This window comes from Bacillus rossius, chromosome 2, assembly GCF_032445375.1.
Source record: "Bacillus rossius redtenbacheri isolate Brsri chromosome 2, Brsri_v3, whole genome shotgun sequence".
Classification (NCBI taxonomy): Eukaryota; Metazoa; Arthropoda; class Insecta; order Phasmatodea; family Bacillidae; genus Bacillus; species Bacillus rossius.
The window spans coordinates 108,099,952-108,343,744 of NC_086331.1; the positions used below are offsets into that span (position 1 = coordinate 108,099,952).

General features: G+C 36.9%; 4 protein-coding genes across 4 annotated transcripts; 3 read left to right on the forward strand and 1 right to left on the reverse strand.

Annotated features, from left to right (window-relative positions):
- The first annotated feature begins 14,177 nt into the window (after positions 1-14,177).
- On the forward strand, positions 14,178-56,058 carry LOC134528810 (inhibin beta chain). Its single transcript, XM_063362472.1, has 3 exons — positions 14,178-14,309; positions 50,503-50,732; positions 54,860-56,058. Exons 2-3 carry the CDS (start codon positions 50,577-50,579, stop codon positions 55,547-55,549), a joined length of 846 nt encoding a protein of 281 aa, XP_063218542.1. The 5' UTR covers positions 14,178-14,309; positions 50,503-50,576; the 3' UTR covers positions 55,550-56,058.
- A 51,983-nt stretch (positions 56,059-108,041) lies between these two features.
- On the forward strand, positions 108,042-215,435 carry LOC134529588 (protein diaphanous-like). The gene is made up of 20 exons (XM_063363839.1): positions 108,042-108,295; positions 123,381-123,485; positions 131,847-132,011; positions 133,227-133,331; positions 138,466-138,653; positions 147,784-148,093; positions 160,045-160,155; positions 165,376-165,611; positions 170,308-170,438; positions 173,615-173,757; positions 175,536-175,943; positions 178,150-178,292; positions 182,965-183,232; positions 198,955-199,041; positions 201,265-201,417; positions 202,736-202,990; positions 204,848-205,012; positions 209,912-210,155; positions 210,508-210,586; positions 213,124-215,435. Exons 2-20 carry the CDS (start codon positions 123,453-123,455, stop codon positions 213,137-213,139), a joined length of 3,240 nt encoding a protein of 1,079 aa, XP_063219909.1. The 5' UTR covers positions 108,042-108,295; positions 123,381-123,452; the 3' UTR covers positions 213,140-215,435.
- An 11,365-nt stretch (positions 215,436-226,800) lies between these two features.
- Positions 226,801-230,456, forward strand: LOC134529589 (uncharacterized). Its single transcript, XM_063363840.1, has 2 exons — positions 226,801-227,099; positions 228,777-230,456. The coding sequence occupies exons 1-2, from the start codon at positions 226,801-226,803 to the stop codon at positions 229,690-229,692; spliced, it is 1,215 nt and encodes a 404-aa protein (XP_063219910.1). The 3' UTR covers positions 229,693-230,456.
- On the reverse strand, positions 227,027-230,690 carry LOC134529590 (transcription factor Adf-1-like). The gene is made up of 3 exons (XM_063363841.1): positions 230,271-230,690; positions 228,234-228,393; positions 227,027-227,947 (listed from the first exon to the last, which is right to left on the reverse strand). Exons 1-3 carry the CDS (start codon positions 230,437-230,439, stop codon positions 227,323-227,325), a joined length of 954 nt encoding a protein of 317 aa, XP_063219911.1. The 5' UTR covers positions 230,440-230,690; the 3' UTR covers positions 227,027-227,322.
- Between the last annotated feature and the right edge of the window lie 13,103 nt (positions 230,691-243,793).

Sequence of the window (243,793 nt, forward strand, 5' to 3'; positions counted from 1 at the left end):
TAGTTTAATTTTACACACTTTAGTGCAGTAATCATTTATTACTGTGCCACCCGCCATCTTGACATTTGGACGCCATCTTGGAAATCCGAAATTTTTTAGTTACAAATTCAGGAAAAAATTCATAATTCATAAAAAAATCTGCAATTAATATACTGCTTGATTCGATAGATTCATGTTCTTTGTTCGATACTTGATCAATGCAAAAAATTATTTTATATAAATTACTTATTTAAGTTCAAAAATCTACCGCCATCTTGTAAATTTGTATTCATTGACCTAGAAATTTGGAAAATATTATTAAATAATCAACCAAATCTGTTCTTAAAAATAATTGACACGACACGACACGATATATTTCCATCCTTGGTTTGTTTCTCAGCCAAAGATAAGAGTAACTAAAGCATAAAATAAATGTTACATTCTGTTTTCCATTAACTTTCGAGGAGTTTATTAATAATTCATTCTACGAAAAGCAACTCTAGACAAGATATCTATCCGACGTATTAAATATGTGATCGTGGTGCCTAAAACAGAAGTTAATTTTTTTCGATGAATGAAATACATTCCAAACAGTTCATGTACAATGCTATACGTTTAGACCAGCCATTTCCGAACCACAACACCTTTTTTGTTGATAGCTAATATAACATATTTCAATCAGTCAAGCAAAGTCTCCGAACTTTCAGACCTAAATTATCGATAAAATCAACTAAAAGCAATAAGAACAACGGAACATGTTTTATGCTTACTAAAGGACCAAGAATCCCTGATAAATGTTTTATCAAGACCAAGAGGTTTTTGAACTAGTAAATATTCAGATCTATTACAGATTTAACTACGCACATTTAACGAAACAACATGCATTCAACAAAAGTAAACAACACACAATACACACAGTACACACACTGGACACAAATTACACTCACAGTACACATACTGGACACACAGTACACACACTGAACATACAGGACACACACAGTAAACGCAGTAAACACACAGGGTACGCAATGGGCACACAGTTCACACACAGCATATGCAAAGAACATGCAATACACACAGGACATGTATTTGACAAAAGGAAAGCATATTTGGACGAAAATTCGATGTGGTTTGATACGATATCGCCACAGGAATACAATCTCACCAATATACAGTACGCTCCAACTGCTGCAATGCTTCAACAACTCCAACAGTTCCAACAGCTCTTAGTGCTGCAAGACTCCAAGTGCTCCAATGCTCCAAGAGCTCCAAAGCTACAAGTGCTCCAATTACTCCAACTGCTCCATTTGCTCCAAGTGCTCAAATTGCTCTAAGTGCTCCAACTTCTCCATCTACATTTGGCTCCAACTGATTTCAATAGCATGTTTTTTATCAAACTTGGCCAGAAGCATTTTTGAAAAAAAAAAGCGCATTTGGAAGAAAATTTAACGAAAAGGACGCACATTTGGACGAAAATTCAACTTGGTAAAATACGATCTCATTAGAATGACTCTGTCCCATCAGTCAGATGATACTACAGTCTTATCTACGCACATTTAACGTAAAGGACGTGCATTTACACGCACATTAAACTCAGTATGAAACATTTTCATTAGTAAGATACGGTCTACAATCCACGATAGACCTCAACTGCTCCAACGACATTTGGCTACATGTCTACATGACTACTTGGCTACGAAGCTACAAGTCTACAGGCTCCAACTGCTGCATCTGTCTTTGGCTCCAACTGCTCCAGCGACATTAGACTATTAGATTACAAGGCTAATTTGGTATGTAGCTACAAGTCTACGAGGCTCCGAGGCAACATGACTACACGACTACAAGACTACGAAGCTACAAGACTACAATGTTACGAGACTGCGAGGCTACAGAACTACGAAGCTACCAGAACAAAAGGCTACGTGGCTACGAGACTACAAGACTACGAGACTGCGAGGCTTTGAGGATACATGGCTCCAACTGGCTACAATAATCCCATTCAGCAGCGAGAGTTATTTAATATCTTGCAAAAAAAACTTGTCAAAAATAGTTCCAATTGTTGTCAACGCATGTCTCCTCATGTTATGTCGAGGTAAATATTATTTATTTTCTTTTATGTGAGATGCGGGATGCTCACTCACAATTGAAAGAGAAGTATGGATTCGCCATACATCAAGGAGAAGGAAGTTCGTATTGCTTGATAGCATTTCTCAGCTGTCCAAAGACATAGTAATCGACTGAGTAATATATATTCTTTGTCTGAAGTCCTCTTGCTAAAAAAATATTGTAAGTGATAACAGGAAAGCACTAAGCAAGCACAACTCTGAATAAAAATACTTGTCTCATTACGAAAAAAATTACATGCAGGAATTGTTTTCTCAGTAATATCCAGAAACACACAAAGTAAACCAACAGAAATCTTGGCAGGAATAATCAGCAGCACATGGAGAAAACCAACAGAAGCGTCGTCATGAATGACCAGAAGCAGGTGGAGAAACCACAGGAATGACCAGAAACACTTGGAGAAACTACAGGAATAATCAAAAACACACCGAGAAAACCAACAAAATGTTAACAGTAATAATCAGGAGCACGCGGAGAAAACCAACAAAATATTTAAAGGAATAATCAGGAGCACATGGAGAAAACCATCAAAATATTGTTTGGAATAACCAGAAGCACACACAGAAAACTAACGCACAAAATTATAAAAAAAACGGCTTGTGCTAAAATTCTATATTTGCTGAACAAAGGAGAAAAAAAAAACAAGCTGACAGAATTTTTTGTAATTTTTGATTTTCTATTTTTTTAATTTTATTTATATATATATAATTTTTTAAAAAATTTTTGTGACTACCCACTCAAACACTTGAAGTTCAAATTTAGAACGAACTCCATAATCATCTGGCTTTAAAGCATGCAGCGACTGTAACCGGTATAGACACATGTGTAAACGTGTTCGTAAAACCTTCCGCACGGGCGTATTTGGCAACTGAAGTTCAAGACTTGCTTTCCGAACAGATTTCATAAGACTGCGCAGGTAAGAAATATGCTCTGACACGGTCAACATCCTGTACCGACTCTTTTAGTCGTTCCGTGCTTTTTTTCCCCTTTACAAACACATCCTGATTTTTTAGACTTGCCTATACCATCGGCGGATGTTTTTTCCACATGGGGGACCACAATTTAAACTTTAAACGAAACGCACGTTGAACTGAAATTACAGATTCGCTCTTAGGAAATTGCAGAACACAAACCGCTTTACTCTCAGGAGTCGCCATTTTGCGTAGGTGGCGCTGCAAGCGAGACAAAAAAGCAGTAATCGCGCATGCGCGTATCTAAAACTGTTTGAGTTACTATTTAATTGAGACCTTGAATCAACAATCTACAACGATTACAGTTCATATTGTTAAAATGTGGAACTGGGACATTGTTTTTGGACATTTACCGTCTTTGAAACGACAATTCCCCCCCTCCCTCTGGCACCTTTTCCAAAACAATAAAAAAAAAAACTCGCTGCTGTCAATATACGATTTTCCCTGCGTTGTTTCACAGTTCACCTGTGTTGCAGCGAGGATTCAGCAGACTCGGCATCTGAGCGCTACTTGTAGCAAATATGTGCGCAGACATCCCCGGATGGAAATGAGACTGTCTGCATAATGATGCGGCCAGCGCTGTTTCGGGTCTGCATCCATTAGCGAACACAGACACAATAGAAATGATACATTGTGGGGAATCAGCAATATCCGAATATTTTAACTGCTATCGCCATCTGTCATTGACTCGTAACAATACAATAGAAGTAGAAAGTATTTTTATTGTGCTGTATAGATGTCAAGTTGAGATGTCTGTCAGTAATGACAAGGCATTTTTTCGTGCTGAGTCAGTGACGAGCGATATTCGTTCCGACTTTGTTCATTGTAAGACTTGGGGTTTGTAAATATCTACTATTAAGGGTAAGTTAATATGCTGGACGTTTATAGGTACATAAATGCAAATTATCGCCAATATGGTTGTGTACAGAGGCACTCCTGTGTGAATAGTTAAAAACTTGAGTATTAGAATGGTTTTAAAACTAAAGAGTTTGTGAATTTATATATGTATCTTTGATGTTATACATCTTTAGGCGCGTTATGGATAAATTTTGAGAGTGAACTTTTACGATGCGCGCGTACCATGCAATGAAATTTTCACAGGAAGATGTCGGACCGGCGTGTATGAAAATAAACCCATACAACTTTCATAAAAATTAGGGTGACTTACCAAAGATATTGTTGTGCCAATTGAAACTTTATGATAGTGAAACTACCCTGAAATATATTTGGTAAACTAAAATAGCCATAGTAAAGAGTAATTTCAAGTTTTATAAACCAAAGGATACTGGTATTATAACAATTATAAGCCATACTTTCCTAATCCATATTCTCCTTACAATCTTCTGTTAGGCTACGTAGCGCAGTGATTAAAGTGCGCGGTTGTTTGGCTAAAGGAACGTTGTCAAAACTCGGAAGTGGAAACTGTTCTTACTTTTCTTTAAATTATAGATATCTGGATCATACAAATTTTTACTTTAAGCAAATATATTTTTTATTTACTTAGTGTATTGCTAAAATATTATTAAATGCATAGCTCAATCCATTTGATTATTTCATACTAGGTGGACCTTTATCTTCTGTTTTTACTTAAAGTAATAATAAATTGATTACGGTTGTTAGGAAATTAGTTTCCATGAATTTGCATAGTTAAAAAAAATTAAAACTTTATAATACCGGTGGTACAACTATCATTTAATACTTCATCATTTTTATTGATGTAACGTGTGCGGAAACGATATAGTATTAAATTTTAACTAAATTTTCATAAGGAGGGCAGTATTTTAATAAAATTCCGTGACTAAAATAAGGTTCAAGCCAGGATTTATAATCTTTTCAAGTATTTATAATTTTTATTGGAGACGTTTCATTAAAATAGTTTTAAAAAAAATGATGAGCGCGCACACACACACACACACACACACACATGCTGCTTGCCCCCTTATACTCTTGGCGCGCCGTGAGAGACAGTAAGCAGTACTACCTCGCGCTTCTCTCTCCCTCTCTCTCTCTCTCCCTCTCTCTCTCTCCCGGTAAGCACAGTCTCCACACTCTTCTTCTTTCTCTTAGAGCGCGCTCATCATTGGTTAACTATTTTAATTAATTACTAATTACCTATGGGTCAGATCAAAAATCGGCAAAGACTTCCTGTCTCAGAAATTTATTCTCTATCTGATCCAAAAAAAAAAAAACGTGCGGTCTTTCACGGACAACCTATATAGTTTAACCTTTAGCTCTTCCAATGTGTAAGTCGCATTCAGAAATTTAGTGAATGATATCAAATACTGGTCCATATAATTAAAAAAAATATCTATTGTAAATATTAAAGATGTAAATTGTGTTAACACACTTTTTTATAAGTGGAGTTATTTTCCAATTTGTATAATTTATTTGCATTATAAATTATTACATTATTATTTAATAAACAATTAAAATTAATAAATTAGAGTAAACATACAGCATATTTATTGATTTCAAATAATAACTGAAAATTATCTCTAATTATTTTACTGAATTAAATAATTTCATACACATGTTTATACTCATATTGAATGCTGAAAATGCATTTAATTAATTTTTAATACAATACATTTCAAAATAGTTCAGTGTCTTGAATCAAAAAGAAGTTTATCGTATAATGCGCTTACATAAATACACACACCTTTTTTTTTTTTTTAGTTATTGCTTGGTGTCTCGCCTGAGTGCTCGTGCGATCCCTTGGCTCAAAAATTGCCCTTAAGAACATTTTAAACCATACTCCAATATTTTCATTTACATTAGGTTTTTTAATTATTAAATAAACCACAATTTGTAACAGTTCTTCCATTTGTAAATGAAGTATCATTATTTCTGTTAGTCTGCCTCTCCAAAAATTATTCTTGTGTTGAAAAGCTGATGAAATTTGAAATTCAGTAAGCTCATTTACAATATTCAAACCATTTTATTGTAATTCTATATAATCTATAAGCAGAATATGATAAATTTCGAATTTCCACATAAATGCCTATCTTAATTAATTCATCTATTATATAAGCACCGGTCTCCGACACCTGTATTATAAACTGTTTTTTCATGGCTTGTAACGTTGCGAAGTGTAACGTTGCGGAATGTTCTAGGAAGCAAATCATATTTGTGGACTGATTTTAGTTTAAATTATGTTAAATAAGGTATAGTCTAATCCAACCTAACCTTACCTAGTGTCTAAATGACCATAAATAATATTATATGCGTTACTTACTACACAATTGTGTAATTTATTTCCAGTAAAACTTTAAAAGGTAACTTCTCGAGTATATTTTTACCCACAAGTTTACATCAACAATAGGCGCTAGCGAAGTTTTACAAACGTATATTCGGACTTTTTCGGGCGTGTGCAGCAGATGAAGTGATTATTGAAGTTTCTACAGCTTCCACTAGCGCTCATTGATGCATTGACATCCCAGAAGAATTACGTTTATAATTGCACACAGCCATCAACTATAACTTCAGAATTTACATATTTATTATTTTTAATATTTATGAGTGCGTCATAGGCATTAACAAATATCGTTGATTGATATAGCTATTGTTTTGACACCCCTGCGATCATTTCGTGTTTAGTGAACACTGAATAATTCACCCTTTTGAGGGTATTTAAATCTTAAATTTCACAGAATGTGCCCAAAGAAGTGAACTCATTTTAAGATGATCTAAAATGGTTCAAAACTAATTTATTGTGCTTTTGTCTGTTTTAGATTGATGTAAGTTGCCCTGGAGTTGCAGTGAATAGGTGGACAGTGCAACAAAGAACAACTTTGGGGCAGATTTATTGTACACAAGGCATTTCCGTAAATTCTGCCCATAAATAATAACAACGTGCATTTTTGGATCAAAAATGCTATCAAAATATGTGTAACATTAATTTGTTTCAACTAAGAGAGTTGCAGGCAGTGTTATAAAGAGACACTTGTGAAATAATTAGGAGTGAAATTAAAACAATGTAATGTAACATGAAAATCCTTATTGGAAACACTTGAAAAAGCTGTTGAAATGTGCGGCTACTTCCTTCAACACAATTTGTACAAAACGCCAATGCACGCTGAAGACCTCAAGACTTCAGACATGAGCGGTATGGAGCAAGTACCCGAGAGAAGAGCCTTTCCTCCGAGTCAACTGGAGTATCGTACACCATAAGCCATTTCTCGCCAAAATTGAAGTCATTATCAGTTTGATCCTTAGAATGTATTGATGTGAAGCTGGATTTTTGTACAGGCCTTCGTTACATGGTACTTAATAACCTGTAGAAAGTCCCAAAGCCGGAAGTGTGTGCATTCTAATGTTTTTTTTTAAAATAAAATGTTTAAATGAAGAAAGTGTGCAATTGCCTCTCTCGCAACCATGTATCAAGTTGAACACCGATAGATGTTTTTATCGCAGGGTTATATTTACTTAACACAGTGTGTTATTAATTCAACACGGGTGGTGCTTATTTAACACAATATAGTATTTATTTAACACAGGTTGGTGCTTATTATACGTACACAAGGTGGTACTATTTTACACAGGATAGTGATATTTCACACAGTGAGGTGCTATTTTACACAGAATGGTTCGTTTTTTACACAAGTTGTTGCTTATTTTACAGAGTAGTGTTTATCAAACACAGGGTGGTGTTTATTTAATGTAGGGTGTTGTTTAACACAGGCTGGTGCTTGTTTAATACATGGTGGTGTTTCTTTAACACACGGTGGTGCTTGTTTAACATTGGGTGGTGCTTATTTCACACAGTATCGTGAATATTTTGCACAGGGGTCATTATGAGTTTAGGATTACATCCAGACAGTTTGCAAGATAGCTAATTTTTGTATCAAAATGCAATGAAAATATAGAAAATAATTAATTTTCCTCTATTATGGACACATTAATAGTTAAAATCATTATTTAACTTTATATATGAAAGCTTATTAAATAAACCCACATCTCGGTTATAAAACATTTTAGGTGATCCAGAAACTATCTTACAGCTCAAATATATCTCCAAATACTTTATTCATGGTGGTTGTGGTAATTTTCATAAACGACTTACGGTATTTCACAATCTTTTTGTTGTTTTATTTTTCACGGCCCATTTCCTAATCGATAATGAGATCTGTTTGCTGGGTAGCTTCATTTTGAGATTGCCAAACTTACTTTCTTAATTTGTTTCAGATGCTGAAAAACCCTCTTTGCCAATGAAGTCGTAGTTGACTGCCAATTTCAATTCCTGTAGAGTGCGCGCAGATGAATTTCATGCTGGAATAGAGAATGATGTGCCAACCACAGTGTAACTTTTGCACGATGTAAATATCACACTGAATCCAGAAACCACGAAGCTCCATGTGCTTGTCGTCAGTGCCGATGTTGATGCTTGTCACTTCCACCAGACTACTGCACGTCTGTAGACAGCCTGGAGCAAATACACCCACTGTTCCAGAACACTGTGGAACGGAGTCCTCAAGCAACGCCTCCCAGCATTTTCATGCTTAGAAGGCATTAGGCCCTGTTATGCAACCATGTATTTCCATACTCCGGACCGGAAGTTGTTGTTTCTCCTAATGCTACAATATCCCTTGGTTGTGAATTCATCTTACGCCTCTGGAAAACTTGTCTCCAGATCCTCGATTTACAATACATTCGGTTAAAAATGTGATCGGTTGCGTGTATGAAAGTTAGCAAATATTTCATACGATTAGAGTGAATTTTTCGATCACTTGCCCTCCAAGTTAGAATGAAGTCAAAGGAAACCGACCTGATGAAGTTAAAAAAAGCTGGGCATTGCCATTGCCGTAAGTGATGACCCTATAAGTATCTTCAAGATGTCTTCTAAATGGTAATTACTACAACAGAACTTCATCAATGGGTTTGATGATGACTTTCAAAAGTTCAGATGAAGATGGCACAGAGTCTTCTGTAATTTTAGTCTAAACTGGGCCTATCAATTAGCATTATTTTTAATGAGATGAGTTCACAGAATTTTTACGTGCAAATGGCCAGGCAACATGTGAACGATCGATGTATTCGCTTACACCTAACCACTGTCAGACATTATGTAATATAGAAACAAGAAATTAATAAATGAAATCTACCTAGTGTTTCTGTCACAGTTTCCAGCTCAACGCTACAATGTTATGCAAAGATTCCTGCTGCTTTGTATAGAGGGGCTGATCAAAGGTAACAAATAATTTTTTTAAAACTGAGTTTGGCAACCAGCTACCATATATGCAGTGTTTATAGTACTAAGATACTCATGGTTTATATTTATAAAGATAGTGCTTATCAGCTGAGCTTCTCTTGAAGACAAGTTCTCCACTTATACATGATAGCATATAGAAATTTAGGGTCACTGAAGACTCAGTTATACACACTTAAAAAAGCCAATGAAGAAAAGTCCCATGTGAAACTTATGATAGGAATTTCTTTTAAGTCCCGAGATGGTTTAATTCATATTCATCTTTATCTGGATCCATGCTACAATCTGGGCTGCACTATATGGTTAATAACATTAGGTGTTGAATCAGTAGAGGTATTTTGGTGAGGATAAACGAATCACAGAATGAATTAATGAATTGATACCAACATTTCATCGACAACAAAATTACAGACAGTGAAAAGTGATGAGAAAATGGAGCATAGAGGGAATGAATGGATGGGGGAATCAGGAGAGCCCCGAGAAAACCCATCCGTGCACTGCAGTATCCACCATGTTTCTCACTTGTGAACCTTCCAAACGGAGCACCTAGCAGGAGGAGGAAGGAGAGGGTCTGACCTCTTGACTACCATGGCCCCTGGGAGGATAAAGTGCAGTTCATTTACCCATGAAAAGTGTGGTGACATTCTGTTGTTTAAACGATATGATAATATTGTCGACAATAAAATGTAGGAACTGTTCAGTATCGTCACCAAAGTTCAAGGTGCTGTTTCTCTTACACTTTTTTTTTAATCTTAGAGTTTCACTTCATTGGAACGAAACAAATTTCTCACGAATTCAGCGTTCAGAATTCTAATGATGCTTTCCTCCCAAGAGTGATTAAGGTGCACTCAATAGCGCAAATGGAATAAACGATAAAATTTTGCATGCATAAACAATAGTCTTGCAAATTTCATTAATTTTTCTAGCAAAATCTTTGGTCTTTGTTCTTATATGCAATGAGCAGCCCTAAGATTTTCTGAGAGAAGCTAGTCAGAGAGCAGAGTTGACTCGTCCGAAGGAGGATTCTCACTATAGTTGTAAACGGTTCAAAAAAGTTCTGAATGATAAACCTGGCAGCATTCTTTACTACTCGTTGCCTTTCATCACTTTCGAGTTTTTTTAATTGGTATGCCAATTCCCATGCAGAATTTTATCGGCAATCTTACAAGACTAACTTATCTTGGTAGTTCGTGATTGAGATATTCTCATCGTAATGTAGCAGTAACTTTATTTCAAGCCAAAAACATAATTTCGGTATTCAAAAAAAAATCCATGTGATACAGCCTTTTTGTCATGGAAAACTTACTTACATCACTTTTGAAACTGTCCGTGGTTCTTGGACCTGTAGTAATGCCTTTACCAGTAGTAAAAAATAGAGTATGATAATCCCTGTTATATTTTGCCTCAGCGGCGAATAAATCCTCGACACCGTTCATTTGAGTTGAATTAATTTCAGCCCAAGCTACAAATAGCTTCGCAGATTCTGTCCAAATGATCCAACATGAGTAAACCTCCTTCATATTTCATAGTTGTAACCAATAAGACAACATGACCTCACTTAAAGCTTATATATTTTGATAAAGTGCCTATATAGTGTGTGTTATTGGCTATTTCACAAAACAAATAATTTCTCTTTAAATCAAATCTTATATTGACTTACTGCAACAAAGAGCTGAATGTTAAACTGCATAATTTTTACTTACTCATTGATCTCTTACTGGCTTGTAAATAATTTAACTTGTATGAATTAACGCTCATATTAACTCTGTATGCACTTCAATGTGTGTTACAGCTGATTGAAGAATTTATTGTATTTTTTTTGTTTTTGATAGCTTTTATTATGTTTAATCCCTTGTATCCTATGTATGTGGATATGCATAGGGTTTGATGTTACATGGTTATGCATAGAGGCTTAAGGCGATGGGACTTACACGATAATAGTGAACTCCAAACCACTTAGATGTCCACTCGGTGCTCATAAATCTGAGTCGTGATGTTTTGATCAAACCGAATACCTTAGCCATATGATCCCGTGCGTTAGCCATAAGAATGTGTCCCTTCTTTACTTTTGCATCTAAAATATTCCAGAACACAGACAACATAGCACACTGGCCCAACCCTAAATGAGTGCTCATGTCATTCGGCCAAGACTTTCACTTTAAAACAACTTGTCTACTTTAGAAGCTCTCTGAACGGATAACAAGATCTATCTCTGACTTGAACCAACATTGCTTTCCCTTCCATACATTAATATTTCTTAGTTATAATTTCTACCGCCAGATCACCTCCATTGTCGGACTGACACTTTGAAACACATTTTCTAAATTTGGAGAACTGTGATTAGATGAGTAGATCTAGCTCTGATATGAACAACCAGGAATTCAAATTACAACCTATTATCCAACTTATTTATCATCCCCTGTGACCAGATCTCAGCCACTTCCAGACTGTCACTTAGAAACACCTGTTTTTTTTACACATGGAGTGCTGTGATCAGATCCCTAGAACTAACTCTGAAATGAACAAACCCTGCCTTCCCATTCTATCATATCGTCTCTTAGTTATCATTACTGTTGCCAGGTCTCCTCCACTGCCAGACTAACATTTGGGAACACCTTACCTGCGGTTGGAGTTCTGCGATCAGGTGACTAGAAATATCTCCAACATTAACAAACCCTGCATCCCCCTTCTATCTAGTGCTCTCTCTTACTTATAATTCCTAATGTCAGATATTTCCACTACCAATCACTTTAAAACACCTTGTCTGCATTTGGAGGATTGTGAACAGATGATTAGATATAGCTGTCATGAACCAATGCTGATTTTACTTCCATTTTTAATACATCTGATATATCATTCCTACTTCTAATCTCCTCCACTGCCAGACTGTAACTTTGAAACACCTTATTTGTGTTTTGGAGTGCGTTGATCAGATAGCTCTGACTTAACCAACACAGCCTTCCCTTGCATTCATTAATTTATCCTATATATATCGTCTACTGCCAGATTTTCTGCACTACCAGACTGTCACTTTGAAACACCTAATTTCTATTTGGAGCACTGTGTTCACATGTATAGATCAAGCTCTGACATGAACCAACACTGCCTTCCCATTTATCCATCTATATATCTTAGATATCATTCTTACTGCCAGATCTCCTTCACTGCTACTCTTGAACCAGCTTCTCTGTCTTATATCAATCAAAAATCTTTCTTAAACACTAAGAACTGCATTGAAATGCTTCATTTCCAAAGAATATGCTTTATAAAATTATTGTAATCATACAGGCATAGAAAACTGTTATTTCATGGCATTTTAATTTTACTTTTATGAATTTGACATTTACTTTTTACATTTGCCATCTTATTTTATATTTATATTATAAAATTAGAACCAAATAATTTATAATGGATTTGAAAAAATGCTTCTATTATTAAAATTTATTAAACTAATATTTAAAATGTGCGACTTTAAGGTATATTATATATATGCTGCACATGTATGTAGCTTGGTCGTCTTTGTCTTAAAAAGTGAGACGTTTATACTAACAGCTTTGATCCTTTTTACCATTGGAGACAGTACACAATAGTGAATAATAGTGAACTTCTGTGGAAAAAATTCAGCAACAAAATAGTTGTTCGTCAAACTGGCGTATAATGATAGGATGCTCGGACGTCACAAGAAGAATAAAGAGTTGCGCCGTAGTGTTGAAATACATCCAACAACGTCTTGAAGGAACTCCAACTACCACGTCCAAGTTGTAATAACTTCTAGCATTTCTGGATGTTCGAGTATGGAATTTTGTTTCACATAGGAGAAACGAAAAAAAAAAAAAAATATATTATAAATATTGTTTAAAAATTACTAGAAACATATATTAATTGTTCCGTTGGCTTCTTCCTAATAAGTTCTCCACATTTTGAATGTTACTATATTCACCCTTCACACTTCTTAACCAAAACCGCAAATCAACCATTATGCAAACAAAACTATATAGTTTTACCCCGAGCTTTCCACAGGCTTGTACAAAACGCTACTAAAGTTCCATAAGTGATGCTCGCAGTTAGTAACTCATGTGCCCATGCAAATAGGTAAAGGTAAGATGTAGCGGTATGGTTTTACGCCACAGGTATGTTTATAAGTTTAATGCGACGTGACTTCGCAAGATTATACTTGGGTACGAATTCAGCGCTAAGGAATTCGAGTAATGTTCTTGACATTTTGAAGTTAAACAGATACATGCCAGTCAGTAGCGTGTTGCTGACGGGACGAGACAAGACGCGGTAAGCACCAGAGGAATGTTCTGAGCCCTGCAACAGACGTGCAAACGCCAGTGGCCTGCATGATACTCATGGACGGTCAACGTCACCTCTGTTCAATGGTTGCATGTTTAAGCTAACATTCATAAAATTTACTCAGGTTACATGTTACATTATAATGTTTATTAGCAATATGTGTATGGTACATATGATTCATAGCATAATTTTTTTTTCCTCGTAGATGTATTTGGAATAAAAGTGAGATGCCTTTGTGATTTTTACAGGAGTTTTGCTGACTACATTGCCTAGGGGGCAAGTGAATTTGTAAGAAATATTTAATAATGAAATAATATGGAGGTAAATAATGATGGGAAATGTTCTGGGAGAGGCGAGTTAATGAGGACACGCACTCACAGAGACACACAGACACACGCACGCACCGACAGGAATGTAATCTCATAAATGTTACTTTCCCAATGGAAACAGTCAAAAAATATGTATAAGTGTTGGTAACTAAGTAAATCGGCTTCAATTGCAATATAGATTTTACGTGAGTAGGTCTACTGGCACATTGCTGTAACAGATTGTTGACCTGTGCGCGTCGTGTTTTAAGACATGTTTGAATGTTCTGTTTGCAGTTGTTGGTGTGTCTGCTGGGGTCTGTGTGAGTGTGTGCAGCTCGGTGCGTGTAGCCCCAGGCTTCGAGTCCTAGTGCGATACATCAATGGCTGGTGCATGGTTGCAAGCACTGCTGCACTCATTGCTTTAATGTAAGTAAATCATTATATATGCTACCATATTCTCTTCTCTTCTCTTATATTCTTGTAAACTAGACCTCTAATGTGTCTGGTCTATGTTTTAACATAATGTCTGAGATTGGAGTTCCCACATCATTGTAAAATGTAATTGAAATGCTTCCCCTTTGTGATTCAAATGTGATAGAGGTATGCGTAGTTGCGGGTGTAGAAGAAAGCTTTCATGTCTTTGAGTTAAGTATTAAATATTCTATATAAATTATTCTGCGTAGTAACATTTTAACATGTTACGTATTCGTAAGTTCTATCCTTGCGTTTCAAGAAGTTTTAGATGATTAAGGTTTGGGCATACCTTGGTTTGTCGTAGGTGCATTTTGTTCTGTGTGATGCATCCTTAAATGAAATATTTTCCTTACAGGTCCAAACATGATGTTTCATATCATTGCACAAATCTTTTATTCTATTCTGTATTAGAGACTGAAAAAATTACTGTTTGATATATAATATAAAATGACTGTTAACTTATGTTATTTGTATTTAAGACTGCAAAAATGATGTAATTAGCCACTATTCAATATTTCCAGCCACATATATCAAAGTTGTTTATAATAATAATCGCTTGCTAACTAGTAATTCGTAGTTCTCTAATATGTATCTTTCTGCCATAAAAGTTACATAGATGAAGCGAATATCTATTATTTATAAGCGAAAGTTCATATCTTAATCCAATTTGTAAAACATCATGAAAAATTTATTTTAAATCATGACAAATTAATTTTAAATACATTTATAAATATTTTAATAAGAGTGTAGTCCGTATTTTGCAAATAAAGGCTCATTCTTTAATGCTACACACTTTGCTTGAAGTAAAGCAGACAAATCCCAAACATACTCAGTTTAACTGCTATCTTCTTTGGTGGGTGTCACATGTATGTGATGAGGATCCATGCTTTGGTCCGACTTCCTGACAAGACCATTCCCCCCCCCCTCTTTACAGCCAACACCCCCTTCCCATCAAACCCACCGAATAATCAATAGATTGGATCGTAAACTACAGATACCTTTCATTTCCTGTCACCCAACATACCAGTATTTCATGGGACAATGTCTATAACTAAAACTACCTGTCTCTAGAGTAGTATAGGTTGGCAGGTTAGAGCCCATGTTCCAGGTTGTGGAGGTAAAGAAGAATTATGTCATCTTGGATTTTGATGTCAGGGCAGCTATCTTTAATGACCTTGACCTATAACATTCAAATTGACATCAGCAGCCATTTTGGATGACGTCACATCCGAAATTTTGAATTCTGCCATCTTGAAATATGCTATATTGGATTAGAGTGACCCACTCCCAAATGTTGCACTTTTCGTTATGGTAGAACCTTCCGTCATCTTGCATTCGATTTCATCTGCTGAAGGTTGTCATCTTGGATTATTACTTCACAATTACCAACTTATTTTCATCTGCTAAAGGTTACCATCATGGTTGATGTCACAGCCACCATATCTTTTTTGTTCTGCTGAAGGTCTTAATCTAGAATGAAGTAATTTCCACTATATATATTCAACCAATAAAAATATATTGAGTTATTTCTACTTAAAGAACAAAAACAAGCAATGATTAGCGTTTTTCGATTTCTGCAGTCTTCTTAGTTTGCGAAGTGAGCCCTTTGCATGCATTGACATGTCATTTCAGAGAATTTCCACATGACAATCTATCACCACATACAACGCACCGCTTAGAGTTCACAGTTTCGTTAAAAGGACAGTGATATATTTCATGATGCCACGCACTTAACGTGTATACAAACATCTTGCCACAGAATATAAATTTTGGTCCCGATGACTGCTCAACCAGTCAGTCACAATTCCTGATGTTCCTTTTCATTTTTCCGTAATGTATAAACTGCCTATAACACCTGTTGCACTGATATGTAACACTTTTTGATTTATTGTTACAATCATGTGCTACATACTCGTGAATGTTTCAGTTCACGTTGTCGTAGTAGGCATAGTTGGGTGATGAAACACCAGCAGTTGTGGTTGCCTTGAATATTGATTTTCGTGCTGTTGAAGACACTGCACCCGTTAAAGTCTCCTCTAGCATTGTCGGTGGTGATAGTACACTTTTCATCAGGACCTCCATGGTCGTCATCGTCGCTAACACCAGGATGTATACAGCTGTTGGCTCTGTTGTCATCAGGATCTGCGTCGTCGTCGTCGCTGCTATCAGGATCCCCGACGACAATAAAGTTGACATTACTGTTGTTGTAGGTAATAGGACAGACTAGACCGAAGAATCTTCCATTTCTGAGTATACAAATTCCATCAAGTTCTGTGTTCAGATGGTAAAATTGCCATTGAGTTTACAATACTAGGCTATTATTAGACTAATATGTCAGACGATACAACTAGACGATCCTTACAATTCCATAGTCAGTAGACCACCAAGGAGCATTTCCGCTACTTTAATGTTTATATTGTTATTGTTTTAGATTATTTTTTTAAAATTTTTAAGTAAAGAATATTCACAAATCATATTTGAATTTTATTCCAAATCTTTAAAATTGTAGCCAAGCCACATATTTCAAATATGTGTTTTTTTTTACAGACACTAGCAGGTTATACAAGTCATTATTGTATTTAGTCCACACCTCTTAATTCACGAAGTTCATGATTCTTTGGTAATGAAAACATTTTCGACATTTTGCGAAGCAAGTAAATGTCTTAACCTGTCGACCGATATGTTAGGACCTTCCAATGACGTGTAATCAATATCTTCTGCTGCTCCCATCTTCTTTACACTTTTACTGTCAATTTTTTTGAAATTCACAGTAGTCTTCTGTTTTATTGCCGGCATCATCGACATTAAAATCGTCATAATTCCAGTGATTGTCAATATTATTAGATTGGCTAGGATAATTTATTGTAACTCGTCTTTTCCGTCGTTTTTGTTTCAGGTGCTTCGTCACAGTCTTAGATATTGTCAGCTTCAGGTGCTTCTCTACTGTTCACAATATTGTAGAGGCGACTAGAATTTGGTGTAATTTTTGTTCCATTTCCCATGAAGATGATAATTTCTTCGTTAGTTTTAAATTCCAAATAATTAGCGAGATCTGGGATGGTGTTATCAGTATCAGGATTTTCACATTCTTCGAGATAGTAATAGTCGTCTAACATTATGTCTTTATTCCAATTGCGATGTTTTTTAAATATATATTTCTTCGACTTAAACGATTTATAGCACTGGCTGCAGCTGAATGTGTTTTGTAAGGACCCAAAATTAACTCACTCTGCTCATGGCAATAGAATTTTTTCTCAAGGTAAACTCCTTGCTGTAGTAACTACACCGGTGATCTTTCGATACAACTGCAGGCAACGATCCGGAATCCACATCAGCTTCTGCGACTTATACAAAATACATACTGATAGTTTTAAAAAAAAAAATACTTAAATTGGAATTTCAAAAATCCACCAGTGAGAGTTTAATTTCTTTTTTAATTATCAAATAAGTTTTGCGTTTCACAAACATAATTCGCGACATGATTTTCAAATTATTTATAGTTTTATTATTCCTTTTTTATGCCATGATGCTCTCTCACGAATGATGGTATTTCTCAGACTTACTAAGGCTACACATGTACCCTAACTAAAATATAACCTTGTGGCCTGGCTACAAATGTAGCCCAACTAAAAATGTAGCTGTGTAGCCTGGCTACAAATGTAGCCATGTAGCCTGGCTAAAAATATAGGCTTTCAGCCTGGCTACAAATGTAGCCTTGTAGTTAGGCTATGTACAAATGTAGCCTTGTAGTTAGGCTATGTACCCGTGTAGCCTGGCTACAAATGTAACAGTGTAGCCTAACTACAAATGTTCGATTCATGGGGTAAAACCCTGCATTGACTCAGCGAGCTTTAGTGCTTTAATCGGTAATATCTGATTTCACCTAGCATAAATTACTTCGTAAGATAAAACAAGCAATAAACATTCATAATTCTTTGTGTTGTGAAAACAGGCATGTTTTATGTGGGATGCGTAGGATGTAGACGATATATACAGTATGCATAATATACATATTATGTATACAAAATAAACATTATATGTTTAGCATACTTATATATGTTAAAAATTTACATATGCATAGGATATATGTAGATATGCTAATAATATTATTATAATTAATACGCAAGCATACATATGAATGTACACTAAGTTAAATTTTTTTCTAGACTTCAGTCGGTTTTCTCAGTGTGCTCATGGTTATTCCTGACAAAACTTTTGTTGGCGTTCTTCATGTGTCCCTAGTTATTCCTGAGGAAACAATCGTTCCATGTATTTTTTTTTTAGATAATTTAATTAAAGAATTCCTGGTACCAAATTAAAAATAATAAAAATGTTGATAAGGTGCTATACAAACAAAAATATTAATTACTCAGTCGATTACTATGTCTTAAAACCGATGAGAAACACTATCATGCAATACGATTTCCCTTCCCCTTGATGTCTAGGGAAGCCTTCCTTCTCTTGCGACCATGAGAGAGCATCCCGGGAATTGAACATTTGTAATTAGGCTACACTGTTACATTTGTAGCCAGGCTACATGGATACATTTGTAGTTATGCTACATATTTATCCAGGCTAATTTTTAGCCAGGCTAGAAGGCTACATTTGTAGTGAGGCTACACCGCTACGTTTATATTTGGGCTACATTTGTGGTTGGGTTACAAGACTGCATTTTTAGCCAGACTACAACGCTACATTTTTGCCAGGCTGCATGGGTACATTTATAGTAAGGCTACATTTGTATCCAGGCTACATTTGCAGCCTTGCTTCAAGGCTACATTTGTAGCCCTACAAGGCTACATATTTAGTTACAAGATTCAATAATACATTCAATCATGTGTCAGTAGGGCTAATAAATAAAATCATGTAAAAGAGAATGCACAAAAAGACAAGTAAATCCTTGAGCCCTAGTGAAACCGTCCTTATAGTTTTTCGTGAGAGAGCATAATAGTATTTAAAATTAAAAAAATTAAACTATAAATAATTCCAAAAACAATTGTCGAATTCTGTTGGACAAACATGGAACTACTAGGACCATGTATTTTTAAAAATTGGAAAGTTAAATCACACTGATGGATTATTTAAATCATATTTTAACTATTGGTTTCAATTTAAAACTCTCAGTATGTATTTGATATAAGTCGCAGAAGCTGGTATGGATTCCGGATCGTTGCCTGAAGCTGTTTTGAAAGATCACCAGTGTAGTTACTGTAGCAAAGAGTTTGCATTGAGAAAAAGAGCTAAGTGTCATGAGAGGTAAAAGTGCATTTTAGTTCCTTACCAAAAATTATTTATTTGGAGCCAGTGCCAGACATCATTTAGTCTAAGAAATATCTTGAATACATAATCGCACGATATGTACAACAGAGCTGACTAATGATAACGAGGACGAGTCTACAACACAATGTAAGTTAAATGAAGATTACTGAAAAATGAAAAGGCACATCAGGAATTGTGACTGACTGGTTGCTCATTCATCAGGACCAAAATTTATTTTCTGTTGCAATACTTGTACTTTACGGGACAAGTTTTATCCTTACTTCCAAATGTCCTTTGTCCGCTATTTTATATTTGTTCGTGGAATATAAATTTATTGTATTAGTCCGAATTACCTTATCCCCAGTACTCTACAGGATTAGGTATATCCCTATATATTCCTGTATTTTTCCAGTAAACATGCATGCCTACAATATCCTCAGTGTGTATGAAGCTGTGTGTGAAAATGTAATCACTGTAAAAGTTCTGTCGATCTTTATGCCAGTACTCTATAGGACGGGGTATTAACCTACATCTACCTGTCTCTTTCCAAATGATACGAATGCCTTTCATGTCCTCAATGTGAACAAGGCCGCCTGTGGAAACTTCAATTATCGTAAATATCCTACCAACCTCAACACCAGTACTTAACGGGATGAAGTATGTCCCTACATTACCTGTATCTTGCCAAATAATTAATATGTTTATCTACAATCTAGTTTATGTATAAGAGACTGCTCGTGGAAACTCCACACAATGGGTACTTTAGTAGTTTGGCATCAGTTTGGATGCTGTGATCTTCTCGAAAATATTGGTTGTTACTTTTATTGAACAGCGGCCTTGAGTCTATCTGTGGAGATTTGTCGTCAAAGGTTTTATATAGGACTATTTCGTCTATCAAATAAAAAACTTTGGTTTTGCATTTAACAGCATAATGTTTTAGTAAGTTTAAGCAATAAACAAATAAAAAGGAATGGGGTTAATTCCTTCTTTCCCTATTTTCAAAAGTGAGTCCAGCCCTGCTGTGCGGTGTCAGTGCTTTTACTCACTAGTAATTAATGAATGATTTATGGCTTAGCATCTCGGTCACAGCATTACAATACGAGCAGAATAATGGTGTTGAGATGAAAATGGAGAACTGACAAAAAAGGGATGATTGGAGTAGCATATCCACCAATTCATGGCAATGTTCGTAACGTTTATTACTTGCGAAAAATTTGAGCTTGGATGGCATTTTGATCACAATATTATGGTTTGGTCCCTTTTTGTTATTTTTAACGGCCACTTTACTAACTTGCCACCCACTGATATTTTCTTTTGGCCATGCATCATAGACTTAAAGGGGTACCCAATAAATGTTTTGGATTTATAACTTATTAAAGAAAATATACTTAGGGGCTTTTAACCTTATAAATTTTTGGTGAATCTTCAAGAATCATCCTGTTTTTATTTTAAATTTTCATCTTAAACCTATTTTCATTAATTGAGCTAAAATTAGTATTATTTATTTGATATTAATATTTTTTATTTTGAATACCTATATTAAGTATTTTATGGTATTTTTTAATTTGAACAATCTATTTTTATTCGTTGTATCCACCCAAAATTTCATTTTTTGAGTAAACTTGATTCAATGTTACTAAATATTAAACTTGTTAATGTTACACGAACTGATTTTTGTAGTTTCAATTGTTATACACAAACTATGAACTCGACTAATACGTATTTAATTCATTTTCTTGTCACCTGTATATTTTTTTGTTTGATGGTAACTTTTTTGACTATTTGGTAAAAAGAATTATGACCGAATCATTATATTACACCTAATAACACAGCGCAGTGATAAACTTTATCCCATTTGTCAGTTGTATTTTCGTAACAAGATGACCACTAGGTCAGTGTTCAGTACATAATGGTAGCAGCATGTAGTAAATTTTTCGCTGACTAGTTGAAAAAGAACTATGTAGCCTATCGTTTAAATGTATGAATTCGTAAAGTATAAATGTTTGTGGAGATTTTACTAAGTGGTAGATAGGAAATGTATGATCGGGGACAGGCGAAGGAGGGAGGAGGCAGTGGCCATCTTGGATTGCGACATCATCGCCAATCCATTAATCCATCCGCCATCTTGGATTAATCCATTGACCCATCTTGGAGTAATCCAATAATCCGTTCGCAATCTTGGATTTTACCTTGACTTTTGACCCTGGTGGCCATATTGGATGATATCATCAGCCACCGTCTTGTATTCGCCATTTTGTATGTTCTAGAACCTTCTGCCAATTGTAATATCACCTCACCATTGCCCTTTTTATGGTCGCCATCTTGGATGTGAAATTCGTCTTTTCGAAATTTGACTTTCCCAAACTCGATTTCGTCATCAGCCACCATCTTGTTTTGGTCTGCTGGTAGCTGCCATCTTATTTTTGTCTTTTGGTGGCCGCCATATTGTTTTTTATGCTGGCGGCTGTCTTAGTTTTAAAGTTTGAAGGGAGTGGCGCCACTGTTGTCGATAAAAATTATTTTGCACAAAAAATCTCTCTATTGAAAAGGCCGAGCCCCGAACCGAGGGACGCCACAGCATGTTGAGGCTGGAAAAATATGCCTTTAACCATTCGGCTAGCAGACCAGTTGGAGAATAAATAAATAAAGAAGGTAAATATGCTTTCAAAGCATGTCTTTGAACCAATAGTAGTAGTGGCATGTGGCAGGGAGTGCTAGGATTAAAATATTTTCCCAAAGGGCGCAATCATTAATTAAAGGTGTTGCTGCCAGAGGGCGCCATCTTTAATTCCAGCACAGGCTACCAGAGCACGCAAAATTCAAATTTCGAAAATTTGTTGACAGATAGCACTTTCGGCCATATTTAATTTATAATGTTGCTACCAGAGCATGCCAAATTTTAATTAAAAAAAATAGTTGGCAAATAGAACCACAGTCAGCCATCTTTAATTCATTATGTTGCCATCAGAGGGCGCCACAGTCGGCTATTATTAAATCATGGTGTTGCTACCAGATAGTGCCACTGTCAGCCATATTTAGTGTCAGTTTCGTCTGCTCGAGGGCGCCATCTTGGATTAGCTTTCAATGTGCTAGGATACGTTCCTTTACATGCACAGAGTGCATAAGGCAAGCATTTAATGCGCTCAATCACCCCGCCATATTGGATTCAGTACGTGGAGAAGTGTAGCATGATGCTCCTAAGAATACGTTCTTTATGCGCACAGAGTGCACAAGCCATGCGCTATTTCCCCGGCCATCTTGGATTTAGTACCCCCACCATCATACATGGAGAGGTAGAGCATGGTGCGTCTAAGAAAACGTTCCCTTATGTGCATCTGAAAAGTACGCACGAAATTTTTTTTGTCAAAATTCTTATAGTAATATGTATGCATATTGTAAATAGTCATAATATTGAGCTTTTTTAAGTGTATAGTAATACATATATAAGGATAAGGGTAGATATAGGTTTACTATTTTTATTAAATTAAAAATTTTATATGCATGGTTATATATGTTAATGTATACTTAAAATATTATAATGATACTATTTTTATTAAAATATTTTAATGTATGCATATAGTGATAAGTTAGATATATCATTTTTATTAAAAGTGTAAAGTAACATATATAAATGCAATGCTTGGACTTATTAAACAACAATATATTTAAAATTCTTTATAGTGTTATAAGATGAGTTCTGTTTATTTATAAAATATATTTTAATTCGCTGCTGTAAGTATGCTCATAAGTAGAGTGGGTTGTAGGCATACTATATAGTTGTAATTAATTACTGCAATAAATAACTTATGCTTTTGTAAGTCTTCACTGCAGCCGGGAAGATGACTACATTCCCGCAGGCAGTCAAGCATTTAAAATCTCTGCCTACATCACATACAAACAAGAGTTTCCATTAGCGCCCCCTCCCTTCATCTATTGACTGAACACGCAGCCGCGAAGAAACATTATCTCACGTCTCCGGCCGCCGAAGCCTCTTGGAGTACAGAATATGAAGCGATACAGAAAACCACAGCAAGCAAAAATATTTATAAATAATTAATATGTAAAATAAAGTCACACACTCTGCTTGATAAAAAATTTAGATTTCCTTTGTCTTAAAGGTCTCGGAAAACATAAAATACCAGAAGTCATACAAGCTTTAAAAGAAAACATACTTATATCATGTCACTGAAGACACATAATCCACCTGAAAATGAATTAGCTCAAACACAACCAACATATGAACAATCACAGATATTAAGTAACAACCATACAATTACATTTTGATAACTATAGGTTGGGAAGGAGAAAAATACTGGGAACACTCTGGAAAAAAACCTGCGCTCATCAGCAGCCAGGAGTTAGTCTCCTGCAATTAATGTTTGATATTTCTCGAAAACTATTGGACGCACCAAATCAAAACCTCGGTTGGATATTCAATACTTGTACAATAGTAAATGTGTTCCAAATACAAAGAAATTTAGTAGAGAAATCCCGAATAAAATGAAAATTTATTTAGTATAAACGTACGTCACAGACCTTCGAGTCCTTGGTTAGATTCCCAATGAATGCACTTGTACATAATAAATGTAAACATCCTTCCTCGATGATGCATACAAACAGACTGATCCCTACTTCCTTTAGCAAGACACATATTACTCCTACCAGTGTGACATCATTTTAGCCATATTTACCACCATCTCGAATTCTCCTTTTCTTCTGCTACCATATACATTAATTTGCAACCCGCCAAAGTGTACTAGTGGCAAATAAAAGATCTTCAGCTCTCATAGTGACCCACCATCATGTCGTCCAACACACACACACACACACACATACAGAGAGAGAGAGAGAGAGATAGGCCATACCACAGCAGACTGTGCACTAGAAATTGGACATGAAACATGGTAAAAATATAAGGAAACCTGTTCCGTTGCGAAAATAGGAGAAGAGGGTGCAGCCACCGTTGAATCCTCAGTGGTTGTCACCATCGCTGTCACCTGAGGTCATCTAAATCGATGGTACACCTCCCATAAAGTTCTGCATGGACATTGGTATCGCCGCCACCCGGGTCTCCTCCAAGTCCTGGGTCAGATTCCCAATGAATGCACTTGTACATAACAAAGACAACACATCCTTCCTCAATGATGCTTACAAGCAGAATGACCCCCAATTCCTATACCAAGATATATATTACTCCTAGAAGTGTGACATCATGGCAGCCACTGCACACATTCACCATAATAAATGCTCAGTTCAACACACACTGACACCCACCTACAGCTCCAATGATTACAACTATAAAAATGTTTTCTTATTACTTTTTTAATTAAATATGTTCCGTTCGCTTCAAAAGGGATTAAATTCTACATTTACAAGCTTCCACTAAGCCGCCGATGTAATTTTGATGTAATTTGCCAAAACTGATTTTATGGATGACATAACTTTTTATTTATTTTTTGACGTGACAACGTCTAGTAAATCGATGAACGCCGGCTGCACACATGAATAAGGATGAATCATTGTCCCGTTACGCACATTGTCCCGTTACGCTCATTGTACGCTTGCGCCGCATCTATCTCTCTTCCACTCGATTGGAACAACCATCGATTTGACTTTTTCGAGGCACATTAAACTCGTTTCCTACTTTTCCTATCATCGTCCTATCCTTAACAGAATAACACAGATTGGAAGAAGTTAAATAGCAAACATGTATAAAAGTTATAGTTAAAATAATCTGTTCGTTAAAGTAATAAACATATTTGAATTAATGAGTGCAAATAAAAGTAAATTTATCAATTAAATTGTAGATTTCATTTCACTCCTTTGTATCCATACAAAATAGTGATAATTCAATACAAATTATTCAATTTTATTCATAAAAGTATGCAATCATATCATTAATGTTTTGTTATGACGTTGTCACGTTAAACTATCGTCCGTAAACTGACTTTACAGACAACCAATTTTTTAATATTATTCATCCCTGTTAAAAATAAGATGTAACATTTCGGAGAACGTTGAATAAGAAAAGGTAGTTGAAAGTATGTTTATTTATCATTTCCAATATCTTAAATCAATTTTTATTTTATGAGAGGATAATATTTTTAATGTTAAAACTAAAATGACTATATTTAAACATTTAAAAAATCGAACTTTCGAAAATTTTAAAAGAGAGTTTGTAGCATTTGCACGTTTATGAATCATACCCCATTACTTACAGCCTGCTTGATTAGCTTCAAAGATATGACTTCTATAATTTAAAAAAGAAAATTGACCGCCTTTTTACCCCTTTTGCGGTCAAATATAGAAAAATTGTAAGGTTAAAACATGATATTATATCGTAATTTTGGACCTTATTCGTACTCAGTTTCTTAGCTTCATCTTAATTTGCTTGGATATAGGTATGATTTATTACTATAAAAATTAACGTGCCCTCGTTTCACTGCTTTTGGGGTCGAATATCGAAAAATGGTAAAATTAACTACGTAATTAATTATGTACGTTATTTGTGCTAAGGTTCTTACATCCTGCTTTGTTCGCAATAGTGATATGAATTTTTTAAGATAAAACATAACTTACTCCATTTTCACACCCTTAAAAGACGAAATCCGGATAACTTAAAAAATATTTGTTACTCTATATTCTTAATGTTCATTCTTAATTTCTAACCCTTATCTAGTAGATTCGGAAATATGAATTTTTTTTTCTTTAAACCAAACTTAACTCCTTTACATCTCTTATAGGAAAAATCTTGCCCATAAGTTATATAATAATTAAATACTTTATCATTTTTACCATTAATTTACGTGTTACCTAATTAGTTTTGGAGATACGATTTTTTTTAAATAAATTAATACCTACCTCGTTTTCACCTCCATTTAAAGCCGAATTTTAATAAACGATTAAATTAAGCAAGACGTAACTCTAGATGCAAGTTGTTTTTAAGTATCTAACTTCTTAGTATCATTGAAATTAAAGAGTTATTTTTTTTAAATTTAAAAACACACCTACTGATTTTACCAACCTTGGGGTTTCAATTTCGCAAACTGGTAAAAAAGTGGTTGGTAATTGTCATATGTTTATTATTGGTCCCTTGTATATTTACCTCTTTTTCACCCCTTAGGGTTAGAATTTCGGAAAATATAAAAATTGTGGTTGATTGTATTCGTATTTTTATTTTTGGTTTACAAACGTTCATAATTGGTACCCAATATAATTTATTATGCTTTATTAAATTCTGAGATGATATTATTTTTTAACTCCAAGGCTATGACCTTCCAAGTGGCTTTATTTTCGTTGTTCGAAATAGAGGCCCCTTTTTTTATTTTCCACAACATTTTTATTTTGTTTTAACAAATCGAACAACACGTATTTGTCGGTAAACGTTACATTTTTAGGCGTTCGCTTTATCCTCACTGACGAATTCCTCACCAAAAAACAAAGATCTATCTGGCCTCACCTAACACTTCCTGAACTCTCCAAACTTTATGGGACAATGTACTCTGCATGTGTTGGGAATACTATGATGTTGTTATGCACGTGACAAAAGACGATCGAAAATGAAAGAGTATCTTACTATGATATTTCGGAGTGCTATCGGCCAGTAGAAATTGGTTATATGTTGCCATATTTACACTGCAGGTGGAAGCACTTTCAGCTGGAAGTCATCCGAAAAACTTTTATAGGAAACTGGTGGTGAACACACTGCCAGAAGAAGGATGTTGTCAGGCAGGGGCGTAGCCAGGGGGGGGGGGTTTAGGGGTTCAACCCCCCCCCCCCCCCCCTTTAGCACCAAATCTTTAATTAATTTCTTATTAATCACTCAAACAAATTTGATATTAAAATTAATAAAAATTTTACCATTACAATATTTAAATTTGAGTATCGAAAACTGCTAAAATAGCACTATTTTACTCTTTTAAATCGAAATTTTCCCGGGGGAGGACCCCCAGACCACCCGCTTTAATACGTGGGGGGGGGGGGGTCATGCTTCTTAACACCCCCCATACACAAATCCTGGCTACGCCACTGTTGTCAGGGCTTTCGGATGACGACTTTAGGTTCGGCCCTAGGTATGACCCCGCCGGTGGGTCGCACAAGACTGGAGCACTGGAGCAAGGGCCACAAGGACACGCGGATTCTGATCCGCGGGAGCGGATGTCGTGTCAACTATATCACTAATTTAAATATCAGCTCCTGCCAATCTGAATCGGGGTGGCTGTAGAAGAACTGGAACACTTAATGCCGCCAGTCTTGATGGTTAAAGTTTTAAAACAAAATCTTTATAACACAACACTGGCGGTGCCCGGCCGCGATATCACAGGGTACGCTCCAATAGCAGCAGAGAGCACTGGGAGCGGAGATTTGCTTACTGTCCAGGGCAGTACCGCGTCAGTTTGATTGTGTTTGGAAGCAGAATTGTAACATTTGAAACGGCCTTAATCCACAATACTCATTGCTTAGGCCTATACTAAATGCATAGTCTCAGATGCTGCTTTGTTACACCCAGGCCCATCAAGAGTTAATCGGGTGGGGAGGGGGTTTGAATTCCCAGGGCCGAACAACAAAGAGGGGCCCTGGTCGAGTTTCACGAGATTTTTAATGCTTGCTTCTACCCTGATAGGATGAAAATTACAAGTATATTGTTAGCTGGAAACCAAACAAGTAATGTGATTTGCATAAATAACATTTACAGTCACAGTCACGGTACCGGTTTCAATTTCAGTCTTTATATCTATTTAAGGGGATTGTTCTTAAGATCATATACTCAGGTAATATGACATAGTATCAATATTTGTTCAAATATACGCGCCACAAGCGCAGAAACTACGTTTACACGTCTGCTCAAAGATGGTGACACCGTTAAAAATTTTTGAGACAGCCCTCTTGCGTTTTTTGGATGAGATGTGGATTGCTTTGATTTCGTCACTCGAAAATATTTTGTTGAAAGTGTTAGTGCTGATAAATTTGTACCAGGTAAGTTTTTTGTAGTGTTTGACTATTTGATATGAACTGTGGGTAATATGGGTTATTAATATTGAAAAATTATTAAAGGGATTTTGAAGGGAGCGACGGAATACTGCCATAATGGAAAACCACCATAATGGAATAATTCCGACAGGCCTCTTCGAAAAAGATGGAAAATTACCATAACGGAAAACTGCCATAACGAGACGGAATTCTGCCATATTTATTTATACACTCCATGGAATGAGTACAGCTGCTTTTCTCTCTAAGTAGCGTATAGAATACATCGCTAGGTAGTGCTGTTAACCCCCTAGCTGTTTCTCAGGTTAACTCCAAAGGCTACAGATAGCACTTCTGTCGATTATTTCCTGTAGTTCGTCATAAATCAACTCAACAGATCGCGCACTAGTAGAAACAAATGTTACCAAAAATGAGTTATAGGAATCAGCACTGTATACTTATGAACACGATATTTAAATAAATATGGTAGTTTTCCATTATGGCACTATCCCTCCTGTTTTAACGGGGGGCGACAGAAGACTGCCATACTGGAAAACTACCATAATGAGAAACTACCCTAAGTTAAAACGCAACCATACAGTCCTAATACTCGAACGACATGAGTAAATTATATATGTTATCTTAGAATGAATTTGTAGAAATAAGCAGCATACAAAGTCTTGTGATTCTAATTCATGTGTTAACTCCAGGTTACTAGTTGAAACGAAATACAATATAGTGACCGATAATCACAATTTCCTGACAACCGACGGTTAAGTAAGTAAAATATTGCATGATTTATATCATATGTTTAAAATGCCACGACAGATTGTCACCATCAGGTATATAGCTATCTATAGTATTGAGGTGACAATTCAATTGATTTTATTTTACGTCATGTCTATCAAAATAACGATAAAATAAACTTAAGCATGAATTATTTCACAGAAAAATATGTTTACGTTAGTACATCATTAATAATAACCACATTATGTTTCTAATGGGCTGTTGGGGTTCAATTTTCGTGAGCTGGCTTCACTTCGACCTTACTCTTAATGGCTTTGGTGTTGTTTTTGTCGTGTCGCGGCTGTCACAGGATATTGTGATTCCAACATTATGTTTTTAGCATGTGCTAAGAAAACCACTAGAAGAGTATTTTAACATATAGATCTAAAGAAAAACAATTGCCATTAAGAATAGATAAAAACAATCACGACATTTCCAACCTGAGAACTGTGAATAGGGAATATTTGTTATACTTCACTTGAGAACGATTCACATTTGCTGTTTAAGTTTTATTGATTAAGTATTTGTGAAATTAGGCCTATATTTTTTTACTACGTCAATGACTACGAAATCATTTAGAAATACTCAAATGAGCTGGTTAAGTGAAAACATTTCATAATATTATTTAATGAAAACCTTGAAATCATTTTTATGTATGTTTACTAGAGGAATAGCCTATTTCCGATATTATATTTATTTTTATTCTGAAATGCTTGCTGGTCTGTGAACAGATTAATAGCGAGGTCAATGCAGACGGCCAAACACAAGGCCACAGTAGAGCGACAAAGTGAAAGGAACTAGCCATGACCTACAGTAAGGAAGCATCCTTCCAATTTTCTATAATTATTTCAGGAATCAGCAGAAAAAATCAGTAGGGCTGGTTCGGAACTGGCTGCCGTTGGTTTCACGTGAAACGTCTATGTCAGCGTGTCGCTTTTAGTGTAATGGTTAAAAAAAAAAACAATAAAAACGAGAAGGTGGCTACGTACTAACAATTTTAATTCAAAATAGACACTAAATGGTAGCTTATTATTAATTTCAATTGATATTCAACAAAAATTTTATTTCACATTGGTCTGTGATATGAGATATCGAAGGCATAATATCAACTTTTTTTTTTGGTGAACGTACAATCTGTACTGCACATTGTTGTCGGTTCTCTATACACAAACACACCCGAATCACCGCGCTATCATGTCTGAGTCGTGAGCTACACTGAACATAATTTTTTTCCTAATCTAAAATAAAACCTGGATAGCTGGGAGAGGTTGGGTAGGCCTCCACCGGACCGCGGGTTCGCTGGGTGGTTTGAGGAGTCCCAGTGTGATGCGGGAGATCGGGACAGGCGCCAGAAGTGATGACAACTCCGGAGGGCTAAGGGAGCATCCAACTTGCTGGTGAGCTGAGTGGAGTAGGGGGCTGAAGGTGGTACATATGCTGGGATGGGTAGCCTCAGCCCCTGTGTATAGCCGAAGCTCTAACGCCCTTCCTGGTTGCGTATGCGGCGTGATCCGCATCCATGCCCATGGGGGCCCCAGGGCGGTAGGGCCATTAGGCTGAGAGCGCTGGGTCAAAAAAGAAAAGGGGGGAAAACCCCTTGCACGGCATAATCTATACACAAACACACCCGAATCACCGCGCTATCATGTCTGAGTCGTGAGCTACACTGAACAGAATTGTTTTCCTAATCTAAAATAAAACTAAGTGTACCTATTTGGGAGGTCTAGGTCTAGGTCTCATGCCGAAGCCTATATAGTTAGGAAAATATTAAAGCAAGATGATAAAGACCTTTTCGTCTGTTCTGGTACCTATATGTTTCGCTGTTAATTTTAAGACTTTAAGACGATATGACAATGGCCAGCCGGGATTTGAATCTGTGTCCTCTGGAATATGAATCTAGTGTCTTACGACTTGGTCCATAATCTTCGATAGTGTATATTTTCTCATCTTCAGATTGCCTTGTATTGATACCCCATGAAACAGGCGTGAGTGTACGATTATTGCATAACAGTACAAATACATAGTTTCAGACTAGAGTAATCCATGTAAGCTATCATCACATGTCTTGAAAAGTTATTGTCATCTAATATTATAAATACAACTACTAGATTTTTTTTTTTCAAAAATTACAGTCACCGAAATTATAATTCACGTCTTTTGAGTATATCCTGTACTAGTGCGTGTAACTACATGTGATTTTGTTTACACATTTACCATGGGTGTAGACAGTATTTGTGGAACGGGAGGGCAGAAGCCAGTCCCTCCTACGGAAACTCTTTTACATAGATAATGCTTGAAAATGCATTTTTAGGGTAGTTGACGATCCCTTAAGTGCTTTTTGAAATTCCTGTCATTGTAATTTTTGTAAAATAAAATTCTTTGTCTAAATAAATTTGGCAACCCTACTTCCCCCCCCCCCCCCCCCTTTTTTTTTTACTACGCGCTTGACATTTATTGTTACAGAATCAAGTTCCTCTTTTGAGTAAGCTTCTCTGCACTTAAAATGTGCCTTGCTAACAGAAGTGTAAACAAATATACATATAAAACAAACAAAACGCATATATGTTTAAAGAAAGTCAGTATATATGTGAATTTTAACAAATTCAGTGTAGTTCATTAAATAAAATTTCAACTGACAAACAACATTATAAATAATATGTAAATAAATTCAAGATGTAGTTTCGGACATACGCCATTACTCATTAAACTGTATGTCATGACAAACCTCAGTCTTTTTGTGTCTTAAAAAGGGAATAGATCTCTTTCCCGAAACGTCGCAACTGTTGTCTTAGGAATCATTTACTGTATTAGTCTGCGCTATTTGCGTTGTGGTTTTTATAAATATCTGTTTTTTCCGCTCAACTGTTGCTTACGGTGTTTGTCTGCGCTGTCGTCACTGTTTATTCACATTGCTGGGTTCACCTGTGCGATACTGTATAGCCGTTTTTTTTTTTTTTTAATTTTTATCTGTAAGTATCATCGTTGTAAATGGAACAGAAATATTCATGTAAACTTACATATTTGTTAATTTGTACATTTACATGAAAATAACTGTATGCTTTGTGTTTCCCCAGTACCTCAAGTATTTAAGGTTATTTGACAGTTGTTTGAATAGCTTTCCAGTATTAGCAGCGCATATTAAGCACGGTAAAACAAAAGAAAGCAAAATTGTTGAATATTCGATCGATTATCTTTCTATGGTTTGAAAAAAAAACCATGCCGAATGAACACATCCATTAAAATATAAAATTATTAGTTAATTTTTGTAAGAAATACTCAGTTATGTCACGATAAAACATATTTCATATATGCAAAAATAACTACAGCCATGTGATGTACACAGTTATAATATCTTTATTTTAGCATTGCAAACAATTCCTTGTCAACTAGTTTCCAGTAGAATCTTTTGTAAAAGTACTGGAAATTCAATTCTGTGAGTTGTCCAAAGTATTTTTCGTCTTTATTTACTGTTCTAGTTGCTACAGTCTCGTCGTTGTTAGCCCATTTTGTCCGTCTGTGCTGCAATAATACCAATTCTTTCTACGTAATTTTCTGTGCTGTCTATGTCTTATATGTTCTGATGTTCTCTGATTTTAGCTTGTTTTCTTATGACATACATTGTAATCAGCAATGGTGTATGTCCTAAACTATATATATAATCAATCTCCCCTATTGAAAGAACCATTAAAAAAAAAAGGACAAAAAATTATGTTTTATTTGGAATTTGAAGTCCAAACGTTTGCAAAAAAAAGTATTTAAAATAAATTTACATATTGTTTTCGTAATAATATCAAAAATCAAGTGTAATATGTATGGAGTATTTAATTTCATACCGAAATTATTATATATATACTTAAGTTGTTAAACTGAAGAAAAGGTTCGAACATAATAATTTAAAACAACAAAATTATAAGAAAAGTTAAATCTCTTGTTGAAGGATATTTTACTTTGTACAAAATATTTTTTTGGACGGAAATAAACATACACAACCATTAAATGAACTTTTGATACTGTAACAGTTAAAACATAATACATGTTTTATACTATTTACACGTAGAAATATTACACAACCAAAATATTTAAAACATCGTATTCCAACTTTTGTTACAATTAAAATTACAAATAATCAAATAGCAATGTCACTGCGATGTGCACAAATAAATATTTAAAAAAAACTTACTGTGGTTGTGTATTTAAAGAAGTTCATGTTTAATAATCTCGATGATTTAATTAATTTTATGAGGGTTTCATTGTATGAAATAAAACATTTATGCTCCTGCTTAACCCTGGGGTAAGCTATTACGAAGAATTATGTACTCAGGAGTACTGGAAGTTCCAGTTAAATATAGTTGTATTCAAATAATGTGAATATTTCTAAAGAAGTACTAATATATCTCACAAAACTAGTGACATCTAAATGCTTAGTCTTCACAAACTGATCGATTTAAGGTCAGTATTTTCATTACCTGAAATTCCGACGTTGTCAGTATGAAAATGTATCTTTTATTTTGACATCTCTAACATTATCATAGATTTAGTACTTAATTTAATATGTTGAAAACGCCTATTTGCCAACAATTGTTTGAATAGCTTGCCAGTATTAGCTGCGCATATTACGCACGGTAAAACAAAAGAAATCCAAAAGTGATATAAAAAGTTAACTTTTCTGTGGCTTTGAAACCAAATAAATAAAATGTTTATGCAATTACTTCATGCTTGTAAGCACACACATATTTTAACTAAACACACTCTTTTAATACTAACATTTATTTCAAAATAACTTTACCATCGACAGTGCAAGCCCTTACAAATTTTTTTACTTGTCTATATTTCTATATAACTATTGTACAGCAGGACTGTAAGTTTTTTTTGCAGGAAATCAACTAAAATATTGCCAGACTAGTTAACAAATTATATTTCAATCTTATGATATTACATAATTCATGCTGAACGAACAACATAAGAACACATAAATTTGTTCGTTACCGAGGTTAAATGTTACTGCACGTTCTGCATCAATGACACACGAAACTACAGTAAACTCGTGGAATAACATCATGTCAGTGTTAAGAAGACTGCTAGTATCCGCTCTACCACTCTGGTTCTGGGGTAGAGCGCCTGCCTTGTGACTTGTAGGACCCGGATTGGCGCCCCGGCTCCTCCAAGGCGGATTGCCCAGACAAAATGGTGGCATTTTTCTGGTATGAATACAATCCCTTGCAACAAGTCAGACTACCAAAGAAACGGTGGTTGGAACAGAAAAAAACCTTCCAGGTGGCTTCCAAATGGGGAGCCCGTTTCTTTTCTTGGGCTCCCCATGCGGTGGCCATTCCGGGGGTTTCTCCGGGGGAACGGAGTTTTGCAAAAATATTTTTGACGTGACAACGTCTAATAAATCGATGAACGCCGGCTGCACGCACGAAAAATTGTCCCGTTACTCACATTGTCCCGTTACGTCGTGTCCCGTTACGCTCATTGTACGCTCGCGCCGCATCTATCTCTCTTCCACTCGATTGGAACAACCATCGATTTGACTTTTTCGAGGCACATTAAACTTGAAACTCTCCCATTCGTTTCCTACTTTTCCTATCATCGTCCTATCCTTAACAGAATAACACAGATTGGAAGAAGTTAAATAGCAAACATGTATAAAAGTTATAGTTAAAATAATCTCTTCGTTAAAGTAATAAACATATTTGAATTAATGAGTGCAAATAAAAGTAAATTTATCAATTAAATTGTAGATTTCATTTCACTCCTTCTTTGTATTCATACAAAATATTGATTATTCAATAAAAATGATTAAATTTTATTCATAAAAGTATGCAATCATTTCATCAATGTTTTATTATGACGTTGTCACGTTAAACTATCGTCCGTAAACCGACTTAACAAATAACCAATTTTTTTTGTAGTGTTTTAGTTTTTAGTTACTGTAGCATGTTATAAATAAATCTCAAACAAACATTTAAAACATTAAAAAAAATTGGCTTTTGTACAAAAATATTTTAATTAAGTGTGCATCAGTCAGTGAGTGGTTGTGTGTTCAACCATTTATCGGGAAATATTTTCTTGAAGTATTATTGACGGTTAAATTCTAGTCAGAAACCTTTTTTTTTTGTAGTATTTTAGCAGTTTTTGACAAAAAAATATTTTTATGCACATGAATTTTATTACTAAAAATATTATTTCTGTAAAACCACATAGTTTTCAATCAGGAATATCGTCTTTAACACACGCTTTTTTTTATATGTGTGTGTGTGTGTACCAGTATAAATCCAGATGTAAATAAAATATTCTATTAATTTCAACATGAGCAAAGCCTTTGATAAACGTTTCTGAATTACAATAGAATTTATTGTTTAGCCTTTTGTAAAAAGAACTAATTGAATTCATCATAATTATCACATAGTAAGTAATGACATTAAACGCGGTGTCCTCTTTTAAGACCTTCGAGTTATATTGGATGCCAAGCTTTTTTTCCACCAACATGTAGCAATTATGAGCAACACATAAAGATCTTTATGTCTTATTAAATTTATAACTTTCTCTGCATAAACTAATTGTAATTAGAATATAATTGAAAGTATGCAGAAAAAAGTCCTTAAATTAATATGTCTTATTAAATTTATAACTTTCTCTGCATCAACTAATTGTAATTACAATAGAATTGAAAGTATGGAGAAAAAAGTCCTTAAATTAATATTCAAAAATTTCAGGCATTAAAATTATTTTGAATGCGCTACATTCCTATATAAACTTTTTGCATTTTCTATTTATTAGACGTTCAATTAGTGATGCACTTTTTCTTATATAAATTTTATTATCATTTTTGTTGGTTCAGACATAATATCTCGGTTTGGAATAAGAATTCCAACTTGCCATTGCAGAATTAGTGACCCTTTTTAACCATTGCTAACTATAAAATATGTAAAAAATTATAACTCTTTTTGAATAATCTAGAAACATTCATTGGTAAAAAAATTTAAGCAAAACGTCATTTTAAACTTTTGTAATCTATATATTTATTTATTATTTTTAAAAGGCAACATTTTTGTTTCTGTTTAAGATTTTTGTGAAAACCAAAGTAACAAATTAATGAACATGTACGTTTTCAATCTTTATCTATCTGTGTGTTGTGTTGTTTCGTGTTTTTTCGCAAAGTTATTGATATGTGTATTTCTTGTGTTAATGTGTTATTTTATGTGTTATAATTCGTTTATAGGTGCAGTAAGGAACAATAAACTGAATTTCAATTTGATCTGACAGTTTTAATGAAGCAGAATAATATGCTTCGCATAGAAATATTTTTTAATTTCCTAATATAAAAAATACTTAAATTTTAGCAGAGTTTATTTTTAAAAGATTGCATGCCTGTGCAAAGCCCACCAACATTCTATGTACGAGCCTATGTCTTCTCTAGAGCGTCTGTGCTGCTTGGCCTGTGCCTTCTATACTACACGAAAATAATTTCCTCGCATTTTAGCATCTTAAAAGTATATTTTGTAGACTTTAAATAATAAATAATATGGATATTAAAAACCTTAATATATATATTTTTTTTGTGTTCTATCACCCAAATAATGAAGACAGTACATAAGAAAACCCTTCAATATTTGCGTTGGATTTGCACTCATTAAATAATGATCTACAATTATTTTACTTATTCTAGTGTGGAAAAATGTAAATTCTATGAAGCTAGTTACATTACGATTTTACGAGTAAGGCCGTTTTCCTCATTCCGTAGAATGTATAAGAAATTTTGGCCGAATTCCCCTTTGTCCTTTAAGTTATGGCAGTTTTCCATTATGGTACTTTTCCGTCGCCTCCGACAAAACCAGGAGGAAAAGGGCCATAATTGAAAACTTCAATTTTCTTTTTTACAAATCGTCGTAATAAGAATACAGTGCTGCTCCCTATAACACATTTTTGGAAACATTTGTTTCTACTAGTGCGCGATCTATGCGGTGATTTGTGATTGCAAATATGACAGTCAGAAGTGTTATCTGTATGCTTTAAAGTTAACCTGAGAAACAGCTAGAGGGTTAACAGCGCTACCTACCGAGTTTTCTATACACTACTTCGAGAGCAATGTTGCTGTACTCATTCCATGGAGTGTATAAGAAAATATGTCAGAATTCCGTCTCCTTATGGCAGTTTTCCGTTATAGTACTTTTCGCCAGGCGGAATACAATCATTATGGTAATTTTCCAGTATGGCAGTCTTCCGCGACCCCTTTTAAAGTTTTAGGTAGCAAAAGGCGGCTAATATTTTTTACATCTAGGGTAAGATGACATAACAACCATTGGCTTAAGATGACATAGTATGTTATCTTATCCTGAAGTTCTTTATATGAAAGAATACTTAAATCCTGTTTTATTTTCTTTCCAGAATGGCCGGCAACGATCAACTATCGTGGTCAAAGGAAGATATGGCGAAGTCCATTGAAAGCGTCAAAGAGAACAAGATGGCGTGGCTTAAGGCCTCTAAAACATTCCACGTGCCGCAGGCCATACTTCGTCGTCACTTAGTGAATATTCCTGTAAATCTTGGTCATTTGAAGCCTACCTTTGAATTATTTATGCAATTGTTAGTGAAGCTTTTGCTTCATTTTGAACAGGGATTCTTTGGGTTTAACACCACTGATGTCAAATATGAATTTGCAAAAAAAAAAAAAGCACGATTGTCTAATAGATTTGACAAAGGTAAACAAATGGCAAGTTGGGATTTGCTATAAGGGTTTAGGGAGCACAACCCCTCCATTTTGTTAAGGGCTCCTGAAACCACTTCCGCATCAAAGAAAAGAGCTTTTAATAAGCCTCAAGTTATGCAGTTCTTTGAGCTCTTAGAGAAATTGGTGACCGATAGTGATATCCCACCATCAAAAATTTATAATATGGATGAATCTGGCCTCTGCACCATCCAAAAACCACCAAAAATACTTTCACAGAAGAAGAAAAATTAATTTGGTCCATGGACAAGTGCCGAACGCGGCCAGCATGTCTCTGGCACTGTTTGTGCCAATGCTGCAGAGAATTTCATTCCACCTGCATTATTATTCCAAGACAGAACTATGATGCACCTCCAGGAACATTGCAGCTAACGGTTGCATGGTTGGTGACTTATTTGTCAATTGGATGAAACATTTCCTCAGTTCCACTGGCTGCAACCCTGTAAACAAATTTATTCTGATCCTCGATAGCCACAGTAGCCACAAAAACCTAGGAGCAATGGACTTTACTAAGACCAGTAGAGTCATATTCCTGTGTCTGCCCCCACATTACACCCATAGGATGCAGCCATTTGACGTATCATTTTTTGGACCACTCGATGCATATTAAAACCGAGAAATGAGCACCTGGCTAAAAACGTACCCTGGTATAACTGTAGGGCTTCACCGAATCGCCGGTATTTTCGGGAGAGCATACGGAAGTGCAGCCTCGGTCGGAAATATGACAAGTGGCTTGAAAAAACTATAATTTATCTGTTGAATGTAAATGTTTTTTTTTTTCTGGATCATTTGTTTCTGCCCAGCTAAGTAACAGAAAATATTGAGATCAAGACGGAAGACGGACGATGTGATGAGGAAAATGACGAAGAGCTTCCTGGATTATCATCTGGTTTCATATAACATTTTCAAGATGACCTTCCACCAGCTGAGCCATTCCAGTCTAATCGTAAAGATGCTGCTGGACCTTCTTCGTTGAACACAACACAGCATACGATGAATCCTGAAACAGTCAATTCAGTTCAATGTGATTGCCAAGTCATGGCTAGATCGTTTACCACCCCGGAGGTGCTAAATGAGATTTCGCCATTTCCGAAATCAGTGTCTACGGTGCAAGCAGGAAATACGAAGAGGAGAATGACTAGCTCTTAGTTTTCCACATGCACTCCTTTTATGGACGAATTTAAAGCCCAAGTCAAAAATAAAAAAGGGAAGGAAAATCGCAAGATCTCGTAAGCAGGTGAAGCGTACTATCCTTCAGGATGACTCAGATGCCGAACCTGAGGAAGACTTTACTTAGGACGCTGATGATGTTGATGAATCCGATGCTACATGTCTTACTTTATTTGAACGAATTATACAGCAAATCGAATCCAGGAGAGCATTCGGTATGTTGCCAATTATGTAAGCGGTGGTGCCACACTCTATGTGCTTGCATTGCAGCAAGCATTAAGCTGTTCAAATGTGAATTGTGCACCGATTACTAGGTATGCCAACTTAGACTGACATGTGTCATCTTACCCATATAGACATGAAGGTTAATTTTTTATTTAAAATTTTTTCATGTTCTAGTCTGTCAAGATTTTTTTTTTGCTTCATAAATAAATCTCTTAAAATTATAACTTTAGGTTTATTTTCATCACCTTGGAATTTTGAATTTTCAAAATTGTCCCTCCAAATGAAATGTATGTCATCTTAAGCACAATTCCCATATTTATTTTAATTGTGGAGTTTTAAAAGTTGTGCATTAACTAATAGGGAGGAGACCCAGCAAAATTATTTTCCCCAGGAGCCTTGTGGCTCTGAACACTGCCGATAAATCACCATCCTTCCGAAACGAGAACACCACCAGTCATCCCCTTTCTTCACAACAGACAGTAGGCATGAGCGACACGTAAGATGGAGAATAAATGTGACCTGATATAATGGCATGTAGATAAATGACTAAAATAAAAACTATTTCAGATAAATAGTAAAAATATATTATTCTTTAACTGTGCATGTTTTGACATGATTTTTCTCAGGAAAATTTGACCTAATCTGTTATTGTTTATTTTTATAATTTATGTTTCAGTAAACTAAAACCCACGTATGAAAGTGGAAATTTTTTTAATTAAATAATATTAATTATGATTGTTTTCAGTAAATAAAAAGGTATATTATAGTAATAGTTTTAACAACCTAAAAATTATTATTAATTCTCTCTGTTATAATGTTAAAGTTATTATTGAACATGACGTCGCCAGGCTGTCCCTCCCTCGCTGATTTATGCCCGGCTACCCAGCTGCTCTAGGTAGAGAAGGGTTCGGCCACATTGGCCCGGGAGGAACCAGCTCGAATACGTATTTATTCCAAGCCTGTGTTAGCAGAATGTCTGTTTTATTCGCACAGAGACTCTTTACATGGGGCTGGCCCGGCTCCGCCTGCGACAGTCTGAAGCTTTGCGCGGCCATGCGAGTATTGTTCACCTACTCCACCACTGACACACTGTCTTGCACAAACTATATACAACACTGAAAATCTAACTCTAGACCCATATATGTACAAAGAGAGATGACTAGAGACCTGCAAAATTCGCTGTTTCGATGGCCTTCAGGATAGACTGCACATACCCCTGTACACTCTGGCAAATAACGCAAGTTCATTGGCTGCCGACTTGTAAGTCGTCTCAGCTGGTTTGTCTGTGATTCGATCCTTCTTTGGTTGAGGGTTTATAACTGGTTGAGATTCGTCCAGATGAACAGTAAGCCAACAGCAAAATTATATAAGAGGTATATGTTGTTGAATTCTAGCCTATCACCGAATGAATCCGCGAATTTTTCAGGTCTCTAGAGATGACTGTTCCTTGGTAAAGCGTGCTGTCCTATCATTGGCCTCTCCCCGTGCTAACGTGCCGGTAATTCGCAGTCTATCCTGTCGCTGTCCGCGAGCCGCGATAGGCCCGTGCCTGCTGCTTGACCTATTGATAGAGACATGCAAAATTCGCGGATTCATTTCGCGATAGGCTAGCATCAAAATAACTATACCTTCGTACCGCTTCTGCGATTGGCCCACATTTTATCCGGGGAACTGTGAGCCAATGGGAAACACTAAACCAAGAAAGTGCCGAATTACGGACAGCCTAGTTGAGACGTCTCACTCGTCAGTAGCCAATGAACAGGTGTCATTTCCGCGAGTATTTAAAGGACTGTGGAGTCTATCCTAGAGGTCAATGAATCCGCGAATTTTGCAGGTCTCTACCTATTGAGCTAACGACGCTGCCCGACCGAGCTCGCTCCCAGACCAGGGCACTGTCCCCAGTAGTCTGGAAAGCCGTTGCCGCTCCCCACGTCACAACGCCGGCATCCACGTGCGCGCTGCCCACCTCTGCGTCCTGCGTGGCACGTCTGTCCGCCGTGAAGGCCTGTCGGCGACTGCCGCTCAGGGGTGTCCACAAAGAAAAAATATCTCGTACCAACTTAGGCGAGAAAAAAGTACTAGATTAGAAAAAAGTACTAAATTATAATTTGTTATGGTTTTTAACAATTTAGTTAAGTTATTATGACATTGCAATGCTCGAACTTAAATATCACACCACACACACATACATTCCATAGTTTTTTTTAAAATAATTACGCTTAATAATAAAACATATTGGAGTTACAATAATATTATTATATTAAAGAAAAATGTACTAGATCTGTACAAGACCACCAAACAAGTTATAAAAGTACTAACTGTGGAGACCCTGCTGCCGCTCCGCACTCCGCGCGCGACTAACTCTCTCCCCCCTCCCTCGCGACCCGCGCCGCCCTGACGGTTCGCAGGCGGGAGACCGTGACGCGGTCGCCCAGTGAACAATCATTAACACAAACCCTTCAATATTAATAAAAACACTATAAAAAGGAATTAACAAAGACTATTTACAGAACTATAACAATTATTAATTAACACGATTATTTACACAACCTCCGAGTCTTCTCAAAGGAAATTCCTCTTCGGCCGTTGGCCCCCCCTGACGCGCCAGTCTTCTCCCCCCTGCCCTAGCCGCATTGCACTGCACAATATGGTGCACTCGCGACACAGGGCAGGAGAAGGCGTTGGCGTGGCATAACGGGCTGCGGAAGCTAGGTTGACACTTGGGTCGACGTCAAACAAAACTACTGTTTTTTTTTTTTCTCTCGCTCGAGATAAAACTATATAGGTGCAAGAGTGACATAAGAACACATTAATATTTATTTTCTGCATGCTGTTTTGAGAATATTTCAGAGAACATTTTTATCGGCATGCTCTCCAGCAACAATTACGACCATGCCAGCTTAAAATACATTTTTATTCATTATTTCAACTAAACTCTTACCTCTCATGAGGCCTGAAACCCGGTCCCTAACCTGCTACCAGTAATCGCCCCTACCTGCGGAACCCACTCACCAACCATCTACAGTGGTCAAAACCGCAACACTCCCAACCTTGAAAACAGTCGTTAGGCTGACACAATTTGTTTCAAACTTTGCATTAATAGTAATTTAAAACTATTATTAAAGGGGCTTAAGCAATGATATAAATTAACTATGTTTTAATTAAGGCAAGAGTGCCATATATAATGTACATATAAGGTTTTTCTATTTACCATTTTTGGCATGTTTTGGCACAAGGTGACACTATCTTGTCCCTAGTGCTATTTATTACCTTCTGACAGTCTTCATTCAACTGCAGCCCAATGCGAACACTCTATTCGGTGGAGAGCCTACAACTTTTATTCCCAGCACCTTCTTTGTGGTAATTATAATTCAATGCACCCAAACCATTCATTACTTCCTACTTACCCATCCACGAGTCGTTTTGCGGTACATGGCCTATCCCGAGCATCATAAATTTTATTTCGCCACATGACCAGTTTATGAAGTTCTCAATTCTTGAAACTGGCCGACTCGAGTGAACAGTGTATTTTTATTTAATTAGTCGCGCATATTTTTGATGGTATCAACAAAGTCCTCAAGAAACGTAACATAGATTCATAGCTCTGATATCAGAGCCAGATCCACTGTTAAGTTACACACTTGTGGGATTGGCCACCTCCAATCGGATCTCTATAAATATTGTCATTAGAACCAGAAATTTGAGTAATTTGTGGTGTATTTTCAGGAGTGACAGTGTCATTTGTTGGCACAAGCCACATTAATGTAAGGGCAAACAAACTATGTGTTAGTAAAACTACATGTCATTCTACGTGTCTTCTACAGTCATTTATCAGTTGTAATTAGTAAGAATCTAGAATCAGCACAATATACTGTATACAGACTGTGTATCTCCACTGAGTTAGATTCTTGGCCTTCGAGACTAGTGACATGCTGAGGCCATTGACCCACGAATACAGCATTTGGTTAGACTCCGAGCTAGCCTGGTGACTTCTGGAGTAATTCCAGAACCAGTAACTTCACTAGGCCCACCCCGGATTTTTCATGCCCAATCTGGAGGTGATGGAAAATATTGCCCAACGTTGGGAAAAATTTTGGGAAAATCCATCAACGTTTCAATAATATAACAAGAAACAGGAAAAAGTGTAATAAAACTGCCATTTTGTTAGCACATAGGGATTAGGGCCAGACGGAATGGCGACAAGCGAGCCATGGACAAAGGGTCCCCCCTACCCTCAGAGACATTCCAGGTAGATGACACACTCGGCAAAAACCCCAACCGCCCACTTCCACCCGCATAAACATTCAGCAGTCTCTCTTCCCCCTTACTCGCAAAAAACTTCCACCCTCCCTTTTCCTCCCTTTGTCTTCGCCCTTTACCCTCTCCCTAATCACTGTGACAATGAGCCTCAGCGACACTCAGCGAAATACTGCGGTTTCAGCGAGAAGCTTTTCTAATCCTGTGTGTGCTCGTGATTTAGATGCAGCGGCCATGCTTGGCCCTGCCCCCTCTACACCACACTAGTTTTGAAGATGCTGCCACTACTAATGACAGCGATGTGTCTGTAATGTTACCTGCTGCGGAACATTACTTGTTGACATGGGTCTTACAGGGGCGTAACACATGCACATGCATGCCTCAACCGAATCCCATGCCATGTAAAACTGAAACGGCCACTCACTAGTGGGAAGTGAATTGGGACAGCATCTGGCAGGGAAAACTAACTACAAGACTTTTAACACCGCTTCAGTAAACAACAACCCCACCAACCACGGCACAAGCAACTCGGAATGCATGATACCTACCGAGAGGAAGCCTACCATGTGTCCATACTGAATGCGCAACCATGCCACGAAGCAATAACATGCATGGGAGCTTGCCACAATGACAGCTGGCAACAGCTGTGACTTCACGAATCATGTAGAGTAAATTAACATTGCCGAAGTTCGGCAGAGTACATCATGAAAATCCCATGCATGTACTTGCAGCAGCGCAAAGTGCGTCTGATACAGCATGGAATACCAGCTGACGAATGGATGGAGCTTACCACTGAACAACTACAAGGCACAGCCCAGAGCTGGTGGAGCCTCTGGCGGCTGTTCGGCATGATCTGGGAAGAGTTCAAAAAAACTTTTCACACACTGCTTCAACACAGGACCTTCCCTGGTGTAGTGCACATAACAATTCTATGGAAACACAGAGCGATGTTGCGAATGAGTCGAGCACTTCATCGCCTACAAATTCCAGGTGTTCCGGCAAATCTACAAATCTACCCCGCACTGAGCTGACCATATGCTGCTCACCATCACGAACTACAGTAGTTCCTGCTCTTCTGTCATGCGACATCTGTAGAGGACATGAAGCAAGCCATAAGTACAGAACGAAACCTACAGAAAGTAAAGCAGCAAAATCTATTGGCAGGGGAACGAAGAAGCAACAGCCCATGCAGCCATCGAAAATGGCCAGCTCTGCAGGCACAACAGCAACAACAGAAGCAAAAATGGACCGGGCCGATCGAAGATGTGGCTCACCAGCACATAGCCGACCAGGCCCCCAAGCAGAAACAGGCAGGATCACTATGCATCCGCTGGCCACTATTGTATCGATAAGGCTGCCCAAAGAGCACATATCACAGGCAAAGCGAAAGTCCACAGACACCAGCTGCCAACCTAACAATGCAACAACAACCATCACCAATGCTGGTAAATGGCCCACAGGGAGCGTTGAGCTAGGTACGCAGACCTCCGCACCAACTGATAAACATGTGCGGACAGAAAATATCCTGCTACTAATCCTGGGACAGCTGGTTAGGCCTCAAGAACACCTGCTTTTCATACTAGTGGAGGTAAATGGCCAACCAGCTACAGCTTTAGTCGACATGGGGTGTGCCCTGTGTTCATCCACCCTGCCCTTGTACCAACTAGAGCGGTCCACCTAAACCGCGACGAGCTGTGCCTAACCACAATACCCACGCCGGCCTTATGGTGGGTAATGCTGATGTTAAGTTAAGACTGAGGGATATAATTACTAATTTTGGTAGTGACTCACTTGCACAAAGAGCTTGTATTGGGACAACCATGGTTGGCAGAGTTTGACCCTATTTTTGAAATGCGATCTGCCCAAATCCAATTTGGACCTACCGAACGCTTCACTGTGTATGTCATAGAACAAGTATCTACTCCAACTGGCAAAGTGTTAACCATATACAACCTCCATCACAATGTCCCCACAGTGTTTCAAAGCGGTGTAAACAAAGCTCTTCAGGAGAAACAAAACATTTTTGAGTTAGCCGACCCCTTAAGGCACACGATAGAAGCCAAAATGCCCAAAACCACATTGCCACCACTAGTAATCAGCATATTCACAAGCTTCCACGAGACTACAGGTTATGCTAGCAGAGCATAATCCACTAACAAGTGTCGGAAATGTTGCAGGATGAGGGTGATCGAACCCTCTAACAGCCCTACAATGCATGTGTAGTAGTTGCTTCCAAGAAGGATGGATCCCTACTGTTCAGCAAGGACTTTTGTCACCATTAGTTCTGCCCCCCCTCAGATAAGTATCAATGCAGCCATACTTTGACTAGGTACAGCCTGCATGTTTAGCACACTAAATTTGAAAATCAGCTATTGGCCAGTGCCCATACAACTGTGTCCAATGTACTGGACAGAGGTGGTTCCAGTTCCATGCCATGCCCTTTGAATAAAAGTGTGCACTAGCCATGTTTCAGGCCATGAAGACCAGAGGCCTGTTGTAGGGCAGTTTGCAATTGCATACTTAGATGATGAGTATCATCATTTTATCGGAAAAATGGGAGGAACACTATCAACATTTATCATTGGTGTTGGAGAAATTATCCACCCACCATCAGATATCTAATCCACAAAAATGTCACATCGGAATGAAAAAGAAAGCTTTTCTTTGACATATCATTAGCTTGGAGGGGAACAGCCAGGTATATTTGCGAAAAATTGCAGAAGCGGAAGTGCCGCACACCTGTTAACAGCTCCAGCGGTTTATAGACATTGTAAACTGGCTACACAGCAATGTACTGGATTTATCACATGCAATTGCCCTGCTCACTATCTCACTGCCACAGCATTCACGATACTAGTTGTGACGATCGTGTGGTGATCACCTCAATTGTTTCGTGTCTCAAGGTTGATCCGTCTGGTGTGGGAAGTGTGTAGATTAATTTTTGGAGCGCACCTTGTCTCGCGCAGCCCTGTTAGCTGAGCTGACTGCCGCGCAGTGAGCCACGTGATATGGTGTGATTTCTTCTCGTAGTTTTCCTGTCGGTCGTTAGATCGCTCTCCATGTTTTGGTGCGCGCCTGATTTTCCTTGACGCGGCCAGCTGCGGGAGAGTGATTGTCTACGAGAGAGGTAGTGAGCAAGCGCTTTGCTTTGGCTCGGGACTTGATGGCCACGAACTTCTGTCCCGAGACCACAAAAATGGTGCATTTTTCGTTCGAAGTCATGTAAACTCGGCACTATCATGATTAGCTTTCTCCCTCTCTCTCGCTCTCTTTCTAACCTCTTCGCACAGTGCAAGTCACAGAACAAGGAGGGAGATATAGAAGTGCGACTCTTACCGTGAAAACTAAAACCATGTTTTGCGCGACATGTGATACTGTCTGTTGGGTGGGTCCATAACTACTTACAAAAAACGTGGGATAGAGGTTCTAATACAAAGTTTTAGGTTAAAATAAGTATTATATTGACACAGGTTAATAATATTAATTTATCTACTTGATGACTAAATGTTTGGTAAAAGTGATTACAACTGTGCGAAAAACACTTAATGCTGTTTTGTAATAAAAACGTAATGTTAGGTATATTATATAAACGAGTAGGAGATGCTAAATTTCTTGATTTCCGCACCATAAAATATGTAGCTATCAAAAAAGGGTGAATTAATTTTCACTGTTTTTTTTTGCGTAATAATAGCTTATGCATTAATTTTCACAATCAATGTAGCTATGTTAGCAATATATAATGAAAGCTACTATCTAACGGGTGCGCCCATACTACTTCAAAAAACTTGTTCTCAATCTCAGCAATTGGAGTTTCTCCCCCATGGTGCATGTGGCGCAGGACTTTCAAACCCTTGCTTTCGAACAACGAACAAATGTAGTTAACAATTAAACTCCAACTTTACATTTTGCAGAAACTATGTACTGAGTTATTTATAAAAATATAGCTTAGACAAACAGACGTGATATGTATAAAAGGCTTTTGAAAATATGTAGCTATATGGCAATTACAAATTAATTTTAGAACTAGGTTTTTATAAACAAACTCAACAATATCTGCAGTAATACACATTTATAGAGATAGTGATTATCGTGGGAAAAACTTCTGTTGGCCATGTGTATATTTAATTTATGTCTACACGATTTCTTTATTTTTTAAAGAAAATCGTTCCGCACTTTGATGGGCCAACGATAATTAAGTTGTTATGGTACAGCATGTTCAGTATTCAACTAGATATAGTTATGAGTGCTAAAAATGCCATTAGATTGATAAGTTTCATTTTTGAAAACTATTTAGGTTTGATAAACTATCGGGATAAATCACCATCGTTATAAATCAAATTCCATTGTTAAATCTTATCGTTCTGCAACAATTTTCATAACATTTTATAAAACATAGAAATTTTACACCGTAATTTTTCTCATGATTTGTATACCCACATTGAAAAAACTTCTTCTTTGTGTAACTTTTGCCAGCTACACAAACAAACAAAAAATCCTTGTTCATTATTACTTGAATACTTTTTCTAGATATAAATATTGTTATTTACATAAAATAACAAAAAAAATATTTTTCATTACATATTACTTTTCTATTTCTTCTAGATGTAACTATTATCAACTACACAAACTAGAAAAAATTCTTGTACATGATTAGGTACTCGTCTACTTTAGTAGCAAACGTACAGGAATATTTGTTGTTCACTAGAACTTTGCCTTGTTTTTGTTGAAGTTGTTTTCTTGCGAAATTTTTTGATAGAAAATAGCTTCCTTTAAAGTTCAAATTTTGCTGTTTTTGGAGTTGGATCTGACTGGTGTCTTAATGTTGACTTAATTTTACAAGCCTGAATTGTTGTTAGTATCGGATTAAGCTGATTGTCTATTATTTAAAAATCCTCATCAGATTCTGCACTGTCAAGCCAAGCTCCAGGGGAAAGTGTTACTGTTTCAATGATCGGTGTAAGACTAATTGTTGTTGACAGAAATGTTGAGTGCAGTACCTAATTAAATTTATAGTGTAGACATTAGTAATAAATAAAACTGTACTAATTAATTAAGCTATCCCTTACGAACCCAATAGTTCTCCCCACAAAAATCGTTACATTATTTTTTACTAAATCGATAATCTCAGTGTGATTGAGTTCGGTGTTATAATCGATAACAAAGCATTATGGACTTTGACAGAAAAATAGATTATGCATGCCATATTCATATATTTACTGATAGCCATTCTGGGTATAGAAGGATTTCAGAACAACTTTCATTGGCCAGTAAGGTTTGATGGCGGTTGAAATCGGAAAATATTCACTGTTGAACAAAAGAAAAGCAGCTACCAATTGGCGACATCTTCATATACGTACTTTCCAACATAACATTCCGTCCTTTTCTGAACAAAGAATACTATATTTTATATTGCATAAAGTTACCTGCTATACAGAATTGAAAATTTATATGAATGTAATGTTATTTCAGAACATGTTCATAACCTCTTGAAACTTTAGCACTACAGTACAATAGTGCAAATTATTAATTTCCACTCGCATAGGCTATATCATTGCTATGTTTTACTACACGAACAATAAAACTCTGAATAGTAAACAAAAAAACCCGAATTTTCACCATTCGCCTTTGCAGGAAAAGCAAATGTTACACTTCATTCATTTTATTTCTTTTCTCTCATCTCTTTACTGAGAATGTCTGTCCTGTCTAGTTTCAGAAATTTCAAGCCCTGTTCCTATTGATTCACAACTAGGAAATTTGTAATTTGCATTTTGCATTTTGTAAGCTTTCAAATGGAATGTACTGCAGTTTGGTAGGTATGAGGCATGTCTAAAATAAATATGGAAATATCACTAAAAAAAATTTAATTTAAATAATCACTCTTTCTCTCAAGGAAATCTTATATACTAGCTTAGGCTAAACAGCTTATAATCATAATTTTGTTAGTTCTTAACACATAATATAAAACACACTGTTGTGAGAACTAAACATACCTAATATTCAATAATGCATTCGGCAGTTATTCCAGCTTCAACTAACTCAGTGGTTCGGAATTTTTAAATTTTTTAAGTTTACAAAATGCAGAACCAAATTAAAAATATTGATATATGTTGTCGCCCAAATCGGGTCACATGAATATACTGTACACAAAAAATAACAACTGGAACATGGCTTCAGCAAAAGATAGCCCCAAGCAGGAGTCAGAAATTGTGTCCAAGTCATTTACTAGCCAGCAGGTTCAATCACGAATCACTTTTCGGTAACTGCAGATTCCTTACCAGGATAATTCGAAAACAGCAACTATCAAAAATATATATTAACTACTTACCAATGTCACTGATGTTATCCACAATATTTATCCACCAATGGCTTCGAAATATATTAATCGAATTTCACAATAAAAATTAATGTTAAATACTAGCAGAACTGATAAGAGATTCCCATATCAAATCATAATGTATGTGAGTCATATAGATAAACACAAATAAATATTTACAATAATAATTCCCAGTAAAACTCTGAACAGTTTCCTTTCAAAGACACGGATTTCAATAGAACATAATGTTATGTGTATATAAATCGGAAAATATTTGCTAAGCTAAAGAGTAATTTCTGTGAACTGTATAAATTATGAGCATTGTAGCATTATTCAACACACAAAGGGCAGTTATTCTCATTAGTTACAGCTAATAGTGTTTTTCCCTAGCCTAGGCCCTTAAAGATAAGTGGTATGGTTGTGTAATTCTGTTTTAGGTTACACATTAAACGGCCAGACATTGCTGGAGTTCTCCCATTCTAACGACATCGATGGCGGCGCCGGGGCGGAAATGAAGATCAAAATGGCAACCCTGTGGGTCCAGGTTAACTTCCGGTCCAGTCTTCCTTGGCACTTCCGCCGCAGCTTGCCGGACCGCAACCTCACACTCTGGGTGTTCAGAATAAACCGACAGCTTCCTGCTAACGCTACCCGCTTACATGATAAGGTACGTCTATTCTTTTCTCTCCACTAACATTTGAAATATGGTTCGGAAATTGTAGCCATCTATGTTAATAACTAGTAGAAGGGCTTTGTTGGCACATAATAAAGTAAATATGGGCAGATAAGCATTATGTTGTGTTTGATCATTAAGAGTCAAAGTATAGCTGCTACATGATTTTAAATTAATTTTTACACTTGCCTAGCATTCGTCAACAAAATCTCAAACGATAAGAGAGCACATTTCAAATAAACAAATACAAAACCACAAAAATACTAGCTGCATTTAAAATAAATAGAGATTAATAGAGTAAATCATAGTCTACCAAAATAAAACAAAGGAAGGTTACTGAAATAGCTAAAATAGCAATTTTGATAAAATAACTACAACCAAATTCTCAAGTATTTTTGAGCTGTGCAATGAATAATCTTGTTTGCAATGTGACGAAAACTGTATGTAAACTGAACTGAAGGCACGCGTGTGGTTGTTTACTCACTTAAAATAAAATGTTAGGTTACAAAAGAATGGAATGAAACGACTTTTTTCCACGAAATTTATGAATTAGTTAATTTTTCTTTTTATTTATTAATATTTGAAGACTAGTTTACTGTAAAATCCGAATCAACAAAACTGTCCTTGGAACGTACAGGTCCTCAGAGCAAAAAGGTCGGATTACGCATTTAAACTTGTTCTTCGCAGCTGAGCGGGCAGGAAGGCTAAAGTAGAGTTTGGAATCGGACATAGCACGAAGTTGTGGTAGGTTAACTTCATAAACTAATTATTAAATAGACAGCATACGTGTTCTGCGCTATAAACAATTTGTGGTCCCCAGCATTGAATGGTTGTTTCATAAAGGAACCTTTAAAATCGTGTGCCATGGCGAACACAGTTTGTTGGGGTTATAAAATTTGGTATCGCAGTTTCACTCTAGTATGTGTTTGATATTCGTGACTTGTACTTTATGATATATACTACGTTAAATTACTTCATATTAAATATTTTTAACAATCCATTATTTATTAGAACATCATTTATAAACAAATTCACATGTCAGTTGGCATTCCATGAGCCAATGTTGCAACAATATGCAGAATACAGGAATCGGTCTATTTCATCATTTTTATATGGTGTGCTCCGTGACACGTTTTCATGGGCAGCAAGCTCATTACCCTGGAAGATGTGGAATTACAACCAGGGTAGAGTCGGATAGTGCGTTGTGACTGCTAGAGGGTGGCTAAGAGCTGCTAGGTAAGTAACAACACGGGGTGCTTTATGGTGACAAAGCAAATTATACATTAGCAGAGATGATTTCTCTTCACTTACTGAGTGATGGAAATTTTGGCTTCTTTGGCTGAACGAGCATACCCCTGGCTTCGGGCTCATGAAGTTTGTTTAATACCACAGAGGCGGTTATTTTTATCAAATAAGTAGATGCTACTCTCATTGTAACCATGTATCTGCGCAGCATTCGGAATTTGCTCATACGATGACTTACAAAATTTTCATCATTTTTGCAGATATGAGCACCATCTCATTTCCATGTCGATAGAGATGTGGTGCTAGCAGGTAGCCGAGCGTAACTATTCTGATAAATAAACACAATTATAAGTAAGTCAGTTTCATGGACAAGCACTTAAGTACCAAAAGACTTTCACTCACTTTGGAAGTGGACAGGCATGAAACCTGCCACTAACAACATCGCATCTAAGACGGAACCGACGTGGATCTCAGCTCGGAGCTTGTCTTCAGGCTTGGAGGCAGCGGCAACGGGCGGCAGTGTCCGCAGGCAGGAACAGAAGCAAGTGCGCTCGTCGGCTGGAATGCTGGTATATATGCCCTGCAATGATAGAGGGGGAAGCCTGGTTTAAGCAGACTTTGGGTGTCAGCCAGTCATGAGGTTGTGCCCAGAACAAAGAAGCTTAGCAACAGTGAGATGAAATGTGGAATGATGTTGTGTCCACAGGACGTGCTCACGGATAATTGGGAGTGGCCGGAAGTGGTACAGTGATAATTACACAGCAGAACATCGAACTGGTAGTGATTGCTAGTATGCTGGTACAGTAAGCAGATAGAGAAAAATATGGCAAGAACTTAATCTCGTAGTCTTCCTAATCCAGTATACATTTTAGAGCCATCATAAACCCTCAGAAAACTGATGCCTATCTTGGGGTTTTCCATAGAAAAAGTTCACAAAGTTTATATATGGGTTGCATGTTCATGTTTACAGCAATACAGACAGTCATTGTCAATATAAACTCTTAATGAGTACCTACCGCATGATTAGTGATTAGGTTCCAAAAAATTGATTTTCGATTAAAGAAAGATTCTTAGCATATTTTAATCAATAAGTTGAGTCTTCAATGAGTGTACCCACTGAGGCTTCATACTTACCACAAGGATCGTGGGTTTTACCCCAATTACTAGCATGACTGCTTTACAAGCAGCGAGTCATAACCCAAGTGATTTTGAGCTTAACATAATTTCAAGAGAACTGTCATATGAAACCTCTGTGCATAACTGTGTGACAAAAAATCTTACTGAAGCCATTTTGAGCATGTATCATACAGAAATATCTAATGCTTGCATCTATTAGTTTCGATCTTTGATTTTACTTTATGATGACCCGGTTTCTTATTAATGGCATTACCTATATGGTTTTCCCCATCATTTCTCCTGTTTACCCTAAATATTTCTTGACTCACGCTTTTATATACTTAAACTCGAGCACATTTGCGTCCATTTTTTTCAGTTGGAATTAAGTTTAATATATGCTATGGGTAGTAAGAATCGAATCATATATACATACATCATCAAAGATTTAAATTAGTTTTTCATAAAAACATCTTAGATACTTCTTTATATCTAGTGGACAAAATATATCATTGGAGACATAGATGCACACGCAAACACTTTTCAAGGAATCATCAGAATTAGTTTGGAGTGATTTATGGCCACTTTCACCACCGACTCACTCGAGCAATGATCAGATGATCCTAGATCCAACTCAATTCTTGGTTCGATCGAGGTTCCACAGGAAATGTGTTTCTCCAACAGAACTTCTTAGTTCTTGATCTCGGATTCATTAGTCTCGTTTCAAATGTTATGTTGAAGTGTAAATATGAAACATTCATTCTTATTTGACCATTATGCGTGATGTAATGGAAAATAATTTTTGCAACAGAATTTCCGAACACTTCATTTAATAATTACATGGCCATTGTTTAGTGATAGTTACTCTATTTCTCTTTTGTATTTTTTATAAAGTGAATTTCAGTTTCATAAAAACTTGCTAAATCAATTAACTGGACTTTATAAAGCTTTTGTGTTCTAAGTAAAACCAAACTATAATAAGTATATTAATTTATTAATTAATACTATTTTCTGTTGGTGTCATCATCAAAGACATAAATTTTTATTTAGTTATTTTATATTCTTTTTTTGCCTATAAACACAAAGAAATGTGAAGTTCTTAAGACAATCTTTTTTACACTGTGTAGATGAAATTAAACAATTTACTAAGTATTTATTTAAAATACAATCCTTGCAATTTTAAGATACGCGATGCAGTTCCTTTTTATAGTAAATAGTTTTGAATTTTCAGTGTCTCCAAAATAAATAATGCAGTCGTCTTAATGTAAAATACATTAATAACTGTTAACATCTATACTAATTCGTCGCAGGCCCTTAGTTTGTTGAGCCATAAAATGAAATAATAAATTTGTACTGCAATCTATGGCAAATTATTTTAAAAATCCAATTTGACATTGCATAAATGTAATTTTCATCAGTTACTGAGTGTTTGTATATTTATTTTTTGCTAGACTTGTGTATTTCGCAGTTAATCGGAAAACTGCCAAAAAATTTTTAGTGTATATATATAAACACACTCCGAAAGTTCACATGACCGGTTGTGTTTGTGTTTATAGACGAGTGGGAAACGTAGATTGTTCTTGAAATGTATGATCATTATTCATTATTAATAAAAACAGTACCAATAATATCCAAACTGGAAATAACTGTCAAGTGGTCGGTATCGAATGTAGGGTGATTTGAAGTAAACGACTGTAGTATAAGATGTTATTGCTACCAAATACAGCAAGTAGAGTGTTGCAGGAGTAGTGCACATGTTACAGGAGTTTGCCGAGAGCACCGAGATGTCAGCTTCGCTGCCGACGAAGCTCTCGACCCTGGGCTGGCAGAAGTTCGACTTGACGGCGACCGTGCGTCAGTGGTACGAGTCGCGGTCCTCGCTCAAGGAACGCCTTCGTCTGCTCGTCGACTGTTCTGGCTGTAACGAGCACGTGGAGGCCAAGTTGTTCCCGAAGCTGCCGCCCCTCGGCTCGATGTCATCCACAGCCCATCACTTTGGCAGAGGCCGGCCCAACTCGTCCCCTCAACTGAACTACTCCTCTGAGACGCAGCCTCCGTTCCTCGTGATCCACACGGACCCCAGCGTCACCAAGCGGGTGCGCAGAAGAGCACTGGACTGTGTGGGCAGTGAGCCCACTCAATGCTGCAAACAGAGGCTCTTCATCAGCTTCAAGAAGCTCGGCTGGGAAGACTGGATCATCGCGCCTCACGGCTACCACGCCAACTACTGTCGAGGTGACTGTGGCGGCATGCACCGGACGCCCGACACCTTCCTCAACTACTACACGCACGTCATAGAAGAGTTTCGCAAAATGAACCCTCTGTCGGGCATGCAGCCGTGTTGCGCACCCCTCAAGTTTTCGTCTATGTCCTTGGTTTATTTTGGGCCCGACAGTAACATTATAAAAAGAGATCTTCCTAAAATGGTAGTTGACGAATGTGGTTGTCCTTAAAACCCATGTTGGGATCTAAATCCCACAAGATTAAATGCAACATGCATGTGTACTGAGTGCTTGCAACCTTGTTATTTTTGTCCAAACAAAATATAAACTTTAATATTTAGGGGAAGAAACATTTGAAGAAATGAACTATTCATACTAGAAGGTATGCTGCCTTGCTCGTTAATTTTTGGTGGATTATTTAATGATTACACATGAAGACATCAACTGAACTTCATTTTATGAGAAAAACACATGTATCACTGCATTTTATAACATAGGCCTACAGTGTAATTGTTTGTGGGCAGGTTCCGAACACTCATAAATGAGGTGAAAGTGATCCTCAGGTAACTGCTCGAAAAGAACTCTCATTCATTACCAATACTGAATACAATGGTGAACACAATCAAATATTGTAAGTTATTTTTCTGCAACAGCTTATGTAGGTATATTAAAACACTGCAGTACACTCAGATGATAATATTACATTAATATGCTTTCTTTATAAACAAGCTTTTAACGATTACTTGTTTTCGTTATTATCCTGATCTGTAATTTTTTAATTGAAAGTCTAAAAAATTAATTTTTTCTGAACTTTATAAATAAATATATGCAACAAAAGAAAAGAGAATTCAATTTGAAGCTTGAATCTTTAACATCGAAGGGAAAACATATGAATTTTTTAAGTGCTAGTCCTACACAGCATAGACGAGTTTTTTCCACCCATTTTACGAGATGTAGAAGCTATAAATTTGTAATAAATAATAACAAATTTGTTATAAAAATGGACTGAAGCATTTAGATAGCGTGCACTTTTAAAACCTTGTTATTTCATTTATTTATTTAACTGCTACTTGGTAAAAGGAAGTGAAAAATGATAAATGAAAATCACACAAACTAAATTTAAAAAAAACTGTGTTCGCTTCAGTACAGTAAATTTATGTATTCTGCTCTGTTATACAAAAGTGTAAACATGCCTAGTGTTTGGGTCATTTTGTTTATTATGGTACAATATGCTCAATGGCTACACTAGTATTATTTGGAGACTTCGGGCCTAATGTTGTTTTAATATAACTATGGCTTGATGACTTGTTGGCTTGCCAATCGTAAGGATTCGGCCATTTTCGGGTGTGTTCACTACTCCTTGAATATGATCGGTTCCTCGGCGGACATCTTGGATGACACCACATCCGCCATCTTGGAATCCGCCATTTTCAACATCTGTAATTATTTAGCTTTTAAAAATCAGCTATTAATTTAAGGATATTTTTTCTGTCATTGGTTCGGTCTTTACTCTATGAAAAAAGGCATTTTCAGGTAAAGAAAAAAAATATTATTCAATAAATTATAGAGAAAAATCCTAAAAACTGCTCAAAATTTATCATTCACCAGCCGTCAGTAAGCTACTAATGCCATATTGGCCACCATCTTGGAAAATCGTATTTATTAACCTAGAAATTCTGGAAAAATTACTAAATTCGTCAAAAAAATCAGTTGTTAAAGGAGTGATTGATTCAATTGATATCCACCCTTGGTTCGATCCTTGTTTGATGCAATAATAGAAAATTAAATTTAAATTACAAAAAAAAGGACAGGTTCGAGAAATAAAACAACAAAAATAACAAATAAAAAGTTTATTACAGAAATTCTAAACGTACAGAAAACCGAGCAAATTACAAGCATTTATAGATGTATACAGTCTTCTTAGACCTCGAAGCTAGTCCATTACATGCTTTGACATGAATTTTCAGAGCATTTCCACATGACAGTTGATTAACCAGCCACATCCAGTCGGTGGCCAGGTACATCCAGTCGGGGCCAGTAGTTGATTATTCTTCCGATTTAAATGTGCTTCCTTTTTTTTAATGTGTATTGATGATACTGCAGTCAGGTCATGATTGACGTCATGGTTTGGAAATGCCTGGTATAAACGCTTGACATTGAACTTGACCTGATTAAAATTTTGGTCGAGTATCGACGACAATTATCTCTTGGTTCAAAGACGCTTGGCCTATACACATAACATTGTACATGACCTGGCCTCATGGTTCGGAGATGCTTGGCCTATGTGCATGATTTTGTACAATAACTGTTTTAAATGTTCGCCGGGTATCGACGAAAAATACTGTATGTGTTTGACCACCTACCGGATGTACCTGGCCACCGACTGTATGTGGCTGGTTAATCAACTTACATGTGGAAATGCTCTGAAAATTCATGTCAAAGAATGTAAAGGACTTGCTTTGCCTTATAAGATGACTGTATACATCTGGAAATACTTGTAATTTGCTTGTTTTTGTACTTTTAGAATGTCTGTAATAAACGTTTTATTTGTAATTTTGTTGTTTTATTTCTCCAAACTGTAATTTTTTTTGTAATTTCAATTTAATTTTCTATTATTGCATCAAGCAAGGATCGAACCAAGGATGGATATCAATTGAATCAATCATTCCTTTGACAACTGTTTTTTTTTTAACCAATTTAGTAATTATTCCAGAATTTCTAGGTTAATAAATACGAATTTCCAAGATGGTGGCCAAGATGGCATTAGTAGCTTACTGAAGGCTGGTGAATGAGAAATTTAAGCAGTTTTTAGAATTTTTCTCTATATTTTATTGAATAATATTTTTTTTTACCTGAAAATGCATTTTTTGCATAGAGCAAGGATCGAACTAATGACAAAAAAAATCATTAAATTAATAGCTGATTTTTAAAAGCTAAATAAATACAGATGTTGAAAATGGCGGATTCCAAGATGGCGGATGTGGTGTCATCCAAGATGTCCGCCGAGGAACCGATTTTCTTTTTTTTTCTAACCTAACTAAAACTAAGTGTATATATGTCCGGGTTAGGGAGGGACCTAGGTGCGTCTCAGGCCGAAGCCTATACGCCTAGTCATGCTGGGATTAGCCATGCAAGGAGAGGGTCGCATGCATCATGTGCTAGGAGGGGATTGGCCAGCCATGGCAGCGATTGGCGCCATGACTAACTCCCCTCACTCTTAAATCTAGACTATAACTAGAGATAGGTTGGGCCCAGGTAAAACCTGCATAGACACAGGGAAAACCCTGGGCACATTCATGCGAGATGCAAATTGGCATGCATTACGTGTAGGAATTTACAGGAGATAGAGGATGGTCTGGATGAAGTGTTGGACAGAGTAGAAAAGAGTCTACCATGCGGGGGTTGGGCACTTGGACTCGTGGTCCGCTTTTCTAGTTGTCCAGTACTGGATTTAGTGACCAGGGACGCAAGCGCCCCTGGTGGTGAGTGGTTGCACGAGGAACCGATCATATTCAAGGAGTAGTGAACACACCCGAAAATGGCCGAATCCTTACGATTGGCAAGCCAACAAGCCATCAAGCCGTAGTCCCATAAGAATAGCATTGGGCCCGAAGTTTCCAAATAATGCTACGGGGTACCGAATTCATACAAACTTATTAATTATAAGAAAGTGATGGAATGCATACTTCTGCCTCAACAGTTCAAAATTCAATAGGTTTTTGTGTTACTTATTACAGACATTGTAATTCAAAATGGTATTGAGATAAGCACCTCGTATTATTCTTTCGTTTTTGTATCATTGGTCTCTTTCTTTACTCAGAAAAGTTTTAAAAATTAAATTCATTTATATTCTAAAATTGATATCGTTAAGAAAATTTCGATTAAAGACTAATAAATTAACTTGAGGTACCATATGTCATCCTGGAGAGTCTGGCAAACTACGCAGTCTTTTTAATTCCAAGTTTTACAAATCTGGTTTCGTCAATTATTTTAATGCAGTATGGTAACTACAAGACCATAAAACACTAGTTGGAATTCTGTATTGTCAATCCGTAACAATAACCAAATTTTTTAAATATTTCTTTCAGCAGATTATTCGAAACACACTGGAAACAAAGCAAGAATGCCACATAGAACAAGAAAAAAAAATACTATGAGCCTAAAATGCATGAAACTAACTACCACATGAATAACACGCCTCAAAAAAATAAGTCGATTACGATGACTGATTTGTACCTCCCGGGCTGTGATATTATTTATTACCACATATTTATATTCTCCTAGACATCCCAGGAAATAGATGTTTTAAATTTGCTGCACATTAGTTAACGAAATAATATTTCGACCAACATAAATAGTATTAAGTATCCTAGGGTTTTAACTGTTTGCCAAGTGCCATGTTGAGTTCTCGCTAAGTAGTACGTGCCTATACATAATTTAAAATGTGTAATATTCTTCAAAGTCCCTAATGTTGATTTTTTTAGCAACACATTAGTTCGTAAAAAATAATTTTAATAAAAGGATTTTTTTTTCTGTTAAATATATTTATATAATAATTTTTTAATAATTTATTTTAAAGAAATGGTACAATACATCTATTTTCGTAACAGCTTCGTCTTTTCTTGGTAAAATCATGCACTTAGAAAAATAAACACCTAAACATGCATATTTTACCATTTATGTACTGTGATAAATACTTTAATTTACAAAAACAATAGTTTAGTACAACAAACTTAATTGAGACTCCGATACAAATACAACTTCCGAATTCAATCTAACATTTTACAAGTAATTAGACAACCCAACTTAAATTTGACAACTTAAATTGTGGTTTGATATCACAGATATCATCTTTCGAGTATAACACAGCATAATTATGATAACTTATTAGGTTCCTTTCAGCAACTATATCTGTTAAGAATGGAAAATAACCCATCAGGGTGGGGTTGTATGCAGGAAGCTAGCTATGAATGAATATACTTTATAAGCATGGGTTTATGTGTATCTAACTGAGATACAGCTCTATTACTGCCGTGAGAAGACAAGTTTCAAGATTACAGTCATTTTGAAATTAATAAGCCCAAAAATGTACTTGCATGAAGTTACTTACAGCATTAAATCATAAGGAAAGAATATGGATTCAATTATTTAACATTTACCAGCTCACGCCATACTATGCGAGACCGCAATACACCGATCATCTGTTATGTTGCACTTTCAATATCATCTTGCAATGCAAATAGACTATCAATTTTCAGACAATAACTGTAGTCATGTCGGGTTGCAAGCTTTGCCTCTTATATTTCTACAGGTCAATGTTGGAGGTATGTCGTTACTTAATAATGCATCAATCCGTGATTGAGAAGGTTTTACCCTCCAGCACAGCTTCAGAATATAAAGCAAGGAATTACATTATGAATCATGTATTCCGATCATAAGTGCTAGAATTATTCTCAGTATGAATTAATAACCATCAGTCTATGGCTTACCAAGCATTATTGTGCTTCCCTGACCAAGTTTCACGGCACTGAAACCATGTCCAAAATGAGTCAATAAGCAAGTGGAGTCTAATTTCTTTGTGGAGTCGAGAACTTCTTACTGGGTCGGTATCGAAGCCTTCGTATCTTTCAAATGTGTAAGTCAGGATTCCCACAACCATTGCACAAGGCAGAGCGTACTTGGCACTTCCACTTTATCAGCTCACTTACTTATTCATTACCATTAAATGTAAACTAGTTATCCAACAGTCTGAGGTTTCAGAATTTCGAAACAAGATACACCAATCTGTAACAAATATTTTTCTATGTTTTATCATAGTAAAATTTACACATAATATTGTCTGTGAAATGGATACCACAGGCATAGGGACTGCTTGTCATTACACTTCTTAATCGATTATTCATTTTTAAACCAAAGAGGCATAATTTTCAGGCTAGAGGCTCGGCCAAGAAAGCACCCAGTACCATTTACAAGACTTTAAAGTCAATTAAATCAGATACTAGAGCCAGAAACAACTCCGAAAATATTCTGAACAAGAGACTTTACCCAAAAATGATTAAAAGAGTAAACATCGATGCAGAGTTCTGAGGTTGAATCAGCAAATTAAACTCTAAAATTAAATCAAATATCAGAATACTGCTTTCTAATGCTAGTAAGTGGCCAAAACAGTCAAACTCTGAGCATCCCAGTAGAGATACCGAAGGGAAGTGAGGTGGCTGCCATAGATACTGTAGCCCTTGCATGATTTCTGAACGAACCATGCTACTCATCATAGCTATACAGTACTAAAAACCTGGCCCACTAATGGTGAACCGGAGCATAAGAAGACCACTTAAATGTTTAGGCCTTGAAGGCTATTTTTATAAGAGTATATTAAGAAATGCTTGTCCATTGACTAATCGCCTCACACAAAATGAAGACTTGAATTTATATACTGATTGACATGCCACCCTATAATCTGGCTAACTAATTTAGGGATATAGCTGGTCAAACAGTCAACGACATGCTCACAATAGTACCATAAAGTTCACTGGGAACCAACAAGCTGATGGTCTATATAATTACCTCACACAAGGAAATAATTATAAAAGGGCTGTTAGAACTTAGCAACACCAATTACTGACATAGATTGGTCAACATAACTGCCGGTGGGTGTGTTCCGAAAGAAAGAAATCCAAACATATGAATAAGAATTTCATACACATATGCAAGGCTTGGTGAAACTCAACGACCGAGACCTGAACGACGAAAAAGGATAAACTGTGAATTTTGGATTAGCCACAAATTTATCTACGACACCACTCTATGGATTTAGCGAACTTGGGAACCCCCTATTCGGGAAGAAATCAGAGCACTGACTATTGTACCACAAATTTTACCAAGGATATAAAGCCAAAATGCATTAGATACTACAAAATCCAAACAAAATGCTTATCTATCGCTCAAGAGCTTTACAAAAATTGTGCTTGATGAAAGTTCTGGACTGAAAGCAACTGTTTCAAAACTGACCCAATATCACCCACGAATGACGAAGTTTGTATATACTCCAAACACTAAAAACCATTCATTCCACGAGTCCATATTTTCCCTGCAACCACCACAATGTTGGGCGCAATATCTACTTGAGCATGACTTCTGACCATAGTGATTCCTAAAGAAGCTTTAGCAGCTAAATGAAAAGGACCCTCCCCGATTAACGAGCATACTAGTTGGCTATACTTACTAAAATACCGAAATAAAATGGTAATCAAGAAGCACCAGCATGACTAGGCCACTCCAGGAGAAACAGTGCAAACCACAGCTGCTCAAAAAGGCCAGAAGAATGTCAGCTGCCCAAGAAATTAGCCCAACTGTACCTACCTTCCTTAGCCACTTTCAGCTGCAATCATGGGAACAACTCCAATGTTTTCGAAGATACATAAATAATTATGACAAGAGTGACCCATATAAGAAAGAAACATTTGTGCAATAATAGTGGAAAGGGTAAGGCAATGACCTACAGCATCGCTTGCAATCTCGCGGTGACCGAGAGGACAACCAGTTCAGTGTGTGATGGGCTAATTTTCAGGTCGGTTGTCTGACTACACAGACGTAAACATCTGTGTGCAATAATAGTTATTTAAGCAATGTACATGAACTATCAATCCATATCTTGGTATTTAAACTTTAGTAAATGTTTATATCGATGTGGCTGCAGTGTGTTAGCTGTTCTCCTCTAGAGTCTTGTGCAATAGAAAAGCTTGAATGGTGAAACGTGAGTTTGTTCATTAGGTATGCCTTACTTTATCCTAAGGTAGCACATTTCGTGCTTCAACAGAGAAAATCTAGATATTGCCTCATAAACGGCAGTACCTACCAAGTATCAATTTTGGTTGGACCAAAACTGGCCCAGCTATCCTAATTTTTGACAAACATTGAAAAATTAGTTTTAACTCATGTAAGAAACACTAAAACTCTAAGGCATGTTAGCCAAACAATGTTTTATTTAATTGGATACCATTCAAAACCCAACTAGATTTTGACCATTAGCAAGCCCGCAATGTATTGCCAAAATTCAATGTTGGCAGTGGTGGATACTTATACATTTGACAACATAATTTATAATCTATCGAAACTGACTGCTAGTTATAAAGAGTGAGTGGCGCAGTTATTGGACTAGAATTATTGAAGACTAGGGATCAAATCTTTGTCAAGTATCTCGAATTTCAATTTTGTATAGTCATTCAAATTCGCTAAAGGCAAATGTTGTGATTCCTTTCTCAAGGTCATAGTCGAGTCCATTCCATTATCTTGTCTCTTGTCCTTGACTGTTAACATGACATAAAATGTAATAAGAACACTAGGGGTGATTTTCATAAATTTAGCCTTTGGATTAAATAAATTATTAGTTTCAAATATTATTTTAACAATTTTATTCTTTAAATACCTACGCATTATCCTGCATCAAACACTATATTTTAACATCTGTTAAATTGAAAATGTATTGGTGACCATAAAGTTGAAATTACATCATGTTAACTGAATGTCCATCACATTCTCACTTTTTCCAAAAAGCTTGAAACAAAATCAAATTTCAAGCATAAAAAACTGTGCATTTAATTATTTTGTAATCTGATAAGAGTTTATAAATTACAAATTTTATGATAACATATATAGGTATATATAGTGCTAAAAAAGAGCTGAAAATTACAAGGAACTAAATTCTTAAATTTTAAAATAATTTAGCAGAAACCAACAATAAACAATAACTTATTTATATACAATGAATAAAAAATGTTTATATATATTATTGGCTTATTTTGATTATTTACTTGCATAGTAATGACTTTTCTGTGTTGGTGTTATTTAGCATTATGAAATAAAAAATTGCAAGTAGAAATTATATTTGGACTCCCAATTGATGAAGAATGCAGAACACGTTGCCTTAAATTATTCTAATTTATTGCGATGAATTTTCAAGTTCAGTTAAAACAACTAAATTATGTTTGAGTTCAAGTAAAGAACATTTACTAATTTGCACCACTTTTTAATATGATAGTATTTGGTTGAATAATTTAAACCAATTGTTAAACACTTACTGAAAATGTTTTAACAAAATACATACTAGATTAAAAATTTTATTTATGTATAGTAGGTAGAAAATATAAATTCTCCTGTACCAGGAGTCCAAAGGTGGAGTAGGTTGTATCGGCCCGCCATCTTGGATTATGTCACAGCCATAATATTTTACCTTTGTCTTTGGTAGAAAATTATAAATTTTTAATTTAGAAATTTTGAACTCCAAACTAATTTGTACATTACCATCTTATATGCTACAATGAATTTTTTTATCTAATAAACTGATTACTTTAAAAGTTAACTCAACATATATAAAAGGATAACAAAAATTGTCAAAAAATTATATATATGTCATTGACTCTGAAGTTCTTGGCTCGAACTCAATGAGTATAAAATCCTATAACTCAACAAAATATTAGCATCAAAAATTTAAAATATATAAAAATAATAAAAAAACTGAAAACTATTTATAAAGATTTTTCTAAGTGTAGAGAAGGTCTAAGATCGGTACCTAGTCGTCTTGGATAGTATATGATTTTATTCTTCACCTTCTACTTTGACTTACAGCCATCATCTTGGATTCTACCATTTTGAATTCATAAAAATTTTAGAAACTGCCTTTTTGGATTCCAGAAATTCTATTTGCGACCATATTGGATTCCACATTGGATATTAGAAAATATATGTATTTAAAACAATTTAATAAATAAGTTACGTCATCGACTTTGGAGTACCTACTTGTTCTATTCCAACTAGCTTAAAAACCAATTAAAAACAAGTTAAATAAAAGTTCCTGATTTATCTACTTATAAAATAATGGTACCACATCCTTCATTAACGATGTCCACCAGCATACTGACATCCTACAATCTGTACTAAGCATGTATTACTTCCACCAATGTGACATCATGGCTGCCATCTTGAATGATATTACACTCATAATGTTGAATTCTCTTTTCGTCTGATAAATTATGCTAGTGCCGATCGCCATCTTGCTTCACTTGTTTTTCCACTTAAGTGGACTTGTGGCAATCACCAGATCACCAGACACCCATTATTCGGTCATCTTGGCCCCATATTCCAAATCTTTAAAAACCACCTAAAAATACAGAAAAAATTCAAATTATTCTTTAAAAATTCTGATAGTTAAAAATATATTAACCAGGCCACTTATCCTGCTATTTGATTTCTTATCAGAAGATTATTTTTTATTGAAATTTAAATTCGCAAAATAATTTCAAAGATTTATAAAAATATTTTTGTTTAATTAATTATAAGCCTTTGTTCGTTCGTTTTTCATTGTAAGAAGTAATTGATGCTTAAGGAAGTCTAATTAAAAGGTGTTTAATGAAATATCATCTCACTTGATGCATATGGACTTTTACTGTAAGAATCCGAGGTCCTGAAATAAACTCTGGGCAGGACCACATATGGAAAATTAATAGTTCATTATTTCCACTACCACATCACTGGGCACGCTGATTATTCTCACTATAAACAAGGACTCTATACAAGGCAACCATACAATTAATTCAGGTTTTTTTCCATAGTAGCCCTTCCATAGAGACATAAACAGTACGCATTAGATCTACCATAGAGTCACATGCATTGCACAATTATGCCTACCACAGAACCATGCCTACCTTTAACATTGACGATAGATATTATCAATTAAACAGATGGACTAAAAGTATTGACCGGTAAAATTATTTTAGTATTTTTTGTGGGCAATGTACTCCGATTTCAGCGATTTTACCTAAGTGATCTTGTAATTGCTCATATATTAAAACAATAAAAACCATTAGAATAAAGTTACATATTAAGAGACAGAAAATGGTCTGTGATCCATATTTTAAACTATTTATAATTACATATTAAGGAAATTATGAAACATTCATTCCATTATGGGAAATAACTTAATAGGTGTATGTTTGCAAGAAAATTCAAACAATAAATACGTCCTTGAGAGCTATAGGCTGACAACTAAACTTATGAACTAACATAATACAACCTTTTGTATTAAACTTTCCATTCCTTTCTTCATGTTTGATAACTATCAGTTTGATAAGTATAACATGTAAATATGATTTTGTTGAATAAAGGATGAAGAGGTTTTTCTTTCGTTGGAGTAGTTTTTTTAATAATAGCATTTCTCATGCAGAATTAGATACATTTTTGTATTGTAGTTTGTCACTACTAATTGTAAAGTAAATAGTTACAGTTTTGATTAATTCTTTTTATTCATACAAGAACATGTTTGGAATAGTTAAATTAAAAATATAATGCCTTAAACATGTAAATTTTTATTGTGATAATTGAAAAAAATAATTATAGTTTTTAAAAATCTTACATGTGCATATCATTTACTACTTGTGTGTATGTGATTTAATAAGGTTACCTAATTTTTTTTTCTTTTACAAAAATCCGAATAGCAGGATCTTCTTCATATTTTATGAAGAAGTATTTTGTAATCATGTGTGTATTATTGAGCTCGTTAGTGACAATGTCCTCTAGTTATGTTCTATTGCTGTCAGTGAAAACATACAACTATTGTTACTGCTATCATAATTTATGACTCTTAAAATAAATACCATTTGTCGAGTTCGTTTGTACAAACAATGGGACCGAGTCTTGTGAAAGGAACAATGTTAAAATTTCTGATTTACCAGTACTTTTTTAAATCAATTTATTTTTGTCTTTGCACTTAATTGTAAAGGTTCAGAAATTTCATTACTTATTTCTGAAGTATTTGTGAAAGCAGTAAATGGTAACATTTTTGCATTGTACATAAATATATATAATCATGTAACTAGTTAAATAGTACATAAAAAACATTTTTCTTGTTTTTAAGTGAAATATTATAAATAACAATTACCTAGCAAATTCCTATTCAACAATATTAAATAAATATAATTACTAACAGAAATTGTTATTTCCATATTCTTCATTGTTCGTGTCATTCCTATCCATAATAATGTAAGTCAAATCAAAACCATATGTTCAAATATTTTAATCTCGTGAGAGTATACTTAAACTGTTGTTCGTTTTCTCTTCGTTGCAACCAATTGGCTGGATTAAATTTTAATTTTCCATCATCAAACTAAAATATGCTTTATTTATTCATTTATTAATTTTTTGCAGCTAATTGTACATTACAGTATAAGTGTATATATTTGTATTATTTTCAGACATTTTTGTATAATAATAAGTAAAGTGCATTTGGTATAATTTTACACCACAGTTACTCGTGTGTGTTGTTGAAGAGTTAATAAATATTCCTTCACTTTTGCTTTATAAAATGCTTTCCAGTGTAACATTTCATAAGATTATTTTTAAATGATAAAATATTACTGCCCCAAATTCCGAAAAATTGTAAAGTGTTGTGGAAAATATTAATTTCCAGGAATAAAATACATACTAAAATACAGAACACTTTGAGTTTTATTTCAAATCATTTGAAGTTCATTTGATTAAGCACTCATCTGTGTATCATCCAGATTCATGCCTAATTAATATGCACATTTTTCAAGTTTTTCTTTTTGAAATTTAAGAAATAAATCTGAGTAAAGTGAACTTTTCCAGTCTCATTTCCATTACAGTAAATTCTAAAAAAATTGCCATCCCTATCAGTCTGTAGACGAGAATAGAAAATTAGTTATGAATTGTACTCCAAGGAACTAAAAATATTTGGAAAGTAGGCTAACTATATCTAAATATGATATTAAGTATTTAAAATAAGTAGAGCCTGCTGAAGGGAACAGAATGTATATCCGAAACTATCCCAACTATCCCAATGCCAATGGTTTCGTCGCATGATGCCTGCTGTGTTCACTTGTGCTGTTGTATCGTCCAGAGCTGTCTTCCTGTCTGACTGCTTAATTTCATGTATGCTTGTCTGTTTGTCTGAGACATGTCAGATTAAAAGTACTTTTCTTTGCCAATGTGGCATTAGTGGGTGGTGCAAGTGATTTGTTGAGTTGCGAGCCTTTCTAACACAAGAGATAAATGGTAAATGTGATCCTCCTGTTTTTCGACTAAACAATCTCATCATTTATGTAGGCTGTCATGAACTGGCCAATATATTCCTCTAAGATGCGAACTATCATAGCTTAAAACATGGCGGGCGCGCTCTTTAGGACAAAAGGCATGGCAGAGAACTGTTAAATATTTTGTCGGGGATGGTGAACATATTCTTCTTCATATATTTCTGTGCTAAATAGACACATACCAGTATCCCAAGCGAAATTCAAGCATGGTGAAGATTCGAGTACAACCCACACTGCCAACTCCTCCTCTGTGCCAATCTGAAGTGGCAGCGAACTGACTTCACACTGTTCAGTGGACGAAAATCTAGACAATGCGCAGGTACCAGCTTTCTTGGGCGATAGACAAATGTGGGCATTTTAAGGACTAGTGTGTGGCCCTAAACAACATCCCGCAACATTTCCTGTACCTGTTCAAGTGTCACACCATGTTCCCAGAAACTAAGTGTATCACCTAGGAACTTTTTACAATGGTTCCTCATCTAGGAATGCAATACTCCACTGAGTATGATACATTGAAGAGTGTGCTAGTGAAAAACACATTATCTTGTTTCTCCCTTAATAACTGCTTGACAGCATCCTGATACTCTAGGGGTACATATTGGTCAAAGTCTCCTAGTAAAGTAGGTACCCTAGTTGGCAGTTGGGTGTTCCCTTTGCATAAACTGTAAGCTGCTCCTGCCAACCGATATTCATGCAACCCCAACTTAGTTAAATTACTACATCATGCATCACTAACCAAAATTGTCCTGCTGCCAGGTTTCTGCAAATGATTTTCAGAATAACATAACACACATATATAAGGCATTGCTCCCCATTTATTTTTAACCCGGCACTCTTAGCCTATGCCTTCTGTCTTGGGGCACCAACGGGTGTGGAAATGGATACACCATTTACACAATCGGGGAAGCCATTAGAGCCTTGGCAATGGTGAGAGGCTGAGTTGACCCATATCTGCATCATCACCATCAAGAATCCCCTAGCTCACTCAGCTAACCAGACAGTTGACTGTGTCCTTAACCCCGAGACATTAACAGTTCTGCTAGCGCCTATCCCGATCTACCACCTCTTTCTAGGACCCATCAGTCACCCGGAAAAATTAATTGTCCAGCAGAGGCCTATCCAACCTCTCCTAGCTGTTTTCATGGTTCACCACGTCAGCTCTTCACAGGTCTGGAGAAGCCTCTAAGCTTGCACCATGTGATAAAGAAAATCACTGCCAAGTGCGAGTCCTGCATCAGTCTAATACTAGGCCGATAGAGAAAACCTCACCAGGTATCAATTCATTACAAGGATCAGCCCACATTACTACCAACTTTAAGTGGCACTTGCAGATATCAGACTGTTCGCTTTGGCTAGAACTAACTGTCAGTGTCGTTATTAGATATGCTGGAGTAATTTTGTATAACATGGTTCCCCCCTCCCTCCTTATACCATGACCAAAGGGGTTTATAGCCGATTAAGGCTCGAATGTGCCTGATCCCACCAATGGCATACTCAGTCCTATTCTTTCCCCATTGGCTTTTGGCTCTTCGCAGTGAGACAGGACTTTGGAACCCGATGGCCACCAGGGTTCAGTAATCGAACCCCCCAGAAAGGTTTCAATCTCATCTGCTGTTTCCTGCATATTCACCACACTCACAATTTATGGTACTCATTCAGACAACTGAGGATGTCTGAGGCAGGGTCCACTTTGATAAAAACCACAGGTGCCACGAGGAGGTAAAGGATTGGCATGGGTGTCGAGAGGCTGTATATTCGCTTCATTCCGATTTTCTGTGGACCTGTTGGATTTTGTCTTGAATAACTAGAGCTGGCAATGGCTACACCTCAGCGAAAGTCACCATCTCCTGCGGGAGTCTTATCCACTTCCAGACAGAGGACATAGACTAACAAGATCTCTAACCTTACCTTGGTAATGATGTACATGATGGTCATCCCCACTCCAGTGTTTGTGGGTAGCCATAGCATGCAGCAACATGGCATGGTGTTTCCTGGTAGAACCATAAGAACTTGACTTACCCCAGTTTTTACCGGTATAGAGTAATATCTCCTGTTAATTGTGGTGGAAACATGCATTATCTGGTTTTAGAGGTATGTTATCACAAAAACAAATGCATTTCAGGTGTGCAGGTTATTGAACATCAGATCCCATGCCACCTACTGCTTGTTTTCCATCGTTTGTTCTTGCTCAAGCAGTCTGAGTGCCAGAGGTACCATCGGCATTGTGGTGACCTGCCTCCTTTGCATAGGTTGCCTGTATATTCCCCCTGAGGAACGACAACCTGCTGTGCTGAAGCGGGCAAGCCTTCATGGTGTGGCAAACTGCCCATCTTGGATGTTCGTCCTGCAGCTTTTAGTCTGGCAGTGCTGGAGTACACATGTGTTGTCTTGTTTCATGTTATACAACAGAAGAAAAGGTTTTTGCCTCAGAAGGTTTTGCAGATTTTTCTCTGTCATGACTGCCTGCCTCAATATGGGTGAAGAAAAGGTAACATATTTCTTCTCGCACCAGCATGGTTATTTCTTGTAATGAGATCACTTTGTCATGTCACTGCCCTTCAGGTGGGTGGAATCAATGTTGCAATGGTGTAGAGGTTTGTAGGAATGTGAAAATGAAAGAAATTAGATAATTTCATGCCAGCTGGAGTGGTAGGGAGGGGAAATTCTGTGCACCATCTCATGGTAGAACAAGAGGAAAATGTCTGCTTAGGTCGTGGGAACTTCCAGTTTTGCAAAAGGGCTTTTCTGTGATGAAGATGCACAAAATGGACACAAATATACGTTGTAGGCCACCAAGAACACCTGAAGAGATTTCGGTGAAGGAAGCCTGTCTGTAGGCAGGCAGGCATGCCGCAAATGATAACACGAGTGCTGAAGATTGGTACCTATTTTATTTATAAAAACACATTGCTCTTCAAAGGTGCTTTGTTGTTGCCCGTAGAACTAAATCTAACCATCTGATAACTAAACAACAAATAACTACAAGCTTAATGGGTACATGCTCAACAGAGACTAAATGAAACTAAGTTAAACTAGTGACATATCTAACTCACACATAAAACAAATCTGCACAACTAAATCATAAGGGGATGAAAAAAGTGGGCACGAAATAATTTAGATCACTCTTCCAGTCTGGTAACGACAAAGCTCGCGGAACCACTGATCAACATGGCCACCTCTTTCTGTGGCCAGATGACAACTGACACTAGGTGGCTACCCTTGCAGCTAATGTGCAAAAAAGCAAGTGCCAAAAAAATTAACAAAAAATCACAGGCAGTGACAAAGCTTATACAAACCAATGTTGCTATTTAATATACGAGTACAAAACAATACAAAACGCAATACCACTCTAAATAAAACACCAAACTAAAAGGAATAGTTGATGCAGGAATCGTTCGCTGCTCACTGAATGCTGCACTATATACGAGGGGTGTTTTTTTTTTCAATCTCCGAAAGGCTATATAAAAAAAGGAAATTTACGTAACATAGTAATTCTACCACCAAAAGTACAGTAGGGTCTTACTTATTTTAATACATAAAAGCCAAAACTATCGAGGCATTTGTCATATCGTAACACAAGCTTATCTATGTATGTTTCGAAGAAATTAGCCGCCAGTGAATAGAGATAACAGGACAAGTGCCTTGATCTCCCGCTCCCTCACGACACCACTGTGAGGCGGGTGGATTAATCGCGCGGCGCACTGGCTCCCGCGTCAAGAATTATCGCAAGAATATGAATAATAAGGCACAATACTCCGCACAATTAGTCCACCCGCCTTACAGCGGTGTCATGAGGGAGCGGGAGATCAAGGCACTTGTCCTGTTATCTCTATTCACTGGCGGCTAACTTCTTCGAAACATGCATAGATAAGCTTGTGTTACGATATGACAAATGCCTCGATAGTTTTGGCTTTTATGTATTGAAATAAGTAATACCCTACTGTACTTTTGGTGGTAGAATTACTATGTTACGTAAATTTCCTTTTTTTATATAGCCTTTCGGAGGTTGAAAAAAAAAACAGCCCTCGTACATAGATGTCGAATAACGATGCTACATAATGGTCTTAGAGTAAATGAGGGGCAATGAAGTTGTACTTAACTTCCAGTTACAAAAGGTTCTCACCTGGGCTGGTATTCATAATCGTCTCGTGAGCAACATTTTGAGACTTTCTTGGCGAATATCGTCATGTTTCTCAAGGCAGCGATTTCAATATCCATGTTTCATAGTCCGTAAACAAGATGAGCTTCATGAAGACTGGATGCTCAAGTAAGAGCTTGTTTGGCGTAACTGCTGCTTGACGAAGCATTTTTTTAAGACAGCTGAAAAGATACGAACATAAACGAACTTTGCCGACTGAACTCGTTCATTTAAAATTTTGCTACTTTTCACACAGAGCACTGAAACCCCAGAATTTGAGGTTATTTACAGTAGCAAGATTTTGTGAATTTATATATATATAAGTATATATATATGTATATAAGTATATATATAAGTATATATCTCTGCATTCGAGGTGTGTTTGTATGTTGAGGTGAGGAAGTTTTTTTATTGTTTTAATACTCTTGTATAACACCTGGAAAAACAGGTGTTTTACGACCACAATGATAAACACCTTCTAGTAGGTACATCTCAGCTAGTGTGACTTGAGTTGAATGAAATTAAGAACTTGCTATACTTTTATCTTTCCCGTGCAAGTTGAAAATTAAGACATAATGTATCTAACGATTTAATGAAATCCTATTTTCAAAAAAAAATACGATAAAATAGGTTAAACTGTTTGTTAAAATAGCTCTGCTACATTATTACAGTTATTTTTGCTAATACAATGTAAGAAACAGTTTAACCTATTTTACCATATTATTTATGTTGCTAACCTAAACTAATCAGTCAATTTCACAATAGTTATAATGTAGCTAACCTAACTTAATCAACCATGAACTTGGTATTACCTTTTTTTTCAAGTATAACTACTCTAAACTAGCATCTCCAGAACTGTTAATACTGAATATCTACCAGTTTAAATGCAATGTGCGTTTACAAAACTATGAAAAAACATTACAGGTACTGAAACAATGATATTGCTCTTTGTGGTTTTTTTGTGGAAATGTCACTCTGCTTCAGCTTCAGGATAAGGTACCGTAAATATAGTTTAGTAAAAATTTCATATTTAACTACACTGCAAAAGAAATTTTAACATTAAGTAAGGAAAATGTATGTTTAGAAGTTTAACAATACGTTTGAACTAATCTAATAGTGTAGGCTACGTAGGAAGGGATTTAAATTTGTTTAAACTCTTTTGTTATTTCAACATTCAGCAGTAATAAATTGTCTTATCAAAAATTGTTTAGAGAAGTTTTTTAAATAGTGTTTGAGTACTTTTGCAACGCTAGCGGTAATGTTTGATAGTATCAATATTTATTTTCAACAAAAGTTCAACATAATATTAAAAAACTTAAAATTATTAAGGTTCCTATCTATACGCGTGAGAACTCGGTATGTGTCCGGATAACCTTGAACAGAGTGCCCTGGAGGCGGAGTTTGTATCTGGGGGCGTCAACGGTCGGGCTCGCCGCGTATCTACAGTAGATAGGGAGGGGATGACGGCGCGATACCACCCCCCCCCCCCCTCCGATCTACACGCAGACAGTCGGCTGTTGGCGCCGTAGAGGGAGGGCTGATCTCCACCGCCAGTTCTGAGAATGTACCTATGTTTGGCTTTCGTCCCAGCACAGTCGTATGCTACTACGTAGGTTATGCACATTAGACCTAGCCCAGGAATGTAGGCAAATGACTCTAACCTATGGCAAATTTGTCGAAAGCTTAACTTTTGCACAGCAGTACAAATTAATTTGTCTAACAACATATCAAAACTTTACCGTTTAAAACTGAGTGTGTAATGTCAAAACCGTGCAATGAAGACATTGTTGAAATTTGTACGCAGTGTAATTAGTATAGAAAAGGGGCCCCTGCGCCAGGGTTCAGGGTGAGGATTGAAGATTGTCGGTCCGCCATCTTGGATTGTGACGTCACGGCGGCCCTCTTGGATAGTTGTGACCTTGACCTTTGACCTTGACCCCGGCGGCCATTTTGGATCCGCCATCTTGGATCCGCCATCTTGGATCCGCCATTTTGGATGACGTAATTGTGTGTTCTCGAAAATTCCGGCGTTGTGTTTTCCGCCATATTGGATGATGACGTCACCGTTGCAATTTCCGTTACGCCCGCCATCTTTAACTTTTTTATTTATTATCCGATTTTAATGAAATTTTTTTTAAAATTTATAAAAAAATTCAATTAATAAAATTTTAATAAATTTTTTATAAAAAAATATACTTTTACGACACGGAGTTCGGAGTCCTCGGTTCGAACCCGATGAGGACAAAAAATAAAAATGGCGGCCGATCCTTCCCTCACAGTGGACGCAGGCAGACTGACCCCCACCACTTTTACCAACGCATATACGAACTTACAACACCCTCCCTCCTCCCCCCTCCCGAAAATATTTTTTTTTTCTCGCACACGACGATCCACCCCTCCCCCACCACCCTTTTTAAATTATTTCGTTTTTTTGTATCTTTGAAAAAACTTTATTAAATACTTTTTTTTCAATGTATCTTTACAAAAAAAATTTTTTTAATCAACAAATTTTTTTTCAATGTACCTCTACAAAACTAAATAAAAAATCCTTATAATATTTTAGATGTTAAAGTACCTATTAAAAAAATAATAATATTTTACGTCTACTCGTCACGAAGAAGGTACTCGATAGGGGGGAGGGGGAATTGAGGTAAAAACTAATGTATATATGTATGTACGATTACGCAGAAAAAAAATAAAATGGAAAAAAAAAATTAATGTTTGTGTTTTATCCTAATAATAAACCCCCAAGTCACTATACTCAATTGTTTTTTTAAATATAATCTTTAAAACTTTATACCTGGAAAAAAAAAATATCAGTTCATCATTATACTTGAAAAAAAGTAATTCTTTTCATCTTTATACTTGGAATAAATATTAAAAGTTATTCCTAATAAAATAATTTCTTTATACTTGTAAAAAAAATTAATTCTTTATGACTTTATACTTGTAAAGAAAATTAATTCGTTATAACTTTATACTTGGAATAAACCTTTTCATTTCGTCTTTATAGTTAAAAATATTTAAAGTTACTCTTAATAAAATAATTTTGTAATATAATGTTAGCAAGCGGCGACCAGCACACGTGTCCTTGAAGAGAACATCAGGTCTCTGCCCTCAGCGACGTGTCCCACGGTCCGGCGAGCGACATGGAGGGGGAAGATGCACCTGCATGGACCAGGGGAAAGGCGGGAGCATATTTTGCAAACTAAGATTTCCACCACTGTCCCGTCGACCGCGGAGCGGACCGGACGTGCTCCTTGCACTCTCCTCGCATGATACACGTACAGAAATAAAAAAAAAAATACAATTTATTACATACAAAGTTTTATTTACACAAAATAAGCATTACACACAAGTTTTTTAAAAAAAAAGTTTACACAAACTCATTGTTTTAAAATATCCTTTTCATAAAACCATGAGTCAAACTCTGGTCCATGATGCAACCATCGTATTAAGGCCTTACCCTTCTTACGCCGTAACACTTTTTCAACGAGAAAAGTATCTGGAAATTTAGTTTTCATAATCTCTTCTCCATAAAACGCCCCTGTTAAACGTTTCCCTTTCAGATCCTCGAGAAAATAAGTACGTGTATACGTATTTTTTATTCTACATACACGAAATAATTCTCCAGTCCAATTCCCCTTGTAAGGCGTGTGAAAAATTCCGCGATTTTTCGAAATCCGCACAATGTCGCCGATATTCGCTTTTTTCTTTCACGAATCTAGTATATTCGTCTTGGAGTACACAGTTCGAAGCAGTCGATCGTCCTTTACGTCCTTCGGCTTGAGTTTCGTTGTAGAATGCACAGTAGAATTGTATTCTCGTACGAGTTTAGGAAGTAAACTCAGCCACTTGTAACTACCATTCGCTGTAAAATTCCTATACAGTTTATTCTTCATCGTACGAATCACACGTTCTGCCATTGACGCTTTGACACCGCTAAACGTAGAATAATGCGTAATGTCAAACTTTTTCATCAATGCCTTGAATGATGCATTGTAGAATTCTTTCCCGTCGTCCGTCTGCAGTAACAAAGGTCTTCGTTTATGTTTCAAAATATTCGCCATGGCACTCGTAACTTCCACGGCGGTTTTCCATTTTAAGGGTCTAGCCCACAGGAACTTTGAATAGGTGTCTATAACTATGAGAATGTACCTGTAGCCCTTGTTCACACGCGAATACTCAATCATCTCGATCAGGTCAGACTGCCAATTGTCGTCCAATCCTTTGATTTTTATCTTTCGACGCGGATAATTACGTCTTGCGGGTTTATGCAACTCGTCCGCAATGGCAAACTTTGACATGATCACTATTCAATATATCCCGCTTCCCGTAATTCTTCAAGTATGGAAGCGATTTCGTTGGTGTGCGAATTATTTCCCACACTCTGAGATGCCTGCAGCAGTCTAAGACGAGCAACCAACTCGTTCGGTTCGTCATAATATACATAGTCCAATTTTCTACCAGTGTCGAGTTTATAAAGTCCGGCCCCTTCGATGTCTAAGAAAAGACTAGCTATCAAAGGATATTTCTCATGTTCATAATCTTTGAATCGACTCGTTTTTGGGTCATTTTTTGCGTAAACAGCGTTGGAAGCATCCCGCAATCTTCTATATTTACGCAAATCCACCTCTGAATATCGCCGCGGTTTTTTACGAAACAAAAGTTCGCATAATCCACGAGTAAGTTTTATCACCTCTTTTCCACATTCAATATTATCGTCGGACACGAAATGTACTTCCTTCGAACCAAGGACCCATTTACTACCTCGTTTATGCACGCCATACGTCGCGTCGCCGTTTCGAGGCACAGAGGAGGCAAGGTACTCGCTAGCGAGAGGACCGACTTCGAAACCTTTTTTATTTCGAGGTTTCTTCCTAAGAGTTCGACCGACACGATCTTCGTCTTCGCTAGTAGATACGTTGGAATCGTCTGTCAATTGTGGACTTCGCTTTCGTTTGCAGCTCTTCTTTTATTTCGATTTTAGTCGGTTTCTCGTTTTCGACGTCCCCTCGCCTGGCTATGAAACTATCCAGACGTGCACTCAAGGGCTTCAATTTTTCCTCTCTTCGAACCTCGTCGCTTAATCTGTGTTGCTTGGCGAGCAAGTACTTTGTTCGTATGGCCTCGATGACATCGTGCAGTTGCTTAGCCAAATCGGTGTTAACATCCATAATTTTGTTTTTATTTCGAAGCACCTTTAGACACCAGACGTGAATTAAGTGTTGACAGAAGCGACTTTAGGTCATCGCGCCTTTGTGCATTCGAAACTTTGATCATGTCGCGAATTCGAGAATCCGAAGCTTCCACGCGCTGCTCGATGGCTACAAGGTACACTATTATTTCGTCTTTTGCTCGTTTTATTTCTTGACCGAGTAGCAAAATGTATTTACGTATTTCAGCATCATGTTTCACGGTGCATAGTTCGGTACGCGGAGCTCGACTGCTACGTCCAAATTTGGAAATGCTATGATTCATGTTTGACGATAAACTGATCGAAACCCTGTCTGTACCTACCCTTATATAGCGGCCAGTCCTTTACGATGACTATAAATCCGTGTTCCTTTTTCCAACACAAGGAGCACATGTCTTTGAATTCCTGAAACGACATGTCGGTGTTCACGTGATCGTCGTAAGCGTGGCGTAAATTAAGTTCGTCCATGCGAAAAAGCACTATAACATTCGCATTATCACGCAGCAAATGTTTGGGTATTCTACTGTACGTCTGACACAGGTATATGCAGTCTACCTTGGCGTGTCTACCCATGGAAAAGTACTCTTGTATTATGCCTTGCTTCTCACAAGCCACATCGTCGAAAACAAACACGGAATTAGGCTTTGCTTCGTCGGTAGACACCACATCGACGCTATCGCTAAACGGAAAATACTCCAGACCATCCACCGAGCGTAGAACGGCGGCCAAGCGCTGGTACTTTGGCTGTTGCAACGACTTGGAATACAAGTAAACGTTCTCGAACCGAAGACCGTTTGACTCCTCCAATAAACTCAGTAAAACACACGTCTTTCCACAGTTTGACGGTCCCGCTATGATGCAACGTACGGTAGACGGTAATAATATACCATGCCGCGATTCGCGACCGATAGTTTCATCGTCTTGCGTAATGCACACGGGCAAACAAACATCTTGCTTGACTACCTCCATCGCTACTGACGTAAATTCTATAAGAGCAATCGTATTTATTGAATTTAGGTCAGTTGCATGTAATGTCTCGAAGAGGCAGGAACAAACAACACATCGGCGCGGGACTGTAAACTCGCTGATAAATAATCTACCATTCGAGCTACACATTCCCGGCTACAGATTCTGCGGCCCCGGGACTAAACTAGCGAAAAGGTTAGCTCGCGGTGACGTGGGTATTAATTCCCTGGACGAAAAGTGCAAGCAGCACGATATCGCATATTCATTAAGCAAGGATCTGGAATCTAGGCACAGAGCAGATCAGATATTGGCACAGGAAGCCGAAGAAATAAGCAAATCGACGAACGCGGGACTTGGAGAGAAAATCGCAGCGTGGGGCGTATCTAAAATCATGAAGGCAAAGACGAAATTAGGAATGGGTGCTCGTCGCCGGACCAGGTCTCGCAAGCGCAAGATACAAAGAACCACTAAGAAAAAGGGTGGATTTCTACCGCTGCTGGTGCCCACTATAGGTGCACTAGGCGGGATCGCAGCAGCCGCGGCAAATATTGCTAGAGCAGTCAACACTAGCAAGAACCAGCGAAAGCAGTTGGAGGAAGCACAACGACACAACGCCAACATGGAAGCTATTGCCATCAGTAAAAAAAACGGCGCAGGACTGTACTTGCGACCTCACAAATCAGGACGAGGCATGGAAAAAAAGAAACGAGTAAAGAGAAACTCCTAAGTTCCCTGCCGAAACGACCGCTCACCAACGTAGATTTAATAAAGTACGCACGCAAACTTAAAATACCAAATTTCCGCGGTGTGTTTATGCAAGACACTTTGCCCAGCAAGCCAAACACACTGGAGTGCGCCATAATTAATTTAGACACGTCGTCGGGTCGCGGCACGCACTGGGTGGCGTACATAAAGTCTGGAAAAAAAGCTACTTACTACGACAGTTTCGGTAATTTACGCCCTCCGCCCGAACTGCGACAGTACCTGGGCCGGTCCACGAGTTGTTTTACAATTACGAAACGGAACAGAGGTCTAATCAAACAAACTGTGGTCACTTGTGCTTGAGATTTCTGACCAAATATGAAGTATGAAATATATGTATGTTTTTTTTTCCTTATATAAAATAAACGTACAGTAGCGAAAATCAATCAGTCATGTCCGTAACACTCATATTGACAGGTCGTAGCTCGCAGCTACGAGCCATATTCTACCCGCCGCTGGACTTGAACGGAGAATGGAGCATTGGGCTCGTAGATTTTCAAACGTATAATGCCATACCGAACATTGACGAAGAAAACTGCAAAATGTGCCTCTTGAAAAGTGATGGAACATCAGCTCGGGAAGTTTCCATACCTACCGGCGCATACGAGTTGAGCGATATTACAAATTACATCAAGCAAGCCCTGTCTCCAAACACAATTTTCGAATTGCGAGATAATCCAAACACGCTACAGTGCGAACTTTACTGCAGTGAAAATGTCGACTTTACGAAACCTGGGACCATAGGTATCATGCTCGGATTCGAACCGAAAATATACGCAGCCAAGACCTTGCACGTCTCCTCGTTACCCGTACAAATAATGTCCGTGAATGTAATACGCATAAACTGTAATTTGGCAAGTGGAACGTACCTCAACGGAAGACTAAACAACATGCTACACGAGTTTTCGCCAATGGTTCCGCCCGGATATAAACTGGTCGAAGTACCGCAAAGTATCATTTACGCCCCTGTGCTCGCCAAAACAGTACCCGAAGCGGTAGTGGACATTGTCGATCAAAACGATAAACTAGTAAATTTTAGAAACGAAGAAATTACATTACGTCTGCACCTGAAGCGATGGGACTGATTTTCAAGACCTATAAATCAAAGAAGCGACACAAACCCAGGACCAGCCTGTTGCGAGGCCGCGGTGCGCTAATACCTCTTAACGTTAAGTATCTCCGCAGTTTAGGCTACAAAGTTCACAAGCATGGAAGATTATTTAAGCGTGTCAGAAAAAGCTCAGTTTAGTGACGATGTAAATAAATTTGAATATCACTGCTACGCACCCTACCTCCAAGGGCCGTACATGCCCGGTAGGGAAATACGCATCCCGGTACAGAAACAAGACGTTTATACTCTACCTTGCCAGTCGTTTATTCGTATAAGAGGCACGCTGACAAAGGCGGACGGATCACATCCCACAACTGCATACTTCGGACGAAACGGAATATTGCATTTATTCAAACGAATTATTTTCGAATTGAATAATATTGTGATCGACGAATCGTGGGACTTGGGCATTACTGCCACGATGAAAAAGTACCTGTCTCTAACACCGAACGACCTGAGCGCGACCAAAATCGCGGGTTTTGGAATGGAACCCGATTTCAAAATTCCCATCTACGAATCTGGAAAATTCGAAGTTAGCATACCGCTTTCGATGCTTCTCGGCTTCGCGGAGGATTACAAGAAAATATTAATTCAAGCCCGCCAAGAACTCGTGTTAATTCTAGCGACATCGTACCTGAATGCCGTCGTGGGAGCACCCAGGAACGACCCCCAGCCGGTCGCAGTCACCGTCACGAGCACCGAGTGGTTTGTTCCGCACATAACCGTCAGCACGAAGGAAAGAGTCAGACTTTTAAGTCACGTCAAAAAGGACAAGACGGTCGAAATTGCTTTCAGGAGCTGGAATCTCGTAACGTGCCCCTTACTGACCCAGAGTAGACGCAATCACTGGGTCGTCAAGACGTCGAGCAGTACGGAAAAATCGAGATATATAATATTAGCTTTGCAGACAGCAAAGATAGTTTGACCCGCCATATGAGAACGTGTGAGGGCACCGTCGAGCACAGCACAGGCTCGAGGTGCATTCACTGCGGGCAGCAATTCAAATATAGCCGTGATGCCAGACGCCACGAGAAGAGCCAGTGCTCATTCAACCCTGAGCGCATATCATTTACATGCGTAAAGTGCCAGGGCGAATACGCTGTTTGTGCACATCAAGACGTGCAATGGCCTGGCTCCCAAGAGACGTCGCACGGCCGAGCCCTCTGGCCGTCAACAGCCCGGCCCCAGCACTCGTCCCCAATACGTGGCGAGTGTGCCCGACCAGGCACAGCGAGACTTGGAGGCGCAAGCATCTGACCAGGCTCAGGTTGACTTGGAGGCATGCGGCTCCGGGTTCGTTGAGGCGGAGAGCGCGTTCCGCAGAAATTTAAAGACCTTAGTGGCAGTCAACAATGGTGCGACAAAAGATATTTGCACGTACCTGGGCGAAATGAAAAATAACTTGATAAATCGCATTTCCCAGGAAGTATGTGAGAATGGCCCAGTGAAGTTCAATGTATGGCTTGAATGCGATTATGCCAAGCCCGCTCCCTTCGATGAAGGTGTAGACAAGAGGGCGTTCAAGACGAAGAATATACCCATCTACGAATAGAGCGACATTGAAGAGGCAGTAACAGAATGCATTGAGAAAATATGTAGGGAGGAAGACGAATATGTCAGTAAAGGCTCGGGTTGGACTCTGTCTGCAGTAAAGAATATTCAGCTCCGTTTCAACAAGTTAGTGCCTCTTCGAGTCTCCTCCTACATTGATCTGCCTGCTGTCATCAAGAACTGTGAAGCATGCATAAATCCCATGAACCTGGAAGACAACGAGTGCTTCAAGTGGGCCATACTGGCGCGGTACGTGGAGGGGGAACATGTCAACCGAGTCGACAAGCGCTACTTTGAGCTTGAAAACAAATTTGATTTTTCAGGATTGGAGTTCCCTACCCCCCTCCACCAAATCAAAGTGTTTGAGCGAAACAACAAAGAAGTGTCTGTCAACGTCTACAACATTGACGATGACAACAAGATCGCGCCAGTGCGTGTGGGGAAGGAAGAAAAACGTCATCATTTCGACCTCCTGTTGCTAATGTCCGAAGATAGGAACTCTCATTTCTGCTATATTAAGAACTTCTCAAGACGTGTCAGGCCTCAGATCACTGCCCACACAGAAAAAATACATGTCTGCAGGAGGTGCTTCACGTACTACGATGACCAGCACCGAGTTTCAGGACTGTCAGGGCAGCAGTGTCTCGACGCGCACAAGAAATTCTGCAACACCCATGCTCCCGTGCGCGTCGAGATGCCGAAGCCAGACAAGAACGGTCAGCCCCCTGTCATGGAATTCAAAAACTATCACCACATGACAAAGATGCCCATCGTCGTATACGCAGACTTTGAGGCCATGCTCGTGCCCATCTCATCATGCCAGCTGGACCCCCAGCAATCAAGCACACAGGCCTACCAGAAGCACGAAGCTTATAGTTATTGCATATATGTAAAGGTGGATAATGATGTGATCCCAGCCACGCTCACCGCCTCGCTGCCGCAAGAGCCGATGCTATACAGGGGGCCCGATGCTGAAGCAAAATTCGTGGAGGACATAGTCAATATTGGGAATCAGGTGAAGGAAATATACGATACGAGCCTGCCCATGACGTCGCTGACGGCTCAAGAGGATGCCAGATTCGCCGCAGCCCAACAGTGCTGCTACTGTAATACAGTATTTACGGCTGATAATTATAAAGTCAAGGACCACGACCACTTCAGTGGTAAATACCTTGGTGCCGCCTGCAACAGCTGCAATCTTCTGCGCAGGCAACCCAAGAAGCTTGTTGTGTACTTCCACAACCTGGGTTATGATGAAAAGTTTATCATAAAGAGACTGGGCTACGACAACAAGGAAATATTTATTATTCCCCACACGCAAGAGAAGATGATTACATTTTCGAAAAGTCTGGGCAACAAATTCTCCGTACAGTTTATCGACACATTCAGGTTCATGGCACGAAGTTTGGCGTCCCTCGCGTCGTACCTGCCAGCCGACAAATTCAAAGAGACTTCAAAGTATTTCACAACAGAAGAAATGTCCCTCGTCACGAGAAAGTGTATATTCCCCAATGATTATGTTTCCAGCTGGGAGAAACTGGACGAGCCACAACTGCCTGCAAAGGAAGATTTTTACAATATATTAAATGACAGCAATGTCAGTGCTGCCGATTACGAGCATGCGCAGGCAGTGTGGAACAAGTTCGTCTGTGTGACCCTGGGTGACTACAGCGACGTATATTTAAAGACGGACGTGCTGCTTCTTGCAGACGTTTTCGAGAACTTTCGTCAGCTCTGTCTCGACACGTACGGGCTTGACTGCAGTCACTACGTCAGTTCCCCAGGGTTCACGTTCGACGCAATGTTGAAACAGACGCAGGTACAGCTGGAGTTGATGACCGACTACGATATGTACATGTTCGTCGAAGCTGGGATCAGGGGCGGGGTGGCACAAGTGGTCAAGCGCTACTGCAAGGCCAACAACGTCTGCCTTCCCCGCACCTACGATCCCAGCCAGTTGTCGAAGCACATACTCTATCTGGACGCCAACAACCTCTACGGTTGGGCCATGTCGCTGCCGCTGCCAGTCAGAAGCTTCAGGTGGGTGGGCACGGACATTGACGTGATGTCGATACCTGACGAGGGGCAGATGGGCTACATCCTTGAAGTCGATGTAGAGTATCCGTCTGCCCTCCACGAGGACCACAAAGATCTGCCGTTCCTCCCCGTCAACAAATGCCCGCCAGGCTCGAGTCAAACTAAATTAATGACAACTCTCGAGCATAAGGAAAATCATATAATTCATTATAGAAACCTGAAGCAAGCTCTCCAGCACGGACTGCGAATTAAAAAGGTACACAGAGTCCTGGAATTCAAGCAGCGTGCCTGGATGAAGTCCTATATTGAAAAAAATACATTAAAGAGACAACATGCTAGCAATGACTTTGAGAATGAGTTTTTCAAGCTGGCAAATAATTCCTGCTTTGGCAAGCTTATAGAAAATAAATTCAAGCGGCAGCGTATGGAACTCGTATGCAGCGAGGCGAGGCTCCGAAAAGTGATTGCCAAGCCAGCGTTCCAGGACCGAACCATTTTGGACGAAGACTTGTCGCTAATAAAACTCCAACATGAGAAAATTTATCTTGACCGCCCTATATATGCGGGGTTCTCGGTTCTGGACTTGTCCAAGACGTTTATGTACGATTTCCACTATGATGTGATGAAGACAAGATATAAAAACAACATCACGCTGGCGTACATTGACACGGACAGTTTCATCTACGAAATCAAGACGCGCAATTTCTACCAGGACCTGGCCGACGACTCTGCGCTCATGAGTGTATTTGATACGAGCATGTATCCCATTGACCACCCCTGCTACTCACCCACCAATAAAAAAGTGGTGGGTAAGTTCAAGGATGAGTGCAATGGGGTGGTGATGGAGGAGTTTGTCGGTCTCAGAGCTAAATTATATGCGTACAGATATGGGGAAACGATTACAAAGAGAGCAAAAGGAATTCAGAAATGTGTAGTGAAAAATAAAATATTATTTGAAGATTTTCTCGAGGTCCTGGAAGAACACACAACAAAGCGCGCGCAAGTCCGGTCCATAAGGTCACACCACATGACATTATATACAGAATGTACGAATAAATTGGCACTCTCATGGCACGATGATAAGTGGCGAATATGTGATGATGGTATACACACATTACCATATGGGTACAATGGTTAATGTTATTTTAATAATACCGCAGTATTTATGCAAAAATGAATTTGATTGCAAAAAGGTATTTTTTTCCTTCCACAAAAAATAAAAAAAGCAACTGAACTAATAACATGAAATGTTGAAACTGGTGTCTGTGCTCGTACTTTTCGCGCAATGTTCTCTGACGGTGTCCCAGGCTGTTGTGGTAGCCGAGAAGAAGACCCTGACGGGAATCTGTACCGTGATGTACGAGTATGGGACTAGTGTTTGCCACTTGGTAGCCACCCATGTCTCTGTTGATTTGGTGTACATAGCCTTCGTCGATGGATTTTTCATCGTTGGTTTCCTGAGTCCGCTCGTTGTAATTTTGTTGCACCTACACTGTTTCGTGGTGCTCTTTTTTTTTATTTTTTTGCACCTCGATTTTTGGTTTTCTGGTGCTATTTTTCCTTGATTTTTTGCACTCCACACTGTTTTGTGGTGGGGTTTGTTTTGTTCATGTACCCACACATGCTGTTTCGTGGTGCGATTTGTTTTGTTCATGCACCCACACATGCTGTTTCGTGGTGCGATTTGTTTTGTTCATGCACCTACACACACTGTTTCGTGGTGCGATTCGTTTTGTTCATGCACCTACACACTGTTTCGTGGTGCTTATTTGGTTGGTTGATTGGGATGGCAGTGGTGGTGTTTTGCATCCTCGTTGTTTGTGGTGCTGTGCTCTCTTGGTTGGTTGGTTGGGATGGAAGTGGTGGTGTTTTGCATCCTCGTTGTTTGCGATGCTGCGCTCTCTTGGTTGGTTGGTTGGGTTGGAAGTGGTGGTGTTTTGCATCCTCGTTGTTTGCGATGCTGCGCTCTCTTGGTTGGTTGGTTGGGATGGCAGTGGTGGTGTTTTGCATCCTCGTTGTTTGCGATACTGCGCTCTCTTGGTTGGTTGGTTGGGATGGCAGTGGTGGTGTTTCGCATCCTCGTTGTTTGCGATGCTGCGCTCTCTTGGTTGGTTGGTTGGGTTGGAAGTGGTGGTTTTTTGCATCCTCGTTGTTTGCGATGCTGCGCTCTCTTGGTTGGTTGGTTGGGATGGTAGTGGTGGTGATTTGCATCCTCGTTGTTTGTGGTGTTACGTTTTTTGGTTGGTTGGTTGGTTGGTTGGGATGGCAGTGGTGGTTTTATGCACCTACGTTGGTATGTGGTGCAAGAATTTTTTTACACTGATGCGTTTTTTTACACCGATGCGTTTTTTTACAATGATGTGTTTTACACTGATGCGTTATTTTACACCGATGCGTTTTACACTGATGCGTTTTTTTACACCGATGCGTTTTACACTGATGCATTTTTTTTTTTTAGATCGATGGAGTTCTTACGTCGGTGGATTTATTTTTTTTCTTCGTTGGGCTTTGACATCGATGGAGTTCTTACGCGGTGGGCTCTTACATCGGTGGAGTTCTTACGTCGATGGGCTCTTACATCGGTGAAGGTCTTACATCGATGGGCTTTGACGTGGTGGAGATGGTGAGGGTACATTTTTGAACCTGCATTGATTGTGGAGCTACGTTTTTTGGTTGGTTGGGATGGAAGTGGTGGTGTTTTGCATCCACGTTGTTTGTGGTGCTACGTTTTTTGGTTGGTTGGTTGGGTTGGAAGTGGTGGTGTTTTGCATCCTCGTTGTTTGCGATGCAGCGCTCTCTTGGTTGGTTGGTTGGGATGGCAGTGGTGGTGTTTCGCATCCTCGTTGTTTGCGATGTTGCGCTCTCTTGGTTGGTTGGTTGGGTTGGAAGTGGTGGTTTTTTGCATCCTCGTTGTTTGCGATGCTGCGCTCTCTTGGTTGGTTGGTTGGGATGGTAGTGGTGGTGTTTTTGCATCCTTGTTGTTTGTGGTGTTACGTTTTTTGGTTGGTTGGTTGGTTGGTTGGTTGGGATGGCAGTGGTGGTTTTATGCACCTACGTTGGTATGTGGTGCAAGAATTTTTTTTACACTGATGCGTTTTTTTACACCGATGTGTTTTACACTGATGCGTTTTTTTACACCGATGTGTTTTACACTGATGCGTTTTTTTACACCGATGCGTTTTACACTGATGTGTTTTCTTTTTTTAGATCGATGGAGTTCTTACGTCGGTGGATTTATTTTTTTTAATCGTTGGGCTTTGACATCGATGGAGTTCTTACGCGGTGGGCTCTTACATCGGTGGAGTTCTTACGTCGATGGGCTCTTACATCGGTGAAGGTCTTACATCGATGGGCTTTGACGTGGTGGAGATGGTGAGGGTACGTTTTTGCACCTGCATTGATTGTGGAGCTACGTTTTTTGGTTGGTTGGGATGGAAGTGGTGGTGTTTTGCATCCACGTTGTTTGTGGTGCTACGTTTTTTGGTTGGTTGGTTGGGTTGGAAGTGGTGGTGTTTTGCATCCTCGTTGTTTGCGATGCTGCACTCTCTTGGTTGGTTGGTTGGGATGGCAGTGGTGGTGTTTCGCATCCTCGTTGTTTGCGATGTTGCGCTCTCTTGGTTGGTTGGGTTGGAAGTGGTGGTTTATTGCATCCTCGTTGTTTGCGATGCTGCACTCTCTTGGTTGGTTGGTTGGGATGGTAGTGGTGGTGTTTTTGCATCCTCGTTGTTTGTGGTGTTACGTTTTTTGGTTGTTGGTTGGTTGGTTGGGATGGCAGTGGTGGTTTTATGCACCTACGTTGGTATGTGGTGCAAGAATTTTTTTTACACTGATGCGTTTTTTTACACCGATGCGTTTTACACTGATGCGTTTTTTTCCACCGATCGGTTTTACACTGATGCGTTTTTTTACACCGATGCGTTTTACACTGATGTGTTTTGTTTTTTTTTAGATCGATGGAGTTCTTACGTCGGTGGATTTATTTTTTTTAATCGTTGGGCTTTGACATCGATGGAGTTCTTACGCGGTGGGCTCTTACATCGGTGGAGTTCTTACGTCGATGGGCTCTTACATCGGTGAAGGTCTTACATCGATGGGCTTTGACGTGGTGGAAATGGTGAGGGTACGTTTTTGCACCTGCATTGATTGTGGAGCTACGTTTTTTGGTTGGTTGGGATGGAAGTGGTGGTGTTTTGCATCCAGGTTGTTTGTGGTGCTACGTTTTTTGGTTGGTTGGTTGGGTTGGAAGTGGTGGTGTTTTGCATCCTCGTTGTTTGCGATGCTGTACTCTCTTGGTTGGTTGGTTGGGATGGAAGTGGTGGTTTTATGCACCTATGTTGTTTTTATGATGTTGCGCTCTCTTGGTTGGTTGGTTGGGATGGCAGTGGTGGTTTTAGCACCTACGTTGGTTGCGATGCTGTGCTCTCTTGGTTGGTTGGTTGGGATGGCAGTGGTGGTGTTTTGCATCCTCGTTGTTTGCGATGCTGTGCTCTCTTGGTTGGTTGGTTGGGATGGCAGTGGGGGTTTTATGCACCTACGTTGTTTTTGTGGTGCTGTGCTCTCTTGGTTGGTTGGTTGGGTTGGAAGTGGTGGTGTTTTGCATTCTCGTTGATTTGTGGTGCTGTGCTCTCTTGGTTGGTTGGTTGGGATGGCAGTGGTGGTTTTATGCACCTACGTTGTTTTTGTGGTGCTGCGCTCTCTTGGTTGGTTGGGATGGAAGTGGTGATGTTTTGCATCCTCGTTGTTTGCGATGCTGCGCTCTCTTGGTTGGTTGGTTGGTTGGTTGGGTTGGAAGTGGTGGTTTTATGCACCTGCGTTGATTTGTGGTGCTGCATTTTCTTGGTTGGTTGGATGGTGGTTGGTTTTTATGCACCTACGTTGATTTGTGGTGCAAGCATTGTTTACATTGATGCTTTTATATGCGATTTTATGCGTTTTTATGCGTTTTTATGTGATTTGTGCGTTTTTTATGCATTGTTGGGCTCCTTACATCGATGGAGTCATGTCGATGGGGCTCCTAACATCGATGGTGTCATGTTGATGGGGTCTCTACTATGGGCTCCTATCATCGATGGAGTCATGACGTTGGGCTCCTTACATCGGTGGAGTCATGTCGATGGTGTCACCGCTGGACTGTTACGACGCTGGGTTCCTCAGTCGATGACATGCAAGATTTCGGCGTTGTGTGTCACCGCTGGACTGTTACGCCGCTGGGTTCCTCAGTCGATGACATGCAAGATTTCGGCGTTGTGTGTCAACTCTGGACTGTTATGCCGCTGGGTTCCTCAGTCGATGACATGCAAGATTTCGGCGTTGTGTGTCACCGCTGGACTGTTATGTCGCTGGGTTCCTCAGTCGATGACATGCAAGATTTCGGCGTTGATACATCGTTGTTACTGGTCAATTTCAGCGTTTGTATGTGACTTGTGACAATGTGTCATGTGGTAGTTCTTTCTGGTAGGCTTGCATCGTTGTAATGGGCCACTGCTAAATGGAGACGTTGTTCATAAGTACTTGACTACATATGTGATGTATATTGCATATGGAGGCAAGGGGCTTGTGCGTGACCTGCCTGTTTAGCGGTGTCTGTCTCCAGCCCGTTAAAAACCCGCAGAGAGCAGTGATGCAAGCCTTCTGTTTAAATTACTAATATTCTGTTTAAGTTTTTAGCAGGTGAGCAGTTGCTGAGATGGAGAGAGAGATTCGGTGTGGGGCGGGGTGCTGGTGAGATGGTGATGGGGAGACGGCGGGACGAGCGTGGGCTGCTAGGAAGGGAGAGAGACCTGCGAATCTACACACACATGTCAAATATATTAAGGATATCATTAAATGTATATATTACTGAAAATATATTTCTGTAACATTTTTGACCTTTGGTTTTATTTCTATAATACTAATACCCTTGTTATTTTATTTGCTGATTTATTTTTTCTTGAGAAAAATTTTTTTATAATGTATGTTTGGAATGAAAATTGTTGGAAACAGTAAAAGTGATTATTATATTTTAATTTTTTTCGAAAGAGTATAATTAATAGACTTTACATCACAAAAAAAATACAATGAAATAAAGGTGAAAATAAAACAGACAAATACATTGGTTTATATATATATTTTATTTACATAATTCCATCACCCCTCACATCAGTCGATGACATTGGAAACAATATTTACGATTGCAAAAAGAATAGAAAATTAAACATCACTGTAGTAATAAGGATGCTCATAGAGCCACAGCTTTAGTAACTGGCTATTACAGTGTGCACAGTGGAAACCATTATAAAATTTATCACACTTTTCAATTTGGTTTCCGTACATCTTTAACAGTGTTTTGAAGGAAGGACAGTTGCCTTGTTTACGTAAATCAATGACACTGGCACTACACAAATCACTCACAATACGTTTCTGTTCATTACCAAGGACGTAAACAACGTCGTCTTCCGGCTCGACGAGATCACGTAGCACGGAGTTCACTTGGCTATAGTCTAAATCACCGTCATTCCACGAGAGTCCGTTCACTTCATAGGTTAGTCGACGGTTCTCGTTTTGTGAGAATCTGTCTAATTCCGACCAGACGCATGGAGGTTTAAAAATGTATTCATAAGTCCTGGTTTCTTCACCGCCAATGATGGACATCACTGACAGCTGCTTCACTACGGGGCCCTTTTGGGACGTAAGACACTGGACGTTGACAAGAAAGAGTGTCATATTGTCATCACTCGCAGTTACACATACGACGAGGCTGGAGTGACGTGACTAAGATGCTGGCTCTGCAAATGCTGGAGTGGTGCCTAGATGCTGACTGCGGCACGGCGCTCAGGATATAGGATGATGCTGCTGCTGCCTGCACGCGTCTCGTCGCTTCTTGCACCATGACTTCATGTGCGGTGTGTCACACTCGGTGCACAGCAAACAATCTTGAATGTCTGCATCTAGCTGCAGGTACGCCGGTAGGAACTTGTACACGTATCTTATCCCTTGAGGGGTGTAGACCAGGTAAGACTTACTTTAGGTAAGTACGGCAACTCCGTCTCCTTATCCAGTGCCGCAAGCGTGCACACTTTACCATATGCTAGAATGGCCGACAAGATCTTTGCTCCGCTCGCACAACAAGCAAACATCGTCTTTCCTTCAAGATGGGAGCTGAGGCAAAAACTGAAGGCTCCCGGGTCCTGCAGCCGGTATTTATACTTTAAAAGGTGGAATAGGGGTGAAGGGGGTAGGGGTGGGAATGACGATAAAGTGAGGGAGGGGAAAAAAAACTAGAGTAGTGGTGGAGGGAGATTATTACGATGAAAAAAAATAATAAATTAAAAAAGGGTGGTGGGGGAGGGGTGGATCATCGTGTGCGAGAAAAAAAAATATTTTCGGGAGGGGGGAGGAGGGGTGGGTGTTGTAAGTTCGTATATGCGTTGGTAAAAGTGGTGGGGGTCAGTCTGCCTGCGTCCACTGTGAGGGAAGGATCGGCCGCCATTTTTATTTTTTGTCCTCATCGGGTTCGAACCGAGGACTCCGAACTCCGTGTCGTAAAAGTATATTGTTTATAAAAAATTTATTAAAATTTTATTAATTGAATTTTTTTATAAATTTAAAAAAAATTCATTAAAATCGGATAATAAATAAAAAAGTTAAAGATGGCGGGCGTAACAGAAATTGCAACGGTGACGTCATCATCCAATATGGCGGAAAACACAACGCCGGAATTTTCGAGAACACACAATTACGTCATCCAAAATGGCGGATCCAAGATGGCAGATCCAAAATGGCCGCCGGGGTCAAGGTCAAGGTCAAAGGTCGTCACACCCATCCAAGATGGCTGCTGTGACGTCACAATCCAATATGGCGGACCGGCTCCCGGCTCCACAGCCTGAAGCCTGGCGCCGGACCGGCTATCCTATACTACTCAAACTGTTTCAAAACTGTTTTTTTTTTTTTTTTTCCCTGATTTCTTCCCATGTTCGATTGCCGGAACATGAAGTAGATCTTAAATGATGTTTTTTACCAAATTTTTACAGCTTGTTTTAAGCCGTCTGCGACACACCTTTCCAAATTTGGAGGCAGTTAACAATTTTCGTCAATACTCGAGCCATTTTGTGCTACCTGCTTGCAGTAACGTATCTCTTTCAAGTTTGTGCCTTTCTTCTTCAGTTTTTGTTAGGGAGTCGAGAAATTTCATCTTTTCACTCTCGTACACTTCTGGGTTCATGTCTGGTTGCTGGCAGTATAGACCATAATCTTTGTCCGAATAGCATTTAGCTAACGACCTTCTAAGAAGTGATCGCCGACACACCTTCTGGTTCCTCCTTTTTTCGGCTTGTAAATATGTTCTTAACTTTCTTCTGAATTCCAATCGTTTGGCCACTTTGTTTGGACTTATTCAGTTATGAAGTGTTTTGTGTAGGAAATAGTGTGGTGTCTTTGTATTATGAGCCACAACTGCTGCAGCACATCTTTCTTGGTAGGACCTCTTTGTTGCATAGTTGATTCTTTTTCCACCAGAGAACTTAGCAACTACAGAGTTATATTGCTCCACAACGTTGCTATCCACATTATACAATAAGTTACGTGAATGCATTGCTAAGAAATGTGCTGCATCCTTTATTTTAGTGTAAAGGCCACATTGTTGAAGTTGTGGTACAAGGATTTCTTCGTCTTGTTTTTGGCCCTCACAAAAATAACCCAATACAGTGCACTGCTTGTGTTCGCCAAATGCATGGCTAGGCCCAGTTTCTACGTCATCTCTTAATCCTAACATCTTTTCCTCTGTTGTTGTATCTTGTGAATTTCTGAAAAAAATTGCTTTTTTTACACCAGACACTAACTTTTCTACTTTTCCAGCAACAGTCTTTCTCAGTTTAGGCATTCCAAGTTTAGTGTTTTCAGAAGCAGAAACAATTTTCTTTCTGAAATTTCTGAAAAGATGGTTCCTACATTCTATTTTCTCTACAGTTATGTTTTTATATGGTCTTGAGTCCAAGATTTTTTTGTAGAAACTGCTGTCGCCATCTGCAATCATTCTAGCATATTTTAAATTGTGTTCTCGCTCGCTTTGTTTGAACCCTTCACACATAATTTTAGATTCCATACTACGAGCTGTCATGGTGGTTTTTATAGCATTTGTGGGGTTTTGGATCTTCGTCAACAGGTGTTCGGGCACAAACGTAACAATATTTATTTGCTACTGCCATGTACAGTACTTTTCTGGTATGAAAACCTACGATTGCAGCAACTCCAGACAGTGCATTATACTTTGTTTTGTATGACCTTTTCGACCAACATCCATCGACGACTACAGTCAAATGTGGCACATCGTATTCATCAACATCTCTCTCTCTTACTAAGACAGATTCTTCTGCATTTTCTTTTCTCATTTGTTGAGTTGCTGCCAACTCCCAGCCTTCACAAACTTTGTTATGATATTTCGAGTATGTGCTTGCAGACATGCATGGCACACCCATAGATGCACAAAACTCTTCTAGATTATAGAAACTGCCACCTATGCTCATGATACCAGCAACTGCCCTAGAGTTGACATTCAAATGCATTGGGTTTGTATCATTTGTTGGAACATTTATGACTTCATTGCACATGTTACAATGGAAAATAATGGTAGAATTTTAACCTCGCCTCTTCTCTCCAATAACACTCATGTTTGATAACGTACAGCCAAAGTTTGGGTTGTGTGCAGCTTCTTTAGTTAGTTGCTGTATAAAAAACATGATATCCACTAATCTGCCACCTTCAAGCTTGAAATCGGACCGTACGGATTTTCTCTTGCTATTTACACTAGGTGGTTTCTCTGTATCATTGGATTAAAATAAGTTACAATGTACACCATTACAATCGATTTCTGTGGAGATATGTTCGGATTCGTCTTTTGTGATATCTGTGTCAGGAGTAATACAACTTAATGACGTCCCTCGGCTTTAGGTCCCTGATTCCCCGTTTGCGTAATTGCCCTGTCTTGCCCGTGCAGCTCTCGTCGGTGAGGTGTGGGTCCAGGCAAATGTGGCCAGGACTGGGAAATACGGGACCTGGAGGGAGTGTTAGGTGAGGAGGAAGAAGGGCAGGCAGTTCCAAGGATAACTCGGAGTTGTCCGTTCCACGAGCCCCTTTTACTGTCGCATAGAGAGCCTGCCGCAGCCTGGCGGACCCGTCGCGGAGTGAGCGCCCTCCCCGCTACGACCCGGACTCCCAGAAGAAAGTCTCGTCCGTTAATACGTCTCGACACAAACTGGGAATATAATCCCGTAATTATCGTCCCGGTTACGATTGTTCTGTAATGATGCACAGCGCGTGTGCGGTCCGTCACGTAAGAGATTCGTACTGACTGAGAAATTCGGCGGCCCGTAGATGCGCGCACTCGGCCAATGACATACGGCTGGTGACGTTCCGGAAGAACTCGAAAACTCAATACGGTGAGCGATACAACGAATGCAGCTCAGCTGCAGAGACAACCCGTGACGTTTTACTGTCGTCGGACTGCGAGCTGAGAAGACGCGCCTCACGAGCAGCGCGGAGCGGCGTGCACGTCTGTCCTCTATCGCGCCCAGAACACCACTGCGCTCTCCCGCCCGCCCGCGGACCGTGGCCCGCGGGCCGAGGAGGAGGGGAGGGGAAATCGGCCGGCGTGGGAGAGGCCCGCCCCGCGACGCGCCAGGCTGCGATTACATTACTAGCACGGCAAAACACTTGAGAAAATCACAGAATTATTAACACAACTTTAGCGAGTAATTAATTAAAAAGCAAATTAACACAAGAATTAATTAGTTACGATTACATAATATACACAATTGTTGAAGCTCGTGACCATTTAAAACTACATAAAAAGCATAATTATTTACACGAAAAGAAGCCCACTAGCATACTAGGGCGCACGCGGGTGCGTCCCTGACCGTCGCACTTCACAGTCGGTGCACTAGTATTGCAAGAGAGGACATTGACGAGGCATAACGGCCTGAAGGAGCCGAGGAGACACTTGGGTCGATGTCATTACGTTAGCAGCATTTGATCCCTCTTCATGAAAAGTAAATTATTGACCAAAAGTTGGTACACGATGGGAATTTTCGTGAATCCTGAAGACGTAGAAACTGTCACAGGAGTAACTTCTGATCTTGGGTTTTCAGTGGTTGTTAAGGGTTCCGCCTACCTGGTCACACAGACGGTGCGCAGAGCTTCAGGAAAAACAACGCGATTTCAAAACTACTCAAGATATCCGAGTGGGGTATGTTTACGAAAAGCATTTAAGAGTTCGCTGAGGCCCGAAAAGTACTTTTAATTTTGGATCATGTTTTTAAACTGTATTTCTAGAAGAGTTAAAATGGCTAAAACGCGTGTTTTCAGAGTAATTTTTAGGCGTAAAACAACCAGTACAGATTATTAAAAGCACTTAAGGGACTTGCATTACACCTTTATCTTCATTTATCGACCATATAATGTTGCGGTCACCGCTAAAATTTCACAGTTATCCTGTGACAACGAGAAGACTGCGCGTCAATTCAGAGCCTTACGCTTAGAGGAGATACCGTGCTAGAAATACCATCGAGCGTCGCACTTATCATCCCGCCTCACTAACACACATACACCCCTGACGAGGCGGGCCCCTTAAGGAGCTATCCTGCCCGGACTGGACCACTTCAATCTGAATAACAAAATCACGCATTCAATCCAAAGAATGTAATTTCCATTTTCACAATATATGCAGGTAATCTAAGTTATAAACAAATTTTTTAACATAAATATTAAACATTAAATTGCAAACTTGAGTGCACTTATTTGTATTGTAAGGTATAAACACAAACGGCAATCTGAAAACCGTACAATATTATATTATAAATTCGCAGGAAACTACAAATTGTAAGTTAAATACCTTGTGCTATATTTTTAGGACTGAAAAAAAAAAACATTTCTTATGCTATCGCATGTAAACAATGCCTACCCTGTGTAATATAAGTTTATATAGTCCTCATTTCTAACTTGGAACTCTTAAAGCAATGCACACTTTAAATTTGAATGATTCTAATTGCAGCCACTTCAGTAACTTCGCACGGATTTTCTTTGAAATGTCTGTCATTCTGTAGAATAGTGACTGATGAAACCTTGAAAAAAACCTTCTATTGGAGATTGAATTTGTGAGTAAAAATCAATGTTTCAGTACTATTTCCATTATTTCTTCTGTAATTTAAAACTATACGACCTATTGAATCTGTCGAATCTCCATGTTTACACAGATCGAATCTGTAGAAAGAAAAGTACCGGTAATTAAAAAACTAGATTTTCACATACTGTCGGTTTTTTGTGTGGATCTTTTAGGCATTTAAATAAGTTTAATACTTTCATGAGTTTAGCAATATTGTAAAGAAAATTCTTTTAAAGCGTAAAAATCATGTACATGCGTTGCAGCGGTGTAATGATCAGGAAATAGGCTACCGGCGTGAAGGGGCAACAGATCGAAAATGTATTCTTGCAGAATCATCTGTATTCAACAAGCAAAGAAAAAAAAAATTGGTGTCTGTAAAGTCGGTTTACGGACGATAATTTTACGTGATAACGTCATAAGAAAACATTGATGAAAAATTGCATACTTTTATGAATAGAATTGAATTATCATCACTGAATTATCATTATTTTGTATAGTACAAAGAAGGAGTTAATTGAAAATTACAATTTTTTTTAGTCAAAATTGTAACATAACCTGTTATTTCTACACTCGCAGACCGATGCTACTTTATTTTTAATAATAAAAGAGATTATATCGCTAGTCAAATTCTTAAAATGCAATAATTAATTACCTTTTTTGCCGCCATTGTTGCTGTAATAAACAATGGAAACCACTTAACTTTTCACTTCACTTTATAAACAGTTGACAAAACAGTTCACGTTGACACCGTCCCCGCTGCCTGTTTTGAAATTACGTGAATTAAAAGGGGTTTAAAGAATTTTGATCTCAAGGGCAGCATTCCTGGCCTCATGGCTGCAGGCAGGGACGCGTCGGCAAAGCGCCCCCCGGGCTGTTATGGCCTCCCAGGACGCCGTATTAGAGAAAACACACACGTACGTTTAACAGATTTATTATGTCGCACATGTTACACTTCTCTACGTCACATATGGCACTCTCACGCGACTGGCCGCATCATCGTCGACCTCCACTCAGCCTACACCACCCTCAATTGGCGGTACTCTTTACGGTCGCTCGGTAACCCGGCGGCAAGTACTTTAAGAGGGGTAGGTAACACGGCGAGTTATGAGCCGAATGCTCGGGAGAGCTGCAAGCCCGTTTCTGCACACGTGGATGTTTGTGCGGGACATAACACGGGTATATTCACGTCTGGTTATACAAGTTCACTTAACAAAGAAATATTACACTAGACACACTAAGGGCTAGTCCTGAGTTCGGGGTAAAGTTCACGTGTCCCACTCAGGTGGTCACACAAAGGCGGCTACTCCGCGTGGTGGCGAGGGCCACATTATGCTGGGGGCGGGCGCGGCGGAATCCGGCGGGATATCTCGTCCGCGACCGTTGCACGTCCCAGGTGATGAATCGTTATTAAACTCTGTTTCGCGTTCGGCACTGTTCCACCCCGCGTGGGCTATGAACTAGTTCCCCAAGGGAGTTTTAAAAGCGTGAGGCGCAGGCACCACGACGGGTCGCCTAAATAAGTTCACTTACGTAGCACTGGAAAGACTCGGTGGCGAGTCACACATTTTAACGAAAGACCGCACGAAATATCGTACGGCCGGTTTGGGCCAATCGGGGAGCTGTTGAAAAGATTTAAAGATAGTTACCTATTGCTGTTAACGTGGAGGTGGCGCGAAAGATGAAGGCTCCCCGTGCGCGGGGCTGCGGGCCCAGGTGAGAGCTAGATCGCTACTGACTTCCTCTCCCTGGCCACCGGGCCAGGGAGGGGGAAAAATCCGCGGGAAACTGCGGAGCGCTGGAAGATGATTCCGGCCAGTTTTGTGAACGATTTTGGTTTACAAAATGATTAGTTTATTAACAATAATTATTGGTTATTTTAAAAGTTTTAGTTTTTGGTTGTTTTATCAAATGCATGTACACCGACTACCTAGATGCGCAGTGCCACACCCGGCCGGGCGCTTTGCACACGTAGGAGGCCGTGACTGACGTCACGCTGTTCGGGGCACTGCACTACGTTGCACGCACGGGCGTGTTCGTGGCACAGCACTGATCAGGTGTTGAGGACACATAATGGCCTGTGCTCTCAGAGGGAGTACCGACGGCGGCGTCAAATGCCCCCCCCCCCAATCGACGAGGCCGTTCTGTGCCTCAACACCTCTACACACATTGGATCGCAGCACTCTGACGTTGCACTGGTGCACACACGGGTATGATTAAGTTGTGAGTAGTGCACTGGGGCGAGGTGTGATTTATCCAGGTGAACAGGGGCCCCCCTTGTGGGGGATTGTACCGTGTCCCGGGCGGTGTCGGGTCCCTAGGGTGGTCCCCCCCCCCCCATGTGGATGCCGGAACCTCCTGGCTGTGTGCCCCTGGTGAGTGACGTGATTTCCCCCAAGAAGTAGTCCCAGAGGTGGGCTGGGGCATGGCGAGTGCGGCCTAGTCGGTCGTAGGGACCTGGGTGCTCAGTTTCGAGCAGGCAGAAACAATTGGGGACCCTGACCTCCCCGTCACCGCTTGTCTCCCTGGCGGCCTGGTTGCTAGTGATGACGTAGTCGTCCAGGTGCAGAGGGGCCCGCCGGTCCCTACGGGGTCTGTCTAGGTCCCCCGTGTCCCTGACTGTCCTGGCCTGCCGGTCAACTGTCCCGTCTCTCCTCCCCGCAGCTGGCGGCTCTCCCGTACAGCATGTGGGTTGTACTAGACACCGCTTCCGGCGTGGATACCTCCTATCAGTTACCTCCTCTTCTCCTGATTCGGCCTCTGGCTCCTTAATGACTACCCGGAACGTTGAAGTGTTCAGATTCAGGTCTAGTGGCCACCAAGGCTCGTCCTCCTCGTCCGCCTCCGGCATGTGCGTATCAAGGTCCGGGTGACAAATGATGGGAGTGGTCTCGCCCGTGTCGGGAGGGATGGTAGCGGGATTGTGACGGGAGGGTGTCGCTTCCCCTGCCTCGTCAGGTTGGTTGTCAGTGGGGGCGGTATCTGGACTCGTCGGGAAGTTAACGTCAGTGGGTCCAGGAGAGTCATTGTCCCTCGTGAGTCTTAACCTTGCCTCGCCGATCGGTGTGTCGGGGTTTGACCCCGGTCCTGGTGTTGCGTCGTCGCATCGCGACGAGTTTCCCGCGCCCCTGGTCGTGCCCCGCTGAGTCCGGAGTTGTGGGGGTTTGACGTATTTAGGGGGGGGGGGTAATTACTAGCTGCAAATTGTCCTGGTGCACCGTGGCCGGGCGCCCGCTCGGGGTGCGTACGGCATAGGTGGACGGCCCCGTCTTCCACAGTATCTGCCGCGGCGTTGACCACTTGGGGCCAGCCCGGCGCAGAAATTCTTTGCCCCCGCCGACAGGTGGTGTTGGCGGACGTAGACCCACTGTCCGGGTGTGAGGGGGGCAGGGGCGTGTGTAGTGGTGGGCGTTTTGTGGGCGAGGAACTGGGCCTGTCTCTCCCTCGCCTGCTCCCGCATGGCCTTGACCTGGGGCCGCCACTCCTCCCCCCACCCGTCCTCGGTGGCTGTGTTGGCTACGCGGCACTCCCCCGGGAGTGCCAGGTTTTGCCCCTGCACGAGCTCCGCGGGAGAGTGGCCGGTAATGGCGTTTACGCACCGCCTCAGACAATACAAAATCTTTGGTAAGTGAACGTCCCATTTCGTGTTGTCGTCCCTCAGGCGTAGTCGGAGCTGGGCCTTGATGTCCTGATTCCTCCTCTCTGTAGGATTGGCGCGGGGGTGGTACGTGGGTGTAGTGTGGTGGGCGATGCCCCAGCGGTGGCAGTCCGCCCGCTATTGTTTGCCCATGAACTGACTTCCATTGTCCGTCAGGAGAACCTTTGGGAAGCTGTAACGGGAGTAGACCTCTCCCTCCAACAGGTTGGTGATCGTCCGGGCCCGGACGTTAGACACCGGAAACGCCTCCACCCAGCGCGTGAAGAGGTCGGTGACGACCACGAGGAAGCGTTTCCCCCTAGATGTCCTGGGATACGGGCCCATGACGTCTAACGCCAGAGTGTGGAAGGGTGCGTGCGGCCTGCGGGGCTGTTGCTGTTCGACCCCATCGGCCCTCCGGGCCTTGCGTTGTTGGCACAGCTGACAGCCTCTGATGTACTCCCGTACGTCCCACGCTACCCCGGGCCAGTGAAAGGTGTGCCGCAGCGCCTCCTGTGTTTGTTCCGCCCCTGGGTGCCCCGCAAAGTCGTGGTCGTGATAAAAGTGCATTACTGCCGGACTTGCGGCGGTGGGCATGTGTGTGCGCCAGCTCTCCATATCGCCGGGGACGCGCGTCTGTAGCTCGCTGTCCAGACACCGCTGGAAAGAGCGGTGTCCAGCCGCGAACGCGGAGACATCGGCGAGCGCCGCCGTGTCCGTCTGTTGTGCGTGTCGCACGACCTGGACGAGGCTGGCCAGATTGTCGGGTCGGGATACTTCTGGGGTCGCGGGGTTTTGGGAGGCGTACAGGGTGGCCATTTCCTCCCCCTCGGACTGGTCAGGGGAAGTCCCTGGCGGCGGCAACAGCTCCTCCCACGTCCCCTCGTCCTCGAACTCGGTGCCGGGGTCGGGGTGGCGTGACAACTCGTCGGCCAGCTGATTCTCCCGGCCCGGCACGTGCTCTACGTGAAAATCGAAGGTCTGCAAGATGAGCGCCCACCGTGTGAATTTTGATTTGCGCCCCTGTACCGAATCCAGCCACTTCAGGCACTGGCTGTCAGTCCGGAGTGTGAAGGGTCGACCCTCGAGGTGGTGCCTATAGCGTCCCACGGCCCACACGACCGCCGGACACTCCTGCTTATTCACGTGGTAGCGGCGCGCCGCCGGCCCAAACATGGCACTGGCGTACTCTAATACGCGCCGCTCCCCGTATTGACCCAGCTGATACAGGACCGCGCCCATGCCTTCCTGGCTGGCATCGGTCTGCAGGTATATGTGTTCTGCGGGTTGTAGATGAGCAAGGGTGTTACACTCCTGGAACAGGCGTTTGACGGCGTTCAGGGCGTGGTCGGCCTCCGGGGTCCACCGAAACCGGTACTTTGGTGACAGAAGGTCGGTCAGGGGGGCAGTGACGACGGCGAAATTGGGTATGAAGCTCCTGAGCCAGTTGAGCAGCCCCACCAGCTGTTGCAGCTGCTTCCAGGTACGCGGGGGAGGCTTGGACTCGATCAGATCGAGCTGGGCTGGCAGGGGCTGGCACCCGTCTGCGCTCACCATGTGCCCCAGGTAGGCTTACTCCACCGCGCCGACATGGCACTTGTGGGGCGCGCAGGTCAGGCCGTGGCGGGCCAGCCGTTCGAGGACCATGGCGAGGTGGTGCGCATGGTCCTCCCACGTTCGTGACCAGATGATGACGTCATCCACGTAGGCCGCAGCAAATTTGCTCAAAAACCCGTCCAGGACGCGCACCGGGGGTGCCAGTGACGTGGCGCCGCTCGCCGACGACCCGGTGCGGGGCGCTGACGGGTGTTGCAGGGCACCACCGCCTGGTCTGTCGGGCGGCGATGGTGCTGTGCGGGCTGGCCTCGTGGGTGATGCGCTGGCCGTGATCCAGGAACAGTAGCCCGCCGGTATCCTGTTCCCTAGTGGGCGTTTCCCGGCTGCATCGCGCCGGTACGGCGATCCTGCCACAGCGCGGCCCGGGTGGGGCACACCTCGTGCTAATGGTAGGCCTCCTCCCTGCAGTAACGGCAACGTGGAGGCCGGTCCCGCTGTCCATCTGCCCGCGGGTTAGCGCGCGGGGCCCGCTGTGTGGCGGTGTTGGCCGTATGCGTGGCGGGTAGTGTCGTGGCCCCTCTCTCCCTTGTCTCCCCCCCCCCGGCGGGTGGTGCCGGGAGGGTAAGGGGGGTTTACGTACGGCACCACTGCCCAAGCATCTTCCGGGGCCGTCGTGGGTGGCAGGGACGCCCCCCGTTGGCGGGCTGCGGTGTCCCGCGGGCGCGGGGACAGGCGTAGGTCCCGCTCGATTTCTTTTGCCATCTGGACGAAGTCCTCGAGCTCCCTGTCCACGGCCCCCCTCAGGTGCGGGCGCAGCTCCCTCTTCATTAGTTCTACAGCTACGTCAAGCGCCGCGTTGGTCTGCCCGCCGGCGTCTAGGTGTCGGTGTAGCCTTACTTTGGATCGGATGAAGGTTTCCACGTCCTCGTCTGCTCGTTGCGGCTCACAGAACAGGGCGCGCTGGCACTGGGTGTGTGCGCGAGCGGCATTGAACTGGGCTTCCAGGCATGGCGCGAAGTCCTCCCATTCCACGCCGTATTCGCCAGTCATGGCCCACCAGTCCATTGCGGGTCCCCTAAGCTGCTCGGTGACGCATTCCGTCCACGCTTCCTTAAAGACGCCATACCTGGACAGGCAGTCCTGGCACGCCTGTGTGAACTTCTCTGGGTCCTCGTATGTGTGTCCGGAGAATTCTGGCAGCTTAACCCGGATGTTGTCCCGTCGAGTCTCGCTCACGACGGTCACGAGTGTGGGCGAGTTCACTTTGCCCTCGCAAGTCGTGCACATGAACAGGCCATCGCGAAAGTTTAGAAATTCACGTGCTTCCGTGCACGTGCGGTGCCTAGTGGTGCCGCACTGGTGGCAGTAGGCTATCTCGTCGGCCTGGCGGTGGCACCCCACGGCGTGGCAGCGTCGTGCCGACGTGATCCTGACCACCCTCTTGACCTGGGCCATCTCTTCCCGCGCGCCGCATTCCCGTGTGGTGTGCGCTTCTGTTCGCGCGGTCCCTTCCACCCCGCATGTCAATAAGTCCGTGTTCCACCACTCGCCCATGTCAATCGTGACGTCAGTCTGCATCGCGATGCGGTAGGTTGGCCCGGGCGACGGGTCGTGACGTCGCTGTCCCGATTCCGTGGCGGCGCGGCCGTGTGACGTCACCCCTCGCAGCTGACCTGAGGGAAGATGATTCCGGCCAGTTTTGTGAACGATATTGGTTTACAAAATGATTAGTTTATTAACAATAATTATTGGTTATTTTAAAAGTTTTAGTTTTTGGTTGTTTTATGAAATGCATGTACACCGACTACCTAGATGCGCAGTGCCACACCCGGCCGGGCGCTTTGCACACGTAGGTGGCCGTGACTGACGTCATGCCGTTCGGGGCACTGCACTACGTTGCACGCACGGGCGTGTTTGTGGCACAGCACTGATCAGGTGTTGAGGACACATAACAGCCTGTGCTCTCAGAAGGAGTACCGACGGCGGCGTCAACGTGTAGGTTGTGTGCTGCCGCTGCCTCTCTTCTACTCGGACAGATCGGTCGATGGAGTGAAAGAGAGATATATGCGTCTCAAGCCGAACGCTCCGCGCCCTCGCTTGCACGCTCGGTTTAGGCGGAAAGTGACAATGAGTCATGCTTTTTCGTGCGTACAGCCGGCGTTCATCGATTTATAAGACATTATCACGTCAAAAACATGTAAGCCAATTATTATTTATTATTTTAGGTTCAACAGATAAGTTATATCAATATTTATCATAGTTTCGCTAGTTATTCGTAGATAAAAGCATATTTTATTTATAAAAATTGGTTTGCGTTGTAAAAAAAGGAACCCATGTATTGACAATGCCCGTCTGTAACATCAAGTGTATCCCTAAAGTTACTCATCTTTTTAGGGCTGGTTTACATTTAATTTTTTCACAAATTCAATACGTGAATTCATACCTTTCAGTATTTCAATTTGTACTTTTATTTTACCTTTTTTTAAAAACTAGTTTTCCACAGATTCCCAATTAAGATGTTTTGACAAATTTAATGGGTGAAAAATCAGTCAATCTCTGAATATTCAAGGGTTCCGATTTGGAGTGTAGCATCAAATAATTTTTAAATAATACTCACATACATGTAACAGTATAGAAGTAAATGCCTTACCTTGCTTTCCTTTCGAAAAGATATAGCTGCTGTTTCATCTACTGTATTTGAGCTGGTATCAGTGAAATTTTCTTCTATTACTTCGTTGCAGGCTCCTTCTGGGGCCCTCGGCCAGAAACTGAAAGGGGGCCCCTACCGGGAAGTCTGTGGGTTATGGAATACCACCGATCAAAAGGTTGACGGGAGGGGGGGGGGAGAATGGTCGTTTCCTCCGGAAAATGTTTAGAAATTATGCGCCTGGAAACATCATTTTACTCTATTTTAGGCTTTAAAAGTAAATGAGTAGGCCTAATTGCATTGTTTCCACTGATTAATTGAAACAAAACTTCATATTTTTTAAAGTATGCCTTTATAAAACATAAATTGGTGAAACTTACAATAAATTATTAAAATAAAAATATAATAGGATAATAAAATTACCAACAAGGAAACCAAGCCGAATTTTACTATTGTATACTGTATTATATGCAAGCTAAATTAATAGAATAATATAAAAAGGCTGACGTCGACCCAAGTGTCTCCTCGGCTCCTTCAGGCCGTTATGCCTCGTCAACGTCCTCCATTGTGCCCCAGTGGAGTGCGACGGCCAGGGACGCACCCGCGTGCGCCCTAGCACGCCAGTGAGCCAGTGTCAATATGTAAATGTTTCTGTGTGTATATATTTCTTTCCAAATGACAGTGACTTTGTTTTAAGTGTGTAAGTAATGTAATTGTCATGTATCAACTATCGTGTAGTAATTGTGTAATTCTTGTAAACGTATCGCAGTGTCTGTATGTAAGCGCGGCCTGGCGCTCATCCGCGTCGCGAGGGGTGGCGCTCTCCCACGCCGGCCGATTTCCCCTCCCCTCCCCCGCAGCCCGCGCGCGACGGCCCGCGGACGGGCGGGGGAGAGCAGTAGAACTCAGGACTCGAGCAGCGGCGGACGTGCGCTCCGCTCCGCGCTGATCGCGAGACGGGTGTCGAGCTCACGGTCCGGCGACTCAGCCGTAGGACGAGCATCTTTCGCAGCAGCCGTGCTGCCTACATCGTGCCGCTCACGCGATTGGGTGCCCGAGCAGCGAGTACGTAAGTTACATCACGAGCCGGTCATTACGGGATGCGTAAGCTTCGTTACGCGTCGCAGAACTTTCGCCGACGTTACGAGTCAGTACGTAAGAACCGCGCACGCATCACGTGTCTTTGTGAGAGACATAGTTACCCTCTGCCGAACCATCGCCGACGTTACGAGTCAGTACGTAGGGACCGCGCACGCGTCACGTGCCATTACAAAACAGTTGACTATCAGGAACTTAGTTACGTAGGAGAACTGCCAGTACGCGTCGGGACGAGTGGGCCGTACGAGACGGTCACCAGGAGTCCGGGTCATCGTGGGAGAGGCGCGCAACCCGCGACGGATCCGCCAGGCCGCGGCAAGCTCTCTGAACGCAATAAAAGAGCTCGTGAACCGATTAACAGCGAGTGGTCCTTTCGATCTACCTGTCATTTTACCTCACCATCCCTCCAGGTCCCGCATTTCCAGGTCCCGGCCACGTCGGCCTGGACCCACATCTCTCCGACGAGAGCAGTACGAGCATAACGGACATTTCTAGCAAACAAAGAAATAGGGACCAGAAGCCGAGGGACGTCAAGGCTATGTTTGTTACACTTTGAATAACAATTTTTAAATATTTCAACAAACAAACAAAAATATTTTTCAAACTAAAATAACAAAATTATTACTTATTTCCTCTTTTTGTCTATGATACCCTATTGAATTGTAATAGGAAATCAATCTATAAAGAGAAATCTAAATAATTATTTTAAGATAAACACGCAAGGTTTTAGGTGTATACGATGTAAAGTATCACCAACGTAAAACGTAAAATATGTGACCCAAAATGAAAAATACACAGAGGCAATTTTGTAAATCTATTAAATATTTCGTGGAAAAAAAAATTTATTTGGGGGGCCCCCTGGCCCGGGGGCCCTCGGCGATCACCGACTAGCCGACCTGACCAGTCCGGTCCTGGCACCACAGACGACCAGCTTTGTCTCTCTAGTTCTAGGCGATTAGCTATGTACTTGCTACCAGTTCCTACACAAATCATTAAAACACTACTGAAATAGATGAAAAGAAACACTGAGACAATAGCTGACATGTCTCCTTCCAACTGCATCTGGTAGGTATCCTGAGCGAGACTGGAGACCTGGATGCTGGGACGTCACTCCCGCACACACATTTACAAGGGGCTGCCGCGTTCCCGCCTGTGACCGATCCTGTAGGGTGGAGCCCGGTTCCGCGCACTGTTGCTGTATGGGAAAATATGTGATGTCCCGTTCGTGAGGAGCAAGACCCGAAAATTACCGTGCAAACAAAGGCGAAAATCCAGTCCGCAAAAGAACTCCGTGACTCGTAAACTACCGGAGAAAACACACACGTGAGAGAAGTGACTGACTGCACGCCGCGACTGAATGACACAATGACACACCTAAATGACCACACGACTGTGACAGAGGAATCACTTCCTCTCGGCAATGCATGAACTGCAGTGAGACACCGCGCCCGTTCTCACCGTCTCGGAGAGCTCTCGTAGACACGTCTGTCGCCTCCTGAGTCCAGCTGCCGACTGACTCCCTCCCCGCCTCGCGCGACCCAGCGCCCGCGTCCCACCCCTCCTCGCGAGCCCGCGGAACACGCTGATTGGTCACAGGCGGAAGTCACGGCCTTGGCGCCCGGTGAACACGTAAGAACTTATTCTACATAACATTTTATTTAATATAATAAACTATTTACAATAAAGAAAACACGACCCTTCAAATAATAATACAAACAATTTACAAATAAGAATGTTTCTTATATATTTTACATTAAACTTCCCCTAGCGTGCGAATCTCCCCCCCCCCCCCCCAGAACTAGCCGCACTGCACATCGGCCCACACGCAACACAGGGAAAGAGAAGGCGGCGCGGCGTAACGGGCTGTGAGAGCTGGGTCGGCACTTGGGTCGACGTCAAACTGTTTGTAGCGCGATGTTCCATAACGGTCTCAACCGAAAAAAAAGTACAATGAAGTTGCACGATACTACAAACATACACTCAGGGGCATAGACATGGGGGGGGGGGGGGTTAGGGGTTCTAACCCCTCCTCTTAGCCTCATTTATTTTCTTATCTGAAAGCAGGTTAGCTGCTGGGTGTCTTACTGCTATCACCGGCCACTGCACTGGAGGGGAAGAGTAAGCGAGCCCTACCGATTCTACTTCCCTTCCCCTACCCCTGTCACGAGCAGAAGTTATTAGGTTGTGATGCCGTGACGGGTCCCAAGTTTTCAAATATCTTATACACTTATTGTATTTAACCAGCGCGGTAATTATAAGCAGGTGGTGACTGGGTAATTCTTCAAGCTAAAGTTAATTGTTTCCAGGAATAGGCCAGTTCCAACCATTTTCATTCTTTTTTTTTTTGTATTGTCGAGCTTCGAGCATGATTTAAGATTTTGAGTGGACGTGGACAAGGCACTTGGATTGATTAAAATATATTTAATTAATTTCTTACTTCATCACTCAAACAATTTTTTATTAAAAAATTAATATTTTTACCATTACAATATTTAAAGTTAAGTACCGAAAACTGCTCAAATAGCACTATTTTACACCTTAAAATCCCAATTTTTCTGGGTGAGGACCCCCGGACCCCCCGTCGTAATAGGGGGGGCCCATGCTTCTTATCCCCCCCCCCCTTCTGTTCACAAATCCTGGCTACGCTACTGCATACGCTTAGTGAATGTTGTGAATCATTTTAACTAGTACTATAATATATTGAGACCATGGTAACATCATAAAATTGAATGAACTTACATATACACTTTCAGTGCACCGAACATAGTAGAGGAGAACAGTTACGTCATGTTTTCGAATCTAACGCGTATAGTATTATCTGTACATCTGTAGTTTATTGTTGACGTTTGATGCGTTGAAATTAAAAACGAAATAGTGGTAAAATATAATAACGTGTTCATAAATATAATTTAAATTGTTATACTATGTTAACACATCTACCAAATATGGAACATAATAACGTCGGTAGTTATTTTTTTTTAGCGTTGTAATTTTAAAAAGCCGGTGAATAAAAATGCATTTTGATATAAGGTGCTGCTGGAAGGTGGGTAACATTTTAATTGATTACTAATCGCATTATCATGTAATAGTCCGCCCAGATCTTTATGTAGCCTACCTGAAACTGATTATTAGGCTCTGATATAATTTACTATCAAGTGCCCTTGGAACGTTTTGTCAGAAGTAAATAGGCGTTGGCAGTTCTTAAATCAGATTGGGGGTTTCGAAATCATAGAAAAGAAATGAAGTCTTCTATCGTTAGTTAACTGTAATAGTGTTATCATTTATTTATATACATATATATGTTAACGTGAGTTTAGCTCTCGATACCAAAATATTTATGACGTCACCAGCATGGCTTTGCTGAACGAAATTACCATTTTTACGGAACAAACGCGGGAATATGAGGTTTTTGGGCAGAGGACATTAACATACTTGTTTTGCACAAAATACGTTTCTTATTGAAACTGACTTTTGCATATTGTATTATGTACTAAAGCACCTACCTACACAATACTGAATGTCCATTATAGATGGTACTGTATTCTATACCACAATTCCATTTGGTTTAGCATATTTTGCTACATCACTTTTATATAATTTGTTTATTAATATTCAACTATGATTTAAATGCCCCAGGTATTGAAAAGTATATTACAGCCCTACCACTTCTAGTATAGAAAATGATACCGAAGCCATATTATTTTGCGTATCATGATGTAATTTCCTAACTAATCAAATATTGCACAAAACAAACACCCTATTTCCACGCATTTACCATAAGAACGTACAGATCGTAATTACTTCAGCACCGCCTTGTTGACAACTTTATCAATAACTTTATCAATAATATTGTGATGCAAACTTATAAAAAATTTTTAATTTAGCTGAACTAATCTCACCAAACCTTTCACTTTGTTGCTATTTCTTTAGCAAGCACAAAAACGTAACCTAACCTAGGAAAACAAAATGTTTTTACATTTTATTATTCGCCTAATAAAGGAAAACAAATTCTTCACTGAAATTGCAAAAGAAACAACACACGTGTCATCTAACACAACAAACAAAATCCACTAAAACATTTAATATTCATTAAATTAAATTTATTTACCTTTCCTGGCAGTCTGGCAATTATTTACTGTCAATATAAGTCTTGTACATGGGCAAATATCTGTCTGATATCCTGGGAAGAAGGAGGGGGAGGGTCACAGGATAACATTTATCATTCCCTTTTCACAGTTATGATTTTGCAAGTGCAAACGACTTTTTGTTTTCGTGGTGGAGCCCCCCCCCCTCCCCTCCATGATCTCCCTAGCACCCCCGAGATCTACGCTCATGCTCTTGTTTGTATAAAATTAGCTACTTCACCATTAAAGTCATTCCGTATCAATAAACACAAACCATCAATTCCCTTGTCACTCGCAACTACACAGACATTCATTCAGCCTTTGGGGATAGCGATACAAGTCTGAAGCATGGTACATGATTGTTGCACTTACTTGAGCTATAGCGCTATCTTACGAACTACCTGTTGCAGTTGACCTAACTGAAAAGTCGCTAAGGCCTGCCATGGACACCATCTGCCCACGACTCCACTCCTTTTGATGCTATGTGGCCTACTTGTAGAAATTGCAGTCGTTTCACGAGTGGCAAAACTGCTCATTTTCAATAAATCGCTGCTTGTCAGTGTACTAGAGCATGTTCTCACATCTTCCATGCTGGACATGTGCTGGCCATTGTCCACAACAGTAACCCTTTACTGCTGTCGGCTGAACTCCAGTTGCTACACACCTCAGTGCATGCTACTACCTTGTCGCGCTCCACATTCGTGTGTCCCCAGTTCCTTTGTGTCACCGCACACTCTCTCTCCAGTGCTAGCATCACCTCCTGATGTTACTGGAGCATGAGCAGCTTGCCCGAAAATACCGAATATTCCGCCAACTCATACGTAAATATACGAGTGCTGGATAAATAATATCTTTTAAAATATATAAAAAGATAGAGAAATGCTTACAAGGAAAATAATATATAAATATATATAATATCGTGGATACCAAAATAAGGTAAATATGTATTAAACGGATTAGCGCCAAAAAAAATCGTACAAATATGAAATAACTTTCATTATATGCTATCTTACGTACTCTCTTCAGAACCGCCTGCGGAGATAAAAAATTCCAATTACTTTAGGAGATATCGAATTTTTTAATCTTCATTTTTTGGCGATTTTTTTTTTAAAAAAATTTAAAAATCCGAAAATACCTTTATTCTGTGCTCTTAAACTTCCTCTTTTCATTAAACCCGGCTGAGATAAGAAATTCCAAATACTTTTGGAGATATCGAATTTTTTAATTTTCATCCTGTGCACTCGTGCGGCGATAATGGTTGCTTGTTGACAAGTATCATTTTTTTTTTTGCGATGTTCCCGAACGGAGAAACCTAAGATGCACATAGAGTTCTGCCATTCCCGATTACACCCGAACAATTCACCTTCGGCCAACCTCGGGTTTATTTATTAATATTTCTCTGTTTATTTTAATGTAGCTATACTAACCTAACTAACCATCCAAATGGTTTTAAAGTGTTTTAATGTAGCTAACCTATCCGACCACTTTTAATATTTCAATTCATTTTTCCTGCGCAAAAATAAATAAATCCCGAGGTTGGCCGAAGGTGAATATTCGGGTGTAATCGGGAATGGCAGAACTTTATGTGGATCTTAAGGACTCTCACGTAAACGAATACATCATGTAAAAAGAAACTTACGTGAGTTTATTCTGTTCATCCTTTTTCCCGGTTTGTTAGGTCAGGTCAGCTACATTATAAATACTTTAAAACTAAACAACCAATAAAATTAATTTTATTATTTTTAATGTCTGTTCAGTTTCAAAGTATTTATAATGTAGCTGACCTGACCTAATCTACCTTTGTCCCATTTTGTTAGGTCAGGTCAGTTACATTATAAATACTTAAAACTATACAACATGTAAAATAAATTGATATTATTTTTAATTTCGGTTTATTTTGAAGTATTTATAATGTAACTAACCTTACCTAATGGAAAATTTATGTTATTTAGACATTCACGCGCACACGGCAAAATATAAAATGGCGACGGTCAAATTATTACACACGTCTGGTATAGCAAAATAAGAACGGCCATATCTCCAAAAGTATTTGGAATTTTTTATCTCCGCAGGCGGTTCTGAAAAGAGGACGTAAGATAGCATATAATGAAAGTTATTTCATATTTGTAAGATTTTTTTTGGCGCTAATCCGTACAATACATATTTACCCAAAATAAATACAGTCCGCAATACATCTTCCTCAGAACTCAAGCTTTAAACTGTTGATATTAGAAAGCCAATAGTTTTTATTGCCACATAAGAGTGATTTAGGGGGCCTATATTCTTTACGATATTCCGAAAATGAAAAGAACAGTACCGTCAGTTGGGGTGAAGGTGACCAGATTTCATCTTCATAATGAATTTTTGCTAACAAATTTTAATATGTTTATCTAACTATGTAGACCTACATGTATAGATCTATACTTGTTTTCTGAAATGCTGTCATTGAAAGAAAAAATTACTAATATTTTAATTATATTTTAAATTTTTTTATGTAATTGGTCATGTTCACTCCCAGTGGGGTGAATGTGACCATTAAGTTTATTTTCATTGTAATATTCACCTTGCTAGTGTTAGGGTTAAGTTGACTACATTATATGTAAGAGAAACACCAAAAAAATTATTTTGAGAAAAAAAATCTTATTTTGAATTTTTACTCTGTAATAAAAAATATATAAACAATTTAGAACAAAATAAAGTGTTATTTATTTAGAATGCCAATAATGAAAACTCAAGTGAACAGATTTATTTACCTACCTATCAATAGTTAAGTTGACTTCACTTAAACTTAAACTACTTGTGTACAAAACTGGAAAATAATTAAATTGGTATTTTACAAACATTATCATTTAGGCTATTCCAGAATATGACTGATGGTTATTTCCTAAAATAGAGGAACCTACAAGTTATGAAAACAGCCAATAACCAAAAAATATATATTTATTAGTACCTATAATAAAACATTTAACTGATATGTGAAGTAAACCTTACAATAATATAAAAAAATAGACCAAACAACGGTAAATATGTAGTTGAGCGGTATTTGCGGAAAAAAATGTTAAAAATCCGAAAATACCTTTATTATATGCTCTTCAACTTTCTCTTTTCATTAAAAGCGGCTGAGATAAGAAATTCCAAATACTTTAGGAGATATCGAATTTTTTAATTTTGCAATACAAGACCTGTGGAACCATTCGAGCGACGCCATTTTTGTTATTTTGCCGTGTGTTCGTGAATACGTGAATCGTCAATGCGTAATTAATAAAATGGTTGATTAGGTCAGGTCAGTTACATTATTAATACTTTCAAACTAAGCCGACATTAAAAATAATGTGAATTAATTTTAATTATTCTTTAGTTTTAAATTATTTATAATGTAACTGACCTTACCTAACAAACCCGTAACAAAGGATGCACAGTAACAACTCACGTAAATTTTTTTTTTGTTACTTATTACTTGCGCAACAATATCAAAAACACAAATAAGACTTTAAAATTAGAAACGTTAAAAACTCACCTAAATTGGAGGCGGTAATTAAACACCGTTTTAAACAATAAATGAACTAAATAATCACGTATTGGTTCGTTTGAATTCTGGCCTATCACGAACAATCACGCGACATCATTATCCAATAAAAAAAGTAGATACTCGTACCTCGTTCGTAAACAAGAAACAATGTTAACCGCCACATCACGGCACTGGTATTGTGATGAAATTTAAAAATTCGATATCTCCCAAAGTATTTGGAATTTCTTATCTCCGCCGCTTTTAATGAAAAGAGGAAGTTGAAGAGCATATAATAAAGGTATTTTTGGATTTTTAACATTTTTTTTCGCAAATACCGCTCAACTACATATGATGAAATTTAAAAATTCGATATCTCCTAAAGTATTTGTAATTTCTTACCTCCGCCACTTTTAATGAAAAGAACACATTGAAGAGCATAAAATAAAGGTATTTTCGGATTTTTAAAAATTTTTTTTCGCAAATACCGCCCAACTACATATTTACCCAAACAACCACAGGTAAGCTACTGGAAATAACAATTGAAACTATATGTTAGTAAACATTGAACTGCATTTCAATTCTAGTTCATTCTGCTATCACTTTTTCTTGGAACACATAATGGCCTCGTTTGTTTAGTTTATAAGGAGGCAGAACTGTTTTCTGAATTAGCACTTCTCAACATAAATTACTTGACATTGGGGTGAACATGACTATGTGGTCATCTTCACCCCAAAATGGTACAGAAACTGCACAGTTTCAATAAAATTAGTTTAACTTGGAAATTTTTATTTATTTGGCCATTTTTATTATTTACTTACTCTTCTATCCTCTCAAATCAGCAAAAATAGCAATTTTATTTGCAATTAATTTTTTATTATACCCGGCAGTAATAAAGTATTCGTAACATTATTAATCATAACAAATAGTTATTGGTTTTTATTTGTTTCTAAATTTCTGTCTAAAATTGTAATTTCAGTCCCAAAATCACTTATTTTAAGAGAAACTCTCCTAGATTTTAAAACATAACCACATAATTTTTTATCTTCATTGCCTGGATTGTGTCAGGCCAACAAAACAAATGTCATAAAAATGGTCAACTTCACCCCACTGGTCAACTTCACCCCAACTGACGGTAGGCTAGTGTGGATTCAAATTATGTTTGTATAGTTTGTGATATTGAAATTTCATCTTTAAAGAATACCAAAGTGGATATTTAGTAGTTTTTTCGTAGTAGAATCATTGAAATTGTTAAATAATCTACCATAGTATTAATGTTTCTTTATTTATAAATAACCAACCAGTCCTAGTTTCTAAGAGCATTGAACAGTCCGAGATAATCACATTCTTATAGTTTAAAAATGAGGATGATGAATTATTGTTATTTGCCACTACTACAAATTGAAAACTGATTTCTAATGCAGTTTGATTGTTATCTTCTTTAACTAGTAGCTTCAGAGTTTTATTAACCGAACATAATAAGTCAATGTTAGTAAAACATAGGTCCAAACGTTGGTGAGAAGGTTGAATATAATTAAGCTGGTTTAAACCTCTTACTGATGTAAAGTTGATTAATGCACAGGCTTTCAACTTAATACGTGAATGCAGTATATCTAGGAGTATTCAATTGAGTATAGTCAATGCCTAGATCATTGAAATCACCAATTATTAATATAATATCTTATGAATTAACAAACTTGTCTTCAAGGACTTTAAAATATGTATTATACGTTATAGGAGATGTTTTGGGGAAAATATAAATATTCCCATGATTAAGAATTTATTTTGGATTTTTAATTTTATCCAGACCGTTTCAATTCCGAAGTGGTCATATTCATGTGTAATTGTTACATTTTTTAATTTATGCTTTTTTACTGCTGTCAGAACGCCACCACCTCTTTCCATCGAAGTTTGAACAGGGTCTCTATTATTTCTGTATACGAGGTACCTAATTATCATTAAAATAATGTGAGTTGATATGTATTATTATTTGTGAACCACGTTTCCGTAAGACATATCAAATCATTATCACTTCAAGAAAGGTTATCAAAAAATTCAATATCTTTGGTTCTTATACCTCCTATGTTCTGATAGTAAAGAACAAACTCTTTGTTGATAAGCTGCTTAGAGAATTAATGAGAAGCTCCTCCAGGCTCCAAGGAAGAGAGAGAAGCAGAAGTAGGCTTGGAATTAGCAGTTGCCATAGATGTATTATTATGGCTTATCAGACAGCCGCTTGGCCAGAATAGAAAGTTATTAATACCACTGAAGTCTTCTTCTAAAACCTGCACATGGAATGAAGCATGTGAATTATATTTTGTTTTCAATTTATGTACTTTGATTTGTTCAGAGTTTAGTTCACTTGAAATATAATTATTTCTTGCTCTTGGACAGTTGGGTAAAATCTTGTCACAAAGAGAGCTTTTGTTCTTGTAGGTGTAGGTTTGGGTAACATTTGGAGTGTGGTAATGGTACGTATTCTTACTTTCATAGGGGTTTTCTTCTTATCGTTTTTATGTTTGGTTTCACTGGTTTCTCTTGGTTTGGACTTGCACCTGTGTTCCACCAAAGTAAAAGCTTCACTGTCAACACCTCGGTGTTTGTCCTCTGGGTTCATGATGCTGCGGGATTCCGGCTTACTTGTAAGTAGGTCACACGGCTGGTGGTGGTTACCTGTGTCGCTTGGTGAGACCAGACGGTCTGCTGCCTTGTAGTTTAATTTTTTTAACACTTGGCTATAGGTTGTTTCATGATCTTTGCTTGAATATAACTGTTCCTTGATTTGAGTTAATTCTTGCTTGATACTAGCAGTTTCATCTAGAATCTATGAGTAATTTTTTTTAGCACAAGGTTCTCAGATTTCAGTTCGTCTACCTTTACGGTTAGAGATTTCACGAGCTTAACTAACTCATCCGTTCTTACAGGATCCAAGTTTGCCGGTTCAACACTCAACATGTAAGTTGATCATATTATCCCATTGGTTTAGAGGGATTTTTTTTTTTGTCCGAGACCTAAACATGATATGATGAGTTATGACTCTTTTAGATATAGAATCATCCCTTAGGGTTGAAGGAAACCCCGAAAAGACAGATTGATTTAAGAATTAAGTATTAATATTCAAATGTTCACTGAATTAACATAAAATATCACCAAGTAAACATTGAAAAACATGGAGTGTGTTCGTACATGTCCGTCCGCTTTGAACACAGGGCGGCAACTGAACACATGGCGGCGACTGTTAAATATTTCCTTGCTATAGTTAGTTGGGTTGCAGATGTGGTATTGGTATGTGCACTCCCATCAACACATTTCACTTACCCCCTTGCCCCTATACACCCTAACCCAAACAACCTTTACATGAATTAATTACATGTGAAAAAAATTTAAACAAGTCATCATCAGGAAAACAAAATTTTTAAAAATCCATCAATTGCCTTTTGGGCTGAAAAGCATTTAAAGCGACAACTTGTAATATAGCATAATTCCTGCATCCTGCTACTAATAACAATTTAAATAAGAATATTTTATGTTGCTGATGTTGTCTTAATTTTTTATAATTAATTCATATACATGTTTCTTATATTTTGCATAGGCATTTAATGTATTTTTGTTTGTGCTTAAATATTATTTATTATTAATTTAGGTTAGGTTTTACATATAGCTGAATGTATTGTGTTTTATTATTATTTTTTCACTCCAGTTTATTTGGTCAGTTAAGATTAATATGTCTATTAACATTTTTGCAATTTTAACGCATCCTCTGGGCCAGAGGCGCAACAACTAAATTTCCAAGGGGGGGGGGGGGGGCAATATACCATTTTATAAAGAATCATCGATCCCCTGTATTGAAGCGGGGGGTCCGGGGGTCCTCCCCCGGGAAAATTTGTATTTGAAGGTGGAAAATGGTGCTATTTAAGCAGTTTTATTATCTAAAAATTGATTGTACAGCACTTTCTTTGCCCTCGTTTGCCCCCACTTCAAGGTTTCAGAGGGGGGGGGGGGGGGGGGCAAAATACCCTTGCCCCCCCCCCCCCCCTTGTTGTTGCGCCCCTGCTCTGGGCAGTAAAACTGTAACATTCTAGAAGGTTTAAAAAGAAAAGAAGACGGGTGTGACACTTTGTCACAAGTTTATTTTTCACACCTCAAAGTAGTGGGAAAACCCAGTACTTAGGCGCATGACTGCGCAGCAATGGACTAGAACTTTCGCTGGGCGCTACATCGTCATCCAATCAGAACACACCTTGAGGTGGGGTGATGTGTCTTTCCAGAATTTCAGAGAAAAATGTTTTGCCAGTACTGTTCCTTATATGATCATGTAATTGGTTCTGCTTCGTGATTGCTCAGTTAACACGGGGTTGCCTCCCCTTTGTTTTCACCTTTGTAAGGGAAGACAACTTCGTTGTTCAACTAGTTGTGGCTCGATTGTCGCAGTGTGTGGTTGCGTTGTCAGCAGCTCACAAAAACTGAGTGAGATTTTTTCGAATAGCTAATTTCACGCTTGTTAGTCGAGGCCAGGCCAAATCTTAACCTTTTTTCTGTATTAGTTTTGGACTTTTAACTTTAAATTGGATTCCAGACATCAGCATTGGCCCACGGTGACCTTCGTCACCCTCCCATGACATATCCGCGTGATATTGTACCTTTGTTCCACATAACAAAGGGACTTTAATTTTTTTTGTAATCAAACGACCAGCTAAGCCTTCAGTAAACATGTGGAAAATCATTTGGATATGTAAGTTGTGATGTGCATTTTTTTTTTAAGAAATAGAATAAAACAAGACTGCCTTAAAAAACTCTTTTATTTTAAATACAAACTTTCATTGTAAGGGAATTTTTCATGTTCAATGTTGGCAACCAATCAAACCTTAAAACAAAACTTCAAAATCATTGTTTATAAACATAAACTTTTCCGGTGATTAAAGTGTCTTGTTACTATTCTGGGTTGCTTAACTGCGCCAACCTTGAAAAAAATGGGAGTAAGTCTTTCAGTACTCGCCAGTGATGCGTAAACATCTAACATCAGTAAAAAGCAAATTCATGTGTTCTCATGTTGCAAATAAACTATTAATATGAAACTCAGACACAAAATTTAATGAAGAATACTTAAAAATAATTTTGGGTGAAAAAAAACATACGAAAAGTATTTATTTTAAAGAAAAACAGTAAAATGTTTTACTTTTTTTAAAATAAAAGTATAATTCTGTTTAACAAGATGGTACTATTGATTTCTCAGAACTAGCTGAACAACAGGAGACTGAACGTGTCGCATGTAAATGCCTCAATGCTGAACATATGACATTTCCCCCTACACTGGAATTATTATTCCATGTGTTTTTGAGGTCATACTTCTTTAGGCACAAATTTTGTATGCACCAGAAATGCAATGAAATAAGCATACATTACACAATGAAAATTTAAGAGGTTGAAAGTCCAATGTGCATGCATGCAGAAACTGCTATAGTCATGAGCTGAAGTCAAGATGGTGGACCCACATGTGGCAACATGCATCTGTATATATTAATTTTTGTGAACATCCGGGGATGTACTAAGCTTCATTAGTGTGCCAAAGAAAATTTTATGATAGTGAAACTCTCCTGGAATATTTTTTGTAAACTTGAATAATCATAACAAGATATAATTGCAACTTAAAATTACCTATAATTTATTAGCCAGGAAAATTGTGTTGGAACGAACATGGCGTCAAAGACATTTAACCGTTTTGTTGATTCTCTAAAGTATTACGAACCCAGTGCTATCTTTTAAGTATTTTTCAGACTAAAAGTTGCAGTCCAATAGATACATGAAAACAAAATTTACCTGAAACATTTTTAAACACATAAACACATAAATATATAGGTACATGTATATTTGTTTTTACTGAAATGACAGAAATCAGTCTGTAAATACTTCCTACAAAAAGCCTAAACCTTATTGAGCTGATTCAACATTTAAAATCTAACTGTAAAAGTTTAATCACAAAATTATTTTCTTCAACATTATGTCGAATATAAGTAGGCTAACAATTTCTTGTGTATCTGCAGCAGGGGTCGGCAAGTAGGCCTAGTTTTAGGTGGGGTCCGAATACTGTGGAAAAATTTTTAACGAGGTCCAGAAAAAAACAACTGATAATTAAGTGCTACCTATTTATTGTATGGCTTCAAATAAAATTCTGAATTATAAAATACAAGACCTAAAATTAATGTGAGAAACTGCACCGACGGTCTTGAGCCAGTTTTTTATAGTTTGGTTCTCGAAAAGAACAGCAAATTCGAAGTGTGTCTTCTAGGTGGGCGTCCGTTAACCTCCAATGATATTTGTTTTTCAAAAAATTCATCTTTGAGAAAAATGATTCACATACGTATGTCGAGCCAAACAGAGTGGCCAAATTGATAGCTAGTTTTTTTTGCAATTTTCATATTTTTCTGAGACATGTTTGGCCCAAAATTCTTTAGTGGATACAGTTTTATATATTTCCAAAGACACATCTTCTTGCATATCAATTATTTCCATTTGAAGTGATGGCTTTGACAGATTAAACAACTTGGCAGCCACATCTGTCCATTCTGCCGCTACATCAATTTCAAATGGCGAATTAAGAAATAGAGATAGCTTACCCATCTCTGCAAAGTCTTGGAATCTTGTAGCAAATTCGTTCCTAATATTGGCCAAAAATTTTACAAACACTGGAATATCTTCAGAGTTTTCCTTTTTATATTCAAGAATTGTCAGAAAATGAATATATTCTTGTCTTGCAATATCTTTTTCAAAGATATCCAGCTTACGACGAAAAACAGACACACTTTGTATCAAATCGCATATTAATTTTCCATTTCCTTGTAACTCTATGTTGAGCTCATTTAAATATTTAAAAATATCTTTTAGAAAAGCCACAACCAGCATATTGCACTTATTTGTTACAAACTCAAAGTGCTTCCTGGCTCCCTGCGTATCTAAGTTTTACAAGAAGGAGGTTACTTGTTCTTTTATTAGCCAGAAACGTTAAATAACTTGACCTCTACATAGCCAACGAACATTGTTGTGTTGCAGTAAGTCAGAATATGCTGAATCACATTAAGAAAGAAACTCCTTGAAATGTCGGTGCTGAAGAGCAGAATGAGATCTCATAAAATTAATTAACTTGACCAAGCTGTCCATCACTTCTTTCAGTGAAGCACTAAGTTTTCCACAAAGGGCTGCCTGGTGAATTATGCACTGATATGATATTAGACTTGAATTTTTATCCCTGATTCTCTTTACTACACCTTTTTCTTTGCCAATCATTGCTGGGGCCCCGTTAGTTGAAAGTGACACCATTTTATCGTAACTGATGTTAGATTTAGTAATAAATTCATCAATGACCTTGAATAAATCTTCTCTTTGAGTGTTACCTTTCAACGGCAATATTGCCAGCAACTCTTCCCTAAAAATTTGACACTCAATGTCAAGAAATCTTACGAAAATAGACATTTGTTCATCATCAACAATGTCACATGATTCATCAAGTGCTATGGCTTAGCAAGGTGCCTTTTGCAGAAGTTTGAGAAGAGTGTTTTTAATATCAGCAGCTAAAATTTCAGTTCTTCATGTATTACTTCTCGCTGACAATGGAATACTTTGAATTGCAGCGACAACATCTTTTTTTTCTTCAAAAAGTGCCGTGACTACTGCCAACATACATTCCTTCACTATCTCAGATTCTGAAAATGGTTTCCGGTGTTTATTAAGCGTCCAACACACACGTAACGCTGCTTCTATGGATTTTTCTTGCTTGCTCATGCAACGAACTAGTAATTTTGTGCTTTTATTGTAAGAACTAAGATATGTCTGAAGTTTTTCTTTACGATCCTCACTGCCAAGAGGAAAGTTTTTGTGGAATTGCTGATGAGTTGTTTCATAGTGTCTTTTCAAATTTCCACTTTTAACAATAGCGACAGTTTTATTGCATATAAGGCACAATGGAACCGCTTGAGGCCTATCAGGCAGCGTAAAACAATATTGTTCATTCCATTCTGCCAGAAACCTCCTATTTTCATTGTCCACTTTTCGCTTTTTAGAATCCATATTAACGTAAGTACAAAAAGATTTTTTATTAAACGAACGAAAACGCGACAAATCATACAAATGAACAGTTGCTCCGCGGTTTGTGCTGCGACTGACCGACTGGCAGTCTGCTTTCCCCCGCCCACACGCTCGCACCTCCGATTTCGATACTAGCTCGCGCTTGTTTCAACAAAACAAAACAGTCGCAAGTACGCCGCAGTAAGGTAAGTACGCGGGGCGCTGTGAAATACTTCCGCACATATATCCATAAAAATGGTACTTAGTTCAATCTATGGATGTTTCGTGTGCATAACAAAGATTTTAAAATATTTAAATCACATCAGTTATAACTAATTCGCACAAACACACACACACACACACACAGGCTAGATAGGAAACTAATCAAACCATATCAATTGTAGGTACTTGTAAAACAGGTTAACTAGGCAACTTAAAATAGAATAAGTACTAAGTTGGATTCTATGTGGCTTAAAAATATTTCAATTAATAAAGTTATAGTATACCTTATGTATGTATTAATTTATACTTGGTGTACAATACATTACAATATTTGGCGGTCCGAGGTTCGCCCTTTCGCGGTCCGCCTGTTGCTGACCGTTGCTCTACAGTATAATGTACGCAGCGCTATCTCTACATTTCATTGTTAACTAAGGATTGTCAAAATTGTAACCTATAAATTTAAGTTGTCATTTCTTTTTATGACTATAAATAATAAAGTATTAAAGTATAATGGTACGATTATATATATATTTTTAATGCCTATGTGCAGTGTAAATTCTGCCATGTTAACGAAAGCAATTTATATAGATGAATTTTGCTGGTCCACCATCTTTTTGAGATTTCTGAGACTTCTACAGATGGCAGTACCATGTTTTACATATTTCCGTTCCAATCAACTTCCATTCTGTCTATGAAATTACTCCTACCAAATGCCGGATACCAAGAGTTAAGATATTTATACTTCAAAAACAACTGTTTGAATTTAAAGACCATATTGAAAAATTATTCATGCTGACTCTAGAAAAAAAAATTACATTACTCATTCAAATTTTGACTTACTTGCCGAGCTCTTGAGCTGCCGAAGGTAGGGACGCTAGACTAAAGTTCTCTTTGGACAGCTAATCTGTCTCGGCTAACCTTTTTCAACAAAAACATACAAATCACATTAACACTCTCAACGAAATACAAACAATTCAATAGCTATCATACCCTTCATATTTTCCACACAAAAATGATGCTGACTACCATTGGTAACCTCATACGCATTTAGTGTCCTATATATTATGGCTTAAATGCCTTCATAAAAAATTAATAGAAAATATTTATTAAGTTTGTAGTTTGTTTACTTGTGGTCACAACTGGAAAGTCACATACCAACTGCACCATGTCCTGTTGTAAAGCCATCTTTACTATCTAGCCACAACACCCTACAATCAAAGAAAATTAACACTTCATTACTTCCAACCTCATACATCAAATCATTGCAATACTCTAAAAAATACCATTTTATATAGCTTTTCACGAACATTCCTACTATCAACACATAAGTTTTTTTTAGAATGTTTTAGTACAACTACCATTTTTTTTATACTACATAGTTAATATTGAAGTATGTAATTTGAGTTGATTGTAAACAATTTCCAGTCTTTTTTAGGTCTATTTATAATACCTAATAGTTTTTTGATATAAATAGAGATTTTATTATTTTGGTAATCATAAGAAAGTTCAGTACACAGTTACTTAGAACTTCGGAAACCCCATTTTTAAGTATTTTTCCTTAGCATAAATAAGATAACTTACCCATTATCTACTAAACCTGCATCACTCCAGTATTTGCTCATCCTTGCTCTGGTACCTAGGTTTAACTTCAGCTCTACTTCAAGAACAGATGTAATTAGTGTAACAAGATGGAACATATTTTGGTTGTGTATGGTCTAAGGTGTTTCTGTAACTCTTGTTTAAATAGAGATAATTTTGGGAGTTTTAGCCCTCAATTTTTTTTTTCATAATGCTGAAGAAATCAAATTTAAGTGATTAATTTGAAGAATTTTATCTTTAAGAATAACTTTATTTAGATTTTTTTTAAAGTCTGCTTTTATGCAAAAAAAAAATTTTAACGTGTAATTCTCAAAAGAATAATGTGCTTGTGACAACCAGTTTTATTAATTGAAATATATTTTGTACCTACTATCAGCTTTATAAAAGTGTACTTGTCTAGTAGTATTGACTTTTATCTTATAGTCTAATATATTTATAATTTACCATTTCCAAAGTTTTCATTTTCATCATTTATTTTAATTTGACTTTAAATGTTGGCAAGTTTAGTACTAATTTTTGAGTTTTGTTTTATTTAAAACATTTGTTAGGGTTGGTTATTTATACTAGGTTTCAAAATACTTTTCTGTCTCATTTTACTAATAATTTTTTTTTTTTTACAGCAGTGAAAATTTGGGCTATGCCTGACTATTCAGTACAGAAATTGTGATACTCAAGACTTTCACTGAAGCACAATGTCTCGACAAGAAAAGGGAAAATCAGGTTTTGTAAGTATTTTATGGTTGTATGCCATGATATAGAATAATGAATGAATGGTGTTCTTAAATGGGGGGGAAAGTTTTAAAATTTCACATAGAGATGTTGGCACTTACAAAATAATGCATGTACAGCAAACTTCCAACTATGTGAGCAGAGAAAGCATAAAGGTCACATCTGTCAACCAACAATATTATATGTCATTTTTGATATAATTAACAATACAACAAATGCAGTTGTTAAGAAGGTGTGTTCTCTGTGCTCTGGCAATCAGAGTTGTGTTAATTTCAGATTATAATGTAGAAAACCAGTCTTAATATAATATATAAAAAAAATTTATAACTTCAGAAAATTACTAGACAATTTTATGGTACAAAATTGCTTTGGTTTTTTTCTTTAAGCCTAGCAAAGCTCTTTATGAATGTTGACAGACTTGTTTATTTTAATAATATTGGTGTAGATATTGTAGGTAACATTTGTGCCATTTAAGTGCTACTTTCAGACACAAATGTACGATTTACTTAATTTTACGAAATTTTTAAATTTTTTTTTATTTTATCTTCCATATGATGTCCCACTGCTCTATTCCTCATCGAGATTTGTTCAGTCGAGTGTACCGACAGGTTAGTTTGTTTAGTAGTCTAATTCTCCCAACGCCATTCCCAGCGATTAAGGCTGAGGTTTGCTGGCGACATGCTGGGCCAGCGATCGTCTCGTCTGGACCCTGCTAGGCGTCACGCGTCAAGCTGTTCACCCAAAATGGTAGCGTGACTATATAAGCTGTTCTCTGCTTCCAAAGATATGCTAACTCCTCTTCTTGGAGCTGTGCTGAAGTTAGCTGTCCCTTTCACGAAACGGTGTTTCGTTCATCAGCCCAGCAACACGTATCGTCACGTCGGACCAGCCTGTTCCCAGGCCGGGTCAGTCACCGGTCGTACCCCCCCCCCCCCCCCTTTTTTTTCTTCTAGTCCACGGAGGTCATAACCCACAGCCGCGCCCCAGATGGGCGCCGTCCTGCATCCTCACGACGTCTTGCGAGAGTTTCGCCAACTACCGGGCATGCTCCCTCACCTCTCCGCCAGAGGACACCATAGTCCCCTCCTATTCAAGCCAGGCCTTAAGGATCAACTTTCATCCAAGTCGAGAGATTGTTTAGGGCTTGTAGTTCTGTGCGCACTCGCCAGGGCGCGCTAGAGTGCGGCTACTCCAATCGGAACCATTAGGGTTCCCTTTGGGTTTTCCAGTTTTAATTAGGCGAGCCGGCGCCATTTTTGACTATTCGGCAGGCAACACTCCTTAAGGGCGCATCTTTTTTCGCAGCCCGAGACAACGCTCCTCTGAAAAGTCGTGAACGGCTTTCTCTAAAGCATGTAGTCGGGTATCGACAAGGCCATGTTCCTTAGTACTGAATTTTAAATTTTTTTTAGCTGCCCGAAATAGTTTAGTTTGTGAAATAGTTTTTTTGTCTTAACTTATTATTCTTCATAGCTACCGCAAACTTCCGCGCCGCGTGTCACCTGGCCATCTCCAGGGACCGACCTGATATACTTCACCCCGCAGCTTAGGTAAGTTATTTCATCGCCCCACACATACTTTTCCTTTTGCTTTTCACCTGGGCTTAACTTTGTCCAGCATCAGCCGCCTGTTAACCAATACTGGTTACAGACGGGGCTCAAAAATTAGGGCGAGAAATTCCGCTCCAAATTCAACTCCCGAATGCGCAGTTCATGAGTTAGTTCACCGAAATTCATCGCCTCCTGCAATCTGAGAATTTCTCAAGAGTTCCAGCTTTCAACTTCTTTTCCCCTGAGTGGAAAAACCACAAAATAATTTATAATTCTAAACAACCAGTTTCAGGACACTTTTTTATTTATTTAACGAGTAAATTTGATGTTTTATAAATTTTTTTATGAAGACCCTGCGCGCTCAATATTCAATGGCCTGTAAAGTTAAGAGACCAAGACTAAGATTTAGTTGAGTATAACAATTGTTACTTATGTTTAATATCTCGCCCCGGGGCCTCCCCAATTTGTTTTTTTTTTTTTGTTTAACAAGATTTAATGTATTAAGTATAACAAATAAGGTCAACAATTTTCTTGGTGTTTTGTTTCGGCTGTAATGCCATGGGTCATCTTCAGTTGGACAACGTTTGTAAAGACAAAAACAACAGCAAACAAAATCATTAAGTAAGATTTAGTAAATGCCTATATAAACCAAACCAGATCTTATTATTATTTTCTTATCCTGTGATCACGATCCACATAACCTCCCCAAGTTTTAAGGAGGTTAATCATAAATTTTATTGTGCGTGCGCTGTGCCCCTATGGGTAACGTGTTTAGTACTGTTTTCTGCTTGGCGCTTCCACGGCCAATCTATATTTGTTCTTTAGACGAAAGGTCATCTGAGCACAGCCGCCCGTAAAACATTCATTTTCATGAATGATTGCATGTATTTTAGTTTTTCCTTTTCATGGCTTTTATTTCCAACCAGCATGACTGGGACACATTTTTGCAATGAGTTGGTTTTGATTTTGGATTATGAAAAATAATTTAATTTTATCACTAGTTAATTCTGAAAGTATTTTGTATCTTTTTAAAGTAAAAAAAAAAAATTGATTTTATTTTGGAAGGAAAATACACACTACTATACAGGATATCAAAATTCATGTTACAACGCTTGAGGGTAGAAAGCTCTTATTATTTGCAACCATTTTTGCCAATAAACATGTTGCCAGAAATGCGTAGTTAAGCCCCTGTAGCCCCAGAAAGAGTCAGCATAGGCAACCCGTTAGAGTTTTATGTTGTGGATGTGCGGGCGTTCGAGTAGAGAAATAACCCTTTTAATCGTGGCACAGATTTTAATTTCACTCTGAAATCAATCACAGCTTCTGCTTTGTTTCACAACATTGAAATTGTTGCATACGTTTTAACAAATTGACAGCCTAAAGCAACGGCTCAAAAACACGCCCACCTTGAGCGACACAGAGGTGGCAACGGCGAATTATGTTTTCACGGATACGCTGGAGCATGTGTGGAGTCATCCTTATGATTTTGAACGCTTCAATGATTCGCTGTGTAAGCTCTTCTACCGTTTCTACTGGCGTAGCGTAGATAAGCCCTTTTACGTAACCCCACAGAAATAAATCTAACGGGGTTAGGTCCGGTGACCTTGGTGGCCATGCGACAGGGCCCGCTCGTCCAATCCATCGGTTTGGAAATGTTTGGTTTAAATACTCTCGCACATGCAGGGAAAAATGAGGTGGTGCCCCGTCATGTTGGTACCACATCACACGTCGGACATACAATGGAACCTCTTCAAGAAGACCTGGTAGTTCGTTCTGAAGGAAGTGGAGGTATCCGGCGCCGGTAAGTCGTGGCGGAAGAAAAAAAGGCCCGATGAGTACGCCGTCAACAATACCGGCCCACACATTAACTGAAAAACATTCCTGGCGAGCTGTAACACACGTTGCATGCGGATTGACATCATTCCAAACATGACTGTTGTGCGAATTGAGAATAGCGTCTTGAGTGAACTTGGCTTCATCGCTGAATAAAACAGCTAACTCGGAGTTCCTCAATACTCTTCGAATGTACGAACGAAAAATGGCCGGACCCATGTTTTGCACTTTTTGAAGGTGGTACGGGTACAAGAGTTGCTCATGAAGAACTCGCCAAACAGCCATTTTGTCAGAGTCCATATCGGAACCTTCTGCCCTTGTGCTTGTATCCGGACTCTCCTCAAATCTCTGAAGTACATCTTCTTCAAAAATGGGAGTACGAACCCTGCGTGGAGCACCAGCATTTGGTCTTGTGACAGCACATGTACCAGTATCACGCATTCGCTGAGTAAGTCTTGCAAACATGGTGTGAGCTGGAATCCTACGACCCAGATATCGTTCTTCGTACTCTTACAACTTCTGTCAAGGATGCTATAAGAAATTTTGTATGTTGATGGCAAGAAATGCTGGCATTATTTTAATTATGGTTGGGCTTAAGTTTCCTAACCTTTTCAATTGTAAAAACTTACATTTATGTGTATTTCAATCATGCTATAATGAGTATGCATGTAACATCTTGCAAATTTATTCAAGCAGCTATAATTTATTGATCTTAGGACGTGTTGATTATGCTGATATATGGTCAGGTAAACAGTTTTTAACATTGTAATTGATATTTAGAATATGCTTATTTGGTTTTTTATTCTTTAAAACATTTATTGTTACATATTAAGGTAGCCATTCGTATGAACATTTGAAATAATTCATTTCTTTGTAAATTGACCAGCTGTTTTTTGGCGCAACTGTGCTGTACGAGTGTTAGTATCTGTTGTTAGTTTTTGGAACTATGTTTTCAAATGTATGTAATTTTCTTACACACAATGCATATTTTATGGTGGAAAAAGTTTTACAGTGGTCATTTATGCTTGAAATGTTTTTATTCAATTATATGTATTTTTACAGTGGCATAAATATATAGTGTCTTTTTTTTACTATGGCTTTAAAAATTGCTTTCTGGATGGGAGGTTTTTAAAAAAGTAAGTAGCTGGCAGTCAGACAGTGATGTGGGCAGTTTTTCTAGTAGTGAAGAGGAAGCTGCAACTTTGGAAAACAGTGACACTACATTTGATGGAACTGTAGCCTGACCTAGTGACGCAACAAAAACCAGCAGTTCCAACTGGGGTTCACAGGCGAAATATCACACAAGGTTTTTTTGATTTTGATTCTTCAGGTATAGCAAAAAATATAAATTTTCCTCCAGATCCTACAGAAGTACATATTTTCAAGCAAGTACGGCATTAAAATCTTGTAAAACTCATTGCATGTGAGACAAAGAAATATCAAACATATATTTGTACAAATATGCCAATGAAAGAATAAAATGTGGTATCCAACTACAGGAGCAGAGCTATATAATTTTTTAACCACTGTAATGCTAGTGGCACACACATCCAAAAATAGACTTATTACTCGTCTACTTTCGGACCCCATTTGTACTCTAATATTCAGAAAAATATTTATTCATGATAAATTTTGTCTGTTGCTATGCCTATTCATTTTTGGGACAATACAGCCTAAGTAAAAGATAGGCTTTACAAAATAAGTGCTGTAATTGAGAAACTTAGAGTTCACACCTTACCAGAATGTGTGTATCAAAAGTATTGGTCTTTAGAAAGGGCGCATGGGCATGTCATTTAACAATACATGCAATGTGATAGGTTTGGAGTGAAACTCCTTGTGCTTTGTGACTGCAAAATGTGTTACATTCAATATTTTATTGTATGTACAGGCATAGATAGTAATATGAATGTTGACTGTCACCCAGGTTTGTCTGGTTCTGTTTAAAAAAACTTTGGCATCTATACTTGCGTTTGAGAAACTATAAGAACAGGAAATACAGGCTACATTTTCCAGAACATGTTTTGAAAGGAAACAAAACTAGACCACTTTACTGAACAGTAAAAACAGAAGCCTGCAAGTATTTTTGAGTATATCAGTTGTATAGGTCTTGTTGAAAAGGCAGATATGCAAGTCAGTTTCAATGACAGCTGTCTTAAAAGTGTGAAATGGTACAAGAAGGTGTTTTTTAATTTTGTTGGTTGGTGTGTGCTAAATTCCTTCAAATAATTTCAAGAGAAAACTAGAAAAAAGTGCGTTATTGGAGTTTGAATAAACATCATCAGGCATTCTCTCGTTTTTGTATGGATTGATGCTTTGAGGAGTGTGTTTAGAGCTAAAATGGTGCTGCAAGATCATAGGCGCATGGGAGTATGGTCAATGTTGTATTTGTGCATGGTATCAGATGGCTATACCACTTTGTGTAGCTAATTTGATAGGTGTTTGATAAATTTTGTCATGACTGCCACCTTCTAAATTTTGTTTGGAGCTTTTGCTCTTTTGATGTAATATTATATGTAGTTTGTTTGAATTGCTTGAGCATACTGTAGGCACAATGATCAAATCCTCTGCTTTCAACTTGTCCAAAAAAAAATTTAATGCCTTTAATGGCAAATGTTACTCCTCTCTGGGGTTGTACGGATATTTCCGTGATACAGAACTAACTTCTGTTGCAAACTCTCCCTACATATCAGCCTTTACTATTATTCTTTATCTGGGTCCTAAGGCCGTGTGCTCTCCTATTATTTAGTCATTCTATAATGTTGTATTATTTCTTTCCTATCCTTAATCTTTTGCTTGTGAAAAATGTGTAACTTAATATTGTTTGTTGTGGTGAGTTGTGTTGTATCCTAATATGTGATACGCATACATCTAACTTCACATATGTTTTGCAAGTTATATTTTTCATTGAGGTTACATACACCTCCTTAATATCCTTAAAAGCCCTTAATTTGTCTTAAATTGAATAAGGGGCCCTTAAAAGTCATTAAATTTCACTAAGAATCTTTAATAACCCTTTAATGAAGACTGATAGCGTAAAAGAAGTGGATAAACAGAAGTATTTAATAAATAAATTTTTTTATTGTTTCTGACTTGGCAGCAAACAACGCCTTGCACATGCCCAGTATAATTGGTGAATTTCGGGCTATGTGATTACACTTTATATATAACATTACAAATATTTTTCTGCCTCTCCTTAGTGGTGAAGGTGATAAATTAAGGGGTCCTTAAAAACTTCTTAATTCTTGATTGCACAAGAGGGTACAAACCATGTAAGACTTTGTTACGTTGTATGTTTTTGCCCGGCTAACCACACATATAAACGTAACAATACAAAACAAACAATGTTCCTGAGGTTCTGCTTTATTTGGAAATAAAAGAGTTTATTAAATTATCTTTGTTTATTTCTTTAAAAAAATGTTTTTTCTCATCGTTACATGGCTTCAATACACAATTTTACAAATGAATTTAATTAGAAAAACTTCGTTACTTGTACAGTTTTTGTCTTTTCTTATACGAATTTTAACGATATCTTTGAATTTTGATAGGATGAGGTCCAAATACATACCACAGCACCATACATATTGCCGTTGATGGTCGAGGAGTCTTGTCACTCGCCAAAGAAGAAAAAAAAAAAAAACTTAGTAATGTCCCTTGGTTAATTACCTAACTCAAGGTACCGTTGATCGCGGACCAAAATCACACGAGTCGGGCCGATGCCGACGCCTAGGGCCTAAATTTCTAATACATAGTCCGAAAAAAAAAATGAAATTAGGTTAAAAAACTACGGCGTGGCCCCAGCCCCTAGGCGTTAAATTGTCCCTTAATAATTTTTCATTTGTTTCGTGACTTGCCGACGACGCGACCGAGTTCGGCGACGATCGAGCAACAAGTGACTTGGTCGACGAGATTACCTTCCCTTGTATAGGTGAAAACAAGGGAGGCAACCCCGTGGGCCAACTGACCAATCAGCGTACATAATTCATCAACATGCCCAAATAAGGAATTTCGGCCGAGCGCATCACACCACGCCAGGACTCGCCCTGATTGGCTGGCTAGTGGTAGCCTCCAGAGACCCTTCCAGACGGTCGCTACAGCTGTGCGTACAACGTGACGCGTAAATCCCAAACACACATTTACAAAGTGAAAAATAGCTTTCTGGCGCCAGAGTGTCGCGCCTGTCCGCTCTTCCTTCTGTACCTTCCAGAATATTCTCAAAATATTACATTAGCAATATCCAATAGAATATAAAATTACCCAAAAAATTCAAATACAATGTTAAAAATTTAGTAAACAAAGTTGAAATTCATATAAAAACTTTTGTTTAAAAATGATGTCCTGTAAAATTATAATCTATACTGCTTTAATTACTGACAATAATTATCAAATGTTAACATTAATTATTATGAACTAGAGTTAACCCTCAAATTTATAATTAAGTATCTCAAGGAAATAAGTATTTTAAGGCTTTCCATGAAATTTAACCAAAGTAATTAATAACAATTCTTAACAGCTCTGAACTGTTTTCTATATCAGCAAAAAAAAAATATCCTTCACCTCAAATTTATTCTTAATATTCTTATGACCCATTTTGCAATGCTACAACTTAAATGTAAATGTATAAGATTATGCCCGGAGTTCACTTCCTAACTTGTGAATGATTGTTTATAACTTGTTAAATAAATTTGTTTTATCCCTTGAGTTCACTATTAATTGATTTTCACACTGATGTGCTATCATATATTTCCAATAGAAGGGGTCTGACAGGTTTGCTTACTATGTGTTTGTGGCTGACGTGATATAGTCACTGTGCGTTTCAATGTAAAATGTAAGATATGGTTTTGCAGTAATAGGCTTTATACATAATAAATTATGAAGACTTGTTTACCATTATGGACCATTCTTATCATGACTACTTGACAAAACTAGTGGATGATATCACACAGTTGTAATAAGGTATGTTTGATCTTTGCACAGCTGGACACATGGTTTGGACGACCCAAGAGAGAGAAGTGCCCCTCGATGGGGGGCACTCTCGCTCGGCCTCATTCAGAGTCGGACTTCCATAAGTACGAAGACCAGGAGTTCTCAGTAGAACACCTGAACCCTGAAGAGCTCAATGTAGAGTTTGAAAAGATGTTGGTAAGTACTCCACCGTTTCTGGTGTCGTTCAGCAAGCAGTATCATGACTAGTCCAGTTTGGAAATACTTTTCACTGTAAAAGTAGTGTAACTAAATTACTGTATATTTTGTTTATTCTGTTTTTTGTATGAGGTATTGCCAGATTAGGGAACAGTTGATGGGTGACTTAAAATTTGCTATCCAAATTATATATCCAGATATCTTAAGGCTTATTAGAAATTAGGACTTCGTTCACTGCAATACATTTCCGATGGTAACACATCTGGGGGTCATTTGCGAAAACATAGGACAAGAATGAAGAAAAAGTTCAGCGTTTCTCCGTAAGATGGTGCTGCAGTCGCACGCCTCCAAGAACGTTTCATCCCCCCACACCCCAAGGCTTTTCTTTCTTGTTGACAACAGTATTACGTGTTCATGGTAAATTCCTAGAAATGACGGGTTTCGCCCCTTCTCTGGCTGTTGCCGACCACTCCGTTGTTGCCAAACTGCAGACGGAGTGAGAGGAGTTGTTATGCATGCCTGTCCGATCCACAGACAAATTTATCTCCTTCTGGTGTTCTGCACACATACGTCAAATTGTAGCCACTATAGAAAATATTAGTGCTAATGTGGTATGGATTTAAATGGTGGTTTGTTTTTTGTTTGTTTGTTTGTTTGTTCCTCCCTCCATTTAACCATATAAATGTTTTTACGTAATGGTATGGGACATGTCAAAAAATATAAGTTAAATGTTAGATATACATGTGCAGTATACAAGTACAGACATGAAAATAATAGTAATAATTATATTAATGCAGATACAAATATAGCCTATAAAGATAAATTAATACAGTTATACATATATACGTAGTTGTAAAACAATATTAAGGTAATACAATTGTAGATATAGCCTATAAAGACAAAAAATAGAGACATATACAGATAAAATTAAAATAGCAATACAGATATATATATTTTACAGTAAAAAAAATTTAAATATATACATATATATACAAACTGTATTCGTTACTATAAATTTTCTGTATTTTTACAAGTGTTGTTTGAGAAATTCGATGACTACATTGCATTTATTAACTAATGAAGGTGAAAAGTCCCAAAAAAAATTTGTGATTCATAGAAAAGATCACCAAAGTCCCAGAAAAATCACAAATAGTTTTTAAATTGAAGTCTTATGCTTTAATAGTCTTAGTATCTATGTACGAAAATATGTTTTAGGCTGATATGAATCTCACTGAGGAGAAGAAGGAGCCCTTAAGAATCGTGACAATAGACAACAAGAAGATGATGCTCACGAACCATTACAAAGGTGCTTCCATGCTGGTGAGAAATATTTGTCATGTATTGTTTTTATTAGTTTCTTATTTTACAGTTTGTTTTGCATGCAAAGCAAGTAAATTGTTATAAGCATGATCAGCTTGAAACTACTGGGGAAAGATACAAACCGCAACCTCGGTAGTTCCTTATAAGTACGAAAGGGAGAGCCTTCTGGTAGGCTCTATGCAGTTGCTCTATGTTTGATGTCATTTATGTGCTGAAGGTTTCATGGGTATACAGCTTTAACATAAAAAGCTAAAATTCAACAGGGGGCAAATTTAATTTCTTTAAAGAGATTATGATGCCATCAAACAAAATCTGATAATAACTTTTCTTTACATGGATCACAAGTGTTACAAGAACTTCTGATTATGTCAACATGTTACATTAAATCATTAATTTATTATTTTACACTATAATTACCAGTTGTGGAACATCAAAAATGCACAGCAAATATATATACTTACAGTAAAATCCCTTGTTTACACTATTCGAGGGGGTGTCTGAAAATGTTATAAAATGCGGAAAAGTGTGAAATGTGAGAAATGTATGAAAAGTTATTTTTTGCTCAGAGAACTGTGATATTATTATACCTGAACATACTATACTCTGATAATACATATAATCATTCATTAAGAGTGATTGAAGCATATCTAAAAATAATAATTAACATTAAAGTCCCATATTTACAGTGTAAACTACAGTGTTTATAGAGTATAGGTAAGCATACACTATATGTACATACTTTCATCAGACATGTCCACAATGTATTTTCTTTTAAAAACCACTACACTCAAGCTGCATTTACTTCACTGATTTCACAATTTTTCTCAATTGTGTTCATAGTTGAAATAGGCACCCCTGACTTCTCAGTGAGTGAAACGCAAATACTTTTGTGCTCGTCCACGTACTTAAAATGTTTTGTTTTTTTATCAATTGAAAATGTTTTCAGTCTTCAGCATGCTGTCATCTTGATAAACAAAAATTCAGTTAATTACTCACAGTAAAAGAAAAAATTATGTTTATTTTCATTTAAATTTGCTACCAACCATGTTTAATTCAACGGATGTTGACAAATATGAGTACAGTAAGTATAAACTGTGCATAATACTGTATGCTTAACTTAACTGATGGACAGTCAGGATTCCTATAAACTGAAGGACTAGCATAGTGTGCTAACATTTTCTCAATGTCTTTAATTATTATGCCAGTGTTGGCAGCATGTCAATACTGTTCTTAATTGAAGAGCACATTGAAAAATCCAGGAGCTACAGCATTTTGGATTTGGTTGTTTCAAACTAAAGTACTATCTTCATATGTACAAAGTACATGACAAACATAGGAATAACGAATTTATGTAGGTATAGCATAAACAAATAGCGTAAATTGCGGGAAGCAGATTGTAGATGCGTTTGTATCAAAGGGTAATTTATTGCGTTGTGTCAAATGAGGTTAAAACGGGACAGAAATAAAATAGTGCAAATAACGGGAAAATGTTAAAAGTGATAATGTAAATTCGGGGTTCTACTGTAAAAAATAATCCTGTTCATAAGCATGTTAACAATTAGCTAACTCACAAGAACACTATGATGTCAACGTATCAGGAAAAAGGCATACTTTACAAATATTACTATGCCTTGTGCCAACCCAAACTCCTCCTCCCCCCCCCCCCCCCCCTCACACAGCTATATCACAATTGGTCTGAATTACACATACATTAAAAAAAACCACTTGAAAAAATTTGTTGGGTGCTAAGAAGAATTTAAGTTGTATAGAATATTACTTTTTGAGGTTATGTCTGTTTACATTGAAGATTGCCTCAAATAAATAAATTAAGTCACGAATAAAGTTTGTTGATTTATTTCTCTCTTTAGCAAACATTGAACACAGCCACCATTTTACAACACAGTAGCATTTACACTCTGAAAACAACTTAAACCTGTAGACAAACAAAACTTAAAATAAAATTGGTTCATCATTTGGGCACAATATTTTATTCACACTTCATTAACGAAAATCCTGCGATCGCTTGCAATGCACAGTTAAAAGGGCCAACAGATCTTTGTCTGCTCGGTGTGGCCACAGATTTACAAAAACCACTCCAACTGGGCCTACTCTACTTCCTGTGGTCGAAAACGTCTAATTAAAAATATCCAAAACAATGTTCCTCAGCACTGTCCGGACCACAGACGTGAAATTCTTCTCAACTGTACAGTATATGTTCAATTTGGCAAGCTGCCCCTTAACACAGCTACTCTTGCAGATGCCCAAGTGACAACTAACTATGAGGCTACGAAGTTGCATCTACCACAAAAGGAAGAGGCAGGTGCATGACCTTGTCACCACTCACCACCTCCGGCTAGCTCAAAATTGGGTAATGAGTGGAACATACAAGTCATATAGCAGGTCATGAAATTATTACTCAATCTTCGAGGGATTGCCTGTTTTTTTTTTATTCATGTAAAAATCACACCATATTCCAAACAGAATAAATAATAATTAAATATATCTAAAAATATATATATAAAGCACTGAGCCATCGCCCGGCCACGGCCTGCTCGGCCCGCCGCCCGAACGACCGCTCGGCCTGGTGCTCGGACAATGACTGAATTTTACAGCCTTCCTTCCCTTTGTGCGGGCAGTGTTCTCGGCTCACTGACGTAATTTTCAGCCAATTGCGAAGCATGGCAACAGAGGCTTCCACGAAATGCTTACTTCTGTTCCCACGATGCAGCGATTTTGTCTCTTTCTCACACTCCTGTGACCGTGACTCACACGCCTAGCGTGTGAAACAAAGCCTCTGTCGTGGAAAAACGAAGGAGAATTATGTCAGCACGCCTTCCCACACAAATATGACCGCAAAAAAAATACTTTAAAAAATAAACTTAAATTTTAAAAATGAAAACAATAAACCCGGAGATTACGTTCACAATAACTTCGAAAGGAAAAAAAAATTTACATCTAACATGAAATTTGACAAAAAAATTTATAACAAATTATTATTACTGGATTGTATGAGGAAGGCTGTAATCTGGGTTGTTAAAACCTCACTGACCAATCACAACACAGCACTCACAGGGACACACAACATTTAAATGAACATAACATTTAATTGAAAAGTTACAGTAAAAAAAGTGAAAAAGAAAATACTTTCCTTAACAACTGCAAAAAACTTATAAAAATCTAAATGCACATAATATTATACTCAAACAATCTTTGTGTATGTAACTTTTAGTCTAAGAGCTCGTGGCCGTCAGACCTTCGTTATTTTATAAAAGCTGAAAGTAATCAGCGCATGCCCCTTACACCAGTAGAAACGATGGCCTACTATGAAGTTTAGATTATAGTGGCTTTGGCAGGTAACATGTAACAAAGATGTGTAATATATCAGCTTTAATTCATTTAATTATATAACTTAATATTTTCATATTTTCTTCTGGATAGTACTATAAAATGATTCTATCCCATTGCCAGACAATTAGTATAGTTAGTGGCAACCCCTCGCCAGACACCCTTAAACTTCAATTAAATATAATTGTACTTACGTTATAGTATAAAAGCTAATTTTTATATATGTTTTTACTGTAATTATAAAAATATATTTCCTCAGTTGCCAGACAGTTTTGATTGTTCTAACAATCAGCCAGACTAACTTAAATGTGCGAGCGCGTGGCAATACTCATCAGTAGGTGCAAGTGAGACAGCGAGTTGCGCTCTTTACTGTGCATTCCTCGATACCTCATTATGTGTTGTGTTTTACGTCCAGTATCCATGTTTTTATTATTGTTTTATGCAGTTTATAAAATAAATGTGCTCTGGCATTAATAAAGTATCATCATGAGAGGCGAATTAATTTGTGTTTTTCGCCTCTTAGTTGAACTTAACATATTTACACACTCGTGGGCTCGTAACTATAATATGGTGTGTGATTTAGTTAATCAAATAATAATTTGTGATAAATAATTACCCATGTCAAACTAAAGCATTAAAAGCAATATTCCAGCAGAAATATTAATTACAGAGCTAAAACATTACTCATATAACACTGTTTAACAATACTGATTTACCCAAGTAGTTAAATTAATAGTACATACATGAAAGAACAATATTTTCTTTCGAATATGCCCCGTGGCATGGTGCAAAACAATAAGCTCAAACCCCGTTGTGGTGCCCTCTGCTCAAATACTTCCTAAAGTCGGGGTGGCGTCAGGCGCAGGCGGGTCCCTACCGCCGTGACCCGCCTATCCCTGCAGCATGGCAGGGTTCAACCTGAGCCGCATGCCACCACGTAGAGCATGCTCAAGGCTGCTCCAGCGATCACCGACCACGCCAAGGGCCCGGAAGTGGGGATAGCATGATGTCCACCCCCAAGAAACAACCACGCACATGAAAGTGCGCGAGAACGATAGAGCAAGTGAGCGAGCAAGTATGCTGTGTCATTTCTACCTTTCCCTCCCGTTTCCTCTATCGGTTCCCCCACCATGTACCTAACTGCTCCCCTCCTCTCCTGGTTCCCCCACCACATACCTAGCTATTTCCTCTCATGCGATCTGAATATTCCTAACATTCGAAAATTGTTACCCCCTCAGCAAAGAAGTTTCACTTAAAATTGCTTAATCGTTACATTTCCCAGATATAGTTATTAACCTATTGTACAACCCTAATATCATGGTCAACTTTTGAATAAGTTTGTGATAATTTACTTAACATTTAAAAATAGGCATGACTTATTACTGTAAACATTATGATGTGTTTATAAAGTGTCAAAAAATGGTTGCACCATAATCCATAAGGTGATTATTTGTTGCGATATTTAAATGTAAATTAAATAAAAATACATACACTATTTAGAAGCTAAGAATCGTAATAATAACATTCCTCAGGATTATATGAATGGTAAGGCACATATAGAACCCAAAATAAAAACAGCAGTAATAATAACATCTAAATATGTTACATCTACATGTGCACAGTGTTATATCACCTAACAGTTGAAAGGAAAGTAACTTAGTGAGGAATAAACTGATTTTTATTTGAATGGATCATGCAATCAATATTTTTATCATTACAACTGAGTTTACTAGAGTGCAGTAACAGTAACTTTTGCATATTTCTACAAAAATTTGTTTTATTTGAACAGGAAAAATTTGTGAAGCCTGCAGACTACATCCAGTACCTGAACCAAGCAGATCTGAGCGTCAACAAGAAATACGCGTGTATTGAATCTCTGCGCATTGCTCTCACCAACAATCCTCTCAGTTGGGTCGAAGAATTCTGCGCACAAGGACTGAACTTGGTTGTCAACATATTGAATGACAGCGATAGGAAGTAAGTTGTAAAGTACTTTTTTTTTACTGTTTCCTTGTTTGAATTTAGCTTACTTTTATGTCAAATGTTTTAACACTTATTGTAAATGGGTATCATAACATGAAACAATATTTATCACTTGAATTTAAAATGTACAAAATCTTGAGGATTTTTGTGCTGAATTACATATGTGGTTTTATAATAGATGGTAAAAGTAGTAATTATAAGTTATTAATTTGGAACTTTTTTATGCAGGTGCATGTGTTACTATAGAAAATGTTTTATTATCAAAACTATGGTGGCTTCTTGGAAATATCTGGGTTTTCTTTCCGATCAGAGAATTTGCATTATTATTTCCTCTTCACTGTTTGCTCTATGTTGCATTCCACCTGTACACAAACCACCAAATTGTTCACATTCATACATTGACCTTCCTTTGTATTACAAAGTATTCTGGGGGACTAATTAACAACATTCAAAATAAAATAATCCCCCCCCCCCCTTAATTTTTCATGTTTCCTACAGTGCCAAATGTGTACCAGGTGTCTTGTTACAAATATGTGTACGGGGTCAGAAATAGAAAACGTGAGCACACTCATGGAGCAGGAAATGTTTTTACCTCCCTCTCAAGTATGTTGGCAGGTTTGTAGAGGTAGGCATGGCTGCCTGCTGTGTAAAACTACCTCGGAGGAAAAATGGATGATTTTTATACTGTTATATTTATTTATAAATTGTTTCATGTCTACCCACAGCATAAGGCCAAAGTGGCAGACACCTTACTTAAAAACAAACAAGGAAAAAAATGAAGATAAATAATTGACAAAATATTGATTACATAAAACAAAAAAAATAGACAAAAACACACATAATATACAGTAGAACAAAAAATGATAATTAAATCAAGCAATTAACTAAAACAATGAGAACTAATTCATTACATTTTCATTTACACATCTAACTGTGAAGATAATTACTGGTCAGTACACAGGTATTAATAAAAAGCTAGCTTGAAGTTGTGTTAAAAATTTAAAACTAATATCTATTGATTAATATCTAAAGTAGATTATTGTTGGCATTTAATCAACAAACATTTTCTTTTTCTTATATGGAAAAAATACTATAAATTTTGTTAACATTATTTACTAATCTATATAAAATATTGTTTATTTTACTAATATAACACAAGAGAGAATTATAGCATGATTAAAAGTAGGAACTTTTTTGACAGTTTTTTCAATCAAGTAATTGCATATATTTTACAATTTGAATTTTTTTTGTTTATTATATAAATTAATTTTGTTTGAATTTTGTCATTTTGAGACTGTTAGAATTACTTAAATTGTTCGAAATAATGAAATTATATTTTAATTTGGATCTAACCAAAGACATACAGTAGACTCTCAATTATCTGTGTGTAGGATATCGGTTTGCAAGTTAACTGTGCCATATTTCACTTCCATAAACCATAAAAACAAAAATAATTTTTGACTTTTAATTTCCGTGCACGCACTATGGCAACGGCACTTGTGTAGCATTAAATACACTGCAGTGAATTAGTAATGCAACAAATTGATAATAATGACTCAACAAACAATATTTTTCTCTTTCCTCAATAGCTATTCGCTTCCTTCATTGCATATTTATTACCGATGATGCCCGAGTGGTCCATCCAACGTTTATATTCTGCCATCCTGCATCAGTTAGGTCTGCAGCAGCTCTAGAGAGAAAAGCCAGAAGCTTTCAGGGGCAGTTTACCTTACACGTACTAGGACGCGCTAGTGGCAAATCCTGGCAGAAGTGTATTTGTTAAAAAACAGAGTTGGGAATTATGTAAACAGGTTAAATAATCTTTCTAATCATAGAAAGTGTTAAGTTATGTTTTTTTAAATGTTATTATAACTTAACTGTATCTCCTATGTCGAAAACATTATTATTTTGTAGCTCAGAAATGTTGGTAGTGCCGAAATATGAATGTTATGTCCAAGCCTTATTTTGAAAACAATGCGGTAGGTACATGAATTTTTAAATTTAATTTTTGTTGTTTAATCTCAAAATTGTTATTCAACATTTATTTCAGTGTACTTCAAATGTATTTAGACATATGTATATGGTAGTACTGTAAATTAATTTTAACAGGAGTATGTCTTGATTAAAATGGTAGTCAGCAATGTACTTACCTGATTGGAAAACAAATTATTTTGATTAGTGCTCTGTTTTACTGTACAGAATTAGGACATTACTTCTAGGGGCGGGTGTTACCGTGTTTTGTCTAGATAATCTGGATAAAAATGTTAATAATTTTTTTTTTACATTGCTTTAACCATGTTTTTTCAGTTATCGGTAGCTCTATTACCAGTCTTTACCCCAGATAATCCGAAGTCTACTGTATAAAGACATATTATTGAATCAGAATTAGTGGCAAAACAAGAAATATATTTGATAAGTGCAATTGTTCTGTTAGCACTAGGGGTAATAGATTTAACGTGATTATTAAAAATTAATTTGGAATCAAGTGTGAGACCTAAATCTTCAAGTGATTTTCTCTTGATAAATGTTAGAATCACAAAATTATATTTGAAATTAATACGATGAAATTTTCTAGTAAAACTTATTATAGTAGTTTTCCCATAGTTGAGATTAACAAGATTCAATTTAACACCAGTTGCCAATGAATTTTTACGTCATATTGGAGTAAAACACAATCGTCCCAAGAAGTAATTTTTGTATAAATTATTAAGTCATCTGCAAACAGAAGGCCATGAGAATGTTTTAGTACTTTAGTAATATATCATTAAAAAAAAAAATTGGTTGTCTGTAAAGTCAGTTTACGGACGATAGTTTAACATGACGTCATAACAAAACATTGCTGAAATGATTGCATACTTTTATGAATAAAATGGAATCATTTTAATTTTAATAATAAAAGAATAAATACTTGAAATGATACTAGTAATCAGATTTTTAAAATGCAAGAATAATTAACCTTTATTGCCGAAATTGTTGTTGTAATAAGCAATGAAAACCACATTAACTTTTCACTTCACTTTATAAACAGTCGACGAAACAGTTCACGTGTAGATGACATGTAATTAATTTTAAAAACTGGCGTTTAGCTACAAAGTTTAAATATAATTATGAACAAGTTTTCATATAAATAAACTGTAATCAAATATCTATCATCAATTATATAAATCACCATAATTTTTTAGTCAATTGTAACATAACCTTTTATTACTGCACTCGCCGACAGATGCTACTTATTTTAATAATAAAAGAATAAATACTTGAAATTATACTAGTAATCAGATTTTTAAAATGCGAGAATAATTAACCTTTATTGCCAAAATTGTTGTTGTAATAAGCAATGAAAACCACATTAACTTTTCGTTTAAATATAATTATGAACAAGTTTTCATATAAATAAACTGTAATCAATTATCTAACATAACCTATTATTACTGCACTCGCCGACAGATGCTACTTTTTTTTAATAATAAAAGAATAAATACAGCGTAACAGGAAAATGTGCGAAATGGGACACAGCATAACGGGACACTTTTTCGTACGTGCAGCCGGCGTTCATCGATTTATGAGACGTTGTCACGTCAATAATATTAAATAATAAGGGCAATATAAAGTACCCCCTTTCAGGAACACCAGAACTTGATACTCGTATTTCAGAATTAATATTGTTCATAGAAGGTTATTTTTTTTTGACGTAACGTCTAATAAATCGATGAACGCTGGCTGCACGCACGAAAGTGTCCCGTTAAGCACATTGTTCCGTTATGCTGTGTTCCGTTACGCTGTCGGCGAGTGCAGTAATAATAGGTTATGTTACAATTGACTAAAAAATTATGGTGATTCATATAATTGATGATAGATATTTGATTACAGTTTATTTATATGAAAACTTTTTCATAATTATATTTAAACTTTATAGCTAAACGCCAGTTTTTAAAATTAATTACAAGTCATCTACACGTGAACTGTTTCGTAGACTGTTTATAAAGTGAAATGAAAAGTTAATGTGGTTTTCATTGCTTATTACAACAGTTTCGGTAATAAAGGTTAATTATTCTTGCATTTTAACAATCTGATTACTAGTATAATTTCAAGTATTTATTCATTTATTATAAAAAATAAAAATGATTCAATTTTATTCATAAAAATATGCAATCATTTCATCAATGTTTTGTTATGACGTCATGTTAAACTATCGTCCGTAAACCGACTTTACAGACAACCAATTTTTTTTTAATTTCAGCTAAGATTCTGAAAAATTATATAATCAAAACACTTGGCAAAGCCATTCAAAAGTGATATGGGTCTATAGATACATCTGGCTTGCTATTTTTTTTGTGTAAAGGTATCATTTTAGCAATTTTCCATTTATTTTGGGTAAGCACCGTTTTGTATACAGTCAAACCTCTATCTATCGTTTTTCAGGGGACCAACAAAAAAATTCAGTAGATGCGGACATTCAATAGATGTGGACTTCACTCTTAAGAATTTTTAAAAAATAATATTTAACCTCAAAATTAGTGTCAGAAATATGTCAGTTACTTGTCATTAAAGTTAAATCAGTTGAAAAATAAATAAAAATGGAAGTATTTTACTTAATTCAATTTACACTTGCAAAAAAAACATAAGCACAATAAATCTACTTGGAAATTAAAGTCGTTTTCAATATCCTGAAGTCTGAAATATGTTTACTCATGTCATCAAATGTAGAGCTGTCCTGAAGAAGCCGATTTTGCCAATATTTAATTGAATCGGCATTTCTGCCGACTTCCGATACGCTTGTTAATTTTCGGCCCATATTACTGAAAAACGAGAGAGACTGCCATAACCTAAAAATCCACGAGTACCCTTTTCACTTTTCGTAGTAGTACTGCATTCTTTCAGATCGCATTATTTCTTCGCAACATGTGCCAAACGTACATATAAAAATTTAACATCCTTTTTTTCAATAATGTTCTTTAATTTTAATATGTCATAAATAAATACATCACCGTCACGGTAAATAGACATCTCGGTTGTTACGGTAACTAGAGTGCATATGTGGTAGCTTTCGTGCTTCTGTAGTAATTATGGTATCGACAAAGAATCTTTAGTTCTTTTTATGGTAATTATCTTAGGATAACAATTGGGTTTGTACTGTAGTTATGGTACATCATCCATATTTCTTCGTACGTTGTTGTTCATTTGTCTTTTCTTCATATTTACGTGCTCCATTACTTGGCTGCAGATTTAAGGTGATATTTACTACTGTATACTATCATTACTGTTTTTATGGCGGTTTCTTTCTAAGAAATGGTTATTTCTGCAAAATCTTTATGGTTAAACGATCATCTATTATAATTTATAGTGACGGGACCACATATTTTGAACGATCAATGCGGACAAAACGATAATTCGAACATCGGTACAAGCGGACTTTTTTAACCTTAGTTGTATGGCAATTTTGCCGGGACCATAGAAAGTATACGATAAACACGGACAATCGATACATGCGAGTTCGATAGATAGAGGTTTGACTGTACTTGAATTAAATATATATTGCAAGTGAGGGACAAGGAGGTTTGCTCAAACTTTTATAATAAAATTAGGAATATTATCTGGGTCCTAAGATACAGATTATTTTATGAATTAGATACTTCTCAAAACTTGACTCTCACATATATCAGGAGTTGTAAGACTGGGAATTATGTTGGATGAAATGTAAACACTAGAGAAGTAGGTAGCAAATCAGTTATAAGTACACAATGGATCATTAGTGACAGTGCTGCTAATCTTAAGAAATAACTTTGCTCATAACCATTTCTCATGATTTTTGTCCCTAGTAATTAGAGACTTTGCCTTTTTACGTTTTTGAGAGAAGAAAGCATAATACATAATTTTGTTTCAGATAACGTTTATATAAGTTATGAAAGTGTTTTTTTTTAAATATATTTTAAAGTAGTATTGCGTTCTTTCAAATACCAAAGTGGAAAACTTTTTAAAGATTTTTAAAGACAAGGTAGGAATATAATAATTTATTAGGTCTGTTAAGTGATCAGCAATGAAATTTTTATTTTGATTAAGTAATCAACCATCAAATTTACATTTTTGAGTTTGTGAAAAAAATTTAAATTGAATGGTTGATTACTTAACTGACCTAATCAATTATTATAAAAATTATTATACTACTAAATTCAAAAAAATTTTCAAGAAAACAAAACTAATGCACAATTGAGTACCTCTGTGGAATAAGGTTGGATGTTCCATTTAAACAGTGTAAAACATTGTACCTTTTTCCACAGAGGCACTCAAGTGTTAAATAAATATTAAATAAAGGTTTTCGTATTGGGTTTGATGTTTAAAATCATTTTATTATTTCAACAACTCAAGTTTCAAATTAATATTGACAAATCTACAAATTAATAACTTTAATTTACTTATTTTCCAACTAGCCTAAAATATTCTCGTACTGTTTAAATTTTAATATAGTAGTGCCTCATTTGTACATTCTCATCAATTTCACTGTTCTTTTTGTTTGCGGTCTCTCACCCTTTGTTTACAATGCATGCTGTAGATCCCCAGTAAAAGTTAATATACCAAGTTCTATAAACTTGTGTTTCTTTTCCATGGAAAATTATTGTAATGCCATCAAATTATAAACATTCTCATTATCGATATAATGTTTATTCACTCCATCCCCAGAATCCTTAGGCTTGCCTACTTGTTTTTAAAAGCATTCTGATTAAATCACAATTTCCATCAAGATCTCATGACATACATGAGTCAAATTGATGTTTTAAAGGTCAGTGGGTCCAATTGTAGTGTTTGCTTTGTGTTTACTATAAGTGATCAGTAGGGACCCCAGAAAATTGTGAAGTGTTAAATTTGTATAATGAATTATTATTATTTCAACTTTTTTTTTTATTGAAAACACTAAGTTTTGCTTGAAATACAGCTATTTTTCATGTGTTGATTGACTACATTTCTCAAAGCCTTTCATATGATATGTGATAAATAGGTACCACAAGACTTAATTTTTATACCAAAGTATTTAATATTTCAAATGTATAATTTTTTTCTTCTGTTAATCTGCAATGCTGCATATTGATGAATAGCATGAATGTGATACGTGGCTCTTTGTGCTGTATATAGCAACATATCATGTATTTTCATATCTTTGATTGTTTTGTGAAAGAGTGGGATGGGTTTATTTACATATGAAATTACCTACTATGTATTATATATTTATACAGTAGAGCACCCCTCAACCGTAATTCCAACAAACGGAACTCCCGATATCCGGAACTAATTTTCCAAAAAAATTAAAACATTACAAAACATCTCCAAAACATTTCCGCACTGGAACGAGGCGTTTTTGCTTTTGCCTGACTGTACATGTCTTGTAGGCGCGCACGCACACGTCTGTCAGAGAGATAATTATAGCCAGTCTTTCCCGCGCATTGCGTAAATACACCGCTGGTTTTCGCGTCGGACGTGAATTACTATAAAGATGTTTATGCTATATGTAGTTTTATTGTTTCACTATGTCAAGTAAACGGAAAATTCTGGCCGGCCCGAGAGTATGTACGCCGACTCCCAGTATACACGCTGACACACGTGATAGCCAGTAACATTTACTTTCAACGTGTGATGCTTTCAGTTTGTAGACAATAATTTAGTGTACAAATATGTATTATGTACAGTACATATTTATATGTTAATATATGGTTAAACAGTCTACATTTACCTGTATTTCTCTATCTCTGTGTTTTTAAATGAGATGCTTGAAGTGTTATTCTTGTGTATGTGAAATGTAAACTGTGCGTTGCAGTGACTATACACTCTCCAGGAAGTGTGAATCACTAGCACGTCAACACAGAAGTAACACAACACTGCAGCTGTAGGCCTACTACCTCCCCCGAACCCTCTTCATCATCCTCTTCGCACACGCACGCACCCACCCACAGAGATAAGAAACACGTGCCTGCCAGCTTGCTTGAATGAAGGTCATTCAACCGGCCCGGAGGCCGGCCCTACCGCAACTCCCCTTATCCGGAATTTTCCCATAACCGGAATAGACCTTCCCCCTATGATTCCGGTTGAGGGGTGCTCTACTGTACTTGGTTTTACACTAAATTTATGGCACGTGTCATGGCACTTGAAAATACTGTTTTTTTTTTTTTTTTTTTTTTCAAGTAAATAAAATTTTTGTGTCCCAGATACATATTGAAAAGTAAAATATAGTACGAATTAACAGTTTGTGTTTTAGTAATTTTATAGTTTCGGTGGCCAATAAATAATAGTTCACTGTATGAAATGTCATCTTACCCTGTGTTTTATGTTTCATCCTATTTCTTAGTTTACATTTAACTTGGTTCATTTTATTGTAACGTCTAAAACATACACATTGTGAATTTTCTGCTGCATTCATGCCAAATGATAGCATATGGTGTGCTTCTTTATTTAGTAGTTTCCAATGTGACTGCATGTTTTACAGTAACTTTTTAATTTTTTGGTTTAATTTTAAGAGGGTTGTAGAGATGTAGACCTGATTATTAAATTTTTTTTGGATAGTTTATTTAAATTGCTACAAAATGAAAAGAATGGTAAGGTTTGATGCATAGGCTATAAAATACAAATTTTAAGAAATAAAGGCAAAAATGAACTTTGGTCTAACTTTTAGCACAAGCTACTACACCTTTTATACCACTTCTATTTTTAACTTGAACAGGAGTGTGAGTTGTAGATTGTAAAGTTTATGTATACAACTGTTGATGGTATGCTGCTGTTTATGCAAAAGTGAACTCATAAGTAAACAAACAGCATAATTTTTTTTCATCCTCTTGCTTTTTTTGTTAGATGAGTATGACTTTATAATGCATGTTGTTGTTTAGCAATGATGCACATTATATTAGCAATATATTTGGCGGTACCTGAATTTGCCTAGTTTTAACTTATCATTCTATAAAAATTAAGCATAAAATATTTTCCTTTTCTATTTGTCATTCATTCTCTTTTGTTTTTCATGCATAACCTATCCATACCTTTGTGCTGTTTATTTTATTTTCATGCTAGATGGCATTGTGTGCATGTGGAATAAATGTGGTGTGTGATAATGTGTGAAGCACTTGCTGATTTTTTTTTGCAGTGACCAGCGATATGACCGTATCCAGTCTGAATGTGTGCGCTGCCTTAAAGCCATCATGAACAACACAATCGGGCTGAAACAAGTGTTCAGTCAGAAGGAAGCGTTGACCATAGTGGCCCGTGCCATAGACCCCGCCAAGCCGACCGTGATGCTGGAAGTGGTGAAGCTGCTTGCCGCAGTTTGTCTCATTCCTCCTTCCGGCCACGAAAAAGCCTTGGAAGCTATAACAATGAGTGGTGAATTTAAACGAGTGGAGCGCTTTCAACCTATCGTTCAAGGTCTGCTCATCAAGGGCCATCCATCTCTTACGGTGAGCTGGCAGTTTTGTAATCCTCATGTTCTTAATTTTTTTTGTTTAGGTTTAAACACAAAGTACTCAAAAGACAATGATGTAAGCATATTTTTTTAAATTTCAAATGTTAATAATTTAAAAAAAAATTGTTTATAATTTTGCAAGTCTAAGATGGCAGTGTATATATTTACATTTTCTAGAATTCAAAATGGTGGTATCTGGAAGTGGTGCGCATCTTGCCTAGTAATGTTACCAATACATTGTTCAATTGCCTAACCACACTAAACAAATAATTTATTACTCTGGCCAAATAAATGGGCTTCTTACAATTAATTAATTAATTATTTCCATGTTTGTGGCAAAGTAATTTGATTTAAATACTCCATTCAGTTATTTAAGAATATGCCTGTCATTTTTCTACATTAATTTTCGTATTCATGATTTTTTAAGTTTTCATAGATTTTCTTTTTCTTCTTTTTTGTTGCTTTATTACTTGACATGCCTAGGTTTTAAAGTTTCCAGTGAATATTGTTAATGTTCATAACTGTTCCTTTTTATCTTATCAGCATAAACTGATGCATGTAACTGACTGCGTGTTGTACATACATTCTACTTTAGTCAGTCTTAGTAAGAAAATGTCCATATACAGTTTATGACCACAGTCCAAAATCTTCTTTACTTAAAGTGCACTTTTTATATTCCTTTATTTTGACCCGCAAAAAAAATATTTTTCCATCCAAACTAGTGTCTGTCAACATCAAAATTCCACAATAAATAATCCAAAATTATTTCTTCGAGCCTTTGCTTGTTACCAAACAGAAACCCACGAATTAATGCAAATGGACTTCACCCATTTGTCCATAACATTTTTCATCAGCGCTTAGCACACCAAATATGGTTAAGAAAATTTACTTAAGTAATTCCTCAGAGTGAGGAAAAGTTTTCGTTGATTTATGCTCCTTCAAAAATGTGTTTTATTCCCATACAAAAAACCCAAAGAAATTTATTTCATTCTTACTTGGTATCGAAGCAGAATTTGTCCTGTCGCCACGCGACCCAGCCCAGTTCTCTTCAACTTCTTTCTCTCTCTGGCGAAATCACCTTGCACTGATTGTCAGCTGTTTGTGTGATGACATCATTTTAGGGCTCTCTGCAACTAGCTGGCACAAGAATGTAATCAAACACGAAGCAGGAAGTCTTTCATTCTCATTTACATTGCTTTACCTAAACCTAATCTAATGTAATATCAAAAAATAAATGTATTAAAACTATATATTAAAAGATATTAGTATATTAAAAATTCTTACAAAAAAATTTTAGTTAAAAAATGAGCAATCTGTAGATTAAAATAATGATAAAGAAATTAAAAATTGGCTGTATGTTTAAAATTCCATTTTTCTCAATTACATTCTGTTGAAAAATTAAGTTACAAAAAATTATTAAAAAACAAACAAGTAACCAGGGTTACTGATTACAAAAGTTTTACAGGGCCAGTGACCAACATGCACACTCGCATCAATTGTTAGGCAAGCAATAAAACATTATAAACAACACTAGGCCTGTGCTGTTTCGGTTTAAGTTTCTTTAAAATTCCAAACCTGAAACCGACTCTTCTAATCTGCTTTGTTTTCGGATATTTTTTGTGTGTTTCTGGTACCTCACGTAGCAATACGTTCATCTTATGAGAAAAATAAACAAACATACAGTATTCTTAAATGTGACAGTCTCACAATGTAAAAATGCACAAAAATGTATGTCATTGAGTATAGTTTACAAATAATTTGGGTAGGGATAGGAACTTCAAGACGCCATCTTAGTTTCAACAATGTTTTGATCGTAATTTCTCAAGTAATTTTTGTTTGTATTATTGCGTGGTATATTTAAATAGAATTCCTGAAGTTCATACTACTGGCTGCATCAAAAGTTTTTAAGTGTTATTTCTGCTTTTAACAAGGAATAAATATCTATTAATAATAATAATAATAATAAAACAAACTTTTATGGCACAGACACAGCTGAAACAATATGGCGTCTTTCAGTTCCTTTCATATGTTGATGGAACTGTTTTTGTCTGTTGGAATGTTACGATTTCTAGCTGTTCGTACAGGAAAGGCCAATGATGATATAAACAAAGCATGCGAGCGAAACACATTGCATTATAAAACAAATAAAATTAACACTGTAGTCTATAAAAAACAAATTACATAAGAATTATAAGAAAAATATATAAATAAGTGCAAAAAATGCTAAACCTAAAAATTAGACTGTATATGTGCAGTTAGGATTTTGACGCCAGCAATGATTCGCCTTCCTAGTCCAGGGTTTGAGGTTAGCTCAAAAATACTTGAAAAAGTAAAGTTTAAGGCTAATGCTAAGAAAGAGGGCGCTCCTCTTTTCTGTTTTTTTTTTATAACCAATTAATGACTCAACTAACCTTATTCATGTTAAGGGGGCGGTTCAGAGACTAAATATCGCTACACTTCGAAATCGTGTTAATTTTGGTAAAATATGAATAAAACCTTCGAGATCAACTACCCGACTACTCTGCCCGGTCGGTATAAGTACCTGCGTAGCTGGGAGCAACGGTCATTCGAGTCAGGCTCTTCAAACGGGGAGGTTGTGTTTCTCCTCCCTCCTGGCCGGCTTTAGACACGCGAAGACGGTTGGCCACCCCCCTACCCGAGGAAGGTGTGGGTTTCACCCGCGCATGCGCAGGACAGGGCTGAGAGCCGCAATGTTGCCAGTTCTACTCCACCCGACCAGGGCCATGAGTCATGACCTCCGCGGCTGATCAAGGCTGACAGTCCGCCGCGCAGGCGAGCGAAGTTCGACGGCCCGTCGGAAAATACCTTCGTGCGCACTTTAGATATTAACACATTAACGTGCTGTACATAGTAGTCTATGTTAACTATGGTTCAAGATAAAACTATAATACACATTAAAAATATTTGTTATTATTTTCACTAACATTTCAAACATAAATCATAATTTCATAATTTAAAATTTTCTCACGGTTACTCAATTTATAAAGACCTGAAGTTATGAGACGTAATTTATACCTGATACTTAAAGAGTCAAGTAAATAGGAATAATAATGGCAGAACCAATTTATAAATAGTGATTAGCACAAATGTAAAATAAAATCTTAACTGAGTAACATAAAGCCAATTATTGATATAGTAAATTATCTAATTAGAGTTGTAACTATTAAATATCATAGCAGACATTTTACACTAATTAATACTTAATTCATTGAAAATTTTAATTATCTTAATCGAAATCCACAAAGAAAGATGGATGCGAAATATCTAATTTCTTTATTATTTACATACTAGCTGCCCGACCCGGCTTCGCACGGCTATACTAATGGAAAAAGAATTATGCCACATCTCCCATTTACAGTAATGGTAAATAATAAAAAATTCCGTGAAAATTTATTACAATGCTGTATAATGTACCGATGGTTTCCCGACTCGTGCACGCAACATAAAACTGATGTACCCGTACTTCGCTACGGCAGTCTACAGGCAGATCACTCTTGCGCCGCTCATAATACATGCCCCTCGTTGTGGGTACACCACTGCCGCGCGATGCCTGTTGCCATGGAGACGCAGAAGGCATGAACAATGCAAAATACTGTTCTCATGCAGACAAAGTACCCACTGTTGCCTGGTTTTAACCACCTGCGTAACATAAGGAACATTACTGTGAAGTTTCAAGTCTGTAAAATATATATACTTGAAAAAAAAAGGGCAATTTTTGATATTTAAAGTACTTGCAAAATTTCAACGGTGATGAGGACTGCACTAACAATGAAATAGCCGTTGCCATAGAGACGAATGAAGCATCAACAAAGCAACAGCCGTTGCCATGGTGATTTCCTACCAAAAACTGGAAATAAAAAAAAAAATTTAGGGGTGGACTACCCCTAACATTTAGGGGGATGAAAAATAGATGTTGGCCGATTCTCATAGATACCGGATAAGCACAAAAAATTTCATCAAAATCGGTCAAGCCGTTTTGGAGGAGTATGGCAACGAAAACTGTGACACGAGAATTTTATATATAAGATGGCACAACATTTACATTTTTTAACATCTTATAACATGTATTGTTTTGTGTTCAAATTCCGCACCATCAATCAAGTAATTAAAAGATGCATTGATTACATTTCATAAATCCCTTATAACCAGTAGCGGAAACAGAAATTTATTTCAAGAGATGATCTGAAAAAATTAATAAAATAATAAGAATATTTGTTTTTTAAAAAACTTACATACGTGAAGAAAAAGAAGTTAGGACAGTTACATTATCATTCTCAACGTGCATCACTGCCCTTGTGGTTTGCGATCCCAAGTGCTGTAACAGCACACATCTGAGTCGCCCAAAATAACATACTGCCTTCGCTGAGATATCGCCTATTTTTCTTCATTATGCCAAAGAATCTAATAGCTATTCCCCCCTGCGTCAGCCACTGTTTATAACCATACAGAGTAGGCATACACGTGAATCCAGTGGCGACCGATGAACGAGCAGGTGGGGAGTGCTGCACATTCTCGGATCAAACCTAATTAACAAATAATCATTTCTATTATTACAATTATACTTTATTGAAAACTTAAGCGAAAACCTTCTGGCGAGTAACATTAACTAAATCTTTGATTGTATAATTTCTGCCAGCCTTGAAGTAGTCAAAACAAAATTTCGTTATAATTTCGCTATTTTTTTTAATATTGCGGTCTTACAGCCTTAAATTTTAAGGTAGATTTGGAAGAAAATACTGCTTATTGCAGCAGTTACTATTTTGCAACTTCCAGAAAATATTTAATTATTTTTTAGTTTTATATATATATATATATATATATATATAGTTATGTGGACACAATAACCATCGTAAGTTTGTATCTTTACTTACAGATATATAATTATGCAAAATTTTGTCTGGAACAGGTTTTGATACGACCAACCCTTATTGCGAGGGGTGACAAAAATAGGAGTTGAAGGACAGAACTATTCATAACTCCCTTAGTAAGCACAATATCAAATCTGTTCAAAGTTACTGTAAACTTTCTAATAACTATCTAAAACTTTTACTTGAAACTATTTTTGATAAGACCAAAACGTACTGCAAGGAATGACCAAAATGGTTTAAATGTATTCATGCCCTTTAGTTTGAACATACAGAAATACAAATAAAATTCGAATTAAATCTGATCTTCTAGGCCAAGCGGAAAGGATTATTTATGAGAATGGTTTATATTTTCACTAAACAATCAGTACCTGTTCTCCTGATCGCCAAGATGTTTAAAAATGGAGAATGTCGTAGATTCTCCGACATTGATGTTACATGTTCACACGCGCGATTTTTCCAAGGTCACGAAACGAGTGGATTTTATGGTGAAACTACAAAAATGTATACTTTTTGTGTATTTTGCCGTGAAATGTAAAATGTATTTACATAAGCTTTGTAAATAAGTGATTAAAGCATCAACCACAGGACACTAAAAAATATAAAACACGTTAAAATTAAACATATTTATATATAGAAGATCATGAAGGTGAAAATAATTTTAAATTATTTGCCAAATTGAAGCAGCTAATAAATTTTGTGTTATAAGCAGTACCTAACAAGGTTTATGATTTGGAAGCTTGAATTTATAACTTATTATTTTACGATGTACAGTTTGTAGCTAAAATTTACTGTAACCAGTCGGCCAGTTTACAGTTATTATTTTATTATTTTATTAATATTTTTAGTTATTTATATTTTGTGGGTATGTAAGGAGTAAGATGTGCAAATAGGCAAGGTAGCAAAATCAACAATCACACATACTTTCATATTCAACCTGATTATTCTTTACTATGGATTATATAAGGGCCTTCTTATAATTATTCTTTGGATTTTATTCCTTTTTACACTAATTACAAGAGAAATATATTCCAGTTTAATTTCCCTACTGTTGAACATTATGTTTCTCTTAGCACACACTTCTTTGTAGTTGCTACAACCAGGACAAGGAAGCTTCGGAATAGAAGGTTTGCGAGTCTAACTTTCTTTATTCTATTGTCTAGCCGTCGTCATTCAAGTATGTTGTCGACTTTACACGTGGTGTTCTGCCAATCCCTTGGTATCCACATGGAAGACAAGAAGATTAGAGGCTACCACTTTGATTAGTTGGCCTATTCTTCAATAATTACTCTCGATATATTTTCTGACCGTTTCTCGTCAGAACTAAGGAGTTCTACGACCGTGTATGAGATACCAGGTCAATGCTTCGGTGCTTCGGTTGACGCATTTCTTCATTCAGATGCCAGACTTCATTACCTTGGTGATAAGTTTTCAATTATACAGACTTTACAGGCTCCATTAGATCGCTGATATATTCTACCAGTCCAGCATCTACAACGGTAGTTGTAGTACTTCTTTTCAGCATTGACGGTGATCCCGTTCCAGCAACGACTACCTGGGGGTCCTGAATTCTACGAGATACATAATCTCTACCCTTTTCCTGAGCACATGTCGGCATTATCCAAAGTGTGAAACAATTTTTGTGTGTATATTCCAGAAGTCTTATCCTTAAAAATGAACTCTAGACTGGACATCTGAAAATAAGTTACACTTAATTGATCATTTGAAAACCTGAATAATGAAGCCATTAAAATACCCAATAAGTGTTACACAATTTGTAACACTCAGCGATACCACGAGTATATAAAAATTTAGGTTATGAAATAAACATTTAAAAAGTTACCTATATAAACATTTAATTGCTTATTTTTACATGAAAAGCAACATATTGAAATTTAAAATATTTATACCTTCTCAACTTCCACTTCTTTATGAATTCCGTTTCTTTATGAATGTGTTCTTACTCATCGCTGGGACATCCAGAACTCCTAACACATTTTCAAACTGTGCAAAATCAATCCCGGAGGTAAGTGCAGCCCAGAACACTGCACTGTTCATATCACAGTATCCACTATCTTCATTGTGTATCGTATATTCACGATGACACATGCCGCATTCAAGTAACCACTTACAGAGGAGGCCATTTCGAATTTCTTTTTTTCATTTGGATTGTTCCTGTTGTGCACTGTCTTGCGTGCCCCTGTCCTATTTGCACGACTTTCGGGAACACATAGCTTGGGTTGACAATTCTGTTTCTAAGCAGCGAATTCCATCTACATGTTTCTTTTTCTTTACTGCGTTCTGCACATAAAAGTGGAAAATATTCTAAACTTTCCTAATTTGCTGACTGATGCTTCTTCTGGAAATAGATAATTTGTAATCAAATAAGGTTGAACAAAAGTGCAAAACAAGATAAGGCCATTAGAAACCATTTTTTTAAAGATTTATATTGATATTTGTATACCTAAAATAGAGCATATAACTATTGTAAAAATCATTCACGGTTTTGCCTGAAAGAGTTATTTGTTGCTATACAAATTTTTTGGGGAAAGAAATGTAAATGATTTTTTAATTAGTAATACTTACTTTTTTATTGTAACAAATAACCCCGAAATATTTTACCACAACGGTATTTGCTCCCTTTTCCTCCCTAAAACTCTGGAATTGGTTCATTCCAGCATTACAATTCATACACTTACAGATTTCATGCCCGCCGGTTATGTACATTTACTAAATATGAACGAATCCGTTACCGTCCATAGCTAGATAATGACTTTTAGATTATTTCAGGCCTGCTTCCAGCACATAATATTTATGGATATACATATTGAGAAAAAGTAATGTAAGAAACATCTGTCTTACGTTGGTATTGATAAATCGACAAGAAAGTTTATTTACGACGAATACGACAGGTGCATTTGACGCTATTCGAGGTAAATCCTTGCAGTGTCAGTTCCGTATTGTGTTTTTTAATCAATACTGTAAAACTTAAATTTCTATATGTCATTCAAAACACTACCGAATCGAAAAACCCACTAACGCTCTAAGGAACACTAATAAACAAGTAGGAAACATGTATACTTTCTTTGGTAATTTTATAAGTATCAATAATAAATTGTTTTTACTGTGTTGCATTTAAAAAATAAATAAATACATATTTTCAAACTCAAAAATTGTCAGTTCAACTGTAAGGCTAATAGGCATATAATCCTGAAATAATATATTCATATGAAGCTTATGTCTGAAATTTTTCGTTTGGCTCACACATGCCGGTGTATTAAGCTACTTATCGTTTGTTACAAGTAATTTTTGGATAATTTGAATAAGTTATATTTTTTAAAGACGTTCAACAACTACATGAAAAACAATATTAGTGACAACCTTGTTTACATTGGAAATACTAACTTCGGAATCACAATAATATCCGAAACATTGAGTAATTATTGTACCGGAAAATTACCTTTTTCTACCACTACACGGAAAAAAAATTCATAATCAACATCACGTCGAAAATGTGCTTCTTAAATTTGTATTTCTTTAGTAACATATTTTCCAGGTTGAGTGAGATTGTATCCCTAATATGAGAGGGAAAAAATTATTTTCTTAACTAATTAATAAACGTGATGACAAATTGTGACCGAAACGAAATTCGAAACCACAACCTATTAATCGCGCAGTCTCCGCACGCGCTGCGAAAACATCGCTGTCGGAGACGTGTATGCAGAAAACACATTGAAAGAGAGAGGAGGGAGCGTTGGCAACTCGCGCATGCGCAGATAGGTACCACTGATAGTACAGAGCTAGATGCTTCTTTTGAACTAACCCTTACTCAGGCTAGTCACTAGTGGAGACATAAGGACTGGGAATTAATATTTGCAATGATTACGTCTAAACTTCCATAGAATACTTCATAAAAACATGCCTATTTACCAGAGATGTCTATGGGGACTAAAGAGCGAATGGAGGATGTAATGCAACCATAGCAAAACTAATTATTTGGCAACAGCATGCCTCAAAACACAATAGTCCCTGGCGTATTTGCGCGCGTTGTCACGTGTGTAAAGAAAACTCGTGTGCGCCTGAAAATTTCTGTGTCCTTGACATTCACGATATACGTTTCATCAGAATTACACATCTGAATAGATTTCGATAAGAAGTTTAGGTCCTACGTACATTGAGAAAAAAAAAAATTCGTGCAGAATAAGCAATAAAGTACAAATCAAAACTGACACCCAGTTCGACATGTCATGATATCAATAATTTTTTTCCAAATATGTTAAAAATAACAATAGAATTTAAATAATGTATTATTTACTGTACATTTCCCTTTGATAAGTTTTCTTAATTGTCTTGCACCAGGCTCTTGTTTTCTTGTTCAAGATCTTTCCTTTTTCGCCAAGACCGTGCTACTGCTTTCGCATGCTTATTTCTTTTTCTCGTATGGTAGGTTTTTATGTTACCCATTACATATATTTACACGCAATACAACACGAGAACCAACAACTAAACGCCACTGGTACTATACATGTAGGCGGGCCTGCGAGTAGCGACGTGACTTGGCAACTCCGCGTTGCGCGCGGTTTCCCCGAGCTGCGTAAGATGCTCCCCGCGCACTCTCTTGACGGGGATTGCAACTGCGTATTTTACTTGGCGTGCTGCTCTCCAGTACTTTATGATTTACGCGAGAACTGTAACGCTTTTGGTTATTACCAAGATGTTAAATTGAAGAAAAAACTCGGTGTAACGTACTGTGTATTATATTGTGTAAAAATTTTTATAATATTGTACAAAAAACGCTTGTTTAGTAACCCGTAGTAAAACTATCCAAAAGAAAAAAAATCATTAAAAATTATTAGGTTGGATAACAGTGCTAGTATTAACTAATTGCACAAAGGCAAGTATACATAATCGTTTAAAACTTTGATTTGAGTCATCACGCAATAATTGCACTCCACATCCATAAATTACTGTCATTTCGTGGACCTAACACAGTCATGTTTATTAAATTTTTTTCTACGATTTGGGAGAGTGTATCACATAAATATGATACATCTTAAAAATCTACGAAGTTTTTTCTTTCAGAATATGAATTTTATTTCTTATTAAATCAATTAACATTCTTATTATTTTCAAAAGAAAACACCATTATTGTTGCCAATTCGTGAACCGCCCCCTTAAGTGCAGACCTAAGAATTTTTTTTGCTTTACAAGAACCAAAACCGTAAATGAGAATCGCGATTGTTTGTGTAAAATGAAACCAGAATGAAATATACCATTTATTTAACAAAAGGCCGACACAGTTCATGAATAACCATTTTATTAGTCCTTAAATAATCTGCCTCTGCGCAGAAAAGTATAAGAAATTAATTATTTGATTTTGTGGCAATGTTCATTATCCCAACACACTACAAGAACTTTTAGAAAACACTCTATTACCAATGCCTAGACCAGTTTTATATCATAAAATGACACAGTTCTGGGCATGACCCTTTTACTTTTATCGCCTGAGTGGTTCAAACAAGCTATGCGCCCAACTACCATAGTTCACAAACCATTATGCAGCATAGATTTAACATGATGAATCAACAGCTAAATATTTGCCACACAAATGTCTTGACACTTATAAGGTATCCAAGGCTTCAATCAATTCTAAAAACTTTCTAAAGTGTAAATGAAGCAAAACTTGAGCAACAACATTACAGCATCTGAAGTCCTCACTGGCTCTCCCACACAATCCATGTTGCTGTCACATACTACAATAGTGGAAGTTCTCCCTGGCTCGTCCACACTTCCCATTGTGCATGCAAACTTTACTGTAGCTGAAGTTTTTGCTGGCTCGCCCACACTTCCCATGGTGAAAGCACACTTTACAGTAAATAAAGTTCTCGCTGGCATGCCCACACATCCCATGGTACAGACACACACTTTCCAAAGTACAGACACACTTTACATTAACTGAAGTTCTCCCTGGCTTGCCCACATTTCCCATTGTGCAAGCACATTTTACAGTAGATCAATTTCTTGCTGGCTCGCCCACAACTTCCCATGGTGGAGGCACACTTTACATAAGCTGAAGCTTAACACATGTGCATTGGAAAGGGCCAGAACACATAACAATGCTATACATCTGATCCTGAGGACAGCTGAACTGGACAGTTGAGTCTTATTCACACTGTGCATTGGCCAAAAAACACAAGAATCTAACAAAAGCTGAGTTGAGGACAACTGAACTTGATAATTGAGGCTTATACACACTGTGCATTAGCCAGAGACATTGGTGATGTCACACGCTGCCACAGCATGCATCACATGTGGCTGAAGCTCAAGAACCAGGTAGTGCAAGGTACTGGGATCTAACAGTATCACTCTAGGTGCCATTTATGAAATATTTGTATGGTATATAGAGTTAATCTTTCAGTCAACGTGACTTTCAGTATTGTAGTGGGCTTGGGACCGCTTAGGTACCGATTTGATAGTGTATGATGTTGGTATTCTTTATAGTGTTCTGCAATTTAGATGTTGCTCTTGCTTACTTCATGTATAAAAAATATCTTTTTTTTTGTTTGGTACCAAGTTTTTATTTTTCAAAGATGAGTATAAATTATTGTACATATCCTACGAATATAATAGATTTAAAGAAAAACTTCAATGTTTGGCCAGTGGTAGGTAGTAATATTTTGGGCTTTTTTCATAATTTATGAAAAATGACAAACAGTTCACTGAATTATTAAACTTTCACTACAGCCACTGGCATTCCTTGATGTTTACTACTCGTCGGCAGCCAGGAGTTGAGTGGCTGGTGGCCGGAGCTGGCAGAAAAGCTGCCACCAAGATCAGTTCGGTCAAGCCCTACCTTGTGTGTGTTTGCTGGGTGACTGAGTAAATAATCAAAAATGCACTGTAATATGATTTTTTTTGGTTCAATTTGTTTAATGCTTGTACCTCTCAAGCATTCAAGCATTCATTTTTGTTAAATTCAAACGGAACTAATTGTTTTGTTTTCTGTTCGTAGATTTATAGATATTGTATATAATTGCACGAATTTATGTTTGTGATTCAGGTAGCATGTCTTCAACTGATCAATGCAATTGTTTCCTCTGCAGAGGATTTTGAGTTCCGACTGCACTTGCGCAACGAAATGATGAGAGCTGGACTGGTCGACACACTGGATGTAAGTTATGAGTCAGTTAATATTGATGTTATTTGTTAGGTATCAAGTATATTAACCAAAAAGTTATAAGTAACTTAGTTTTACTCAAGACTAGTTTAGGTTAGTATTTATTGTATTAGAATGGATTATTATACTTAGTTATTTGGTTTTATGCTAATTTAATAAAATAAAAATTTTACATATGCCATTGCAGTTTTGCAATGTTTGTCATGGAAAAAATTCAAGAATGCAAAATAAAAAATGAAAACATAAACTCTCAGGGAACAAGCCTAAATCAGCTGATGTTGAACAACTTGACCCAATGACGAAACTAAGCAAATATTATGGACAGTACAACAGCACAGACGAACACATTCAAGCTTAAAGTATCAGATAGCACAATAATTATGTTTGTGCTGTTGTTCTGTGTTTTGCATAACACCTGTTTAGTTCCATCTTTGGGTCCATCTGTTCGAGATCAGCTGATTTAGGCTTGTTCTCTGTGGGTTTAGGTTTTCATTTTTTTTCTTTTTTAATGCTTATGTTACTCAGAAATAAAACTTAATCTATTTGTGCATATATTATAAAAAATGGAAATATTTGTTAATTCAACATAAATTATTAAATTTCACTACCAACATGTGTGCATGTGTATAATTAGTTTCAAAAATATTTAAAGTGTTAAAAACAATGATAAATTTTGGTATATGTCTTAAGGGACGGATTTTTGGTGCAGCGGGTGAGGGACTGCCGAGAGGGCATAGGATAGGCGGTAAATTTTTTGTATAATACAAAAATGTAAAATAAAAGGTGAATATTAAAAATAATCATACAATTGAAGTACACTGGGGCATACTTACTCTAAATAGACTTCATTCTCGCTAGCAAGTAAAGCGCAAATAAACAAATTTGGTACTTCTATAGTATTAGTAGATGTTGGAGCCTTTAAATTGAGGATGCATATTTAGGTATAAAGCACAAAAATGGAATCCTAAAAGATAACACAATTAGATATATTAGACCAAGTTCTCGATGTAAGTACAGGGCCATCAGGAGAGCAAGCAAACATCTCAAATTAAACTTCTTCAAACTTTAACATAACTAGAAAAGTATTAGGTAAGTAGTGTACAAACATTAAAACGTAAAAGTAAATTCTAAATGCTCATGAGCATACATGGCCTCTGCAGCTAAGATTTATGTAACTTGATTGAGCATAGAAGATGCAGCAAGGTAAGTTATCCTCGAACATTGAACAAGACAACAAACTAGCAACAGAAATCTTAAAAGTGTGTGTTTAATTTACAATTCATGCGACTAGCAAAAGTACAAACCATAGCGGCGCAATATTAAAGAATATTATAGGAGATTACAAATATTGAACTTCAACTCAATAGATACTGGATAAAATACTAAACATTATTAATAATAAAAAGAGAAAAACTGTATACGTTTATAGCAATAATCAAACTATGGGCAGTAATATATGGAGTTTATACAGTGCTGCTCAATAACTCAGTTTATACAATGCTGCTCAATAACTCAGAAAGAGGCCTTAACTGGACAAGAGTTACTTTGTCTATACAAAATTTCACATCAACCTGTAAGCAAAGGTTAAAAATGTGGAAGACTAGAAAGCAAGGAATCATATTCCTAAAATATAAAAATAATACAAGTGCCTCCAGGAGGCACGCAGCCCAAAAAGACAAGTAATCCAGGCGTGATTTTGACAGTGGTGGGCGAGACAGAAAATTAAAAAAGAGAGACTTTAATCCAAACTACATGTCAAGGATTAGCCACTACACACCAACATTAAAACTCTAATTTAATAATTAGCCATGATTCATCCGAAGAATTTCTCTGGGACACTTACCGAAATGTTAAGCCTTTCTCGTAGACGACCAAGTGCCAGCTGAGATAGCTACGCCCTCATCTAATATACCCAAAAATCTGGCTAATGAACATGCACCGAACTCAAAAGATGGGCGTTACGAGAAGAAATAGAGGGGAAACAAGGTAAGTCAGAGTGAGGCAGGAGGGGCGGGAAGGAAATAGGGGAAGAAGAGGCTTAGACCAAAGTGCTGCGACATCTTCCTGATGTTGCGTAGCTCACAGTATTTACTAATATTTTATTTTACTCATTATCAATCATCTTTATTACTCAGTTACTCAGTTTGTAGTGAATTTGCATAGAGACTGTAGTGGATAAAGGAGTGAGTGGTAGTAGCTACCTGTGAGAGGGGGGAGAGGATTTAGACGCAGGCAAAACAAAGGATGCCAGGTATATTTATTCTTTGTCCCTCCCTCAGTCCCCTGCTTCGTATGCTGTATGACTGTACAGGTCAGACGATAATTTCCCTCCATGCTGCAGATGGTATACTCTTTTCCACAAGATGCATGCATTCAGTGGAAAATTAAAGGAAAATGCTAAGTTATTACTGTTTACTATTCCTATAAAACTATTCCTATAAAATTACCATTGCAAAATAAAAATCCTTATATTTACTGTAATTAATTATTTTCTTTACAGCATAACAAAATTAAATCACCAAAATGAACATTAAAAACTTTTTCAACAATGGATATTGATGAACGTCCAGAGCGTTAGAATAAAGTTATTCACTGTAAGGAAAATGAAGTGTGATAGAAACCTGTGGTGAAGAGGCAAAAATGGTGTACTTTCACCATAAGCAAGGCAACAGAGAGCTGCAAAGTATGCAGGTGTAAGCAAATCTTCTATTGAGATGATTCACAAACAGAGCAGAGAAAACCTCGACAAAGCTCTAACAACTCCAGGAAAACAAAGATGGGTACATGTTCACTGCAACTCTCAGTAAAATAAATATTCTTTTTTTTTTTACTAGGAAATCGGCATTCCACATAGGCAGAAGTTATTGTGTGTGCATTTGCATATATTGGGGTGGCCACAGACCGGGAAAACCGGGAAAAGTCAGGGAATTTGAAACCAGCCAGGGAAAACCTGGAAAAATCAGGGATTTTTTTGATGGGTCAAGGAATTTTTTTGAGATAAGCTTGTTTCACCATTGTTCAATAGCCATTCATTATAGAAACGTGTGTTAGCTGTATCATTTACAAAATTGTGTGTGCATATTACCATATTCATTCAATAATCCACACATTTTTTTTTTTTTAATGTGTGTTAAAAGCACAATGCATGACTTAACACTGCATAGCTAAAGTTCTTCAATCTCCAATGTTAGTCAACCTGCTGTTGGTTAAATAACAACAGGCATCTTGCATGTGGTTTGAAAGTGCATTATCTACAGCAGCTGAAAACCCTTAAAATTATAAAAAATTGATGAAGAAATATGAAAATTATAAAAAATTGATGAAGCAATATAAAATTCTGTTATGGAAAGAAAGTCGGCGTATACGTGACTGGAGGGGAAAAAAAGATTGTTGCCGAACTTTTAATGGCACTTCACTGCAGTAAACTAAACATCTTCGACCATTATGGTACTCATCATTTTTCATTCATGACCATTTTTTTTTCCTATCTTCAAGTTAAACATATCATTCACAGTTAATCCATTAATAAAATATTTTCTGCTTTTTATCTATAGAGATGTTTATTTTCAATTTACTTAAAGAATTTTAACAGTAATATTGAAACTTTTAATAGTATTCTTGCGGCAGGAATATAGTGTGGAAAAAAAACCGGTAGGGCCTACACATATACAATGGTACCGAGAATGCTTTATTATTTTTACAGGAAACCTTTAAGGCATGTTATAATTTGGAATGATTATGCTAGTCCAGAATAAAAAAAATAATAGAAAGTAGAAATATGATTCTAAGGTCTATGTTTAAGTTTGGTGTAAGGCATATTCTAATAGATGTTTTTAGTTATGGTCTAAATATCAGAGATACTAGGCTTATTCGAGTCATTCTAAAGAATAGCCACTTTTCTGTAAAAATATTAATTAGAAACTCCAAATATATATTTTTATACTTCTTGACATGTTTTACAATCATTCTTTTAGAGGGTATTGTGATACAAGTGGTGAGGTTAGGTTACTTATTACAAATACTGTGATAGTGTGAAAATGATCAGTTAAGTTAGGTTAGCTACATTAAAAATCCTGAAATATTCTTTGGACCATTGGTTAGGAATTACCAATATTTTGTAGCTAACTTAAACTAACCATACATCTTTACTATTTTATAGTGTTTTTAATGAAGAGAACCACTAGTTATCATAATTTAAAAATAAATTGAAAGTAGGTAACCTAACCTAAATAACCATCTACACTGTTAAGTGTTTTTAATGAAGCTAACGTAACCTAACCAAACCACTAACCAACCATTCTCACAATTTTACTCTTGTTTAATGTACCTAACATAACCACTCTTGAAACTGGTTAATTACTGGTAAACTATTTGTAGTGTCACAATGCCCTCTTAGAAAATAAATGGAAAACATGTCAAGTAAAAAAAGAACAATGAATTTTTATTATAATTTTTGTGGAAAAGTGGCTCTCCTTTAGAATTACTATGTCTTCTTTTAGTAACTTCATTGTCTGCTACAATTCATTTGGGTTACTTACATAATCTTATAATCTTTTTACTCTTTGTGAGTTTTGTATATGGATAATAAACAACTAGAAATACATATCACATTTATATTGCCCTACAGTGAATAAAATTAAGTTAAATCTTTGTTTACTAATTTGTCTGTAGAATACTTGCAGTTTGAAAAACGGATGCTGATTAATTTTTAAAAGTGAAGTAGCTTAACAGTGCAAAAATAAGGGTCAGGGAAAATTATAATCTAGTCAGGAAAAACCTGGATAAGTCAGGGAATTTCATTTGAGATTTTGTGTGGCCAACCTGTATATGGGTATCACCAAGAACACGAGTATGATCTGGCATGTCTTCAAGCCTACCGTGGCCTATAGCAAGCAACCATCCCAGCATTTGCCTGGAGTAGTTCAGGAAATTGTGGACAGTGGCGATCAGGATGGCCAGACAGTGATTCAAACCATGTTCCTCTAGCCAGTCTCTTATCACTATGGCCCCTTGCTCCATGGGGCTGAAAATAACAACTTTCCACTTATTTCCCAATGTGTAGAGGATATTCATAATGTGGAGGTAAGTTATGTTATTAAAAAGTTTTATTAAAATGTCAGACCTCTTTTTGTGAAAATGATTCACAAGGCTTATAGTTATTTTAGTCATTTAAAATAACAGTTTTTTTTTTTTGATGAAACCTTTTGTTTACAGACTCTTCAAGGAAAAGGCAATGACGAGCTTGATGTACAACTGAAAATATTTAAGGATTACAAAGAAGAAGACTACTATGAGTTTGTTCAGCGTTTTGACCACGTACGTCTCGAACTTGATGAGATAAATGACTGTTTCGAGGTTGTGAAGAACCTTGTCATGGATACAAGTGCAGAACCCTACCTGTTGTCGATCTTACAACATTTATTGTTTATTCGAGATGATGCATTACTAAGGTTTGTTGAACTTTATTGTCTCCTATAATAGTTTGAAATACTTTGTTCACTTCATTAGGGTGCAATGGAGTAAAGGCCCTCATATTGCTATCTATGTTACAGGAATGTAAGGCATAATTAACTCCATACTATCACCACTACAGAAAGTTTTCATGAATGACACTTTTGTCACTCTGTAGTTATGGATCAATCATGGCTTCATAAAATTGCAGCTCTTATAGAATATTATTAAATACTTTACCTTAAATTAAGATTCAGTTCTTGCAAACCCCTCCATATTTCTAGAAACAGTACTTTTTCAGAATTGTTTTGATCTGGACAGTCTAAATGACACCACATGGCACCATATTTCATAGTTGATGTTAAATGGTTATTTTGGTTAGTAACTTTGTAGTTCTGTTAAAGAGTTTGTATCTCTTAAAATATATAATGAAATTTTGGTACAAAAAAAATTGTTTTTCCAATAAATAGCATTGTTATCATTTTGCCATGTGTGCATTGCACATAGCACAGATTGCCTGTCAAAATAGTTCTACCTCTTCAACAGTAAATCAAAAAGAAGTAAAAGCTAAATAGATAAAGTTTTTTGTTTGTTAGCCAGCATGTCTAAACTTTGTATGAATACACATTTACATGTACACCAATACTATATTTCCTTTTTTTGTTTTGTAAAGTATCTTGCATCAGTGGTTTCAGTGCAGGTCAACTACATTAGGATCCTTTAAATGGCTTCGACAATACCCCAAAGTTAAACATACAGCTAGTTATTCGAAATTAATTAAGTGTTTACCATATTGGGGGGGGGGGAGAGAGAGAGAGAGAGAGAGAGAGAGAGAGAGAGAGAGAGAGACACACACACATTCACACACTCTCTCTCCCCACTCCTTCCCCCCCTCCCCCTCCTCCTCCCCCTCCATTTCTCCCTTCTCTTCTAACTACTGTAGTGTGTTGAGTAAGGAATGGCATTATAGTCAGTTTCCATTAGGATTAATTTCTGTCCCGCTGGAAGATATCCTGCTGATTGATAGCAAATATCATCAGCATATCTACCTACATATTTGCTACACTTTTTTTCATGCCACATTATCTGGTCAGACTTAAAATCCCACCCTCCAGCTTTCCGGCATCACACACAAGTTATCTGGACCCCTTCCCAGACATCTGCTCAAAACAGCTAGTTGGCAGGAAAAGCTTTTTTTTTTTTGGCCAGGCTGGCCGATTATTAATGAGGTATTTGGTGTACAGTAAGTCCTCGGCTTAAGAAGGGGTTGCATTTTTGGCACATTTTGTGAGTCTGTGTAGGACCGAATTTTTAATCATTTGTACCCTTGAATGGGAAATGTTTATAAGGTTACTAAGGTACATAAAAGTCGTGTTAACAGGTCTCCGATACAAAAAGTTGTGTGTTCACTATTTTAATAAAATATTAATTTTTTTTTAGAATGTGGACACACACACAAAAAGATAACTATAGAAATACTGCAGTTGAGTTACTCAAAATTTTTGGAAAACCAGGCCCATGACTTGTTCTCAAATTAGCGCTCAACAAGTCTTGTTTTTAATGTTTGAAAAAATTTGGTTTTAATGAGTCAGTGGGTATTTTTTTAATATTTACAGTATTTATGGTCATATGACCTTCTAGAAGTGCAGATACAAGTAATTCTCACTGTAAAAATCAATTTTGTTCTTGACAAGAAACTGTAGTGTCAAAAGAAAAGAAATTGATGTAAAGTATTGTGTGTAGTGGTTATGGTTTACATTTTTTTTTTCTAGAATCACTGGTATAGATAATTGATATAAACATGATATGACAATTAATATTATTGAAAATCAACCTGGCATACTATGTCTGACAAACATTTTTTTAATGTTATGAATTCACCTTTAGTTACAAAACCTGAGTATTTTTACTAGTAATATTTTTCTGTAAATATATACTAAACAATAATGTGTGTGACTAAGTGCACAGCATGAGACAAGATAACTATTGGACAACTCTATGCCCCCAATGAAAACTAACGTATACTGTCATCAATTAGAATCGCAAGCTTGCGTTGGTGTGCCTGTTTATAGAGTTTTTATGATTTCCTTAAAAACCTTTCAAAAATCCTGACGTAGTTAACCTGTCACACATAGATTTTACTTGCATTGTTTAAGTGTATTGAGCATAATATACAATTCATGGCTTTTAATTTTTTTTTTTATTGACCTGAGCTTTTTCACTGTTTATAAAGTGTAAATGTATATTTTGACTTCGCGCACGCATGCGCGCACACACACACACAAATACAATGATCTTTTAGAACTTCTAACAATATTTTTATTTTTGTGTGATGCTGCCTAAATCTTGAAGGTGATTTCTCTTTTAATTTGTGTCAATAATTACCCGACCATGTTATTACTACTGTGCCATTTGCAACTGTGGTTTGACACTCAAACTGGTGATAGGTCCTAATTTATTTGGGTTTAAATTTTTTATGTCACCTCCATTTGTGTACCAAGGTTTGTTCTGCATCATTTGAGTGCATTTATTATGTAATTTTCATGCTTTCCTATATTTGGACCCTAATTATATGCATCCACTGACTGTGACTGCATCACTTATGAGAGAGGTATGTGTTAAGCCTATATCCATACATCCATAATGTTTTAACTACTCAGCTGTGTAAGCTCCTTAAAGATAAGCTCTCTTTTCTATCAGTATGCTCTTTGTGCTACATTTTCTCCATTTTGAGAAGACCCCCATAAGACTTTCATAATTCCGTTCCATTGCCTCATCTAGTCCACGTTGAGGGACCTACTTGCGGAGGATAGAAGAAAGACATGACATAACTCCAAGCTACCAAGAAAGAAGGAGGGAGGACCTATCATTCTGAGTATTGTGTTGAGCTCATGAGTAATGGACAAGTTGTCATGGTCAGAAGATAGCTTAGGCTGGTGACCTTGGAGTCAGCATCCCTCATTTTGTTTCCATTTCATCAAGGTTTCTGGTATTAAGAATGAAGCTGAAAAGAAAGTGGAAAGAGAGCTGAGTAGTAGTGTACTACAGCTACCCATTTGTCCTTATAAAATAGTCGTATCATGTATTCCAGCTAATCAGAACACTCTTAATTATTCCTGATGATAACTTCTCAAAATCAACTGGAACAAAGCCTGTCATGTCCTACACCTGTTCCAACTGATAGCATATTATGACAAGTTACTATGTGTTTCAACACTTTATTGAGTGAAATAAAACATTTGTTTAGACTTCAGCAGTGTTTAGGTTAGCTGGAATGCAAGATATTAAAATTTGGTCCCACATTTGTAGTAGTTACTTTCCCTTCGTGGAGGAGTTGAGACACTGGACTACTTGTTTGTAATATCTGACTGTTTATTGTCATAAAACAGTTCTGAAACTTTGATTACATAAAAATTTGTTGTAAACGCTCTTGACGCCAACTTGCACGGACATGACTTGATCTACGGAAAGTATTTCTACATTTGATTATCCTGCAAAGTGTTTATGTTATACGTACCTGAGTCAACAAGGGACACCAAGATGTGTTATAAACTTGAACGGTACATTACTAATGAGCACATCTTAATGCACAAGAGAGAGTTTGACTCTTGAGGTAGCAGTATAAAACCAAACTGACCTATAATTTACATATGCATGTTTAATGGCAGTTTCAATTCATACCAATTTTATGCAATAAACAATCCCTTAAAGCTCCAGGCAGGTCAAATAAATATCCATCTATGCAAAACTATGCTGTATATTGGACTGGTATATTCAATGGTTTTGTTTCCTTGTCACGTGCAGGTTGTACATGTCATGCACTGCTGCCAAACACCATGAACAATAAAATGACTCTTTTATTTACTCCTTTCAATAATTAATCTGAATTAACTTGGTAATTTTATAGGAAGCAAATCGTGTTGATCTTCGGTACTGTGTGTACGAGCATTTTGAACTTGGTGTTACAGCTCTTCACGATAAATTTTATTTTCACCAATCATCTCCACTACATACATTAAGTAGCCAGGCCACTGGTCTGTCAGCCTGATTATCTGACCATCCAGGTTTGATTCCAACATGAGTCAAACAACGTGGGGAAAAGTTGTGGCTTTAGTGTAAGGCCTCGTTCTACATCACCCTTTCAAAGGATGGCAGGTGCCTCTGAACCCCAGATTAGAGATCTACCACAGGATAACTCACTCAACATGGTTTTTATCATTCACATAGTGTCCTCGGAGGCTGTTGTTGTTACATTAGGGCTCATTGATTTAGTCCTTGTTTCCTATATTTATGAGCACTGAATTGATGGTCAAGTGATTCAAGTCCACTGTTATCTTAGATATTCCATCTTATTTAAGTCCTTTTTGCATAACTGTACAAAATACCATATTTATCTTCACCTCTTTCACCAGTTAAACTATTTCATTTTTATTTATTGTTTGATTGAATTAATGCTGTTGAAGCTATGGCAGCATGGCAATTTTTTGTACTTGAGCTCAATGTATACATTGAAATTAATTAAAGAAAAGATGTTAAATTGTTATTAAAATGTGAGTTTTTAATTTTTTTGTTTCTTCTTATTTGATTAATTTTATGTTTTCTTTGCAAGATAACCTACAAATTTGAATTTAAAAAAAGGTTATTACAGATAAAAATTAGTTATGGTGACTGCAAAATTTGAAATAAATATTTCAGGCCTGCATATTTCAAATTAATAGAAGAATGTGTATCTCAAATAGTCCTTCACCGAGGAGGCTGTGATCCTGACTTCCGAGCCAACCGCAGGTTCCAAATTGATGTGCAGCCGCTAATAGAAAGTCTGGTTGGCAAGTATTTAACCCATACCTATTTGTGGAGTCTTAGTTTTAGTGAACTAGCCCATGTAATGAACTTGTAAATATTACTATCTATCCTTTGATTTTATTTTATTTTGGAAATGTGTGAGTCACCAAAAAAACTTATCACCTATCCAGATTACTACTAAAAATCACATTTCAATGTAAATTTAACGGCTTTTTTTTTGCAATTTTTTTTTGTGTGTGTGCATGAAGTTTGGGTTGGTGTTGGAAATTACAGTATTAGTACATATTTTCCTGAAGATAAAAAAACCTTGCAAACATAATCTTTTAGAAAACAAATACTTTTTTTCTACCTCTGTGTGTTTACGTAAGCATTCCTGGAAAAAAAATGTATGGCTCACAAAGTTAATAATTGGTCTTGGATTTATGACATTTAGTCATAAGTGGTCAATGAAACACTTTCTACTATATCTATTGTAATTTTTTCCCACCCTAAATCCACTTGTAACAGGTAACTACAGCAAACTCCCGAATTCAGACTTTGTGCTATTTCTGCGTTATTATTATCAAAATAAAAACTTTTGTCAGGGTTGCTACAACTATAGTAAACCTCAAAAACAAGGATAAGTCAGGGAAATGAAAATAGTAAGGGAATACAAGGAAAAGTCGGAGAAATCACAAAACATTTTTGAATTTCTTCTTGTGATAACAGAAGTAAAATAGGATATATAACTGTATACTGTTGGTGGGCATGTAGCAAATTAAAATAAATAAATAAAAATTCACAGGTGATGAGAGACTGTAAAAAAATTTTGAAATGCAAAATATCTTGATATATTTTTCCTTTTCACATAATCACTGCCTTTTTACTGTATACATGGAGTTGAACATGAAAACAAATTTACATATGTTAATATACAGGTTCAATAGCCAATACTTATAGGTTTAGGCAAATTAATAGCTTTTGTATATTACATATTTTGATGCCCTTGCAACACCTTTTGAAAACAAACTATCCACATGCTAGCAAATGCCAGCGAACTTGAGCATTTTCACTTTTGTGTCTCATTTGACTAAAGATGTTATTGTAATGTACTATAATTAGTATATCGCTTGTGCTAAAATTTTATTCAATGCTGATCTTGGGGAAAGGAAATCAAGACCAACGCATTTTCATTTTTAAAATATATATTTGTAATTTTTCCAATGTTCGGGTTGACTATGAGTTTAAGTATGTTTAGTACTTTACTCAATATATCAAACAAAAATTAAGATCATAAATGTTATGGCATCGGGAGTCATTTCAAAATTTTTAATGAAAACAAATTTGAGGCAAAACCCATAAGAGGCTTTGATGTTTGATGTGACAGTTAACAGTTAATCTGGTAGTGTGTTAGGAAAAAGTCAATGGCCCGTAAACCAAACAGTCATAATCAGGTAACCTTAACTTGTGAAACTGATTTGGAAAATAAGAAGGTAGGCCTACACTAAAGCCTAGCTAACTATTCCCAAAATAATTTTATGTACATTTCTTTCTGCATTCAGTTAATTTTGTTGCAAGTGAGACAGTGAATGTCAGGGATATTATTGGATAAAAATAGATGATACCGTAAAGTTTGATTATAACTACAAATACCGTAAAAAACATTAAAGCTTTTACCAGGATTTCTGCTGCTAAAAAGAAGCATAATATTTTTGAGAATTTATAATCATATCCATTTCTATTGTTTTCTTCTGAAAATGGTTTTATTATGTAAATATTCATTTTTGTAGTCCAACTTTTTAAATCAAAATAACACCTTCAATGTCATATACATTCTCGTTTCATCCCCAGAAAACACCACCACCAATTGGCACCACCTAATCATTCTTGTCTGGAAGCTTTCAGCTTTCAGGTCTATAAACTCTGGAAAATTCAGAGAATTTTTTAATCCTAAGTTTGTAGCAATCCTGTTTATGTAAAGATGTTTGAAGGAATTTTTTTATTCAGTATCATTTACAATATTATTTAGTTTTTTTTTCTACCTCGGATGTTGAGTCTGCTGAATTGGGTGTTTTATTGTAATACAATGGTAATTTAGTACATATTTACTTGCACCAACCTACAATAATTTTTACTTAGTCACAGTCTCATATAGGCTCAATACATTTAAAAGTGACTCTCTAGTTTTTTTTTGTAAGTTGGTTATGCCATAGTACATTAGAATTTTTTTTTTACGGTATATCAGTTTTTTTTTTCCATTTGCCTGCTTATTTCACTGCATTTATTTGCCACATGTGGGTCACTGACAAAGTTTGGCCAATATTTGTACTCTGCCAAATTGCGTGATGCCTCTGGGTACGACTATCCTGCAACTTGGTCAAGAATATTTATTAGTTGAGAGCTCACACTCTGTACTTCAAGAATCTTCCTTGGAAATGAAAATTTATATTTACTCAATGAAATGGGTATGCACATGCAAGCAGCTTTCCCACTTGTCTCATCCAGAATGTCTATTGACTGTTCTTACTGGAGTAGCTTATGTTTTTACTATCCAGAGCTTTGAGAGCGGCTGGAGTTTCGGACACACACAGCTATTGACTAAGCAACTCTGTTAAGCACTTTATGCAAAATCTGCAAAGTTGATAACCACATGCACTGATTGAAACGAGAAAGTAATCTTATGAAATGTATGTCATGTGAACCTGGAGTGATACAAAAACAAAAAGATGACATGTTTGTACAAGCTCATCGCCATTAAGAAAGTGGGTCTGGCAGGTGAACTCGAGCTGAAATCTCAGTTTGCTGAATGGCACCATCAAGCATTGCCACAAAGGCACAAGTTCCATCGAAACTCTTCTCCTGTAAGGTTAACAACTGTATTGTATTTTCATAACATGACAGGGGTTATTTTGTGCCATTTGGTGCCACATGGACAAACTGTGTGTTCACATATTTGCAGAATAACGTACAGCATGTATTCAGGTATAAGCTGCATGGTCACTCTGCATTTTAAGGCTACAGCTGTGTAGCAAATGTTGGTAAGGAACCTATGTAGTCCTGGAGGTGGAAAGTTCTCAAACACTTCACAAATTGAAAGTACACTGCATGGACAACACTTCCGTACACACACACACCCATTTCAAATGCAGTTCTGCTTGTTCTTCTTGGTTAATGGTTCTATTCTTTAACTGCTATGCAATTTATTGTTTTTTATTTTTAGAAATGACACGGTCTGATGATGAGCGTAAATTAGAAGAATTGAACAAGAAGCTTGAAAATGAAATAGCGGCAAAGCAGGAAGCGCTTGCGACATTGGCGCATTATGAGAAGAAATTTAACGAACTTGGACAGGGGGACGCTAAGGTATTTATAAGGAGACGCAAATTTTTGTCTTCTTTTTTAATTTATATTCCTTTCTTCATCATAAATACCAGTTGCATTAGTTTTTTTGCATATTTGAAAACTAAAACGTGAAAATATTATTTACTGGTTATATCCAGTCAAACCTTTAATTACCTACATTATTATGTAGACTACTAATTTTATTTTTACTTAAGTTAAAAAGTTAACTGCCATACATAGAACATTTTTAGCCCCCTACACCCAGCAATTGTGTAACAGCTTTTTATTTTACTCACTATGGAGTTATCTCAGGAGTCATGGTTACAAATCACCTGCATTAAAAGTTAGACTTCCTATCATTGAACTATCAATTTCTTCAATAAGTTCTCATGTTCTAAGTAAAATGGTGCCCAAATAGACAAATGTAGCCTTTAGCAAAGCATTAGTGTTTTTCCTTTTATCCAGGCTGTCTCCCAGTCCAATTCACTTCCAAGACTCTTAACTAACTATTTCACTTGAAACGTGCACCACAGTCATTACATTACCATATCACTAGGGACAAGATTATATGGTGAGTTGCGATAAAGCCGAAATAACTCCAAAAAGCATGTCAGTTAGGCCTGTGTGAATATTCAAATTTTTGAATTCTAGTAATAAACGATTCTTATTCGATTCGAATGCTTACACTTCGAAATAACAAATATTAATTTGCTTACAAATACCTCGTGAGTTTGTCATATACCAACATTCACTGCTGAGATTGTCATTTGTGTGATATAAATACCCTTTTTTGATGTTTAATGGGATTTTATAATCAAAAACATGAACAATAAGTGATGTTTTAAACATGCCAAAAAGTATTCAAAGGTTTTTTTTTTCACTACTGTCTCGCTAAACAGTAACAGAAAAAATTGTGTCAACAATTTAAAACACAACATCACAACATATTTGTCATTTCATACTTGAAAACAAAAATTATTTGTATTCTTTACATTACACACACAAGAAGTGGGAAAAAATAAACAAACCTCATTAACCAAGGACCACAACATCACAAAATATAGACACTCCATTGGGATGAACATTAAAATAAGTAATCGTAGTTTCAACAGCGTATGAATCAATAGTAACAATTGATCTAACATCATGGGATACATTTGGTAAATGAACTAGTGAGAACATGTATCATTATAATCATTGGCGTGCCCAGCTTAACATGTAGAAACATTTACAGAGTACGTGTGATTTGTGTAAATGTATAGAGATGATTAAAATGCAGTTGACAAAATCTTAAGTAAGAGGTAAATATAAAGGGCTTTTATTTTTTACTTCTCAACATCTGCACAAAAATTGGAGAAAACCTTATTTGTGGCATAAGACTTAGTCGCCCCTTTGTTGTTCCATGGGTAGAAATAGGAGTATTGGTAGTGGTGGTAGCATGCTTGATGTGCTGTCCTTCTGACTGAGAATAGATGGTGCCGGGCGCCAGAGTATGTTAATGGAAGGAAGCCATGCGTGAACTCACTGTAGAACATGTTTGGCACAGTCAGTTGTTTTTTTATCAACTGCAGGAAAGGTTTATCTTTTTTGAACTTTCTCCAGACTAAGGCATCATAATGTTTATAATTACGGTCAGAAACTTCTAACCCCAGCACTATTGAAAAATACACCAAGCAATAATTTACATGTAATTCCATATAATGTTCCCTACACTACCACTTTGTATAGGACTGCCACTTTTTTTTTTCATTTGTGGTATGATGAAATAACGAAGTGGTGTGCTGTTGTGTTGGGAACAGATGTTTGGCATGGCGCCGCCTCCCCCTCCCTTCCCCGGAGCAGGTGGCATGCCCATGCCACCTCCCATGCCCGGTGCAGGGGGCGGGCCCCCGCCTCCGCCCCCGCCCCCCATGCCCGGGAGGGGGGGCGGCCCGCCACCCCCGCCCCCCATGCCCGGGAGGGGGGGCGGCCCGCCACCCCCGCCGATGCCTGGGATGGCAGGTCCACCGCCCCCACCGATGCCGGGAATGGGCGGCCCACCCCCTCCCCCGCTCCCGGGAATGGGGGTTCCGCGGCCGCCTGGACTTCCCGGCCTAGCGCCACCCTTCGGACCCCCGCCGCCACCCAGCAACGTCCTGCCCCTGGGGCTCAAGCCAAAGAAAAAGTGGGATACGGCCGGTCCGTTAAAAAGGGCTAATTGGAAAGTGGTAAGTTGTGTCAAAGTTTTTCATAAATAAAGTGTTGGTAATTTTAATTATATTTCCTTTACTGTGCTGTATCACTTAAACTTGTATGAATAATTTGTCAATTAAGAAACAATACCGCCTAAGTAACATTTTTTAAAATTTAGTTTTTTGTGTGTGTCTCCATGGAAACGTAAGTTTCTCACTAAGTGAACTCTCCAAATATTCAACAGCATGCGCTGCTGTGGTCTTTTTTCTAACACCGGCTATCATTCAGTTACAGCATGGTGTATAAAGTTATTAAGTTATGAAAAATTTGCTTTTTGTCACATAGGCGGTGTTTTTTCTTAAGCGACGAATTGTATTAATGATATATTAGTTAATCTTAGAATTTCAATGATACTGTTTTACTACTGCAAACAAAAATATATATTTTTTTATGACTGGATTTCAATTTATTTATTAATATTACTTATCATTGTAGCTTATGGCAAGTGATTTTATTATGATCTTAAAACACTTTGTTCATTTGTATTTTATTTTGCTTCTAACTGCAATACCATGTTTATGCAATTTCACTGCACCGTAGATTCTAAGCTTCTCTTAATCCTTTGTTCCTTCCACCAAGGCAATCTAGTTTTGGTTCATGGTAGGGTCAAACTCAAATTTTTTGCAAGTGTGAAAAGTGGCAAACGTTTCCCTATGCCAGTCGGTTTCCCCCACTCAGTCATTTCATTAAATCTCTATTAGCATCTCATTTCTTTTCACTGTCTCAAATGGCCTCGATGATGATGAGACATTCATTCATTCATTCACTTTAAACACGTGTACTTACAAATAAGCCACACATCAGTTGCAGACAAATTTGTCTTTAAGTGGTGAATGTTAATAACCTTCCCCTCTACAGTTTGACCAGCTTTTTCGTGTTTCACTCACCCTCTCTCCTGCTCCACCCACCCACAACCCTTTGCTTCCCGTTCTGGGCCCTCTTACTACCATTCTATTGTCCCCACGACTCGGACTTGCCTATGTAATGTTACTGTAACATTGACTCATTGCCGCTGTCTTTTGTGTCAACATTCTAAATCACCTTTTAACTGAATAAGATTTTTTAGCTACAGTACCGGGTCATTCCATATCAAATCAACAAAAAAAAATAATATTTTTGAACAGTCTTGGATTTCCATAATTTTTGGTACATACATTGTTTCTATGAAGTACTTAAAAAATATGAATTTTTTAAAATAAATTATTTTTTAATAACTGCATGCTGATATTTTAAGTGACATTGGTTCACTAAATTGACTCTTGGTTTTTAATAATTATATACCTAGTAATCTCTAATTGGATCATTTAAAAGATCTTAAAAATAGCTAAATTAAATATGCTACATGACTGATTTTGGATGGAAAATAAATTCCAAAAAGTATATAATTTTTTTAAATCTCAAAAACACCATTTTTTTATCTGTCTGGACAAAAAATTATAATCATGCAGGTTTTCTGACTATCTACCAACTTTCATTTAGGGACGAGAATGGGATCATAGTTTTAAAAATGTTAAAATAAGCTTTACAATTCAAGTTAATAGTAAAATAAAATAATCATGAATAAAACAACACACTAACTTCTTCATGCTTAAAAATTAATAAATAAGTGCAGTGTTTGCTTTATGCTATAAAAAATAATTTTGAAGAATGTTTAACATTCAAAATTTCAATTTTATATTATTTATAGTTCTTTTGTCAGCACTTCTTTTTCTGAGATGAAAAAGCCTCAACAGTCTTAGAACTGATTAATACCTATCCAAGGTACCGATATAGTTGACAGTGCATAAACAAGGTGGTTTGATTTTTTAATGACTGTCATCTTAGAAAATCAAGAAATATTCTAGGTTTTGAGTCTTTTGCAATAATAATAAAAGGGTATGTATGTGCTCAAAGTAAGATATTATAATCCTGTTTTTCAGGGTTTTGGATAAAGATTTAAGTGTGGGCATTGTTGAGCTGTTTTGTCAGGGTCAGAAAGTATGAATAATCAAATACAGATAAATTATGCTTTGGTTGCAAAAGATAAGAGAAAATTTATTTACTTTCTTAGGGATACTGAGAATCATCATTTCAGTTTGCTTACCTCATATATTATGTTAAATATGAAAATATTTGTTTTATTTATATAAATTCTAATGTATAAGATTCTTAGTTTTTACTTCTGCTTGTTACATTTTTCAGATAGCACCACAACATTTGTCAGAGAAGTCATTTTGGGTTAAAACACAAGAGGAGACACTAGCAACCACGGATATTTTAGATGGACTTTCGCAAAGGTTTTCGTCGAAACCACCTGTGAAAACAGTCTCCGATGTTGTGGACAAGTATGTGTTTTTCTAACTTTTAATAATTTCAACTAGATTGGATTGTCCCATTTTGTTTTGATTTTCTCATCTTCACGTCAGCTAAACATCAAATTCTGTTTTAACTTTTTTTTTTTTGTGATACTAAACATAAGGCTTAAGAAATATGTATTTATGATCATTATGTTATCTTGGTGGTCAGATTGCTCTTTTCCTGCTAAGTTGATCTGGGTTTGATGCCTGATGAGGTCAACTCCAGATGTTTGCAAAATGTAAAAATACTAGATATTGCAGTGATCAGACGAACACTCCCTGCACCAAACACATTCCTTCGCTACTCCACCTCACTTCATTTCATCTCTGGAGCACCTCAGGCAGACAGCCGGCTCCATTGAGTGTATGCCTCATCCCGTCATCTGGCAGTAACAGTGTGTGAATTTTGATATATTTACATATATTATCATTGTACAATAGAAACATCATTATCAAGACAGCAAGAAATACGTGCTTCATTCAGAAGTAACCACTACAGTTTTATCTCTCAATTATAAGAGTAAATATTATGCTCTTAAAAAACTGTTCTTATATCATTATATTATTGTGCAGTAGAAATTTAACTATCTTTTTTTTTTTATGTTATCGTAGTCAAGACTGCAGGGAATGTTTCCCATGCATTTTATCTGTGAGAAAAAAAAACGTGCAGTTGGAAACAGTTATTGAAAATAATTTCTTTGTGAGACTTAACATTTAGGTATGGGAAAATGTGTTCTCTCCAGCTTATGACCAGCTTTGCGAGTATGCTGTTGGAAACTGTATTGCAATACATTTTTTTCAACACATTAGAGAGATACATGGTTTGCTAACTATGCCATGATGTTTGAATAGCTGAAAGTTATTTTTCTTCAGAGGCAACTCTGGTTGAAGGTTAAGTTGTTGGAAAAATTTTTATCCTTTGAGGAATTTCACAAATGTACAAATTATGAGAAATTATTTTCAGTTTAATATTGTTAATAAGGGGCCCACCTATTTAGGGATGTGTTTGTGTTAGTGAGACAGGATAATAAATGTGATGCTCTCTGGTGCTTCTAGCGCAGTATCGCTTCTACGCGCAAGGCTCTAAACTGACGCACAGTTTTTACGTTGTGCATAATAGCACATCTTTGAAATTTGAGTGGTAGCAATAACATCAGATTGCAAGGAAATGAAGATAAAGATGTAATACAAGGCCCTTGTGTGCTTTCAAGAATATTTACCATGTATTTATGTCTAAAAGATTTTTTGAAAACACATGTTTTAGCCTTTTTCACTCTCTTAATAATTTAGTTTAGAAATGATATCCGGAAACAGAACTAACCATCTGCCCTCAGCGTATTCTTAAATGTTTTTCGTAAACAGTTACCACTCTGATATCTTGAGCAGTTTTCAAATTGCGTGGATTTTCTGAAGATTTGCACATCATGTGTATGCCCAATTAGGCAGGGGCCTTAAAGGTCTAAATTCTATAAAGAAGTGAGAACAGAGCTGACCCAAACTAACAGGGTTATTAATAGCAATTTATTCCTTTACACATCCTAAAATTTATTTTTAAATTATAACACACTAGACTGGCCAGGCTTAAGACCTGACCTGATTACAGTACAAATTTCCTTATGTATGAGCACTGCAGCAGGAGAAAAAAAAAACTAAATTAAAGGCAAATTACCAGATTAAGAAAAGAGTTATGAAGTACTTCTAAATATATATGTACTTTACTAAAACAATAAATTGCTGAAATACACTTCAAACATATTGTTCTAGACATAATCACATTCACACATACCAAAAAATTGCTTGTCACTTGAACCAAGAAATAATTGTCCAGTGTTACAAAACCAAGAGGAATCTTTATGGAAATAATGGTTGGTAAGTATGTCTCACAGTTAATTCCAGGAATAACAACTACCATGGGATAATTGCTGCATGGGAAATCCTATAGTCACTTGGGCCATAAACGCCGATGCCTGTGGTTAAAAATATTATTTCTAAATAAACATGTTCAAAAATTTTACAAATGGGTCCTGGCTCGGACCTATAAGGCATTAAATTATTCGGACTTTGTGTGGAAAAAGCAATTTGTAAACCACTGAGCAACACTACTGGTTTGACTGCCTTGTGATGACTGACTACGAAACGCGGCAAAACTACGGTGCATGGACGTATCCTCCTATAACATTCTCAAAGATTACTGTGCGGAATATCAATGCATGTACTCTCAAAACCAAAAATGGGTTAAAATAACCTTCCAGAATATGAAAGTGACAAAATTAAATGCAAAATTCATGTATCAAATTCTCATTTTGTTTACAACAAAAAACATCCTTGATGCAAATATTTATTAGAAAAAAATTTTAAATTTTTTAAAAAAAAATTTAATTATTTATTATTTAAAGAAATTACTGTTACATTTTACACAAACTGTGTTTACTCTACATGCAATACAAAATTGTTATGAATGCCTTTAATTTATTTGCGGTGGTCAAAGAGAATACCAAGACAATGGAAAATGCCAGCTAGTATGGAATGTAAATGTGCCTTGAGAAGATCTTGAAGTATACTGATCAGAGGAGTGTGTGTGAAAGAAGCATGTGACATCTCGCTGTCTCTTGTCACACCTGTCCTGCTGTAAGAACCACTGCTTTGCCCCACAGCCACTCGGCTCTTGCTGTCTGTACAACATAATTTGTGCCCAGTGCCTCAGCGATGCTGGTGTAAGGAGCAGGGGTAAGGAAGGTAGCAGTCTGTCTTTCCTGCCTGTGATTAGCTAACTTTGTATCCTAATTTTGAAACTGGTGCACCTTACACCTCATCTTCCATGTCATTTTGGAATGAGTTCAGTGTCTTGTATAAACATGTGAAAGGAAGAAAGGGATTAAATTAAAATCATCAGGTACAAATCCTAACAGTTTGGTATGCAAGTAGAGAGATACTGTTTTTTTTTATATACAGGATAATTATAAAGTCCGTGAAACATTTCATAAAATCGGTACAGCGAAATGGAAAAGATTAACGTAACAAATTATATACCGCATGAAAGAACAACTCTCAAAGTGTTTTTGAATGTAGCGCCAAAAAGCTATTTTAAAAAACAACAGACAGGGGCGCTAGTGCATGTAATTGCTGAAAATGGCTGCGAACCAGGCAGAGAAAGCCTTTTGTGTGTGCTTGAATACGCCCGTAGCGAATCGGTAGTGAGTGTCCAAAGAGCTTTCCGTGGCAAGTTTAACAAATTACCACCAGTTTACAATAGCATAATGAAGTGGTACAAGAAATTCGAGGAAGACGACTGTTTGTGCGACGCAAAATGGTCGGGTCGGCCAGGCGTGTCACAACAGACAGTGGATTGTGTATGGGACGTGATGGTGCGGAGTCCCAAGAAGTCAACTTATCGGGCTAGTGCAGAATTGAACATCCCTCAGCCAACAGTGTGGAAAATTCTTCATAAGCGATTAAGAGTGAAGTCGTACAAATTGCAGCTTCTGCGAGCCATCAGCCACGATGACTAAGTGCTCTGACTGCAGTTCTGCACTCCCATGCGGAACCGTCTTGAAGATGATGACTTTGCAAGCAAATTAATCTTCAGTGACGAAGCCACTTTTCATCTCTCAGGAAGAGTCAACCGACACAACACAAGCATATGGGGGACAAAGAATCCACATGCAACTCTCGAACACGTCCGAGATTCGCCAAAAGTTAACGTGTTCTGTGCCATGTCAAACAAGACAGTTTATGGCCCCTTCTTCTTCGCTGAGAGAACTGTCACTGGTATCACCTACCTCGACATGCTGCAATTGTGGCTTATGCCACAACTTGAAGCTGATAGCAGGGACTTCATCTTCCAACAAGATGGTGCCCCACCTCATTACCACAATGTGGTATGAGATTATCTGAATGAGACGTTGCCACATCGCTGGATGGGCCGTGGGGCGGCCGCTGACCAAGTGCTACTCCCGTGGCCACCACGATCACCGGACTTGACACCTTGCGATTTTTTCTTGTGGGGATACATCAAGGATAGTGTTTATGTTCCACCTCTACCACAGAACCTTGACGAATTGAGACACTGCATCGTAGCAGCTGCTCTTACCATCACTCCTGATATTCTGGGTCGGGTATGGGCAGAATTGGACTATCGATTAGATGTGTGTCGTGTGACGCAAGGTGGACACATAGAACATTTATAACTAGTGAGAAAAAAAAACTTTGAGAGTTTTTCTTTCACGTGGTATATAATTTGTTACATAATTCTTACCCATTTCACTGTACCAATTTTTTGAAATGTTTCACGGACTTTATAATTACCCTATATATATGTGTGTGTGTGTGTGTGTGTATATATATATATATATATATATATATAAAAGAGAGAGAGAGATATTAAATTAAGGTAAATATGTAGCCCTTATTACATTTTAAGCCATGGTACAATATGACTGATTTGTTTATGTTATCTGCCTGTATAATATATGAATGAAGGTAGTTGTATTATTAACAAAAACACTTGAATTAGTGAAAAGTAAAGTGATTGCAGATATTCTTTGTTATTTTTTATGCTTAAGGTATGTTTTTTATTGTTTTGAGTTTACCTCCTTTTCACAATGTTCATATGTTAAATTATAATTATTTATAAGAAAAATGTTTTATTCTTTTTTTATAGGGGTGGAGGAACATGGAGAAAAGTAAAAGATCTGAAAGTCTTGGATAGCAAAGTTGCTCAAAATCTGTCTATTCTCCTTGGTGGGTCTTTGAAGCATCTTTCGTATGATGAAGTGAAAGAGTCAATTTTACGATGTGATAATAAACTTGACCCGAATGTCTTGGAACAGCTTATATCTTATCTCCCTCCAGCAGATCAGTTTAAAAAGTTACAAGAGTATAAGGCAAAATATGATGACCTGACAGAAGCAGAGCAGTTTGCGTTAACTGTAAGTTATGCTTAAATTTAATAAATTATGTTTAACTCTATTTCATAGTTATTGTAAAAATAAATCTAATTTACTTGTGCGGAAGCATTGTTGTTAAACGCATAAAAATGCTGTGTATTAAGGATGCCAAATGCCTGTAAGTATTCATGGTTTAGTAGTAAACTAAGGTTTATTGTCGCAGTAAAATAGCTGACACACAAATTTATGATCATTGACTAATTGAAGGAGTTCTTAGTAATGCTTAGCATTGAAAATGTTTTCTGAAGACTTAAGAAAAGTCAACATGTTGGTTGAAATTCCAGCTTCATATTGTTTCAAATCAAATATGAAGTGAATGCATTAAGAATCCTTGAGACCACGTTGGATGGAATGGTCGAGTGATGCGGAATGAGATGCTGCGGTATCCTGCACACCGTAGCCATAGATTCCATATGGTGGTGTTCAGAAACACTGTGGGCTTTTCTGTTAATATTATTATGTGGTGCCTGAAAAGAATAGACTTTGTAAGAAAGAAAAGTAAAACCACTGAACCACTGAGATCCCTCATAACAGAACACACAGGCATTTGTGAATAAGGTAGGAAAAATTTTTTTAGAAAGTCAACTGTTTTGTAGTCCCAAGAATAAAGGTGAAACAATAGTTGACTTCTATTTTATTTTGTTTTATTTTCACTAGAAAAGAGACCTGTGTGACTATTATGCTTGTGGGCAATTAGGTTCAAAAACTTACTCTGGTTTGCTGTGATTGCTTATGCTTCATGCTTGTGTGATGAAAGTTGCGGGTTCTTCCTTAATCCACCAGGCAATACTAAAATTATGAGCAGGGAGTTGTTGCCCACTTTAAGTCTTGGAGTTCATATCATCTTGGGCCTCTGTGCGAAAAACAAAAGATGACTCAATGACTGAAGTATTTTTTTTAAGTGGCATGGTGTGATTTTTTGCATTGTTAGTTGTTATTTAATGATAAACCCATTTTCACAAACCAAATTTTTGTACATTTTGATATTATATATTTCTTTCATATCATTAACATAAAGCTTAGTTTTCTTACATTTTGTACTGTTGTGAAAATAATTAGTGGATTTGCTAAGTTTGACTGGCTGATAAGAATTGCAAATATTTATATATATATTAGGCTTAATGCCCCTGCATTTATCATGGGTTTATCATGGGTTGGCTTTCAAGCTAAGATTATTTAATTATAGAATTAAATACAGCATACTCATCCAAGCCTTAACCGGGATTCGAACCCAGAAACTCTCGCACCAAATTTTCAACTGAAAACAACTGCACATGGAGGTCAGCTTAGCTGCATTTAGAAACCAATTGTGCTTTGCATCTGAAAACTAACCAAAGCTTAAGGAACCTAATTCTTTCCTTTAAGTTATATGGTAACTGAGAAGTTGCTGATGATCTCATTCCGTTACATTATCAGATCTTCTGTGTTACGTTTTCAGTACTTTTTGTATTGTTTGTAACAAACTTGTTTTTATTTACTCATAATTATCACCTTCAGAAATTGCTTTAGACTTAGTCATACAACTTTTTTAACTTGTTTTTCCATGATGAATATGCAGCTATAGTTTATATTATTTAACTAAATAATAATTGTACAGCTAAATCAAACCACCAATATTAATTTTTTTTAGCATTAGTTTGAAATCTTTAAAATTATAAAGGAGATGTGTGTTAACCATGGCACAGTTTTCGTGTTCCGTAATATATAAATGCCAGTCCAACACGGTCGGTGCCAAGGGTCCACCTTCTGGATGATATGGACCTTCGACCTTGTCTACTTCTTTGGATGATCTTGACCCTGGCTGCAATCTTTGATTCCACCATTTTTTATTCTGAAAAATTCCATAGGAATGCCATTTTTAATTTCAAAAACATGGTTGCTACAAGACTGGAAAACCAGGAAAAGTCTGGGAATTCCGGGTTATGTCAGGAAAATCACAACATATTTGTGGAATTTCTTCTTGTGCTAACAAAAGTGAAACAGAAGATACCACTTTCATTGACAGTTAGACATCTCAAAAAATTTGGAAACGTTTAATATCATGAAATTCTGTTGATTTTCCTTCTTTTCATGAATTATCAGGTTTTTTTTGTAAACACATAGTTTAACAAGGGATAAAAAATTTATTAATGCATGTTTACATACAGGTTTGATAGCCTTTACTCAGTAGTTTCAGGAGAATCAGTTGTAATTGTTTGCAAATACGTATTTAGATCTCAAACTCCGTTAATTTTACTTCGCTGCCATCTATTATGTTGGGCATGTCTCGTCAATAAATATTTCAATAGTGAATTTATTTACAATGATTCTGGAGATTACTGGCTTCTGCGGATTAATAGCGATAAAGTTACGAACAGTTAGGGTTTATGTGTTAATATTAAACAAAATATGTGAAATGAATAACCAGGCCTCACATGTTGTGATGCCGGTGGGAATCATTTAAAAATTCAAAACTAAAAAAATTCGAGAATATCAACACTGTGTGCTAGGAAGTGCATGACCATAATCAGCAAATCTTTAAGGGAGTCTGTATGAAATGAGTTCTTTGTGAAACTAGCTTTCAAAGTTACTCGTGAAACACTATCAAAATCAGGTAACCTCAACTAATAACACTGGCAACCTCAGGTAAACATGAAATAAATAATTATAGTTGATATTATTTGTAATTTAAATTATATTACAAATTTGGCTATACACGTTACCCTATTAAGTGGTTTTTACTTCAGTATTATTATTTTATTTTTATTTTTTTTCATTTTAAAATAAAATATTAGGTTAGGTTAGCTAAAATAGGTTATTCATAACCAATTATTCAGATACATTCAAAGTATTTTTAATGTATGTAACCTAGTCTACACTATTTTAAAATATTTTCTATGTAGCCAACCTATTCCAACTGATTATTATATCACACTAATTGTAATATATAAATGCTAACCTAACTACTCATAGTGTTAAAAACTACTGGTAAAAAAAATTGAATGATTGTAAATTGTGTCAGGGAGTAGAAATGCAAATAATAAATTTTTTCCAGAAATGCTTTTCTTCAGAATGACCAATAATTAATTTTAATAGGGTGAGTTCTATTGAGTAAAACATATTATAGGTGCTATTGAAATCCAGTACTAGTGTTTTCTGCCGAGAAAAGAGGTTTTATTGTGTAATTATTAATTTATTTTGGTATGCCTATGTTTTAATATAAAAATGGGAAATTTTTTTTACGAATAAAACTTCTTTTCCTGCAGAAAAAGTGTTAAATCAAGTGGCACTGCAAGATTGTTCGTGTCTGAAAGGTCAGGGAAATTATTCTTTATTCAGATCTGGAAAACCTGAAAAGGTCTGGGAATTTCAAGCTTGTAGCAACAATGATAAAGCTCTATATTCTGGCATTTAAGGTGCCATTGTGAATTTTGAAAATTTTGCTATAATATGCAGAAATATTTTAATAAAAAACATATACATCATTAACTTTTCAACACCCTTTCTGGGAGTTCGTTAAAACTCAAAAGTCACCCAAAATGATTGCTGATAAAAAAACCCAGACATATTTAGAACTCCGTCCTGAAGGTGTTGCTGTATTCAAAAATTATTTTACTTAATGAAAAAAGGATAATGATGGAAAATTCTGGGATTGCAATAAAAATATGTTGCGCAGTGAAACAAATTTTATTGATGGCAATATTCTTCCTAAAATGGCTGTTACTGGATAAGGCTTATTACAAAAAAAAACATTTGTTCAGATTGCAAAATGATTTCGCAAACCTATGCACTTCAGCGCACCTAAAAATAAACATACTGAAGGTAACAAAACTACAATTTGACTAGCCAGCCTACATTCCCAAATATTGTGAATTTTACAAAAAATGTACTAAATATTTATTTTTTAATTACATCTTGATATGGGGTTGATTTCATTTAAGTAAAGTTCTACTGATGTCTTAAAACCCATGCTACACAAAATAGCGACAGTCTGACCAACTAGCTGCCCAAATTAAAAGTTTATTTTATTCTCCTTGCTTGGTAGAAAAACAAAAAAAAAGTTATGTAAAGCGGCCACAGTTTGAAACGAGTAAACTTGCCCTGCACCTCGTAGTTAAAGTCTACCAAATAACATGCCTTTAAATATATACAATGTGAGACAGTATTAATGTCCATGCAACATTTTTAGCACCCAACAACTTTTGTTTTCAACTATTCAGACATGCGTGCACCAATGTCACAGCCGGCCCGCTTAATAAAATGTGCCAGACACTCCCAATATAACCTGTCCTACTGTTTCTCGTACACTTCTGGCTGAGTTAATTTGTGTTCTTTTAATTTTTTTGTAAATGTAAATTTAACTAATACGAAAGGCAACACTTTACTTATTTACAAACATTCTTGGAGGTATGCAGCCACCAAAATGTTATAGGTTTTTCCACACTTTGTCTTTTGCAAACCTGATAGTTCCGCAAAACAAAGTTCAAAAAATATTGTCTGGTGCAGAAACCAAACCTGGAACCACAAGAGGTGGTACTTCAAGTAATTTAGGTAAACTAGCAACTGCTCAGTAAATCAGAAAACGTTAAGCATGTGTGCCCAAAACTGAATGCAATGAAATGGAAAATGTTCAAAATCACACACCGCAGTAATAAATCCATTTATAGTGTGACATTTAGAAAAAGTTTAACCACAAATTTGTGGCGACACTAAAATGCAAGCAAAGTTCACCAGTAGTGTGCTGCGTAGATTAAAGAGTTTACTGCAGGTGTGAAAAAAACTGGAAACAGATGACTTAAAGTAAGCTGTGCAGTGTTCACAACTCCAGTGACAAATTACGCGGAAATCCTGTTCGTTGCCCATGCTGTTGGCGAGGCATTCTCGCTCCACACATGTTCTCATGCCCACAGCTTGCTGATGACTTGCCTTCGACTCACCACGTAGCACCACTAGCACTGCCACACGACATTCCCTCGAAACAGCATGTCTAGCGTAGTAAACCGTGATTCAAAGTTTAATAACACAGTTTTACTATTATTATTAAAACAGAATAGTTATGTAAAAAAAATTATTATTTGCACGACATATAGTAATCAAAGTTTGTCGAACTGACTCTCTAAGAAATTTAATAGCTAAATACATTTCATATCAATAAATTCACAGTAATATTAAGATAAAATTTCATAAAGCAAAAAAATAATAACAGAACACGTGATCTGGAGATCACTGCATCATATTTAATCGACTCAGAAAATAATGTTGTGTGAGTTCTTGGAAGTGAAGACCAATTACTTTTAAGTGATTTGTCCGGTGCAATAATAATATTCTTTCTTCGCAAGTAGGTTCCTTTCACAAACTCATCAAGACTTAGGGAAATGAAATTGAAATGTGCAGTAAATTTTTTCAAAGGTTTTCATTATGGTCATTGTAATTGTCAATTATCGAAATTATGGTTGTACCAAAACCCATATTACTACTAAGAAAAACACATACACTAACTTGTGCAATATTTTAGTTGACCTTATGAAAACATTTCTTCAAAAAGGATGTATTTTTGTGATAGTATATTATCTAAAACTTTTTTTTTTTCATTTGTGAACAGCTATATGAGGCTGTGAATTTTAGCATATATGTATCTCAGTGGTGGACATAGTAGCAGTAGGACATGTCACCATTTTTTTTTACACGTGCATCCGTCAGTAATTGAACCCTGGACCTCTGAAGTCAGTCAATGATGTGCCTTTTTTTTCCTAGTATTGTCTTTAGTTTTATAAAGTTTTTTAATTGTTAACTTTTGCACCTGTCTGGTTTAAACCAAGTACTACAAGGTTGGTGATGTAAGCACCTTTTTGTATTTCAATATTTTTTTAAAGATAATAGAAAAAATAAAAGTTTTACAAATCCATGATGGCTGCATACAGAACTTTTCATAACTCAAAATGGCAGTCATGGAATTTACTAGAGTCCAAGATGGTGGTTGTGGTCAAGGTCCAAGGTCAATATCATCCAAGATGTCTGCTGTGACATCATCCGATTACAACAGATCCCTAGTGCTTTGCCGTCGGATAAATATATATCCCCTGCTGTCAATCATTTGTTTAGTATCGTACATAGTAATGACATGAGGATGCATCCCATCATGCTTAGAAATGCATTTTTCTACTTATGTTTCGGTAATGAATATACAGCTGTAATTGCTTTTAGATAAAACACTTTTCTGTAGCAGTGTAAATTCACAAACATTCTTAAATTCTCACATTCACTTCAAGATTTTCAAACTGCTAGAGCTAGGTGGTGGCTCACACACCCTATTGGTAAGAAGTAACTAAGTGCACTTTTTTCTGATATAGTTCCTTCCTCATGTAGGTAATGTATGTGCTTGAAATGTTGACTCTTAACAATTAAATATTTTTTGTACTTCGTTTAAATGTCTCCTGCGATATCCAGAACACACATTGTGGATGGGAAACTCTACCTCTGGACAAGATGTCAGTAGCTGTCAGAATAGCAGTAAATTGAGAAACCATACTAGTTCTGCTTGTCCCTGATGGCCAGAAGTCCAGCGTGCTTCACATCTTGTGGACCACCACACTAACTCATACATAGGTAAGCTTTCTCAGCTTCAGTAGCATTCCCACTGTCTTCACTTCCCTCATTCACATAGCTTTCTCAGTTAAAGTAACCTTTCCCTAGAGTTAGTAGGTATCCTAGGTTATGTAAATTACCTGTTTACATAATATGCTTTTTCTCCTATCTTACATAGCTTTGCTGGGTTATGAATTTTCTGAACTTCACACAGTTTCCTCACTGGACATAGGTTCTACAGTCTGACTCTGGGGGTTTATGCGATTAACTAATTAGGCGCGTTATGGACCGCGAACATGGGCACCACCACGTTTGTTGGGCACGTGGACCAGGCTAGTAACTCCGTCTCTGGGTCATGACGTGGCCTGTGTGGCTGCTAGCTTACCCTACCAACCCGCTCTGAGCTGCAGGTACGCTTTCACACTGCCAAATGATGGTCGTTGGTGGGCTCTTAAGGCGTCTATGCAGGAAGCACACGTGGTCGCACAATCAAGTACTCACAGATCTGGTTGGAGGGTTTTATTCTGGTCGAAACGAACATGAACGAACACAGTTATGAAAGTTAACTTTACAGATGCCAACGGCAATTTAACCGGTTTAGGGGCAGACTAGGAAACCTCATGGCCTGGCGTAGAAACTAAGTCATGCCGTTTGATTTAAAATGTCCTTCAGGGCTTAATTGATTAATTAAACAGTTAACTACCTGGGACAGGCCTCAAAGATAAACAAAAAGGTTTAAAAAGACATAATGACTGCGGAGGCTAGAGATCAGTTTAAATAATATGGAGAAGTAGACCAGGTTCATAGGATATTCCCTACCCGGGGCAGTGGATGAGAGAGACTGGGCTTTGATCCGGGTGTCATGGTGGCAGGAAGCAGTTGAATTACCGTTTGGCTGTTTATATTTATGTGACGAAACAGAACCTCTCGAGCACTGAATAATAATTTACAATTAATTACTAAGTATTATTAACATCTACTTGTATTGGTAAATATTAATTAAGTTCAAAAAATTAACTTCCTGCGTAAGATTACATACCAAAATGTTTGCACATTGCGCTCCTCCATCCTTACTTAAGCTAAAAGAAAACAAAACACTCTGGGGATAAAAATGTAAGTAAAGTTATGAACGATATTGATTAAATTATTATTTTAGAGGTGCGTGGCACAGACTCTACTCACCTCTTGCAGGGCGGACAAACACACGCGTGCGCGCACACACACTCATTGGCGGGAGGTTTGAATAGAGGTTGATGGTGGGTGGAGAGGGGGTCTGAAGTGGGGCAAGGCACATAGGGCTTAAGGAGAGCGTAGCCCTGTTCGACGTTAAGTCTGTACAGCTTAACCGTTAAAATTCCCCTCTACCCTCACTACAAGATGACATAACTTAACCCAGTTTACAAATCTTCTCCTGTCCTGGTTACAAATCTTTTCAGTTTTATAGTTTCCTCAGTTTAAAAAGTTATTTCAGTATGCACAGCTCATCAGTTAGGTAGCTCTTATAATTTATGTAGCTTCCCACATGAACTTAGCTCTTTTAGCTCTTTGAGTTGTTTAGATGCTGCACCTTACTTAGCTTTCCCAGCGCCTGACAAACACGCTGTAGTGCACATGCACATATTTGTGTACAGAAATTCCACAGAACCAAGCTTGGCAGCCAACCACATTAACTATACTAAGGTTTGAATGTTAACAATGGTTTTTGCCAATCTGAATCCCATCCTGTATTGGTTATTTCTTTTGTTCATACTGTGCATCAGTATTAATGTTAATTAAATCTATACGTAGTATCCTTTATGTCAACCTGTCAATGCTAAAGCAGAATAGGTCATGAAATTTAATAAAACCTCAATGAAAACTGAAGTTTATGTAAAGATTCATACTCCTAGTATAGGTACACACGATGTTGGCAAAATGTGGGTCATAAATTTAGTGGGTGGCAGGAATGCCAAAACAAGTAGCATTTGATAAAGACGATATGTCCGGAAACGTAATCCTGCAAAGTTACAGGCGTGGATGGAAATTTGGTGGTCTTCAGGGGAATACTCCAGTGGCCAAGAGGACGTGCGATCACAGTATATTGGCATTCAAATGCTCCGTAGGAAGCAGGTGATGAGCTGGACACGACGTTTCGAGCTAGCCATACACTGTAACAACCAACAGGCTGGTGAAAATCACCCTTAATTGTATGAAACTTCCATTTCAGCTGTTGCTGGTTAAGCTGTACCAAAGTCTTTTTATCTGGTACACTTCTGTTGTGAAAGCACCCATGGTCAATATGCAGTACTTCTGTTGCAATTTTTTTGCCTGGCTGTACACAACATATTGGCCATCTCTGCGAATGATAAGTCTGTCGTGCTAGTGCTGTTTGCCAATTCTGTAATAACTACATCCTACTCATTGGCAGCCAACACTGTGCTAATTGCCCAAAGTCAAATGTGTAAACGTATCAGCCAACCATCATCCACTGTGCTGTCCCCCAAAGCCTACAAAATTTCAATTTGCATGCTACCATCACACTAGTAACTTTGCAGGATTTTGTTTCTGGACATATATTCCTAACAAAAGTTGCTTGTTTTAGCATTTCCTGCCACACATTAAATTTATGCCCCACATTTTGAGAATAGCCTGTATAAGTATACTTAATTCATTTGTAATCATCTTATATGTAGATAGCTTGCTGCTTTTAATTGAAGATTTTTTTAGGAATAATTCCCAAAACAAACAGCCTATCCACCAATTCATTTAGGTTGTTCCAGAAGTAAGTACTACTTTCATGGTTGTTGCCCCGGTAAATTTTTAAAAATATCATGGTCATTGAAATTGTATGTAAACAGGTATATACTCCCATTTGAATTGCATTTTATTGGGTAATGAGGTGTTGCTAGTTGTAGGTATGTCCAAAAAATAGTGCCCAAAATTTAAATATACAATTTTATTTTCTGATTTTAATTATGGTTCAAAACTAACATACAACTTCTAGGGTGTTATAGTAACCGCCTAAAAAATTGTAGTAAATAACACTACAGAGGATGAGTACGTGGCATGTATGTGAAATGTCCCATGTTGAGTAAAGAATAGTTGTGGAAGTTAAACTACACATGTGTATGGAAATTCCCAGCATGTGATTGCCATGCATCGAATCTACTACAATGGACTGTATGTGCACTGTGCACAAAACTTGAAAAACAATATTGTACATAACCTACAGCAATATTATAATAGTTTCAAGCCTGTTTGGTTTCTTTAATATCTATTGTGTGGTGATAATGATCATTTAGGCAATGTTTTGAGCACCGGAAAGTGCTGTTATGTAGCACGTATAGAGTACGGGATAGTTACAGCTAGCCTTGGCTAAACAGCGATGCTGAAATGCGTACCTTAGCTAAATAGATGTTGTTCTGCGGGAGTTTTGTGTGTTTGCTTAATTTAGAAGATAAAAAGCACAATTTTATATACTAATGAAAAACACACACTCTAGACCCACACAGTCTGGAAACAATGGGAGTCATATGGAGTATGTTTATCTGACAAAGTTGTAATGGAAGGAAACATTGTTTTACACTTCTTTCCTACAGAACTTTGCTTAGTGAAGGAATGTAACCGATTATAATGTTTGTGTGTAAGCATTAGTAACCATATTTATAATTTATTACTTGTATATCAATTAGAGAATGGCTCTTATGTTCATTGTAAAATATTAGTTTGGTTAACACCAGGCTTCCATTTATTGTGTTTTCATACACTCAACGCCCAGTAAGATTTACATTATATTCTTAAAATACATCTATACACACTTTAGGCTGTGTCATGGTTCCAAGTCTATTACGGTTTTTAATATTGTCAAACCATTGCACCATACTCAAGATTCAACAGTTTTTCATTTATTTTGCTTATTAAAAGAACTTAATCATCAATTTTGGTCTTTCTTCACTGCATTTGCATTTGGTTGTGCTTTTAAGTTTATCAAGTGGGCTGGAACCAATGGAAAATAGTAAAACGAAGTGCTGATTTTTGTGAATAATTTTAAGAGTGGGAAAACAGGTTCAAAAAGGATAGGTTGATTAATTAAATACAGATTTATTTATTACCTAATATTTACACCATTAAGTTATAACAAATAAATAGTCCATCCACAAATTTATTGTTCTTTCATAATGTCCACAATTTACTCTCCTCACTAGAGCTCGACTCAACAGTGGCTCTCACAACTGCTCGTCTCTTACCGCTCTCCTCTGTCTCTACACGCTATCTTGCACTACTCACTCGTTCGCCACACTCCAACTACAGTCACGGATGCTTCGTTTCCCGATGCACCAGTCTTCACACACGAGTCCATCACCTGTCGTCCACCTTCACTCACCAAGGAGTCACTCGTCCTCTTCATTTCACTGCCTTGAAGGCTGGCGGCACCATTTTTACACCCCTTAGCCCCCTTCTGGAATGGTCGTGCACTTGTTCTTATAAGCCATATGGGGCCATAGCTATGTGATGACTCCTTTCCATTGTTATGCAGAAAACACTCCAGCTGTAGACACTATAAAGTGTGGATGGCCATCCGTGATGCAGTGTACTGTAGTTTGCAACAGTTCATTACAAGTCGCATACTTTTTTCTGCTGTTGAACTGTGCCAGGTCTCATTAATTGATGTGACTTTACCCCATGTGATGTAACTAGTTTTAATCTCTTCATGTACCCATAACAGTCACCCAATGATGTTGTGCAAAGTTAAAAATTGGCAAATGTAAGGATGACTCCTTGCCAAAGACTGATTGATTTCTTCCCCATTTTTCAACTATATAGTGTTGGTCTGTCTGTAATGGCTTTGTTGTGGACGAGGCATAAAACTAAAATAAATAAATAATAGTCAAGTATTTATTGTTCCTCTATTGCAGTGAATTCTTGTTGGACTGTTATTCTTACAAGGCGTGATAAAAACACAGGGTTTTTACACAACCATTTATTAACCTAGCCAAGAATGGCCATGCTTCGTTCGCCACTGTCTCCCCATAGCAAATACCTGCTCTCACAAATACCTCGCCCCAATAGAAGCATAGTTGCCACATAGACCTCGAATCCCAACACCTACTATATTCAGAATACTGATTGATAGTGATTTCCATACAATGATTGCAGTTACAATATAATATTCAATTGTCATTCGCTGAGCTTGCTGGTAGGTTATCTAATGATACTGCTATTTTACCCTTTTTTATGTTTTGTCATGTCCCAATATGTGTTTTAAATGTAAGGCTTCTGCAAATACTTTGCCCAAGTTGTTACATGCTGACTTATATTTGTCAGCTAGCTAATATTAGGTCAGTGAATCCTACATCTAGCAAGGCATGTTAAATGTATCATCTAATCGGTCAGCTTTAACGATATGTCTTTATTTTTCCTTGGAATACTTATTCATTACTCTTGGTACTTAACTGATCTAGTTAGTCAGTTTCTTCAACACCATTTAGTCTACTTAATGATTCAAATTTTTAAAGTATTTTATTATTTAATATGGTTTTTTAGCTTTGTCATAAGATTTTCATGTGTCATTTTTTTCTTATGGTATTAACATTAGATCATGATGGTTGTTGCTAGTGTCTTGTAAATAATTATTTGGTAATGTGAATACAGAAGTTTTCAAATTGGTCAAACAAATGTAATGCCATTAATGTAGCTGTGTAATGTATAGTGCATGAGCTTAATGTGATTTCACTACAGTGGGCTGAGATTCATGAAACATATGCAAGGCTTCTCTGACTAACGTAGTTGTTACCCCCATCATGTTTGCAAACTTGATTTTTAATACATTTTATTTTGTTTTAAACTTACACAGGGGACTGCAAAACATAATCAGTCATATGCTTATTGTTTTGAGAAACTCATTTATAAAATATACTGTTGGTTTCTGATCACCATGTGATACCCAGGCTCACGAAGTACAGATGAATGTAATGTTTTACATCATGTGGTAAAGCACAAAGGTTTAAGGCAACAGAGCTTCAAAGATTATGGTTGTGTGGTTTTTATTGTATGTAAACATATCAAGGTAGTGCATGTCTGTTAAGTGCCACTTACACCATTGGAGTGTTGAGAGTAGTAGCATTTGCGTTTCTGCAGGATGTCTTTTCTGCTGTATTTAAGGAAAAATTATCTAATTGTGCGTAGACATAACACGATTCTCTTTTCAGGTGCTATCAATGTTGCACTTCTTTCCCAGCTATCTTCTCTAGCTATGGTGCAATAATATTCATTATGTAAACTGTAATACTGCTTAATAAACATTTTCAGGCATAAAGAACTTGTCTAGGCTTTTTAATAGTAGCCTTATTTTTATAAATTGTATGTAAATTCAAGTACCTATGTAGGAAATTAAAATATTTTCTGCTTAAAAATGATATTATACATAATTTTTATTTACTGTGTCAGTCGCCGAATTGAAACTCAATCAATTAAATCATCATCAACAACTTCATCATCATAACAGCTTGATCATCAACTGCTTCCAACCTGCGGCCAAGTCAGCAAAGTAAAATGCCTCGTCCTTCACTCTGTTCCATTCTTCTTCTCTCCCCTGCACTTCTTCAACTATCTGCTCCTCCCACATCCTCCTTGGTCTTCCTAGAAGCCTTCTTCCTGAGTACTTCAACTCTTATCATTTTTCTAGGTAGCCTCTCTTTTCCCATTCTCTGCTCATGGCCATATCATCTCATTCTTGCTTTTCCGTGATCTCATTCAAGTCCTGTACTCCTGCTCTTGCTTGCACCATCTCATTCCTCATCCTGTCTCGCCTCGTAACTGCCAACATACTTCTCATAAACTTCATACCTATTGCTCTGATCTTCTCAGCATCTCTCTTGTTTACAGTCCAAGTCTCTGCCCCATAGGTGACTGGGTGCAAATCTCTCACACACCTGTAGAAAGCATCTCCTTTTTGTCCTCTCTTTGCAATTTCCTTCTTATTTTGCTCCCATCCTCCAATACTTTTCCTAAATACTTAAAAGATTTCCACCCGTTTCAACTCAACACCATCTAATTCAATGTATCCCCTTACTCCATACTTGTTCCTCATCAAGATCATAACTTATCACTCTTTTTTAGTGCTTAATCTCATACCACATTTCCTTCCTCCATGCTGTTAGTTGCTCTTGCACCTCATCTTCCTTTTCTCCCCACACCAATCAATCAACAGCAGATAACATGGCCTTTATTTTTCCTTCTCCGATCTTCTCTTCCACTTTCTCCATAATCCTCTCCAATACTATGATAAATAGCAGTGGGGACAATGCACTACCATGCTTTACTCTGTTGACTTGTTTAAACCACATTGTCATCCCTCTTCCAGTTCTCACACTGCTTCTGTTTCCCTTATATATACTCATCACTCTACTTATGAACTCTTCTTTGATCCCAGCTTCTTCCATAGCTTGCCTTATATACTGTCTTCTCACATTATTGTATGCCTTCTCCACATCCAGGAATATAATTACTAGATCTTTCCCAAATTCATATCTTCTCTCCATCAGCTGTATAGGAAAATCAGGTCTATGATAGGCCTCCCATCTCTAAACCCATGCCGCTCTTTGTGCCATTTTCATGTCATGCCCTTCCTTATCTTCTTTTCCAAGATATTCTTGTACACCTCATACACCTTTAAATTGTAATTGGTTTTATTTCAACTAGAAAAGGTAGTAACAAACTCTTACCTATAAAATTTCCACTTTCTTAAACTGTATTTTATAGACTTTAAAATTGGTCTGTATGTTTAAACGTAGTTATTGCACATGTGTGTTTGTATATGGCCATACCAGTACAGTTCACCGTCATATTTTTATGTTTTAGGAGCATAGAGCATGTGTAGTAAAGGAAATTGTTTTCATGATATATGTGGTCTACAAATACAATTAATTGCTTGAATTGAGTTAAAGTGGTTTATAAATAATGTCTCTTTTTGCAGTTCAGGTGTTTTTTTTTTTTTTTCTCTCATTGCTCATTTCCCTATTAATCTATTTGTGAATGTGAAATATTCTATTGCTGCTTATTTGAAGTCTGCTTTTGCGGTTAAAGCTGACAATGTGATAAAATATTTTTTAAGACTAAAAAACGGACCTATAGTATGGGTTGAAAGTGCTCTCAGTCAGTGACATTATTTCATTCATAACTTTTTATTTTCACATGATAATCAAAAAAGTTAATTGCCTTTGTATTCTCAAGTATATTCTCTAAAGGCTCCCATAGTTACAATTGGATTCAGAGAGTTGCATTATTGGGAAAAAAATTATTTTCTTTATTATAGTGAAAACATGTTGTGACAAATTTGACATTTGTAAATGCAAAGGTAGCAGCATCGTCACACAAATTAAATGGTTTTATTCTGATTTTCTCAAGTATTTTTTAAATTGCAATTATTACTTGTTATGACCATTAAACTCTACATAATGTATTCCAGGATAGTTTCGCCCCCCTAAAGTTTCATTTGGCACACCAACACGCTCTGTAAGTCCCTTTATAATCGCAAAAAAATTACTTTATACAACTTAATAGCACCAGACCGGGTTTGCCATCTACACGAAATCAACAAAAAAGTGAACTCTGTGCATGCCCAGAATTTGGGGAACATATTGGTAACGGATAGGACACCAAAATCCGTTCCCTAAAAATAAGGGACTTGTCGTGTCCTATCATGTACTAGGAATATGTTTAGGGTACAGGTATAGCATATTCAAAACCTAAAACTTTATTTTTGTGTCTTGGAATACTGGCCTTAGTAATATGTGAAACTTGAATTTATTTAACTTTCCACTTTTATCTTGGCTTGTTTACTATTCGCACAATTTTTGAACAAAAATTGTTAAATTCATTTAGCTGAAAGGAAAGTAACCTACATGTTATTTCACTTGATGATTGTTCAATCAAGCACGAATTGTCTAATGTATATAACTTGTTTAACCTTTTTTTTTAAAATAGTGCACTAAACCATTCTAATAAATTTTAATAAACAAAAAGTATAAAAAAATTTATAAAACTTCATGGGGATGTCTTAGACTGTACAGTATCAATAATTTAAAAATTATGATTATGTGTTTGCATCATACATGTAAATATGTGCATTATTTATTTTAACTATCTAATTTTTTTTCTAGATTTCAGAAGTCAAGCGGTTGTTGCCGAGACTAAAATCCATGAGCTTTAAACTTCATTTCACCGAAATAGTTGATGATATCAAACCAGTAAGTGTTGTTCAAATGATTTTATAATATGTTTATCAATATAGATTTATACATTTTGTTTTTTATATAATATAATGGATGTTTAATTAATGCATACTGGAATAATGATGCTTCAAATCATTAACAGGACAGTTAATTCTATTTCTATAGGATTTTCAAACTAACACCTTGAAAGCCATAAGTACTTTTAGTTATCATGTTTCCACATTGAGTAGTGTCAAACAGACTGAATAGAAACCACAGGGTGAATAGAAACAGTGCGCTCAAAGAATCTTTATAGTATAGAAAATTTTTCACTGGTAACCACTTATAATGATAATTGTAAATAACTTACAAAATAATTTGTAAAAAAGTATTCTTCAAGCAGAATGTTTGTATTCACCAATGTAAAGGTATTAACCCTGTGTAATATGAAACTAAAGTAACTACTGTGAGATTCATTTGATAAGGGACCCTTTCTCCAGTAATTCCTTTTTTTTCTGCAACCCTCTTACTTCCTACCTTTTACTTTCATTTAAATTTTTCATCTTATTCTTCCATTCCTTGATTTATTCTTCCATGTCAATCTTAATTGACTTCTTAGGAACATGTTCAGTTTCTCTTTTTTCAATTTTTAACGGTTTCCTACATTACCTATAATTAAGTGCATATTGACTTCATCTTAATTGAATTTATGTATTGTGTTGATTTTATGGCAGTTGTTACATTAGATTTGTGATCTCAGACTTATTAAATGTCTGTAATTTTTTTCAGTGTGTGTCTTGTTTTGCTCTTGCTGCTAATGTTTATTTTCATGTATAGTATATTTTAAAAAATTTTGCTAATTTTAATGTGATCATTTAGTTCAGCCCAGCTAACACCCTAGCATAGTCGCAGTGCAAGCTCGTTTGCAGTTAAACACTGGGTACCAATGAGTAAGTTTTAAAAAAATATAATTTTGTTTGAAATGGTGTAGTAAAAATATTTAGATGAAGAATGGCACAAAGTTAAAACAATTTGGAATATTTTTGTGACTTTCATGGGGTGGGAAATATGAACAAATTATGGGGAAGGGAAAATGTGGGGGTTCCTCCACACAGCATGTAAATGGCAAGCATTCAAACTCAGAAGTGCTTGACTCTCTGCCATTTAGGACAGTGCTTCATTACAGGAGCACTCAGTGGAAAAATGATTTAATGTCCTATGTGATGTCTACGCCACTTTTCAGAGTGTTCTGGAGTCTACAAACCATTATTCAGGGGCTTCTACGAAAATAACTGTCTCTCTTAAGACTATGTATTTTGAAACCTCTCCAGCAGGACCTGTCTGAAGTGGCTCTTGGAGCTAGCCAGGGTCTCGTCAGAGTCCCAGACTCTCCCTGGTGCTGGTCTGATTCAGAGCTCGGCCATTCGGCCCTCTCGCTCAGCATAACTTACGTTAACAAAAAATAATGTTACTAATTCAGAGACTGTGGCATTATGACATCTCATAAAGGAATTGTGTCTGATTGGAAAAAAAAATTACTACTTCTGTCAAGCACACCAATAACTAGAACATTTATTTTGTAACCACCTCCTCCTAGCTCCAGCTCCACCTGGTCAAGAAGGTAGTATACATAAGGGGACTAGAAAAAGTAAGTTAGTCTTAAGTATATTACTCAGCAAGGTCAATTAGGTACACAGGAGTGTAAATTTAATATTATTTAAATATTGATATCGTATACAGGGTTGAAAACCCACCCATTTATTTTCTCTCTTTGGTGAAATTCATCAAAGTGCAGGGGGATAAACACCTCTAGGTTTCCAGACAAGTGGTTACAGGCATGTGTTGTCCGCTACGGCACAATAAACTCAAGTTACACCATGTATAGTTTACTTTTACCAAACCATGCCTGCTGCAATAAATATATTCTCCAAAAACATTTACCTCGTCCAACTGAATATCATTCCAAGAATCAACCCCATTCATTTCAAATTAACAAGATTTGCATTTTTCATACTGAATGAAGCAGCATATAGACTCACAAAATATGTCATTATAGGTTTCCATTCAATGTTCCACAGTCTTTTAGTTGTATATAGCAAAAATAGTACTTCAAAATTAACTTCCTTAAAATTGTAGACTTAAATCTTAGAACCTGCTGAGTGTTAACATATTTTCCAGGTTTCACAGTGTATTTTTATAGTATGTGTTAACACTTTATAAGTAACTTGTTAATGCAGATTTGTGTTTTTTTATACACAGGATATTGTTGCTGGCATTGCAGCATGTGAAGAGGTGAAACAAAGTAAAAAATTTTCTCGTATTCTTGAGCTAATACTTCTGATGGGAAACTACATGAACAGTGGTTCTCGAAATGAACAAGCATTTGGCTTTGACATCAGCTATCTTCCTAAGGTAATTCTCTAGCAGTTTTTCCCTTTTATTTAATTAATGCAGTATTTATCTAATAAGGATTTACATGTTGAAACTAAAATGTAATATTTATAAGCTTTCCAAAGTTATTGCTTGTGAAAAATTTGTGGTCTGTAAGACCGCTGAATGCAAAATCTATAATAAAATGGCTTGTTTTTGGCAACTTGGATACTGAAAAGCCATGTTTGCACATGTCTGGCATGAAAAATGTGCTGGCTTTTAATGAATTATTATGTTCTTAAAATTGTGAAATTCATCTCAGTACTACCCTTTAAAATGATACACATGATGTACAGATATCAATACTAATGCCAAAATAAACAAAAATTTGGACTGAAATGTTACCCAATGTCCCATGTTTATACTGTTTACAAGAAAATAACACTTTATTTAATAATAAAGTTGTAATATTTTAGCATGTAAAAATTTTGTTTTTAACAGACACCCAATAAGTTCAGAAATAAGAACCGTTAATGAAAAATAGTGAAAACATGATCACAAATAGTTAAATTGGTAGCCAAGAAGTGCAGATGAAGTACTAATAAACATCAAAATACTAAAAAACTTTTAATTAAAGCAACTAAATTATTTATTGCGTGTGCTACATATTGTATTCGGTTTTCTCTAAAGTAAAATAAGATTCGTATCATTTATTAAAATAAAATAACTAGTAATTTTCCTAACTTCAAAATCAACAATTGGATTGAAGACCATTGCAAAACATTTTTAACATGGAAATAAGAAATTGTTTTATTTGCATTGTTATTAGTTTTTACTCGTATGCATATCTTGAAAATGTGATAATCCCCTAAAACTTTGAGTGCCTTAATTAAATTGTAATTTTGGAGTAAATAAAGCAGTTATCATAATGTGTTTTGTTTTATCCATTCTCACAGTTTTGCATAAATAATGTTCAGGGGAGGGTAATCGGGTATATATTTTAGTTTCTGTAGCATTTTCCAAGCTTACATCTGTGTACCCATCAAGACTTGGTGTTAGTGCAGTAAGATGCACATTACTTAACACTGTAGATTACTTACTATGTATGGTTCAAATCCTTAAATAAGTTTTTTACTTGTAGAGGATTGAAATTAGAAACTACAAAAAAATATAACTAGATACTGAAAAATCTTTTAAGTATAAACACACCTTCAGACAGGAAAGTTCTCTCTTTTTTTTTTTTTCATAGGCCTTTTTTCCATTGGTCAGTTTACTTAAAAATGACTGAAACTTGTTCATTTGACAACAAAAATTATGAACCAAGTATTGTAAAATTATTAAATGTATTTTTACTTTTCAGATGACAAGCACAAAAGACATTGAAAATAAACTTACGTTGCTGCATTTCCTTGTGGACACGATCGAACGAAAATATCCTGACCTCTTGTCATTTGGAGAAGAACTTAGTCATATTGATCGAGCAGCTAGGGTTTCCATAGAAGGTTTGGCCAAGAATCTACGTCAGATGGAAGTGGGTGTTCGTAACCTTGAAACAGATCTTGGCAACAACAAGGTTCCACAATGTGAAAGTGACAACTTTATTGAAGTCATGGGTGTATCCTTTAATTAATAGTTTTTTCTTGTGTGTATGAAGAATATTTATATATAAATATACATATATACATACATTTTTATATATATATACACACTCATGTGTGCATATATACACAATGAGGACTTATTATATATATTATCGAATAAGCAAAAATTTATTACAACTTTATGCAAAAACCTTGAAAAAAAGAGGCGTGTAACTACTGTAACTGATCAGATGGTCTTATTTATAAATATAATGTCATCCAAAGAATGACCAGCTTTTTGACAAGATGCAAAGCTTACTATTTGGATATAGAGTACAGACTGCACAAGAATGTATCACCACAGTTTCATTTATAAACAATAGGGGTAAAAGTGTAAGTTCAGTATATAGTGTATAAAGTCAACAAATTACAGTGTCCATAATATTTGGTGACATTAAGCAAGGATTTTCTGTTATGTAGGAAATGTAGTATCATGTCTAAAGGTCAGAATGTAAGCATGATGCAATAAAATAGGGTTTAATTTCTTGTTGACTTTAATGAGGGGTGAAGTATATGAACGCATAGGTGATGGAATGCATGTTGAGAATATGGGAGTACTCCAAGAAAACCCATCAGTTAAAGGCATTATCCGCCATATTTCCCGGTTGTAATTAAAGTCCTGTGTTGATTCAACCAGGAATCGAACTCTGATCATGTTGCCAAATAAAACTGACTTTCAAGGATGAGCGCTGCAGTGGTGGTAAGTTTAGTAAGGATGGAGTAACACTTTTGGTCGGAGAAAACATAGATGGTTGTGAAAAATGGTCTTGGTTAATAAATAGAAGTATTTTGATTAATTATAATATTTGGTTGATTAAAAATGATTTTTAACCTTTTCACCTTCAAAATTAATTCTACTATACATTTATCTGTGAGATTTTACATTGAGACTATATAAAAATATTAATTGCTCATTCCAAAAATAAATTTGCTTTTAAAATGTATTTAATGCTTCAGAATTATGTGATTAATAAAATACATTTTATATGACTGTTATAACATAACATGTGTATATTTTAGTGTGAAATGTGACGATGATCTTATTTATAGCTCCCACTTTTTAATGAATAAGGTTTTTTTTATTTGTTTAGTACTCTAATAATTTCTAGATATTGTGGTTCACACAAATTTTTGGTCTCTTGGATGACATTAGAAAACTACAACTGTAATTGTATCCACAATGACTCAGATGCATATTATAGAATGATAGTGTTAGCTTATCTCTGAGCTGGTAACTGCTTGGCTCACCAGACATCCTCACCGCAAATACAAACGGTGGGTTATGCTATACATTGTTAAGAATATAAAATGCACAGATAACAAAATACCATATTATGTGTGATGGGCGTAATATCAAAAGTTAGTTTTCCATGTCCCCTTTCCTCGTGAAAATTGGCAGTGCCTCATGCCAATGTTCAGCTTTTCTGTAACGCAAACTATCGACCTTGTAATGAAACCATTGTAGGCCTATAATATAGGTGTATCCACGTTCCACATACTTTCCATAACTGTTTTTATATTCAAACCAGAAAGGTTTCATACATAATGCAGCACAAAAATCATTCATTATTTCACCATACAGAATACATTACAAAATATTGTTTGCTTGAATTTAAAAATTGAATACCTCAAAATTAATTTTAGTACTACTATCAGTTTATGTATTTTCTATTATTTACTGTTGAAAATATGTTCGCTATGAAAATGTTTGTTAGTATTTCTTAGTAGTTGTATGATTGATAAGATTCATTTTAACCTCAGTCAAAAGACTTAATATTATGTTAAAATTTATGTTCTTTTTTTTTCATGTTTTTCTTTAACTTTTTTAACAGTCATTTTGTAAAGATGCTCGAAACCAGTATGAGATTCTGCAAAGCATGTTCAAAAACATGGAATCTGTATATAGTGATCTTGCAGAATATTATTGTTTTGACAAGCAGAAGTACAGTCTAGATGAATTCTTTACAGATGTTAAAGCCTTCAAAGACCTATTTTCTGTGAGTATAGTTGTACAACTTTAAACTAGTTTTCAAAGTAGTGGTATCTTCTGTACACGTGTCTTGTAACTTGTATGTGTGGTCGAGGTGGCCTAGTGGTCAGGTCACTCCCTGTCCACCAAGATGATCTGGGATTGATTACCGGCATGTAGAAAACACTGCTCCTTTCAGTCCATCAGTTCTCTGTTATTATCTCATCAGTAGAGAGGGTGAAAAATAGCATTTATTCTGGTCATTTATAGCATTTAAATATTTACTTGTAGCATTTTTATAGCATTTATTACCAATATTATAGAATTTTATAAGCGCTTCACCAACCACAGGGACATAATTTTTTCTCAGTGTAGATGCTTGGGGTATGTCTCCAGAACCAGGAATGTACTTGTTGATGTATTCCCTTACAGCTGGATCATCGATTTTTCTAAGAGGGATATTAGCCTTGAGAAAAATTTTCAGTCTCTTCAATAAATTCCTATTTCTCAATTTTTGCTTTTTTTTGGTTATGCAGTGTGGTTGTTAATGTTGCCTGCCGTTTCCTGTCATCTTGCTCAGAAAATTGCTTGAGTCTGTCAATGTGACCCGATGTTTTAATATGTTTTTCCGACATATCCTTTTTCTCCCAGTTGATGCGAAGATTGCACGGCTTACACATCAAAATATTCGTATCGATAACATAAAAATGATGGCCCTTATATTCCGATGCGCGCGAATGTACGGAAACGGACTTGGTCCGCCCCATATTATCATAAAGACGTAAAAACAATTACTGTATGGTAAAATGTGAGCACTTTATCAAAAATCCGCGCAAACTTAACTTTGTTGACAAACAGCGTAAAAACCAACGGTCAAAACAAAGCAAAGATTTACTGCACCGCATAGATAAGCTGCACCGTATGTGTACTGTAGCAAATGGCGCTATGGAAATACATCGAGAATCGTCAATCGATATATCGAACGACGTAGTACCGTTGCGTACGAGATTCAACGACACTACTCGTTCGCAGTAACTTCGATAATTTCATAGAGAGAATATACCGCGGCCATATTTTATTTCTCTCGTATTGTTTGTAAAGTTATTGACAATGCCGAAAAAAGTGTTGGCAGCAATTCTTTGGCAACATGGTGGCGTGGTTTGTTTCTAGAGTAAATATTAGGGTTTGATTACATGTACGTGAAAAATTAACATTTAAAATGTCAAATTTTCCATGAAACATTATTGTAAAATGTATTTTTTATGTTAGTTTTGCCCGGCAAAGTGTTTACGAGACGTTTTTAGTGTCAATTCGCAGGAATAGGGGATTTTCGCATTTAATCGCAAGTAATTAACGAATCGCATTAATTCGCGGTTATATCGTATTTACGATTTTTCACCCTCTCTACTCATCAGTCATCACTCTTCATCATCTCTAATTACCCCAATGTCTGTGAGATTTTTAGCCCAGTCCATAATTCTTATCACTACTTATGTGATTGTTTTCCATGTTTGTTTATGTTTTTATTGGTGATGTGTAAACATCTTAGCTCCCGGTATACAGCATTTTGTAGGAGTAATTTCGTGAAAATGGAACGGAAGTCGATGAAAGGATATGTGACACAAAGATCGCGGACCCACATGTAGCAACATAAACCCGTATATGTCACTTTCTTAAACATTAGGGTACATACCATATGTATTGGTGTACCAAATGAAACTTTATGATTGTGAAACTACCCCTGAATATATTTGGTAAACTAAATAGGCTTAGTAAGAAGTAATCTCAAATTTTAAAATACCTAAAAACTGGCATTACAATGATTATAATTCATATTCTCCTTACAATATGTCAACGAGCTCGGTAGCAAAGCGGCAGAGAGCACACTTGTTAACCTCAAGGAACGTGGTTCAATTATTTTTTTTTATTATTTACTTTTTCAATAACATTATAATAAAATAATATAACAATGTTGAATCATCTCAATAAGGTTAAGGCTTGTTTGTAGTAATTATGTAAATAGAGTATTATCTGTATTAATTATATTATTAATTATTATCTGTATCTGTATTAAAGTATTATTTCAGAACTCACACATAGCTTATGAGTTGGGGTAGAAGAAGCTTGTAAGCAACCATTTCTAAGCTTCTCTTACTGCAGAGGCTGCAAGGAGGTGAATATGGGACCTATATTGACTTGATCAATCTGTTACAGCTTTCCAAGCTAAGCAGCTACTCATATTATGGCAGTATATGTGAGACCAATAGTTTATTTTTATTAGATTGTACAGAGCTCCAATTTGGGCTGTAGTAGTGGTTTATAGTGGTCTAGTTCAGGCAGAGCTTATATCACAGAAGCTAAGAATTAAAAGCTATATGTAAGCTTTAGGGTGTTGATTATGGAGGTGGTAAAAGCAGTTTTGTCACCCTCCTTGCTGCATCTGCACTTGAGTTTTTATACAGGACTGTTGTCGAGTCAGGCCAAGTTGTCTTTGTTCTGTCTTTCTTTCTAGGGCCATTTGACAATAAACTGCTGATACCAGTCTAAGTTTTCACTAACAATTGCAGGGGCATTTGTTGAGTATAGTATGCAATGTTTTATTATACTCCATAATGTTAAAAGTAATTACTCTAAAAAATATGAGTTGTTTAAAAAAATACATGCTCAACTAATCCAGTGAGGTGGAATATCCTCAACATGCCAAAATAAGTTCATATACATACCAATATAGCAACAAGCAAAAAAAAAAAAAGCAACAATAAACAAACATGTATAACTTTATAAACAAACAATAGTATACCAGCATTTATCTATTTACTAGCTTCCCGACCCGGCTTCGCACGGCTATACTAATGGAAAAAAATTAAGCCACGTCTCCCATTTACAGTAATGGTAAATAAAAAAAATTTCAGTGAAAATTTATTACAATGCTGTATAATGTACCGGAGAGAAAATGAATAGCACCGATGGTTTCCCGACTCGTGCACGCAACGTACAACTGATGTACCCGTACTTCGCTACAGCAGTCTACAGGCAGATCACTCTTGCGCCACTCATTATACATGCCCCTCCTTGTGGGTACGCCACTGCCGCGCGATGCCCGTTGCCATGGAGACGCAGAAGGCATGAACAATGCAAAATCCTGTTCTCATGCAGACAAAGTACCCACTGTTGCCTGGTTTTAACCACCCATGGGATCTAATTTTCAGAAAATGTCATCCTGCGTAACATAAGGAACATTACTGTGAAGTTTCAAGTCTGTAAAATATATATACTTGAAAAAAAGGGCAATAAAAAAACAAATTAAACACAGAGAGAGGGAAAAAAACAATAGTTTAGGTTTGCGATTTAAAGTGATAAAAAGTATTTAAATACTAATTGAACTCTTATGAGGGTACTGATTGCTTCGTTGTTAATATCACACGGGTATTTTTTACTTGTATGGGAAAATTAAGAATGATAAGGCATCTAGTGCGTGGCAACAATGTTAATAGGCAATAGGAAATAAACTTCTAGCGCCTGCGGCATTGTCAACACACACTTCGTACGTGTACTGCATGTTGTATCTAACCCCCTCCAATGCATTGGATTCTAAATTGGACTTTTAGTAAGGATCTCTAATGTTATTGATAATATAATATATACTATAGCCTTCCTCGATAAATGTACTATCCAACACTGAAAGAATTTTTCAAATTGGACCAGTGGTTCCTGAGATGAGTGCGTTCAAACAAACAAACAAACAAACAAACAAACTCTTCAGCTTTATAATATTAGTAGAGATTACCAAAACTAATTAATTCTGTATTTTTCTTTAAACATGCATATTAAGCCTGAGGGCAGAGGTTCTGCAACATTACAATTCATACCACAGAACGATAATTAAATTTTAAAAACTTGTTTTAGTTAGTATACAGTAAACTTGTTTTTAACTATGAATTACAATTATGTCTGTTATGATTGAAACTCACATGTTACAATTGCCTTCAACTGAAATTAGTTTGTATAGAGCATTTATTTTCATTTTAGACCAATACTGACAGCTTAAGGTTTAACTATGCAGTATGATGTTTAAACCAAAATTAGGAACAATCATGATTCATAATGAAACAAATCATAGTGTGTGGTGATTATATATGGATGGGCTGGTCAAATCCACATATAATCAACAATCATTAAATTTTGTATTCAAAAGATTTGATATTCAAGGAAAATGATTCAAATAAAAATATTTGGGGAAGGGGAAAAATAAAAATTAATAATTTTAAATACTAACATTAGTTAACTCTATTAATCTCAACTTTGTACCAAGCATAATACTGTTTCTTAAAATATAATGTTTATTTTGTAAATTCTCCTATCCAGGAAACTTGGTTTTATGTGCTGTTATCTACATATAATCATCACAAATGCATCTACAGACAAATGAAAGAAGTACTTCCAGATACATAATGTTAGTTGTGCACTGTAGGAAATATTGGTCACAAAAAAATAATTGTTTATATCCTGAATGTGTAAAAATTTAGTTTTGTTTTTAATAAAAACTTTAAATGTTTACTGTTTCTTCAAAATTTTAATTTCCATGTATTTTTCTCAAATATTATTTTATTCCTTGCTCTTGAGATTTATATTCAGATTCAAGGGTGGAATCAAGGCATGCTTTGAGAAAATGAATACATACTGTCAGTTTAAAGGATCCTAGGCAAAGTTTTTGACAGGTCTTATTTTTTTAACTGGTGAAGAGTATTTCGACAAAATCTAGGTTCTTTTTGTTGGAAAAACAATAAGTATGTTTTAACTCAATTTACTTTTTCCTTAAGGAGTTTATAGAGTTCATTTAGTTACTGATCTTTGATTGTTATTTTGAATATGATCATGAAGCATACAGTATTTTGTTGCTCTGACAAGTTGACTGGTGTTGCTGCAGCAAGCCTACAAAGACAACTTGAAGTTGCGTGAAACGGAAGAAAAGATTCGCCGTGCTCGAGAGGCAAGGGAGAAGAATGAGAAGGAGAGGCAGGAGCGTGCTGAGAGGAAGATAGCCCTTGTCGATATGAACTCGCCCAAAACACAGGAGGGAGTCATGGACAGCTTGATGCAGGCCTTGCAGACTGGCTCTGCTTTCAGTCGCGACCAGAAACAGAAAATGAGGCGGCCTCGCGCTGCAGGGGGTAAGTTTACCTGTGTTATAAATAGTAAAAATAAAATTTCTTTGCTGACTTAATATTTGATTGTAGATAAATAGCTGACCGCTGTGAAAAAGTTATATCTTTTAAAGGTGGAACTTTCCTCCTTAATAGCTTCGTTCTTGAATTATTACAAGGCTGAGAAGCCAAAATAAAACATTACTTTATAGTATTTTATGTTGTTGTATCTTATTATGTTATAACTTAAATACCAACATTTGGTAAATGTAACTTGTCATTTGCTAAAATGACTTTTTAAAATAATACCAATTGTCGTCATTTTGGATTTTTTATTTTCGTAATCTATTTTTAACTTGATGATTTTATTTGTTTTCAGCGGAAAGGCGAGCACAACTAAATCGCAGTCGCTCACGTACAACAATATCAGCCGCACTTCAAGACAGGGAGATCGTAGGGTAATCTTGTATAACTTGTATAACTGATAGTTTCTCGAAGGACTTAAAAATTTAAGATTAACCTGAAAAAATCTATGAAAAGGGTCAAATTTCATTCTTTTATAGGACAAGTACAAATTTTTTTACTTAAGAAACATTAAAACCTGTTTAGTGGGAACTTTATAGAAGGGTTTCTTGTTAAGTTATGGTAACATATTAATTTCAGCTTAGACTAATCATGAAAAATCGTACAAGATTAAAACAAAAGCATGAGTTTTTCTTTACGTTCCTTTCCGTGCGTGTAGTTTTTTGGGGTTTTTTTTACGTTCCTTTTCGTGCGTGCAGTTTTGTGGGGGTTTTTTTTTTTTTTCAAGTTTATTTTGGAAATCAGAGACTTCAGACATAACATCTTACACCATAGGACATCAAAACCTTATGCATTTTTACTGTAACAATTTTTTTTAATTAGTACCTTTATTGAAACTGTTACACGACAGATGTGAATGTTTACATTTAGGATTTTTTTCGAAGACTTCCAAATATTTAAAACATTTAAAAACATTTAAAACATGGCAAAACTTTTAAATTCCTGTTAAAAACATTGATAACCCAGGGAATTTTATAATTTACACTCTGTGCCCACTATAAATGAGCCACCACTAATCACTCATGCTTAAAAATCAAATTTTCTGTAAAGTGTTCATGTAGGTATACTATACATGCTGGTTACTAGGCAGTGGCAACTTAAAAAAAATAAATTTTCATGTGATTTTGTTTTTTGCTGAAAAATCAGTGTGTCTGCAGTTCTCTAAAGTCAGGAAAGTCATGAACAAATAACAAAACTGAACAACTGGTCACTAAGTCACAAAAAATTCCTGGAATAAACAGTAACAATGCTAAAAACCACAAAACTTGAATTTACAGCAGTCTTTTGCTAAAAAGTATTTTGTCTTATGATACCTAACTTTTTTTTACAGTCACACATTAAATATAACAATTTTTTAGACTGTCTTCTTAAATCATGAGAAATTATCTCTGAAAAGATTTTAGCTTTCTAACATGAAAATCATCACATTTGTGAAAATAGTAGATCCATTTTGTACTATGTAAAATTTTGCTTATATATAAAAATTACCCTGTGGTATAAAAACATTATAAAGAAGTTTTATTAAGAGGTCCTGAAAAAGTTCTGAAATTGGTTTGCCAGGTATTTGTAGATAACCTTGATTGTGATCATCAATGGAAGTACATCCTTCAATAAAATGCCATCTGCTAAAAATACACAAGGCCTTTTAAAGTTTTACAGAAACAGGTGTCGAGTGCAGTCATGCCTCTGACACTAGAAATAAGCTACGCAGGTGCTGAATGTAGATAACTTGAAGGTATTTGTCATAACTGTGCAGCCAAATGTTTTCCATCAAGAACAATATAACTTAAAAACACACAATCCTAAACCATATAATTTAAAGACATAGTAACTAGAAATTGTCATAATATATAGCACATTCCTCATTCAATTAGCACTTTCAATGTGTTGTTTATTGTTTTTTACTTAGTCCACGAGTTGTTAAAATTGGAACTTATACGTTAATTGAATAGGTTTATCGCTAACTATTTTTAATAAACATTTTTTTTGTTGTAGACAGGAATGGTATGTAGAAGTTGGTTCCAGGTAAAAGGGCCCTCTGTGGCCTTCCCTCTAAAGCATCCCACTTATGAGCCCTGCATGGCTCAACTGTATGAGCTCCGAGTTGGCCCAAGTATGTAGGTCAGAGACACTAAAATCTTAGAGGTCCCATCGCCTTAAGCCTCTTTGCACAACCATCAAGTTAAACAATATTGATTACAAGTATGCAAATTACTCAGAATGCACTATATAAAAAACATAACTTAAAAAGTTCACAACTTAGAAATATGTCACTGAAAATTTGCATAACTTGAAAATTGTTTTGAAGTTTTGTTATTTTAAATTGCATTTTGTAAAGTTATTACAGGACCTCGTGCATTTTTTTGTCATATACTGTTTGAAATAGTAAACATTATCATAGTGTTAGTTGTTAAATTATTGGTAATCAATTTCTCTCATGTTTGAAACTGCGTTATGTACGTGAGGTTCAGTTGAATGACTGAATGAGGTGGGGCAATGGTAAAACATTGACCTTTGTTTGGAAGCACCCAGGTTTGTATCCAGGCCAGCCATCGTAGTTAATTAGTCCACCCAAATGGTAGAATGCCTTCCCCAGTGTTCTGCGTTGTATAGTATACATCTGTCTCTAATGACGTCAAAGTATGTTTAACTAACAGAGCATTTCAAAGTGTAATGTAATGGTTTTTTTCCCTGTGAGTACTTAAAGTATTTATTTTATGGCTATTTATGAAATTGTTTTTTGTTGACTGCTTCTAACATATAACTATATTCATTATCCCTTTCCCCTGATATTTCAGCAGCTTGCTGATGTAATTTAGTTTTTCCCCTATTGGATCACACCTAGTTATATTTTATCAATTAAACTGATTGATAATGTTTTTCACCAACGTGCATGTGTGTTGTGTTACAGCGATCCTTCGGCGTAACAGTGACTCAGAGTGAACATCACTGCTGCTCTCCAGTCTGTGTGATAATACTATGCTACTTAGTGTGGAAGAACTGAGGCATCTCTGGTGCATTTATGTAAACAGTGTGATATACTAGAATCTCAGAATATTTAATTTTGTATTGTAATAGTTTGAATGAGTGTTGTACCGGAATTCAGAGTTTTAAACAAAGTGCTATCGCAAGTAGCTTACGAACGTTACAAAAAAAAGTAATCTGTCAATCAGAGACAACACAATGTGATTGTAGTATAATTAAAGTAACATTTAAAAGTTAATCTTCTAATGGTACTTGCACATATTTTAAAAATTGTTACAGCTTTAAGAAAAACAGAGAGGAATAAATTAAAGATATGTTATGTTTATTTCGTTCAAAAAAATTTAACAAATATGTTGTATTTATTCATCAATTTTACAACTATTACCCTGAATATAAGCTAAACTTTATTTGTACTTAACTGTAGAAGCATTAACAACATTTTTGAGTTTGTTATTTAACTGAAATACCAATGGTATTGATAATAAAAATGGATAATTAAATGTATGTAGAACATGTTGCCATTGTAAACTTAACTAAAGAATTTGTCTTTGAAAAATTCTTGTTAAATTTGTAAAACTTGTGGGGATTTACGTTGGAAACAGCAGCTGTCCACCATCTCATATTTTTCTATGGTCTGAACAAATTTGTGACAAAATTATTTTTTGTGCATAAATATTTTTTTCCCCATTTCTTATCAACAACATGTTCATTGGATTATTTAAATTGAGGACCTGATTTCCTAAACATGCTTTCTTCAAAACCTACAAATCCTATTAGACTAGGAACTGTTTATACAGTACATCATTTTAAGTACTAGTTTAGATATTGTATAAATTAATCTAAAAATAAAGTCATTAACAATGAATTAATATTTATGCTAATTGAAAAATTGTACAAGATTTAAGAAAACATTTTTTTCCCGAAAGGTGGTGGCACACTTTATACATGTTATGTATATGTTGGGCCTAGTTAAAAAAATTGTGTGTGAAAGTTTTACCTTTAAAATATGTCAATATCAGACAATACCCAACACTTTTTTTTAAAAATACGTACAAGCAATAGGTATAAATTTTGTGTGTGTATATGTATATGTGTATATAATATATATTTAATGTGCTCAACTAAAAAATTGTAACAAAGATACTTTTTAATTCTAGTAAAGTTATAGGTACGACAACTTTGAAACAAACACACTGCTTTTGGGGTCGTGGGTTTAGGGATTTTTCTGTTTCAAAAATTTGACCTTGTAACGTAGTGTAAAATACACATGTTTTAGTTGCAATGATAAACACAGCTTTTTTTTTCCTAAAATACCCTGCACCAGTTGAAAGTTTCTAAGTACACTCATGTGGAACTCAAGCTCCTTAACTCCTGTAGGTTTTTTCTACTCAAATTAAGTGAAGGTGCTTTAGTTATGAAACCAAAAATATATGTGCTTTTTCTTTAGTACTATAATGTAGGTTCACTAACTTAACAAGAAAAATGTTTCAGTTGACATGTAGCTATTTTTCATAGGTATGCTCAATCCACATTTTCTACACTACATTAAGTCATATATTGAAAACTTTTAAGTTACCGTAAGAAAAATTATATTAAACTTTAATCTTGATTCATAATGTCATTGATATTAACAAACACATCAACAAAACATAATCATTACTTTGATGTTCACAGTTGTTGTTCTTACTTTGCAATATCCAGATACATCAACACCAAGTCTTCCATCATATTCTGTCTTTCTGTGGCCTGTTTTTAAATTTTTCTTTATAGCGAGTTTTGTAGACTTGTTAGGGGTGCAGCATACATGTAGTTGTGAAACAAATTACTGTGATGTGTACTTTTTTTTTAATTGTGTTTTGGAAATCAGATCTTCATTTGACATATAATAAGATTAATTCTTTATTATATAGACAAAAGAGTTGTATTGGGAGAATTGTTAAGCAAAAAATATTTATTTATGTGTGTAGCAATGATGATTAATTTATTGTACCTGGTGACATTTTAATAAATTAAATTAATATTTTTTTATTGTCAGTTATTTGTTCATAGTAATTTTGTTTGCCAAATACAGGTTTTCAGTGGGCTTGTTATTAAAAATGTAGAGTAAAGATCTGCAATTTTAAACATTATATAATGCAATGTGGGTGTGATTATTAAGACTGCAATGTTTTTTGCTCTCACCATGGTGCAATTAATACTGTACAGAAAAAATAAACCTAAAATGTGTTAATAAATGTATCCATATTGGATTTACTGCATTTCACAGGTACTCACATTTACCTTCTATCCAGAAGTATTATCCACATTTGTGAACTCTATATTGATTGGCAGTGGCTACAATTTTGAACACCTAAGAAATTATGGAAGAATTAAAATGTAGTGAATAAATACCAGGTATAGTCAGGAAAATCACCAAATTGATCCTGGAATTTCTTATTGTGACAAAAATAAATTATGTAACCGGTTATGCCGCACACACCAGTAATTTATACCACCTGCAAGCTTTCTTGTGCTTCTGAATGCCTTCCGTGACAGTATCTTCTCTTTCCCCTTAGTTTCGTGACTTCTTATCTATCCTTGTTCCACATTTCACCATATCTCCTCCCAGTGCCACCAAAAAATAATGTACCCTCTTTTATCGCATAATCGTCGCATGCGCGTAATCGTTGCACCCATATTTTAGGGCGTCAAAATTTGGATAAAAGAAACCTCTCGCGTAAACGTCGCATGGTGTTTTTGGTCCCGCTATTAGATGCCGAGCGCTTTGTGTAGGTATCTTTTCCGTATAAAACAATGTATTTTAAAGTATAAATATGTATAATATTTATTCAGAAATTACTGCATACTTATTTAAATAAGGGAAACACGAAGCTGTGTGATGTGTAAATTTTCTTTTAAAGACTTTTTAAACATTATAACCTTCATTGTTCATCTCCGTCGCCGCAGTGTACCGCTTACAAAAATGTAGCCAGCGCTCGTTGCAATCATTACAGTTTGGTTATGTTGCTTCCCGTATAGAGCTTGCAGACGTAGTCGATAATCGATATCTCGCCGATTGCATGCAACGCGCGCTCTCTATGCGGAACCGAGTTAACTACAATTGTTATCCCACACACTCGTGGTGTTTGCTACGGTAGTTACGCGTTCGTTCGGCATGCATTTGGATCACATATTTTGTTTTTCTATTTAAAGTTGAAGAAAGGTTTTTGTTGCATGACTTATTGAATTAAATTGTTTGGCATGCTCTTTTATACTTCACTTTGTAAATAAACTTACTTTCCATGAATGGGTTTTGTTTTTATGAATACTTTATCTAACAAAAAAAAATTCCAAATAATCGTCGCACCCCTACTTTTCAAACTTGATTTTAGAATAAAATGTGCGACAATTATGTGAGAAAACAGGGTAACTAAATGCAAAACACTGCATTTAGGTTAAGCTTTCTGAATTTTTTTTCTTTTTCCTAACCACATATCATTTGAAAATCTTTGAATTCACTTTTACTGATAGATTTTGGATACAACTTTTTGCATGTACAAAAGCTTTTTTTTACATGATGAAGAAACAAACATTTAGCTCTATTCACTGTAGCTAAATAAAAATAGTCCCCTGTGGCATACATGCATCTATATAAGAAGAAATAAAATTCAAATTAATACAATGTTGTTGATTTTCAAAATGTGTTAAAGATGCACCAGATAGGTCACTTGCCACATTTCTCCTCCAGGTCAAGAGTAGTGGAGTAACATTCAGCATGGCTGAAGTCATTGAGGCAAATGTAATGTACAAAACACAACAAATCATGAGACGGGAGTGTGAAGTGTGTGTAATGTTACATTTTAGCTGTTTTTCATACATTTCGATAGTTCACAGTTTTTATGCATTTTACATTACTTCTGTAATACCATCCTAATGGCTCTTTAAATATAAATTTTCCTTTTCGACACACACTTGCATTTTCAATCAATGTTTTGTTATCCAAGTTTGGAGAGGTTTTTTTTTTTTACTAGTAATTAGGTTCCCATTGTCCCCATGTTAGTTTGCCCGCTTTCAGTTTAGAGGCTTGTATTCAAATAAATGTTAAAGTTATTACTTTTCATGATGCTATTTAATTGGGATTTTTCAATAGCAGTTTTCTTGCTAGCCAAAAGTAGTAGCTATACCTAGGGATGTAAAAAAGAAAAATGAATAACCTAAATAAGTAAACTTTCAAAATTCACAAAACTTTTAAACAAACACTGATTAAGTGGTAATTGAGATTTTTAAATTTATTTATTAATAACAATCTCGCTCCTTGCCTTTCAGCTATTGAACAGATGACTCACAGACTAAACAAATCTTAGTTGACATGTGTTTTATTGGAACTCTAACTCAGACCCTCTTGCACAAAGGTTAGCTATTATTGAGGGCTATTCTGTGACTAAGATAGAGGCATCGTGCTTGTATAATGAGAAGGGTGGCTCAATCTGCACCCCTGGTGTTACTTCATTTTTGGGCCTATTCTGTAACTTGCTAGCAGTAAAATACCATTCATTAAGTTACAACATTATTTTCATTCCACAGCTTGATTAACCATTTTGTGCAATTCTGTGTAGTCTAAAAACCTACAAAGTTCAGTAGCATAGTAATATTACTGGGTAACTTCATGCTTACGAACCAAAATATTTTGGTAAGACGTTGAGGGGCACTGAACACCTTGGTATTGCCTCATTGCCTTGTCACTAAAAACTGTATAAATGTGATGCTCAATGTGAAGCTTTAACATTAATATATTATAAATATAGTTGCATACATTTCCACAAGCTAAAAGGTACGATAAAAAAAAAAGCAAAACAGCAGATAGTGAGAAAAAAACCTTTCCTGGGTGTCTGTTTCTCATAGAGCTACATTGAGTTTAAAATAGTAGTTTCTAAGATACATATTTCTGTTGTCTTATATGCTCATCTGAATGAGAAACATTTTATATTGGCAAACACAATTAAAAAAGGCATTAAAATTAAAAATAGCAAGCATAGCAGATATTATAAATGTACAGTTTTTTTCAACTCTTTGTATGAAGTTTGGGTTTGCTAGTTAGCAGCAGCATCCCTGCTTCTTACTAAACATATGTATGCTCAAATCCAGTTTGAGACTAACCTTTTTTTAACTTTCAAAAAGTTATTTTTTCTCTAAAATGTAAATATAAAAGCTGGAAAATTTAATTCATCACAGAAAATAAACCATAATGAAAAAATATTAAGGTAACTATGGACACATTTACTTAGTTTTCTAACTGTAAGCATGAAACTAAGTTATGAAATGTAACGTAAAAAAAAATCTGTGTTTTTAATATGGCCTTTAATTCTTACCTACTTGTTGTAAAATATTTATTCCCATACGAGGGTTGTCTGAAAAGTTTCCGACCTCAACATGAAGATGGCAGCACTCGTCAACGAAAATTGGGGAATGTGTTTAGTCATGTTTTGGAATATACTGTCTGAAATTTCAGCCATTATGGACGTGGATTTAATTTTTAACCATCTTTTTCGTGAGTGGATGTGCATATTTTTGTGAAAATGAAAAAAAAAATGTGTTTCGAAGTGTCATTAAATATTTGTTTTTGAAAGGCAATACGCCTACGCTAATTGAAGACAAGTTGGACGGTGTGCACGGCGACTCTGCGCCATCATTTACCACACGGATATTTCGGGCAGCTCAATTCAAACATGGCCACACCAGCTCGGGTGACGATGAACGTCTGCGACACCAAAAACCGCGAAGGGAGAATCAGCTCCAAAAAATGCAAAGACTGTTCCTTTGGCCGGAGAAAAAAGAGAGATACTGTTTTCTAGGCTAGTCATGGAACTGTCTTAATAAATTATTTTGGAAAAAGAATAACATAACTAAGCATCATTACTTGACAAGCTGAAGGCAGAAATTGCAGAAAAATGTCACATTTGCAGGAAAAAAAAAAATATTTGTTTCACCAGAACAATGCACCAGCTCACACCTCAGGGGTTGCCATGGTGAAAATCTATGAACTGCGGTTCGAACTGCTTGACCACCCTCCTAACTCACCAGATCTAATCCCAATTGACATTTTTTTTGTTCCCTAGGCTAAAAGTTGCACTCAGAGGACAGACATTTTTGTCGAATGAGGAGGCCATCACGTTCGTAAACAACTATTATGCAGAGACTCAAGCAAACACTTCTTAAAAAACAACTGCTCGTCCAAAATGGCTGATATTTCAGACAGTATATTCCAAAACACGACTAAACACATTCCCCAATTTTCGTTGACGAGTGCTGCCATCTTCATGTTGAGGTCGGAAACTTTTCAGACAACCCTCGTACATGCCTTGAATATTTTCCCTTTATCACAGTTTAAGTTTATCTGTAAATTCCTGTGCTTGCAGTCCTCTAAATACATGAACATAATTTTTATAAATCACATAATGACCACAGATTTGAATTTAAGCCAAAAAAAAAATATTACACTCGCTACTCTTTAGTGATCTGAAATTTTTTTTTTAGGTTTATTAACGGAAAATGAGCATAGTCCACCAATACACTGCCAGATTTTGTCATATTAAGCAATACTTAAAAATAATTTTCTGAAGAGTCTTATTGATTGTAATGTTTTTACTAGCAAGGTTGCTTTTATAAACCTGTTAATATTGCTATGTGAATGTGTGAACTATTGTGATGTGTGTGCATGAATGTTTTAAATTTAATTTTTTCATACATTTTTAAATATTACTTAGCAAAGTTTTAAGTACATAACATATTACATACAAGTGATGTGGATTTTCTGAGAACTGCTAGCAGAATCAGTACTTCAACCCATTTAGTTGAAGCTATCGTTAACCACTAGTATAATGTGTGGCAAACATTATCTGTTCGCAATTTCCAACAGGTGTTACAAAATCACTGTCTAGATAGGCAGAACAGTTAATCCCAAGAAGTTCCTTAACAGAGATTTACAGAAGAAATTTAGCTTGAAAGTTACCAAGTTACGGAATCCCCAAACTGCACACAAGTAGTTCAGCACTAACAATAAGTATGGAAGACTCATGGCCTTAAAGCTTTGTGCATAACAGTGGTACATAACCTTACTTTATCATTGTTTAAATGCTTGTTGTTAACAAACATTTCACAGAGCCTACTCATCAAGGGGTCTCTTCATTTCATGTTTTTCATCCATTCACACCTTAGCATTTACCAACATTCTTTCTCAGAGTCGTTTTGAACCACCACTGGCACATTCCACTAGTTTAAAACATTGTGGGGCATTACAGGCTCTGTGACATATCTTACTGCACAAAATTACTATTCTTTGCAGGCAGACATGCTATATCACAGTAACGTACAGACTTGTGGTTGGAAAGTAACAGTAGTTTATGGGCCACTCCAGTGAATCAACTGGAAGCAAGCTTGCTGGTTGCGAGACAGCATTCACAAAATTGCATTATTCATTCTTTTGTATTTTCTGTCTCACGTAAATTTTAACTTCACCCGAATAAGCAACACTTGATACCGTGGAATAATGCAAAAATCATTCAAACTCACTATACATGCAAAATTTTGATAAAACAGCCATATTTGTGAAATAGTAACAAATTCTAATACAGTAGTGTAGTATGGGTAAAAGTTCCATATCACATATCCACTTTAATCTCTTGATCCCAATGGCATGATCCTGTATACATTAATCATGTGGTACATGATACTTGCTGTTTTAATTTAATGCATTGATAGATCCTGGACACAACAAAACTTGTGATATAACAATGAATTATGATCATAAGTTTAATATAAAAATAATATTCCGTGGACTTGACATAATTTGTTTGTATTGTGATATTTTTGGTATGTCCAGGATCTTTCCAGCAAGCCTCATGTACCACAGGATCAATTATACAGGATCATGTCATCAGGATCAAGGGATAAACTTGGATATGTGATACAGAAAAATTGCAATACATTTACACCTTATAAAAATTTTTTGTTTATTATCAAAACTTAAAGAAAACACACACAGAGAATATTTCTATTAAAATCTCTATCTACACTCACTGTAATCTATATAGTTCGGTATAGAAAAAATTCCCTCTAAACTCATTAATTATTTTATGGTAAGAGGTAGAGTGACAAGCAGCAAAAAAGAAAATTGTTTTAAATTGTTAATTTTCGAAGCAGTATGTAGCAGTCTGCATTAAACACCTTAACAATATTTTATGAATACTTCTGAGACATGGTAACTATGTAAACATGTTATATTACAAACAAAAAAACTTCATTTTAGTACTTAGTTCCTTCAATCCCACAGGCATACTAGCTGAAAGTTATTGGGATAGCATTTTTGATAAGATGCTTATAAATTAGTTCACATTCTGGTCATCTTCAAAGAGTACCTTGCATAAAAACCTCACTTAGCTTGTGTGCAGGTATTTTCAGGTATATAGCATTTTAAATGGAAACAAAGCACAGGCATAACTAAAATAGAACAAAGAAAAATTTCTCAAATTCACTAACCATAAAAGATAAATTTTGAAAGTATGGGTATTTATCAAACTTCCTTTCAAAAAATCTATCAGAATAAATCTATCAAAAATAATACAGTAATATATATAATGTTAATGTACATTGCAGGCTTTCATGGCCATTGTCTGGTAAACTATCCTGGCTTTAGAATGAGCTGTGTCGAAGTGGTAGATTGTTTTAATGTTTCATTCTGCATTGCAGCAGGTATGTTTAGAGTTGAGTATCCACTGAGCGCCTGACACTGTACCGCAACTTATTCTAAAAAAGAACCACTCTCCGAATGAAAAAAAAAAAATTTATATTTTTTTATTATTTTCTTTTTCTTCTTCCTTTTATGTTTTCCTTTAAGAGGAAATTGTGAAACTACAAATACTTAAAGTAGTTTACCAGTAGCTTACCATTTCAACTAGGGGTAAGTTAGTTTTATTTGTTACAAATCTGTCCTTTTCTTTAAATGTGCTTCCTTTTACTTAAATTTGCGTTCAAATTTGTGTTCTTTTTGTTAAATGTGCTTCCTTTTTTGTTGAATTTATGTTCAAAATGTGCTTCCTTTGTGATGAATTTTCGTTCAAATGCACGTCCTTTTTCGTTAAATGTGTACACTGTGTGTTCATTACGTGTTCGGTGTATACATTGTGTGTTCATTGTGTGTGTGCACTGTGTCCATTGTGTGTACTGTGTGTTCATTGCATGTCCAGTGTTTGTAATTGTGTGCATTGTGTGTACATTGCATGTCCAGTGTGTGTAACTGTGTGTACACTTCGTGTCCTCTGTGTGTATTGCATGCCCATTTTTTTTGTTGAATTTGCTTCCAAATTTGCTACCTTTTTTAGTGTGATTCTTTTTTATATGTTGTTTTGATTCGTGTATTATAGTAATTGGTTTTTGTTTTGACTAGCATATTATTCGACCGGTTTTGTGTACATAGGCGAGTTCCCAGACGGCGGGACTTTCAGTTTGTTACTGGATGCGGCGGTGTAAGGATCACCTAGTGTGTCTTGTCTGGTACGCTGGCTGCAGAGGAAACCACGATGAACGACTTTTCATCCTCGATGAAGACTTCAATGGCTGGAGATTCGTCAACAACTATCGAGCATCAATTTCGTTACTGTGACAATATTTTCTCAAACAACAGTAATGCTCGATGACACGAGAAGAGAGAATGTGCTAAGAATCTTCCTCGCAACTTGCTACATGCAGAACACTCTTCTTTAGATCAGTAGATCCATCGTTGTCCTCCAGCTTGTAAGCAAGCTTGGTGTTACAAGTTCTATTAAGCTCTCTCTTTGTGTAAACGACTTGCTACATCAATCACAACTTATCATTTTGCATTACGACAATTATTTTCCTTGTCTTGAACGAAATTATGTTCATAGCTCTTCCGATCTCGCCAAATAACTTAAAATTGAAGGGCGTTGATGATTTATGGAATAATGAAGACAATGGAAGAATACTTAAAATGAAAAGTGAGAATACATTCAAGCCGAATTCAAGTAGATCCTACGTACTTTGTAAAAAAGATGTACTCTTAAAAAGGAAGCTTGAAGACGATGAAGAAGCTTATAAATCAAAGATTTCGAATTCTTACAGTAATCTGGGTGAAGACGTTGACTTCTACGATGGTGGTGACAGTGACTCTGAGGCTGGTGATAAAACCAACGACTATGAAGAAGCCCCTTAAGTTGTCAAGATCGAAAGCTGTGATGAAGCCCTGAGACCGAAACGTTGGAAACATCGTGATAAAATAAATAATTCTGATCAAGCTTATGATGAACACTGGGAAGATAGTGATCTTAAAAAAATTAAGAACCGACATTCCAGAAAGAGGGTGATAGCAGAAGAGATTGATTATATGTCATGGGAAGATCCTAACATATTAGTTGATCGGCTGAGATTGTTGGTGGCATCTGTTCATGAAGGAACTACTCGTATACCAACAAAGTAGCGTCCATACTTAAAGAACTGAGGGAAGCTGGTTACATACAAGAATCACTTGTTTAACTTTCATTTGTATAACATTAAAAATAAATCAATTATTTAGATTTAAAAAATTAAATGTCTTATTTCTTGTAAACTAATTTCTTACTAAGACTGAAATTTCATAATACAGCTACCTCTTCGTTGATTGAGCTTCCAGTTGTGCTTCCTTTTCGTTGATTGTGCTTCCGATTGTGCTACCTCTTTGTCAAATGTGCCTCCGATTGTGCTTCCTTTTCGTTGATTGAGCTTCCAATTGTGCTTCCTTTTCGTTGATTGAGCTTCCAATTGTGCTTCCTTTTCGTTGATTGAGCTTCCAATTGTGCTTCCTTTTTGTTGATTGAGCTTCCAATTGTGCTTCCTTTTCGTTGATTGAGCTTTCAGTTGTTCTTCCTTTTTGTTGATTGTGTTTCCATTTCATTGATTGTGCTTCCAAATGTGATTTTCGTTGATTGTGCTTCCGATTGTGCTTCTTTTTCGTTGATTGTACTTCCGATGTGCTTCCTGTCGATGATTGAGCTCCCGATTGTGCCTCCTTTTCGTTGATTGTGCTTCCGATTGTGCTTCTTTTTCGTTGATTGTACTTCCGATGTGCTTCCTGTCGATGATTGAGCTCCCGATTGTGCCTCCTTTTCGTTGATTGTGCTTCCGATTGTGCTTCTTTTTCGTTGATTGTACTTCCGATGTGCTTCCTGTCGATGATTGAGCTCCCGATTGTGCCTCCTTTTCGTTGATTGTGCTTCCGATTGTACGTGCAGTGCTGCAGTTAACTCCCGCGCGTGTGCCGACCCCCCCCCCCCCCTTTCTCTCTTTTGTCTGTCACTCCTTCCCCCTCCTTTCCATTTCCGACCTCCCTTCACGCTTGCTGTCTTCCCCTCTCTTCCCCTCACCCGCCGTGCGCTTGCGCACTGTCTGTCTGCGACGCCTTAAACTTGCGGAGGGCCTGGGGGTTTATTCTAAGTTTCTCGGAAAAGAGTTCCCGATCGTGATGCCACGATTATCGGAAGCTTTCTACAATATGGTATTCTAAGTTACTTTAATCAACTCGGAACCTTTCGATTCTCGGAAGCCAACGATCGGCATGTTTCGAGTATACAAATGCTGTCGAAAAACCTTTGCCGATCGGTAATTAGCAGCCAGTTGAAATCATTGCGGATGCACGATTTATGTGTACACAAATAGTTAAACATTGTCGAAAATAGTACATTTTTGGGCATGATATAATTTTATAATATTTTACGTAGGTGTCAATTGTGTTTAATATTTTGTAAAACGTAATGTTTTCCCAGTAGCATTGAATATGTATGATTTTGGGGCGTTATTCAAGTAGTTGACCTAACAGTCACGAGAGGGCAGCAGGGCTTGCGGGAGTGCGAGGCAGTAGCGCGCGCTGCGGCGAGGACTACTACAACACTTAATCGGAATTAAGTTTCGCGTCCACTACCGTTTCCTGAGTGGTAAAAGTAATTACTGAAGATATAATAAAATATTTATCCATAATACATTAACAAATATCTTCAGTAATTACTTTTACCACTCAGGAAACGGTAGTGGACGCGAAACTTAATTCCGATAAAGTGTTGTAGTAGTCCTACCGGCCGCTGCGCGCTACTGCCTCGCACTTCCGCAAGCCCTGCCATCTCGTGACTGTTAGGCCAACTACTTGAATAACGCCCCAAAAACACGAAAGATTTCTTCATGTGGAAGCGACTTCTATCCAATCAAAGAAATTGAAAAATTACATAATGTAAGTAGTGATCCAGATACATAATAACTAAGTGGGAATGTAAAGACGTTCTTCCTATAATAAAAATATTATAACGAAGATTTTATGCAAGTAAATTGAAAAATAACCCAACTTTCAAAATACATATTCATAAATTATTCGCCTGTTTCAGATATCAAAAGTTTCAACAGTAACTCAGCGTGTGTATTTTGTTGCAGTCGTGTAATTCGATGAAAATTTTCTCCGCAAGAATTCGGGGTGCTCCTCCATAAAATAAAGCAACATTTTAATTTCCTTTTCACTCACACGAGATCGCCGAGCAGCCATTATTTCAATAATACAATGACCGACCACGTGCAAACAACTCTAAACATTTCACTTCAAATATCCCGTAAAAATAATTTAAGAAATAAACATTTTTCGCTTGCTCGAGCACTTTTAAAATTACTTAAGATTTTTATAAATACTTTTATCAACATTGAAACATCTGGAAAGTATATTGTCTTATAAACTCTGTGTTTTTATTTATAAATTTGTTAGAAATATGAAGTTTTTTTTTGTTGTTGTTATGTTGCAGTTTTCAAATCTCATCTTCGCTGCACAGAAAAATTGTAGAGGGGGAAATCGTACCCCGAACTTTGCCGAGATAGTTAGGCCTCGTAACGATACCGCGCTTAGAATAGCAATTTCAGTACCTTTCGATTACGATCGTTCGGAACCGTGTGTTGCCGATCGGCCAAAGAGCTATATGTTCCGATAGAAAACGCTGGAAACTTAAAATAAACCCCCTGGTTTGACGGGGCTTCTCCGTTCACAGCTTGTCTGAGTAACATCGTCTAGTGTTTGGTAGCTTCGGCTTGGGCTGATAAATGTAGCGAGCGGACTGCCCTATGGGTGCAAAGAGAGTTCCGACATGGCCTGAGTGAGTTTGATTTGCATTGGTTCTGTTGAGCGCATGGCAGCTGCGCCGTAACGTAGTTTTGTAAAAGTCAGTGTCCTTCATTTAGTATTCTGTTTCGGCTCGCTGTCTCTAAATTTAGTTTCTTTTATTACGTTCGTATTGTTTGAAGGTCACTGCGAGAATGTGTGATCCACCCCCGGCCATGTCGGCTTCCTGTATCTCGGATGCCTAATTTTTTTTGTATTTTTTTTTTTTTTTTTTTTTTTTTTTTTTTTTTTTTTTTTTTTTTAGTCGTTTTCGCCTTTGTGCGATTTCCTTTCTTGGCGCGGTTAGCGTCTTGCGCGATCTATAAAGCTACGTTTTCCAAGGACCACGCATGCGCGATGCGCGATGCGTCATGCGTGATGCGTGATCGCCGCATGCGTGATCACTGACCTGGGTCTGTTTTGTTAGAACGCGGGAAACAAGTCTGCGCGATGGAAGCAGCGATCTCTGCCGTCTTGTTGGAGGAAGATGCTGATGATGATTTATTGCTCTCATGCTTCCTAGAAGATGACAGCGATATATTTAGAAGGAGAGAAGACGAGGGATGTTATAGTGTGTTGATATTACGTCACTTAATTGATAACGAAACTAAATTTAGAGAATATTTCAGAGTGTCGACTGAGATATTTGATACAATATTAGGCTTTGTTAAAGAAGACATCACGAGATTGCAGTGCAACAGAGTCAAAAGGCCAATATCTGCTGAACAGAAGTTATGTCTTACTCTCAGGTAAACAAATTTAACTAAGCCTCTTTAATGTAATGTTTTTCTTTTTAATGTTTCATATTTATATACACAAAGTACTTAAACGAAAACAAAATATAAAAATATTTACTTAATTATATTGAAATTATAGGTTTAATAAAAATTTAAATGTCCATGTACTGATGAATTTCCTAAAATGTCTCTGACTATGCATTCATCTACTCACAGAACTAATACTGGTTATTTTCTAAATTAGTCTCACGAAGTCACTTTCTTCCACATTAGCATCGTTACCACTAGAATTACAGCTATCTGTTGAATGAATCAAGCTATTACTGCCAGTAGATTCACAAATTTGGGTGGGATCTATGACAGAGACAGGAAAACCGCTGCCAATATCCACATGTTGATAACATTGTTGGTGATTAGGATTAGTCTGGTTCTGATGCTCCATCAACGATCTCAGTTCCATCTGAGACGCAACTTGGCACACTTTTAATCTAGTTTCCGCAATGAGGTGTGGGGGGAATTGCTTAACAGTTTCAGACATGCTCTGGAAGAATATGTCTATCGGATGTTGCGAACGATCTTGGCCGCGGTTTTCAAGTAGATCTTTTAATATTTTCCCTCTTTCTTCACGACCTTTTCTTATTTCATCTAACATTTTTTCTTTTACTGTAATTTTTCTTTTTTTAATGGAGCTGTTTAACAATTCTGAAGAACTTGTTTGCTCGCTAGGCCAATTTGTAGATTCTTGAGCGCTTTCTTCTTCTTGAAATTGGTTGCACTCTTCAGAGGGACAGTCATCCACCATTTCTTGTGTTTCTTGATTATTTTCAATTATTTCATTTATGTTGATGCTTGATTTTGATCTGAAAAAAAAAATTAAATCAACAGTGCCATCAGCTATGCTATGTTGACACACACGCGTGCGTGAGTAGTTTGATCTGGTGTATTTGGGTTTACACAAACTTTTTTTTGATAAATTCATAAGAAGTTCTTTCAACTAATAAATATATATTTCATTTGAAACCTACCAAAAAAATTGCAACAGCTCCAATAATTTCAATAAAGAATATATAATTTTTAATAAACATTCAACAATTATTATATTGTTTATACAAATTTTATTTAATACATAAGGTAAAGAGTACTTACGCTCTTTCTTTGTAGGTTTCATCAAGGAATTTCAGGCTTTCTGTGTTGTATTTCGATTTTGAAAATGCCGGTGAACCTGTCTTCGACCCAGTTTTCAGTTTCTTGTTGCTTTTTCTGTAGGAGTCGCGAATGGTTCTCCATCTCGTTTTGCAGTCTTCTGCTGTAAAATTCAAAAATCTGTGTAAATAAATGATCAAACTTTTTCTTAAACATATTTCGTGAGGTTTTTATGAGCAGCAAAAAATTAAAAAACGTCAACCTAAGTGCTATAAGAGTCGTGAGTTAGGGTACTGGTATTGTTCACGTCCTTAGGTTTATTGGGTTTTTACGATTCCCCAAAAAGGCCTCCAAAATAAAATAAAATATGTTTAAATAGCTAATGTTTTTACACACAGATATACATCTCACAGATTTACTCTTCTAGTCTAAGGTGACGGGATTACTAAGTTAATGGTGGCCTCGAACTTTCTGGGTACCGACTCGGTGCCAAGATAGCCTGAAGCAGTTAAAATAAATAACTACATATATTTTTTTCTCTTTTAGGTTTATGGCCACGGGAGAGAGTTTTCGTTCACTGGCGTTTCAATTCAGAATATGCCCTAGCTGGGTAAGTATTATTATAAAAGAGACATTGCAATCTATTTGTTCAAAAATGTTGAATTCTTCAATACCATCACCTGACCAAGATGTTTTAAAACGTTCTTCCATTGGTTTTCATCGCAAATGGAACTATCCCAACTGCTGTGGGTCGATAGATGGAAAACATATCCGAATAATCAAACCTGAACATTCTGGATCTCTGTTTTATAATTACAAAGACTATTTCTCAGTTGTGTTACTTGCGCTTGTAGACGACAACTACAAGTTTTTAGCAATAGATGTTGGTTCCTATGGAAAAGAAGGTGATGCAGGCATATTTGCTAAATCTGTCTTAGGACAAAGACTTTCAGAAGGAACATTCAGATTTCCTGAACCAGCTATACTTCCTGGAACTGACACTCTAATGCCACACGTTATTTTGGGTGATGAAGCTTTTCAGCTGACTTCCTCAGTAATGCGTCCTTACCCAAGGGCACAATCTAAATGTGATGAAGAAAAAGCAATATATAATTATCGCCATTGTAGAGCTAGACGTACGTGTGAAAACGCTTTTGGAATACTTTGCCAATATTTTAGAGTATTTTTCACTGCCATCGCCATCAAGCCTGACACAGTGGATCTTCTGGTCATCGCATCATGCATAATACATAATCATCTAAGATCTGCAAGAATTCCATGCCCGGGTGAAGAAGAGGACCGAAATGTGTGTCTCCCTACTGAAAATATGATACCCATGGCAAGACAAGGACGTAATTCTACTCATCTTGCGTATAGCATACGAGACAAATTTAAAAATTACTTTTGCAGCCAAGAAGGACAAGTAAGCTGGCAATTATATCATGTGAGGAAAACAAGTTAAAAAGTATTTTTCACGTGAAGAAAGGGTAAATGCAAATGTTATTCTTTTCTTTAAAAAAAATATATTCTCTTTGTGCTATAGTAATGCTGTGTATTTTTGTATTTGAGTGTAAAATTTGTAAATATAATATGTCAAAATAGATAATTTATTAGCAAATGTGCCATTATCCTTAGTATTGACATAAAATTAAGTAACTATAAATAGGAAAACATATGATTATAAACTTCAAAAAACATAATTTTTGTTGTGCATTTAGAAGAATAAGACATAATATTATCAAACTTAAAAAAAGATAGAAAACAATTTATTGTGATAACTTGCCCTAGGCTCACCTACTACTTCAAAATGGAACATATTTTATTTCCACATTTCCTGGTGCACACCGACGTAAATTATTTTTGGTTTAGTTTAAACACTGCATAAAATATTTTTTAAACTTGGCCTATTTTTAAATAAGTAACAACTATATAGAACCGTAAGTTGTTTTTTTAATGCAGTAAGAACATTTTTTAAGACCACGTTTTATGAGCCATAGTATTTATTTTATTATTAACACAGATATTAAACTCTCTACTTACCACCTTTGTTTAAAGAAGCTGCAATTTCCTTCCACACATTTTCTCGAACAATACTGTCTTTGTACTTGCAGTGATGCAAATCATATAACACACGATGCTCCCTTACTAAATCAATCAATTTCTCGTCCTGTTCTGCAGTAAAACTCTTTGACTCCATGATAAATCGCATGCGTGATCACGCTGAAGTCGGGGGCTAGGCAACTGCTGCGCGATGCCCATCCGCGACACGCAGCCGCGGCGAGCGGGAAACCCCCGCTTGCGCGGCCTTGGAAATCATCCCCGTTTCAACACACAGGTTCAAGTGCTGCGTGGTCACGCAGTGACGCATCACGCATCGCGCATCGCGCATGCGTGGTCCTTGGAAAACGTAGCTAGGTGACTGTTTATGATTAAACCTGCTTGAGCCGTTTTCTTGTTAATTGGTGATTTGAGTCACTTCTTACAGTTACTTTCCTATTAGATTAGGGTTCGCGTGACGTTTCTCACGCTTCCTGTAACATAACTTTGTACGTTTCGAACCTATGTTAATCATGTTTATTCTGTTTATTAATTTTTTTATATGTTAAACGCCCGGACGTAACTCTTGTAATTTTTGTGCGCTTGTTTCGCGCTGAACTAATCGTTGTCTTTGTCTTGTTTTGTGATCAGCAAGTCATTGTCTGTATTTTAAGCTATGAAGCTTTTTCTATGGAAACGTGTGTAATGGAATACACTTATGCCCTTTTGTTCTTTTTTTTTTTTTAGCTTTGTCTGTTAACATTTATCTAGTCTCTAATAAATTTGTACCCCCGACCCACTGATTCTTTTTTTGTCTTTCTGTCACAAACAAGGCACACTCTGGATCCTAATCCAGCTTATGTGTTTAATTTTGTCTTCTCATTTTGGGCGTCTTAATTTTGTAGCCTATTGGGACGGAGCGATCCCGCCCAGTACGCTGCATTCTTTTCTTTGATTGTGCTTTCTTTTCGTTGATTGTGCTTCCTTTTCGTTGATTGTGCTTTTTGTTTATTGTGCTTCCGATTGTGCTTTCTTTTCTTTGATTATACTTCCAATTGTGCATCCTTTTTTGATTGTTGATCGTTAAGTCTGTACTCAGGACATGATTGGTCTCATGGTTCAGTAATGTTTAGTCTATACAACTGACATTGTTCATGACCTAGTCTCGTGGTCCGAAGACACTTGGTCTATACATTTAACATAGTACCTGCCAACTTCAGACCTTCCACCTCTCCCGATTTAGGCGGGAGACTCCCGATTTTTTATGTAATCTCCCGCCTTCACTATTTGATGCGTCATTCTCCCGATTTTGACGTCGGTTGACTCGTGATCGAACAATTATACTATCGATAGTAGTTCGGTGCTCGTCTGTCGATGTCAGAGCTGCGTGACCGTGCCATAAATATCGATTAACACTAGTATTATGTACTATATTATTGTACTTTGAACGATAATAAAATTGTGTTTGTTGTTACTGTACCGTAATATTCTCAAATAACGACAATTCGGGGTTTGGGAAACATTTTTGTCTACAACTTTGGTAGTTCTCACCTGCTTTCTGTGCGTGTAGTGAAATGGCTACCGTTCAAAACACATTATTTATTTGTGGTCGAAAGAATATAAAGTTATAATGTCGAAGATATACCACGAACATTCAAGAATGATTATTCGTTGGAATTTCCAATGATATTTGAGTCGAGGTTGGGAGCTACGTATGCGTTTGTAACGTGTGCAGGTGTGATATCACTGTCTTTAATGGCGGGAAGTGCGATGTCTCTAAGCACGTGCGTACTAAAAAACACGTAGATAACAGTGAATGTGTGCAGACAAACCGTAAGTTAGACTTTTTTGTTAAAGATACTGGTAGTGAAAGTGTGACTCGTGCCGAATGTCTATTCACCACATTTATTACAGAACATAACCTACCTTTTGATTGTGCCGATCATGCCGATTATTCAGGAAAATGTTTCTGACAGCAGTATATCCAAGCAGTATGGCTGTGCCAGGACAAAAACTGCGTCAATTGTTAATGTACTGGGTGACTTGGAAAAGGAAAAACTTGTTGTGGCTTTGAAAAATACTACATTTTCTATTTCTACAGATGGTAGTAATGAAAGTGACTCAAAGTTGTATCCTATTGTAGTGATGTTCTATAATAATGAAACACACAAAGTAGAAAGTTGCTTGCTGGGTGCACCTTCTTTAGTAGGTGACTACTGGACACAATATTGGCAATATTTTGCTATCTGAAATGAAATCATGTGAAATTCCATTTTCAAATTGTGTAGCTTTGAATAGGGGAGAGCGGGGATACATTGGACAATTTTTACATTACCAACAATATCTTTTTTTGTAATCAAAATTTTAAGATTTCCCATTGCAAATAAATTACTTAAACGTTCTGCTATCAAAAGGATGTGATATTGATGCTACATTATGTGACATTAAAACAGCAAAAATAAAGAAAGAGAAGAGTGTACACTGTCCAATGTATCCCCATATGCGGGGTTACATTGGACATGAGAAAGGGATAGTTTGGACAAAGTAAAGACTCAAAGAAATCATTGATTTTATTTAAAACACTAATTATTTTAGAACTTGTTTACTTTACATAAGTATTAAAGACTAATAAAAAACAGAAATTTAAGGTTTATACAATTTTTATATCAACAAAATGAAGCAAAATAAATTCCAAATACTAACTTTTGAACATTTGTGCTCAAAAATAGTAAATATTATTCTGAGGATAGATATACGTACATATCTTTAAAAAGCTCTCAGTGAAAAACTTTAATATTTTTATAAAAAAAACAAATGATATCCTTAAGCTTACGTGTTTGATAAGATTATGGGCTTTAGAGATATCTAGCCTATAAAGTCAAACAAAATAAATGTTTAACCAATGTGATCAAACTTGTTTAACATTTTTGACTTAAAGTAATATCGTCCCCTTCGAGCAGAAATCAAGGATATTTTACAGCAAATATCCGCAGTACAAACAACTGATTTATCCTGCACATTAGGAAAAACGAATGACATCCCTTTTCCGAAGAAAGTTTACATCAAATTCTGCAGATGGCTGTATGATAGTTTCTACCTGACCTACAAAGTGCTTAAAGTTTTATTTTTTTTTTTTTTGGGCAAACTTAACAACAATGAAATCAGACATCTTGATAGAATTTTTGTCCTCATCATCACTCTCTTCTGATAACTCTGAAAAACTGAATGAGGAGTCTCCTGGTTCATCGCACAGGTCTTCAATTTCAGCTTCCGAAGATGAGGATGAGGGCAGCACTTTCTTCTTGACAACTCTTCTCTGTTTCATTTTTAATAATTCTATTTTCTCTGGTGTGTCGGTTGCTATCATGCACAGCCCTCGCTTTCTACTGCAGCTGGACTATTGTCTTGGTGGTGCCTTAGGAAGTGGTCTAACATCCTCAGGTGTAGGCCTAGTGCTTGTTGATCCAGTGAAGTTAGTCCTCGGGGGAGTTGTTGGAGTACAACTGGATCCAGGGAAAATGTGCTGAAGATGTGAGTCGGTTTCAAGGGTGCTTGGTCCTGGTTGGGGTGATGAGGACCGATTGTCTTGAACTTCAGCAGCAGCAGGCAAAGTCCGATCTGACACAGCAGATGATAAAAAATCTTGTTCTGAAAAAATATTCCTGTAAAAAGGTGATATACCTGTCGAATGCTGATTTTATATTTTCTGGTGTGGCCCCTCGATCCCAAGCTGTACTAGCGAGTTTCGGGATTGAATAGATGTTCATGATGGCATTGGGATTGAATTTCATCCAAGAGTTCACCTCAGCACTGCAAAATGTTTTGAATGGCCCAAACACACATCTGTCTAGGGGTTGTAACTTGTTGGAGGTGTGAGGAGGCAGAGTCAACATGATTATTCCGTTCTCCTTGCAGAAATCAAGGCCTTCAATGCTGAGATGGGATTCATGGTTGTCCATTATCAACAGAACTGGCTTGTCCTGTGAGCAACGAACATAATCCTTAAAAAAATGCAAAACTTTGACAAAATTGTCTGTTATCATCCAACCTTATTTATGGGTTAGACCTAATGCCCCAACTGGCGCTCCGGCCATCATACGAGCTTCGTCAAACCTAATCCTAGGGAAAACCCATACGGGAGGAAGTGCATTTCCATTGGCACATATGATACCCACCTGGGTAACAAGTTCCCCGCGCTCCCTGTCACAAGACCCATTTGCTTGCGACCATTTTCGCCAATAACTTTCTGAGAAGGGGGAACAGTGGTGACCTCACTTTCATCCAAGTTATAAATGACTTCTGGGAGAAAGTGGTAGCTCTGCAACAATTCTTCAAGTTTGTTAAAAAAAAATACGCCTACAGTGTGCTTATTAAAAGCAGTCATTCTTGCCAAGCTATTGGCTTCAGGCATTCTGAGGGAAAGATTACGATGTCTCTTCAGAAATGCGGAAAACCAGTCTCTACCCGTAGCTTCTTCTTTGCGCCAGGATGGTGGCAAAGTAATACCACAATTTTTTGCATATTGGTATGTGAGCTGTTTGGTATGTTTTGGGGTGAGGCCATAAAACATGCAATAGCATTTTAATAAATAATCAGCCAGTTTTTGCTCCATGTCATCAGGGATAACCTGTATTTTTTTTTTAAATTTGTGTCAAAACTCACATTTTCGATGCCTTCGTCTTTGGCTTTTTTAACCAAGTAAGCCAGGTGAGATTTTTTCAATCCATGAATGATGGCTGCAGATCGTACAGAAACTCCATTCTCCAAAACTTCTAGAACAGCAGCCTTTGTTGACTGCTTGTCAAACTGTCTCTCAGTCCTTTTCTTGTAATTCCTAACCATCTGAAAGCATAACAATGTCATATTTGTATCACGTAACAGTATTAATAAAATCTGTGATTAAAGGCGCAAGTAAGAGGATACATTGGACAGTTGTCCAAGGTAGCCCCATACCCTGTCCAATGTAGCCCCAAGTAATGGGGAAAAAAACACTTCTCAGTATTTTGTGATGTTAGTCAATTTGCATAATTCCTAGTTTATTTTGACACCAAATCATGTTGCAATTCATCATATTAGTAATAGTTAAATTAATTTTCATTTCATAATGAAAATCACCTCCTATATTCACACAAAATATTATAAGGAAACCAACAAAAAGGGAAAAAATCCACTCACCTTGCTACTTTTTGAAGTAGGCAGCCATATTGATTTAAAACTGATCAGCTGTTGTCTGTTGCACACTCCATAGAGAAATAAATGCAGTTGGTAATGTTTTGAATGAAAATTTAGCTATTTCCAATGTAGCCCTGTGTCCACTATATCCCCGCTCTCCCCTACGGACAATGTGCCAGTTATGATATGGCAGAAGAGCGGAGTGGCTGCTGTTATAACAAGAGAAATAGAAAATTTGGTAGTGATAGGGTGTCCATGTCATTTAATAAATTTGTCAGCAGAGAATGGAGTTGCATGCCTTCCAGTTAACAATGACGAGTACTTAGTTTATATATATTACTATCTTGAAAAAAGTGTGAAGCGAAAGGAAAAGTTACATGAATTTCAGCAGTTGCATAACACAGAAACTAGAAAAGTTCTCAAACACGTTAGGGAGGTGTCTGGCAAGATTATTGCAGCAGTGGCAACCACTCACAAATCTGTTCATGACTGAAGTAAATTCTGAGAAGTCTTCTGGAAGTACTTTAGATACGTTCACAATTCCGAAACTGAAGCTCACAAACAGCCCAAAAAAATTATTTTCTCACTTGCAAGGATGGGGGTTTCAGGTCTGCTTCTAGCAAAGACCACGGTCAAAGTTCTAGTTCCAGGTATGTTTCAAGCAAAAAATTTGGTCAAAGTAAATTGGTTAATCCTGTTCTGAAAAAGAGAAGTTCTGAATCACAAAGTGTACACTCAAGTAATCAGAAGAAGTCAAAACATGGTGACAGTTATGCAAATAGTCTATCACGTGAAGAAAGATTGTTTATGTTTTTGTCATCTGATGTAATCAAGGCATTTTGCTTATTTGTGTCAAGTACTTTGCCAGTATTTGAAACTCCAGACATAGTTCTCAAATCAAGTACACCTCATCTCCATTTATTGAGGTATATTTTACTTGACATGCTGCAAAATTTAATGTCCAAATTTGTCAAGCCATTAGTTGTCTTTTCATCACCTTCATTGCTGGAAATTGACTATCATAGTGAAGGAAATCATAAACAGGACTCGGACATAGTCATTGGTAGTGCTACTACCACTGTAGTAGATTCTCTGAAGCATGAGGATAAGGAGGTATTCTTCGCTTCTGTTAGAAAGTTTTATTCTACAACATGTGACTATATGATACCTACACAAGTTCCCTTTGAAAAGTGATGTTTTGATGCATGCCGAGGTAGCAAACATCTCCTCAATCAGCACAGCATCTTTCTCAAGTGTTAAATTTTTTGTGGAACGATTTCCAAAAATGTTGGGTGTTAGTGCAGATGACTTGCCTAGAGAAATGGACATATTGCAGTCTCAGTTTTGTAGATTTCAGTTACAAAAACTATCCCCAGAAATTGAGCAAGAGGAAAGGATTGATACCAAATGGTATTTGGTTGGTGAAATTGTGTCTGCAGATGACATTCGTAAATATGACAAACTTGCTAAAGTAATGTTGGGTATACTGATAATTCCCCACAGCAACGCAGAATGCGAGAGTGTGTTCAGTATGGTCACAAAAACCAAAACTCAGTTTCGATCATCCCTTAGTGATGAATCTTTAGGGAAACTACTGACCATTAAATCATCACAACGTGGATCTTGTTTTGAACACAGTTTTAATTTACAAACATTGAAGAGGGCCAAATCTGCAACAACAAAAATGAAAGAAGCTCTACTGGAGACATAAAAGTAAAGTCATATGGATACATTGTGATTATGTTGAGTGTAGGCAGTAACTTAGTTTTTAATATATGCTCGTGTTACAAACTTTTAAATTTTCATGCTAAAGTTAGGCCATATGGTAGGATAATGAGCTTAAAAACTGAACAAACGGTGAATTATGTACCTCAAATTATTTTGTTACCCTTTGTTAAGTTACGTCATAAATTAAATTGTTCCAACATGTGTGTGGAACAGTAATTTGAACAGACAATTGGTAAGTCTATAACTCAAAACTTTAATTGTTTTTTTATGTATAGTGATGGTTTTAAAATTTTCATTGTATTGAAGAGTGACACAAGTGTAATGTAATTTATAAATATATTAGTTTCTCGAGGTGAAAGTTAACAGTTTATATTTATTTTTGGGAGAAATTGCACCCGGGGGGGGGGGAGGGGGGTTAGATGATCCTTAAAAAAATCTCCTGATTTTTGATTTCTGGGAGGTGGAAGGTCTGTAACTTTTAGGAATTGTCCGTAAAATTTACGGATAGAAGCGTTGTTTTACAGTTCTACGGAGCCTAGATTTTTTTTTTTTTTTTTACGGATTTGAAAACGTTTTTAATAAATTTAGAAATTCGTTGAACGGGTAATTTTGAGTTTGTAACGACGAGGTCTGTATGAGAGAGACAACAAGCATGTACGTGAATGCCAAACAAAGAAGCATCTTTGTTCTTGACATCGACGTTCTCATTGGCTCTTTCCGACGAATCAAAAATTAAGTTACGTGTCCGTTTGAAAAACAAACGCCACTCGCTCTAGTTTCCAAACATGGTGGAAAGTAGCAAGCTGTAAATAATTGCGTAGAAGTGTTCCGAAAAGTTTTAATTGTTCTCTTCTTTTATATTTTCTATATACCTAACACCAATACGAAAATGGACGAGTAATTAAATATATTTTACTAGGTTCGCGGTGTTTTCCATATATTTATTTTATTTAAGTTTTTCGTCCATCTGACCATACAGACATTTGCACAATTGGTATAGGACACGTCAAGAAATATAAGAACAACAATAACTAGGAAGTCACACAACAATTTAAAAAATATGCTCGAAAGCAAAGAGAAACATGTGTTCTACAGCTCAGTAAGGAAATATTTCATTACTGCATGTGATTACATGATTAATTAATAGTGGAGTTTTAAAACATGCAGAAGTGGTACGATTAAAGGGCATTGAAAATGCACAATTTTCCTCTGTGCGTTACTTTGTGAAATTGTTCCCCAGTATCTTGCCTGTGAAAAAAGAGGAAACTACATATTGATTTGGCAATAGATGAACTCCATAAACAATTTACAAATGTGCAGATTGATGACATTTCGGCTGTTGTGGATAAATATGTGTCGATTGATGTGAAATGGGCAGAGTTATCACATACCTACACAAGGAGTTGAAGGGTTTTGTAAATATGACAGAATATCAAGGGTAATTCTTTCCATTTTAAGTATACCACACAGTAATGCGGAATGCGAACGTATCTTTAGCTTGGTAAAAAAAACGAACATAATTGAGGTCATCTATGTCAAGAGAAACACTCCACTCAATCTCTGTTCTCAAATGAAAGAGGTCTGGACCATGTTATCAACAAATCTTCAGCAGTGTTTTCCTGCAAGCACCAAAGAAGGCCACTTCATCATCATTACAAATGAAGCAGAACACTACAGAGTAATTTTTTTCACATAAAATTCTTGAATCATTCATCCATCAGTCCAACTTTTTTTTTTTAAGTAAGACCAACTTCATGTTTGGTTTATTGTTCTCAGTGTAACAACCAATAGTTGTTGTGCTATTTTTTTAAATATTATTACAGCAGCACTAGAAAATACATTTTTATAGTAGTTTTGCATAAGATTATGTTGGGTCGAATTTAAGGTTATGGGAAAGTTTAGAAATTGATATTGGTTACTTATTACCAGTACTTAGTAATTGCCGCACATGATTTACGCCAAATTTTATAAATTCTAAACGTTTTACTGATGGGAGTTTCGAAACGTTGGCAGGTATGGTATAGAATTGTACATGAACTGGTCGAATGTCTTCTAAGTATCGAAAAATTATACTTCCATGTTAGGCATAGCGCCACCGTATTTAATTCGTTGGACAGGTATTTTGTCTAGAGTTGTTTTTCTTAGAGTGGATGATTAATAAACTCCATGAAAGTTGATGGGAAACAGAATATAAAATTTATTTTAAGCTTTATCTATCCTTATCACTGGCCGAGAATCAAACCTAGGACGGAAATCTATGGCGCCAATCATGAATTTAATAAATGAATTTTTTGATGAATTTTGAAATTTTTCCTGTTATTCTAGGTCAATAATTACGAATTTACAATAGGGCTTACATAATGACTTGTTGAAAGCTCTAGACTAGGAACCTAAGCTGATTTAAGGATTTTTAACATGATTTATTGAATCAGTTTTTTTACATAAATTATTTTTTGCATTGTCCCGGATCGAACCAAGGACAGAAACTATTCGAATCAATCGGTATATTAATTGCAAATTTATTTAATGAATTTAGGAATTTTCCCCGAATTTATAGGTAAATAATTACGAATTTCCAAGATGGCACCCAAATGTCAAGATTACCTTCAGTGATAATAAATGATTACTGCACTCTAGTGGGTAAAAATTAAACTAATATGATGGTAACACACTCAAGCAAATGGCATGTGTAGGCCTACTACATGACACTAGCGCTCCTTGTATCGCTTACTAAAAACAAGATGGCGACAGTGCTCTCTAGCAGACGCCATGTGTATTAACTAGTGATCCTGGTAGCAAGTACTGAAAACAAGATGGCGGTTCTGTCTCGAACAGATGATGTCATTATTCCTTCAAATTAAAAAAATTACAAGTCCGAATATGCGTATTACTCTTTATATACTTTATTTAATTCTCAGTCTGGTAAATGTCTCGATGGCCATGCGGTTAAAGGCGTTGTTTTCCAACCTAGAGGTCAGAGCTGCGATGGTTCGAATCACAGTGCTTCTAATGTATTTTGTAAATATAATTAAATTTAATATGGCGATAAGGACCATAATAGCTCTGGTAGGTAATGAAACATCGACCTTATGAGATGGGACAGAGCGACGCTGGCGCTCTCTAGGAGTAAACAACAGAAACAATGACATAGGTACCTATCCAAGATGACGACCTCCATCGGAACAGAAAAAACCAAGATGGTGGACGCGTCGTCATCCAAGATGGTGGTCTACAGCAGACGAAAACAAAATGGTGGACATGATGTCAGAATAAAAAAAAATGACTGTGAAATTAAATCTAAGATGGCGGACATGTTATTAGAATTCAAGATGGTGGCCGTAACGAAAATTGCAATGTTCTATAATTCAAAATGGCGGCCGTAACGAAAAGTGCAGCATTAGTGAGTGGGGCGCTCGATTTAAATATGGAAGATCCAAAATGGCCGCCGGGGTCACAGATCAAATTCAAGGTCAATGACACCCAAGATTGCTGCAGTGACATCACAATCCAAGATGGCGGTTCGGCTCCGGCTCCGCACCCAGAACCCAATCCCAGGAGCCCCTATTATGTAGGTAATACTGAAGACTGCTAAGAGATTTCTCCGCACTCGCTTCACTGACAGTATATCAATAAGTCATAGAATTTGAAACGGTTCTAAGGACTCTTTCATAATTTTGAAGGCTCCCGGGTGCCACGCCGACTTTCCCTCTTTCAACCCCCTTATTTTTCGTCATTTGTTTTTCTTCTTCTTGCTAGTGTTGTTCCCTCGTGCGCCTCTGCGCCTGCGCACTGCGCACTCTGGTTTAGTGATACTGTGTTTAAAATTATGTCTTTGACAGAATATGAACGTTAGGTTTTGCCATAATGTGCTTCGGCGTGTCGCATATTTGCGAGCTTTTAAGGCCTGGCAAGACAGAGCGCGTTCTACCGCGGCGTCCTGCGATCTCTGACCGAGAGCGAGAAATCGCGGCGGTCTGCGACCAGGGGCTCGATTCTAAAATGCACTAGCTTCGCCTTGTCGTAACTCTCGACTGCACGGCGAGGTATCCCCTTTAGCCTTGTAGTCGGTGGATGTACTGAGGTAACCCCCAGGTGCTTCCTGCCTGTGCACTGTGACTGCCACTTTCCAGCTGGGGTTGATGGCGGTCGTCGCCAGAGGGGTGCAGTTGCATCCGGGCCTTAATCGGCTGTAAACCCGCCGGGCCGAGGTACGGCGGGTCGGAGGGTTTTCCGAGGCGACGAGGACACCTCGTGGCTGCACTCTGAAGCGCGGAGGTCTGGTCAAACTACCGGCGAACAGTCTGCCGATGAGACCTAAAGTTGGCTGTAGTACTGGAAAGACCTGGATGACTAATGGGTAGCAGTCTGCTAAGCATGTCCGGTGACTGTGGGGCTCGCTGGACTGTGTAAGCACCTGTCTTGAACCCTTACCTGCATGTAGCTCCATGTGGGGATTTTGGTCTACAGGTCCCTAAGAAGCCACTATGTATGTAGTGGTGGAGGGGACATGTTTTCCTGGATCTGGAAGTTTCAGTGGAAAAGAGCTCTGTATTCTTCAGATCAGTAAGCAGACTCCCAATCTACCCTTAAAGGGCGCACATTTGGGAGGGGTAGTAGGCGGGTGCGTTGGCCTTCGGGCCCTCGAAAACATGTCGTAACTCTCGCTCACGACAACCCGTCTTGCGCCAGCATTGGTAATCTCAAATGTAGTAATAATAATTTAAAAAAAAACGGGTAGGCGACATCAAGACTCCCGCCTTCTTCTCGTAGCCTCCGAGCACTGCGGGCTACTACGCGGTACAAATAGTGTTGAATGCTGGGAAATTGTTATCTTTACCGGTGTACCCAGGAGCCAAGCTGGCAATTTGGCGGACTCGCGCGCGTGGTAGCACGCACCAGTGGCGTGCCTAGGATTTTGCTCTGATGGGAGGGGGGGGTGGTCAGGCAGAAGGCTAAGGCCTTTCCGGGGGGCCTGGGGGGTATGGAATACCCCCCAGCTAGGCGGGGGGTCCAGGGGTCCTCCCACGGGAAAATTTTGAAAAATACGTGTTCAATATTGCTGATTTAGGCTATCTAAAAATACTGTTTAATTAAACATTTATGCTTGTGTCATTGAATTAATTTTAATATCATACTAAATATTTATTTTTTTAATTTTATGAATTTAATATTAAAATTTTTTTAGCCCTGGGTGGGGGGGTCCGGTCCCGCTCGTCCCCCCCCCCCCCCACGTAGGCACGCCACAGGCACGCACCCGTATGTGATCACGTTACTGGTCACAGGGAAACGTACCAAAAATATTTGTGTGTCAAATGAATATATTTTGATAACTGAAATAATTTTAATCTTATGTAATAAACACTACTCTAAGAATTCGTTATTAAACTACCTTCATTACAATAATGTTCGCAGGCTTTCACAGCCATTGTCTGATCTGAATTAGCTTGGTTTCTGGGTTGTAGCCGTGTGCTTGGCGAATAATTCACCAAAGTTTTGGTCGACGCGGTTACAACCCAGAAGCCAAGCCACTTACCTTCATTACATTTATAAAGTAAGGTCTCAAGGTTGTAGGTTATGTGTGTCTGAAGCACAACGGTAAAGTGCGTGGTGCCAAAAAATGAAACATGAAGGCCAAGACATTTTTAGACTCTGTCATTGCATTTTATATTTAAATTTTGTATATTCTTCATTACAGTAGAACCCCTCATATCCGACCTTCCCACAACCGACTCCTCCGGATATCCGACCTAGTCTGCGTGGTTGGCGAGCCTGTTCAGACTTGAAAAAGTGATGCAAACTGTAAGGTCAGACGTGATTGTTGGTGTAGAATGTGCTCGTACTATAATCTTGTACTGTTCTATGTTTTTTAACGTAACGTAACGTATTATGGGCAAAAAAAGTGGAGGGACACTTCCGCAAAATCAAGTTTGGCAAAACTGAAACAAAAATACATTACTGAATTCTTTAAATAAGGTTTGCTTACATTGTATTCATCTTATCATCTATAATTTAACAACAGTAAATGTTCGAAATGTATACAGCAACATTTTTACAAATAAAGTTGTATTACTCTACAAACTGTATAGCTGGGAAAGGCGTTTTTTTTTTTTTGCTCCTACGGATATCCGACCTTTTGGCCGTTCCGACCATGGCCCGGTCCCGTCATGGTCGGATATGTGAGGTTCTACTGTATTACATTAAATATAAAATATATATTCTTTAACTTAGTATTTTATTTATGATGACTTCACTTATCTTTAAATTAGCTTGTGTCTAGGTTATTTACTTTAAGAAAATTGTTTAATAAGTTATACAACACAGTAATAAACTTAACACAAAATAACCGATTAAAAAGTCATGACTCGTCAATTTGAACTATTAAGATGAACACATTAATTGCTGTGAACGTGGACTATCCCTATAAATTGAATAAGTACATGTTTTACGATTAAGTATACATCACAAGTTCCCTACATTAAATCAAACGTAAATTATATTGTATATTACTTAACATAATAAATTAGCTCATCAAGAAGGAAAAATTCAACTCATTTAGTCCAGAAATTGACAGAATTTTTTTTAAATCGATGACACTTCAAGTTACATTATTTTTTCAAGTGACGTGT

Coding starts and splice junctions, on each gene's coding strand:
- LOC134528810 (XM_063362472.1), top strand. CDS start 50,577: ATGAAGATCAAAATGGCAACCCTGTGGGTCCAGGTTAACTTCCGGTCC. Junction 50,733..54,859: donor CTACCCGCTTACATGATAAG/GTACGTCTATTC, acceptor CACATGTTACAG/GAGTTTGCCGAGAGCACCGA.
- LOC134529588 (XM_063363839.1), top strand. CDS start 123,453: ATGTCTCGACAAGAAAAGGGAAAATCAGGTTTT. Junction 178,293..182,964: donor GTCTCCGATGTTGTGGACAA/GTATGTGTTTTT, acceptor CTTTTTTTATAG/GGGTGGAGGAACATGGAGAA. Junction 201,418..202,735: donor ACATCAGCTATCTTCCTAAG/GTAATTCTCTAG, acceptor TTTACTTTTCAG/ATGACAAGCACAAAAGACAT.
- LOC134529589 (XM_063363840.1), top strand. CDS start 226,801: ATGGAAGCAGCGATCTCTGCCGTCTTGTTGGAGGAAGATGCTGATGAT. Junction 227,100..228,776: donor AAGTTATGTCTTACTCTCAG/GTAAACAAATTT, acceptor TTTCTCTTTTAG/GTTTATGGCCACGGGAGAGA.
- LOC134529590 (XM_063363841.1), bottom strand. CDS start 230,439: ATGCGATTTATCATGGAGTCAAAGAGTTTTACTGCAGAACAGGACGAG. Junction 228,394..230,270: donor AGCTTCTTTAAACAAAGGTG/GTAAGTAGAGAG, acceptor TGAATTTTACAG/CAGAAGACTGCAAAACGAGA. Junction 227,948..228,233: donor GAAACCTACAAAGAAAGAGC/GTAAGTACTCTT, acceptor TTTTTTTTTCAG/ATCAAAATCAAGCATCAACA.